We start from the raw sequence: 288,358 nt of genomic DNA, 5'->3' as shown, positions 1-288,358 counted from the left end.
ACTTATGAGGATCAGCATCCTCCAGGACACTGTAAAGGCTTTGGGGTGTTACAGCAAGGATCCCCTGCTGAACCCCAGCAAGAGCCCACATCTAACCAGAACCTCATTAGCAGAAATAAAATATCTTGGATTTTAAGCAACCTGAACAGAAACATCAGAAAAGCAGTGGGGAAAAAATTACAGTAAAGTCAGGAGAGAGATGTAGATTTTGAAGACAACTACAAAATGCTTCCCAGTTTCATTGTTGCAGACTCCAGAGTGTCCAGCCCTGCTTTGGCAGCACTGTGCTCTCTGTACGCAGTCTGTCCTCCAGGGAAGGACCCAGCCATGCCTGGGTGCATTGTGTGGATCCCAAACCTCACCCTCAGCCTTGTTGGCTCCATGGTACCTTTAGAACAGGAGTTTCATTGATTGCATTTGCAGGACTGCAGTTGATCCCTGGGCTCAAACCAGCACTTCAGCCACACCTGGAGTCTCTCTGTGCCAGCTGCCTTTGGAGCTTGGTATTTTGGGTGTGCTGCCCCAGCTGGTAGAGATTTGGGCAAAGGAGTCTTGCCCCTTTCACATCTTTCTGGCTGAGCATGCTCTGACCTGGGGAGAAAAGGGGAACACTTTGATGGGCTTCTTCCCCAGTGCCTGAAAGCCAGTTATGTGCTGGTAACCTATGGTAGGAACTTCAAATAACTAGGAGTCTAGTGGCCAACTGTTAAGACTTACATTACTGAACTAATTCCATCCACATAATTAGATGTCTTAACTCCAATAGATGCCTTGACCATTAGAAACTACAGCTTCCAGCCCCACAGATCAAGAATTATCCCGGGGCAATGGAGGACTTTTGAGGTTTTCCTGTTTCTAAAAGTCAACCTCTTCTGGTTTCAGCTACATTTAACAGCCACACTGATAGGGCAGGACTCTCTTCCTTCCAAACATGTGCATCTTACATTTTACACCATCCTGCCATGCCTGGCTCAGTGCATAACCTCGAGGGACAGGAGGCATCATCATACCTGCTACCTTTGCAGAGCAGCACATCCTCCTCAGTTGCGTTTGAGCTCCACAAGTGTCAGCCAGGTGGAAACAGCAGTGTCCTTTCCTTGCTGGAGCCACACGTGAACAGACTGTCCCAATACAAAAACTCCCATCTGCAGGGCAGAAATCCAGCCTTAGCTCCTGCCCTGCCAGCCACAGCTCACTTGACTTTCTGTACAATGTCAGATGTAGTTTGCTAACCTGTCCCAAGGCACTGGAGTCTGTGGGTGCTGCCTGTGTGACTGCTGTAAGCCGTGGAAAGTAAATTTTTTGGAGATCTGGCACTAAAACAGCTTTATGGGACACACTGCAGTTCCCATGTTCTTGGCCACCAGCTTCAAACTCTGAGAGGACCATTGGCACAGGAAGCTGTGGTCAGAGGCTCACCAGCCCTGCAGCTTAACCTGATTGTAAGGTCTGCATGGAGCAAATATTAACAAGAGATCTCCACGCTGCAGGGCTGGCTGCAGAGGATGGGCTACAGAGCGAGTGTCCATTAGTGAGGAGGCAGTGCAGATGTTATCTGCCTGCAGCATCATCCCTCACTGTCCTAACTTCACTTTGGACAGTTAAGATCTTGATGACATTAGGAGCAGCGCTAAGGGCAAACTGTGGCCACAGCCAGATGAGTGGCACACACAGGGCCTGGCTGCTGCTGTTGCTGCTCCTTTCCTGGGCTGTCCCATTCCTGCTCTGCAGAGCAGTGCCCCATGGCTGTACCACAGAGAGCCATCACACTGAAATAAGATAAATTTAAATAAAACCACCAAGGAAAACACATTACAGGCCCAGTTACACACCCAGCACAGAAATCAACAGGCAGAGGGACATTCCCTGCTTTGCTGGGTGAAAGGTGTGATGGCAGGATAACCTCTCCCATGGGTTCAACCCCGCACCTCCCAGCAAAGCTTTTACCACCCTCAGCCCAGGGGCGGGTGATGTTTGCTTAAGCCCAGGCTGTTTCACGTTTTCACAGTGATATGATAATTGCGTTTAGATAGCCCTGTCTCTCTCTACTGGGCTTTCACAGTGCTCTCCTGGCCTCCAGCAGGGCTCATTTAAAAGCGGCTTCTCAGTGATATGCCACAGTGTTTTCAAAAAGAAACAACCAACAGTGGCTCTCTAGAAAAATAACAAAGAGACCCAATTACAAGCAAATGTGTTGAAGGGTCCCAGGGCCGTCTGTGGGCAAATTAGGGCCAATTAAAGGTCAAAATGATTTAAGGTATAAGGACAAGAGAGAGAAGGGAAACAATTGGTCAGATTCCTGCACAGAATAAGTGTCTGCTGCTAGGTTTGAATATGTTTTAGCACCCAAACAGTGCATAAACCTCAGAGTTGAGGTTGTGCCTGATGTTTAAAGTGGGTAATTTTTACTTTCGCTTCCATCCATGCTCGAGAAAGTGCTTGGTGTGCTCACAGTGAGCAGTCTGCCTCATGAGCCCTGCTAGGGCCTGGCACATGGCTGCCTGCATGGCCCCGCGCAATCCCAATCCCTTGGGCAGTGGTGAGTTCCACTGTCATCCAAAAGCTTTGAGGAGGTTTGGTCTGGCTGTCCCTGATATCCAGAGGGGCAGAGGGGACTCAGAGCAACACTGCAGGTCCTCACTGCCAGGTTACAGCTGAGGCTTGGATCAGCTGTTCCATCAAGTTTGTTGAACTCAGCTCAAAGCTGAATATTTTCTTGGGGGAGTCAGATGGCTCCCCAAGGGAGATGGTGACAGCCATGCTGGGTGACAGCCCTGTCCCACCCCTCCACTTCCCCTCCCACCACACCACTGCAGTTCTGACCTCTGCCTGCGTTCCTGTTGGCTCCATGACCTCCTGGCATGTCCATGGACAAGCTGGCCATGGCTGTTTGCACAGATGGACTGCTGAGCCTTTACACTCATCTTCCTGCAAAGGCAGCTTGAAATGCAGGAATGAATGTAACCCTGCTCAAAATTTTTAAATTACATGCTCAACCATGTAATTTAAAAATTTTTCAGCAAATCATCTCTTTGGGATGATCTTTTGGAAATGTTTAAAAAGTCATACTCAAGTGAGGTGCACAACTCTTCTGAATGAAACTGTCTTCCTCCTGCTACCCCAGCATCAAAGCAAAGGGAAAAGCAGCTTTCCCCTCCCTTACTAGGATGTCTGTTTCCATGCCCTCATAGATGAGATCATCTTCAGCTGCTTGAAAAAGCTGAAGTCTCATCCAGAAATGGTCCAGCACATGAATCTGTAAATGGGCTGGGGATCTGACACCAAGTTTCCATACAGAATCTGTTCTTCTGTCTGCAGTCACCACAAATACCCCAGATATGCTGCAACAAATACAACATGATAAATACTTTCACCAGATCTATTTAAAACCAGAGAACATGCTCAGCCTGCTTTTTGTTGAATTTCAGAGGAACCCTATGCAGGAGTTGGTTTTCTCATTGTCATTTTTATCCAAAGACAAAGAAGCCTGGGTAAGGTTTGAACTGATTACTTCCCCACATTTCCATTTATGTAAAGACCTAAAGCTCTAATTTTTAAATTATTTTTTAAAAAATTATTTCTCCCCTTCCCTGCCCAAGAGCAAAGAGGCCATTTGAAAAAAGTACCCTGGATTTAGAATTCACACATTCCTCGGTGAAGAAGTGCTGAAATCTGGAGAAAGACAGAGAAAAGTAGTCCTGACTTAGCATTTTGAATAGGCCATGATACTGGTTGGCTTTTTATAAGAAAGCAAGTAAAACCATTTAGGAAGAAATCACACCACAAATGGTTTTACCCAATTATTCATGTTTCTGTACATCTTCATCATCTGCTACATGGACCTTTTGGAAGCAGCTTATTATTGCCATATTTCCGTGCAGACTTGCTTAAACAACCACAAACCTAAAACAACAAGAAAAACATAGTTTAAACCCATTTTACAAATGGCTCTAAAACTTCCAACCCTGTCCCGTCTCCTCCTTCCCCCTTCCTACATTCTCCAGCTGGAAAGAAGACCATAAAGCAGTTTTGTGCAGTCACATGTAAATCGCCTGTCTCTGTTAAGGCAAGAGATTAGCCTGTTAACAAAGTCACCTTGTCACCTACTCTGCTTAATCCTTGCATTTCAAAGTGTAATTTTATTGAGCGCCTTGGAGCTGAAGTCTGGTATGTGCTATTTATTTATTTTGTTCCCTACTTTTTTTTTTTTTTATTTTTAATTCACCTGGAGCCTAAAACTTTTTTTTTTCTGCCCTGCTGAAACTTGTGACTTTTGGAAAGGCAACACCTGTGCCATCTGCATTAATTTAAATACATTTATTTAACCCTTCGGGGACTGAGGTAGTGCAAAGACCCCCTCCTCCTCCTCTCCCACACCTTTCTGAGACGACAGTCAGACAGTCTCCACACGGTGCCGTACGGCTTCTGGTGCAGCGGCGTATCCTGGCCATAAATCTGTCAATACAAAGAGAACAACACACACACACAAAATGTGGCTAAAACCAAGAAATGTAGCATAATTACAGGTTCATTATTGCAAACAAAAGCATCCCCCGATCCCACCCCTTTGGCAGGGACGGGAGCAATTCAAACAGGCTCATTATGTAGTTACCTAGCCAGGGTCAGAGCCTCCTGAATAGCTCCTGTGGCTCTGCTTATTATCCGGCTCCCGACGCTGGGAATGCGCCCGTTCAGGCTGTGGAGGTGCAGAGGCAGCGAGGCTCCAGGTCTGCTCTCCGCCGCCCTGCCCACCTATTGTTATCTCCATCCTCAGAAGAAGATCTGCCTTTGTGCTCGCTTTAAAGAGTGTTTGGCCGTGGCAAAATGTGGTTGACAGCCTTGGAGACTGAAGCCTTGTGCTCATCTGCCCAGTGGGTGCAGCAGGAAAAGGGGAGATGGGGTGCAGCAACAGGCGTGGGAAGGGGAACAGCATTTTCATCTCCATTGCCTGCTCCATTTCCCCTCCAAAGCTGCCTGCCACAAGGCTGGATGCTGGCTGGGTGAGGCCCACAGCTCCTGCAGGCCCTCCAGCAAACACCCCTCTGCTTGGAAACACCTTGTACTGACCTGGGATGGAAAAATCACAGTTTTCCAAATCATCCTCAATTTCCCAGAAGTCTGAGGGCATTCATAACATGCTAAACCAGCACACTGCCTTGGGCTAGCAGGCAGAACTTTTTCCCAAAACATCTACTCCAGCCCAGTGCAAGCCTGTGCTCTGTCCCATCGCTCCTTCCCCACACCCAGCCAGGGATGCAGCCGGTGCTTTCTGAACGTTTCCAGCCCGGGCTCCCCTTCTCGCCAGGCCGGGAAGTGGTGTGAAGTCCCCTTTGACACCACGTGCCCCTTCCAGAGCCACAGCTTCCCTCTGCGATGGCCCGAGAATTGAGGAACTCCAAACGGCACTGCCGAATATTCAGGGAACCTGCCAGCCCCCTTCCCCTCCGCCTGCAGCAGCGGTGAGCGCCGCTCGCACCCACGCCGAGCCCGCCTCCATCCATAACCCAAATGTCAAAACATTTCCTCTCCTGCAGCCCCGTTTGTCTCGTGGAAGCCCCGAGCCCAGGTCCCACGCACGCTGCTTTTGGGGTCTGCCTGGCTGAGCCATCAGTGCCACTGCCCCACTGTGCGCAGATAAGAATGCACTGCTTCTTCTGACTCATTTAGCTAAAACAATGGAACCACCAGAGGCCAAATTAATCCCTGGCGATTTCAGCAGAGTTACACCAGTCTAAATTTGGTCCCAAGTGTGCAATTAGCACAGAGGAAAGCACAGTGTCATGACAGTGAGTCTCGGCTCTCGCTCCAGGCTTCTTTCACCAGGCTCACCCTCTCTGCAGAGCAGCTGGGTGCTCCCTCTCAGCCACCTCACTGGTCATGTCTTGCCATTTCTGGGCATGGGGCAGGGCACCCTGCAAGGGGAAAAGGCAGCTCATCACCAACAGTTTTTTCCTGGGAAGGGCAGATCCTGTTTCCCTCAGTATATAGAAAGAAAAAGCTCATCTTCCACACCTTGGGCTTGAAAGGAAATGAAACAGATTCTCTGTGAAAACATGCCTGCAGCTACCCTTCCAGCACTGGGCATCCTCCTTGATGCCTTCAGCTGGCTGAGAATCTCTCCCAGTTCTAGTCTCCAGGCCCTTTTACTAGCACACCACAGGTCATTAAATTCAACCCTGAACCAGCCTTTCATCATTGTTATCATCACCATCATCACCAGTTTTGCGCAACCAGATTCCCTCTAGTAATAGTTAAGCCACTGAACTGCTCTTTTCCAGCATATTTGCATTTCAAATGCTGAGAAAAATGCCTCAGAAATCATACAGGAATTTTCTTTGGTTGCTCATGGCTGAACAGGCACTAGGAGAAGTGGAGGCATTGCCTGTGTGCTCCTGTAGCCATACAGAAATGCCACACCCAAAAAATAGAAGAGGCAGAAAAAAAAAAATTGAAAAATATAAAAAAGGCAGCTAACCAGAACTTTTCAAACTCCCTAAACACTTCCTCAAAAAAATGGTTTGTGTGTCATGCATGAGCAGAGCCTGGATCACAGAGCTACTTCCACGTGCTGTTCTGCAGCAAGGTGTGGGAAATGCCACACCAGCAATGCCACGGTGTAGGACTGGGGCTTTGCTGAAACTGTACAAAAATTCTTGCTGGCCTATGAAAGTGCATGTGAGAGAGACAAAACAAATAAGCAATGAAAAAAACTTCTAATAATTTAAGAAAAAAAAAAGGAAAAGGGGAACAAAGAGCGGAGTGTGGGTCTGGAGAAGGTCTGTGCTTGATGCCTCCCTCTCTGTGTCCCCCTGCCCCCTCTGGCTCCACAACCCAGAGCCTTTTCAAACATTCAGACTTCTCATTCCTTTGACAATTCTTCAAAGGCCCCAGGATTTGAGGGAACTTCCTGTTCCATCGCAAACCCTCGCTTTCCTTTCCTTTTCCAGATGATTAAGCCCCGCGCTAACGAAGTGGCGCTCGCCGCGTGTCCCACAGCCCTGCCTGCTGTGTGACATTAAAGATACACTGCTCAAGGTGTTTTGGTCCTCACATCCCCCTTCTGACCCCTGGGTTTACTGCAGAACAAAGTCTTGTTAAGCTCGACACTGGAAAATGTATTTCCTTCCTCGCATGCCCGCGGTGGTTGTTTCAGCGTTGTACAGGGTTGCGTGTATTATTTTGTTATTGCAGGGTTGCTGGTGACAACTGATCTGCACACACTGCTTTGTTATTGTAGGGTTGCTTTAAAATCCTAGACTCCTGGTCTTAGTTTTATTTGTTTTAGGGAAAGGTAGTTTTTGAGGGTCGAAAAATAAACACGCTTAAAAACTTACCAAGATATGGCAAGGAGATGGTGTGGAGAGGAAATCCTGTCAAATCCAGGGCCTTGCCTGCCTGAGCTGTGCCCCTCCAGCATGACCACTGCTCTCACCTCTGCTCTCCTGTGGCTGTCATGACCCAGTAGCAGTGACTGACTTGATACTCAGCATTTTTAGAGTGCACATTTAATGTTCCTGTGAAAACAGCCCAGCCTTAACAATTCTCAAAGGCTTGAGTTACTGCAAAAAACTGCACCAGACATGAAGTTTAAAAGTTCAGATAAAGGAAGAGATGGAAGGGAAGAAAAGAGCAGGGAGGAAGAGAGGAGTGAATGATGGCATGTGCTGATGGCTCTTGGTGTAACAGGCAGGCATCACCCGAGGCAGGATCCCCCTGCTGCCAGGGAGCACCTGGAAGGGCTGTAGGAACTCTCTTCATTGTCTGTTGGTGCGTGACCAGCTGTCAGAAAGGCATTTAGAAATCACAGAAATCCATCCCAGCATCTGTCTCACCTACAGCACCCCCAAAACCTCCTAAATTTGCTCATTTAGACCAGTGTCAGAGTCCAGTCTCTGCACTGCTCAAGGGCAGAGCACAGCAGTGATGGTGCAAGGGCCCAGACCCTCACCTTGCCCTGGGATCATGTCTGGGTTTCTTTTTCCTCATCTGCTGAGGGAAGGGGGAAACAGATGAGTTTGAGCAAAGCAGAGAAGAAGCAGAAACAGTGCACCCTTCCCAGCAGAGCATCCACAGTGAAACGGGAGACTGAGAAGACAATGAAATTAAGGGGAGAGACTCCTGTCAAGCTAAATAATTAAGTCCCAGGGTACATAATTGATGGGCTCTTGATGTGGACCCTAAATCATTTACAAAGCTGGTGCATCACCTGACATGTGCAGCTCTGGCATGGCAAGAGCAAGAGAGGAGCACCTCCCACAGCAGAGTGAACTGAGCAGGGCACTCCTGCTGCTCAGGAACACACTCCCAGGGGCTGGGCTGCCTTGGGGTGCTGCACCTGCCTGCTCCCTGCTTCCCCAGCCTGTAATCCAGGCTCCTCAGCTGTGCCACTTCCCTGGCCTTATGCTCTGGTAGACAAGAGTAACTCCACCAGCTGTGGAAAGAGGTTCATGTGGCAGGACAGAGAGGTATGACAGGGAGATGCTGCTGTTTCTCTGCCAAGACTTTTCACCCAGCTTCAACTGAACACAACCTCTTTAAGCTGAATCTTAAACATCAACACAAGATACCCAGCACTACTGTAGCACACACAGTTTTTTTCCACCACTAGAGTCAAACTGGAGCTCGCCTGCAGTGCATGCACATGGTCTGCTGGATACAAACATCCCTGCCCAGTATTGCTTGGGAACAGCTCTTTCAAACTTCTCCTTTCCCTGCAGCTATGCTGATCTGTGTGCCTTACCCAGAGAGATGGAGTAATCAATACACAAACAAACTGCTGGACTAAACAGGGCCAGTGGAGACAGGGTGGTGCTGTGGACACAATCCCTGGGGTTCCTCTGCCTGGGCTGAGGAGAAGGACACAGACCCAGCAGCTGCCTGCACTCTCCCATAAGAAAGACATCAATCTCCAGGGCTTTTCCCACTGTCAGTTATCTGCAGTGCTGCTTCCTGCCCCATCAATTGCCAAAGTCAAATGGTACCATGCATTCCTATTCTGGTTCTTTTCTCTTTCTATACTCCATCATCAAAAAGATCTCTTTCTGCCCTTCTCATGCCTCCCTGTGACCCTGCCACTGGCCTTGCAGGAGCACCAACACATGCCATGAATCTTCTGGGCATCACCAGGTGCCTGGCCTGGTAGCAAGAGCATGGAACAGAGCACAACTCAGGGCTGTCTGCTGTCACAGAGACTGACCTGGAGAGCAGCATATTGGCTCCATGCTGAAAAATATCACTGTTGCCCCCTGCTCCCGGTGTTTTGACAGTCAGCTTGATGAGCTGGGTGTGTTAACAGTCACCCAGAGCCCCACCAGCTCCACTCCACCCTGTGCCCACCCCAGGCATGCGCTGTCTGCCTGACACTGCCTACAAACTCTATTAGCTTTGTAATTAAAAACAGCTGTAATCTGATCAGGTGGAGATCATGATTACAAAATGAAGGAAGCCATTAGCAGGAAATGTTGTGGTTCAGGCAGACATCAAATCAGTTTAAAGAGATTGGATTTCATTGTTTTTATACAGTTACTCCATTACTATAATGCACTGGGTCCATTTAAGCGGCTGGCTCGGAGGAGTGCTCATAAGGCAGTAGTGACATCTATGTGAAATGAATGGCATAAACTGCAAACTCTGAGGAGATAGTGGTGAATTTACACCCCTGCCTCTGCGGGGAATATCAATGCACCCTGAGCTGCTGGACTGGGGCTTGTTGGGGGCTGGTTTTCTCTCCTCTCGCTCCAGCCCCCATTGGTGTTGCTGGTGCCTCTGTGGGACTGAAAGAGCCTTCCCAGCAGGGATCAGATCCAAGGGCCATTCCTCTTCCCCCCCAGCCACAAACCAAACCACGGGTCCAGTTTCTCAGTAGCAAGGTGGAGTGAGAACTGAAACCACAGCAGCCACATCGCTTTGCTTCCTCCTGGCCTCTTCACCCCTGTGTAAACAGCAGCCAGTCAGGACAAAAGCAGGAGAGTAAAATATTTAAGTTCTCACATGGGATGTTGCCCTTTTCCTCTATTTTCCCCCCACAAAAAAGGGGAAGCAATCTGTGTTTGAAAGCATCAGACTGGTCCAAGAGCTCTCTGCCCAGTGAGGTGACCCAAAGGCATTGCCATCAGGAGGGGCTCTCTGCAAAAGCTGCTGGCTCCTGCTTTCCATTTAGTCCTGTCCTGAAGCCAATAGCCAAGATAAAGCTGAGGTATCTGAAGGAAAACCTACATCAAGAGGCCCAGCATGGCCCTTGACTGCTGCAAAGCTGATGGTGGTGCCTAAAGGAGTGAGCAGGGTAGAGAGTGGGAGTTTTTCCAATATTTTGTGGGTTGCACAGCACAAGTGGGGACAAGGCTAGTGAGCTGAGCTGGACCAGGTTGCCATGAAAAAGCATGGACAGAAGCAATGTGAGGGAAGGGCTGTGCTCCCCTGATTTCACACCATCCTTGGTGCCTGTGAGCTCTTCATGCTCCAAATATCGGTAGGACAATTGGTGCCTCTAATGTGTCTCTAGAAAAAAGCCCCCTGTAGAGCCACGTTGGGTCCATTTGTTTCTTCCAAGCCTTCCAGCAGAAAAATGGGCAGGGAAACTCATGGTGGAGCTGGTAAAGGGTCTAAGATGAGGAGAGTGCTAAGGAGATGCAAACATGATGAGAGCTATCTGCCAGAAGGGAACTCTGACCATCCCATGGTCCTGCCTGAGCAGCAGAAGGACTCTCCAGGCAATACAGAATACAAACACCCCTCTCCCCTTGCCAATCTACTCATCAGTGACAGAGATAAAAAGCACCCTCCAGACAAATGCTCAGGCTGCCTCCTGCCCATCGTGGCCAATCCCAGCACAGGGAGCCCCTGCTCTGATCAAAATGCTCTTGGTATTGCTAAAGCCCTCTTGGCTAGAAAATGGTTCTGTCATTTTCATACTAATCCAGTTCCCACACAAACAGGCAACTCTTTCCTTCCCTGCCACCACTCATTGCCTTCCTCTCCTATCTATCCCCTCCTCCTTTTCACCCTAAACTGTATCAAATGAATCAAAGCCCCAGTAAATTATGTTTCCTTTGACCTGCTGGCAACAAGTTCAGCCACAGTACATTAAAAGAGCAGAGGCTGAAGTTTCCTGGTCAGTGAAGGCAGAAGCAGAGGGGGAACTGCAGGCCTTTTTGCTGCATTGCTTTTTCCTTCAGAAGTGACATTTTCAGCCAAGTTCAGTGGGTACTCAGTACTAAGGTTTGGGGCTCAGCCCGTATAGGAAAGGGGAGCTGGTTTCTGAACAGCCCCACAGCTGCGTGTCCTGGCTGGGTGGTCTGACCCAGCACAGCAGTGGCATTGCCTCCCACCACCCATTTCTGGAGATAATGGGCTGCACAGAGGTTAATGGGGGCCCAGGGGAAGTGGCAAGGACAGGAGACACAACACAGCTGGGCTGGCTGAATCTTTGCAAACCCCTGCATGGGTGCAGCTTCGCTCACTGGGGTTCACCGTGCATGCTGGGCTGATCACAGCCTCCCACAGCCCTCCCCATCCTGATGGTTTCCCCAGGGATGGTCTATGCTTTGGAATTCATGATGTTACATGGGCAATCAGAGCATCCTCACCTGGTTTTGGGTTTGATTGCAAATGACACCCATACCTTTGCTGGTGATGGCTCCTTAGGCTGTTGCTTGCTGCACGGAGGAGACACAGGGCTGGTAAAACCAGTAAGTCATGGATTTATTTTGGGGGAACTTTGTGGGCTCTGGATAAGACAACTAGTGCCCCAAGTTTCTAGCTAGTTGTCCCTGGTGTGTCTGAAGTCATGATGCAGAGGATGCTCAGCATCCCTGCAAGCCTTGGCACCCTGTGCACAATAGCCCGTGTTGAGAAGGGAAATGAAACTGGAGAAAAGTGTCTGTGGCATCTCTGGCATTTACACACTGGCTCCAAACAAGATGATGGACATAAAGCAATGGTGAATATTGTGTTGCCTGCAGAGAAGCAGAGGTGTACAGGGTCTGGCTGTCATCTCACAGTTTGTGCTCTCGTGTCCTGGCTGTTCCTGCCCTGACTCAGGCTGGCGTCACGCAGAGCTCGCAGTGCCCTCCCCTGAAGCCGCTGTGACTGCCATGCCAATCCCCAAAGAAGCAGCATCCAATCTGGAGCCTGTGAACACATTGCCAGGAAAATAAATATTCGCTAATATTTTTAGCCTGTTCTTGTTCAGAGAGAATTTCTTTGTGTCCTTCTGAGGAGCTCGCTGGATCTTTCATCAGTTTGTTTTTCTCATTAGCCGGCACAAGCTTTGTTCTTATTTAATAAAGATTAGGATCTGCTGCCTCCAGCCCTCTCTTTTTGCTCCTCCATCAGGCCCATGAGGGCTCAGGCTGCAGTGACATATTTGATGCTGGGCCACGGAAGTTGAAATGTGGGACAGAAGCTGTGCAGGGTCTCACATTTGCTTCCCTGAAAAGCTCTGTCCCACACTGCTGCACCCCATCCCACACACCCTCTGCAGAGAGCTGCCCTGCAGCAGGAGAAGGGAAGGGGATGGGGCTGATTGGGAACTGCTGCTTGGATCATCCAGGGGTTTCCAGGCTCAGCTGGCTCGAAGCATTGATCTTGGTCTGAGCCATCAACAGAATGGGGGAAAAACAGGGAACAACTGATACAGCCTGTGCATGAGTCTAATAAAATAGGAGACATGCCATAAATGGGGGAACGGCTTCTTCCAGCTTCAGAGGTCAGAGAGATGTCAGAGAGATCTCCCATCCCTTTAAATATAATTGAATTCTCCTAGTTATCAGTAAAGTAAAATAGCTCCTTTCTTCCTTGAACTGAATCATTCTTCAGAAAATTATGACTTTAAAACAACAGCAGGTATGAACCAGAAGAAATTTCATGAACTCCCAGAAGGCAGTGGGGTCTTCTGAGTTTTGAAATTCTGGTCTCTGCTGACAGCTCCCACCACTGTGGGCTGCTCTGGTAAGAATGTCACTGCATCCAGCTGGGATCGAGGCTGCTGTGTGCCAGTGTGGCTGCAGAGCACTCCAGGGGCAGGACCAATGCCACATCCCTGGGACAGGGATGGCAAGGGGACAAGTTGTGCCTGTGACGAAGGCAGGACCTATGTCCCAACTCAACGTCCTCCCTATCGTCTCCACTGCCAACTGCACAGACGAGCTGGGCTATTGCTCTGCACCTCAGTGCAGCCATCCCTGGAGCTACAGTATGTTTACCTGGTAAGAAATGCTGTGGTTATTTACTTGTGGTAACATATATAACTAGGTTCATACAGATCCAGTGCTATTAATATTACTATATGTTAATATGCTTCTTTCTTGGAGATTTTTATTAAAAAAAAAATAAAAATCTTCAAACACCCACTCTTGGTATGGAGACTCCCATTCCAGCAGGAGAGCCAGTTTTGCATATGTGTAACTTAGAAGGGGATGAATAACTTCATGGCCAATAACATTTATAGCTCTGCCTTGCACGGGGAGATAAGGGCAGAGGAACGCAGGGCTCCAGGGCAGGAGCTGTTTGCTGAGAGGGGCCGGGAAGGAATCCAGTCCCCACCCTGCTGGAGCCTTACCTGCGCCCAGGTGCGGCGGTGGCGCCGAGCCCCGCCAGCCCAGCAGCAGCCGCTGTGAGGCTGGATACCAAACTCCCAGCTCACTCTGGCATGGCTCAGGGGAGGAGGAAGGGGGGATGGAACAGCAGGGAAGGCAAATTTTAGAAATACTTCTTGAACAGTCACAGTTGTAAATGAACTCACCCTCACCATGTTTGTGTCACTTGTGTTTGCTGCCTGGGGCTATGTGAGAGCACAACTTTTCCTGGCACGACAGCTCTTGGAAAATCAGCTTCCAATCCATATATGATAGTATTCATGGAAACCACAATTCTAATTTACATGCACTGGTTTCCATGCCAGAAACCATGCTGCCGTCCAAGCTGGCCATAAAATGCTGTCCTGTGACTTCCCTGCCCCATCACAGCCAACCAATTCACTTAAAACCCAAATATTTTCCAGGGACTGTTTGCAACCCGCAGCCTAGAAAAAGAAAACTTTCCCCAAATTCATGTGGTGGCTCAGCACTACAGTTGTATTCAGGAGGCTTCCCAATAGGTATTTTCCAAGACACCACAAAGGCAAAACAAACAAACCCTTGAGAACTAAATCTTTCAGATACAAAATGTCTTAAACATTCTTCATTCACATTTTCTCCCTTGTTTTCTCAAGCACTTGACACCATGCTATAGAGCCATACAGGTCACCAATGTACAGGGAAGAACCTGGCCCTTTTAAACCCCTTCTACCCTGGCCAAAGCTAGGGAGAGGTTCTCCTTCCTCTCCCCTTGCTGAGCTCAGCCCAGGGCCCTGCTTCCTCTGCTCCAGCCACTGCTGTTCTCTGTGCAATGGAGCAAAGGTTGGGGTGGTGGAGACAGAACCCTTAATAAAGATAAAATCTATTTCTAATGTCTATAAAAACCAAACCCAAATTCCCAGTTACTTCAACGTGAGCTGTGGAGATGGGGTAATGGAGAATGGAGTTATTTATTAATAGAAGGGCATTTCAATAGCGATGGGAGGAGGTGATATGGGCCAAATGGAGGCATTTACAGAAATAATGCTCAAGAGGTTTTACCCAGCTTGGCCAGGCGTCTCACTACTGTTTCTTAAGAGCAGTTGTCTTGCGTTCCCTGAGAAGAGCATTTTTGGGGAGCCGTGTGCTCGCAAAGCCCTGCTATCACTGAACCCATTTACCCCAGACCTGGCTTTCTTTTCCATCTGGAAGTGGAACCAGAAGAGCAAGCACGGAGGGGGGTCCTACCCCTGCTGGGTTTTTGGGAAGCAGTGTGATGCTGATACCCGGCCCCAGCTCAGACCCTCCCACCGCACACCCAGCGCGGGGCAGAAGGAGCCGCAGCCCCTCTGGCACACTCCCTGCCTTTACCTGCCTGGGCAAGGAGCCCCGGGGTCAGGAGCCTGAAAATTGCGTGAGACCCCACTCTGATTCCTACCACTGCCTCCCACAAAATGCAAAATTTCTCTCCCTAAATTTCTCGCCGAATCCTCTTTAACGCACACCTCTGCCCTCGCTTGGCAAGCAAACAGCGCCGAAATTCCCACCTGCCTCTCCCTCATCAGCCATGCAAATAAAAACTGCTCCGAGAGCCCGATGGCCAATTCCCCCTCTGCTCTGGCGGGGAATGACAATTCACAGGGGTCTTCAGGGAGCCGGCAGGGAAGGAGGAACGCGGCTCAGCGTGGCTGAGTGAGGCAATCAAGCTTTCCCACCGCCACCCGTCCCCGGGGAGCATCCCAGCTCCTGCTGTGAGGAGCCAGCAGCGTTCCTCCCCCACCTTGTGAATCCCCCTTCGCTGCGCTCCCCATCCCGAGCCCTGGGATGCCCGGGGAAAGCAGCGCCCAGCCCCGGCTGCCCCTTCTCCCCTCTGCCCCTGCTCCTCTGTGCATGGAGGAGAAGGGGAAATGTGTGTTTTCTTAATTGATTTTGGTGAAGAAGACGGGCAGCCGCGGCACTGTCAGATTAATTAGTTCCAGCGCTGTTTGCAGTTATGAGCCGCGTTAAGATCAGTGGCCATTGCGTTTTGGTGCTAGGGAGTGGCGGAGGAAGAAGGTTTTCTAAGTTTCTTTGCTCTGGTGGCTTTCTTTAAAAACGTACAAGAAAATAAAAGAGAAAAGAGCCCTGGCTGCCCGCTCTGCCCCAGGGCCAACTCCTGCCCTGCTGCAGCACAGAGGATGGGGTTGGAGTGGCCGCTTCGGTCCTTTGACGTTCTCTGCTCCAGGCTGGACAAAGCCAGTGCTTTGCTGCAGCTCTGGCCAGACTCTTCCCTCCTTGCAAGGGCTCCTAAGTGTCACCCCGGTGCCACCCCTGCCAAAATGTGGTGGCAGCACCAGCTCCTGCCTCCCTGCCAAAGCGCGAAGCCGGGCAGCCAGACACACCAGTACCACCTCCGGAGATGCTTGGCCCCTTTTGTCCCCTCTTGCCCCCTTTTGTCCCCTCCTGCCCTCTCTTCTCAGAGAGCAGATTGGGCTGAAGACTGGAGGAGCCTCCGAACCCCCGGGTGCGGCTCACGGGGCTCAGATCCCTGATTAGATGCGAGCGCCTGCTGCAACCTGATAAGGCGGCAGCGTCTGCCGGGGAGGCTCCGGCAGCGCCCCGCCAGCCGAGCCGCGCTATTGTTCGGCAGATATTACCCTGCACCCTGCTTACATCTGGATATCGATAAGCGAGCCTGTTTATGCATAAACACAGTACAACATGCAGCCACATACCTTTGCATTCCTCCTCCCCTCCCTCTCCTTATTCCTTTATCTCCTCTTCATCTGCTTTTGCCTGTTAAATGTTATCTCTGCTCTGTGTTCAGAGCCCAGTCCCGGGAAAGGAGAGTTCTGGTGGGTCACACATACGGGGTGCTGAGGAATGGCAAATATTTCAGGTGAATTTCCAAAGTTCTCAAGGGTCTGGGTGGAGAGAAGCAAAGGAAGACACTTTTGCTGCACCACAAAACTGCCAAATAGAGCCCAGTCAGGGTAGGAGAAGGCAGCGTGGTTTGGCCAATATACATAGAGTGTTCCTGAGTCTGCTCAGACAGGACCTCTGCCTCTGGGTTTGCACCCCCAGCCTCATTGCCCAGCCATGCACACAGGCATCCATGGCCCTACCTCTGCATGTGCTCTTGTGGCAGGAGCACTACATACACTGCAAAAGCAAAAGAGCAGGAATGTGGGTGTTACAGTGATTAAAAATTATTTTAAAAACCCCAAAAACCAACCCAACCTCTCCCTTTTCTGTTCCTCATTCAGTAAAAGAAGGTCTGAGAAATGAGCTAGCACCAGGTGTACCAAATACCACCCTCAGCACCTATGGCTGCCCCCACAGACCAGAACCATCTCTGAGACAAAACACTGCCAAAACTGTGTGCTCTGGGCCTGGACCTGGGAGATGGGAAACATCCAGCAATGCTGTTGGGGAGAAACAGCATTCAGAGAAACATGTCAGGAACTTGAGGACTTGTCTTTGTTGAAAGGCTGGTGTTCATTGCTGCAGGTGCTGCTGTTGGCCCCTGTGCTGGACACTGAAAGTGAACCCTGTGCTCAGGAGGAGCCTCAGTGCTGCCCCACACATGCCATTGGAGCTGGGGCCTGTGCACAGGGGGCTGCAGGGCACTGTTTCTACAAAAGCAGTCTGAGGTTTACCCCGAGACAGCCAAAACACAGCCTTCCCCAAGAACTGACCCCTGGACACTTGTGCAAGGACAGGGAACCCACTGCCAAGCCCATCCCCTTCATGCTTACTGTGTGCTGAGGGCTTGGTCCACTGGGCTGGGAAGAAAAGCACCCCATTGCATCTTCTGGTGTTCTCCCAGGATTTGTCCCCAGCTCTTCTTGCTCAGACTATGTCATAAGCTCTGCCCTCAGAAGGACAGCGGGTTGGCACTGGGTGTTACATCCCCACATTAGGGTTTCCAGACCAAAAGCCACGTCTTTGCGATGGGCTGGGTGAATCCTAGAAGCAGGCTGGTTTCCAACTCTCCAACTACCTATAAAAAGATGGAAAAGCACATAATGCCAAAGGTGCTCACTACACTTAGGCAATTTATCAAGGAACTTTGTCCTGGACCAGCTCAGCGACAGCTGCAACCCAGTTGTACAAACCCAATCACAACTCACCTCAGAATCAGCCTGACACATTAAGCGCTGCTCAAGAAGCTCTCCTCAAGCCCTCAGCCCCAGGGTAGGGGACACATGGGGGATAAGTGGAAAACTGAGGGAGACACTTGTGCATTGTGTAGCTCTCTAAAAGCTCTATCATTCCCACTCTGGCATTCTCCTCTCAAGAAGTGATGCTGCTTTGACTGATTCCACGTGTGGGACAAGGTGCCCATGCAACCCCGGCTGCCCACACACAAGGACATGGGTAAGAGCATGGAGCCCCTGCAAGCACCAAGCAAGGACACTTGGACAGCAGGTAAATGCAAGCAAGTGGCTCCTCAGTGAGGGGGGGACTGTCCCTCCTCCCAGGAGCTCATCTTCAAGGACCTGCACTCGTTCCCTCCCTGCAGTGACTGTCAATACAGCTCCAGCACTAGTGCTGGTTTCTGGGCTGAAGCAGCAGCAGGGTGTCCACGTCTGTACATAAGCAGCAAACTCCCATTGTGCTCAGGCAGGACAGCGTCCCTGGCCAGTGTGTGCTTGTTTCCAAGCATCTGTGCACACACACACACATATGCAACGTTTTGGGAGCCAGGCAGGGCAGAAGGGCTCCCTGCAGGGCATGGGTTTGAGCAATGGGAGCAAGGGCAAACTCGTGAGCCCAAGGCAGTGCGGCTGCACCGCATGCAGGCTCTCTGGAATGGGGCTGTATACTGAATTTATGAGCTCTTAAGTCATCACATTTACAATTTGTGTTCTCCAGTCTTTTAATCTCAGCAATAAACTCAGACTAAACCTTTGCTGAGGCAGTGTGGAAATTTCACTGTTCCCGTTAGCCCTATGTACAAAGTGCCCATGGGCAGGACCAGAACACACTTGCTGATGGCTTCAGTGTTCTTACCCAGTTCCCATTCCCATTAAAGTCATTGGTCAGTCCCTCACCTGCTACCTGGGTTGACCAGGTCCCCCTTGTTGGATGTGGGTTATATTACAAAATATGGGGGCACAAACACTTATCATCCCTCCGGCACGTCTGTGTGCACATCACCAGGACCCTCACCTAAGCCTTGTACCACTGAGGACTCCCCCCTTGCCCTGCAAACCAGCACCACTGGTGCATTTTTTACCTGTACAGAATTGCTTTGCTTCAGGGGTCCACAGCAGTAAAACATCTCCAGGAGGTATCCTGCTAGAGAGCTGGCTCTCAACAAGGACTAGTCTGCAAAGTGAGCACCTTCTTCATTAACAGGCCTCAAACCGAGATGAAATAAGCACCAATAAACCTACTAATGGAGTCAGACCTTCCCTGCTTGGATGAACCTCACACTTTCAGAGGAGGGTGGCATCATTTCTGCAGAATGCTTGAGTGGCCTCAAATAACACACTGAACTGTCAGGCACAAACCCAAGTGATGGCGTGAGCCAGCACTGAAATAATGAGAAGCTGATCTACAGCTTTTCCCCTCTGGTTTATTAAATGAATGCTCCACATACCACTTCCCACTGACTGGAAACAGGGAGAAAATCCCAGAACAGTAACTCATCATCCTTTCTCTCCCTGCGAAGATTCAAGGCTGTGGCTATGTATGGATGTTGTGAAGTGATAAAGTTGCCGTGGCTTCACGAGTTACCACACATCAGCTGAACTGTGCCATCTGACCGTGCTCCCAGCTCCCTGCAACTGGGTGGTAAAACATGTTCACTCATGATGGGGCTGGAGCAGGTACACTGGCGGGCTCCAGATAAGCATGCTTTGCTGATAAGCAGTACCTCATTAAGCCCCAGGACTCAACGGCTTGCAATGCAATCCTTGCCCCAGAAGCCCCTCCTCTTCTCAAGTTGTAGCTCTCGGTCATGGAACAAGCAGCAGGAAGCCCCTCTGGGAAAGTGGTCAATATTGGATTAGTTCCTGTGTGTTACATGGAGAGGATTTAGGGCCAGAGACCATGCCAAAGAGGGGTGGTGGGAGGACCAGCCAACCGTGTTGCTGAGTACAACTTCAGCACAGCCATGTCTGGAGAGGATACTGTCAATGACACGTGGAGATGATCCAGTCACTGAAACCAAAGTGCTCTGAGCTCTGCTGGGGTCAGAGTCCATGGACATCAGTAACAATAGCATTTGGGCTTTCCAAGACTGAAGCAAGGTCCAGCCCTGTATATGGGGCATGATCTAACATATAAAACATGTCAGGCTCATTCTTGACTCTTTGGGACCAGGCCAAAGAGTAGGACCAGGCCTCTTTGTCTTCATATCTCAAAAAATAATGGTTTTTGAGGTTCCTGCCCTTCCCCACTACCATTCAGAAGAGATGGTTGTCTTCTTGCCTAAACCTTGGTTTAGTTTTAAGCCCCATCCTGAGTCCCAGAAAAGCTGGAAACAGACCCAGCTCTGTGTCTCAGCCTCTGGGGGTCTCTTGCAGTCAGCACTCCCCAGAGCCACCCCATCTCCCATCCCACATCCAACCTCTGTGCTTAGCCCATTGCATGGGATCAATGCACAGGACATGCTGATGCTCCCTCCTGTTCAGAGTGGGGAACTCATGTAGTTTAAGCCTTTTCTGCTCAACAATCACAGCTGCAGAAACAGCAGGCAAACTCCAGACCTCCTGAAAATAAGTGCCAGGCACCTCCCCTTCTCCAGTGCTCCACCCAGATGGGATGGGAGGTACACACCCAGGAAGTACACACATTCAGGATGGGTTCTCCTTACCTAGGTGTTGCCTTTGTATTTTGAGAGGTGAGGAGACATCTTCAGGGCAAATTTTCTATTTATTTTTCAGTCTTGTTCTGAAGCCAGGCAGGTTCCTCTGTCCTGCCCCAGTGGGAGGAGGGCCCAGTGTGCCCATCCCTGGCCATGATCCCCAGGAATGTCACTCCAAGGCCGAGCACAGCGTCACCGCCAGCAGGGCTGACCCGCAGGGAGGCATCTAATGACAGCTTGACTGGTGAAGCAAAGCTTGGCTCATGTTTGTTTGGATAGTCAAAGGACTTGGAACAAATGTCTCTGACTTGTGTTGGTTTAGATAAAAGGAGCCCAGCCTTGTCACAGAATCAACAGGGCTGACAAGAAATCACTTGTGTAGGCCTCCTCTGCCCTCAGATCCTTTTAAAACAGAAAAGACCACAATGACAATAATAATAATAATTATTCTTTAGATTGGAAAAGTCCTTTAAAATCACCAAGTCCAACCATTAACCCAGCGCTGCCAATCCCACCACTAACCCACCACAACCAGACGGCTTTTAAATACTTTGAGGGATGGTGACTCAATCACTGGTGGTTGATGGGCAGCCTGATCTGGTTCTTGACAGTCCTTTCCTTGAAGAAACTTTCCCTAATATTAATCTAATCAAAATAATAATAGTTTTTTTTCACAGCTTGGAAGCACTCATTCCTTTCTGGACCAGGACTCACTGGGGTTCCAAGAGCAAGATCAGGGATTGGGGCTGCATGGTTGGGATGTCCTGTCATCTGGGTGACAAAAAGTTTGGGACATTTTGTGGCATGGTGCTTTCTGTTTTGCTCCCCATCCTGACCTGGCTGACAATCCCTGCCCTTACAGATCCAATGTCTGGCTGGGAGGAAAGAGAAGGCTGGACATGGCAGTGCCTGGAGTGGGGAACCAGGGGGGACATCCACATCCATCTGGCATACTGAAGAATGAAGGAAAAGGAAGGAGGGGGCGGGTAGAAAAGAAAATCCCAAAGATCCTCGGATAATAAGCACCATTAAGGTTAGTCTGTCTCATGATTGTTTCTTATTAAAAAGAGACTGTACTTTATCTGTGCAGGATATGCTGTTTGGATGAGGGAATTAGCAGAGTGACTGCCTCCATATCATCTAATTAGCAAAAATGTTGATAAGCAGATACAATCACATATGATTAGGATCCTTTTAAAAAGCCACTCCATTAATTAAATAGACAGAAAGGCTGCCTCCAGCCCTCGCGTGCCACTGATTAGAATACAAATATTTACACTAATCTCACCTCCATCAGCCATGGGACACTTTTGAGTATTTTTAGTGACATCAGATTACTATTGATTTTCATCCCCAATGTCAGACCATTTTGTTAGTATCTGAAAGTGCTGCCTTCAGTTTCGGATGCTTTAAATCATGTTAAGGGTTTATCTTAATGACGCTGCTGATAACCACTGTTCAGGTCACTCGTACTTTCTCTTCAAAGAACACAGTCTGGGCGGGCTTTTATTGTTTGTACTTGAGATTTAAGATACGAAAAACATTTCTCATTTCAAAGCCTTGGTTTCTAGGGATGGGGCTGCCAGGCCAGTTTGGGTCTAGCTACTTGATGTGTGCATGTCTCATTTCCCTTTCTCCCTGCCTCTCCTTGACCCTCTCTTTTTTCCTTGCAGACCCTTTTGGCTCACAGCAATGGCCTGTCTTGAATGGCTGCTAATCACTGATGCTTGCTGCCCACAGCAGACAGACAGGCAGTGAGCATCCTCCGTTTGGGGATGACAGGAGAAAAACTCCTTACTTTTCAGCTGGGTAGGATGCACTAAATCCAAGACCGATAACCCAGTGCGCCAGCCAGTCTGAGATGGGCTCACAGCATCAAAAGCAAACAGGGGAAGAGACGCTTTGCAAAGACACAGCAAAAGGCAGTCACCTCCCTTCCGTGCCCAGCCCCACTCCCCAAGGTTGATAACAGGCCTGGGACCCTCTCCAACAGACTTTTCTGATGTCCCATTTTCCCTTCTGGGTAATAGAGAGTAGGAACAGCAATCCTTCTTGAAATTTCTGCCAAGCATCTGCAAAAGGACCATGCTGGCAGTGGCTAGAAGCTGCTGGGGACTTGTGGGTGGTAAGCTTGGATCACCCTCAAGTCCAATGGACAATCTTTAAAGATCTAGTGTCTTTTGTGAAGATTTCAAGTGTAAGACTACAGTCTGAGTGAGCGATCAAGTCTTAGCTCTCCCCTCAGTGTAGAAGACCACTTCAGGGTGTTTTGGGAATGCAAAGAGCCCTCTGAGCTCAAATGGGCTGCAGCAGCTTGCTGTTGGGCCCAGATTACTTTTGCCATTTCTACAGAACAAACAACATCCAGCAGAAAAATAATTCGTGTGGCACAACCACCCTGTAATTAAGAAGACTTCTGTGCCAAAGGGGGCAGAAGCTGAGATCTGTCCAGTGAGGTGAGCCCACAGGACCATGAGCTCCTCCAGCCCCCAGACCTGCACTGCCCTGCAGCAACCTTTGCTGCCCAAGTCTGGCAAGCACCTCTGTGCTGCTGCCCCATCACTGACCAGTGAGAACACCAGCAGCACAAATACCTCTCCCAGCATGTGTCAGCTCAATTGCCTTCCTCCTTCTGTGACATTGCTGTCTCCAGGCTGCCATGACTGCCCCTTGCTTTCAGAGCCCCCCCATCCCAGTTGTGTGTCAGGACAGCAGCCAGCTCATACGCTGTGCACATGCTCTCTGGTCTGGCTGCCTCCTGACTTCTTCCCAAAGTGTGGGATAATGGAAAAGAGGGCAGTGATCTGCAACATATGCTGCTATTAGTAGGTGTTTATGACATTGTGTTACAGACAGATGAATTCTCATTATTGGCACTTCCTTGGAGATCTTCTTCATGCAATGTTTCCCTCTGAGGATATTGTATTTCCCACCAGAATGGCAAATCCAAGGAATAGAAACAGATGCAGGATAACCCTAGATTCGATTGCCTGTGTCAAGTTCCTGGGCCATCCCTGTTGTACATGCATACACACCTTGGGACAAGTATCCAAAAAGGCACATAGAGAAGAGGCTAAGGTTGGTAATTCTGGGAATTTAATTTACTGCCAACATGAAAATGAGGCTCTTCTGAAAGGGTTAGGCTTGTCTATAAATTCAGAAATATGATGTCCATCTAATCTTGATTTTAGGAAAAAATCCCATTCAGGGTTTAAAAATGGCCACATGGGGAAGTTCCAGTGATTTGCTACCTTCAAAAAAAGGATGTGCAATGTATTTTGAATTTAAATTTGGCTGATGATACCTTCCACCTGCTTTGTCTGGGAGCCTGAAGATCCCTGTGTCACTGAATTTCTGTTCCCATGCAGGTTCTTGCTGGCATTGAACTTCCTCTTTCCCCAAGTCTCTCACTCCAGAGCGTATTTTCCAATCCCTTAGTCACATTCTATGGGCTTTCCCTGGGCTTTCTCTGATTTATCCACACTCTTTCTGAACTATGGGTAGCCAAACTGCAGCTTCCCTATAACTGCTGCCATAGGGAATTATGTCCCATGGATGATATGACCTGACTACACCACACTTCCCTGGATTGCACACGAATCCACACTGTGTATCTGAGAATCCCACTGCAGGGTGGGTTCAGGCAAAAAGTAATCTGACAAAGTCATAAGGGTGGTAAAACAGTGAAAGACATTGCCCAGGGAAGCTGTGCCCCACCCCTGGAAGTGTTCAAAGCTGGTTTGGTTGGGGCATTAAGCAACCAAATCTAGTGGAAGTACTCCCTGCCCATGGCAGGGGACAGGGATTAGATGGCCTTTTAAAAAGGTCACTTCCCACCCAAACCATTTTATGATTCTATGGCAGTCCTGCATCACAGCTGTGTCAGCACAGTTACATCCAGCAGCTACAGCATCATGTGCATGATCTACATTTACAAACAGAAGGCCAGTGACAACCAACTCACCCTGGAATGTGGTCAGGACAACAGAGCCAGGATTGGCTGAACCCTCTCTGAGGTCACAATCTCACGGTTTGTGAGCAACAGGTTTGAAAAGAATGTCTGTGGTCAAGCAGCTCTTGCTGTCCTTGCACTGCAGCAGGGCAGAGCAGCTCATGGGGTGGGCTGAACATCCCTCTACCCTCTGCATGCTGATCAGCCTTGGTAGGAGAGAGAAAACCAGGCAGCTTCCAAACAACCCCAGGTGTCCTCTGAGATGGTAGATTACTACAGGGTCCTTGGACTGCAAAAAAATGCCTCACAGGATGCTATCAAGAAATCTTACCACAAACTGGCACTAAAATGGCATCCTGATAAGAATCCCAAAAACAAGGAGGAAGCTGAGAAGAAATTCAAAGAAATTGTTGAAGCATATGAGACTTTGTCCGACCCTCAGAAGCGATTGTTCTATGACAGGTCTCTTGATGAGATCAGAATCCGCAGAGAGAGAACTCCGACGAGTTATAACAGCTTCTTTGACTCTCATCATGGATTCTCCCATCAAGACGAGTTCTTTGGAGGCATGTATCCATTTTCATGTATTTTCTTGAACCCTTTTGACATCAGACTCAATGGTGAGGACTGGCAGACCAGCAGTGGAAGTAGAGGAAGGCCCAGGGAGCCGTTTGTGCGACGGAATTCATTCTGTTCCAGCGGGCACCCCACCACCTTCTTTGCTGAAAACTCATCTGGGCCATATGGTCTCAGAACAGTGATAACCACTACTGAAGTGATCAATGGCAAGACTATCACCACCCGGAAAATCTTTGAGGATGGGCAGGAGACAAAGGAAGTGGAAGAGGATGGCCAGCTGAAGTCTGTAATAATCAACGGGAGAGACTACCTGAATTCCTAATGCGTCTGCAAGCATTGACTGCAAGCTGTGGGACAGTGCTCTCATAGCTCAACTGATGGGATTTGCTTCAAGAGTATCAATAAATGCTCTTGACACAACTGATGCAGACTTCTCAATGGTTGGGAAAAAATATTTCACAGGTAACGATACAGTTATGCTAAACTAAAGAGTGTGAGTCCACAAGGCCTCAGTGAGGTGCTAGATAGTGGTTATTCAGTAAATATGTATCACAGGTACATGTGAAAGCAACCTTGCTGGTTTGCTAAAGAGACCAAGTTGATTAATAGAGCAATAGGAGACAAGCTGATTTGTGGACACGTAAGAGAGCCCTATAACAAGCTATAGGTTCCCTTCCCAGTCCTTGAGATGGCAGTGTTAAAGTTTACCAGCTGGACGAATAAAGCCGTGTGTGACTCTCATACACAACCCTAAGTGAAGAATATCCTTCCTACTTTTGGTGTATGAGAAGATGTATATCCACTGAAAAAAGGTTTTTATACATGGGAAGAAGGTTGGCAGGGGTCAGTGGGACATGGAGAACCTAGAGGAGAGAGAATGGCATAGAAAACAACAACAACAACAAAAAACAACAGAGGAAGGAAGAAAACATCATTCCTCCAAGTGCAAAAGAAAATTGGGGCTTCCTTGAGAATGCCCTGCAAATTATGATCAGAGACCCTGATGGAAGTACTGCATAGCTCAGGGGCTGAAACTGAGCAGGGAAAAGGTGAATTTGGCTCTTGAACTGGGACAATCTGTATTCCCTCTCTGCCTGGAGTCATTCAAACACAAAGAGCTAAATTCAAACCATGAGCCAACAGATTCCAGGGGCCTGAGTTTAGCTCCCTCTTTGTGCAAAGCTGGATGTGAAGACTTAGATGATGCTTTACCATCCTTATTGTCTTGCTCACAGCTGCAAGAGCCAGTTCACAATGCATTTCTTGCACAGCCTGCCAGCATGCTGTTCTTGTCCTCCACTGAGCTACAGAATGCACTCCCCATGTTTCCACCCTCCCCTGGGCTGACATGAGCTGCTGAGCCTTGTTTCTGGCTTGGCCAGGTCACCTTAAGCATTTAAAACTGTACACACCTCTTGTTTTTGGTCTCACGCTACATCCCCTTGAGTTTCCCAGCTTTCCCTGCCCAGTGATGTCTCCCTGGAGACCGGAACTCGTTTTCAGGGACATTTTCACTTTAATCCAGATTGTAATTGCTGCCTGTGTTTGGGCAGGTCTTTGCATCTGTTTCCTCTGCTGTAAAATGGGAATAACAGACTCCTGTGCTTTGCAGGAGACTGTGAGGTAGTGTTGCTAGTAACGGACTCTGAGCATTAATGAATAAGTTAAATTAGCCAGAATGCTGCCATCCCTTATTCAAGCCTTTTTCTCTTGTAAAGACAAATGTAGCTTAAATCACCATCCTTAACAATTGATGCCATATCCAGCATAGAAAAACAGGCAAAAAATGTATTTGTAATGTTAAGGGCTGTTAAGCTCCTCTCCCAGTGAGAAAAAGGCAGCAGTGGGCAGCAAGTGGAAGCTTAACTGCATGCTGGGTGCATGGGGGGAGGCCAGTGGCAATGGGAGCAGGAAAAACTCTGTCTGCTGCTCCTCCACAGTTTGGAAGCCATCAACAGTCCTGCAGGCATCGGGACTCTGAGAACTGCAAATATTTAAGGGGCTTGATACAGAAAGATTATTTTGGTCAGAGCAAACACGAGTCAGTATTTCTACCAATACTTCTCCTGTGGACACCATAATAATGAGAGATGGCTTATGGAGTTTATGTTATTCTGCCTCAGAGGAAGTCCAAGGTAAAAAAAAACCCAAAACAAACAAACAAAAGAAAATCATCATCAGCATCAACAACAACAACAACAACAAAATCAAACTGCATGTTTTGTGTTGGAAACTGAAATGGTCTTTGATCCAAATAACATGTTTGGAAATCTGGACCAGAGTTGAATTCCCAGCTCCTCAACCTTTTCAACTTCCTAGCGCTAAAACTTTGCTTCAGTCTTGTCTCTAATGGGATATTTATTTATGCACATCAATATTGCCTGATCTGAGACAAAAGTACACAAGAATATATATATCTTAGACATTTCTTGCCTTGGGTCAGTAGTTCCCTCTCCTGTGTTGGTATCTAAAGCAGCTCCTAGGAGCAAGTTCTTCATTTTTCCATCCCTGGGTCAGAGTGTGTCTATTGCTGCTTGCAGTAGCAGGGATTTCCTGGGGCTGCTCTGGCAGCTGCACATACCCAAACCTGCTGGAAGGAATAAGGGAACAGACTGGGAAGGGACCAGCTCACCCAGAAAGTCTTGAGTCCAGGAGGACCTGCAGATCTCCGTCCATTTCTTCCTGTACCCTGCCGACCATGGAGCACCTCTCAGCACTTCCTGTGAGCTACATATCTGAGATTAAAAAAAAAACAAAACAAAACAAACCAAGATCATCAAGGTCTGGTGGTAAGAGAGCAGGTCAACCTGCATTAGCAAAGTCCTGCATTCCTGCAATAGCAAGAAATCTGCCAGGTGTGCCCAAACCACCCCTGGAATGGGTTGTGTTACAGTAAGTAACAGACACACACATTCTGTAAGTTTTGTAAGTGAACCCCAACACACCTTGCCTTGGAAGTAAACCCTTTTCTGTTCCAGGACATTGGATCAGACTAACACTGAGCCTGCCAACAAAACACCAACACCTTCAAGGGGTTTTTAAAAACCTTTTCTCATGCCATTTAGCAGCCATAGCACCAGAGGAGGCAGCACCAGATGTCCAACCAGCCACAGCACAAATTTGTGAGTCTTTGTCTTGCCCAATTCCAGTTCTCTGTTCCTCTTCCAAAAATGCCTCTCTCCTCCAAAAACCTGTATTTTGGGACCTTGACTGGTTAGTGGTGAGTCTTTCAGGTGTGTTCATGGCTGAAGGTGCTTGCAGACACTTGCTCATGCTGTTGATCCCCCTGTGAGGACCAGGGGTACCAGCTGCACAGCCTTGTGCTGAGCTGCTGATGGAAACCAGCCCATCATGGTGAGCTGGTGCTCATTTCCAGCACCAGCTCTGCCTCAAGATGTCACACTTGGGGGCAGCTGGCAGCCTCCCCTCTGAGAGCAGCTCCAGCCCCCAGTGTGTGGCCCTGGCTGCCTGGGGCAGAGCAGGGAGCGAGGGTGGCTCCAGCTCCATCCCTGAGCATGGCCAGCAGCCTGCACTGAGAGGCTGAGTCATTATTTTATTAGCAGGGCCCACAACTACTTTAATGTGGGCTTAGGCTGCAAAAACAAAAACATACATAAAAGCATTTGGAATTACTTCATAAAATACTAAATCACGATATTAACCGACTGACCTTTGCTCTATGCAGACCTGCTAATTTTAGCAATTACAGCCAACAACTTGAACATATCAAGTGGGCAACTGTTTAACAATAATGACATCTGCTTGGAAAATCAAATTATGTCTAAACATCTTTAAATCCCCACTAGGGGATACCTGCTTTTTTTTGCAACTGTTAGTCCCTGTTTAATAGGATTTTAAACTCACAGCCGGCTGCACACTGTGGTGGCAGCAGCCCCTCTCCCTGGAGTGACAACAACAGGACAGACATCCCATTAAGCAGAGTGAGAGTCTCTCCTTGGACAGTGATGGAAGTGGTTTGGGTTTTGACAGCTTAATCTGATAGACGGGTGCATTAGCTGGATCCTTTGCCTGTGCCCCTGCAGACACTGCTCCCCTCTGCAGCCCCCCAAGGTTACATGTGCTGGACACATCCAGGGCTGATCTCCACTGGCTGTTGCTTGGGAAGGATGGGACCCTGCTACCAAGATGGGCTTTGCAGCTTTCAGTGCTGTTTGTGGAGCCACTGACATGAGATTTCCTCCTGTAATGTCCTCAGACACAATCTAGTTTTATTTTTGGTGATGAGTTTTGTTTTTTCCCTCTCTTTTCTCCTTTCTTTCCTCCTGTATCCTCAGCTGCTTAAATCCCTCCCTGCTGTTCTCTGCTTCATGAATGAAGATCCAACACAGATCTGTTCTTCCTTTATAATGGCCTAAAACATGGCTACAACAGCTCTGCAGTTGCTGTTGTAGCCATATTTCAGGCCTGTAGGTTTTTCTTGCCAAAAAAATTAACATTAGAAGCAAATGGGACCAGTGAGGAAGGGTGAGCACAAGACCACCCAAATCTCCACTGAAGCACACCAGTGCAGACCCAGACCTTCCACCATAAAATTAAGGTCCTTATTCAGCCCCCATTTAGGCTGCTGCAATGCCTGAGCTCTGCTGATCTGGGAACAGTCTCAGCTCTCAGCTCCAAGGTCCCACTCCTGATCACTCAGCACCCTGGGCTGCAAGGCTGTTGTCAGATATTTGAATTGAGATACAAGAGCAGAATATTTCCGCCGCTTCTCCTCTCTCCCTCTCTCCCCCTCCCCGGCCAGTCTGGCACTTCTCTGATGGAGCGTGCAGCAAAATCACAATCACATGTTCGCAGCAGTAGGAGGCCATTGGCATGGAAGTGGCAGTGATGTCACTACAAACATTTCCACCCTATCCCATTTCTCCAGAACAGTCTCCGTTTTTATGACCCCATCCTGAGATCTGCAGGAAATCAAATTGTCCTGATGCTATTTTGAGCGCTGGTGTCATGGCACCGCTGCACAGCGCCGCGGTGTCAAACCCGAGAGGCGGGAGCGCTCGGCCCAGCTCTGCTCTGCTTTGTGCAAGGGCTCAGGGCTGGATCCCAGCCCTGCAGGGACCCTCGGGGGGTGTGTGCTGAGCCAAGGGCAGAGCTGAGCGGGGCAGGCCTGGCTCCTGGCCCTCAGCAGCTCCCACACCCCGCTGGAGGGTACCAGGCCCCGCAGTGCCAGGGGGCAGAGCAAGCGCGCAGCACGCGGCGTGCGGTTCCACACCCTGGATGGCAGCCACCCTGGGGGCTGCACGCAGGGAAGAGCATGGTTACAGGACATTCATGAACAGTGAGGGGAGATCTGGGGAAAGACAGACACTGGCAAGGTGCCTAGGACACGAAACCAAATGACAATCTGACCAAAATGGGGAGAAACAGCACCCAGCAGCTACAAATGCTTGTCTGAACTAGGATTGCCTTCTATACAGAATGAGGCATGGGTTAGATACCCCTGTCTATCAAACTGCGATTTAAACAGCGGTTTAGACCCCACTGTGCTCACAAAACCCCACCAACATGAACCCCTGCAGACTGCAGCTCTCCCTTGTGCCTGTGCCTCACAGGAAAGATTCAGGCCCTGCAATATCTCTTGCCAATTAAGCTCCAGTGGCATCCCTACCTGATTCATCTCCTGCACCTAAATCTTATCTTCTCCTCAAATAGCATCAGATCTAACACACGGCATACACAAAACTCTCCTGAGCTGAGATCTCAAACAGAAGAAACAACATCTGCAGCAAAATTTTATCTATTGGGCAAAGCTTATCCTGGAAGAACTTAAGAACCCCCAGAGTCCCCTGCAGCAGAGCAGGAACAAGTACCAGTTTGACTAAAAATAAGCAGTGGGAGAGACATGGGGGTGGCCCAGAGCTCCTAGTGGGTAAGAAAATATTAACGGCTTCTTAGAAAGTGTAGTGGGAGCTTCTATGTTATTTCTTTTAATGTAAAGGACAGGACAATCTTATATCTTTAAAGTTTTTGCAGAAGGGTGCAGGTTTGAATCCTACATTAAGAGCAGCTCCTCCGGGAGAAATATTTTTATCAGGCTGTGTTATGAAAAGCTAGAGCCTCCTTGTGAAGGCAGAGGAGAGCCCAGTGACAGAATCTGAGTGTCTCAAGGCTGAGACAATGCCTGCCAAGTGCTCACTGTGCTTGCTCTCCACAGTACCAGAAAATATCATGCTACAACCCCAGAGAGGAAGGGTTTTTAACCCTTGAGGCACTTTGTTTCTGACTTTGCTTTCAAGCACATGGTGTGATGGTTGGGGTACCCTGTGCAGAGCCAGGAACTGGACTTGATAATCCTGGTGAGCCCTTTCCAACTCAGTGTATTCTGTGATTCTATGATGAAACTCCATTATCTCATCTGAACCTCACCAAGACCACATGTGACCATTTGCCTTGAGCCATAACTGCTAAACTCACTGCATCCACAGGAGTACAACCACTTTGTAACCTCCTGTATGGGGAACATTAGTAATTGGAGATAATGTCCAGCAGCCTTCCAGCCTGAGACAACAGTTAAGTTCCCATGAAATTGAACTGACCCACGAATTGGGTCATTAGTCATCTCCTCCAGCTTTCATTTTCAAGCCCTCCTTTATCTTTGGCTACAATTAGCACTCAATTGCATTCACCTTTGGTCACCCTCCAAAAAGTACCAGGCAAAGGAGCTCATGGGACTTGAATACCACCCACTTCTCAAGCATTCAAGAAAGTTCTTTACTGTTTGACTTCAGTATCTGCTTTCCCATCTTCCATGGGGCTATGCCCTGTAACTCTCTCTTCGTGGCTGGCAGAACTTTGTGCCCTTCCTTCCCCAGGCTCAGACCTCCCTGGTGCCACTGCAGACAGCTCCTCACTTTCCCATGCCCTTGATCACTCAGCATCTTGGCACAGCAATGCCATCCAACCTTTCCAGCTCCTCCGCTTCCTCACTTTACCCTGAATTCCTCTCACCTCCTTCCAGTGCCTTCCAGGAGCTGCTGCTTTCTTGCCTTCCTCCTGCTGCTTGCAAATTCTTTCCTTCCCACTTTGGACACTGCGCTCCTGTAAATAAATAGTTGCTTGAACTGCTCATTTAAGAACCTGGCCTCTTCCCACTACCCAAGGCATGAGGAAAACCCTCAGTGGTGTTAAAGCAGCTGCAGAATGAGGCCCAGCAGCATCAAGTGACTTGGCAAGGAGCGGCACTGGTGTTAGAGACACACGTTCCAGCATGGTCGAAGTGAGGAGACCATGTAGGGTGATAACATTTTCTTAATCTAATTTTTTTATTTTATTATTCCCTCTCTTGTGGTCCCTTCCGTTCCCACAACGAACAGGGGTTTTTATTGCTGGGGTTAAAAAACATGAATTTGCATTACATCCTGGCTCCTGCTGTAATACTTTAGTCTTGTTTCTCTCTCGTCCCCTCTCCAGAACAACTGATGCTATCACAGCCTGATTTAATTTCAAAGACGGATTGTGATTTGGCAGTCGGGGGAAAAAAAAAAAGCCAAGTTAATCAAAAGTCACCATCTGCTGTGTTGCCATGGGGATATTCCTCCCCAATAAATGTGCTCTTTGCCAAAATCACAGATAACAGCACTATAAAGGGTGGGAGGTGGAGGGGGGGAATCAAAGAAAGAAGTTCCGACACTTGGGGGGAAAAAATGAAAGAGAGAAACAAGAGAGAAACAAGAGGCAGAGAAGTGAGAGAGGAAGGAGCATGGACTACTGAGGAAAAATGACAAATGGACCAACTAGGGACAAGGAGGAAAACAGAGACACTAACAAGAAGCTGAGGGTGACAAAGTGATGGAGGATACAGACAACTGGAAGGAGGAAAGAGGAGAGACACCTCGAGACACTCTGCCACATACTATACCAAAACAAAACAAGCAGAGATAAGCGAATTGCCCTCAGACCCTTGTCTCAGGGGAAGGGGAGAAAACTGAAGCATCAGTGAGAATTCTCAGGGATGTTGGTTGGGGCACAAGAAGAGATCTTACCACTTTTCACACTGCAGTTACCAAAAATAAATCTTTGGCTGAGATGGATGGTAACACATGGGCATGACCAGGGTCAGGTCTCTGGTGTTTCAGCAGCCTGGATGCCATCAGGACCCTGTGGTGAGCTGGAAAGGGTGGTTGTGCTGCAACACAGCACCAGGACCTGGTGGGATAAAATACAAATCATCTAGAAATGAGCATCTTCAGGCATCTTGAGATGGCAGAGAGATGGGGGCTGGTCACTCAACAGCTGCTCTTGCTTTTCATTTCCCCTGGTGATACTGGGTGGCAATTCAGGATGTGGAATATAAGGCCAAAGAGTTCATCTGTGCAAGGAGACATTGCTCTCCCCAGTGCTCAGGGGGGACCAGCCAGGCTCCTGCAGCACTGTGCACCCCAGGCACCAGGCAAGGCAGTTGCCCAAAGAGTAGTGGGGTCACCTAACATGGAATGAGTAAAAGCTGTCAAATTTTAGGTCACAATGTGTTGGCTGCCCCCTGACCCTGCTTAGAGTGTGCTTGTGTGTGCTGAGTGCCCCTATTAACCCCAGCAGCACACGGAGATATGGGAGGCATCCCGCCCTCCTCCTCAGCCCCAGGAGGGGCCAGGCAAAGGGGTCACTCAGCACCCACGCTGGTAAAATGGGATGAATTATTCACAGCAGAGGCACCACCAGCCTTTTTCTTCCTCCTTCCCTGTTGGGGAATAATTCCAGAATAGATCACAGGTTGTATGAATTCTTCACTCAAAAAATAAGTGAATGACTTCTGCATGAACTTGGTTTGCAATTCAACACCAGCACTGATAAGGAATGGTCGCTGCACTGGAGGAGCACAACACCACACGTTGCCCATATCCAACAGTCAAAAATGTGAATCAGCTCTCTTTGCTCCAACCTCCACCCCCCACTAAGAGGTGCTGTAAAAATCAGAAGTCTGAAAAGACAGTGTTGGGTGACTTTTTCTGTATAATCATTTCAGGGCACTGGAGTCACACTTCGTCCTTCTCTGCTCAACTGCATAAGTGTTTTATTTTGAAGGAAAGCTGAAGAGACTCCCATCACACACCTCTGGGAACTGGGGTTTAGAAGTGTGCACTAGGCATGTCCCACAAGAGCATTAATGCCACTTTAACCCATGTACATGGGAAGAATGAATTAATTTAAGAATTACAGCGGGAGGTATTGAGTAGTATTTTTCAGAGTAGCTTCAGTGAAGACTTGAAGGCATTGGGACCTCTGAGCTCAAATGGCCTCACCTGTGCAAACAGAGCCAGATGGGCTGTCACAGCAGCAGAGTTTCTGTATTCTACATCCCATCCTGCCCTCATAACACTAACTCAAGGCTCCCAAAACACCTCTCCCAAGCCAGGCAATGTCTAGGGAAGCAGAGATGGCCATGGAAGTAATGGGGCTCTTCCAGACCCAGCATCTTCTCTGTGTCGGCACAGTGGAACTCACCTCTGGCTAGAGCTGAGAAAAGGTCCAACAGGTTGTCTAAAATCCTCCTTATCCTCTGCAGATGCAGGATGGTGCCCTTAGGGAGCCCCATGGGGCTTCTCTGTCATGGCTCTCCCTATCCTCTCACTGGACTATGATAACATTTTACAGTGGTGGAAGAATGGTAGTTTCAGCAAGACAAGGGATAAAAATAGGAAACAATGTAGATTTTTTAAAAATTAGAGAATTTTGTTAAACAAAACCTTTTCTTATGCAGTCACCCTATTGCTATTACCAGTTTTCTCCCCCCACTCCCTCCCCAATTAAACAGCAAATTATACTTATCAAAGAAAAGAAGGTAAAGAAAAATCTGAAAGACTGTGAGAAATCTTTAATTACTAGTACAGTGGCATGAAAAGCTGTTGATCCCCTTAGAAACATACATGGCCAATTATCAAAAAATATAAGCGATGCAGAAAGAAAGGTTTGTCTAATAAGTACGAATCGCAGGGCCATTTAGAACATCAGTGTTAAAGCATTAGAGTTAAATGGAAAAGTAAAAAGGGGCTGATGGTTTTAACTGTTTCACAGGAGGACAAGAGGTTGATACTGATAAGACAAGCAGTATAGTGAAGTTAATTATCTGCGGCCCTTGGTGCACAAAGCTTTTTGAGCTGGTGATTAATAGAGATAAACCATTCAAACTTCACATTTCTAAGGTGAATGAAGATGGCAGAGGAGCTGCACAGCCCCAGCATACTAACAGCATGCTCAGAGCATACTAACAGCATGCCATCTCCTCTGACAGTGAGGGGCTGGCTGCTGCAGGGGGCACTGGGTGGGTTCATCAAACCTGATCTGCTCCCCCTCCTCTAATGGCAGGGAGGTTTGGGAGAGATGGAGAAGGGGTGGCCACACATCCCCACTCCTCTGGGTGCTGCTTCATTGGAGATGGCTGGGGCAGCTTCCCTTTAACTAATACAAATCATCCTTACAGACACTCCAATGTTGCCTTTCTGACACCAACACTGTCTGGGGGATGTTTGTATGCAAGAATTTCATGCCATGCACTGCATTTGCTCTTTGCACAAGGCCTGCTTGCTGCTGGGATGTGCAGAGGGCCCTTCAGCCTCATCCCACCCTTTAGCTCAGGAAAGAGTTGTTACAGCCTCCCTGGACCAGTGTCAGTGCAGCAGGCAGGATGTGGAATTTGGAAGGAAGCACGAGTCCTGGATAGTAGTTCTGTGGGGTACCTGCATGGAGGGTAGGAATAAATTAAGTGGTCTGGCACTTTGGTGAGAACTCAGGAAAAAAGATGCAAAGGCTGACTCAGCCCTTGGTCTTCCTGAGACAGATAAATCAGGCACCAGGGGGTTTATCATGCTTGAGTCTGGCAGATAAGACCTAAAAACTGGAGAGCCTGTGTGGAAATTCAAGAGAGACAGATCTTGATCTTACAAGATTTCTAGCCACATCTCCAGACCAAAGCAGTTTAGACATGCTCCCAAGACAGTCCTAACCCCCAAACTCTGGGATTTGGGTCAAATATTCCTCTGAATCTCCTGGAACTGAAAAATTCCCAGAAGATTTCTAATACTTCCGGCTGTACCCCCCTAGATGCTGCAAGGACTGGTTTTCTTCTTCTGATACTTCAGTGTTTCTACCTAGAGGCCAGTTAGAACAATGAAGTTCAGTGACAGCAGCAAAAAAGGATCAGGAAAAATGAACTTCATTTCTAAGCTTCACAAATTACTTGGTGCATAGGTTTCAAGTTCAATTTGAATTCTAGGATGACTTTGGGCTTGGCCGTTATTTTCTCCAAAGTGGTTGGTTGGCTGTTATTTTCTCCAAAGTGGTTCCCTTGTCCTTGATAAGTTTGGAAAGGCATCTCAACTTCAGCATCTGCAAACAAAAGAATCTTATATTTTTGGCCAAACTAAATTGAATAAATTTTGTGTTTGTTAATTGCATCCAGGCCAACCTTGTGCAGGGCCAAGTTTCAGCCCAGTGGGATTTGCACATGGCCTGGATACAAGCTATTGTAAATGGGGATCCCTGAAGGAAAAGCTGACAGATGGTGATTCTAAAAATGTTTGCCAGAGCCAGCCTTTGTGACACAGAAACCCCATAGCCAAGGGGGTCCCTGAGTTGGAGAGATCATTCTGAAATATGTGGAAGGCCAGGGGAGTTTGTTGGTACTGGAGAAATTTGACTGGGCCTCTTCTCATTGCTTGCCAAAGCCCTTTCCCTTAGAACTCCTTCTCTAAGGTCTGGTTATTTGGATAAAATAGAAATTGGATCAATGCTGCACCCGGTTTTCCAGCTACATATTCCAAATCCACTCTTATTTCCATGCTATAAAATAGGACCAAGATGGACATAGTTTATTCAAGCTGTATGGAAACCCTCCTCAGCCAGCACCATGAGCAGAGTTACAGCCTGGCTTGTGCATCAGCTTTTTGGTGATGGATCAACACCAAAATTCATTGGTCCATCTCCCCATTAGTACCACTTTTCTTCTAACTGAATGGTGCATCCAAAGTCTGGACAAGGAGAGGTCCCAGCACATATATGCAATTCACAAGGAAAAATTTCTCCTTGTGGTTTCCTTGTCAACACCGCAGATTCAAAAGTTTCCAGGCAAGGAAGATGAGATCCAAAAATGAATTTCCAAGTTGGCCCCATTCATAACAGCAGCATCCTAAGACACCCACAGCTTTCCCAAAGTGCTCTGCAGCAAACATCAAGCTTTTGCAGTTAAGATTCACTCTTGGAACCAACAGGTCTCTGCCTTCCCTTGCTCATCATCATCATCAGTGTCAGGTTTCAGGGCTGCCAAATAAATGGGTTTCAGTAGCCACATGCAAAGCAGGGGCAGAGGAGTGAAAGCCATAGAAGGTGCTGTGAGTCATCTCTGCCCACAGATAACGGGGATGAGGAGCTGGAGGTGCCTGGAGTGCAGAGCCCAGCTCCACAAAGGGCCTGGACACCTAGGGGAGAGGGGAGCTGGCTCCAGGGCGGCAGCACTGGCTCCAGGAGAGGCTACAGGGCCCTTGCAATCAAGTTCAAATTACATATCAGACACACGCTCCACAAACAGACTCCAGACACCAGCTGCTTATTTTTAGACTGGAAAAACCTTTTCTTACCAACCCAGGTGGTGAGGCTGGAGAGGCAGAGCACCAGCAGAGCCAGCAAGCCCATGCCCATCCATCCCCAGAGGGGCAGCGCCCTCTGAGCACTTTCTGTCATCTCTTTGCCCTTTCATGGTGGAAAAGGATGAGAGATTTTCTGAATTGCAGCAGAGGGGACCACGAGCAGCTCTCTGACACCCTTGCACAGGGTGTGCACAGCCCCAGAGTGCCTTGCCTGCTCTGGTGACCAGCCTTGAGCTCTCTGCTGAGCTCATCAGTCCCAATGTTCAGCAACACTCATTCAGAGACTTAAAGAAAACAATATAGCAGCTTGGGAATTGCTTCTAAAAACCCCTCAGCTTTTCTGCATTTAATTCCTCATCATTATAGCTGAAACCAAACTAGTTCACAAGTCCTGACATCCTGCTAGCTCCTTCAGCAACTGGACAAATCATTTGGATCAAATTATTTATTTAATGAATTCTGCTTTCTCCCTGCGAACAGCAAGCAAAGAGTCTGCAATTGTTTTGGAAACATTTTTAAATTTTCTGCAACTAATTTTCATGATTTGCATCACTCATTGCAGCATTTGTCATCTGAAAACTGAAATTTAAATCCTTCATCTGGCTCCTAGCAAACATACCTGTAACATGCCCATTTAGATGGACAAAAAATTTAGGAAAACACACTAAAAAGAGTTTAAAGCTGCCCCTCACCCCCCAACATTCTCTACCATTAGCCTGTTTTATCTGTTGCCAGTCATATTCATACACATATATATGCATGTGTATGCCAGGGTATTAATGGAAAGTCAATACAAATAGGAAACAAGCAGAGCAAATACATTTACCACAACTTCATGTCAATTTCCATGTTCTATGAAAATGCACATTCTTTCTCTTACATCTCTGCAATTTTGGATGGAAAATGCAAGAAACAAGAACTTATCTAAGAGATACCCTTTACAGGGATGGGAAAGCAAAGTTCACAAAATATTTCAGACATGAAGATAAACATTTTGAGAAAAAAAACCCAACAAAAAGAGAAATGGGCTATTCAAATCTTTAAGTTTAAACAAGAGACGACATTAAACAAGAAAACCAATCTTTCCCTCTCAGGGGAACTCACCTTTTTGAACTCTGACTGCAACACAAGGCTTCACAGAGCCCTTTGGCTCCTGCCATCTTACAGGATCCTACAAGAGAGCATATTTTTCTAAAAATCTGTATGAATTCACTGGGGGTAATGAGGTATTTTTCTTCAAAAAAAGCAAAATAAAAGGAAAAAAAAAGGAAAAAAACAAAGCTGTTTCTAGAAGCTTACATTTTATTTAATGCTCTTTCTGCACAAGACATTCCTTCTGGAGGCTCTTTGACAAGGAAGGCTGGAGGTGTGTGCAGCCCTGCAGTGTTGGCCACTGCTGTATCCAGGCTGCACATTTGGGGTGTGCATCCACATGGTGAGGCCTCAGCAGGGCAGAGGGCTTAGCAGCAGCTTTCACATGGCTGGCACAACAAGGACAGGGAACCCTGCAGAAGCTCAGCTTCACTAAGAACAGTCATTTCTGCATGGATATTGAAAAATAACACCAAAAAATTGACACAGAATATTTTTTTTTCCTTTGAGCAAGAGAGAATAACTTTATGCTAGGATTTTAGCAGTAATGGAAGAGTGCAGCAAGAGCCAGGCTAAGTGTCTATCAGAGGTATTCTGCTTCAAATACCAACAAGATTTTTATCAAGAGTAACACAAGCACTCCAAAAAAATCTAGTGTGGCAAGTTTGCTCCCATCTACCTTAATGTCTGGTTATGATCTTCTGGCAGGATACAGCTCATGAAAAAACTCTTACATCACCTATTATTTTTGGGTGGGCTTAACTCAATCACACTACTGCAAAGGTCATTTATTAGCTCTTCTCCCTGTGTTACCTCCTGCCCCAAATCTTTGTGCTGTTATGGCTGATGGCACCCCAAGGCAGCCATGAAAAATATCCCAGTTGCTTGTGCTGTCCCATTATGGGAAGGTCTTGTTCTTCCACAGCCATACTGTAGGGAGGAAATGATAAAACACAGTGGTGACATCTCAGTGAAGATAAAGTGTTGCTCAAAGTAAAACCAGGCTGCCTCAGGTTTCTGCTCTGTGTCTCCCCTGCCAGCCATTTGTCAGGAATTTATGCATGGTCTTTAGTCACTGTTGACTCACCTTCTCTCCTTTGCTTTTAATCACTCTTCAAATAGCACAGGAGAGGTGAAGCTCTGCTCACTTCCCTGGTTAGGAAATCAAATGTTTGGAAAACCCTGGGTGCATCTTCCTCCTGCAAGCCACAGCTGGTGCATGAGCTGGGATTGCAGAAGAGCCTTCATCCCCCATTTCTCCCATCTCATTTTTCTAATGACTCATTTATGGTACTCCAGCAGGGGCTTTCCAGTTTTTCAAAGGAGAATAATGCTGAAATGCTAAGGCAGTCTGGAGAACCCCTTCTCACGCATGTTTTTGTTGCAATAAAAGGCCTTAACTCAAAGGGAAGACCCGAGCACCCAAAGGGCAGGTTCTGAGCACCCTGACTCAGCCAACACCAATGAGCTCTGTGGTTTCCCAGCACCCTTCAGGACGAAAGGCTTTCAAAGAACAATTCATAGATGTTTTTGGAAGCTATAGAAGGCTGTAAATTAGCAACAGGAAGACACCCAAAAGATCTATTCCATCATGAAGTCTCTGCTATGGAATCTTTTTGGTTATATTTTAGTACAACTAGTGATGATAACTAACTATAGAGCCCTAATAAATTTGCTAAATGGTTTTTGTTTTGTTTTTTTTTTTTTCCTAGAAGCCATGCAGCCATATGCTCAACTCCAGTCCTTTTTGCATAAGTTAGGCACGTACTTGGCATCTCCAGACTCTCGGTCTGAATTCAGACATGACAAAATACAAATGTGCATGTAGCTGCTCAAATGGGTAAGTGCCTGCTGGAAAAAAGGAAGGTGGACATCAAACAGATTATACAGTTACATGGCAAATGCTGGGAGATATTCTGGTGAATTTTTCATACAAAGAAATAGAAATCTTGGTCACAACTTACTGGGATATTTTAATAAATAAAGTCTAAGAAAGGAAAAACTTTAAAACAGCAATTTCTGACAGAGGTGAGATTGAATATTATTTAAGGCATGTTGTAAAACACATAGATCGGAAAGATGGGGATCACAGCATGAATGATTTGCAAGTTAATGTTTGGTTTCAGATTATAATAGAGATTCACTTAACCACTATTTGGGAGAGATATGATGGGATCATCTCAAACTGCAATGATTAACTGTTTAATTATTTCTAAAGTATGTAAAGGCAAATTACTCCAGGTCTTCATTTTCTGAGACAAAATTAGAATGATCAGACTTCTTTTGCTTCATGATACTGTTTCTGTTGCCAAAACCTAAAGTATATGTCCAGGCTATAATAAAGCCAATTTGGTTCTTGCAATAACTCCATGAGCTTGTACTGAGTTTCAAAAAAAAGGATTAATTTTGTCATACTTATTTGGAACCAACAACTACTCTCTCTCTCTCACATGCTCACAATTACTATTTTTACCTACATGCGTACATTCATTGCATAAACATACATATGTATACAAGTATACATCATCTTCATGCCCAAATCAAGAAGGCAGCTCATTGAATTCAAATAGTTTCTGCTTGCAAAGTTCTCCCATAAAAGCCAACAATACATTTCAGAATAAGAGTAAAAAGGAGAGACAAAAGAGAAAGAAACCAGCACTGTTGAATGTATATGGAGCCTGGACTACTTCATTTCTCTGTGTTGAAACTAATTTGTTGCATTATGTTTCTATCTCTTGCATGTCCACATTGCCACAAGCTCTTATTTTCACAAAACAGACCCATCATTCTTTCCCACAGGATGAAAACATGGCTAAATACTTGCTGTAAAAAAACCATTATGTGATGTGCTAGCCAAATGATACACTAATACTCCGACGTAAGTGCTTTTTTGGCAACTACTCAAAGGAGCAAAAATTACATCGTTTTCAACCCCAGTGATGATAAGATTACACAAAAGAAAGCAAAATATACAAAACGGGTTGATGATAAATATTGTACAATAAATGGAGAATAAGCTGGTTTTTCTTGCTGTCACACTCTTTGCAGTTTTCTGCAATTTTTCCATCACTTGAGACAGCCCTACCAATTATTTCCATTGTATTGGGTGTCCCCTGTAAAAAAAAATCTGACAAAAAAAAGAATTTGAAAGATTCCTTTTCAGGAACTTCCTCCACCAACTATTTCCTCCTTTTCAAATGGGGTTTTCAGAGAGGAAGTGGTGGCCAGCAGTAACATTCCCCACGGGAGGGACCCATCTTCCCTTCACATGTGGAGGAGCGAGAATATCCTCTTATGAGGCAGAGCAGGAAAAGAAATCATCCTTTCATCAGCAGTGTATTCTGCCCGGAGAGGTGTCTGGTGTCCATGGTGGTACCTTCTGAGGAGCCACTGCCAGTTGGCTTCAAGCCCCACACTGCAGAAGGACAATCAAGAGCCCATTGGTTTATCCTCTACCCTACTTATTTTGGTTGGAAACAAATCAAGACGTTAACAACCAAATAAAAGCAACCCTTGATCTTCACTCAGATCCTCCACCATGAAAAGATTTTCTTACATCCTCAGCGAGGTGCTCAAATATTTCTCCTTGTTGCTAGCAGACACTGAGTTGGTGGGAAATGTTTCTTGCAGCCTTTCACCTTTTTCTCCCCCCATAAGTTTGCAAGGCCAGTTTCCTGCTTTCTGAGTATCCCTTGGCTCCTTATGAGTGTTTACAGGGTAGGTGGAAAGAACCAAGGTTGCAGAGGAGCTGCATACTTTGAATATGCTTTGTTGTATTCAGGTATGTAAATCACAGCTGAGCTCCCTATGTAAGTTTTTTTAAAAGAGGGGAAAAAATAAAGGAGTACAATTAGGATGAGGCATGGAATGGGTGGATGCTAGAGGGGGAAATCTGCAGCATAGAAGCCATCATCTCCCTTGTCCTTCTCATTCCATGCAGTGTGCTTATTGCAATCTCCAAACGTCCAGCATCCCATGGGAGCAGAAGCCTGTGGACCAAGCCTCCATCACCACAGCACCTGATGGCACACACCTCACCCCCAGAAAGCACCCAGAGCCCCGGGGAGCCCCAGCACCAGCCCTGTCCGGCTGCACGGAGCCGCCACATGTGGCCGGGAGCTGGGGCTGCCCGCGGAGCCAGACGAAAAGCAGGCGGCCCGCAGAGCATCCCTTGTGCGCAGATGTTTGCAAAGGCAGGCTCAGGGGGGCCGCGGAGCAGGGCAGCGTCTCCGAGGTGTGAGAGCACCAGGAATGTTTGCAAACACCATTTAGCGGAAGTCAGATGCCTACTTATCGCTTTCAAAGGGAGACGAGATCGGCTGTTAGTGCTCGCGGGATCAAATGGGTAAATTAGAGGCAGAAAAGATCGCCATTCAGGCTAATAGGATTTACACTCTGAAATCAAGTTATGTGGATGCATTATAGGGAGCTCACATTGAGGGGAGCCAATTACCCCATTAGCACTAATAGGAATTGCACTAAGGCATCATGTGAGAAGACACATGCAAAAAGATCGCAGCTTCCCCTCACTTATGCAGGGTTGTTTTGCTGAAACAAGGCAATAACTGATGGGTCTCTCTCCCCTAAATACGGGCCAGGGTTTAGACGTTAAGTGTTGACTTCATCCAGCCCCTTCATTCATAAAGCCGGGAAGAAGCTTCTTCCCAGAGAGCAGATACAAGGAGGGCTCACCTCTCTTGAACCTGTTGCCACCTCTGTTCGTACGCAACAAGGGCATAAACCCAAGTCCTGCTGCTGCTAAGGAAGATGCATCCAGGGATGTGCCCTTTATCTGTGGTTCCTCCTGACTCTCTGAAGCTGCTTGCTGGCTTTGTCTCCAGTTGCTGCTGTTTATCACCATCTCTTCACTGGCGAGTGCCCAGCGGACGCATTTATTCCCTCTGCAGTGCACGGAGGCATCTTAAGCACATACCTATAAGCCTAATGACAGTTCTGTAATGAAGAAAAGGCAGTAATATTAAATGCGACTGGCACATTACCACACTTGTTTTAAATTGATATTTAATTAAAAAGTTAATTATTAATTAAGTTTATCAATTGCACATCAGTTGTTCAATAGAAAAGGGCTCATTCATTTAATTATCTGTGTGCAACCGATAGTATATGCTTTTTAGCCAGGCAAGGTTATCTCTGCATCTGTTCTAATTTAGATCAGTTTAGCTTCTAATCTATCGAGAGTGCTTCCTTTTGCGAGCTTTTGATTTGATCTATAAATGTTTACTCACAGAACTGTTAGGTTTTAGAAGCTGATCAAATAAAGGGAAGAGCTCCTCGGAGCTGCGCTGAGCTTACCAAAGGGCTGTGGCTCTTTCTTGCAAAGACCTGCTCGGGCTTTGCTTTAACAATGCGCCTGCTGTAAAGTTTCAAAAAAGATAAACATCCACCCCGAAAGTATGTTAATAGCCCAAACAATGGGGAATCTTCAAAGGGCGAGAGAGGCCTGAGAGCAGAATAGAGCGACAGACGGCCACCACCACCTGGGGAACCTCCTCACGGCTCCTGCTGCAGGGAGGGTTGCAGGGCACAGACCATGGTCAGGGCTGCACAGAGGTTCCAGCTTCAGGGAAACACCACTGCTCCTACAAAGAATTAGGGCTCCAGCTTTTCTTTCTCTTCCAAGTTTTTCCTGGGTGCAAATCAAAAGCTTTTTATAGAGGATTTTTGGATACCACATAGTAAACTTTGTAAGAACCTCTTCTAGTACTTGGATAGTGTAACAGAGAAAGATGCCCTGTGGAGGTTGTGACTCCAATAGCGTATTCTAATAAATTATCTTGTATTTATTTTAATTGGAAATCACAGTCCTGCTCAGTTTCTAATAAAAGTAGCATTCAGTGCATATATTAAAAATATTAAAGAGTCCTGGTAGATTAGTATATTATTGGGGACCAGAGCTGCTTGGTACTGAGGATGCTGAGCATCAGTAAAGTTAATAAGAAACTGAGGGTAACCAGACCTGTGAGCATTGTAGGAAGCAATAGATGGGTGCTATGTAACTAATTAGAAACAGCCCCCAGCTCAAACTCTCAGCCTTCAGCCCCAAAATGGGCTGCAGCTCTTGCATATCCCTAAATGACTCTCATATCCATGACAGGATAAATGGCTTTCCATAGGCAACCACTACAGCACAGTCCCTGCCCCAGGAGTTCAGCTCAAATCATGAATGTGTGACAACAAATGTGGCAAACTACAGAGGCTAAGGCAAGGAAAAGGTGAGAGAGAAAGATGCTGCAGAACAGAGGGCGGATGGACTGCCTTGAGGGGACAATGCTGAAACAGATGTGTCTTTTCAGGGCTTAGTTAATCAAGAAAAGGAAATGTATCACAACAAGTAAATAGCTGCATCACAGAGGTTCATATAATTCAGGTGAATACCCAGAGTCTGCAGCTTGTATTTGATCTGAAGACAAGCCCAGGGCTGTCTCCCATCTCCTGAGTCAAAGGCACTAAGGGAAGAGGGCTTTTAAAAGGAAGGTAATTTACAATGCAATATTGCCGGGGGTGGTGGTGCTGGTTTGTTTGTACAACTGGAAAGATGATAAAAGAAATCTCCATGAATAGTAACTCTATGTTTATAGATGGGTGCCTCTTTGCCAACACTGCATGCAATGTGTATTCATCTTCACCAGATATTCAAGTGGCAGGACTTTTTCAAGCAACAGTGTTTATAGAAAATGACTGTTTTGAAGCTTTACACACTAGAATTTTAGGAAACTTAAAATTTACATTTACAAACATCATCAGTCACCCTATCTGATAAATCAGAACAGAGGAATCTGGTTTAACTATTATAGATGGGCAGCAAACAGCAGTTTCTCTAGAGAATTGCTAATATGGGTTAAAATAAGAAATGTAGCATGCATCGGCTCACAGATATTCTGAAAAAAACCAAAACCCAAACATATCAAAGCACTGATTTGTGAGGAATTGTTTACACCAGTGCTTTTTCTTGACTAGGGGATAAAACTGGAAAATTTCCTTTTTGTTGTATCACCCCATTTGGTGTAGCATTGAGCCACAGAGTGCTCCTTTCCCTCCAGTGACAGGACTAAGGTGAAAATAAAGAACTTCCACATTGTCACTATCAATGAAAGTGCTATATAAGCCAGCAGCTCTGAGAGATGGTGGTCAGGGAAAAAAACAAAGCCAGTTTGTTTGTTCTTTAAGGTGCCACTGCACAACAAGATGGTTGATAAAGTGAGAGTGTTTTTGACTGGAGCTTTTCCACAGCTGGGGGACACCAGAGAGCCCTCTGCCTCCCCCTTGACCCATCCTCTGCTTAGGATCCTCTGCCGTATGATAAGGAGTGAATTAACACTGCAACTGTTTCCTAATAGGGGTGCTAATTTAGTCTGTCATCCCCAGTCGAGCAGCTTTTCTCACAAAGCCTGTAAGAATTTCATATGTCTGAGCTCTTCAGGCTATGTGGCCAAGTGAGTTTGAAGAAGTCACTTGGGGAGGGATTGAAAGATGCTGGCCTGATACACACCAGGATGTCACACCATTTGTCTTTGAATTCTTGCATTGAAAAAAGCACCTTGAATAATTTAAACAATTTCTGCACCCTATTGAGCAGTAGGACTTTTAGGATGAGACCATTTCTTTATAAGTTATGAGACACCAATAAACACCTTCCTTCCATCACCTGCAGAAATTAGTTAAAAAGAACTAGGTTCCTCTAAACTTTTGGCCCAAGAGGGTCAATGCTTGCCTGAGTGTTAACTCTGTCCTTCTGCCCCAAAGGGTGAACCTTTCCAGCTGTCAGCAAGCAGTAAGCAAGCCATCAATCAAGGAAGAACCAGGTCTTCACACAACACTTTGATTAAACCTCTGGTTTCAAAGCTGAATCTCCTGTGTCCTTCTGTAGTCCCGGGCTCCACTGGCAAACAAACGCAGAAGTGCCGCTGGGGAAAGCATGTTTGTGTGAGATTTCCAACCCAATTCTGCAGACTCAGATGTTAGGCAGTTTAGATAAGGGGATGATTAGAGGTCTAAGCCTAAGGTTTGAAATACCCAGACTTCCTGGAACCACTGGTGCAAATCCCAGCAGGGCTGACTCAGCCTGCACCTCTCCTCTGGATGAAGATAAAGTGAGCTCCATGCACAAGTGTGACTTGTGAGGCTCCACCAGCCAGGACCCCACTGGGGTGGAGATAATGTCACAACGATGGTGTCAATGGTGTAGGAGGAGATTCCTGCCTGGGTCTGTCCCCACCACAGATCCTGCTGGTGCTCCTGTTCCTGGGCTCCACCACAAGTGATTTATGAATCCTGAACTTCTCTCGAATTTCCCTCCTGCATGTCTTGGTGTGCATGTCCAAAGTCTTGCAGTGCTGCTGGCAAAACTATGGCCCTTCTTATCTTTCTGTTGTGCTATATATTGACCCCTCCAGAGGAGCTCTGTATCAGCACAGTTGGTGACTCACTCAGAGAAAAGCCCTACAGAATCATATTACATCACTTTTCTATCAATCCAATAATTATATTTCAGAAAATAAACCAAACTCCCAAATCTCTGGTATGATATTCACACAAACATTTTGTTTGCCAAGTGCAACTACTAAAATGTTATCAGCAAAAACCTTTTAATAAATAATCAGAACGAATCAATTTATCCTTACTTCTCCTATCAGCTACTGGACAATTAGCCAACATGGCAAAAAATTCTAGCATGCATTTCCTCTTTGAAGTTATTCATAATATTCTCCTTTAATAATTCACAGAGTACTCGCAATTTATTCTTTTGTGCTGTGTTCTGGAAATTAAGTCATCTGATCAGGGGCTCCTAAGGAAAAAAGATAAAGAAAACCACACAATTTCTGTAACCATCAAACACAGCATTGATGACTGATTTCACAATGAAGCATATCATTTGAAATGCACTTTAGGAAAGTATTGAAACAGCAGAGCTAATTAAACCTTTGCTTTCCAGTAACATTCACCTCATTACAGCTCAGACATTCACAGGGCAGCAAATCTGCACATACTTGAATATTCTCAAGTGCAACTGCAAAAATGACAGAACCAGACACACGTTTTGTCATTCCTCCTCCCATACCAACAGATTGATCACATTGACCAAACCAGCTAACAGGTACTCAGGTCTATTACTCAGCCCAACATAAAAACAGCAGTAAGAGAATTTTAACCCATCCTCTCTCTAGCTCCTGTTTTCACTCTAGCCAACTGGGTGATGACTCATCAGCACCTCCACCCCCAAAATGTTCTCCAAGAGAGGCAGGAGATAACGTGATCATTTATGGCTCTTAGAGCCACAAGAAGCATCTCCAGACTGCCACCCATCCAATCACACAAGCAAATTCAAACCAAACAGGTAACTCCAAGGGATGTGGAAATATGGACTCCATTTTCCTGAGCTCCATGTTCCCAGGGCTGAATTATCCTGTGTCTTAAAAGGTACAAATCTCATGTAGGTGTTGGAAACATCTCCAATGCCTGCAGCCACAATGGCTGCAAGACAATACCTCACCCTTCTTTTCCTCTTTCTCATATCTTTTTATTCTAATTATACTGCTTCTGCATGTGCAAAAGCTTTTCTTTTAGTTGAAATAATGGCTTGGTTGCCTCTTCACCTCCTGCTGTTTTATTTTCACACAACAGGAACAAAGGATTTCTGAGACCTTTAGCCTCCTGCCATCTTTCACTGAACTTTGCACATAGACTCCAGTGTTACTGAGGGAAGGAGTGAAACATTTCTTTTAAGCCAAGGCTAAAAGTTACTGCAGAAGACATGCATGCACACAAGAAAAACGAAATTACTTAGTGGAATCCTTGACTTTCCAAATAAAAGTGTCCACCTTCTGGTTTTTAATACAATGCAGCCAGCATTTTCACTCTCCTTTGGTCTGGCTTAAATTTGAACTCCCTTGGGGCAGTGTCATTGCCTTCCTATTTGCTTTTAAAATGCCCTATGTGCCCAGCAGCTCCAAATATAAAATAATCTCTAGACCTGCAAGGAGAAAAGTCTCCATGAAGATGTGCCTGAATTTTGTAATGAAATTGTCTCCATGTTGAGATGTCCTGGTGCAGAAAAATTCCTTCAACAGGGTTCCACTAGCACAAATACTTGCTTTTTTCATTTCATGTTAGAATACACATGAAGACTGCATCTGAGTTTGGGTAAGTATCCACATCAGAGCAGCTTTGTAAGTGAAATTCCCACTCAGAAAACAGAGAGTGATTTTTTTTGACCCATCCCAATTTGGCAATAAAATGGAAATGTGGCAAACCAGACCATCCAGGCTTTTTATTTTTCCTTTCTTTCTTTTCTCAATCCCTCACCCCTCCTTCTTTTTTCAAAGCAGCAAACAATTTTGTTGAATTGTTCTAAATAATGACAACATTTGAAACCACTTCAGTCTGTTCAAGATCTCAAGGGAAAAATTTGGTGAATAAATGACTCAGGATAAATCAAATCATTTTGTTGTAGTAACTGTGTCTCTCACTCTTCTTATCTCAGTTGCTGTCCCTACTATGTACTCCCAACTCCTGGGCATCACCCTTTGCCCTGAAGTCTCCACTGCACTTGTCTCCAGCTCTGCAGTGGTCTTCATCCCACCTCCTCTCATCTGTTGGGATCTTTAGCTTGTCAGAGTGACCCCAAGAAAATTTGGAAAGTCTCTTTTCCCAGCCCTTGAATAAGGAGTCACGGCTCTTCATTTCTTGGTCTCAAGGTTGTTTATTGTATCTTATCTATAAAATTCTTTCTCCTGCCCTGCCGAGGTCTGTCCAGCAGGCCAGACAGAGGGACTCTCCCTGCCCCCTGGGCAGTGTTATGTCTTTATACTAAAAACTACTTATACAATGCTTACAGTTACTTTCCCATACCTATCACCTATGTTAGACAGTGAGGTTCTACTCTAAACCAATCTGTAAGTGCCACCATCACAGCAGAAGATGGAGGCCAAGAACAAGAAGGAGAAAGGCTGGACACGCCCAGATCCCTCCATCTTGCCCCCTGAACCTCCATTCTAAAAACCTCAAAATCTACTTTTTCACCTTGTGATAAATTCACTATCATTCTACTTAATTTGTCATGGCTTGTAGATCTTCTTCTAAGGTTGGTAACTTGCTCCATGGATCATAGCCAAAACCACAGGCATTTTGGGCTCTGTGCCAGGGTCTCTGAGACCCCTGGCAGGGGTCTTGGCTGCTCAGGACAGCCAGAGAGATGGCCTGGGTTCTGACACTCATTGAGCTCTCAGGTTGCTCCCGTCTCATCTTCCATTGCAACTCTTTTCTCCACGCAGTTCCCAGCCTCTGTCCTCCAGCCCCACTCACCTGCCAGTGCCTCCTCTCCCTCCCTGCCCATCGAGCCTGCTGCACATTTCTCTCTGCTGCTGTCTGGCTGCTCTTCTCCCCGAAAATCAACTCTCATAGAGGCACAACCCTACCCGGACCAGACTCTGGTACCTCTCTACATCTCGCTGCCAAGCTGAGCCAACACCCTTTGCTTCTCCCCTGCCCCCTGCTCCGCCATCCCCTCCCCACACTGCTGTTCATCCTTTGCAGCAGCTGCAAAGCTGACAGCGCCCTTTGCCAGCCTCTGGGCACGGATTGCAGAGGAAAGGCTGCATGGCCCTGGGCTGCCTGCCGTGCCCGGGGTGTGTGCCAGAGCCAGGAGAGGTCGGGCCACTGCCTTGACCTCCTGAGCCCATCTGCCTCCGCGCAAGTGAGGACACACGCTCTAAACACGGATTATCTTTTCAGGACATTTGTTTCGGGAGCGAGTTGTGCTAAGCAAAGGTACGTCAATTGATAATAAACCTGCTCCACACTGTCATTTGTGGGTGATTTGAGGAAAACCAGACCATGTAATCAGGTCTAAGGGGTCCCTAATACCAGAGACGCTGGTGCTGTCAGCTATAGAAAATAATTAGAACTGTTATCCCTGTGGCAAGGAGAATGTAAATACATCTAAAATACGACATAATGTCATTCTCCTCTGTAAGCCAGGGGATCTGCTTCAAATAAAAGGGCCATTAACACAACAATTAAAGCCGAGGGGGCCGGTGAAGTAGGGAGCTGGCCTGGTGCAGGGCGAGGCGAGCGAACGCCCGGCGTAAATCTTTCGCCATCCCAGCCAGGAATGTGACTATTAGCCCTCTCATGACCCGAGGGCTTCCCAATAATGCATCTGCTCTCTGTCAGGGCCAGGATTTCGTAACGTCCTCCCGAGCGAGCCCAGGGCTGACTCCACGGTGCGGCGCCAGAGCGGGAGCCGGCGGGAGCGGAGGCTCCGCTCGGGCCTTGGCCCCCGTTCAGCAAAGCACTTAAACACCGGGCCTGGACACGGCTCCTGCCGGGGATGGGTGTTCGGGCACCCGGGGATGAGCCATGGGTGGGCTTCACTCACGATGGATCGACCTGTTGTCATCTGAAGAAGTCCCTCTCTCCATGTCTGCTCTGGGGATGCGCCCGCGGAATGGGGAACGACGTCCCTGTAAATCTGCGGCTCAGGGAACCTGCAAGAACCAAGGCACGGAGAGCACCATGGAAATTAGGGCATTTTTCAAAGGAAATAATGTCACTGCTTTCACAGTCCAGACAGCAAACACCCTGAACAGGCTCCAGGCAACATAGAGATAATATTATCTATAAGCTCTTTGGCAAACTTTAGGAAATGATGGACAAGTGCCTGGAGAGGCCAGCAGTTCCCACCTTTCATCCAGTCTGAAACAGGTGATGATAAAACTCCCAAACATATCAGGAACTTTGATTCCAACACAAAATGCATCCAGCACATCCCTGCAGGTTGTTGGCAAAGAAAAAATATCACTGAACTGGCATAATCAGCTTCCACAATAATATCAGGCTCAGGCATAAGTTTTTCTAAGGCTGACAAGTTAGGTCACAAAAACTTTATTTGCTTCCTTGTAGAGATGAAAGTCTCATGAGATTCAAAATGCTTCTTCATATTTTTTCCTCTGTTTTTGATTTTTAGTTTTGTGACTTTTTGTGGTAAATGCAAAATTTTATATGTCCAGTGGAAATTTGTAAATGCTAGAAAATAGGAAATAGCTGAGTCTTGCAGGAAGAGAACAGCACCAAATCCAGCTCTTGGGGAAAAATCTGTCAAAAGTCAGTTGTATTGCACCTATCCTCTTTTTCAATTCTAATAATGATTCTAAGAGCATGACATAGCAGGGTCTTCAAAACAAAACAAAATCCTCAGGATTGTACTTTTAAGGCCCAAAGTTTCAAAATCCAAAGGTAACATGCTGCCTAGGCATATGGACATTCCCACTTCCCACGCCAAATGAATAAATTTAATTGCAGGACATACAGAAACTTGTAAGGCTAGTTAAAAATGAATGCTAATTTAACAAAAGAAGATAATTCATATCCTCTCATCCTTTATAAGTAAAGAAGATCTGAAAATAACTACAGAAGTCACATTTCCCTTACAAAATCATACCAAACACCTGACACACAGAGATAATTTTTCCCAATATTAATGACTTTCACAAAAGAAGTCCTTGTTTAATAACCAAGAAGCAGAATAACCAACTGAAAATCAGAACTGGATATCCAGAAATATTTGCATCTCATGAAATGAGGCTCTGGTTGCCAAGAAATTCAGACCAAATTTTGGGGCAAAGCGAAAATGTCTCTCCTGGGCTGTGTGGGCACTCAGTCCATCTGCCACTGATGGATACAGGATCAACACCCTCTAGAGGATGCACAGCTGAGCTAAGAGAGAATGATGTATTTTAAGGTAGAGCTCAAAGCACAGTAGGATCTCAATATGGAAAAAAATTGCATAAGCAAAACCTTATCTGCATGTCCAATATAGAATAATCTTTGAAGATTCTCATTACAAGTAAACACAGGATAATAACTAATGGATAAGCTAATTAGTCATGCAAATCTGATGGATTTTCACTGCCTTCTTCCAGCCACTTACTTCTTTAGAAGGCATTTCATTTTCTGAGTAGTGCACAGTTTAACATCCAATTCATATTAGCTGGGCAAAAAGACAGTCCTTTAATCTTATGACACTTGGGTCCTCAGTGTGAAACACAGAGAAACTGTCCAACGGAGAAGCAAAATGAGTCATAATATGAAAGAAAATATTAGCCAAAGCTCCCATGGAACCAAATCAGGTGGTGTTCTCTGGCAGATCTCATGCCTGAGCATTGTAGACAGCAGTAACTTATAACCTGCGATTGCAGAGACAGCAGCTGACGCATGTGTCCCTTTCAATTATGTGAGCTGCCTTATATATAATAAAGCTGGTAAAAACCATCTGAAATAAACCACAGCCAGCCTTTATAGCTAAGGTCACACTGGCCAAAAGGGTTGTGAATGTTCCAGCAAGCTAGGAACAAGTTTCTAGACAGCTGGAGATATTTTGAGCAAACATGGGCCAAATTAAACTGACGTGGGAAGCCAAAGTGAAACCAGTAAAAGCTTGCCTACTCAGATGACTTTTGTTTGAGCTGGAAGCTAAATTCAAACAAAATTCCTGGGAAGATACTGCTTTGACTGTGACAGCAGACACCTGAGTCATGTGATAAGCACTTTGCTTTAAAAATTCCACCATGTCACTCCTGAGAACACTAGCATATCAGATCCATGAGAAGCAAAAACAAAAGGGGGAAAAAAGAAAAATAAAAGCTTTTGTACAAACTCTGTGAACCAAGTCCCCTATGTCTCTTTCCTTCCAGACATTTGTGAAAAAACAGCTCACTGGAACCACAAAAAACAACAACTGAGCAGCATTCTAATATGGGACATCCTGCTGGACCAGCATGAGCTGAAGGAAAAAAGAAAGCCACAAACATCAGAACTCAAATTGGACACTCAAACCTAAAGCCTTACATTTTGGTGCACTTTTTCCCATTTAAACCAGTATAATCAATTGGTCACCATAATAGAGGCTTCAAACAGCTGGCTCAGTAACGTCCATCTGTGACGAACCCTGGAACCAAAGCCATGTGTTCAAAAGTACACACACTTGGAAACACAAATAAATGATCAACTATTGTGTCTTAAAATATCTACAGTTGACTTTGTGCATCACCACTAATAAGTATCGTAGCACACTAATGTTGTTTGTGGAGCTTCCAATCAATTCCTTAGAAATACAATTTATACAGCATTAAGTCCTAGGGATGGATTTCTCCTCATATTGACTTAAAAGCCATGGGCGAAGTTTTATCAAGGGTCATTGCCTTGTGCTAATGACCCTATCTCGGGAAAGGCTGCAGTTCAGAGGGCATGAGAAATAGTATGAAGAGATTATCAAGAAATGAAAGACTATAAAACAAGATAGTAACTTCGGGAAAGTGTTGGGGTTTGGTTTTTTTTTTTTTTTTTCCCCAGGAAGCAGTAAATAACTGGGAAACTGGAAGGTAAAAATCCTCCCTAATTAACTTAAAAGAATTCTTTAAAAGCAGACCCTTAAAAGATGATTAGTGACAAGGTCCACAAGTAGTTCTTATCCACCTCTGTCTATGAGGTGTCTCTACTTTGCTTCCTTCCTGCCAGCTGGGCATCAAGACTTCATGGCTCCCCTGAGCAGAGCAGGGCACTGTCACATACCCAAGCACTGGTGCCCCAGTGCCAGGAGACCAGCCTGGAGACAAAAGGCTGCAAGGATGAAGCAAAACTGAGCCCAGTCCCAGCACGGCGTCAGATCATGGCTGGACCACGACTCCCAGCCAGAGTCCAGCTTGGACCAAGGAGCTGGAAAATGCTCCTTGGACCCTATTCCATCTCTGGGATGTTTTTCAAAACTGAACCAGCTGCAGAGCCAAGGTCTGATAAAATGGAACCTGGAACTCAACCAGGCCTGTTTTTTGGATTTACAACCCCAAAATCCAACAGCCAAGACACCACAAATCCAATAGGATGCCTGAAGAGTTGGGCTGCTGCAGGCCCCATGCTTTTAAGGTCCACATTTGGTTTATAATATGTTCCGGTATGGTGCAACTCTCCCTTTCATGGCCTTTTACCTCAAATAGGACCCACATATGCTCAGTTTTGCTGTATCTACCTTCTTCACCTCCACTTTCTCTCTACTCTCCACTACCACTCCCTTTTTCCATGGTTAGCAGCCTCAAAGATAAACTCAGTAAGTAAATGGCCAAGGGATGTTGAGGCTGCTGCAAGAACAAAACCAACCACTGACTCTCTTTTTATCTATTAAAGCAAAGGCTTAAATTCTCCTAAAAATAAACTGGGTTTTGTTGCAAAAGAAAGAAAAATTCCTAGCAATAACAAGAACAGAGATAAATGTCCTAAGAGAATATAATGGAACTGGAGTAAATTACTTTAAAATAAGAAATCCAGGGTGATGGGGAAACTCCCCAAAAGTGAACAAGTGCTTTTCACATCTTAAATAAGGAAAAGATTCCTTCCCACCCTCCCTTTTTTTTTTTTTTCTTCCTTTCTTTCCAGCAGCTAGAAGTCCCATCTGGTTCCTGTTTCTATTCGTCTGATCTCCCAGAAATTTCTAAAAGCCATAAGCATCAGCCAAAAATTCCCCAGGCATGGACTCCTTTCCAAAATAGCCCACAAAACGGCATTTTTTAGGTGGGTTGGTTTGGAAGGAGCAGAAAGGGGGAATGTTGATTTCTGTAACATTCCTAGGAATTTCTTGCATCTATTCTCCCCTGTAGGATTTCTTCTCTGCCTGAATTCCCCTCTCACTTTCCGCTGTCATGCTGGTCAGCACCGGGACTGCCCACTCCCATGTGGCAGGGTTCAGCTCTTCTTGTGGCAGATCACAAGATGATGAGAGGCTTTTATCCCCAAGGAAGGCAAAGGAAGTTGCAATTCCCTTGCAGCTGAGATCTCCTCTGCTGGGTTGGTCTCTGTGCCATTTGGAGGCTGCATAACTGGATGTTTTCCCTTGCTGAGGTGTTGTTAAGACAGGAGTTTTGGAATTAGCGACTTGATGTAAATAAGCAAGATAGATAAGGCAAAAAAGCCTGGATAAACCCTACACGCTCTAGTTCATGGCCTTAGGGACAGGTGGAAGAGGTTTTCTAGGAGATCCCCAGGTCCCATCTCGCCTGCAAGCAGAGGCAGTGCTGTGTGGCACCATCAGCTCTCATGGCTGAAGAGAACGGTGGCTCTGAAAAGCAGCCAGTGTGTTCAATTTCTGTACACTCAGGATCTGGTCCAAGCAAGATTTGTAAAGGTGATTAGTTCTCACTGACCTTGGTGAGTGCTTAAGAGCTTCACTGGACACAAACAAAAGCAGCCCCATTTAATTCATTATGAGTACACCTCTTGATTGCACCCATGCTTCTTGTAAAGGTGCACAGACCTGTCAGGGACACTCCAAGCTTCTTGGTCTCCTCTGCTTCTGAAGCCTCACCATCCTTCACTGAATCAAACAAACTTTTACAAACTTTTAGACAGAGATTCAGAAACACAGGGAGAGCAGGGCAGCTCTGGAGGTGGGACATGGACTCTAGTGGTCTGTCCCCCACAAAAAATCATGCCAGGTCACTGATGACTATAGGTTGCTACCTTTAGATATCTGAATTAATGGAATTATTTTAACCTCACAAGAAACCCCCAGCTGCCTCACTGGACCCATCCAGTATTTATAGAATAACAGAATAATCTAAAAGGTCACAGCCTTATCTCTTCACCCTGCACTTGCTTAAGAAAATAAGCTAGAGGCATAAGAGAGGGCAGGCAGGCTCTAAGGCTCTGTGGCACAGCTCCAGGACAAAACACCACACTGGGCAGAGTTCAGCACATTCTCTCGTGCTGTCAAAACACATCCACTCAACAAGTCTTGTGTCATCTTAGCATCTAGTCCTGTTTGAGAAGGTATCACTGGAGTTCCCTGGCTCTCCTAGCACAACTGTGGCATGTCACCAAAATCCCCATGGCATCCCTTCACCCTTCCCATTCACAAAATATTTAACCTAGCCTGGTTTTTTGTACCAAAGACCAACTGGCATTTCTAGTCCAGGCACAGTCTGAGATGCTGCTAAGAACACCTCTCAAACCCTCTGTACAATTAAATACTTCATCAATAAAAAGTAAACACACTTCATTTTCTATTATAAAAGAATCCCTCCCTCCCCCCCAATGTTTTATTTTAGCAAGTGCACTCAACCATGTTCTCAATCTGCACTTCATTTCCTCCTATTCAGTTTTCTGTGGTTCACAGACAAAAATACCTGGGGGAAAAAACAAAAAAAGCACAATACCAGATCCCAGGGGGCTCTGATTTACCACAGGAGAAAAATGTGTAGCACTGTACAACAGGAGTCTGCTGCCCAGGATGGGAGCTGGAGACACAATGGGTGAAACAGAGAGCATTGAGCTCAGGGACAGCAGTGCCAAGAGCTTCTCAAGTCCTCTTCCAGCCAAGGGTATCCCCAGGAGGGTATCCCTGTCTTCTTCATCTATCATTTATCACTGTAGAAGTAATAATAATTAAAAAAAAAAGTGTCTTTCTGTGCAGGGCATTCCACCAGCCCAAGAAAGAGCAAATAAGAGCTTTAGTCCCTGTTCCTGCCAGACCAGCCCTTTCTTTCATCATTATAGAGTTAATACAGAGAAACGCTTTTCTGCTGCTACTTCCATCCATGGGGATCCCAGAGTGCCAGGTCTTCTGCAGCTGTGGTTGGCATAAGATATGAAAGCAGGCAGAACCTGACAGCAGATTGCCATGGGATTTATAGAGCAAGATGTACAGCAAAATGTACATGGCCATTCTCTTTGCAATTTGGGCAGAAGGAGGTTTGGGAAGAGAGGTTTGGTGTCCTTGACAATGAAGTTCTTCCTACCCACTGCAGCACAGTCTTTTCTCATCAAACAGATGCTTCTGATGCTGCTCCCTGTCAGACAGAAAACCCAGGGGACACAGGTGAATCAAGACCAAAGATCCATCAAAAGAGAGCCAGCAGATCCACCTCCTTCATTGCAGCAAGGGATAGCAGGTAAGGCTGGAGGTGGAATTGTGTCCATCCCAGCAGGCATGGTCCCACCCCACCCATTCCACTGGTCACAGCAGGGATGGAAACCACTGCAGGGAGTTCACTCACATGTTTTATCACATCACTTCACTCCAAGTAATGTGTAACTAGGCACTAAGTAGGCAACACAGCATTACAAACATCCTGCCTTGTCTCTGTGCTCCAGCTTCCCCTGCTATCCCAAGTGGAGAATTGCAAATTACAGGTTTGGCTGGAGTGGATATCACAAAGAGGAAGGAGAGGGACAGAACAAGGCCAGAGAACAAAAAGATGGAGAAAGGAAAGACTGGGGGAAGGAGGGGACTTGGGGCTAAATACAAGTGTTAGGGAACAGAGAAGAGTTTGTAAGCACAGGGATGGGAAGGCAGAGACGAAGAGCCAAGGATAAATTGTTTTGATGAGTGCTTCAATGCTGAAATAAATATAACCACCCAAGGGGGCTGTGTGACTCAGTCTGACATTTTGGCTATTTTTTTTCATGCCACCAGATGTAATCAATTTAGCTGGGGGGTGAGGGGGGAAGCACACACATATTTTTATTGCATTCTAATATCCGCAAAAGAAAAAAAAAAAATACATGTTTTGTTTTGTTTGGGTTTTTTCCTAGCCATAGCGTACAACACTTTGTGCAGAACCAAGCACAAGCAGAACTTTCACCTGCTCTTTACCATCACAGAAACTGGAGTTTTAGGGACTGGGTGCAGATCAAGCCCCTCATCTCGAGCACAGCAGGGAGGAAACCCCAAGCCAAAGGAGGATGTAAGGGGTAGCTCTGCAACTTTGTTCACATTCGCCTCAATACGCACGAGGGAACAAATATGGCCAATAACATCCTAAGATATTGTCGTGCTGAAATTCTTTGTTTACCAAGAAACGACATGTTGAAAGCCCTTGGCATTTATGAAGCAGATGATTTCTATTTTGAAATTGAAGCATTTTACAGTACTTACCCAGACACTTGGAGCGATTAATTTGCCAGATCTCATGTGGAGGACTGGGGCAGATGGGTGAGCTCCAGAAAAATCTCTTAGGATCCTAGAGGAAGTGGTGTGGTACTCAGGTGGGTGGTGCTCACCCTTCCATTCAGGACCAAGGTAAGGGAGGGGGCCAGTACTGTTGGATTCTTCCAGTTGTATCTTCAATTGGGCATTCAGAAACCTTTGATTCCTGTCCAAAACTTTGGGGAAATGTTTCTGTGCATTGTTAAACAGCTCCTGCATTCCACCCAGAGGCTGATGCTGTTCTGTGGTAGGTGAATAATTCCCATATTTACTCTTTGCAAAATATTTTGGACTCTGGAGAGTTTTTGCTCAGGCAGACTCCTTCTGAATTAATAACAGCTTTGCCTAAGAAATGAGAAGACAGTGCTGCAGAAATTCATATTTTTAAATTCATCTTGGTCATGGGCTCTGCAGATCAGCATGGTGGTGGGAAATACATATTCCTGTCTTTCTGGTCCACAGCTGTCCTCCTCTACCTCCTGCCCTTGTATCTTTGAAGGAGTCATAGAAACTTAGCCCAACACAGGACCTAGGATCACACATCCAATAACTAAGCATAACTATTCACTGAACTGGTTGCCAAGCCTCCATCCAATGACCAACAAAATGTCCATTTTATCCAACATCTAACTCATAACTGAACCCACATTTTATTTCAAAATCTGTAAAGATGCAGCAGTTCTCAAGAGTTACTTCCACCACAACTAGATTTTTGGATGTCTTCTCCTTGGATGGTTATTGGCATGGAAAAGAAGTCCTAAAATTTCCCTTATAGGGCCTCTTTTTCAGCTCATTAAATTAATCCCCTTCCCACTTCCTAGGAGCTCTGTGCTGAAGGCCATCAGAAACAGGGGTGTTCTGTGAGGCTGCTTAGTTTTTAAAGATGGTCTCTAGTACATCTTAATTTCAACTCTGAGCACACAATTTTTTTTCTGTCTTTAACACATCCCCAGAATCTGAAACTCTATTTTAAAATCAAATTCACATTTATTTAAAGTGTCACAGCTGCTCTTATCTGTCGTGTTAATTATAAAGACTTTTTTCCTTTAAGTAGGAGTCATTTGAAATACATATAAATGATTCCATAACACGACTTCTTATCACCTATTCTAATGTTTTAAATCAAGTCACCCACAGTAATGCATCCTGGGTATTTTGCAAATTAGCCATTTTGAACGTGTTTTGTGTGCAAGGAATTGTGTCTTGTGCTCTGTGCACAGTCTACACTGATTCTGTACATGTATGTACATGTCTGAAATAACCAAATTTATACCTATTTGTAGGGACAATCTCTGAACATTCAAGAAGTTGCCTCATCACAACAGGGTAGAGAAGGAGAGAGAGAAAATTCTACAGATGCACAATGAGCTTGTCTTAACTCCATAATGTCATTGATCCTTGGACTGAAATTGCTAACTTTTAAAGATTTAATTAGTTAAACTTAGTATTTGGTCATCCTAGCTTTCTAAGATGAGGAAGGTTGTCAAAGGAAAACAATCTTTAAGTTTGAAAATCCTAAGGAAAAACATGTATTAAAACATAAGCCTCCTGTAAATGATAAATTCAACCCTGGAATCACTGTTTCAGAATCACCATGAATGCAGTTCCCAGAGGTAATTTTTAGTCCTGCAGTCCTAAACAGATTTTTCTGTATTTCAGCTATCTTTAAAAAAAAAACAGAAAAAAACCTAAACAAAAACTCCCACCACAAACCAAAAGCCTCCTACCAGAGATACCCTTAACTAAGTCAAGACCAGATTTTTAAGTCTGGCGTCCTCGACCCAGATAGGGAGACAGGCGAGCTGTAAATCCAATAGTTGCACTAAGATACCCATTTAAAACTTCCACAACTTTATAACTGATAAAATGCTTTTCCTTAAGCTGAATAATTTTTCTCGCCTCCTCACTAAGGAGATGGAATTGAAGTCATGATTGAAAAAATAAAGTTGATACATTAGACGTAGGAAGTGGAGATTTTTGCCTTTATGTTTTTGAATCATCCTGAAGAAGTAGAGCAGACTAAAAACTAATAACCAAAATACATTTTTAAAATAGAAAGTGTAGTTTTCACAAAATCTGCATGTTTCATGGAAAAACTTTAATTTTGCCAGAGTTGCTTAGTTTTCCACTGGGGAAGATCTAAACAAGAGATTTCTTTTTAAGTTTTAGTTGACTGAAATGTAAGATTTTAAATAACTTTTTCAAATAATAAACAAGTAAATAAAGGAGGATCTAAGGATTTTCTTCAGCCTGATGTCTCCTGAGACATAAAAGATGGACCTTTACCACAAGGCAGAGATTAGCAAGGAGCCCTACAAAGAGGACTCCAATGAGTACTGTCCATACCTTCAGCAAAAATGTGTCACTGGGCTAAGACAAAGCATGGAAAATTTCAACGCAAAGGGAGTGAGCCTGAGAAAGACGTGAGCATGAGTGATGGAGGACAGGCAGGAACAGCAATTGGAGCTCCCTGTCTGTTCCAGCAGCTCTTGCCAGAGCTGAATAATAAATTAATAAATACCATTAATAAACACCAGCCCCCTGTGCAGAGCATGCACAGCCAAGGTGAGGCAGCCACAGCCACTTGTGCTGTTCAACACCTGCAGGAGATACCTGCTGTGGGTGCATGAGCAGACATCCACACATCATCCTTGCCCCAGGGACATCACCCCTTGGGATGTCACATCTTAAGGGCAATATCCCACTTTTCTGAGCTTTCATGCATGGATCCCTCTGGCTGCTGGTGGCCTGGGAGTCCTGGAAGCACCAGAGGAGTGGTTGGGTACCTCATGAACACCTCAGCACAGACTCAGGTCCTTCTGTGTGTCTTCCTTGAGCACAGGGGCACCACACCGTTGCCGTGACTTCCAGGTGACCAGCAGGAAAGGAGCTTGTCCTCTTCCACCTTGCTGCCTGCCAGGCCTGGTTCTGGCCAGCCAGGATGTCTATTGCAGAAGATGATGCTCCTGTGGGGAGGAAGAGCTTCATGGAGCCTTTCCACTGCACACCTGACCTCTCCTTGTCCTCACTGAGAGCCTGGCATTGCTGAGACCTGAGCACAATCAGAGGCAGCTGCACCCTGAGTCCTGTCCCAGCCTGAAACCCCCACACGTCTCTGCCCTCTCTCAGAGCAGGGCAGCTGTCTCCAGAAGGCAGCTCTTGAGACAATTTTCAGACAATCCAAGACAAATGGAATTCAAAAACTTATTTCTTCACAGTTTCTTCCTGCCCCGAAGCACCTTATATTTTTGTTCACACTGCTGGCACTCAGAAAAATGGAGGATGGTTTTATTTTCCTCTGGAAAACAAAAAGAAAAACAAAAATAATCAGTGTTGCTAGCTCTTGAAATTTTAGTCCCACAGTACTTTTTGTTTTTCTTCACCCCCTCCTCAGCTTCTTGCTTCAATGTGTTATGCAAAAATCTCAGATTTCATTTTTAAAAGAGAAAAAAAAGCGAAAAGCAGTTTTTGGACTTCCAGGTTCTTGAAAAGAGCTGAGAAACATGAACTCAGAGCATCCTAAGGCACCTCCAAACAAAAAAAGAAAGCATGGAGAAAATAATATTTATCACTTTTTTTTTTTTTAAAGAGGTGAGTTAAAAAAAAAACCCTCAAGACCTGAAGGACCCAACTGATTTTTGAGCCCTTGGGATGAAGGGCTAATTCCATAGGTACCACCCTTGGCTTGCACTGGCCAGATTTCAGCTCCCTGTGCAACAACAGGGAGATGAGGAGATGCCCCCTTTTTGAGGAGCAGGGCTAAGTTTCTATCCCACACCTTCTGGAAGAAAAAAGGAATAAATCATGTCAGGAAGGGAAGGAAGACTGCACCTCAGTGGGATTTCAAAGCTGCTCAGTGAGATGGGTCCGTGGTGCTCTGTTGTCCCAGGAAGACAAGTGCCCATTTAAGCCATGGCTTTTCCTGGGTTAGAGGATCCAAGGAGATTAAAACACTAGACATGGGCAATGCCAAGAGGTACAGGGTGCACAGTGAGAGCATGGGGTTCTCATGCACCCCATCATGTGCTGGGGGACAAGTTAACCCCACGAATTGTCCCTCCTGTGCTTGCTGGGTCTCTGCACTTTTAGGAACTGTGCCAAGAGAGCCCACTTAGTCCCTGTGTCAAGAACCCATTTCAGAGGAATGAGATGCACTCAGAGTAACTAAACTGCTTTGGAGACTTTGCTTTTCCTCTGTCTTGTTCTGGCATTTAATTTTTTTTTAAATCTAAAACACAAGACATCCATTTTTGAATTTTGTGGCTGAAATTTTGTGGCTGCTGTTTATGTATGGAAAATATTTAACAGTTCAAGTCAGAAAGCCCAATATTCAGAACCTTAAGGGCAATCCAAAACTCCTAGGGTCTTCACAATCAAACTAAAAATACCATGAGAGCAGGCATCCTTGGACCAGATACTGATTTTCTGCAGCAGTGTGAAGGAATTAAAGCTGGTCCTTAAGCACCAGCTGGGAACTGCCCTGACATTTTCATGTCATCTGCTCCCTGGTCCTCTTGTGAAGGCCATGCAGTGATAGGCTGGAGGCTTTCAGGGCCCTACTATAATCCAGCAAACCTTGGCTGGTAGAACCAGCCCCAGAAGAGATTCCAGCTGGCTTAAGTTAGAGCAGCCCTGTGGCTGTTCTAACTTAAACCACCTGCCAGTTCAGTCCTGGGCCAGCTCTAGGATCTGGGAGGTAGAAATGTGGACAAAAATCAAATTTGCCTGCTGTCTTCCTTATCTTCCCAATAGGAGGCTAGAGGTCCAAACTCCATTTGGAGATGTCCCTGGTATCAGAGGGACTCCTTTGAGCTCCTGTTGCATCTAAAATCCAAGAATGCCCACTATTCAGGCCCACCTTCTTTCCTTACCTTCTCTCATCACAGTGCTTGCATTCATAATAGTGAAGCCTGAACATGAGGAAATGTGCAAGGACAGGTTATTTCCTGGAACAGCTGATGCTTTCTGCCCTCTTTTGACTTTCCAGGCAGCCTCTCCCCTGCAGCTCTGGTGTCTCCACTCCTGTAGGGAACCAAGTGATAGAGACCAGACCAGATAGAGAGGGTTTTTTGCTCTTTTAAAGAATGAAAAATCAGAAAGTAAATTTAAAAACAAACAAACAAAACTTTCCCCAAATATTTCCAGAGCTGCTGATCTTGGTTTGAGCTTTGCCAGTAAGATCACAATGGATTTAAACAGCCCCAGCCCACCCTTTTAGAGAGACACACATAATCGTGTGCAGTGGTAGGAATTACCCTGGTAATACAGCCTGAATTGTCCTGCCCCTGCCCTTCCTCCTTGCCTTTCACCATGCAGCTACCAAAGATAATGAGTAACAGTGATATTAAACAGGGATTTGGGGGTTTTTACCTTTTTTTTTTCCTCCAGAAAGTGGATAACATCCTACAGTAGATAGAAAAATCCATCCGACTTTATTTAACTGTAACATTTATTAAGAGCAGTGAAAAGGTCAGCAGGGACTGTATGGGCTAAACTCCTTCCCCAGCCTTGAATGCGACAAGAAAGCAGATCCTTTAAGATGCAACTATCTTAAGCTCCCCTCCGATGGTTAAACTCTTAGTAATTCTAGGTTTTGGAGAGAAACGTCAAAGCAGAGGGCTCTTCCCTTCATTATTCAAGAAAAGGCCCCATCAATATTATCTGTAATAAGAATCTGCTGTTGACATGGCTCACCCCGCAGTTCCTGTTCCAGGCAGTAGTCCCTGTCAATAGGATTAAAGTGGAGGAATGCCTTTGACAAGTCCACCGGCTGCTGATTCATTGCTGCCATCAGGCTGCGGCCTGGGAAAGGCAGTGGGCACCAGGAGCCAGAACTGCCCTGGGGCTGGAAAAGGCAGTGGGCACCAGGAGCCAGAACTGCCCTGGGGCTGGAAAAGGCAGTGGGCACCAGGAGCCAGAACTGCCCTGGGGGCTGGGAAAGGCAGTGGGCACCAGGAGCCAGAACTGCCCTGGGGCTGGGAAAGGCAATGGGCACCAGGAGCCAGTCCTGCCCTGGCCAGGCAGGGACCAGTGCCCCTGAAGCTTTGGTTTCTTGTGCCTGAGGGAAGCTCCCTGGAGCTGCAGGGGGAAGTGGGGAGAGGGAAAGCCTGGGAATGGTTTGCACTGCTTGCATCCTACCCTGTTGCTTTTGGCTGAGCGATGGGCACATCAGCTGGGAAGTTTTGAGGTGGTTTAATGAGCAGTGTTGAGCCCAGGGGCACAGGGAAGCCATCCATCATGTACAGGATGGGAAGGAGTGTTCCTCAGCCTCTGTCACCATCTCCTCCTTGCCAGCCTGGGAGATTGCGCATCGGGATGAAAGAGGGACTCTGCTCTCACGCTGGAGTGTTCTCAGTGCCACAGGAAGCCATGAGCAGTGACACCTGAGCAGTGCTGCCTAGCTGCAGTGATGGCAGCTGACAGGCCTGAGGCACAATGGCCCTGGGAACTCACAGGGGGAGGCAGGAGCAACTTTCTGTGACTTTCTCCTGGAGCTGGCCCATGCTTCACCAGGCATAGGGATGCAGGGATGTGCTCAAGGACCAGGAGTAAGACCATGGTAAAAATGAACCACTGTGGTAAAAGCCCTGGAACGAAAGCTCTGGGCACCAAGGGTGCATAGTTGGGCACATCCAGTCCTCAACAATATTGACTTGTATTTTCTTTCTTGTTTACCACAGCTCCCTAAACAAAGGTTCTGTCATCACCCCCTGACTTGCAGAGCCCCAGGTCTGCAAAGGCCCTGGCTCACCCTCCCTGCAGGCTGGTACCCAAGTGGAGGAGCCAGAGCAGGGATTGTGCAGCCCCTCTAGAGCCTGCAGGGTCTGGCACCGCCTAAAAACCAGCACCCAACCACAAAAGTCAGGGGAGAAGTGAGCTGCAGGGAAAATCTGAGCCTCCTAACCTTCCACCTCTCAACTCTTCTAGCAGAGCATGCAGGACACATGTGCACACATACATACACATTAACACCCTCATCTTTTCCAGTGACTAAGCTCCTGTCTAATTCGTTCTGTTCCTGTCCCCTCAGGTGCTGAGGCCAGGTCAGGAAGCAGGCAGCCTAGAGTAAATAGATCAGCTCATTTTAAAATAAAACCTCTATTATTATCCGTACGAAAAAAAAATAACAACCCTCATTTTCAGGAATTGTTACATTTAATTAGGCTGCAGGTTCCACTGGGTTCCACAAACGGAGCCAAGAAAGCATGGATGTCAAAATATTCTGCACACAAGATGAAAAACCCTGAGCTGGGCGATCCGGTGAAAGGGAGCCCTGTCAGCTCGCCTGTCAACTGTGCCGCAGATTTTTCAAACCTAATTAAAATGATCTTTAATTTTTTTTTCTTCTGCTTTTAAAGAAACACATTTTTCTTTTCTTTTTTTTTAAACTTTTTTTTCCTCTTTAGTTTTTAATCAGTCTGATTTCCTGCATTGAGCCAGCCAGGAAGAAAGTGAAAGGGAGACTCTCACAGGCTTCCAGGACTGGAAAACAGGAGGATGGGTGGCTGTGCAGGCAGCAAAGCCTTTGCTGCAGCTCGCCACGCACCCACTGTTTACTCACATGTGAGATCAGCCCTAACAGGAAGAACAAGGTACCAAATTCTGTCCCTGCCTGTTTCCTGCCACCTTTGGGGGAATGGGACCTTTTGGGCTCTTTGTAAATAAACAGGAGCACATCAAAGGGACACCTGACCACTGCACCCATTTTTGGATAAACTAGAACAACTTACAGGCACTTGAATTTTTGGCTGACAGCTCATACCAAAAAAGCCTTTACTGCCCTAGTATTAGCTAGCAGCTCTGATGCTTTGGAGCTGATAGAGGAAACCAGTTTGCAAATCCTGAAACAGGAGCCTTACAGGAGAGCTTGAGCCACCGATTTATTTTGCTCACATCTATGCCTTGCCCCTGTGGGGCCCTGCCAACCCCCACTCCCTCACTGGGTTCATTGTTTATATGTGTGAAGTTATTTGGATGGGCTGATCTCAGCAAAGTGGTTTGCAGAATTCTGCAGCAAAATGGGAGCTTGCTGAGATGAAGGTGGCAGCACAGGGCAGAGCAAGTCATTAGGACTAATAGCCAGCATGATAAAAATGGGCATAAATGGGGATAAAGAGATTTAAATCAAGAAACTAATGCTTAAGGGGAGGTTGGATCAACAGCAATATAAACACACACTTCCCCTCCCACCTCCCCTGCTCTAGTGTCTTCAAGAAAAATATTTGCTTACTTAAACAACCAATTTTTTTCAGCCTAGTTTCCTAGAGAAACAATTTGTTTGTGATCATGCTGTGGGTGTGTCTGTCTTTCTCTCTTATAAAACTTGTGAACTCCCTGGCCAATTTCAACCAACTTTACCAGAAGGGCAGAGTCCTCAAAGATACCAGCTGCTTTCAAGTCTTGCCAGAGCTGGGTAGACAAGAAAACACTGAACCCATGGTGAGACAAAGGCTGCAGCCAGGGCACTCCTGATATTAAACACCAGAGCATCCAACCTGGAGTTGCCTCATATGTTCCTCTGCAGGAAGCCACAGTTCTCTGAATCACACAAAGTGCCCTGTAGAAATGGCATCATTTGGGCTGAGAGTTTAGAATGATGGTCTCTTTCTGAGAAATACCACAAGAGCAGTGTCAGCATGGGAAGGAGTCCCAGCCAGGTAAAATGAGGTGCCTGCAGGCCCAGGGTAGCACCAGCACTGCTCTCCAGCCACCTAAACTGGTCCTCAGCCCTTCCTGCACCAAAACCACCTCTTGGACCCCAAGGGGATCCAAGGCCAGGAGCAGGGATGGGGTCACCTTGTGCTCCATGCAACATCCCAGCTGCAGGGTCTTTCCTGCTGCTTGGGCGAGCAGAAGTAGAGGTAGGTGCAGTCTAGCTACTGTGGGAGTCAGTGACTCATAAACTGAGAGCATTTGACCTGGGATCAGCCAGAGGGAAGGACATTCTAACAAGGTCGCTCTCCTACAGCATCAATTTTCAGGCTCAACTTGCTCTTTACAAGCAGATTGGGAAAGGCCTGCTGCAGATAAAGGGCATGGGGATGCTCTTGGTTGGGGTGGGAGCATGGAAGTGAGCTGGGACCTGCCATACTCCAACAGAGCTTGGGTGCTGATGGGGAGGAGGGCTTGAAAAGGATAATGGAAAAGTTGAGAGTCCCGACCAAGGGTGCTCAGTGCCAGCACAAGAAAATGTCCTGATTAAGAGGATCTCTTTTCCTCTAGGTTTGGTTTAGGAGATTTAGTGCACTCAGATGTAGGAAAAAAGTCAAGGGGGTAACCAAAAGTTTGGATGCAGCCCTGAGTCCTGTTCTCCAAGATGATGGAGACAACATAGGGGAATGCAAAAAGGACATTTCTAATGGGGAGGATCTCAATTCCAACAATCTTACCTCTGCTCCCACGTCATTTAAATTTGGAAATCTCCTCAGAATATCACAACAATCCTTTTTGTTGTGAATGTCCTGGCACTTCTTCCCTTTCATCAGCTCCCTGTTATCTCATTGGGAACACCCTCTCATCTGGTGAAAACAATGAAGCATCTCCTGGAGTAAGAAAACCCTTCAGCCAGAGCTGAAGGAAGCCAGAGAGGTTTTACCCTGTGATTGCTCAGGGAGAATTGAGCCATGTGATCTTTGTGTCCCAGAGAGGAGATGAAATCGAGCCTTGCGCAAGGCGCTGCAGGGAAGGGACGGCCAGGCCAGGTGGGTTTGCCCTCGTGGTGAACAGGCCGGGATCTTGCGTGCCTGGGAATCATGTCCCTAGGGGGATAGATGGAGCTGGCATTTTTGGGACCCTGTGACTGGCTGTCCAGCTAGTAATTTAGCAAAGGGTGAGCAGGTAATTTCCTGTTGGACTGGTCTGTTGGAAGGGCCTTTCCCCTGCGGGGAGCTGCTGGCTACGCAGCCAAGCCTGAAGACACACGGGAGCAAAGCATGCTCGCTCCTTTTATAGCGGGGCTGGTTTCCCTGCATTGCCGTCATCCCGGGGGTGAGCAGTGCTGCAAGACATTTGAGGCTCTCCCCCACAGAGGGTAAAAAGTCAAAAGGGTATTAAGCTGTCACATTGGGGCAATTTATGTGTATAAACAGAGCCCCGCTTTGCTGATTTACACCCTGATAGCACATGGCCCACAGGTAATGAACGCAGCACATCCCCACATCTGCAAGTGGAAGCAGTTTGGATTGACTGACCCATAAAACTGCAAGGCCTGAAGTTATCTGTCCTCACATCTACATATACACACGCAAACAGCCGCAGCCAGCAAGTGCTCATGGAGTAACACGATATAAGCAATAAACGCTTTCCCCCAGCAAAAGTTAGGGGAGAGATTAGATAAGGTGGCTAAAACAAACTTTAACCACCACGGTGGGAGCTTGGCTGGGCTGTCCTTTTACTCAGCTGAATAAGTCACAGCACAGGGAGCCCACAGCACCAGTCACCCCGTAGTGCTGGTGCCCCAAAGGGTGCAGACAACCCAAATTAGCCGGCCTATCTCCACTCTCTGTGAAAGCATCCTTATCCCCATCATTATGAGAGAGCTGTGCTCCCTCCCAAGTTCAGGGTCCAGTTAAGTCTTGCCTCCCACTGGAGAAGGGCAGCAAATCTTTTTTCCTGTTTGGGAATGCTCCTGTGGGGAGCTTGGGACAGGGCTGGCTGTGATGGGCACAGGGGAGAGGGAGGCGGCTCTGGTGCCATTGCTCCCCTCCCAGATGGTGCAATACAGCTCCCTTCACTACATTGCACAACCAAATCCCACTCCCTCCCACCTTTCCAGGGAAAATCATGTTGCAGCTGACCTAGAAACTCTATCCTTTCCCCTTCAATGACACCAAAAAATCAGATTGCCCCCAACCACTGACATCTGAAGGTAGGACTGATGGACACACAGATGGGTGCCTGCTCCTGACATACCATGTGCAGCATTTGCTTCCCACCATTGCAGCCCTTGCCTTCACATCATTGTGCTGCTGTGGGGATGTGAGCAGCCACTACATTCCCCTTCTGCCCAGCAGACTTCAGTGTCAATTGCATGCTTTGGGCAAAAATAACAATTGGAAAAAGTAATTGCATTTATCATGTTGGCGACTCAGCCAGCTACATAAGAATGTTACATAGCAAAACCACAGAATTCAGCCTGTTTTCACACAAACAGCAGAACAATGACTGGCAGGAATCCCCTGACATCAGACACTTGCCTTTAACTCAAGCAGTTTTTCCACCAGCATCTCAAATCCACCAACCTGGGATGCCACAGCAGTCTGGCCTGCAGGTAAACCTGAAGCTGATGAAGACACCAACAGCCAGAGGACAATTTCCAGCAACAACTAAGCAGGCAGGAACACCACAACAGACTTATTCTACTATTTTGTCAGTGGAGGCTCAGAAAGATGTAGGATTTAACTTTTCAAGTCACATCATGATTCATAGGAAATTAAACTTCCCATGCTTGAGGCAGCAGTGATGGGTGACAGATTATGGAAGAGGCAAATGTTGGCTCTTCCAGTGTCACCATAAACCCCACTGTTTATGGGGTTCACCCCTGTGAATTGCAGCTGTGCCTCTTACTGTAGCTTTTCAACCTGCACAGTACCATGTGTTATTTCAGTCTAGACTTTCCTTCTTTGCTTAGCCCACTAACTCTGCCTCTGTGTAACCTGGTCACTGTGCCTGCAGACTACTTTCTTGCACAATTTGTCTCATTAAAATATGTTGCTAGCTTGCTTTGCTGTTGTGAAGAGGGATTTAAGATAATGCAATGTCTATCTGACAGAGTCCAAGTCAGAAAATCAACTGTTATTGCAGGCTTCATCCCTTTTGACTGAAGGGAGCCACAAAAATCCCACCTGCTCTTTTGGACTGTAGTGACTGGGAAGCCACTCTGAAAGTTGTATTTTTTCAAAGTAGATTGGATCCAATTTGAAACCAGCTCACCAAAACAGAGCCTGCACAAGCAGCAAATAAATCCAGCTCCTCAAGAGACAAGGTGAGGCGGGAAGCAGAAGAGCAGTGCTGCCCCTTTTGGATGCAGTGCTCAGCTAGATGGGTTAGCCAAAACATGAATTTGTTCCCCAAAGCCTTGTAAGCAAATGTAAGTTAAAACAGGTCCCTCTTGGATTCAGTGTTCATTGGTCTTCTGACTCCATGATGTGTAAATTATGTCAGTTGTAGGCTCCCTACAACTTCATTGTGTTGGCATAAAACATCAAAATGAATCTGCCTGGGGCATTCTTCTGCTCACAGGATATAAACAGTTGGCAGTGACTGATCTGCCACTTGTCAATGCACTCTCCTAGCCTGATCCTGCAAAATAAACTGCATTAGCCTAAGCTACCTCCAAGGTGCAGTAAAGCCATCCCTGGAGTTAGCTTGTTCTTCTCAATGAAACTTGAACTGCCTTAGATCTTATTTAGCAAACAACTTAAATACACAGCAACACCAGTGCAACTACACTTAAATTGGTCCTAGATGTTGGTTCATGCTGTGGATACATGTTATGATGGACATCCTTGTCCTTCCTGAGCTAGCTGAGAGTTTAACCACAAGATGCTCATTGGCACCTCCCTAGAGAAGCTGCCACCCCACAAACCCGCTGCTGGATGTAATCTTTTCAAGCTGAGGTGGACAAGAACCAGTTGGTTGTGGGTATGGTAACATTTCAGCTATAAAAGCTGTTTACATTGTGAACACCTATCCAAAGATTTGCAGTTACTACCAGCACCACCTACAGCAGTTTTAAATCAATTTTGAGATGCCTATCCAAGAACTTGTACTACATTAGTTTAAAAATACAACTTTAGTGGTTTTTTACACATTTGTGTATAGACCAGGATATAAAGGTGTCTAAGAACTCACAAGTTCTACCTCCCCCAGACCTTGGCACTTTTAGTACAGACTTCTACATAAGCAGTTTCAGCTTTTACTTACGTGCAGGTGTCAGTCACCACTCTGGCTATGCCAGTGTGTAGCAGTGCTGGTTTAATCTGGCTGAGATTCTGGTCCTGCACTCAGGTGTGCCATGAGTTACTGAGCCTGGACAAAGATCCCAGACAACAGAAATTAATTCCTGATTAAGCTGACTCCTTTAAGCATTTTTCCCATTTGACTGCCTCCACACTCAGCTTTCAGTTGCTGTGCAGTGATCTACTACAGAAAAAAGCAATAATATCCTAGTATTTACTTCACTCCCCACATCTGGAGTTGTCCAAACTGGGAACAACTCTATCTTCAATTTTGCTATTGTGGCTTAGCAAATGGAGTCACTCAGGGCTTTTTTATCTTTCCAAAATTTTCCTGTCTCTTTCCTGAACCCTCTCCAGCATTTTGATGTTTTTACTCATCACAGCAGCACTGCCATGAGGAGGAAATTCATTAGAGACACTCTATGCTCTTTCTACCTCCAAGTGTCCTCCTGCTCAGTTACAGCTCAGCACCAAGAACATCCAGTCAACTGATTTTGGCTGGTGAAAAACTTTTCCAAAAAAAAAAAAACAAAAACAAACTCCCCAAAAGCTTCTTCAGGCTCCTTCTTCCTGGAGTTCACTGTCTTATAAACACAGCTTTTATTCTTTGTTCTTGCATTCACCTGCATCACCATATTTGTTGTTTGCTTGGGCCTGGCTCCCCAAGTGCACTGTATTCCTCCCTATCAGTGACCTCTCCTTTCCATTATTTACTCTTTCTGTCTCATCACACTATCAACAGACTACATCAGTGATGATTTTACCTTTTCTTCCACGTCATTGATAAAGATATTAAAACCAAGAATACTGGAGGGACTTTGCTACAAACACAGCTGGCAGATGATTTACAGTTACATTTGGAGACTTGTCAGGGAGCCAGGTTTTAATCCATTTAATGCACACCCTCTTGATTTTATACTGCTCTAGATCCTTAATCAAAATGTCATGTGGTACCCAGTCAAATGTCTCACAGAAGTCTTGTATGTTACTATCACTTTTATCAGCTAAACTAAAGAGAGGCATCCCATTCTATTTTCCATTAACTCATGCTGATTGGCATTAATTACAATTTTCATCCTTTAATTGTTCATGGACTCCCATGAATAAGGGCTAACTTGCACCACCCAGTGCACCACTAACAGCATCTGTCTGACTCATCCTTGGCACAGCCCATGTGTATTTTGGGAACAGCAATCCTGTAAAATCTGAAGCTGGACCTGGGCACAAGCAAAGCTGGGCACTGTCTGAAGTGGCACAACAGGGGGACCATGGAAACAATCATGGTTTTGCTGGTGGCTTTGCCTCTTCCAGAGGGGTGGAAGGGCAGGTGAGCTGCTCATTTTGGACACGAAAGAAAGGATATGAAGAATGCCTCTGTCAAGTGAATCAACCAGTCTTTGAAATAGCACTGACCCACACTGGAATCACTTCCACAGGAGTGGTCAGGAGAGTCTTTTTCATGGTACAAGGGGTGATTCAAAATGTTTCTTTCCTTGCAAGGAGACCAAAGCTGTTTATTCAGCACACACGTGAGTCTGAAACATACTTCTAACAATAACATAGCACGTGTTACCTTATCATCACAACTATTTGGTTTTTTCCTTGAAGGCTGGATGTAATTCATTAGCTTACCACTGAGTCACTGCCTTGGTTCTTTCAACTCTCCAAGTGAAATACAGGAAGAAGTCCCACAGCACCTAGCCACAATACTGACACATCTATGACCCTGGACTGTTCTCTTTTTATCCTTTAACTCTGAAAATCATTGTCTAAATATCCCAAGTGGAAGTAATTCCTTACCAAGAAACTACAGAGAATGAAAGGAAACAAGAATTTTGCTTCAAACATCCAAGTCATGTTGGTTTTCATTTTGATGCAGTTGGCATTTAAAAAAAAAAGGAGCAGAACAAAAGTACTGGCTTAACTTTAAACTGGCTTAACTTTTTTCTTTTTTTATGAGTGAGGTATTTTTAAAAATTGATTTAAATAGGAAGTTTCTAGGAATAAATGTCTCATGTTTTGCAGGAGAGGACAGAATATAAAAGCTGAAGTCCTCCCAACACAATAGCATAGGCACATCAAAGTGAAGTCACTAAATATTTCAGCATCATTAAAACAGAATTTGTTTATTTCCTACAAATATCTTAGCTAAGGGATTTTTCCAATCATCAGTCTTGGTCAGTTACTACCAGAATTCAACTGCAGCCTGTCTCCATTTCAAGTGGGCAAGCCCTAGTAAAGGGTAGAGATGAAAATCTCATTACTACCACAAAAAGTAATTCCCATAACAAGACCTGCTTGGATGGAAATGAAGCATCTTGTGTAAATACCTCGAAAGCCCTTCTGAAACTTGAATTTGGGAGCCCCATAAATCCAAGCACCAGAAGCAGAGGAGGATGGGGGATGTAAGATTGCAACTCCCCAGACAGGACCATTCTCAGTGGCTTTTTTCCTTTTTCCACTTGTCCAACACCAAAGAAAATGACTGTGCTGGACAGTAGGAATGTTTCCCTGCTCAGTGGTGATTATATACAGGCTCTTCTCTGTCCCAGGGAACAACACACAAGACAGCAGTTTTCAGCTGTGAGACACTCTAGTTTTCATCTTTTCCTCTGCTTAAGGCAAAATCTTGGCAGAACACGCTGGAAAAACACAAAGGATATTGCAGTCTTGGGGTTAATGGCTGTGCTGCTGAAAACTTTGCAGAGCCTTTGACTTATCTCATTAGCAAGCCAGAGATCTGCTTTGGCATTAGATGTCACCTATGCATTTGGAACAATCCCCAACATCAATAAATCTCAGCAAACATCCCCTCACTGCAACCCAAGTGCCTGCAAGGGTGCTAATCCCCAGCCAACATTCACTTGGCTAAATTATTTTTAAAAGATGATGCAGCTAATACTCCTTATTCCAGAGAATCCTGCATTGTTTTCCTTGTAAATTGCTCCTCCAAAAGGATAAAGGCTACAGCTTCTCGCTTTTCACTCCAAAATAACCCTTCTCCGCTGGAGCAGCAGCCTGTGAACTTGCCCAGGAAAAGTGAGATGCATCTGGTGAGTCAGAGCCCAGTCCCCAGCCACAGCCAGAGCGATGGTCAGGGGCCGTGGCTGTGTTTTATCAAGCCTTGCTCTTTGTGCTGTGCCTGGCGTTTCTGTCTGTTTCCCTCCTGGATTTGGACGTCCCTCCCGCTGGTGAGGCTGGGGGGCAGGAGCAAGGCCATGCAGGAGTCAGCGGCATTGAAGGGCTCTGTGCTGGTAGAACAATGGGTTTGCTCCAGGCACAGCTACTGACTTTTAACAGCTCTTTGCCAGTAACCCCATACGGGATTGCATCATGGAAAATCCTAGTGGAAAGCTAGGAACAAAGGAAAGATGTCAGGCTGCTTTTAAAAGGGACTTGTTCTCAGAGCAGAGGAAGCCCTTTGGTGGCCAGAGTGGGAGGCTCAAACCAGAGGAACCTGAGCTCTGTTAAAGACTGGAGGCAAATCTGGAGACATACACCAGACGGGAGAGATGAGAAAAGGGCAATGCTCAGGAGGCGACAGCTTTGCCTCACTTTGCAGCGTTCCTGCATTGCCTAGGGATGAAGTGTGTGTGTCTGTGTGGAAAAAATTCCTATGCAGATGTTATGTCCCTTTATTGAATTGTCCCCACGGTCGCTGAAAAGTCCAGAGTGGTGTTCAGGACAGACGATGCAACAATGCCCACGGGCTACCGAGCTCTCATATCTGATCCAACATCCCCAGAAAGGGAGCCAGGCAAGAGACATGTCCCTGAAAAACAGGGCTTGGGACACTGCCTGGACTCTGTCCAGGCTCGGGTAGCTGAAAAGCACCCAGAGCTGATTGTACAATGTGTGACAAGAGATTTTGGTCAAGAGAGGCTCTGTTCTTCAATAGAGAAGCACAGTGAAAGGTACAAACAGGATCATCACTCCATTTCTGAAGGGATCACAGCTCTAAGTGGTATCACATTGCAAGCCCAATGAGAAACCTTTTGATGGGGGATTAGAAAAAACAACACTTCTGTAAGTATGGAAGAAACTGCCCATGAGAAGAAGGAAAACTCCCAAGGAGAGCCCAGCAAAGACACTCTACAGTGCCCAACCATGGGCTCACTGAAGTCCATATACCATGTGACTTGGTCTCTGATGTGATATCTAACTTACAAAGATAGACCTTCTTGTCTGCCTTTCTTATTCTAAACTGGTCTTTCTTTAACCCTCCAGGGACAGCATGTGGAAGGATAGTGCACAGCAGGTGCTTGAGAGGCTCTGCTTCCTACTTTGTCATTCCACTCAAAACACTCCATTTTTCATTGGCAACACAAGGACAACCCCAGCAGCCAGTGTGATGTACTTAGATCACATGGCTAAAGGAAGGACACTTGGGTACCATCCACAGAAAGGAAGCAGCAGAGGCTGTAAGCAAGCCTGGAAAACGAGCACATTTGCATTCTCATTAGCTATATGGAAAACAGCTAGGAAGATTTTTTTTGGCAATACAGCTAGCCATTGACTTGCTTACTTGGCTGAAAGACTGATGCCAAGGAGCAGCAAAGCAAAGCAAGGGAGCTGGCCTTGAACCAAGGGATTTTGCAGAGCTCTCATTTTGCATTCATTCCCCTTAGTCTAGGGGTCTTAAGTGTTGTCAATTTTAGGGCCTGACTTGGAAACTGGATTGCAGAAGGAGCTCTTCCCTATTTGTATATGGGTGTCTCTGCCTTTCCTTTTCACTCCATCCTTGGCCAAACAGTCCAGATTTCGGACAGAAATTCCCTCCCAAACTCCAATGCTCCCGTGCCTGTGAGTGTACAGGGCTGGCTGACTGGAGCAGGACGTGGGGCAGGGCTGGCCCTGCTCTGGCAGCACGGTGAGTCTGCAGTGCCTGGCCAGCTCTCCCTGCTGCTGGCTGGGGATGGCTCTGCTGCCACTCCTTGTCACTAAAGGCACACTCTTTGCTCAGCCAGCAGTGCTGGACACCGCTCTGGGCTGCCTCAGTCCCAGTAATACTGGCAGTGCTGCTGGATGATAAATAACTGAGGGCACAGCACCTTGCCTGAGAGCCCCAGCACGGACTGGATATCTCAATCACCTTGTCCCAGTCATCTCCAGAAACAGCAGCCTCAGCAGGAGCAGCACACCTCTCTCCTGCCTCTACCAAACACCACGAGCAGGGACAGGACAGCCCCCTGCAAACACCATGGAGAAGCCTATCCCAGAGTGCCAGAAGACTGGAAATGCTCCTGGTTTTCCGTTACTGTGGCATTATGTGGGACTTAGCTTGGAAAGGTTTGCTGCTCTGGGTTGCCCTCAGAAATCCTTACAAGAAGATGGAAAAGAGTGAAGCAGATATCAGCTGTGAAAAGAAACCCTTCTCCCACCAACTTCTTTTAAGGTTGGAGGTGGTTATATATCTCAAACCTTTCCCCCACCATCATTTCAAATAAATGGTTCAAATTTGGTCTGCCCTGCATTCACAAGCTTTTATGTTTGTTTACCAATAATATTCTAACAATGGCATTTACTTTCAGGAACATTTACTGAAATGGCAAATAATAGAAAGCTCATAAACACAGCAATTCAGACCAGAATCTGGTTCTGAAAGTCACGTACCAGTATTTCAGAGAAGAAACAATGCCGTGTGAATATTCACCTAAGCCAAAGTCACCAGCACAGCTGAGATTTCAACCATTCACTAGTAACACGTTCATTATCAAGATATATTGCCTGAATTATTCTTAGATGTTATTCAGAGAATTATTTCAAATAATTAATATATGTAAGAAAATTACTGGCTCTGAACAGAAGAATTGAACTTGTCATATTAGAGCTGAATAAATGCCCTGCAACTATTCACTCCTCTCTTTTGGATACACTAATTTAATCAGATTCAATCTTTAACCCCATTGGGGCTGAAGTAGAAGTTCTACAGCTCTGCTTGCTGTGGTTTGGGACACAATCCCCAGGAACTCCATCCCTCTCTGTAGGGGGACTGTGGCCTTGTCTCACGGGCTCTCCATTGTATTTCAGGAAGGAGAGTCATAGTTATACCTTTCACTTACCTCAGGATAATTTTTGTGGTCTTCAACAGAGCTGTGGTTACACATCCATGCGCAGGACAAGAATTGCACCAGGTTTAATCTTGTCCACAGTTCATTGTTTCAGTATCTCAGAGGAGGTGCTGGCAAGAGCTGGCAGGACCTGGTGGTCCATGGCCAGATGGTGGGGACAGCCAAACCAGGGCAGGCTGGAACCTGTCCTTAGATCTCCAAGAAACAAAGGAGTCCTGACGCTATTTGGGCTGGTCTCAGGAAGAGAAAAGTGAGTGCCACCAATTTGTTCAGACATAGACATGAGAGGAATCAGAATCCAGAAGCTGAAATTCCCGACTTGTGCTGTTACAGAAAAATGTGGTGGCACGAACCACAGATCCTCAGCAGTCGTGCATTTTGCTAACACCTTCAACAAGTGTTGTGGGGTTTTTTCATTGGTTTGTTTGGGGTTTTGTGCTGGTAGTGCTTTCCAGACCCCAGAAACTCCTGTAGCCCTCTGTAGCCCACAGAGCAACACAACCTAACCAACCTGCACTTGCACCATAGGTGGCTCCTGTCCCACAGCTTTTGTCTTTCACAGTCACACAATGAACTCCTGTTACCTGTAAGAACAGCCTTGTCCCTAGAATCCCTCCAGCACGTGTGATGGAGCTTCAGGATTAAGGATGCAGGATCAGGCTTCACGTGGAGAAGAAATAAAAATATAGAGAGACATGTAAGACAAGTAGAATAACTAAGGGAAGAGGCATATTTACATGAAAGTTGCTAAATAGGTGTCTTGTTAACTGCATTGTGGCATTGTTCCTTGTCCTGTTATTCCCAAGGGCTTAATCCCTTCTCATGCAAGCCCAGGACAGGCTTAACTTGACTGAGGGCAGGGTCTAGGTTTTACCGGGCAACAGAGGTCAGTGTGGGGAAAAAGAGTCTGCCTAGCAGGGTTTGAAGAGGGATTTGGGTGAGGAAGGGGCCCAGGAGTCACAATGGGATCTTTTGCAAGACCTCAATGATGCAGCTCATGCCATCCTGGCTAGCCCAAAAACATACAGAGCCTCAAGACCCAGGAGAACTTTTTCTGCATCAACAATCAGCACAAAAAGTAGTAGCAGTAACTGGGAGTATCTGAAAGGGGTTCTTTGCTATTCTCTCCCCCCTAACTCCCCCTTTTTTTATTTGCCTGACTGACAGAGGATTTAAATGCAAAGTGGATCTAATGCACACCCTGAAGTCGGCTGGCAGTATGCAAATGACCTGTCAGATTAAAATCTGAATGAAAGAGATAACAAGCTTATCTTCATAACAAAAGACTCTTAGGGCAAACTATTTGACGCAGTGTTGATGTTTGTTTTAACCCGTGGACTTTGGACAGTGCAATATTTCAGGGGCTTCACTCTCCTCACTCCCCAGTGCTTGCACGCCTGTGTGTGGTGTGTGTGTGTATTTCTATTTGCACTGGCAACAAAAGGCAAGTGCTGTGATAATAAAACAGGGAGGAGCAAAAAAAAAAAAAAAATACGCCTAGTGAGGGCTCTAACAGTTGATTTTGAAGTCTTTTTTGGGGGATGGCTCTGCAGAGCCAGTGCCAAACAAACCAGCAATAGGTCAACTCACGCTTGCAACCAGCACTACAGCTGCAGTGAGAATAAGCAAACACAGCAGCAGGAGAAAGAATTAAAGGAGGGGGCTGGGGGTGAGGCGGGCGATTTATTCTTCTGGCACGTGCAGAGGGGCTGGAGATGGATCAGCTGTATTTATTCTGTGAAAAGGGGAAAGAAAAGGTGGCAAAAGAGCAAAGCAAGTTTCACTGCATCAGAGAAAACAAAGATTTTCAATAAACTCCCCATTGCCACCCGCTCCCTGGGAAAAGGGGGAGAGGAAGGAAAAAAAAAAAGCTGCAGGTGTTTGCAAGGGGTCTGTATAGAAGCTGTGCAGGGAATTAGCAACTGAGGCAAGTTGCCTTTGGAAAAGGAATCTGCCCTGAATAGATTTGCATTTCTTAATTTAGGGATCATCAGCAAACAAGAGCCAGAGAAAGCACCCCTCTGCAGCACCAGGGGCTTCAAAGTGAGCAGGGCTGTGTGCCGGGCGGCCCAGGAGGCGGCTGGGCCCGAGACTGAGGCCTGCGAGCTCCCGCTGGGGCCATGCTCCTCGGGCTGGCCATTGAGGCCTGCAAGTTCCCACTAGGGCTGTGCTTTTCACTAGGCCAGAGAGGCCGGGAGCTCCCACTGGGGCTGTGCTCCTCAGGCTGGCCATTGAGGCTGGGAGCTCCCACTGGGGCCATGCTCCTCGGGCTGGCCATTGAGGTCTTCCAGCTCCCACTGGGGTTGTGCTCCTCGGGCCGGCCATTGAGGCTGGGAGCTCCCACTGGGGCTGTGCTCCTGGGCTGGCAATTGAGGCCTGGGAGCTCCCACTGGGGCCACACTCCTTGATCCGCACCCTGAGTCCGGCTCCCTCCGGCCACCCCACTTTATCCTCCCTACACAATAGGGCTGTGCGAGCATTGAGGAAGTGCCACCAAATCCTCCCCTTTCAGCTCCTTCCCAATCCTCTAAAGCCCCTCAGTTAATGCCCTGCTGCTCTGCTCTCTTCCTGCTGGCCTCAAACCACCAAGCAGTGTTGACAAGCTTTTCCCCAGGTTGCAATTCACCCTGATGCTGACCCCTTTGCTGCAGGGGACAGCAGAGGTGTGCCCATGCCAAAGGGACAGTGGCAAGAGTAGAGTCCTGAGATAGAGCCTGGACCAGCACCACCAAGCCAAGGCAATGGTCTCTGCTCCTTGCAGTGACAATGAATCCCAACTGCATCCCACACCCAAACCATTTCCTATTATTCATACATGTTCTTGTGTAAGGGCAGTCTTTGCACAGGACACCTTCCCATGCATAGTTTGTAGTGTAGTGCTCTCCTCAGTCCTGCACTACAGAAATGTACCTGCTCCAAATTACTCTGTGGGAAATAGGCTGGAAGAGAAATCCCAAATGCAGTTGTCTTGGATGAGACTGCAGAGCATGAAACCACAGGCCAGGGAGAGCCCTCCAGGGCAGGTTACTGCACTCCATGAAAAGGCCTTTCAATTCTGGAAGGGAAAAGCAAAAAGAAATGTTACATAGAAGTTAAATGAGGAGCAATTTGAGCACTGTGAAACTTTGCCATTACTCCCCTCCCAGCTCTGGCAGAACATGAGATGGGACTGCAGCAGATAAACCAGGAGATGCAAAAGAACAGATGGAGTGGAATATGTCAGAGATACAGAGCCACAGAATTGTTTAGGATGGAAAAGTCTTTCCAGAACATAGAGCTCAACTGTTTACCCAGCACTGCCAAGGTCACCACTAACCCCTGTCCCTCAGTGCCACCTCCACATGTCTTCTGAATTCCTCCAAGGGTTCCCTTAAACCAGGAACTTCTTGAGAAAGGGCAGTCGTGACTCCACTCAAATCTACAACAAAGCTCCATCTGGCTTAATTATATTCAGCATTTCATGCCATCATGTCTGTTAAATGCCTTAGAGTGCTCTACTCAACCTCAGTACTATATAGACAGTAAAAAGCCATGAACACAGCATTTATGCCCTTGTCCGTTGCATCATTTGTCTGTTAGTGATTTTGGTTTTAAGAACTAGCAGTGAACAAAAATCTGTATATTAATTAAGCCTATGAGGCACATAAGGCAAAACCTCCCTTGTGCTGGGCATTCACTTTTGGTCTTTTCTCAGCAATAAATCTAAGCAGCAGGATCCTCAGCTGGCATGACTCAACACAGCTTATTTGAACTCACACAGTGACACGCTGCTCCTCTGCAGCACAGATCCTGGCTCCATCTACATAAGCAAGAGTCTGTGTTTGCTCTAGAAAGGTAAGATAGGATCTAGAGAGATGACACTACCAAAATGAGGGTGGGAGGGTAAAGCCAGACAGTTGAGACAAGGCAGACAGTCCATGAAAAGCTGGAATTAATATATTAATTTTAAAATATTTTCTTTTCTTTTCTTTTCTTTTCTTTTCTTTTCTTTTCTTTTCTTTTCTTTTCTTTTCTTTTCTTTTCTTTTTCACTGATGGGACACTGATGTGTAGTTGAGACTGTGCTCACCCAAAAAGATTTTTAAGATGAGTTGCTTCTAACAGTTTTTTTCTGAGAAATGATCCATGTCTGGAGCATCCTGCTCCATCAGAGACCAAGCTACAAAACCTTAAACTCATGAGGCACACTCTCTTCCTGCCCTTACCTCCTGTGTGTGGGCAAACTCCATCAAATGAAGAACTTTTGGGCTACTCTCCTGTTATCCTTGTGCACAGGGAACATCTGCCAGTGCCATGACGTGGGAGCTCTGGGCTCTGTTTCCAAATCCTCCACTGCTTCACAGGCTTTCTTCAGTCACAAACCTCCAGGACCTCTCTGTGCCTCAGTTTCCCTGACACAAAAAAGAAACTCCCACTTCCCTGTGCTTTTTCTTTAAATTATTATACCTTCCTTTTATAATGGTAGTGAACAGATGCAGCCAAAGTAAAAATCACAGAGTAAAAATATACAAGAAAAGGCAGTCCTGCTCCAGACATGGCTTTGAACACAGACTGCACTCAATTTGAACTGGCTCTGCTCATGTTATTTGCCAAAACATCAGCACTTTGTAAATAATACCGTGATTCCCTGCCTCATAGGGTTGTTTTAAACCCTCTGTCATCTTGTGTGGAAGAGCAGTGTGAGCATCAGCCTTTCCCATGTGAGGTAGTTTATACTGGTAAATCAGGGCACGTGGGAATAGACTCACAAGGATTTTACCTGTGGCTTCCATGGATTGCCCTGTTTCCAGTCAATGCCTGTTTTCCGCCTTTGCTTACAGAAGGATAGTGGTCAGGGGGAGTGCACTGCACTGCTGGCAGCATAGAAGTAGCTAATATACAAAGCCAGAGATAAAGAGCTTTATGAAATAAAAAAAACAATACAGAAAATCCCCTTGCATTCCTGAATCATCAGGAATTGACTGGCTTATACTCTTAGCTGTACAAGTATGAAATAAATAAAGACGATGTTGTTCATTTTGTGCATGTGTCTAATCCTATATTCTCAATAAAATGCATTTAACCTTGTTCCTTTAAAAGAGCTCTGGACAATCAGAATCATCTTTACAGAAGACTGCGTCTGCTTCTAAATTAGCTTTTTAAAACGCAGCCATTCTCTCTTTCTCCTTTTCCAATTCCCATTCACGTTTGGCACAGATAAACACAGGCAGGCCAGAGCTAGGAGCTCTCTGAATGTTTAAATGGAAACCACACTCCAGAAGAGCAGTGCTTTTCCCCCACAGCAAGGACACAGTTTGCTGTCTGCCCAAGCCATAAGAGATTTGAAAGTTTTGTTTGTCAGCAGCCCCTCAAATACCAAAAGTTGAGATAAACAAGGTTGCAAAACGACTACACCAGTCCATGTGACCACTCGTTACACACCTGGGAGATGGTTTTACATTCCAGTAATACCACAGAAAGCACCTCTCTCCCTCAGAAACATTCCTATCAGGTGCAGGTCAAATCTATTTAACCTGATTTTTGTCTATCCTTGCTTTACATCCAAAAGTCAAGTCCAGCTTCCAGCCTCATGGGGAGTTGTTCACGACACTGACCTCCGTGTCAAGCACAAACTTGGGAACTGGTGTGGAATTTGACCTCTAGCATTTGTTAATAACGTCCTTATTAATCATCTTTGTCACTTCTCCAGTGCCTCCCCTCTGTAGATGCAGAAGCACCTTGTGAGCCACGGTGAACTAAAGTGATGGTGTGGATTAAGAAGGGTATCTTCATTTTCCACCTGGGAACAGAGGAGCACACGGGGCTGTGTAATTAATGCTCAGGAGATGGGGGCTGCTGGCATTTTCCCAGCTGCAGATAAGTCCTGCCAACACTCAAAACCTGCTCCCACCGTGATCCTGAATGCACAGGGATGTCCTCCCATGGCAGGGCTGCAGTGTGGGAGGGGAGCCACAGTGCTGCTGTGCTGGGGGGGTGGAAATGATAGAGGAAAATGAGCACATTTATGGTCGAGGATGGCATGTGCTGGGTGGGGGAATCACAACACAGAAACCATCAGGGAGAAAGTTTCCATCCTGCAAATGCTGGAATTGAACCACCCTTATCATCACCGGGGCTGCGTAACGGCGCGCTTGAATGATCAAATTACTGTTCTGTCTGTGAGCTCAGGTTAAAATCCCAGCAGAGATGAAGTCTGGCTTTAGCACAGGGCTTTGCACTACTTACAGGTGGCTCAGCTCAGGCACTGCTGTGCAGCTCTGCTGCCGGTGACACTGGCACAGCTGATGGGACTGATGTGGGAGGATGTGCCTTGGTGACGTGAGCAGGAGCCAGCAGGCAGGACTTCAGTGTCCAGGGCCCCTCCTGGGCTCTGTCTCTGAAGCCCTTGAACCAGCAGGTTCAAGTCAGACCCCTAGACAGACCCAGGGAAAAGGTAATGTTATATCCAAGTCTGTAATCCCAATTTTACCACAGTGAGATCCCATCCTTACCCCTTTCAGTCCCTTACAGCTTTGGAAAATAAGTATTATTCACTTGACATATTTCATCTTCACATTCAGCCGCAAAGCAAAATCCACAGGGTGAGGTTTTCCCTTTTAATAGACCAGCTGGAAGCACTGGAGGAGAAAAGACAGACAAGTTATCAATGTCTAAGCTCCTCTTCAAACAGTGTGTGTAAGAATATTCCAAACTGTGGTCTACAACTGAAATTTCTGCTGATTTAATAATATCCTCGACAGATTTCTTACATTCTTAGTTGAGTATTTGTAGATCAGTACTGTTTTGCATGTCTCAGGAAAACAGCCCCACACGTTAGCCATGGGGAAAGTGCAGAAGCAGCCCTAGGTGGTCACACATTACATTGCACAAAACCATACTGGCAGTGAGAATAAAAGAACTCCTTACCTCACAAAATCAGCTTTTCACATGAAAATGCTTTTTGAATAAAAAGTTTTGAGGTTTTTTTATTCTTTTCAAGCAAAAAAAAAAAAGTAATTGTTTTCTCAGTACCAATTCTGGTTTTTAATCAGCAACTGTTTTATAATACTAAAAAGTGCTTTGCCTTCTTGTGAACCTCTAAAAAAATAAACACCCCTTTAAATTTTAAGGCAAACACAGTATTCCTCCCCTTGCTCTCGGCCAGCAGTTTTCAGTACAATATATTTTTTAAATGCAGGGGGGAAGCATCAGCATACTTACATACATAGAACACAGAAATGTGTATTTTCAGTAACACTGGCTTTATAACTCACCTTGGGAGCCTCAGATTGCTGCTCAGGGCAGCTCAGATGGCAGAGCACCAACAGCCAAGGTGCCACTGGGTACAGACAGGCTGGATCATATATCCATCAAATTGCTCTAAGTGTTCAGACTGATACACTTGTACTATAAAACATGGCAGGGAGGAAAAGAACTCCTAATAGCCCCAAGCATTTAAGAAAGGGCAGATGATTTTGCAGAGGAGATGAGGCAGAGCACAGGCAGGGCTCTCTGGCTCAAACTCACGCATTTCTGGGCTCTTGCACCGTGTACTCAATGAGCTCCTGCTTAGCACTGCTTTAAGGTGGAATTAACTAGGAGTTTTTCCACCCTGAAAGATAATTTTAGTACAGCAGGGTTTGCACAAACCCATGCTTTTGTAAATGGGAACAGTTGTCTGTTTTTAAGGGTTGTTAGGGTAAAACTTGGGCAACTGGATGAGTTTGATGAGCAGGGTGCCAGGGAGGTGTTCGGGGACCTGGATTTTGTGGCTGACTGCACGCGCAGCTGGGGGATCCCAGTCAAGTGCACACACTATCTCTGTATCTCACTGCAGCAGTAAAGCTAGAGCATTTCTCAAGACCATTAGGAAGCTAAATTTACAAATATTTGAAATTTGGCTTGAGATCTCTGAGGGACAGGACTGTGGTGTGCCAAACTACGGCGGTACTGTGCACATTGGAGGCATGGTGAACGTTAGCCAATTAACTGCAGATTATTATGTTTAGAGGAATTAAAATAAACCCCTGGATTCTGACTTGGTACAGCCAGAAGGGTGTAACAGCCCCTCTGCTGTGTCAATGTCATCCCCAGGTCCATTAGTGCAGGGTCTCTCGTACAGAAAAGCCGAGCCAACACCATTCAACAATTGGTCATGGACAAAAACTGTCCCCACCAGAGGCTGTCTGAAAAGAGCTGGAGGCATTTGGTTTTTATCTGACCTGATTCTGAGGCTCTCATTTCTTCTCACCCCCAGTATTTCCTGTCAATATTCCCTTCAGCATTTTGGGAGAGGTGAATATAGTCAACAGCACATCTGATGAAGAACTCTGTCACCCCTAAGTATTTGCTTTCCAGCCTGCCTGGCCACAGTGGGAGCAGTGGTCAGTTCCCGAAGGACTGGATATCTCTGACTCCGGGAGCAGGAATCAGAGCCATGCAGATAAGGCTGTCATCAGAGATAACAGCAGTCAACAACCCTCAGCATCATTATCTCAGCAAAGGGAAAAAGCAGGCAGCCCCCCTTAATATACAAAGTGCCGTGGTTATATATGTCTCCTTTACAATGATAGATGGAAAGGGATAAAGGGAGAAACCTAACAGAAAGCCTTCAAAGCCAGCCTGCTTCACATCCTCGCTCTCCCAAACTGGAGCATGTTTCCATAAAAGCAGTAAACAGCCTCCCCCCAGCCCACACCCACCCTCGCCCAGCAAAGTGGCTCCAGCAAAACAATTTCACCGGCATGGATCTGAGCGAGGGCCGTTTTCCCCTCCTTTGGTTAGTGGAATTTCTTAAGAAGGAATAATGAAGCAGTGATTGCCAAACACACCTTACTGGAAGGCAAACAAATTGGCTGGATCAGGCCTTTTTAATTTGAAAAAATAAATAGAATAAACCTGAATTTATTTGCAATGGTTTGACTGCAGTCCGAAGCCATTGTACTGTTCAGCTCCTTTTCACCTTATAACCAAACTCCAGGAGCACAACACACACCAGCCTGTCACTGTGCTGTGTGAGCTGCCCCAGGATTTACCCAGCTGCATCCTCCCCATGGCACACACAGACACGTGCAGTACAGGACCCAGCACCTCCCTGCCACAGCTGGCTGCTGCCAGACAGGGACCTACGTGTCACCATCACCAAAACCCCAACACCAGCGTGACACGCTGCAACTGCCCCTTTCAAACATGCAGGCCAGTTTGCAAAGCCCCAGAGGAGCTGATGCTCAAAGAAACACCTTAATCAAAGCTGAAGAGGAAGCAGGGCAAATTAATAAGCAAAGATGTAAGGAAAAGGAAAAGTGGCAAAATCCTAAATAAAACGTCTGGGTCTGATTTCTTTATGTGCATTTCTGAAGTGAGAAGAAGCACACAGAAGGGCATTTAATTAAATCAAAGGGTAAAGGAAGGGGTTGCCATGCAGCTTGCTATTATGTTACAGTTCACTAAAATGAAAACTTATTTTTAAACCTCTGGTATTAATTTGAGATTATTCAGATACTTAATTAAAAGTGCAGCATGTGTTAAATATTATTTCAACAAAGATTATCATCAAAACCCTATGTAATAAGATCCTTCAATGCTTAGAGCGATATTTTATGCAAATTTTCTATGCCACCAAATGAAGGTCTCTTCAATTTTTTTCCCCCCTTCTTCATTTGCTGCAGCAAAATGTTCCAGGCAGTGGGAAAAAAAAAAAAAAGGTTTCTAGAATAACAAGGATCCTACAGATAATGCAGTGCAACAAATAGCAGCTCGGTGGTAGTCACGTTTCTGTGCTCAGCTCCCTTCCTGATACCACTCGGCAATAAAGGACGAGATCAAACAGGCTCCCATTAGAGCTAAAGGGCTGAATTTTGCTCCCACTGAGGTTACAGATGGTGTAAGCCAGGAGTAAATTTGCCCTGGCAAAACCCTGTTGGGGTAAGAAAGGCAGGAATTCACTCCTCATGCATCAGGAATGAACCAACAGTTCATACCTGGAACATATAAGATAACAAGGTTTCCAGGGCAAAGAATATGTTTTCCTGTGTGGGATTTCTCCTGTGGCCTTTACTCCTGTGAATGAACTCAGTGAAGTTGATGGGAACTAATCCTGTAAGACCAAGGTTCAGTGCTAAGTTTTCAGTGTCATTTGCAGTTTGATTTCTTTTAGAGAAAAAAGGATTAAATACTTGCTCTAAGTGACACTATCCTGCCTGAAACCCAGCAAATGAAACCCTTAAGAAAATAATCAAATACTTAAATGGATTTCCCTCTTATATAATGGCTGTGTTAGTCCTGCCACAAGCAAACTTCATTTATTGATTAGGGCCAGCATTGCACTGATTCCCTAACAAACCCAGGACTATTCCTGAGCAAAGACCTCATTGTTTAGAGCAAATGTACCAGTCGTGAGGAATTGCACACACTGGTTGGAACATATAAAACACTGGTATTCCACAATGCAGAACAACTTCAAAAATAGTTTGTTCTTGCTATTCAGCACACACTCAATACACTGATTTTCTAAAGACTGGGAACACTTCCATTTATTAGAGGAAGTAATATAGGAAATATAGGAAAAGCAACCACTTTCAGTTTGAGGAATAGTTCAAGCCATCATCAAAAAACAGAACAAAAATCTTCCAGAGAACTAAATATCAAAAATAATATTTTCAGTGTATTAAAGAGTTTGCCCATATCCTACACCCCCAGCACCACACACACACATGCACACTCAGCTTCTCTCATGGATTCTTCACTTTCACGGCTGCCACGCGGTTTGAAAGCCCCCACTGAAACGACAAACCATGTATTCTGCTGAAATCACAGCCCTAAAAATCTAGGGATAGGAAATGCTGAAGATATGTTATAGCAACTGTTAGCCAGGCTCGGATTGTGGTTGGAGGTAAACTGCACCAGCAACACGAGCAAGAGATAATATGGAAGAATAATTAAAAATTATCCAAGTCAACATATCAGAGTAGCAGAATGCCAGCCACGGCTTCAATCTGAGAGCCAGGAGGGGAATTCCTCTGTGCTGGATAAGGATTATCAGTGTGGCTGTCCTCAGAACAAACTGCGGGCAAGGTGCAATAAAGTGCATTTAAGGCAAAGAGAAAAATGTGGAGCCGAGGAGCAGTGCTCGTTTGTAACCATTTGCTCAGTCCTTCCTGCGCCTCGGTCGGTGCTGCGGCAGCTGCAGCGGGTCTGGCTGCAAACTCACACGGGCAAGCAGCTCGCCCTTGTACTTGCCAGAAAAGTTCAGAACTGGCCACTGATGCTACCAAAAAATCCACATGGCATCTAAAAGGATTTTGGTTTAGTTTGATTTTTAAAGGATCTTGTTAACAGGCAAAAAGAGAGTTAGAAAAAGTAATAATCACGGGATTTTAGTACCGAATGTGCATGTTCTGAAAACAGAAAAGTTAGAAGTGATTAAATAAGAGGCAAAAGATGTTCCAGCATGAAATCTACCCATAGCTGTATCTTGAAACAAAGATCTGAGCATAACATGATATATCATCTTGGGTTTCATACGGACCTGCATGCAAACAAAAAGCTGCTTTTACAGCAACTTACATATTCTCTACATGCATTTACTCACATGTTCTTTGGGGTGTATTTTTGCACAAGAAACAAAATATTATTTCTAGGTATTTAAGTTGTTGCAGTTTTTTCTTCTTTTTAATAGGTCTTTAGGTTTGGTTTTGTTTTTTTCCATTAGGGGAAAGTTACCTAGGAGAGCACATCAGAGCCGCCTCACTCCTCACTGCAATCACGCACACGCAAACAGAGAAAAAGCAAAAACCGGCAAAATCAAAAAAAAAAACCCGGTTGCTGCAGGGGGCTGTTGCTGTGAGGAGCAGGGGTACCCCTGGTTGCTGGGGGTGGCTGTGCGGTTCGTGCGGGGCGGTTTGCGCGGTGCGGGTTTGGTGCGGGCTCGGTGCGGGCTTTGCGCGGCACGGGCGGAGCGCGGCCCGAGCGCAGGCGGCTGCTGCCCCCTATGGGCCGCGGCGCGCAGTGCCCCGGCCGGCTCGGTGCGCGGTGCGCGGAGCCGGCCCGCACAGCACAGCGCAGCACAGCGCAGCACAGCGCAGCACAGCGCTCACACACCGCTCGGAAAGGCCTCTGAACCACCGCCCAATGCTCGCTATTGGGCCCGCCAGGCCGGACAAAGCCAGGCTGGCAGGAGCAGCTCTGCTCAGGGCATCGCTTTCCCAGCGCCGCTCCCGCCAACTTTCACTATCGGAAGTGTTCGAGAAAAGCCCGGCTTTATCGCGGGCTCTTTGTGCTTTAGCTCACTGCTTTATGGTTTCAAAAAGTGATCGACACAATGTGGGAAAAGAAGAGGGAGTGCAAGTTTTCCACTAGAGCAGATGACTAGGTATTAAGAATAATTAAAAAATTAGGAAAAAAAAAAGGGGGGGGATGGGACTTTTTCCCCCAAAGTGGTGGGAAAAAAAAAAAAAGCATAACAATGTGCATATATTGACGTGTGAAGCCCCACACTTTGGTGCAGTCATTTCTCAGATGGGCTGAAGCAGCACCCTTACCCAGTCCCTTACACAAGTGTGTCCACATGAACGCTCACCTTCAAGGAGTATAAGTGTTCCTCTCAATCCTGTCTTCACTTCCACTGGTTTTGGAAATCTGGAGAAAAGCCACAAAGTTAAGTTAAACCAGCAAGAGTTTAGAATCAGATTTCCAAATATAGTCATTTTAAAGGATGAACTTGCTCCTCCTAATAATGCATAAAATTTTGGTGTCAGTCCTGTTTCCATTTAAGCCCTTATAAATACGCATATACAAATTGTGTATAATATGATGTGTAAGTAGGAAGAGAATCATGTATGTGTGTATCCAGACTGTATTAAAGATAATTAATATGCATGTTCTCTCTGACCAAAATGCATATTGGGGTAAACACTGAAGCATAGAAGAAAATATATATTTTTTTCCAGGCACTTAAAGTAGCTAGTGAGACCAGGCGTTGAAAACTTACAGAGAATTTAAGGTCATAATTAAAAGCAACTAAGATTAGATTAATCTTTTCAAAAAATAAGTCAGACATCAGGCCCCAGATGTCAATATATGCTGTCTCTCAGGTAATAGCTGAGACAAATAAACCAAACTGTGAGGTTTGTACTAATCTGAATGTGTGCAGGTGCTTCTCTGATGGGGGCACAAACAGCCTCAGTCCCAGAACAGAGGCAGTTCAGGATGAACTATGAGGCCGGTCAGAGCTGAGCCCCCATCCTCTACCCAACACTGTATTTCACAAAAACCAACCCAAATTTATTCCCTTCCTTAAGGTCTTTCAGCCTTACCTGCACCAGCCTGTTAGTTCATAACCGCTGCATGGGTAAAGGCTGCTCTTAATTCCTGCATCTGGTGTGAGGCAGAGCACAGAGCTGGTTTTGAAAAGCAAGTCATGGTGAGAGCATGCTGTGCAATGAAAACTGAATGGGGCTGGTAACACTTTGTGATATGCTCTGCAAATTCTATCCTGTCTTTTTATTCTATTGCAATTAGAAATAAATTACCTTGCAGAGAAAGTAGACAGTGATGTGCAGCTGGCCTAGGTGGCATGGTGAAATTTATTGTCAAGTGGCACAAGTGAAGATTTCCATCACATGGAGGTCAGTGTGCATTGCACAGACATTCTGTGAGCGTGTTTTGTGGGCCATGTTTTTATCTTCCCAAACAAGCGCGTCTCTACAGTAACCGAACGTTTGTTTGCTTGTATGGGGCTCATTATAGCAGGGTCATACTTGAAATCCCAGAGTTTATGGCATGTACAGGGGAAATGATTTTTCATATGATCTCTGGTCCTGCTTCTCTGCAGAGCCACCCACATAGCCCACATCCCACTGCCAGCCCAGCTGCCTAACACCAATCACTCGGTGTTTTTAAACTACCCATGTCCATAAGCAGCTTCCCATTGACCAAAATGATGGCTGCTAGTCTTCGTTAAACTTAAAGGGATACCAACACATCTAAAATACATTAATATTTTTTTTTGTCTGAAAAAAAGCAAGGAAAAGTCACAACTATGTTCAGAAAAAAAGAAAAACCCTGAAAGAGCAGTATGTTTGTTATTGACTGATTGCACAGTGTGACACCAGGTACCTGAACCTGCTCTCCAAAACCTTCTCTGTTCCTACCCTGTTATTAATTGCACTGAAAACTCCTCCAGTTATTTGAAGCCCTCAGTTATCCAAAATTCTCCCCTTCTCCACCATTATGTTCAGATAATTGAGGCTGTGTGGAGCACACTTGCAGCCAGCTAGAAGAGTGAGCATTATCTTTCAGCTGATACAACTATCAATAGCAAGTGTACAGCATATACTACAAAGGCTTTATTGTGCATATGTAGGGAGATAGAGATGAGATACGGCTCCGGGAGGCAGTTTGTCTAGTGGTTACAGTACAGAGTTGGGTGTCATGAGACCAAAGTTTTAATTACTACCTCTGCTACCGACTCTGTTACTCAGATAAACTGCTCACTGTCTCTGCATGCCAGCATCTCACCCAGCAAAAAAAGGGCACTGTGAGAATTACCCACCTTTGTCAAGCACTGTGATACCCTTAGATAAACAGCTTTTTATGTATAACTGCTGAGTCTTACTGTCCATTTAATTGCTAAACTCTTTGGAAAGAAAGGACTGAAAAAAAATAGCTGAAAACATTTGAGAAGCATAACTTTAGTTGTCAGAGACTGGCATAAAGTTCAGCAGAGCTGTGCTGACTTAAATCAAGGCAGACCTGACCCTTGAAACATAGTTTGGTGGATGTGACGTGACCAGTGTGAACAAGCTGTACCTGTGCTAGGTACAAACTACCAAACCCAGATTCATATGTATTGCTGCAAAAGTCTTTATGTCTTAACACAAACTAGCACCAGTACCTGGTATTTGAACAAGAATAATTCAGCATTCATTAAAGCAATCATCTTTGTGTTCAGTATGCTCTGAACAAAGTAATTTTGTTTAGAGAGTCCTGAAACTTTCCGCACAGAAGGATCGGCACCAGTGTGTGTCCTCCCCTCGAAGGGAGCCAAGCGATGCGCAGCACATCGCACGCTGGCACCAGGAAGGGTGCCAGCCTCAAAGAGCACATCTTAAACCCTGGTGCCATTAATGCCTCCAGCACACAAAATGCACAAAGATAATAGAAAACAAAGGTCTTTGAATAGTGATAAACCTCCTGATTGCAGGTGAGGGACTGCACAAGCTCCTTGTAACTGCACGTACAGTACACCCGGATACGGTGCAGACGTATTTGTAATCACCATCTACCAAACTCCTTAAGAGCAGGCAGAACACGACCCTGTGAGGTAAGGAGAAGGCACCTGCTGCTCTGCTGTCTTTCTGCTTTGTCTTATAAGCATCTGAAATTCTGTTTTAAGGCTTTTCCATGTGGCGATTTCTATAAATCGCCCTTATCGGTTGGAGTGCTGAGGTGAGGGGAAAAAAATCCCACACTCACTTAAAGCCTTTTATTTCTCTTGTGACATGGACATCTTGGAGAGCAGATTAGCCAAAGGAGGAAAAAAAAAAAGGCAAACAGAATACCGTGACCTAATCCTTCCTCTCAGAAAAAGAAAAGGGAAAGAAAGCCTCTTGTGATCTCCAAGGAGTAACTTGCCTTGTAAACTAGTCTCCTGTTTGAAACGGAAACAAGAATGTGAATCCTGATACAGAGAAGCTACCAAAGGCAGGGAACAGCTTAACAGACCGGAGATTTTCCCTTTCAGTGCAATGCTGGGTATTACACTGGTCCTGCCTACATTAGAAATACAGGCAGCAAAAACTTAACAGTCTACAAGATCCTTTGGCCACAAAGATATCGAAATGCGGTTATTTTTATACACTAGGCAGGAGCATAATCTGTGTCCAAGTTTATAAACTGTGGGCTTGTAGTTTATTAAAAGGATTCTATTACTGGCTCCCCTCTCTTCAGTTATTGCATCCAGCCCCCGTGACATGCAGTTAAAGCCCTCTCAAGCCTGCCCCTCTATAAAACCAGGAATGCTGCCCCTGCCCCCTTACTCCCCTTAGGGAATGGGGGCAATCAGCATTAGAGTAACTAAATATTTGAAGAAGATATCCACTTTTACTGGCAAACATTATTTGGAATAAAAGTTTGTAGTTCCTCAAGTGCTTAGATAAAAGGGCACAAAGGCAGGCACATTGGCTGCCATTGTCCTTTTTTATCAGGTAAAAAGCTGAGATCTGGGGTAAGCTCATAGCAAAATGAGCAAATTGAGAAGAGCCCCTCAAACTCCCCAGGCCCCTTTGCAGCACCAAAGTGGACAATTGGCCCGCTGAGGCTAGTCTCCTCTCCAGCTCCAGTCAGCCAGATCATTGCTAACAGCCAATTCTTGAGACAAATTTAAATTCCCCTCCTGCATGCACATGCCCTTGACTAGGCTACTTACACCTTCCATTTTTCATTTCCAGAAATACTTGTGGTGGTGAGGTTTTTTACAGCTTCTTTGAACATCTCACTCCATTCTCAAGAAGCACTGTGAATATGCTCTGAGCACTGTGGTGGCATCACTTCTGTTCCCTCCAAGCAGAGGATCTGACCATCACTGGCTCTGACACACAAACACAACTGGCATGAAAAGCTTCCAGGAATACTCACATGGTTATGCTTTTGTTTTACTCTGCAGGAGCACAAACATTCATGAAAGCCTGAATGGCGAGGAACATACGCAAACAGAATTTCACTGTGGCAACAGCTAATTCATTTTTTAAATTCCAGGTATTATCTTCAGACTTCTTTTTTGGCATCCTTCCCCAGTTCCTATCCAAGTATCCAATGTCCACGGCTTCCTAAAACATGGTGGCAGATGCCATTCTGATAGGAAACCAGAAATTCCTTCCTGATCCAGCAGATTACATCATGCCTCTGAAATGCAAGATCAAATCCAATCCAGCTACCTGTCCATCTCCAGAGTGCCTATCAATTAGCATTAGACACTAATTTGATTAAATTGGTATGTTGAAATTTTATTTGATTCCACCTAAGGAGTGTAATTCCCCTTGCATGTTCTCTGTAACCCACTAATTTTCCAATGGAATGGGAAACACAGGTTGGGATTTGGAGACTAGTTCTTCTACTTGTTAACATATGAGCTTAAAACCACAGTAAAAAATAAATCCATGCAACTGGGTAGAATGAGGCTTGCCAGTTTAAGAGAAAACGGCTTTCCACAGAATAACCCAGATGGGGGGAGAAAAAAGTATACTTTTAACTCTGAAACCTGAAGTGTTCTTTGAGGGAAAACGAATACATTTTAGCCTTAAAGGGATCACAGACTGCAATTATATAATTCTTGTCAACTGATGTTAAAGATAGGCTGGAAAGAATGTATGCTGAGGCCCTGCAATAAAACGAGCTCCTTTACTCCTTTCAAATGTTTGCAAGCCTTGGAGGTTATCCAAAGGTCGGATACAGGAAAAGTCTTGGTGAACAGAAAACATAATCATGGGCTTTTTTAATACGGGCTCTTTTTGTAATAAAATAAAATTATGGTAAGGGAAGGGAGGGCGGGCTCTGTCTCCTCAGATCTAAGGCCAGAGGGGCTGAGTTTTAATCAGAGGCTGCTGTTCTCCCCTCCTCTCTCCTCCCCAGCCTGTCACTGCACACAGAGAGAAGCCAGCAGACGTGCACAGGCACTGGGTGCGCTGCAGAGGGACAAAGGGAAAGCCTGCACTGAAACCCCTTGGCTTTGCTGCAGTGCAAGGACATGTTTCCCCAGAGGGAGATGGCTCTCCGTGGCCAGCCAGCTTGCACAGGGAAGCAGCAGATGCTCCTCAACACCCTCCTCGCCTGGGGTCTGTTGGAGAACAGCTCCGTACAATGCTGGAACTAATGTGCTGCCCCTTCTGGGGTGCACCAGAACAAATGGCACGTTTCCCACAGAAACTCCCCTGGAAGCTGGAAGTCAGGTATATGGAGAATATCACATCCAGCTGCAGCTACACAGGAGTTGTCAATACACTCATGGATTTTGGGGTGGAATCCAGGGCTGCAGCTTTTACTCTTTCCCTAAGTGACCTGGTTTTAGTTGTGACCACCTGCAGTCAGGGAGCTGCTTTCTGTTTTACCTGGAGTACCTGGAGACACTGCCTGGTTACCCCACCTGGGCTATGGCCACAAGTCACACACAAGCACTTGTGTCACCTCCTGCATTTGGTTCAGAAATTTCCTATCCAAGTACAGATTTGACCCCATACCCTCAGTCTGCTAAACGCAAACCTGGAGCAGCAAACCATGAAGTATCTGGAGGGAATTCATGAAGTGGACATTTGCTGAAGGCATCAGGCACTTCTGAGTTGTGATCATACTTCATGAGACAACCTGTGAGACACCCACCAAGAGTGGCTTTGTTCTAATGCCACACTCTGTAACACTTTATCACCATTTATCTCTTATGGCGACTGCTCCATCATCCAACTGTACTACAAACCTGTCTTACCTGTACCTCACAGGCTGAGAAAACAATCTTACAACAAATAATACTTTTCCTCTCAAAAATTAGAAATCTGTTTTAATGATCCATCTGGGGAATGTCATTCATGCTGACATTGAATGTTTTGAGCTGTTTTTGAAGCTGTTTTTTCCTGTTTCTTGAATTTCTTCTGGACTTCCTCTCGCATCACACCGTTATCAATCTGGATGGAGACACCTTTCCCATTCCATGCTTCATATGAATAAATAGAATCAGAAAAAAAAAGAAAAAAGAACATAGCAACTATTCCCATCTAGGCAAGAAACCCACTTGGGAGCTGGAGAGAGTTGGAGCAGTGTGGATTGACTGGTAAATGCACCTGCTCTGTTAGGATTTGAAACTGTTTCATATTAGCAGTGCTCCCATGGACCATCTCTCATCCTACAGACATGAAAACTTGACTGCATATTTAATGCAAATTTAAGCCTTGGGGGTGTCCTGTGCAGGGCCAGGAGGTGACTTTGATGATCTTAGTGGGTCAATTGCAACTCAGGATATTCTAAGATTCTATGAAAGTATTTCTTTTTTACGTAATTTCATGCCTGTAGTATGTTTTCTGTTATGAACAGCACATTTTGTTCTCCCTCATCTTTGAGGAACAGATGCAGAGCTGCCTTTCACAAAATCAGAAGACAAAGACCTTTGACAGATCCTCAACATTACTGCATGCAGAATACACCATATATTTATTTTTAACAGTATAATGAGTCACAAAAGAGATGTGATTGGCAGCCCTATTGCATTCCAGGAGTGATGGTACAATCCATTAGGAGGTATGACCCAGAACATCACCTCTCCATTTCATTTCACCTCTCCCTCTTTCATCCAATCCTCTTCCTGCTGAGTGGCGTTCCTTGGCTTTATCCACACGTCCTTCCTCTTCCCTTTGAGCTGAAAAGTCAAGAGAGGAAATATATGAGCCTTGGAAAAGCCACTATAAAGCAAACTGCTGATTTTAAAAATAAAGGTACCTATTCACAGGCTGATTTAGAGAATTGTTTTGGCATGTACCTAAATGCAGCTGATCTCCACAAGATGTAAAAATGCACTAAAACTCAGACACCAAAACTCAAACAGACATTGAGAAGCCTTTCCTGAGTGAAGCCACTTGCCCAAGCTGAGGGATAAGTTCAGATATCCTATAGAAATTCCATGTGCTCAAGACAGCTCTTGAGCCCAAGAAACAGTGATAGCAGTAAGCTGACCCTGCACACCAGAATGAAATCAGAGCCCTGGGAGATGAGATCCAGATTTTCCTGAGAGCAGGAGGTGGATGCTCAGTGGTGCTGCAGGCAGGCAGCTCTTCAAACGAGCTCCACACATGGGAACAAACATGTCCAAAGGCCTCACACCCAACGGGAAGCTGCTGGGTGCTGAGCGCAGCTGAAAATCTGGTGCTCAGAGTGGGCACTGAGCCCTGGCAAATCCAACTCCCATCCCTGCTGAAAATCTGTCACCACATCGTCAATGTTAAAAGACAGGTTTTCCAAATGGGAAAAGTGCGTTTATCACCCTCAGCAAACTCACGATCAACACAAGGCATAATTGCTCAAATGTCAAATAAAAATTCTCGGCTGAGCAAACACCACGCGTGGACCTTTTTTGATCCCCAAATATGAATGCTTTAGAACAGGATGAGCATGTGGCCAGCGGGGCTGGAATGGAGAGTGCTTTGTAACCTTAACTATACCAGGCGTGATAAAGTGCCCGCTATCATGAAAAAAAAGCTCATCTAAAAGACAGAGGGAAACCAGATGGGAAAAGAACACAAACTCTCAGCAGGAATCACAGGGATTTTTTTTTTTTTTGGACATTGCTTTCAATTTTTCCAAAATAAAAATCTCATCCCAATGCTTGATGCTAAGTATAAATATGGTCTGATCCACCTGAGGCGTTCTGAGGGCAAGGCTGAGAGGTCAGGGTTAGATCTGGAGCTGGAGCTGCAGCCTCCCATGCCATTGGGATCTGTGAGCACTGCCAGCCCCTCCACCCCATCAGGCACCTGGGGCTGCAGGAGTGCCCACCTCAGCTATCGCTGACTGCAGCACCTTGGCTACTTCTGCTCCTGCAATTCTTTCTGCTGCCCTGGCAAACACTTCAGCCACTCTTTCTGCTGCTGGGTTTTCCGATGCTCCCACCACAGTTGCTGCTGCTCCTTCAGGAGTGATCACCTTCCCCTCTAGGCTTTCTGCCTCTGGCATTGCAGCTGCTTTTTCTGCTCCTTCCACCTCGGCTTGTGATGCTGTTCCATCCTTCCCTGCTTCCTCTGGGGCTGTGACAGCCAGCAGCTCCATGTCCCCTGCCAGGTCACCAGGACCCTTCCTTCCCTGGGGACAGCACAGTCAGACCTGGAACCTGCTGGTAGAAACAGAGAGGGTGAAGCAGCACAGCTGTAAAGAAATGTGTTTTCTGGGTCACTATAAGTGGACAGTGACAGGTCCTGGAGCCAGCAAGGACTGCTTTCCCACAGTCTGCCTTGTCCATAGAGTCCAGAGCAAGAGGCCAGGACTCGCAGCACTTGTGCAGTAGCACAGCTTTGACTGTCTCATCCCAGACTCATGTTCTCCTGTGGGTAGCAGCCACTTCTGCAGTCCTGAACTGAGGCCAAGCTCATGCTGTATCCCAAAACAATCTATCTTGCTGCTATCAGGTCAAAATATAGTTTGCAATGAAGTAAATCAGTAAATGTGAGAGGTATTGCACTGTAGATGCTGCTACTCCTCCCTAGTGATACCTACTCCAGTCTAGAAGTCAGGACAAGTCTGAGAGGTGATGCTGGATGGACTAAATTGCATAAATTCGGAGTACAAGTTTAGGACTCAGAAAGAGCCATTGAATCTGCTTATATCCACTGATTTGGGCAGAAAAAATCCGAACCACCATTTGATTAATTCCTGCATGTTCTGTCCTATCTCTCTTACAGAGACCAACATAGGCACTGGATTAACACACAAGTAACTTTTTGGCTTTGCCTACACAGCAATACACAGATTCCTGCAGCATGGAGACATCCTGAGGCTGGTTGTAACCCTGCCAGCACCACACCATGGTTTGGCACAGCTCACAGCCCCCTGCACACCTCCACGGGCAGTCCCCAGAAAAGGACAAATAACACTTGACAGATGTGCTGAGAAACTGACATCAGCAGGGGACCCTGATGAGGCACATGGGGGATACTGGCCCTTCCCAAGCTCACACATGCTCCATAAACCACTGGCAGGAGCTTGGGCAGGCCTGATGAAATAGTGATGACACCACTGTTCAATGCTGCTCAGCATCGGTAATTAAAAAAAGAGAGGAGGAAAAATAAGGTGGGGAGCTATGAAAGGTCAGGATGGAATACACAAGAAGTGCTAGCGGTGAAAAAAAGACAATAGTAGAGAAAAAAGGTAAAAGGAGAGAGAGAAGGTACAGGGGGAAAACTGGAGAAGAGGGAAATGGGATACAGATTGTCACTGCTGAGAGTTGTGCCCAAATGCACTCAGAGAGAAGACAGGGGCTGAAAGCCACCTGAAGTGTCCTGTCACACACACCTACATCCCTGTGGACACAAGTCAGTCACTTGCTCACTGAACAAGTTACCTGCATATCTGCTTCATTAAATAGTAACCCTGTAGGTCTGCTGACAAGAACATACTTCTCCCTCCTTTGGTAATTAGCCCTGAAGGCTGGTCATGCTCACTGGCCATGAAACGCTGCAACAAGCAGCCTTTTCATGCCTGGAGCTTACCTTTGTCCCTGTCTGTTCCCGTCAGGCTGGGAAGGCAGGCACCATGCCCACCTGACAGGCTGCTCCGGGCTGCAGCCAGGCTCCCAGCCCGCCTGGTGTCTCTCAGCAGGGCAGAAATGAGCTCGTGGGACAGCTGTGAAACCGGGAACTTTCAGCCTTTTCCTTCTGCTTGGAAAAAAACCAAGGGCAGGCTCGGGAGCAGCGGTTTGCTGCCAGTCAGCTTGAGACAGCTGCAATTTGATATGCTGGGAAGAGGAAGGGTCTTACAAGGCTCCAGAGACAGAGGAGAGGAAGGACAGGGTTGTGTGTCAGGAGCTGGACAGGAACTGGAGGCTCAGCCCCTCTGCCCAGGCTGGGCACGCAGAGTGCTCAGCAAACCTGCAACTGGGGCTGAGCAACTTGCTCTCACTTCTGCCACCAAGGAAAGGATTTTGCTGGCCCCAGTCAGTGACATAGTCGTAAGAGCAGTAAGAGACTCAAACCTATTTTAGCAAACATAAAATGCCTCCTAAAGTTCCTGCAATGTGGGTTGAGTTAAGCTAAAGCTGACATGAACTCAGTGTAAGGAATTAAAATGGTTTTGGGTTTTTTGTTTTTCTAAATTACTTTTCTTGTCAAAAAACAAAGGAGGCAGGTTGCTAACACTTACCCCTCTCAAACCTGTTAGGAGCCTGAAAAGAAGCATGCATAGCCCAAAGCTTTAGCTTTATGATCACATTTCACCTCCAAAATATTTTGGAGATAAATTCCAGGCGCTTCAGCCTGGAGAACTTCACTGGAGAACAGTGCAAAGATTAAAACCAAACACATTGCCAGTAATTCCTGGCAGCCTGTTCCAGCAGTGAGACCATGAACCTGGGAATGAACCTTCAGCTGTGCTCTGACTCAAGATAAGACCTTGAGTAAGTCCCTCCTGCCACTCTGGCCTGCAATACTCTGCAGGGGCAATGGCTGAGAATTAGCAAAGGTTATTCCTTATTTTATGGTGTCTGAGCTCTGGTCAGTGCAAGTCTGTTTTTTCAAGAAGCTTGCAGCCTGCCTGCACTGTTTTTGTATATGTACATATTAGCATTTTGACCCATTTTCATGGGGGCCAATTTCACCTCCTAACCTCCAGTTTAACCTCATAAATTGCCTCTAAGCCACCAGGACATTGCTCTGCGGCTCCCCCAGGAGAGCAGGCTGGCAGGATTTTGGATCAAGCCTCCACTCAGCTGCACCACACTGTCAAAGTCCACACCCTGTGCCCAGCTCACTGTGATGCCAGACCTGCACTGGTCCCAACCTGACCTCCTTTTCCCAAGCGCTTGCACACCTGGCTCAAGGCTGCTATGCAGGTGAACTCCCTTGAGCTACACAAGCCCTGCTCCTTCCACCAGAGACCACTTCAAGGTCTGTTTTCTGCCCTGCAACAATTCTGTTCATGCAGGGATACAGTTTGCAAAGCCCTGTTTTTAAAATCTCTCCTGCCATTTGGCACTCATCTAATCTGCCCCCAGCCCAATTGTTTATGTCTGACTAATGTCCATTGCTTCAAAATGAGTTTGGAGCTAATGCTGTGTCTACCAGTTAAATGTTTGATGGAATGACATCAAAATCAAAACAGACAAAAAAAAGCATTTCTCTTTGATATGCAGACCACATTGTACAAAACTCACTATTATAAGACTCAGGTTGCTTAGAATTTTGCCAGACTTTAGTCTTTTGAATTAAAGCTTTTGATGCTGGTTGTTTGCCCTGCTGGAATTCAGGGTGAAAATTTCAGCTAATGAAGTTCATCTACTACAGAAAAGCTTTTTACTCCAGTTAAAAAAAGAGAAAAACAACAAACAACTGATATCTCGTGCAAGCTTTTGGTTGAATAGTCTCAGTGCTATCATTTGGAGCTCTGCTTTAAGTTTTGGCAGGAAGGTCACAATGGTGCCAGGGAATAATTTTTTACAGGAAGAGTAATGCACCTTTGTCCAAGCTGTGGGCCCCTGAAAAATCAGTTTGCATATGCTCTGTAGTGATTTGTCATAGGCAGCAAAAATATTTTTCAAAGTCCTGATTTCACAACCTCAATATTTTGTGCAGTTTTGGTTTCTTTTAATGTAATCTATAAAAATAGCCAGTGACCTTTAGTGACATCTAAACAGGCTCCCAGTTTCCTTCCATGGTTTGAAGCCTTAAACAATAGCCCCAAAGAAATGACTCAATACCACACACACATTTACTTGATGCCTGGGAAATTGCTGGTTGTTGGTCAGCAAGAACAAGGAGATTCACACAACTCCAAGGCATGGCAGGTTCAGGGAATTTGGGGAACTCAAGGCATCAAAGGCCTGAGATGCAGGAAGACAATGTCCTCCCAGCCACCACTGTGAGCTCCAAGCAGTGTGAGGGTACCTATGAGTTTTGAGTGAAAGATAATGAGGGTAAAAAACCTTTTGGGATTCCATGGGATGTTGTGGCCCCACTCACTGAGCTTCTGGCTCAACACTTTCCATGTGCTGAGCTCCCAAGTTCTCAGCACAGGCTGCTGAAGCCTCTCAGTGTGGCAGAGTGGAGGATTTGTGCTCCCAAATCAGTGTATTCCTGTATTAGGGCAGGAGCATTAAATTACCCTTGTTCTTAAAGGAGGAGGAAATTTCAGAATCTTATTAGGCAAAATTCACCTGACACCAGCTTTTAATATGTGTATGTATAACCTCAGACAGAAAGAAACCTCTGACCGCTCAGCTGGTGGAACTGTTGCCTTTAGACCACAAGCAATGTGTGTGAAACCTGAGAGAGGAAATCTGCAGGTTTCTGAATAAATGAGGATTCTGGAGGTGGGGTCAGCCTTCTGGCTGACAGTCACAATATGGCAACCACCAGTGACCAAGGACAGTGGGCAGTTTGCAATGAATTATGTGTCCCAAGGACTTCTTTTCTCTATTCCTGCCAAAGCTGCTATTTACCCAGCATAGCCATAGCATTGGGTCATTAAACAATACTGATGGCAATGCCCAGAGAATTCCAAGCACCTATTGTACTATCACTGAATTCCTCCTTTGATCACCATGGTCAGAAATATCTGATTTTTATCACTCTTTAATAGCTCCCAATCAACTTAAGAAGTTACCACAATGCTCGTGGCAGAACCTTTGTCAGACCAGGCTAATAATTGACAAACCCAGAACAGCAGATCTCACTGGCTCTGCATTGTCAGTCATATATGACCTTCTCCATGGGCTTGAAACCCCAGGGACAGGGTTTGAGCTTCCATGTTGAAGAATACTCTGCCTCTGTCAGAGCAAAAAGAGCTGTAGGTGTAGAAGCCTTTCCCCCAGCTTCCTTCAAAAGCCCACAAAGATTAATAGGGAAGAAAATTTGAAGTGCATTCGAGCAATCTCAGAAGGACACACACTCCTAAGCATGAAATAGGAACTTTCCTGTTCGTGTTGTTACTAGATCACTCAAGAGAAACACATCTTGCCCATACTAGAGGCACAACAAGGCTCTTCCTTGTACAATTCTGCCACCCTTCACCTGTGTACCAGACCATGCTTACAAATAACCTGGCAGCACTTCCCATTTGCTGTTATGACCTAGAGATACCTACTCTCAGCACCTTCCCCTCTCTGAGATGGTCTAATTCACACAGATCTAACCCCAAGCAGCTGCTTATTCAGCATAAGCTCAGCACTGACAGCTTCTGTTCAGATTTGGAGGGTTGGTGTGCCTCAAGGTTTGTCTGAGCTCTCCAACCATGCTGCTCCATCTAATAAAAGACACTATCTCTACCTACAAGCCTTGTCCAGCAGTAATCAGAGAAATGTATCGTGTCTGATTCCAAAATTTGTCAGTTAAAAGGAAATTAAAAGCCCGTGCTCTGATGAATGCTTCTGAAAACAAAATGGTCAAAAGAAAGGAATCTGAAATCAAGCTTATAAATTATAGAAGTTAATATTGTTTTATGAATCCCTGTTTTCTGTATGCTGCTAATATTGCTCTTGAGAGGCTTATTCTTGAAACCTAGGAAACCCTCAAGAATCAGAAACACTGAAAGTGAGTTTAGGAGAAAACTTCTCTTGGTGAAGAAGACATATGTCAACACCCACAACTGCTTGTTTAAGTGAAAACAAAAAGGGTTATCCTTGGTTTTGGATTTATTCTGTGAAACTAATGAAGATTATAACCCAGTTGCAACATATTCAATGAATCACGATGAGCAGATGACAAATTTGCAACAGCCATTTGACAAGGGAATATTTTTAGGTAATCATAAGTTACGTAATTACATGATTAATGCTCTGCCTTGTAGGTAGTCAACACATGGCAATAAAACATACAACAACATGTTTAATCCAGCTCAATAATGTGCAGTTGTAAACCCATGTTCAGATAATAATTTCTCTCTTGATTACCTACCTGGTGATGTACAACCTGGAAATTCCTGGATTGACACTGAAGCACCAGGCATTGTCTAGAGGCAATACAGTGGACTCAAGGGACAGAAGTGCATTTGGGTGAGTTTTTAAGGGGTTAAACAATAATGGGAATTTACAAGACTTGCTGAGGAGTCAGAAAAAAAAGGAAAAATCACATATGTCTAAAGGAAACTTTTAGACTAGGCATGTTGGTATAAGCTACCTGGAGAAGATGAAATAAAGATCACAGATTGCATTCACCTCACCCAAGAAGCAGCTGCATGTTCTGGTGGAAGTGCTGGTTTCCTGCCTCTAACATGTGCACACATTCATGCCCCTCAGTTGCAGATCACAAGCCCATCAGTCCAGTTACTTGATTTGTGAAGTTTAGGAAATCATAAGGATTTTCACTCTGGTGTATTTTGGGAATTCTGCAGACTTTCAGCACTCCTACTCAAGTCAGCCACACAACCAGATGATTAAGCTAAATTCAGTTGAAATAAAATCCTTATTTGATACTTAAACAAAACCATTGAGCTCTAAAACACTGAAGTGTTATTTAATGACCACTAGGGCAGCGTGACAGCTGGATGCACAGCCAGGGAGAGCATCCATCTCCTCTGGCTCTGGGTGGGACAGAGGGCTGAGCTCCCCTTCACTGATGTTACATTATCCCTAAACTGTGTGCATCTCTCTGCAGTGGCTCACAGGGCTGCTCTTGGGCTCTGCCTCTTCCCACTGAAGCACTGGGCATCTTGTAGGCAGCAAATGGGAAAAGGCCTTGGACTGTGCTTGTGCTGTACGGCAACACAGTCCATATAGAGCATGCCCATGGAATAACGGAGCCTTTGCCACAAAGCAGCTGTCTCAGCCTTAGAAACAAATGTCTCTTTACTAGTTAGCCAATAAAAAGATTTAGGGTTACTAAAGAATAAACACTCATTCTCTCAGGGAAACCTTTATAGAATATTTGGATGTACCAAGCTTTTCCTTTGGTGAGCTCTAAGTACTGAAACCCCGCAGGTGCAAGGGGCCAGACCGTGCTCAGACTCTCAGAGGGACACTTGAAAAGCTCTCCTCTAATCACCACACTGCGTCAGAGGAGCAGAGTTAGAAAAATTCAAGCAAATCTCTTCTGCATTCTCAAAGGAAGCTCTTATCCAATCCTACCATCTACTGAGAAATTCTGTTTTTGAAGGAAAAGGACCTGTCTCCCATCATGAAAATTTCCTCCAGCATCTGGGCTGAGCCAAGCGCAAATGAAACTTTGAACCAGTGCCCAGAATGATCATCAGGAACTGAAACTTTTGAATTAGGACAATATAAAATATGCCAATAAAAATTTCTTTACTGCAAGTCCTGTTTTGATGGATAAGTCTTGCCTCACGTCCCTCCCAGCCCAGCTAAAACCTGGGCTGTGCAAAAACCCCGGGGAGACCCCACTCACAGTATTTCTGACACAAGCCAGGGAGCAGTTGAAATTACAAAAGACAGTTCTCAGATCAAAGAAACCCACCTCAATTTGCATGAACAGTTAGATAAACACCAAAAAAAAAAAAAGTTAAAAGTTCACTGAGGGACTGACTCTTTCCTGCAATCACCCTCACACAAATCCTGTATTTGCCCTTTGTCTTGATGGGTGGTAAGGTCTTAGGGCAGGCACCACGACTTCCTCTGCATTAGGAAAATACCAGCAGCATCAGCTTCTAGTTCTAAATGGAGTCTGAGAGTCCGGCCACAGTATAAATAAAATTCATAACCTATCCAAGCCCTAACCTGACTTCATGAGGACCCTCCCCTCCTCTGTCCATGCTGCTCTAAGTCACTGAGGTCAGATTTAGTGAGGTTTACCTTGTGAAATTGACTCATGCATGGTATGTCCAAATGATCAGAGACTGGGAAACAAGACACATGATCAGGTCATGTCAGAGCAAAAGTGAAAAACTTATAACAGCATTCATCTCTCTCTCATTCTTCCTTTGCTTTAATCACCAGATGTTCTCCATTCAACTACCTGCTACCTTCTCTGAGATTTAAATTAGGCACATAGTACTCTCAGGGATGTGATCACAGCACAGAAAGATTGTAGGAGAAATACATTTTTGCCTTGGCATCCTACAACTGGTAAGAGATACGAAAAGAGCTGAAATCTCGTGATGACAAGCTAGCTTCGGGCACCCTACCTAAGAGCTCAGAAATCTCACTCTCTCCCTTGCATTAGAGCAAGCAGCTTCACAAAGACTCAAACCCTCGATTATCTTCAGGGTTATTGTGAGGTGACTGCGAAGCTTTCTCGTCAGGCTGCCAGTGGGGGGGACAGAAAAAAGCTTTCTGAATCAAGCCCTTATCATTTATACCACATTACAATCCAAAATGAAAAATTACTTGCTCCAGATTTGATAGAATAAAGCATCTTGAGATGCCACAGAAATATCCAATTTTCAATAAAGACATTAAACCTAAGCTTCAAAAAAAGGGAATAATTACATTGCTTTTGCTTTGAGTTCTAATGTTAAAAGTGTCAATTTATAAAACTAGGTAAACAACCACAATTCCTAAGCAGACTGCAACTAATTAGACCCCTTTTGATCTTTTATTTTGCCTAGAAGCTTATTTAACAACTTTACACAAAACTCAAGGTTTTGACACACTAGTGGACTGGGGGAGGGAGGAGACCACAGAAAAGAAAATTCTTTTCTGCTGCTTGCTAAGGTGGGAGACTGCTCTCTTCCTGGAGCACACTCACTAACAGCAAGCCTGGGAAACTTTCTAGCCATGAAAACAATTGATTCTTATTTGAGCTGTCTTGATGGAGACAAAAACCAAATCAATGCACAAATCAAATGTTCCAGCTCTACACACACTGTTTGTGTGTGTGAGTTACTGGTTTAGATGAAGGATCTCAACACAGAGCAGACAGCATGACTGCAGACCTGCTACTGCAAATAAACTGGGCTCTGGCATTGCAGTATTCCCCAAAGGGCTGCACAGCACAGAGAAAGGAGGAGCTGCAGTTTTCTATGAGCAGCAATGCCCTGCACTGCAGAGGAGGAGTCCAACAGGGTCTGGGGGCAGTAGGACAGGCAGTGCTGGTCACAGCAGCAGAGCCCATCCTGTGCTAGGCTGCACCAAAACAAATCTTTGAGCAAGCTGACTCCATCTTGGGGCAGCAGAGAGCACTAGACAATATCTCCATGTCCCTTCCAGCCCTCCTTCCCACAAAGACCTGACATTGAAAATAACCATGAGGCTGGGTGGCACAGAAGCCACTAGGACTTGGGCACTTGTCACTTCTGTGACCACATCACATCCACCTCCCTTCTGTAACAGGGGAGACAGACATCCCCATCTGCCAGGAACTCACCACAGCAGCAAAGTCAGGAGTGTTAAGGGCAAAAAGCTCCTTGTCCTGTCCTGAAATGAAACAGTATAATTAGACTTGAAGGACTCGGGTCACTGGGCTCATGCACACAGACAAAAGCCAAAGACACAAACATACATTCCCTTCCCCTCCATACAACTGGGAGACCATTCCCCTGCGACCATCCCCTCCCTGCCTGGGCACACCGGTGGGTGTCTGTGCAATCTTGCCCAGAGGATCCCAGCTTCACAGCATCCACCTGTACTGCAGCAGCCTTCCCACTCCCCCGGGCTGAGGGTCAGCCCTTACAACATTTTAAAGCCCTTAAAGCCAGGCATGGAGAGGGAAGACCAACAGAGGGAAGGGAGAGAGGGAGTGAGCAGCTCCAAGCACTGTCTGCAGTGACATGCTCCTGTCTGCAAGCAGATCCCATCAAACCAGTATCTGGATAAATCTGAAACAACCATAACCATCTTGATTTACTGCTTCAGCTGTGTTAATCCTCTAAGAAGCAAACTAGGGCCCAGTGCAATCCTCAGTCTGATGTTAGTAACAGACCTCCAATGTTTCCCTGTCACCACTGCACTGTCTTCAGTCTTGAGGTAAGGAAATCTGAGCTTACCTGATAGCTGAATTTACCTAAGATTCTTTGTTCAAGCAGGAATAAAATGCTGATGGCAGCTCTCAGCCCTCACTGAGCTGTTACAGCCTCCCCACACCCACAGCCAGGTACCACCCAGAGGACTCAGACACAGCCCTTGACTGTGTGCCAATTCTCCCACCCTAGGCTCACAACCACTAAGAAAGCTTAAAACATGGCCAATTTATTGAAAAATTGGTCTTCCTCACCCAGTTCCAAGGCTGTCCTGGCGTGCAAATTCACTTCCTTTCCTGCTCACTCTGCTGCAGGTGCATCAGCTGGATGATGGTCCAACAAAGGAAGGGAAGAAGGAAGTGATCAGAGGTGGTACCTGCAGAACAGCAGAGCTGCTTCACCCTCATGCTGCACATGACAATGTTAATGATTTCAAAGAAAACCATTTGCAAAGCTAAAAGCTTAATGTAGGAACAAAAATCAATGCTGTGCTCACTGAAGTCCCCTGATGCTGGAGACTCCAAAGCATCATTCAGGGAGACAGCACTGGGCATTCCCTCCTTAACAACTGCCTGCAGACCAGAGAGACAGGACAGTGCTTTAATTTATTCTCTTTGTCATTCTAATATAGATCTTCCCTTTTAAAATGGTGTTTGTACTTTATACTGCAATCTGGGTTCAGAAATAGAACAAGTCCTAAAAGCTGGGATCAATACATCCCACGTTACCTTTCAGAAGGGAGGCAGCACAGCAAAGGGAAGAGGGCCAAATGCTCTGCTGGCAGAAATAGTGAGTTCCTAGATGCTGCTCTTTAAAATATGAGTCAAAGTATGGACTCAAACTTAGCTAACTAAATTAAAAATAATAAAAGGGAATTAGGAAAAAAACCAACCCCAAAACACCAAACCAAAACAAATAAAAACCCAATACAAACAAAAAATTGAGTGATCCTTCTTTTGCTCAGAACAGCTCTCTACAAAAAAATCAAAGCCTCTTCCAAATATTAATAATTTATAATGCGTCACTACTAATAACACTGGCAAACAGTACTGCTGGGATGCAGAAACTGGGCAGAAAGTCTGACCCCTCCAAGGCAGCTACCCAAAGAAATGAGCCAGCTCATTGCCTGCTGCCCCTGCTGCTCTGGCACAGAAGAATCTCTTCTCCTTTTCCAATATTTCATGATATTCAGTCAACTGAGAATTTTAAGTAATTTATCTGGAACTATCCACAGTGAAACACTAAACATAAGGCTCCTTTTGCCTGCAAGGGCAAAGGCTGTTTTAAGGTACAAAACATCAAGGTTCTGTGAATCCACAGAAATTGCAATCCCTGGTTCCAGAAAACTTCCAATGCTGTGAGTCTGGTCTGTCTCTTTTTAAGAAAGGATTATTCCCAAGGTTTTCTTGTTTGTTTTTGTATGCCAGACTCCTGCCCTCTGAGCAGAGGTGGAGCATGAGAAGGCATTTCCCTGTGTTGACCACAGTGGGCTTGAAAATCTTCCTAAAGGAAGCAAGCTTAATAAACAACAGCAATCAGTCCAACAAGCCTGCTCCTTGACTCCCAATAAACAAGGAGCAGAAGGAAGTAGATCGAAAAAAACCATGTTGTCCCCTCTCCCCCTCCCCAAAAAATAGTGGAGGGAAGATTTTTGAAAAAGTGGACTGTCAAAATTGCTCTGTGCATCAATGAAATTTCTAAGAATTTACAAGTTGTGGGGTAATTCCAGAAGGAAAACTGATGCATGTGTGCAAGTCTCATGCAGCTGTAACAGTTAAACAAGAACTAGCTCTAGACAGTTTCTGTATGGACACTGAAATGATGATCAGGTATGGAAGATGATCTCCAAAAGGTGCAGAGTTAATACAAGTGCCTCTCTCCAAAGGAGACAGGTTAGTTCATGGTGTTTTGATGTACATAGGTCACCCCAGGTGCTCTGAGATGTCCCTGTAATCCAAAATCATTCATGCATCCTTAGAGGAGAGTGTACAACAGGCAGAGAAACTTAACTAAAGTTTGTTTTTTTCAGATCTAATTGATGTAAGTTTCTCAATCTGACATTGCCCTAAGGGTCAGAGATACTCTCTACTTTTATTACATACAGATGCCAGATCCATATAGCTCTGTTCCACAAGAAAGAAATCCCCAAAGATTCCAATTGTTTTAAATAAAAAACCCAAGCAAATGAAAAACAAACCCTCTTCTGCCACCTACTCAAAAAGCACATGCAACCCTACCCAAACACTTCTGCTAATGCTTTGCAGTAACACTTGCTCAACACCAAACAAAAGCACCTATAAGTCACCAAGTCAGTTGGTAAAATCAGATCTAATATGTCAAAATATTTCAGTTTCACCCAAACACTCTTGGTTAGTTAGTGCTAAATATTCATTCCATCTCTTAATCCTTCTGCTAGGCAAGCCAGATTTCCTGCTAGCAAACAAAGTCAAGCAACATGTCTGAGATCACAGAGGAATATTGCCTGGACCAAAATAATAACCAACATCTCATCCCTCAGTCTGCCCTCCTCCAAAAAAACAAGGGTCCACTCCTTCCACTTCAGCACATTGCACCTTGGCTTTTATCCACTGCTTATTCATCTTATTTCCTCTCTCCTAGAATCCAAATAAATCTGCATAGTGTTAACTGAGCCCCTACAAAGCAAAGCGTGGAGGAAAGGCATCTCAGCCCCTAATTCACTGCACAGCTCAGGCAGCCCAGGAGAAGGAGCTGCCTGTGTCCCCTGGGGCCATGCATGGCCCTGAGGTGCCTTTTTTGGGGGAGCAGCCCCCATTTCCCCAAGGAACCCACTGCAGCTCACTCACTGTCCCTGCCTGAGCACTGGGGCTGGAGCCTTCAGCTTTGGCTTGCTGTCCCCTGGGTTTGGTCCAGCCCCTGGATCCTTCCACCCATCCTTGGGAGCTGAGGCTCACCAGGGAGCATCAGGACACCTTTAAAAAGCAATGGCTGAAGAGCGTCCTGAAAGCTCAATGAGGGGTTTTGTTTCCACAAGAGAAATGTGTACAGGGCTGCATTTAGGGAAAGGGCAAAGAAACATCTGTGTGCTCCCAGCAGCAGCAGCACAGGCACAAGCTGCAGCTGCAAACCCCTCCAGCTTGGCTGGTGCTCTCTGCCAACTGCTGGCATAAATATAGTAACAGGGTTGCACATATGGCAGGCTGTTTAATTTTAGAAATCAGAACTATTGAGTGATTAAGTTAGTCATCCTTCCTCAATTTGGGACCAATACAACACTACCAGACGCAGTGGTCATAACCACTGTGGTTTGCCAGAGAGGAGGAGAGCGCATGTGCTCCCGAGGCAGCAGGGAACACCAGAAACCCCGTCCTGCTCTGCCCAGCCTGGCTTCTCAGAGCTGGACCAGACAAAAGGAAGAAAATCCAACTTAAACCAACTTTCATATTAAAACTGAGAGCCTGCAGATTTGCAGACATGAGCATGCACAGCCTGCAACACGTTCTGGAAGGAGTGTGGCAGAAACACTGTTCTGAGCACAGTGCTTTCAAAAAGGGAGATGAAAATCACACTGTGCCAATTGGCCTCTGGAAGTGACATTCATTCAGGTCTCAGCCAGGGATTGGAATTTCCCAAAGGAAACCAAGGAAGAGGGAAATGGGAGGGCAGTCCAGCCAGCACGGCTGTGTGGGTGCAAACACCCCTGGGTCAGGAGTAAGAGCAAGCTGTGTGCTGGGACACTGCAGAACCCCTTGCCACCAGCTGTGGGTCCTGCTGTGCTCAGCCTGTGCCAACACAAACCCACGCGTGGCCAGGAGGGGCCCGATGCACCCCAAAAGCAGCTGCTGCCTCTGCAGAGCCCGTGGCTTATCCTCAGCTGCAGCATCAGTGGCACCAGGAGGATGCAGCCCTGCAAAGCCAGCCAGTATCTTTCCCTTCCAGTGAAAACCAACAAACGGGGAAAGCAAACGCCATGGAGGGATTTTCTGTTTCTCCAGACAAACACTCTAAGAACAGTTCAAAAGAGGCTAATTAAATTCCAAAATCCCTGCGCAAATACATTAATAATGATTTTGAAATTAGCAGTTAACCAAGGAAGTTTTCAAGGTGGGAAGTGTTTGATACAGAAGAGCGTGTGAGACAGAGCTGCCCAGCCTAGTTAGAGACAATCTCTCTGGCTAGCACATGTTCAGGGGAGTGGGCATAGCAAATGCTCCTGGGCCCAGGGACAGCAGTGTCCCCAGGCTGCAGGGCACGGAGAAGCCAATCCCCTTGCATTCCAAATCACCAGGAAGCCAAGCAAACACTAAATGACATGGCCATGAGTCTGAGCTCTCGCTGCATAGCCTCACCAAAGAGCTCCTCTTAACCATTTCCTGGATGAAGGAAAAGCAAAAGACCTTTTTTCTCTCTTGCTGTCATTACAGGAAATTTCCAAACACCAGATAAATTATTTTTGTCTTCCCACAAAGGCAAATCAAGAGTTTGCTCACCCTGTGCATGAAGCATGAAAGTATGAAAAATGGATAACTTTTGATAATTGCTCATATGGCAGTGGAAAAATCTGATATTGTTGCATGGTCTGCACTCCCACGGTTCATGGAAACTCTCAATGTTAAAAGCCATCATTCTCACAAGCAGGAAGGACAAGAGTGCCATTTTTCATTTAATGATGGCAAACCAAGAAAAGAAGAGATGTGAAAAAAACACAGCAGGGAATTGATGTGCCTTTGGCTGAAGCCCTGAGCACCAGGTCACCCCATCTTAGTCAAACCTCCAATCCCAGTCACAAGATTCTTCTCCTACTCTTTTCCTTTTATTCTCTCCATGTCTTTTCCCAGCAAAATACAATGATGTTTTTTTCAGGTAAGATCTCATGAGATACTGAATCATATGCTTGTTAAGACCCAGATCCATTATACCTCCTTTTGCTTTCATTCACTAATTTTATTGTCCTATAAAAGAAAAGATTTTCTGGTGAGATACATTTACTGTGCCGCCGCTACTGCTAAAGGCACAGAGCTGCCATCGTCTTCCGGAAGCAGCTTTGGTTATTTCATAAATCCTGGCCTCAGTGTTCTGCTAAATACAGAAATTACACATAGGATAATAAATTCCAAGATCATTCTTCCTTTGGATTTGACAAATAGAACTGCAGTTCTTTCCCCAGCCCTGAAGTGCCTCTATAAAAGAGCAGTCAGCAGTTTGATAACTTTAGATAAACCATTTAATTTCCAGAAGGAGCCTTGTCTGTATACACACAGTCTGCTGGGTGTTCTTTCTCCCTGACTGCTCCCTGTTGGGAAGCAGAGGCTCTGCTTGAGTAACTGGCAGTCTCAGCTTTCTGCATCACAAAGCTGTCTCATTCAAAATTTAAGAATCACTTTCATGAACTGTAAGAAACTGTGTTGAACTGTAAGAAACTGTGTTATTTACCTCAGCAGCAATCCAAGTATGCTCTCCTACAGTTTCACAGCTTAGGAGAAGAGGCTCGACAATTTTTTTGGGTTTTTTTTTTTATTTGTATAAAACTGTGAGGAAAAGTAGGAAATAAAGATAGAACAAAAAATGACCAAGAATTGTCACTGGCTTAGGAAGGAAAGCAATGAAAGAGTAGAAAAGCTGTGCAGTTTTCTTCTCCTGTTTAAATGCTGCAAGAAAGGAGGACAACTTAGAGGTAAATCCAGTCTGTAGAACTAGAAGAGAAGGAAGGAAGTTAACTGCCAAATTCAACTAGATCACCAGAAAAAACCTCCAAGCAGTTTGACTCATTATGCCATGGCTAATCCTGCTTAGGGAGCGATTTCACATCTAAAAGCAGCTCAGATAAAAGAAACCAGAGGTGTGCTCACCATATATGAACACACATCAACTACCTTTAGCTAAACCTTGCACATTGATAACAGCAAAGCAGGACAGCTCTGTGCAAACTGGTCATCACCAGGCACCTGGAGGAGGGCTTGCAGCCTTTGGGTTTGCACTGGGGCCCTTTGCAGGGCACACAGAGAGCCTCCATAAACAGCAGCTCACTGCCAGTGAGGGAGGGTGGGCAGCAGAATTTCTGAGCTTGGTAATCTCTTGTAATGGCAAAAGCATGTTTTGCCCATGTTAATGCTTCTTTTTGTCCACCTGAAAATCTCTAGGAACAGCCAGCGTTTAAAAGTGCAGAATAAGGCCCCATAAAACCTCCTGTCTGGAATCTGGGAACTATAAACCAAGAACATCAGGGCTTTTGCACGAGCCTGTTGTTAGATTTTGTTGTCTGTACTTTTTCATGCATCCTTGGGTAAGGATTTCCCTGCACTGTTCTCACAGCAGCTAACAGTACTGAACCCCTGAGAAGGTGTGGTCACAGAGTGGAGATCCTCACTGCAGAGAGTTTACAGCCTTTTCCAAGTCAATGGCCAGGGACATACCAGGTTAATCCTGATCAGTAACAAACACCTTTGCTGTGATTATATTGGTAATAACCACTTACATCTTCTTGTGTCAGGTGGGCCTCATTTCATTCACACAGCTGTGTCTGGTATTTCAGCCACTTCTCCATCATTTTCCTCACTTGTCCATTTTCCCACATTCTGCTATAATTGAGAAAAAGAAAACAGAGTTAGGAGTGATTATCAGAATAGAAGGCTCCCACTCCCACTGCCTCTCCCTCCAGCTGAGGATTGTGTTCCTGTTGGCTCTCCCTTTCCCTAGCTGAGCTTGGGAGTGCTAAGCCACCCTTCAAATCCTCCTTGTTAGAACAGGTCCATCACATTGTCTGGGATATAATAGAGTGGGGGAAAAAAAAAAATCACAAACCAGCAAGGCTGAGTTGCTGGGAGAATTTTGCTAGGCAAACATTTCAGTACCCGCACTGCACAGGTATTTATAGACCTTATGGGCTGCTCCTGGAGACAACAACCCAGGCTAAGTGCCACTACACAAGGGCTAGGATGACAGCTAGACATTGTGGGAAGAGCTGGCACATGCAGGGCATCAGTTATTTGGGAGCAGAGACAGCTCCTTGGCTCTGCTAAAGGTTGCCATGCCTCAGAAAGCCCATTTGCAAGGTAGCTTTCATCATAGGCAGTGCAGCAATGTCAAATCCCAAAAAACCACTCCACTTGTCTGCAGCACAATGTAACATGAAAGAACACAGAGCTTACTTGCAACAGACACCAGGCACAAAGAAGAAGCTGCTTTAACCAGCTGTCCTTTTTGTCAGAACAGGTCTGATGTCGTGGCTGAGTGCCTGAAGGTCAGCAGCACTGGTCAGTGGGTCAGAGCAGGGCATCCTGGCTCCTGCCCCCTGCTTGGAACAGTGCTTTGTCTCATAGTCATAAAGCAGGCGAACCAAGATCAAGATTTTGTTCCTCATTCAACACTGACTCACTCTGTAACCTTGAACAAGATCCCACACCACACCTTCCCCACGTGGAGTGGCACAATTTATCCATTTCCCTGTGCTTGTGTGCCTGCTGCAGCTGGTGCCCATGGGGTGCTTTCAGGTCACCGGCTCCAGGGTGCCAGGCAAGGACAGAGCTTGGCTGTGTTAATACATCCTGGGCTTATTCCACACAATGTTAGAGCCTGGGTCAATGTATGTGAATTTTTTCCAGCACTCCATGAGTTCTTCTGTATAGCAAAGTTAAAGCAAGCAAGAGAGAGAGAGAGGTTCCCATTTGATTGGCTGTGACTAGCTGCAATTAAAAACTATAATTTATTACCCTGGATTATGAGTATAATTTCAATGCAGAGAATTAAGGTTTTCTTCTGAGATGGAAATAAAGATTAATTTTTAATTTCCTTTCTCACTGCACATTTAAGAGCAATGGACTCCATAGAAAACTACAGGTCAAAGTAGTTTTATGGAGGAATGACAATGTTCCATTGCAGAATAATTTAATGCTCTTGCTGCCTTTTTAATATTTGACTGCAGCTCCCTCATGCGAAACAGCGGCAGCAGATGCTGTACACGTTTGCTGCAGCACTCAGGTCAAAGTGACTTTGAAACAACAAAGTTTCACTGCTCAGGACGTGGACAGCTTTGGGAGCTCCCTGATGCAGGCAGCTGGTCTGGGATGGGGAGAGCAAGGTGGGATTAAAGGCTGAGGAAAGAGAAGGACGCTGAAGCCTGGATGGAATAGGCACCAGCAGGTGCATGCCAGCTCAGACAGGGACAGGCACATCCAGATAAAGCAAGAGAAGTGTTTCCACCCTGGAAGTGCTGCTGCCGGACAGCAGGACTCTGTGGTTTGCCTGCACACAGACTGTGTTATTCCAGTCTGCACAGCACACCAGCAGAACACAGGGGAAAACTGGGAACCATAAAGACCTGTAAAGGAGAATCCAGTGCAACACCAGAAAAGAGAGGGGGGGCTGTGTGCATCCATTCCTCCAAGAACAAGCACCTCTCAGGACAAGATTTTCTGTTGCTGTTCACATCACAGCAGCCCGATACCAGAATATTTCCTAGGCCTAATATTTTCTTTGGGCAGCTGGCAGTGAACAAAAATGTCCCTGAAATTCAGGAATGCTTTAAATTTTTGCTCTGGTGGTAGAAATAAACAAAACAAAACAAAACAAAAAAAATAAACACCAAAAAACCAAACACAAACCAAAAAAACCCCATCCAAACTAAAGAATAAAATGCTGCCATACTAATTGCTTGGGTCCCAGTTAATTGAATAACCCTGTACTGACAGAGCTCCATCCTCAATGGCCTGGTAATATATAGTATAACCTGTCCATTGCAGGGATTTTAAAATTTATTGGCATCTTATACCTGGCATCTTGGGTTATAAAAGCAATTAGATGCCTAAGTGATGCAACTGCTGAGCCCTGTGCAGGGTCACCAGGAGGAGCATCCCCCAGGGACACAGTGGGGACAGTGCTTTCAATGTGAACCAGATCCTCTGAGTGCCAAACATCCCCAGCTCTATTGGTGGCCTTCAGATGAAGTCTGCTTAAGGAGGGAAGAGAGGACTTTTTGTGAAAATCTTTTCCCTATGTGAAATCTGTTCACATAGAGCTCTTAGGGGAGATTTGGACAGAATAATGAAACAAGTTCTCAAAGTTCTGGCAGTCCCTCTCCCTCCAGGACTTCCAGGAGGCATGTAAAGTAGATTAATTTTCAGTGCAGAACAACAGCAGAGCTAGGAGCCCAGTTTAGGACTAGTCAACACCTGCCTGCTACTCACATCTCAGCTTATAAACTGATCCTGTGTACAATGGCAGTTTCATGAGGCATCTCCTCAAAAAAGAGGGCAAAAAAAAAAAAAATGGTGCTGTCATTCACCCAGAAATCCCTACACAAACTATATCTCAACCTTTTCATGTTAAGTCTCAAAACAGAAGATATAATGCCCACAGACAGCTCCCCATGACCCCCACTGCCCAGGCAGCAGGACTGCTCTGAGCCTGCTGCTCCTGCAGGGACAGCTCCAGCCGTCTGATGCACTTCTGCTCATCAGCCCAGGAAAGGCTCCTCTGAGCTCTCAGGGAAAACCAAGATGAGCAGTTATTCAGAAGCACTCTAGAGGAAGCAGAGAAGCTAGAAAAATTAAGGTAACTGAATGGGGAATGCTTCTTCCTTCTGGTCAGGACTGCTTCCCAAGCAAACCTCTTGCTTTGTGTGAGAGTTTGGAAAAGAACTCCAGCCAGCTTCAGTGACTGGAGCTGCCCCAGTACTTCTTGCAGCAAGGGTGCTGAGCAACACCTGAATGATTTCCACCTTGGGCATTTATCACATCCTGACACTTTGCAGAATTCCCTGCAGATTTCCAGTTGCCTACATTATTTTCTTGTATTGTCTGTCCTAACAATTGTGTCTAGACATTGTTCTCTTGAATCAATTATGTTTCTATTCCCCCGTGGCTGCCTTTCAGCAGCAACTGAAGCACTCACTAACTACAACAAGTTTTCCTCTGATGGCTGATGACTCACAAATCCTGAAAAGGGGATACACACCAGTCTGGATGTGGCCAGACTTTGGGAGTGTCCACCCTTGCTCAGCCCAAAGCACATGGAATTTTGGTGAGTTTTTCAGAAGTACTTCTCCCTCCATTGCAGGGATGCTTACGGCCCCCTTTGCCAAATACCACAGATATTGGACCATCTGGGACTACAGTTTTGGAGCTCTGGGGAAGCAAAGGAGACACAGAACCACCAGCTACAATGGAGCATCTTGCTCAGGAGCATTCATCATCAGCCCTGTCTCCAGCAGCCCACCCTGGTATAACCATTGCCTGCGTGCAAACACTGGTGTGTGTCTCCGGAAATGGAGTTTAGATGTTTGTCTTATCTGAACAAATTCAGTGACTGAACATGCTGCACAAAGAGTGTGAGTAACCCTGACAAAGCAACTGCCTCTCCTTATCACGGTCTCCAAAAGACTGAAAAGAATCAAGCATCAGAGGCTTATCTCTCAAGAGATGTTCAGTGCCCATGCCTGGCTTACCAATCAGCCCTAACTCCCTTTTTCACTAGGGTTCTTTGCCTTGTTTTTGGTCACACAGGACAGCCTTGCCACTTCCTGAGTGTGGAGGGGGAGAGGGGAAGTGTGGTGTGGAGGATGGGCCCCTTTGCCCATGCTGTTTTCTTTCCATCTCTGTATTTCTGGACATGGGATGGTAGACAACGTTACCATTGTGATAACCGTGACAAACAGCCATCCTGGGAGCCCAGAAAGGGTCTGAAGGTTTGTGATGACAAAGAAACAGAAGCTTAGGACAGGTTTTCTTGAAGCCACATTAACTTAGGGTCCTTCTGACAGCCTACCCATGCCCTCAGAGCTCAGCATGCCAGCTATCTGAAGGAGAAGTGCTCACCCTGAGATGGGAAAGGGCTCCTGGCTGTGGCTCACTCCCAGCTCCATATGAGCCTTTTGGGCTACTCAACAAGAAGAGAGTCATCACAAGGGTCACTCCAGAATAGTGGGACACTTCTGCCAACTGGCATTTTTATTTTTGTGCCTGGCTCAACTCCTTATGTCAGTACCTGCCTGAAAGAAACAGGTTAGGGTTGCTCCCACACCAGCCCCATGGGTAACTCTGTTATGATGGTCATAACCCTCGACTGATCTCCTACATTCACAATGTTCAAGGTCGTAGAAATTGAAATGCAGAAAATATCAGCTGCAGAGAAGGAGGATTCTGATTTTCACTCACACCCAAATCTTAACCAAATTCTGCTAAACCAGATCAGAACAGCCTGCATCTACACTCAAAATGTTATTTGATCTCATTTCACTGCCTCATCCCAAGTTCTCAAATTTCTACAAGCAAATGTGTGGATTCATTTAGACCTAATATACACTCTTGAGATCACTCTGAGTTTTGGTATTTCTTAAACATGAACATTTTTCTTATTGCCTCTTCATTCTGAATGCAGCAAAGGTGTAAAACTAGCATCATGCTTTATCCTTGAGATGCCAGGGTCTCTTTCCTCGAAAATTCAGTGTGTAAAGCAGACATCATGAGAAGGATGGTGACAACACCACATTGAGAGAGATAGCAATATTACCACTAATTTACAGGGCTATTCTTATTTGCCCACACAGGCCTGGAGGCACAGCAGTGTTTGAGGACTGGGCAGAGCCACGGGAGCTGCAGCCTGGCCCAGTTTTGTTCTTGCACACAGCCCTGAGCAGGTCACCTTACCCCTTGCTGGCCCTCCCTCTGCCAGCTGTGTGCCATGGCTGGGACTGTCTCAGGCTATTGCAGCAAGGTGTATCTCCTCAGGCATATTCTGTACCTTGTTCAGTGGAGCCCTACTCTGACCTAAGGTCTCTGAGCACTTCTCTGAGACATATATTCAACAATAACATGAAACGGATGCTAACCGGTTGTGCAAATACCTCCACTCATTTCCATATTTTAAAATCTTTCCTCCAGAAAACCCACATAATCAACACAGATGCCTGCCTGTAATCATGCAAGGCTGAATTCATAACAGATGATGTTTATGGAGAAGTCTCACTGAAGGAGCTTTGCACAGCTAAGGTTCTTTTATCAGGCATTCCCCAAGCAGCCCCTCTCTCATGCTGTGCTCAGCTAAACAGATACAACAGGGGTTGGAGGGGAATTTTCAGCTGGCAGATAATAACCAACACTTGAACACTTTTTTCAAAATCTGCAGATTTCAACAGGGGTTGGAGGGGAGTTTTCAGCTAGCAGATAATAATCAACATTGAACATTTTTTCAAAATCTGTGGATTTCAGAGGTTTGGCACACTGGTCACCAGGAGCCCAGCTTAGCTCCTGACTTCGCATCAATCCATACAGGACACAGTGGAGCTCTGCAAGAGTTCTCAGACCACTCCAACAGCTGTACCAGAACATGAACTATACTAGAAACTTCTCAGCTATTTGTCATTAGGCTTTTTCTCTAGGAGGATATGGACCAGGCAAGACAGTGCTCCTCTCCATCTCCAAAACCATGAGGGCTGCCCATTTCAATCACAGTCTGCCACTTCACACATTTGCCAAAACCAGTATCAAGTTAAGGAATGAGTCTTGCCCACAGGGTCTATGCCACAGGGCATGGTTCAACATAAAATGTCCCTCTGACAGCCTTTGCTGCATAGTGCTGAATTAAGCTCTAGAGTTTGCATAACTGAGAACTTCTACCAAATTAAAAATAAAAGAGAATTCAGCAGAGGCTGTAGGGAGGACTGGCTGGCCACTGCCCATGGGGAACCCATGTTCCTTGGAAATCAACAAGAGAAAACGCTATGACAGCTCAGACCTACCAAACAGAGCTCTGAAGGAAAACACATCTTGTTTTCAAAGATTTTTCTTTAACAGGCATTGGATGAAGAGAGGAGAAAACCCAACAAAAACCCCAAGCTGTGATGAGAAAGATAAATTCTCAAAACCAGCGACAGACGCACGGAGCAGATACCAGAGGGAAAATGCCACCAAGATGCGATTAGCCCAGTGAATCAGCACTGGGGACAGTATCTCTGAAACTGCCCTTCCCTTTTGCCTTCCCACACTCTTCTTCCCATCATTGCAAAGTCCTGCCAGCCCACACCCTGCCAGGGGTCTGGTGCTGTCACTGCTGGCTCTGCTGAGGCCAATGGAGTCTGGGGCAGGCACTGGGCCCTTGGCTTGGGACAGCTTCCCTGTCCACACAGGTGCTGACACCTGCTTCCAACTTACTTCTGACTGCATTTGGGACAATTTCTGAGCTCATGCAATTGGAAGGGATTGGGTTAGCATGTAGAGAAAATATCTTCATGTGAAGGATGAGAAATGTCTTCTTTTTATCAAAGGAAGACACACAGTGGTTAGACAGGTGATATCCTCATGCATTTTCAGGGTGCACTGCCTATACCAACACAGGTCTCCTCCAGGGGCTCCTGGAAGTGTCTTAAGAAGAAGGAAATAAACCTTCTAGAAGGTTCGTTGACTTCATGACCTTAGGATGTGGAGGCTTGTGTGAATTAATGTCCTACTCCCTACTCCAGGGATCTGGCACTGGTCAATGATGGCAACTGAAAACTCACCAAGGTATCTTGAAGCCATCCAGTGTGCCATGGGCTGTGGTTGTTGGCTGGATGAGGAACCTGCACCAGGCTCTGTGAAGCCAGAAGTACGCAGGAGATTAGCTCAGAAAAGTTGTGTGATTCAGCCACAGCCAAGGCAGATCTGCCTCAAGTGCTTTCCATCAGCTGAAGCAAGAGAGGAGAGCAGCATCCAAGTCAAGCAGCACTGGACAGGCTGCTCTCAGCCTTTCCCTGGGAAAGGAAAAAACAACAAAGGGTGTGAAGGAGACTGAGAGAATGCTGCTCTCCCACAGCACTGAGTTCCTTTTCCTAGAGGGAACAAATAACACAGTGAGCCATAGTAGTGACTGGGGCAGAAGCTGTGAGAGAAAAATTATCTCCAGAATAACTAATTGTAGTCAAAGAGGGAAGAAACAGGAAGAGGAGTGGCAGGAGGTCCTGTCCTGAGCTGACAGAGGAATTCAGTCAGGTTTTAGCTATTTACAATCCCCCTGCTAATTAACTAGCAGACCTTTCAGTGACTTTTCCCAGCAGTGAGACAGTTCCCATCCTGTGAGCTGCGTCACATCACTCCTGTGCTGGCCAGATCAAGTCACAGCTTCCAGACCAAAGGGGTACCATTTTGGTCTCTCCAAACTCAAGACACAAACCCAGGAACAAAGCCTGGAGCAGAAAAATACTGCAGCTTTGCCAAACCACTGGCAGCAGCTTTACCCTGTGAACATGAAGCTGGCCTCAATTTGCCAGACTGCAAGGGGGCTGCTCGAGCCCCTGGCAGTGAGTGAGCCCAGTGCCACTAAACACAGCAGCTCTCCCAGGCCTCCTTCTGCTCTGTTCTGGGGCCAGGATCAGCAATATTTCTATGGAAATAAGCCCTAAGAGTTGCTCTGGGTCCAGCAGGAGGAGCTGGCTAAACGCACATTTTTGTCTTAATGTAGGGCCTAAATAAACAATCAAATAAGACCTCAGTTTAAAAAATCCTGTAGTTTAAAGGATTCCCTTAATTCTCAGTATTTCTTTTATTCCCATGGCAACTGATGTGAGTCTGATCTGCAGCCCAAATATTTTCTCCTGCCTCCTTTTCTAGTGTAACTAGAAACATACACAAATTTAATGTTGGCTTGTACAGTCCTTGCAAATACTGTAACACATTTATTCTAAGTAATTGGTGGAAGCACATTGCATTTTTTTAAAAAAACACATCAACTGCACTGATGCACAAGCACAACATCTACGTAACTGAGAGACCCAGAGCTTCTCAAAGGTTTCCTATCCATATCTGAAGGCTGCAGTGCAGGGACTCAGTTCACTCTTACCTTCAGCCCATGGCAGAGGCCATTCAGGCAGGCAGGGCTGCACAGACCAGCCCTTGGTGGCCCACACCAACCCAGCAGCAGTCCTGTTACTTCTGCACAATGACTGCAGAGCCAGCAGAGTTCAGCCAAATGGCATCAACCCCAGGTTTCCTAAAAATCATCCTCCTTTCAGGCCCTGCTGCCACTGCCATGTCATTTTGTCCTTGGTGCCATGGTCTGGTTGACAAGGTGGTGATCAGCCAAAGGTTGGACTCAAATATTAGAGGTTGTTTCCAACCTCTAAATGATTCAGTGATTTGGCAGGAACAGCAGTTTCTGGTTCCTCTGGTCAGTGAAGGCCAAGTTCAGCCACAATTCACTTGCCACGCAGGAGCTGGGATCAAATGGAAAGACCCTCACTTTAATTTTGTGGTTTAAACAGAGACATAGAAAATCAGTATCTCAGCCTTCAGGTCATCCCTTTAGATTTTGTCATCCTCTGGCCAAACTGCCATGCTGAATCCTCTTAAATTCCTACCCCATGGTAATGAGGAGCTTGCAGGACTAGCTTTTTATTTGGCACATCTACCAATATTTATTTAGCAGAGTTTGGATCACTTTTCAAAGGGTCCATGCTCCTGTCACCAAAATATACATTTCCTGAGACCCTTTAAAAGCTTTGTAAAATATCTTGCCCAGCACCTCCACCCCTTGTGAGAGTTCCACATCCCTTAAACAACAATGGAACAGCTTGTTCCCAAGCTGGGAGCAGCCTCTTCCAGGCACTAGGAGGGAAGTACTGAGGACTTTGCAAAATTGTCAGATATGTGCACCTGCTTATGAGTGGATATTTTGTCCCATATTTTTGTGGTAGAAAAAGAAACCAGAGGTTTTACCTGACAGCTTCTTACAATCCAGCCAGTGTAAGGTATAATACAGTCTTTTTTTCCCTTGCTTCTCAGATCTCAGGAGCGTGTGCCAAAAGACTGTCAACTTGTTAAAAGTACATTAATGCAAATTCCAGAGCTTTCAGTTATGTTTATGCTAATAGAAAGCCTCCCTCTCTGTGACAGGCCCAAGTGAAGAGTCAGTAACAGGAAAATTAATTCCAGCTGTTGAAATTGATTTAAAACTAGCTTATTCATAATAATAATAATAAGGAAGAAAAAAAAAATTCCTGAAATAAAAATAAAAAGGGAAATACAGAAAGCACAAAATCATGTTTACTGCATGAAAGCAGAAAGGGTTCTCCTGTTGGGAAGAAATCTTCCAAATTTAATCAAGCCTGGTTAGAAGAAAGCTCTAGCTTGTTATCGGGTTGTAAGTGTAGATTAACATGAAAAGAATTAGCTATGTGCACAGCCTGATTTTGCAAAGGAAACACAAGGGTTTTGTGCACGTATTTTGTTTTATATTCCTTATGTCTAATCCACAGGCAAGGAGACCAAATCCAGGCTGCAGCAGGACAGGTAATATTTTAGATGACAATGGTTGCATACTGAGGACTGCGGAGCTCTGGGTGGGGAGATTAGCTCCCCAGGACTGCTGCATTTATTCAGTGCCTTTACATACATTTCTGCTGACTGGAGTTCTGAGTGATTTCCGTGTTTGGACAACCCCATTCTGGGGATCACATACACCAACTTTGCTGGGGTTTCAGAGTTCAAACCAAGATCTGGTGCTGAAACTGCTGGCCAGCCTGCCATTTCTAAAATGGTCTCAAGTGTCCATATCCTTGATATAAATACCCACACTATTTTTATCTGAATTTTTCTTTTTCATTTCCCATCAGTGATCCTCCTAAGTCCTTGACTGTGTGTATGTGTAGCCCTAAAAGCTGAAGGAACACCTTGCAAAATTCAGTTTAGATGTCTAAGGGGAGGCAGTCTTCAAAAATTTGTTCAGAAATTGACTTTCATTCATTCATTCAACACCTAAAACTGGAACCAGATTTGAAAATCCAAGGCATTCTCATTTAGCCAAGAGAAGAGAGTTTCCAAAGCACTGGCCTCAGGCCATTACAATTCTCCCTGAGTATAGGATCTGCCCTTTCCTAAGGAGCACTTCTGAAAGAGATGAGGCCTTATTTAGGGTCCTGCATGGGTGCCACGCCTTATCTTTGCCATGGGGGCATTATCTGGTCAGGTCCATACTCCTTGTGCTTTTGAAGGGGCTGATCCAGAGCTCGCTGAAATCAATGCAAGCCTCTCTATTGGCTCAGCAGTGTTCACATCCAGCTTTAAGGGACAGTTTTGCACTTCAGCATTGGAACAGCCTAATAAACCCCACAGATCCTGTTCTCACTGCCCTCCCCTCTCAGTTCCATTTCCCCACCTCGTGTCGCTCTGCATTTGCCTCCATTTCAAACACCACACATTCTTCACAGGGGTGGATGAAGGGGCAGAGCCAAAGAGATGCCAGGACTTCCATGGATCCTAACCAACTTATGACACTGAGAAATTTAAATGTGTGGGTGGATGTGAGGATAAAGTGTTGGAGCAATTTCAGCAGGAACGTTTAGAGAAGCCAAGTCAAACCCATAGTTATGCAGGAAGTTAGCAAGGGATGCCAGCCCTAACCCTATAAGGACAGAAATGGGCTGATGAGTTTGCAGGTTTGGAGGTTGCTTTTTTTCAAGGCAGGGGGAAGTGGGAAGGAAATTTCTCTGGAAATCCTCCTAGAATTTCAGAAATTTGCCTCTTTATTGTCAACTACAGAGAACTTAGACAAATCCTACAGCATGCCTCAGCTCAGTCAAACAATGAAACAGGCAGATTGATTGCTGAAAAGGAGGCACTGCTGGTTCAGAGACTGACAGTGTCCCTGACTCATGCCACCAGAGGAAGGAAAAAGCAACAATAAGGAAAGCAGGGGCTATTTCTCAGAGTGCACTCCATGACTTCTGCCAGCTCATGCCAGGAAAGAAGGACACTGTACATTTTCAGCTGAAGTGTGGGCAGCTAGAACCATCACTTGAACTTAGAAGGGCCATTCAATATTTACCAAATACAGTTAATCATGTGGGGAAACAAAGCATTGCAGTTTAAATTAAAATCTGATTAACAAAGGAGAAGGAGGGGACATCATACTTTGCAGGACTGAAAAGTGAGGGAAGTGTGTGGAAGCAGGAAGGATTTTCTGTAAGGGCTGGTATTTCCTTCCATGGCACTCAGTCCTTGCTCACACCACTTTGTGACACTTACACACCAGGCTATGCAGGCTCAGGCCATTTGCAAGCAAAACCACCAGGTTCTTGCTTCTCTGTTCTAATGCAAATGAGATTTCTACCTGCCTTCAGTTCCTTTGGCCCAAAACCAGCAATGCAAACCCAGGAATTCAAATACCATCAGTTTGGGGAGGGGATGGTGGTGTTTGTTTTTAATAACAATCAGCTTTGTGTTGTTTTTCTCTGTCTTCTGGCTCCTGACTCTTTCAAGCATAACCAAATCACACTTTCAAATTACATGGGGAGGTGTGTGGGGGGGTGGAGTTCACACAAACATAAGGACTAGAAACATGCCTTTGAAGTGAAGTTAAAATTATCAAGCAGTTATTTAATTTCCAAAGACCAGACACTAAACAATAAAAAATATCCCTATCCTCACTGGAAAGTCTGGTGCTGCAAATCCCTTCCTCCTACATATTATCCACATAAAGGGAGTTTGACGTGAGACCTGAGGAAAGACAATCAGGATTTAGCCCTATGACTTAAAGAAACTGTTATGATTCAAAATCTGTAATACAGAGCAGAACCACAACTCTCTTTTCCCCAAATAAATGGGGTTTGCTTGAAGCAGGCAAGAATCCTGTGCTGAAAAAGTTCAGGAAAAAATGTGGATAAAAGCCCAGAAGGAATACACACACAAGGAATGTTAGGAGGGCTTCTCTGCCTTGCTTTTGGATGGCTCTTGAGCCCACTGCTCTGGTCAGGATGATGATGATGATGGAACACAGGGATTTGAAAACATAGGAAAAAGTAACCATCCCCTCAGCAGCTGGACCAGTCTGAAGTGATCCTGCACCTGCTGGGAAGACCAGAGCCCTCTGGATCCCACATGCTCCAGGCTGGAATCAAATTCCCTGTGTGCTGCCCTGCTCCATGTCCTCCTGCAGAAGGCCAGGCTGGCCAAAAAGCTGGAGCATTTCAAACAGCCCTCACACTGATCAGCTGCTTCCCCAAAGCCTCCCGGGCTGTGCAGCACAAATACACCTCCTGCTGGACCCTCTCAAAAAGCTGCAGCTACGGGAGAAAGGAGCTGAGCTCTTTTACAAGGCATTAAGTTTCATTTGCAATTACTGGGGATTTTATTGCACTACTGAATATAACAGGTTCCTTAACTGGGCCGGCAGCATTGTACCCATATGCCTTTTTAACAGAGCTTTTCTGTTATTGTTTCCTTATTGGTCTTTTCCCTTTTGCTGCACACAACTGGATTTTACTGGCGTCCAGCTTGTGCAATAGGCCCCAGGTGGCTCCTCCAAGAGCCTTATTTGTTAATTTGATGGCTGAACCAGTGCATGAGGAATGAAAAGTACTGAAATGCAATGCCCAAGATGCTGCTTCACAGCAGCAGCAGCAACCCAGGAAATACTCCCAAGAGTAAGGCTGTGGGTGAAGCAGCTCCTTGTCCAGGCCATCCTTGGAAGCAAGACCTCCTTGATAAAACACCTGCTTTTTCCTGCAACTGACTGTGACTCCAGGAGGATGGAAAAGAGCTGTAACAAATCACCCTACAAGAGCTAAAATACGCTGCACAGGGATGAAGCTACATCAGGGCAAATAAAAGCTTCAGAACACCTTCAAGACTTCAGTGCACCTTTGAGACAGACAACAAGTAAGAAAATGCAACAAGCCACAGCATTTCCATAGAGAACACCATTTTTTGGGCAAAGATTCAGAAAAAAAATCTTGGTTCAGTCCGACAACTTTCATTCAGAACGCAATGACCAGGTTTACAAAGGAACTCAGCTCAAGTTCTAAGTGAACTCAAGAACTTTGAAAACCTGGTTTCCTGAGCAGAATACCAGCAGCTAATGGAAGAACACAAAGGGTTCTACCATCAGGGTTCTCTGTGCTATTGCCTTGTTAAATAATGCATTTCTTTCTACAGTGGATTAGAATTGAAAAGCCTTGTGGAAGGAATACATCTGAAGGAGGGATTAGAACAGAGATAAGCCAATGGTGGAGAAGGAGTTCTACTTGCAGAATTCCATGTCAAGGTTTTTTATTTTTTCCTGGAAAAACATCCCACCCCTCAATAGAAATCTCAATTATCCCAAAGAAAATGTGTGTAAGGAAGGACTGATTACATCCCTGACTTGGGGGAAAAGTGGGGAAAGGTTTCGGGTTTTTGTTTGCCATGCCTCTTAAATGGAATGCCTTAATTTACACTTGGAGAAGACTTGAAATAAAAATAGTAAAAACTAAAATTAGGTGTTTCAGTTGTTCAGGTCCTATGTTACCTGAGCCTTTATGTTTTATGGTGGGGAGGGCTTGTTTTTGTTTTAATAATTTTGGGTAGAGACATCACTGTCCTGATTTAGGAGATTACTTCGTTCTGGCTATTTTTGTTGTGCTGAAAAATTCTCCTAAGATGGGAAATCATGGTGAGCTCTGCTCTAGACCCAAGTACAAGGAACAATATCAAAAGGCATCAGCACCCGAGAGTACTTCCTTCTGCTGAAACAGAATCCCAAAACATTTGCTTTGCCAAGAATAAGAGAAAGAATAGAAACAGGATGCTCTTGCTGGGGTTACAAGCCACCATTAACAAATGCAACCTCCTCAAATGCCAAAAGAGAGCATCTTGTGCAGCTTTACTGACTCAGGGCTGCTTGAGTTGAGCAGAAGATGCATTCCTGATAAACCACAGCAGAGACAAGAAAACTTTACTTCTCCTCAGCGCTTCCTCTGCCTTACCTCCTCAAGTTTTCCCTCATAAGATGTCACAGGTAACAGTGAAACACAGGAAAGGCTGGATCCAGGGAAAACCTGCCCTGATTCATCCCTTCAGCCCTCCCCACAAAACCCCTGGTGTAACTCCTCACCTCTCCCCCTCCCCAGAGCCCTGCCAGCATCTCCTCCACTGGCACCCTGGACACTTGAGGCACTGAAAGGTATCTCCACATGCAATTCCACACCAAATCTGAACCCTTCAGTGCTTTCTGGAACACCCAGAGCTATCTGCAGAATCCCTAACAAATACATTAATTGCTTTCAATTTATCAGCCTCAAATCATTCAGTCTAATTACCATTCATCTGGAGTTTGTGTTTTTAATGGTTTATGGGTATTGTTGGTAATCTTTTAATTTCTCATTAAAAACAATATCTTGTACCCACTATGTGTGAAAAGCCCTAATCCGATAAATCAAGCAAGAGTAACACAGTTAAAAGGAAATCAGTGGAACAATATTTGGGTTTATATATTTCTGCCAGTCAATTTGTAATTAAAAGTTGCTACTTTAAAAAACACAGTTGTTGCTGTGAAAGCCATTATCAGTCGGCATTTTCATATGAATACTGCTTTAATTAATTAGCAAAAGTAAATACATTATATATCAAAAACCGCTTTCCCACTGAACCCATGCGTTCCAGAACAAAAGGCTTAATAAACCATACAAAAGAGGGACAAATTAGCTGATCCCACCCTCCCTTTTCAGGTTTAGAGTCTTTTAAAGTTCTCCAAGGTTTTTTTTCACCCCACACTTGCTTTTTTTTTTTTTTTAATACATTGTTTGTTTTTCTTTAGAAGTAGGGGAGAAGATGCTACACAAACACAAAACATGCCATTCAAACTAAATTATTTGGAAATCAGTTTAGCTGGTTCTTAGAAAACAGGAGTGTTTATGATTATTAAAACCCAAATGTAATTACGATCACATACAACACAGTCTCTTTGGAACACATTATTTGCCGAACATTAAGGGGCTGGAGTTTGATTCGCAAAAGGAAAAGATGTGTCTGAAAAATTCTTTTGTCTGGGGGCATTCCAGAGACTGGAAACAGCAGAAGAAAATTCTCCATTTTCATCAACAAGCTGGAGAGAAAGTGTGGGTGAGTAGTGTTGTTCCAGACTGAGGCCTATGATAAGAACACCTTGAAACATCAATGGCGTCTCTTATCTCACAGGCCTTTAACAAGAAACAAGGGTCCTGCCATCTGACTAGCAAACAAATCATTCACCTCATCCTGTCCCTCTCACAGCAGGCTCCATCTGTGGAAGGGAGCAGAGAGGGATGAATGTCTCAGCTGGGAGGTGACTGTGGCAAGGGCTGGGGTCCCTGAGACAACAGACTGGGCAAAGGCAACCCAGGCTGGGACCACTCACACAGGTGCAGAGCCTGACCTGAACAGAGAACTCACTAAGGCTCTGTCTGATGGATAAGAGAGAAAAAAAATTAATTACACTTACCTACAGAGCTGGAGTTCACAGCACAGTGATGAACAGCAGCCTCAGTGGGCTGATCCTCACCCCCCCTTTTAACAGCATAAACAAACAGTGGTGAGCAGGTGAGGCCAATTGCCAGGCCGAAAGTGTTCAAGGGCAGGTTGGGTGGGGCTCTGAGCAACCCAGTCTAGTGCAAGGTGTAACATGGCAGGGCCTTGGGACTAGATGATCTTTAAGGTCCCTTTCAACCCAAATTCTGTGATTCCATGAAGTCCAAAAGGATTCAGTGGAAAAAAAGGAATTACTCAAGGGACAGTTTTTTCCATGACAGTACTGGAGGTTTTCCACCAAAGCATGCCTCCAAAAACAAAAACCAGCACTAAGATGAGACTATTGGACTGGCTGATGGTGTGGCCGTGTAACAACCCATGCAAACATCCAGCATTTCCCTAACATAGGAAAACCAGGGGTGCACTCATGCAAAAGCAGTTTGCAGTCACCAAGTCCACCCCTTTCCACTAAATTTCCTCTCTTATCAGATATTTCAACACTCCACTCAGTCCTGACTCCTGGTCATCTTCCCACTTGCTCAGCATGCTTCCTTGCAAAGTAGATGGCAAGCAATCTTCCTTCTTGAAGGAATTACTGAATCCTCTTCCTCTAATCTTGGATGCATGAAAGATCTAACAGCCAGTCCCAAAATGCTTTCTTATGCTTTCTCTTCCCTTGTATGCTTAGACTTCAAGTCTTTGGAGAATGGAAGTTTCTCACTCTGACTCACAGTTTTCAGTGATACACACCCCAACAGGACTCAGAATTAATGCTTCAGGATGCCTCAAGCACTCAGATGATTTTGAAGATTGTCCTCCTGCTCACTCAGTTCCTTTACACCATCACACTGCAACAGCAAATTACTTCAGCCTTTTCTGACAGGAAATCTTCATCTTTACACCTGGCTTCTCATCCAAGGGCTTCTGTGCAGCCCTGTGTCCCAACCTCCATCCCTGACACACCAGCTCTGAGGCACAGTTTGGTGAGACACACACACACACACATCTGCTTCTTTGGAGTTCCAGCATGACCTGAACATCAGAACACTGCCACTTTTCCAGAGAGAGGAAAGTCACTCTCAAATCCATTGCTGGCCTCTCGCAAGGGCTGACAGACCAGCCTTGCAATAATCCCACTGCAGTGGCATGACTTCTTGTTGCATTTGGGTGATTACTCACCTGTACAGGTTTCTAGTAGGATTTGTGCCTCAAACAGTGTGAAGTCTCATTAGGAAGGTACCAATAAATCAATTTGTCAGTCAATTTGTCAATAAATCAAGGCAGAATTCCCCCAGCAAAGGGCACATTTGGGCAGAGCCAGGGGGATGAGGCAGCCTGGGGTGGAGTGCCCAGATCAACACCAGTTCTGAGGGATGTTTCAGCACAGAGAAGCGTGTGCCTCATGCACAGGCGTTCTTTTCCCTGCACATAACTCCATTGATTTTTATCATTGTTTTATTTGGTTTAGCCACCCATCTGGAGAGTTCTTGCCTCCCCCGGCCCCCATAAATAACCAAACCCGGCTCTAACCAAAGGCAGTTGACAGAATCAGCCCCATTGCCCTTTGGCAGTTCTTCCAGGAATTTTTAGGGTTTTTACCAGTCGGGAAAAGGCTTTGATGCTTTGGAATCAGGATTTTATGAAGATCACTTTGTAGGGTTCAGCCAACTCATGAAGTGTCAAATGTGGGGCACTCTTTCATCTCATCGCTGGATGGAGAAAAGATCCTCCCTCTCACCAGAATGAGGACTGGAGAGGGGGGAAACAGAGACATGAAGGTTCATCCATGGAGGGGAGGGTTTCTTTTCTCTTGATAGAGTCCACCCACCACATTCCCATCATACTGATTGCTGCAGTCCTATCTGTCTGCTCTCCAGGCTACATCAGATAAGAGGAGAACTGCTTGTTCGCTGTGGTTCTGATCCTGGGCTCAGGGGCCTCCCAGGCTCCTCCTCACCCTCCTTCTCCAGCTGCTGCTTCCAATGGCTGCTGCATCGGGAGGGATGCTCTCAGGAAACCTGCCACATGCAAAGAATGAGACAGTAATTGAGAACAGACTAAGGAAACTTCATCTTCCACTTCACACTCATAAACACCCATCCACAAAAGAGAGCAAGAAAATCCCTGTTCTCTCTCAAAATTTATGTGCAAATTCCTATCCAGCCATGCCTGGGCTGTTGAGGGCTTGGCTGCCATTGCCCCCTGAACCAGTCCCACTGTGGATGGCACTCACACACTGATGGGCTGGTTCTGGAGCTTGCAGCTCCACTGCCTCAATAATTGTTCAGAAGCTGCAGACACCAACCAATGTCTATTTGGCAGAACTTAAGGCCTCTGCAATGCTGTAAGCCACACAGCCCCTCCTCATCTAGCAGCTGATATCATCCCACCTGGTTCAGAGCAGCTGAGTTTCACAGCAATTGCTTACATCCTCTCCCATGGATGGGCATAGCTGCATTGTCCCAGTTCATCCCAGTGCAAACACAGCTTCTTTGTTTGGGTGCTCTGCTCAGAAAGTATTCCTGTGCTGGCTGTCTGGCAAACACACAAACACCAGATCCATGTACTGGAAGAAGAGTGAAAATGGCAGGTGGGACATCCTACACCCAGAGCTTCCACTCCTCTTCTGCAAAATAGAAGCCCAAAGCAATGTCAGCAACAGTCCCAAGGGAAATGACAGCAAAAATAACCCTGATGATCTCCTTCATCTTGCTTCACTCATGTTCACAGAGGCCAGTCCAGGGTTCATCAAGCTCACGACGCAATGCAGGGCACACAGACAGCCTGAACACTGCTGGCCAGGGGACTCCTGCTGTATCTGCTGTATTCTACAGTGCTGCTGAGGTGTAAGTGGGGAGACACCTGGCAGAAAACATTTTACAATGGCCACATGCCTCCAACATGCTGCTTTCCAGGGGCACAACCTCCACCACACCAGAGAACATGAAAGAGCCACTGAAAACAGCCAAGCAGTCTCACAGCCATTTCCCAGCCAACAAAATAGCAGTGAGAATCAGTGTGAAATTGCCCTTTGGTGCTGTTGCACAAAACAGGCTTCTATCTATTATCTTCTGGGTTTATTATTAAAGGTAGAAGACTCAGGTACTTACAGTGCTGGAGTAGGTCTGCCTCCAGTTCCCAGCTCTGTCTATATGACCTTGGAGAAGTCATTCAACTTTTCAATGGCTGAGCTGCTCAAGTGCAAAACAAGGCTTTTTCAGCTTTTGGCTGTCTTGTCTGTTTAGACTGTAAGCTCTTCAGGGCAGGGACTGTCTCCTATTAAACAATCGTAATTCTCAATTAGGGTCTTCTACACATCCAGGGCCCTCACAAAAATGTCATAAAACAAAAGCTTTCTAATAAATTCTGGGGGATTCCAGATTGGGATCCAAAACTGCTCAGTGGTTTTCCCTGCTGAATATGATGCCGAATCCCTTGTTAGTTTGTGTGTGTGAGGGGGGAGGAGGGAGACTATAATTTAAAGAGATTGCATAAAAGACCATTTAAGTCCTTGTGGCTGTATATTTCTTTTAATTAGTTTATGCACAGTGCATTTGCATGGGAAGCTGCACAGCGTGTGGACAGACTTAATTAGGAGAACAATACGTTCCCTCTTAAGATAATGACTTGAGGATTATGAAAATTATTATTCCAGATCCATCCATGGGTCATTCGAGGTTCAGTATCCAACGAACTTTTAAAATGCATTGAGGTCAGCAGTTTGGATACTGTCAGTAAAGTCACTTGATTTTGTTGCTTAAATGATTAATTATGAGCAGCAGCTGCAGGCATCCCCCAAGTTACACAATGGCCCAAGGACTCACTGCATTTCACATGTGCCATCAGCTTCTCTGGAGAGACAGATGTGCTGGATGGGGCTGAGATCCACTGCAGACCACTGCCAGCACAGTCTCCTGGTGAGCTCTCCCCACTCCCTTGCATCCATCCCTTTGCCTTTATATTCCTGGCTGGGGAGGCAAGAAATTTCCATCTCCTCTGAGGAATCTTTGTAGCTGGAGAACCAAGGCAATTAGGTGAGAGTTTCAGGACACAGCTCAGTAACCCACATGGGATGTCACCTGTCCCATTTTAGAGCAGAACACCATCACATGAAGACATCACCTGAGTGCACCTCAGCTTTACCCATAGCTTGATGGGTTGTAAAAAAGGCTTTTCTTCTTTTCTGCCTCTCTCCAAAGTCCAATCAATTTTCCTTACTCTTAGGAAAGCATGATCATCATGACAAAGCATAGGAACATTTCTCTTTGAAAGAGTTTCCACAAGGACTGTGTTTCAGAGCCAACTCAGTTCAAATAATCTGAGCCCCCATCCTGCTCCCCCTCTTCAGAAATGATTGCTGTTGGGTGAACAGACTCCCCACTGCAGCATGGAACTCTGGAGAGGGGAACACCTCTATCCCAAACCTCCAGCTCTAACTGGAAAGGTCTTGGAAACATCTACCCTCAAATTTGTACCACCAGGTGCAGAACAGCAATCTCACCTTTCACCTTAAAATGCAAAGCCACATATGCAGTCAAGGAGGACAAGGCAGCTCTTTCCAAATCAAAATCCATGACTCATTAGGAATCATGGCAATCACACCTTGAGTATCCTTTTCTTCCTCTTGCCCTGTAATGACAGGACAAGTTTTCCACTCAAATGCAACGACTGTGAATTAAGTCAGGCTCTTTAATAGCAATGACAGCAAAAGCTTGGTGAAATCTTCAAGTGTGGTGTTGCTTTCAGAGCTGAGGAAGCAGCAATTCTGGAAGCAGAGAGGACATCAGCTGTACCTGTCCCACTGAAAAACTTGGATTTAGGTTGATCAGAAATTGACATTTCACATCTGGAGGTGAGAGAAAAGTAGGTTTGAAAGTAAAAAAAGAAAAAGACAATTAAGGAAAAGAAATTTCAAAGGATCATTTTGTGGATTTAAAACAACTCAGCCCAGTGATTAAATCCCCCACAGTCTTTGTACATCTTCTCCAAAACTTCAAATCAAGAGAAAGAATGAGATGGCATTTCTGCACTAACATTGGCAAAGGGAAAAATCCATGACTGGTCTGAACAGCTGCAAATATCCCAGTGCTTTTCCTTGCTACTTTCACTATTTTAAGGCTTCCTGAAGCCACAGTTGGTGCTTAAGGCCAAGCGCGGAGAGTGAATAGCACAGAAAACCCAAGGTTTGTACAGCAGGACACGAGGCTGTGCCCAGGAGAGGGCCCAGCTCCTGCCACAGCACAAACACCAGGCCAGGGCTCAGCAGCAGCTCCATCCCAGCACATCTATGACCAGGGGGCCAGCAAGGTCCAGTTACTGTGGAGCAGGGGGGAGAAAACAAAAGCATTATTAATAATAACTTGAGGAGAGAACAGCTCCTCAACTCTTCAGGGTCAACAGACAAGATTTGAGAGCATCACCCATTACTCAACCTCTGTTGTTGATAACACAGCACCCAAAGCATGCCAGGCACTGTGCAGGGCAAGCAGAGATGTCCCTGCCCCAAAGAGATTGCCATCTAATTCTGATTTTACAGTCATATTTCAAAAGCACAGTGAGATCAAAGCCCTTGTCTCTCCCCCAGGCGCTCATTCTCTCTGGTGGAACATATCTCGATTCATAAATCACAGAAGCAGGGATCTCAGTGAGCACTGCCATTCAGGACACAAAAGGAAATGCAGAGATGCCAAAGGTAGCCCTAACATCATGCCAGTGCTCAGGAGTAATCTGGGGTGCAGGAGGAGGGGAAACACAGCAATTTTTTTTTTTTTCCATTACCAGAGCAGTTTTTTTGTCTGTCTGCAATACAGACAGCAATAACAGCACAGGACAATGATCCACAGCACTCCAGGAAAAAATGTAAAAAAAAAGAGAAATTAAATGAAACTTCAGGAGCTATCAGGTGAGATGGTCAGAAAATACCTTAAGAATGAAAACAAACATTGGGAAAGGGTAGCACTCATTTGGGAAAGGACCCTGAATTAGACAAGCAATCCCAAAGACAAATCCCAACATCTGCTGCTTTCTGATTCATCCACAGACAGAACCAGCAGCATCAGGCACACCTGAGCACACAGGAGTAAAGCCAGTTGTCTCCCAAGACCTATCCCCGCTGCAATATTCAAGTGTTCCCCCCACTCCACACCCCCCCCCCCAAAAAAAAAATCTGCAATTCAAAACCAAATTTGCCCCTGAACTGCTTAATCTGCAAGCTCCAGTGATCTGCCTGCAATGGGTGCACAGGCAACAGATGTTCAGACACCAGGCTGGCACCTTGCACCCCTGAAGGTGTGCCTGGGAGCCAGCCAGACAGGATGCACATTGCCTGGGAACATCTGATAAGGCCGTGCCCTTCAGAGCCTGCACGGCAGGGAAGGGGCAGCAGAGAGGCTCAGAAATAACCAGAAGCTTTCTTCTTCTTACATGAGTCACTCCTGCTTCAAGGAGCTGCAGCTCTGATTATTAACTGGGCTAGTCAGCTAGATATTTAAATGATTCCCAAAAGTCATTAAGAGCCCAATCAGATATGCAGTGCTTGACTCTAGCACAGGAATGCAGAGAGGGAATTATTAGCATAAACTATGCTTTAGAGAAAACCTCCATGTATTTTATATTTCAGGGTACAGGGGAATCTGATTTAACTGAGTTAAAGAGAAGAAAAAGAAGCTTAAGCAATTTAAAGGAGCACATTAAACATGGAAGGGAGTAAAAAATATTAAATAAAAACATCAGGTACCTCAGGGATTAGGGATAAGAAAATATAATGTCAAAGCACTGCACTCTTCCTCTCTATTCTCTAAGCAACAGGCAGCTCCTTTAGATTTCCCCTGACATTTCAGAGAGAAAATCTACACTCAGTCGAAGCTCTACTGAAAGTTGCCTGCCTGATCAGGAGATCTCATAACCCTGCTGTCCTCTGTCCCAGACTGAGACCAGAGGTGGGAGCTGATGCAAGAAGTGAGGGGAGGGGCAGACACAGAAATGTTACCTTTATATTTACCTGGCCTCCACTCCGGGGCCATGACACAGGCTCTCCCTCAGCAAAATCTCAAGCCAGTCTTTGTGGAATGGTTTTTACAGGAAATATGGTGTGGCATGAAACCCACTGGGTTTGGTACCAAAGACAATACCAGAACAGAAACAATTCCAGAACAGAAACAACCCCAGAGCAGCGGCCATGCCAGAGACAGGCAGAGGATCACCTCACTTGTCTGCAGCTTTTCTGCTGGTTTGTCACTCATCTCACATCTCTGCCTAGCAGGTGGTTCCTGCCACATCCTGCATGGAATGCAGCTCCTGGGATGGTGAAGTAGCACAGGACTCTGTGCAGGGGCTCATTCAGAGCAATCATGCCCACTATGGCTGCATTCTTGCTGCTTCAGGTTAAAATCAGAGCCACGACAAGCAAATCTGCAAGACAAAACCTGATTCAGGGTGGTTGGAAAGATGGGCAAAGGTTGGACTTTATAACAAAAGAAGAAAGCAGGTAAAATGGTGCTTGCAAAATTCTGTGGGGGATCACGCCTTTAGAAGCAAAGAGCAATCAGCAACTCAGTTCCTTGCCCTGCTTTTCAGCAAAAAACTCAATCATTTCTCACAAAAAGTCAGTAAACAGCATAACATGAGGCTGGCCACTGAAACTCTTTATCCATCAGTTCCCCCATCCATACACTGAGACTTAAAATTTTCACTTTCTTCTTTCCATCAAGGAATGGGAGCTGGCAGATTGAATGTGCTTGTGCCACAATACCTTTCTTGGAAAGAGACTGCCATAAAGAGGGCAAAACTGTATTGTGACTGTGATTAGAAACCAAAGTCCTCCCGTGCAGTTATTTAATTAAACCATAAATACAAACGGATAAGTGTCTAATGAGCCAGCTCTACACAGTGTATTTATATTCCTCTGAAAAAGAACAATGCTTAAACTGGTTGCAAATAATAGCCCTCTCTCCCAGCCTGGTTTTCCCTGCAATCAGGAATCAGGCTGCACAGTAGTTTGCTGACAAATTGGTTCATGTTATGAAGATAATGAAGGCATCAAATTACTGTGCACTCCTTCCCCCTGGAAGCGGCGAGGCTGTTGCAGGCAGTGACTGCCAGGGCTTTATTTGTGCCTGCATGTGTGTGTCATTTGTGAGCAGACAAGCCCCAGGGCCTGTCAGCCAAGGCAGGATGGCTCAGCCCCTGCTCCCTGGCACGCTCTGGGGCTGCTCTGTGCACTTGTCACCCTGCCAGGGAGGTGACCATGGCAAGGAGCCACAGCCTCTGAGAGGCTTTTCTGCCTCCAGCACCCTCGGAGATGCTCCAGGTTGTTCTCTGAGGGCCTGCATGGGTACCAGAACCATTTAGTGATGCTAAGGCAGCATTTCTCTAGCTCTGGTACACTCAGCTTTCCAGCAACAAAGCCTAAAGCAACAGATCCAGCAAAGCATTTAACCAAGGAGCTGAGCAAGGTCATCTCCAGAAAAACATAATAAAGAAATAGAAATAGAATATAAATAAAATACTTTGACAGGATCACAGTCATTCTGGACACTGGCTCTGGAATTTTTCCTACCTCTCTTTCCCCTTCTACCTGCTAAAAGGAGGTTTTAACTCCTCCTTTGTGGAGGTTCCTGGAACTCAGGTAGAGAAGGATAGCAGAGAGGAGAATATTTCCATCCTGAGCTGTTATTACTAAATATATAAATAGATTCTGAACAGGTATGATTTCACTAAACTGGATCCAAGCAGCTTTTTAAAACCCCTCCAGCCACTATGAGCACCAACAAGCCAAGAAAAGCTTTTTAGTGATCATAACAAATGTGTCAAGCTTTACCCTGCAATTGATTAGCTTTTGGTAACATAAGTTAAGCTTTAAATCTATATTTCATATATAATCAAGCAGCCAAATCGGCCTTTTAATATAGAGCCCAGACCAGCCACTGTGTCTTTATCTCAGAAAGCAGCAGGGCCAACAAAGCTACAGCCAGGGAACTGACAGTTCTTCATTATTATCCTCCCTGATTGTACCCATCTTCTCATCTCCCCTATCAAATTTCTGGGCCTTTTTGATAAAAAATAATTTAAGAGTGCGCTCCGCAGGAAGCACACGAAGGTTACAGATTGAGCAATGCCTGGGAACCCCTCTTTAAAAGGTGCAAAGAGAAAAAGGGCCTGGGAATGGGGGTGCACACAGGGATGCCGGGGTCAGACCCTCTGGGAGAACTCTCTTCCCTTCCCAGGCACCAGCAGCACCTTCTGCTGCTGGAACCCAAACGGGCCTTTGGAGTCTCATTGCTTGTTTTCCTCACTCTCTCCCACTCCTGCATTGCAAAGCTTCCCAAAACAGCCACACTGCTGAGTCAGGCTGAAGAAGACTGATCTTCAATTCTTTCTTAGGAAAAAGGACTTGGCTTGGGGCTTGTTCGGAGGGTTCTTTGGTTTTTTTTCCCCGTCAAGTACTTTCTTCAGCAAAACAGTTTTCCCTGTTGGCTGGGTCTTTCTTTTTCTCTAAACTGCTCACAGAATTTTTCCCTCCTGCTTTGCTGGGAAGGAAAGTTTCATGCCAGAAATTTGGTGGCAATTCCAGTTTTGGGGATCCTTTCTGAGCATCTCTGCTTTGCAATGTGTGATCCCTCCATGTGCTGCTGCAGTGCTCCATGGCATCAGCCTGGCTGGGGAGCTGATCCACTGTAACAGCAAACACACAGGACATAAACCCAGATTTTTCTTTTCTTCTGCAGTTGGATCAATTCCCTGTGATATTTCACTGCCCTGCCTGATAAAGCCACACGGTGACCCTCACAGGGATGGCTGCTGCAGGCTGGGAATGCCCCAGGCCACGATGCCAGGGAATTCTGCAGATGAGAGCTGGGCTTGCCTTGGCTGGCTCGTGCCTCCTTCATCGTCCTGCAAGTGCTTCAGTGCTGTGTCTGGATCAGCAATTATATCTAATAATAAAATACAGCCATTTTGGTGAATCCAGCTTTTTCTTCTAGATGTCTCTTCTGGGATGTCTCAGATTGAAGCTTCCCACAAGGATCAAGGAAATTTGAGGATTTGGTTTAGCTGCATTTCATAGCCAGCTACAGAAATGACAAAGGATTCCACCCACCTATGAAAGATAAAATGGATTTATGTCCAAATTCACTGTTCAGCCCACTGTGACTGCTCCACAAATCAGCATGCTTCTCAGTAGCACAAATAACCCACAAATCAGCATGCAACAGGAAATTTAGTGTTCAGGCTGGCACCTTCATCCATAATTTGGGCTGTCAAGGGGAAGAATAGGAGGAAAAGACCTAAAGGGCATATTTTGTGTATCTGGAAAAAAATGGACAGAAGGTTCTGCCAGTCATTCACAACCCTATTCCACATGGACCACGTCTCTGTTACAGACCAGCAAACTGCAGCACTCATATTCAATGGGCTGCATTCACAAATGCCAGCCCCTGAAAGCCAGATCAGCAGAAAGGCAAGGATTTCTGAGCTTATCTCTTACCTCTTGTGCCAGGTTCCCACCACTGCAATTTGCTTCCTGGCCAGTACTTAAAATTGGGTTCCTTTACAAACTTTCTACCTTAGAATAATGAAGAATTCAGTGCTGAAGTTAACACTTTGAGATACCAGGTGGCAACACTATAATGCCCTTTCCCTGTGCTGCAGGGTCCTACCAAAAATGTAGGAGAAAAAAAGTATTTTCCCCTCTAATGAGAAGAAGGGTTTAATTCCAGATTATTATGTTGCAGAGGAACTTTGTTACAGTTTGAGCTTTGCCAGATTTAGCTTGGACTCTTTAGTTAAATAATTCTACAAGATCTGACAATTTCAGCACTTCCTATGCCCCAAGCAAGACCTCCTAACCTGATATTCACGGAGGAGTGGAGTTTGCTTGGCTGTTGAAGGTTTTCACAGGTTTTTGTTTTGGTTTGGTTTTTTTAAGCATATTTTTGAGCTTTGCCTTGAAGTACCTTGGAAATGCGTTGACTGGCTGATGGCTAACACCTGTGAGTCAGGGAGGTGGCTCAGAGTTTCCCAGTTCAAGCCAAATCATTGTCTAAAAGATATAAACCACGATGATCAGAAATGTGTGGAGTCAATTAGCAGCATACAATTTTCTCAAGTGAGCTTGGATTTGGGAAACCTCAATATTTAGGTTACTAATTTCAGACATTTAAAAATAACTTAGTTGCTTAAACAGAGCTATTTTGTGCCACTCTCTGAAAGGCACCCAATGCTAAGAACTCAAAAAATCAGTGAGCACCCAAAATCCCTAAGCATTTTTTAGAATCTCAGAACAAATACAGAGGAGATTATATTTTCTTTTTTGAAGTAAGTCGTACTTAAGGCCCATATATTTGTATTTCCTATGGTTCTCCTCAATGCACCTCCATCCTGTCCCTGCAGGGTATTTTGCTTTCCCAGCTGCAGCAGCTTCCCCACACTGAACCAGGACTGTTTCAGGCCAGGTATATTCATGAAAAGGTCTGTCAAAGTCTTGGGAGCAGCACATGGAGGGGTTTTTGCAATGTGCCTAACAGGATCTATTACATAAAAACCAATGAAATTCAATTCAGCTGAAATAAAATAAGAAAAGCTTAACCCTGAGGCTTCAACACCAAAAAAGGTGGAGAGGGGATGAAAACACACACACACAAAAAAAACCCAACAAAAAAAAATAACAAAAACCAAAACCAAACAACAACTCTAAAAGCAAAATTTACTTTCTTGGTCTTGCTGTTTACATGCAACCAGCACAAGAGTGCTCACACTTTATCTGATATTTTTGAGAGAGCTGAGCACTCAATCATCATACATTGCATATAGTCCAGCATTAACTCCTAAGGTGGATGATTTTAACATCCTAGGTGTTTTAACATCCTAGGTGGATGATTAAAACATACAAAGGCCATTTAATTAATTTAATTAGCACCTCATCATGCCTTATAACTTGCAGTCATCATCTGGTAGCTACCAGACAGAGCCACAAATGTGCGTGCCCATCCACCACACACTGTCACCCCCAGGAACACAAGTTCCTCCCAAGCAATTATATCTGTGTGCCCCCTAATTCTGATCTCTTGAGCATTTAATGCGTTTGCTCTGGGGTCTCCACAATCCTGCTCTAATTTTGCCAGGGGCCTTTGTATCAAAGGCCTGAGCTGTGTGAAAGGTGATTTAGCAGAGATGGTGTCGGTGATTATTTTCAAAGGAACTGTTGCAGCCCCACCACGAGGGACACTGCAGCCTCCAGATAGGGGGCCCTTATCATATTTTCTATTCTCAGATAAGATTATGTTTCCTTTTTTCATCCTCCTTCCTGAATGTTCTTGATAACAATTGGGGGCCAGTTTAATCACGGAGGTTGAAATAACCAAAAGGGTTCCTGGGGTAGTGGTGGGGAGGGCAGGGAACGGGGCCAGGTGTGTGGGGAGGAGGGAGAAACCTCACTGGACAGAAAAGTTGGGTAAGAGCAACTAGGAAATCAAGCCAGCAGAAATGGGGTTATTTCAAAGGGAACAGCTGTTAAACTGCAACCAAACAAAAAGCACATGCAGCCAATGTTCTTGTGGTCACCCGTCAGAAACAAAACAAGTTGTTCACGCGCCCATTCTGTGGTCTAAACAAATTAGAGTGAAAACGGGACCAGGACAGGGAGATGGATGACCTCAAAACAATGGGGACAGGCCCTTTGTACAACAGCCCTTTCTGCTGCTGGTAGGGGGTTTCTAAACACTAATAATATCTTTATGATAAGATGAATAACCAGCTCTGACCCCTGGGGTTTGATTCTGCTTGGACTGAGCATCAGAGAGCGAAGAGAGCAGTGAGCGCCCTGTGTGACTGCCCCAGAAAAGGATCCAGACATGGAGTCAGAGGGGTGCAAGGAGCTCTGCAGCTCTGGCCAACACTGTCCATTCCAGGACAGCACAGTAATGTCACAGCATGGAGAATTCCCTGGCATGTGTCCAGGGGGGTCAAAAACCCAGTCAGTACTCGAATGAGACTTTTTAAGAAACACCCATCTGAGCTCCTCCACAACGACACCATGTCCTCCAAGGCTGCTCTGAATCAGCACCTAAATGTTGCATCAGAAGGTGCCAGGCTCAGACAGCGGCAGTTGAGGGGCAGAAGGTGGGCTGGGGAGATAACATATTTCACACGGGTTATAAATCAGAACTGTCCATCGCCTGTTGCTGTTGAGCATGCCCCCCTCCCGTCTTTCTCCGTTGCAAAAAACTGAAAAATCCCATTGTGCCTTGGCAGCACTGCTCCCAAACAACCCCTCAATCACCAGTGTCTGTTGTGTCAGTGCCAACATCCCCACATGCCAAACCACAGGGGACTGTTGGCCCATCCCTGTGCAAAAGGAAACCATTCTGTCCTTATGGACTGTTTGCAGAGACAGGCAAAGTGCACCCAGGACACCAAAGAACCTCTCAAGGCATGTCCCACTTTCCTGAGCCAGCCTGGGCAAGAAGAAACCATTGAGATAATGTCACCACAGTATGACAATGGTGGGGACAGGGCCAGCACGAGCCATTCTGGCCACTGTCCCTAAGAAAAAGGTTTGTGTTTCCAACTGCAATGCTGGAAGCACCTAGAACTGTCCAGGGACCAGGTCACACATGAGGTTCCCAAACTCCTGGGCTCTCCTGGGTTGCAGGAGCCCATTGCCCAGCTTATGGCCACTGAAGTCAGAGCTCTGTTCTCTCCTGGGCCTGGCCTTTGAGGCTGGAACCAAACCCTAGGCCTACCTTCCTCCCGTGCCAACCAGCTCCACTTGTCCCCAAAGATGATCCCGTGCAGAGCTCAAAGCCAGGCCCGTGTGGCTGTGGATGGCAGCTTACCCCAGAGTTCCTGGTAATAAACTCTATTTGAAGACTCTCAGTGAAAAGTGTGTTCCTAATAGAGGATAACATTTCATGGTCATTATGCGATACACTTAACTTTAAAAGGAACAAAAATGCTGAGAAAGTAATTTTCTGAAAAGGACTCCCGGATTTCATTACTATGGGTCAAGTGCCTGGGGAGAAGAATTAAAGAAAAACACGAACTTGTGCACAAATTAATTAAAGATATTTCCACTAATAAATTGTCCCCATATCCCAAGGCAGAGCCTTCAGTTTGCTAAATGTGGTAATATTCAAGTTGTGGTTTTCTCCACCAGGCAAGTGGTTCAGCTACATTTAAAATCAAATGGACAGAGTTAGGGATGTGGAGTTTGGGAATGGGAGGGGGCTTGCTTTCTGCTTCAGCCCATATAAAATTTAAGGTATTTTAGTGCACTTCTGAGAAAACGAAAAAAAAAAGCCTTGTTATTCCCCAAGCCCATGATGACCATTTAAATTCTTATTTTTCCTTGATGCAGCCAGTTTCTCCAAACAAGTTCTCCTCCTCCACATTCTTCCACCAGAATTGTGAAGAACTGCTCCTTTTTATGCAAAGGCAGTGCCAGTTGCTGTAACATGAGGAAACTGCAGCATGAGGAGAAAGAAAACAAAACAAAAATCCCAGAAGGAAAACCAGAATTCACAGAAGTCAGCAGCTTTGAGGAACAGGCCCAATAGAGCCTGGTGTTAGTGACCCCCTTCCAGCTGCAGGAGCAGCTGCACCAGGGGGCTGCATGCAAGCAGCTCAGAGTGGGATGGCAGCTGAGCACCCTCCATCTGAGCTGTTTTCAATACATGGCCAAAGCTTCTTGGTTGTCTCGAGAGGCTTAATAACATCCAGATCCACTGTCTGGGCCAGCTGAAGGTTCTGGGCTGTGCTGAAGCCAGAGAGCATCACTGAATGGAAATTGTTGGCTTGTGAGGTGGCTGGCACAAGGGTAACAGCTGAGTGCTCAGACCTGCCTTCTCATCTTTCCCTGTAACCACCGCAGAAAACTGAACTTGATTTTCTTTTAATTCCTACGACACTCTCCCATTTTGTGGTGTTTTTCACTTGGAGGAAAGGGAGGTGGGAAGATTTGGAATCCTTTAGCAGCACATCTTCTGCAAAGACCACCACTGCCTTAAATCACTACTGGCCTAGTGACAGATGGGAAGAATTTGGTCTCTAAAGTAGGTAACCAACAAATCAAAAGAATGAGTCTCTCAGATACACGAATACAGCTAAATACTCCTGTCCTGAGAGTTGGGAGAGTTTATTTGCTTTGTATTGACCTGATCCCATTTGAACATCCGTGTTCTCACACTGATCAGGGGCTGAAATGGAAGGAAACAGCTTCAAGCTTCTCTTTTCCTTTATTTTTTCTTCCCCCTTCTCCCCCCACCACTTAAATTTCACAGGCACCTGAATCTGATCACAACTTCCTCTGTCCAGTGTAAAGTTTAGTCTGAGAGAGTGCACATACCACAATACGTTGGGATAATATTAATGTATAGTATTTGAAGCCCCAGGGCCTGTATGTTTCATTAATTTCCTCCCCATTAAAGTAAAATGAGGATATCCTGTAGAGAATTGCAGTGAACCATTTGGACTGTGAAACTCGTCCTGACCCTGCTAAGAAAAACAGACAGAAGAGGAAAGAGCAGCTGATGGCAATATAGAGCCACCCAAACGAAACACAGGGGCTCCTTCCTCAGCCCTCCCTGCCCCACCACCATGCAAATATTTAGCTTAACAGGATGTGAAGAGCTGGTCAGCAAGCGTTAAAAAAATACGCACTGATTTTTATTTGTTTAAAACGCAAAACATTTCCCCTACATTCTTTGCAGTGCATTAACCCCAGGCACAATTTCCACTCTCTGGGATTGAGCAAGCCAGGGACCTGGGCTGCACACAAATAATTCAGATTACTGCATCTGTTTGTGTGTGGTAGGAGCGTGCACAGCGGTCCTGGCTCATTAACCAGCGCACCCAAGCTCTGCCAAACCCTTAAGGGCTGCCACCCCAAAGGAGGCATCTCTGCCAGGACAACTGGCCATTGTCAGCTTTAGGACAGGTCCAGCAGAACCCAAGGCCTTGAAAGCACAGTGATATATCCACTCTACTGCCTTACCATCCTAGTTCTGGTGTTGTTCCTCACCTAAACCCCCGACCCCCTCCATCAGTAACTTTGGTCCTCACACCCTACCCCACAGCTCACCTATCCCTCAACTCACTTGGCAATGAATAAAGGAGAAAAGTTCCCCCTTTGGATTTAAAAACCCAGGTGTGAGCACACGGATTTTGTAAGCAGGAATGGTTTCTTTGCAGAGGACAAGGGCAGCCTTTCAGCCAAGGTTCAAGTTCTACCAGTTCCCTTTTTTTCAGCTTTTCCTGCCAGCTCTGCCCAAATGCCTGAGCTCCACTGCTCCATGGCAGCTGGTGAGACAGGAGAGGTGGGAGGCAGGGCTGTGACCCCTCTGAACATCAATAAACAAGTGAAGAGACCCAGACAGAGCTTGCTGCCTTCATTTTCTGTCAGGCACCCCTACCTTGCTCTGCAGGTTTTCCTATTTGTCCAGCAATGCTCACGTCATGCCTGAAGTGATTCCCAGGAAGGCAGGGTGCAGCCTGGGGACCAGCCAGCTCAGGGTACCTGCCACAGGCTGCACAGCCAAGGAATTGCACATCCACTTCCAGCTGTTCTGGGAAACCAAGCACCCACATCGGTCTAAATTACCTTCCACTGACATGAGCCATGCTTCAAAAACACATCTGGGAAATCAATTTCCTCTTTGCAGCCCCTTCCAACACCAACCCTTTGAAGACCTAATTTCAGTCCCAAGTAATGGCGCTGCCCTGGTCCCAAGGCTGCAGGTTAAAAAGCATATTTTGGAGGCAGTGTGTGTCCTGCCCTGGGGGAAGGAGGCAATTTGAATTAGCCTGAACCAGCCTCTCTGGATTGCTAACAGACCTGGGTGGCCAGGCTGCACAGGATGCCCTGCCTGTGTCTGAAAGAGCACAACAGGTTTGTGACGCATGCTATGGGGTGAACCCAGAGAGGGGCAAATCTCAGAGGAGCAGGAAGGTGTCCTTGCCCTCCCTACAAAAAAACCCCAAAACACAAAACACCAAACCAAACCAAAAAACAAACAAACAAAACCAACCTCAAAACCCAACCAAACAACCCATCCCCCAAACCAAACACAACAAAAACCCAACAACAACAAGAACACCAACAACAGAAAGAAGAAAAAATCCTCCCATGCTCCTGCCTGTGCATCAACAACTCCCAGAGAACGTGACCTCTGTCTGATTCCTGCAAATGGTGCTGACACTCAGGGGCACAGAGGCGACAGAACTGCAGGGTAACACGTCCCTCCAAGGCAATAGCCAGTTAAAATCACCCCAGCATGCATCCCCCTGAGATAAGACTCACAGAATGATTAGGGAATTTGGTTGGCTACCCCTCAAAATCCTAGTCTAGCACCTCACCTGCTCCTCACAAAGCCCTAACTCTGATTGTCCTGCCTTGCAAACCCATTGCCAATGCACCTCCCATGCCAGAGGCTCATCAGAATTACCCATTTGTGCTTGCTTGAACTTTAAAAGTGAACCCCATTCCAGAAAAACTGTCATTCCGTTATTTCCCAGCTCCTGCTGCCATTTACTTTTCCTCGGCTTTCTACCAGCTCCTTCCAACAAATCCCAGCATATTCTTCTCCCATTTCAATGTACATTTGTCCTTGCCAGAAACTTTCTTCCTCCTCCCACCCCAGAAGCAGCTTACTCTTACCCCTTGCCCAGCACACAATTCAAATGCTTCCCTAAATTAGAGCTGGGTCTAAAGAATGAAGGTCAAATCCAGATGTTGTGATGTTTCTGTGGCTTTTGGCTCCCAGGCAGCCACTTGGGCCTGTTTCTGCTTCCAGGGCCCTAAACTGCATGAAAGATTTGGCCTCTGGGCATTACAGGAATGCATATAATAATTAATCACAAAAGTCTCCAAGCACCATATACATGCCAGCGATCCCATTTGCACCATTTAAGATCTGAAACAAGGACTTTTATGCTCCTCTTGGCTTGTATAGTGCCAAGCTCCCATTTGAGACTGCGAATGCATCATTTTCCCATTCTGCATGGACTCAAGCCTTCAGCCAGCTCTCATCAGGGTAGGGGGGGGCATAGTCATGATATAATTTGCAATAGTCTGACGATTAGTAGTATTTCTTAATAAAAAAGCACATATTAAAAAACTCCAGCACTAAAAAAAACCCACCACCACAGCCCCCAGCTCATTATTTGAACAAGGAGGAGGGAAGAAGGTGTGGGGGGAAATTGTCTTAATTAAAATTCTCCCTTTCATCCTGGTAATTACATTCAAACAGGCGACAGCAGCAGCATCGCTGTTTGTCACCGTGCCAAAAAAAGAAATTGATTTGATCACCGGGACATCGTGTTGCATAAAATAAAATTCCTAAAAATTTGCCAGCTTTTTTTTTTTTTAAACTGTAATTACTTCTAGAACACTGCAAAGAGGCTGAAAACAGAGAGAAAAAAAGAAGAGGAGGAGGAGGAGGAAGAAGGAGACCCCGTGGCAGATAATATGCCAGTAATGATGGAAACACCTGTAAGCCAGTGGAGATCTTGCAGCTATCAGCTCTGGCTGCATTCCATATCCATTAGCTACAAGAGGCTGCTTGGGCTCCAGGAAAGGAGGGTGTTAGCTCTGACAACTGGTGAAAAGCTGATGAAAACGTACCAAAGGGGCAGTCACGGCACTGCCATTTGATAAAGAGGGAAAAAAAAAAGAGAGAGAGAGGAAAGGGAGAAGGGAAAAAAAAAAAGCCAGGAGTAAATCAGTCTAATTAATGGCTTTGCTCATTTATCAGGGGCAAATGCTAATTATTCTTTTTAATCAGTTTTCTGCCACAGTTGCTCATTCTCTCTGATTTTTTTTTTTCCCTGCCAGCTCCGCTTAGTGAGAGAGTCTGGAGAAAAGCAATCCAAACCTCTGGCTTATAAATAAGGAAAGCACAGGAGAAAATTAAATAATGGATAAAATTGTTCCATTAAATCCTACCAAGCTTGTCTCCATGTAGAAACTCCCAGCACCCTTGCTGCTCTCCTGCCTCCTTTCATGACCCACTGGCTAAAAACCAAAATGCAAGAGCAGTCCTTGACAGAGGCTAAAGATCCTGCAGACAGCTTTAAAGCCAACATCCCACACTCTGAACTGCTGCTCTCATAAAGCACCTTGCTGTCCCTTATTATTCACCAACACCTGCATGGACAGCTTTTGTTCATGCCAATGTGCAGGAAGCAACTCTCTGTGGCAAACCCAAGAGCTTCTGTGTGTGGGTACCAGTGTTTAACTTTCCCTTCCATTGTTGTACCCACACAGGGCAGGGCTCTCAATAGCAGTGAGCAATGTTGGCTGCACGTCTCCAGGCACCTCAGCAGCTTGGCTTTGAGAAGCAGTGAACACACCAACTTCTCAAGCCTTTTCCAGCTGTAACCCAAAAAACCACTAATTGCCACCATAAATCCTGATCCTATTCATCAAGTGGTGAGCAGTAACTTGGGGTTTTGGTGACCAAATAGTCCATAAACACAGGGACTGAATCTGAAACAAACCCACAGCCTTAAAAAAAATCCAACAAAACCACCCAGCAAATTGTCAGAAGAAGCAAAACCAAAAGCCTACATGCAGGAGCAAAAGCCAGTCTGTAATCAAATCCCAACAGGACAAGGCTCAATTCATGGCTGTCTGTTTGGAGCAAGATGTGATGAGCACCCACCAAGAGACAGAGGTAAACCATGACTGCCAGACATGACAGACTGAGAGTGTGTGCAAGCAGCACTGCCTAACCAACAGAGCCAAGACCTGAGATCCTGGATTTCTGTGCCTTTAATTTGCAGAAATAAACCAGCGGCTGACCCCAGTGGGTCAGGTGTGCAGCCTAACCACCCCTGCCATTACAGCAAAGCTACCCAGGGCAGCAGGACCTGGAGGAAAGGAAACTCTGTCAGCAGAGCAGCTTTCTTCAGTCACAGTTTAAAGGTCTCCAATAAGAATTTAATTCAACAATCCAGTTACCGCATAGTAAATCCCCTGAGTACTAGATGTGTGTCTTGATAGCTGCTAAACCTCAGTAAACAAGTCTTTAATCATCCATTGGTAATTAATTAGCAAACAAGAACTAATTGCAACTAGATAGCTTCTTAGATTCAGGATGGTTGTTTCACGTTAATTAAATATAGAGGTCTGTATATTTAATCTGTATATAGAGCTACCCAAATGCATCCTAACCAACATACATGTAGGTTTCTAAAATGCATTTGCTTCCTAATGAACTAAACCCATTAAAATTGTAAAAAGGAAGCAAATTTCAGGGTGGTGCAAAGACTGGCACCTGTGACAGGTGTCCACAAGCACAGATACACTCATCCAGCTGAAAACAGGGACACCACAAACAGGGATAAGCAAGCTCAGAGCCCAGAGCCCACAGCTCACCGAAAGGCTGAAAAAGCAAGAAATGATAAATGAATGGGGAATTTGGACTGTACTACATTTGTAGTCTGTTCTATGCGAAATTACTCCTGGAAAAATTGTTTGCCTGGATTTGATGCCAATCCTGATGGCATTAAGTCAGACTTCTGCCACCAATTTTGAAAAGAACCAAAGCTTTCACTCTGTGTTTCCAGACCTCACTTTATAACCCCTTAAAACAAGCAAAACCCTGGACCAAGCTAAAGAGGTTGTACTAAAACAGGAGAAATCAAAGCCCCAATTTGGCATTACCACACCAAAGATTTTGTGTAATCAGATAAAAATTTGTGTCTCTTGCTCCCCCAGGTTGATCTGAATTACAGGTTTTATAGACCCCTTTGTCTGTCTTCGAAGACTCTGGGACCTTCTTCTCCCAGCTGTGCCACTCACTTGCCAGGCAGAATTTAGCAGCAATTCCAAGTGATGCCCTAGAAGCCATTTTTAGTGATATTTTGTAAGATTTGGTAAAATGCTGGGGTTATGTCAGCATATCCTAAGAGGGAGAGATCATTTTGAGTCCAGGCAAGTTAAGGAGAAAATGAACTTGTGTGCCTCAGATGTCTGGGGCTGCAGTGCAGAGGTTCATAGGGAGAGACAAGGAAGGACAGATGACTCCTCACTGAAGAGGTGTAAAAGACAGGGATGAAGCTGGGCAGATGAAATTCAGCAATTGTGATGTAAACACACAACGGAAAGCAGCAAGGAAGCAGTCTGGGATCCAAGCCCCAGATGCTGCAGCTCTTTGCTGCAAGAGGCTCTGTCCCCTCAGCATGGCCTTCCCAGACACTGTACACACAGTTGTGGGATAATTTCATCCAAATGTGCAAACATGCAAAACAGACCATCCAAAGGGGTTGAGCTGAAATGCATTAATGACTACAACATCCCAAACTCCCCCTGAGCAGCTCAAACAGCAGAACACTGCTGCCCAAACTCCTCAGAGGGGCTGGCATGCAACTCCTTTTTCATGTCAGAGCACGGGGGAGGCAAAATCTCTACGCTGCAAACTCTTATCTGTTCACATTTACCCACCCAGCAAGAGCTGGACTTGAACGGAAGTGAAGGGACAGGAGGTGAGATTTTTCATCTCAGCTGGCAGATTTCATCTCCCTCAGCAGCCTCTTAGCCCAGCAACACCCCTTTCAGGCCCCCGTGTCCCTCTAAAACACACGCACCAAGTGTGTGTTTACAAACACACCATTTATATGTGAGTGTCACATGCTCCCAGACAGCATGCCAGGAGAGAGATTTAAACAAAAAATATCTCTTTCTCTAAATACTGTATGTTGCCCTGGTCTATTCATTTCATTCTGCTTTATCTATCAAAAATATATTAACCCAAAAGCCTGTTTCCATCAAAGTCTCGATTCCATGAACATTTAAAGATAAGCCTTATCTTATTACTGGTGCATTAACAACAGAAATCTAAAGGGCTACTGTCAATCATCTCCTTTTTTCTGTTTCTTTTTCCTCTCCCCTCAAAATAGCTTTGCAGAGCAGAGCTGGGACCTCAGGGGGGTTTCTGGCAGACACAAACATACACAGACACCAACAAGCACAACCCACCCTGCTCCAGTGAAAATACCATGGAAAAAACCGATGGTTTGGCCAGGGCCAAGCATGCACACATGGAAAAGGAAAGAGGGCAGCATCAGTCAGCACCCATCCAAACCAGAAGGAGCCCACACGAATTTCTACAGACATGTCCCTTCACGCAGAGCCTCAGGGCATATGATCTCAAAGCAATTTTCAAGAAGTTTGCACAGGAGAAATGAATCACATGAAAAGTCCAAGGTCGTAGAGGTCATTTGCACTTCCAACTCCATTGTATCTCTTGTTTTCTTACAACAATCTCTTTCCCTTGCCATCCTTAATTCACTACTTTTCCCCTCTACGTTGTCTTCCCAACATCATGTGTGGAAATTTTAAATTATTCTTATTAGGATATTTGCAGCAAACTTAAGCAGCATCCAAGTATCTTGGCAGAGATGTTTGTTTGAGCTTTTAAAATTAAAAGGTTGTAGATTACTTATGGAAATCAGTAATCATTTTCTAGAGTGATCTTCTGGGGCAGAGCAAACTCTGCAGTGGACTGCAAGTCCATGCCTCTGGGGCAATTAAAATATCCACCTTAATTTTGCAGCAATGTGTTTTCCTTCCCTTGCAATTTTTTTTTTTTACTTTCTAATTAGAAGTTTTAATTCTGCAATGAGTGTCACTAAGAGACTGAGCCAAAAATAACACAGCCTGTTCCAAAGGCCCTTTGAAAAGCTTTTATTTTTAAAAGCCAGAACCAGACAGACAATCCAAGAGTGATAAATCTAAGGTTTCTGAAAAGAGCTGAGGATAGCAGGAGGGCAAAGAGACAAATAGGGATGAACAGCATGCACGATGCAGTCCATAGTAAAAACAAACTTCTTCTCATAGGCAAAACTCAACTGTACAAGTAAGTTTCTACCAGAAATCTTACCAAGGCCAAAATAGTCATCATTGAGGACTTTGAGATTCAAAGCCTGACCCCTTCTAACATCCTTTTCCCCAGATGTAGGAGAAAGCTCAAACTTTGAAGGTCTTTGCCTGAGGTCTGTCCCCTAAGCAATATGGGAGAGCGATCTCCTCCTGCCTTGAAAAGGAATTCTCTTCTGGAAACACAGCTCTGGGACTCTGCAATGTCCCTCCAGGCAGATGATGCAGTGAAACCACTGAGCATGGTCAGCAGCTTCCCAGCCATTTCTGCCAGATCAGTTTTACCTTCACAGGTCCATCACAGAGAATCCCCCACAGATGTTCAGGACTGTCCCACCCTGTGCGCAGCTGGGAGCTGGAACCAGACTACAATTGCTACAAATTATGCCTCTACAAGAGTTTTACTGCACCTTCTGTTCGCACCTTTTTCAGCAATTTATTGCTTTTATGCCCTCAGTACCAGGAAACATCTGATCTTCAGGTCAGAAATCCCACTATAGGAGGCTGACACAAAGAAGCAGCAATGAAAGCATTATCTAAGGATGATGTTCTTTCAAGCTGCAGGAATTTCAGGGTGAGCAAACCTGATTTTAACTATGGCTGCACACAGTCTCACACAGATTCATAGAATCACTCAGATACTGGGAAACCATTTAGCACCAAGCTCTGCTGAAAGCAAAGTTATTTGAGACCTGGTGACCTTATCCAGGTTGGTCCTGAAAAATTTGCAAGAATAGAGATTCCAGAATTTGAAATGTCAGCCTGGTCCAACCTACATGGCTTTCCAGACTGAAGCATTGTCCTTTCCATCAAGTGCACTGAGGGGAGAAACAAGGTTAAATTGTGTGAAATAGTTTAACAGGTCACTGCTGGAAACAGAAAAGCATTTAAGTGTTTCTCTGAAGTACTGTTTGTTATAGCACATAAACTTGCATTCAGATAAACTTGTCTACAGCATCAATCAAGTCATGGCCAGCAGCTCAAGGCAGAATTAAAATCAGGTTATATGTTATGGATTCTGAGAAAATAGAAAAATGAACTGTAGGCCTTCCAAAAACACTGCATAGGGACACAAGATTTTAACCAGGAAAACACATCAGATATTTATGCATGTTAGGTGTTTATTTTTCAATCAGGTACATGTGCCCAGACCATGACAGGATGTTTGAACTGTGCACATCAGGTCTTTCACCCACTGTTTATATGAATGTCAGTCACTATCAGGCCTCTGCGGAAGATAAACAGTTTGGAGAGAGATGTGGACACATCAGAGTTTTGCATTGCTTCCACCTCTAACTCTGCTGCTGGTGCTACAAGAAACAAAACCTCTTGACCAGAAGCATCTCAGAAAAAACAGGGAAAGGAGAAAAATCATTGGTCACAAAGCAGGAGGCAGAGAACAGTGCAAATCAAACCAAAGACATCTACTCAAAAATGTTTAGAGATGGGTATTCTTGAGACCATGAGACACCCAGGGCAATTTTTCAGGAGTCTGAAGATGACAGACACAAAGCAGCTGAAACTAAGACCAAGAAGACACATGATCCATTTACCTGGCAGAAAATATTCCACATGCACACCAGAGAGATTTGCTAAAGGGACTGCAGGATGGCCAAATCCTTGCTGACATTTGGATCACTGGGCTTCTTCCTCATTCCAACACTTGTGAAGTCTCAGAACCCACAAAGCCAAGCAGTAGACTTGGACCTATGCATGGTGCAGGTAGAAGGGCTAAAGGCTAATCACAAACTGTATTATTCTGTGATACAGTGCAACACCATGGTCAAAATGACAAAAAACACGGGCACAAGCTCTAAGCCAGAAGTAATTTTTGGTAGAGCCATCCTTACCCTCTTTCTGCAGTGGATCATCCTGAGGTTTCACATGCTGTTATAACCAAAAGACAATATCCAAATGTATTCAGTGGTTTGTGCTCATGTTCTGTCTTCCCCAGACGTCTTCCCTTCATTTTCCCCCTCCTCTGCAGGAATACCAGAGTTTACTGTGTATGTGAGGAGAGGTTTAGAGACCATTGAACAGACATCACAGTATGCCCTACAAATAAGAGGTTAAATGCCTGTAATTCAGGGGAAAAGCCCTAACTCTGGAGATCAAACAAGTCACTCTGTAGCCATACCAAGCCAGGTATAGCAGTTGGGTTTGGGCTGCCAGCTGCATGCTGTGGGCACACTCCTACCCCTGAAGTCAGCCATGAAACTCTGTTGCAAGAGTAGGTTTAGGGTTAGTGCTTCTGAAAATCCCATTCATGGGATACCACCTTTACCTTCAAAAGGTAATTAGAATAATGATTGAACATATGTACCCAACACAGGGCAGAGAGCTAAGAGAAAAAGGGATATTTGCAGCACTCATTTCCACGTTCAAGCTTTTAGAGCACAAAATACTATCTTGGCTGTTATCTAAAGGTCACTTTCACTGACTAGAGATTAAGATGAACAAAAGGCAGATGATATGGGGAACTCTCCCTTTACACATTTCTAGCATTGCCTGATAGAAGTAGCAAGTAAAAGCATAGCAAGACCATGTGCAATCCCCCAACAGCCCCAAAACTCCAGTGTTACTGTTGGGTAGCTCACAGACCCAGACTGCAAAAGAAAAGAGCAAGTAACAAAACAGCATTTAGTGACAAAGCAAGGACTTAAGCCTGTGACCAACAGCTTGCTGGCTGTACCAGAGTTTACTGATAAAAATTGTTGGTGGAACAAAGGGACAGAGAAGCAGCAAGGATGGGGTAAAGATAACTTCTTCTGCATGGGAGAACCAATGAATTCACCACTCAAATATCTGCAAGCTCAGAGTGGAAAGACCACTTCCCTTGCATTCGAAGTACTATCATGCATTTCCCTTCAGGCCATGATACCATCAAAGCCCAGTGTACTTCCTGTGGCACACTGTCCCCTGGCTGAAGGGCTGTCTTCTGAAAAGATGAAAACATCAAATGCTGGGTATTTCCCATGAATCAACCCCAGCCCCAGGTATCTGAGATGCAATCTAATTCTGCTCCACTATGGGGACTAAAGTACATGCAACCCCTACTTTTTGTTTGGTGAGCAATCAGAACATCAAAGCATCATTTGAGCAGTCACATTTACTGGAAGAAAATGCTACAGGAGAGCCAGGCCTGAGCCTCCTTGGGGTGGGTGAGAGGACAAGACACTAATCCATGGGCATGGTTAAAAGGGTAGACCCTATAACAGATTATTGCTCTCCTCAGCTCAGAGTGGTAACTTACCCACACCATCCCCAAGGTTTTGGAATGAAGATTTCCAGATTCACACCCCCATATCACTAGCTGGGGCCCACACCAGCACCTTGCATTATTTCCCATTCCTACAGATTAGCCTCAATCCTCACTTAATGCCTCACACTCAGTGAATTTCCCCATGGGCCCTGAAGGCAATCACAGCAGCAGGGTGAGGACTCCAGGTCCCATTTTCAAGCTTTTTGGTTCAGTCTCCTCATTTCCCATCCCGAGCTGGGTGGGGGGAGACAAAGGCCATCAGTCTGTCTGCAGAACAGGCTGGCTCTGTTTGCCCCATGCCCCAGACAACAGAGATTGTCGACTTTTAATGGAGCACTCAGGTTTCCATTGATGCCAGCTGCAGATAGAACAGCCCAGCAGCAAACAAGCTCAGTCCCTGGGGGCTGCTCAGATTCTCCTGTTATTTGTTAGTTTACCTGTAAAATACAGTTGGGCTAATTCTTGCCAGTGTGGTTGTAAAGATATGTTTCCCTCCTCTTTGGAGCAAGCAGGGGGAAAAACTAAGCAAGTGCAGAGGGGCTAATGGAGCAAGACAGCATTTCCCATGGCTTAGGAAACAGCAGGTATTTCCTGCTGGGAATTGTTTGCTGAACACCCTGTGCAGAGGTGAAGTTGTGCAGCACTTTATAATAACTAAGACCCATTCACTACACACAAAGGTGCAGGAGACATCCTAATATCTCCATGTTCAGATGGGCTGAAATCCAATAGCTCCTCATGACATCAGCTGTTGGATTTATTATATGCTTATTACAAGGCCATGAAAGAAGGAATTATCAGAAAATGTCTTACTTGATTTTTAAATTTTAATGAAAACATTTTAATCACACCTGAAAGCATCATGATACTGAAATGAACCCCAATACTAACCTGCAATTCAAATCCCCACTTATTCCATGTGCGAAAATGACCCTGAATGTCTCCTTGGACTGCTGTTAGGATTCACCCTTGTCATCAAAACATTGTTTAATTCAACTGCAAAATTTGCTACTTCTTAGCCCTGAAAGCCTTACAAGCTGTGATTTAGACAGGAGCCATGAGAGAGAAAAGCTGCAGGGCTGAAAGTGGGTCCAGGCTGTGTTTGGATGACAGCTCTGATTTAGGGCTGTGAGTGCAGAACACTTAAAGCAGGCTGTGAACACAGTCTTGCAGGTCAAGATTTAAATGCACCTACAGAACAAAGATAACTTGCATATTACCTGTGTACAGTGTATTTTACACCAAAGTAGTCCACATTCCTAAACATCCTCTTACATATTAGAAATTTAAACTTTTGTAAGAAAAATGGATTCTAGTAAAACCCAAAATTAAACACATGCCTTGGGGCAGCAGGCTCCACACAGGTCCAGTTTTGCAGCTGAAGCCAAATAAAAGCAGAGTGAGTAACTCTGAAAATATCACCTAGAATATAGGTGTAGGGAGCTTGATTTAGAAAAAACTTTTGAGAGTTTTCCACAAGATATTTGCATAAGCAAGCTAGGGAAAAGTCTCCTAGAGAAACTCTTTATAGGCTGAGCATGAGACTGTTTGGAGAACATGAAGAGAATAGTTATTGATGGTATGCTGTTTGGGAGGGTTTATTAAGTATGGTTCACAGAAGCCTGTCCTTGAGCTAATTCTATTCAATATCTTCATTCATGATCTCAATGATTGGATAGATCAGTTGGGAATGAATATGCTGGAGGAAAGGTCTAGAATTTGAACCCAGCAAACTGGGATAGTAGTCTGAAAAAATAAGAAGCTATTTAAGATGGGATGTTGAAATGTCCAAGTACAGAATGAGAAATGGAAGCCTGTATTAAGAAACCTACAGAGAAGCATCATGATCTGAGCTCACACATTAAACTCAAGGCAAGAAACTCCTAATCGTGCAAAACCTGCAGACAGGGAAGCATAAACAGGAACACATCCTGAGGCACACCCAAAGTTAAAATCCTACTTGAATTATTCAGCTCTCTGAGGTCTCAGCTAGAGAACTGCCTGGCTGAGAGAAATGTACTTAAGAAAAGACACTGACCATTTGGAGAAACTCAGGGAGACAGAAACAAGCCCAGGTCCAGGAAACACAGCCCCCAAGGGGAGAGACTGTACCAACAAAGAACATTTAGTCCAGAGGAAAGAAGATTGATCACATCCATGCTCAGTCTTCAAGTTTATAAAGAATGCTGCAAAGTGAAAAAGAATAGACTGTTCTCTGTATCACAGTTGATAGGGAAAAAAAAGTATATATAAATAGGCTTACACTGCAATAGGGAAGATACTGGGAGAAAAAAATCTGTTCCCTTGCTCTCCCAAACAACCCTAATGATACTGAATACAACTGATCCTTCCTCTGGGTAGGGACAGGACAAGGTGACTTTAGGATTTCCTTCAAAACATAACAGTTCCTGCCTTTCTACATACATCCAACAGATACAGCTCCTTACTGAGAAGGTGCAGAGAGATGCTTGTCAGTCACAGATTCTGAAGAGACCTTGCTAATGGAAGGGAAAATGTTCCCTCTCTTAATATTTTTATATTGATAACAAAGCAAGCCACAGAATTCCAAGACAAAAATGGAGAGATCAGAAACAGAGAGGGAGCTTAGTACACAGTACTTTGAACAGGATTTGGAGCTGTCTGAGACAGACACTATTGCGTTGCCATCCAACTAATGGATGTAACAGAGCTCCTCTCCTCACACACAAATGCCGCAAGCTGGGGTGGATGTGGCTCTGCTGCTCTGTAGCTCACTGTGCTCTTCTGACCACCCCTCCAGGAAAGGCTGCACACCTGGTGAAGGGATTCTTCTGTTCCATAATGTGCAAGTCACTCACCTGGATTTCAGATTTTGAGCTCAGAGTGACAGAAACTCCAGTACCACAAGCAAAAACAGTGAGATTGGCCACAAACAGAAAGACACCTAATTTGCAAAGCAGGAGCTACAGGCTATTTACACCAGTGTGTCTCAGCCATAAACATTTAATTAAATCAGCCTTCTTTCAATCATGGCATATTTTCTACATCATTGCTCATTTTCAACTTGTTGCAAAGCCTCTCCTGATGTTCCCTTTTTAAGACACTGAAATGCTGGTCTCAAAGTTACTGCACAAGGCATGAGCCAGAGCAGCCAATGCAGAACTGAGACACTGGGTTTGCTCAGCCGCTCCTCAAGCACCGTCCACCTCAACATCCACAATACCTGCAAAAGTCCTTCCAGCAAAAAAATCATCACATGGTGCTGACAGTGCTAGCTTAAAGTTCAAGTGAAAATCAAAAAATTCATCTTTACAAACTTAAAACAGAATATGCTTTCACTATCAGGTGACAAACTCTAACATTTGTGTTTGTGATCAAGGAGGGATTTGATCTAGGATTGCTCAGCAAAAAGTGGAGATGGTCACTAACATTCATTAAATATCAACTTAGTCACTTCTATTGATTGGTATAAGAATGAAAAGTTCACTAAGTGCACAATCAGCAGAAAATACCTGATAAAACACTTCACTGATTATTGACAGTATTTTAAAATTATTTACACACTAACAGACGTATATGTCTTAACTACAGTCAATTACCAGAGTTACCACTTTCTTTAAAACAGAACTTACAAGGAATTACAGACCAGTGTGAGGTTACTTCAGTGCCAGATAAAACCATGAGGCATCAATCAAAACCAGGCTGGCCAATCATCCTGACCAATGTCATTCACTAAGCACCAAAAAAAGCCAAGGAAAACTGGATACCTCTGCTATACTGGAATTATACACACACATTCATAAACCATTTGGTTACCAAACACTTTCTGCAAGAAAAGCAAAGAAAGAGAAGAACAGGAGTAAGAATCTGGCTTTAATCAAATGAAAGATCAAAAAAGTGCTAAAAATCTCCACACTAACTCAGTGTTCCTTAACCAGTGATCCTCCAGAAATGGAAGAACTGTAACTGGACAAGATTTGCAAATAGCAGAAGGTTAATACACCTGGCAGGAAGAGGAGGTAGAACGTAAGTACCACCAAAGCAAGGCTGAAATTGAGTATTGACAAGTGAAAGTTAACCATCAATAACATATAAATTGAACTATGTGAATATATTCACAGAAGAATCCATGATGGAGGATTTGGGCATCAATGTGAACCCTCAACAGAAATGAACACTCAATAGAACAGGGACTCTGCACAGCAGAACTCTGTGGGATGATGCTCAAAAGGGACAGTTAATATTGAAATTATTAAAATGTTACTTATCAATCTTCATTTGGAAGAGTATATTGATTAATTAAAACCATTAGAAGCGTGGACAGTTTTCTATACCAACAGAGGTGGCAAAGATTTGCACTTCTGAAGAGAGATGACATCTGATAAACAAACTAACAGCAAGAAATGAGGAAAATCACGACTTCTGTTCCTGCAGAACATGAAATCAACTCAAAATAGCAAATTATAATTGCAGTACCATAATTAGCTTGTGGGTTAGAGTGCCACAAGATACCTTGGAAAATGCATTTCAGCAGTTTTTTAAATGATTGTGTATTTGTCTGGCTAACAGAAAAACCCACACTTACTCTAGACAGAACAAAAATACAACTTTTCAGGCTCAAAGGACACAAGATATCCACCAGTTGTGAGGAGACTGGGGAAACAGTTCCTTTATATAGGTTATTCCATAATTATCCATGGCAGAAGTTTTTGTACTTTCCAGGAGTGTGATGCTGGAAACATTAAATGCTAATGTTAAAAAATCTATCCTATCTGCCCTTGAATCTGCTTTAAAACAAGAAAGAAGAAAAATGAGGAAAGGGAGCTTGAGCAACTCCAAACACATCAGCCCACAAGGCTCCCTCACACCCAGCGGCTCGCTATGCATGGTGTGTCACAGACAGCCCAGATCAGCACATCAGGCATGGGCAAACCTCCTCAGGCAGCTCTTCTACATTACAGGACTGAAAACTGGAGCTGCAGAAGGGCCAGCACAGCAGCTGATCTCCAGAGACAAGGAACCTTCCTGCACTGGCACAACTGGGGTTAGGCAGACAGAGGTGCTGAGGCGAAACACTCCAACAATTGACCCATTTGTCATTCAGGTTTGAGACTTTGTCCTTACACCCTGTGTATGATCTGTGAATCTGCAGCTCTTCCCTAAGCTCAGGCTCCTTGGAACAGGCAGGTCTGATCAGGAAGACGAATGTTTCCTACCCTGAGGAACATTTCCTCCAGAAGCCAAACACACCTGCAGGCAGGAGGGTGCGAGCTAATCCCTGTTGTGCTGCAACCCTGCAGAGAGAGCTGATCCTTCTGCAATTCCAAACTGCCAGTCAAAGCTTTAACATCTTAATACACAGCATGCTCTAATTAAAATTTCTAATTAAGGGGGAAAAAAACACCCCAGACTAACCAGCAAAACTAATGTTGCAAATTAGCAAGCCTTGTGTACAAATTGAAGGCGGTGTTTGCTGCTCTTTCACAGATGACTTTAATGTTTGTATTTTAAGCAAATTGTGGACAAAGTTACCTCAAGTTCACTTCTGCCTGTTTTAGTAGTGGGACACAAGTACCAATTCCTACATGAGCCTTCTCTGTTAGGGTGGAGGGCAATCCACAGACAATCCATTTAAGAGCCTTCCTTTGGAAGATGGACAAAACCGGATATGGACCACATGGACAAACTGTGTCTGCATTGCCTCAGTGAAAGATAAAGTTATGACAGATTTCCTCTTACTTTTGTCACAGGAAAGAAATGTTCTGAGGAGCCCAGACTACCCTCACGGCTGGCAATGCCAGGCACATCAGTGCCCTTCACATGGCAGCAAGGGAAACGTGGGAAGTGAAGCAGCAGGAGCCACGGTCTGAGGACTCAGGTGCACCCCTGTGACATCCCACACGTGGCAGCGGACAACTGACCAAACTCCTTCTCCCACTTTTGTACCCATCAGTTGGGCATCCATTCACTGCACAAACACATAAGTGAGTGCAAGTTGTACATAATGACGTGGCTTTGAAATACACCATATATCAAAAGCAAAAGCTGTCAAACACTGTCAGCACTTGGTACTGAGAACTCAAATACTTTGTAAGATCTTGTCTCGATACTGATCTCACAGCAACTTCAGATTTAAAAGAATTTGTGTGTGTTAAACTGTGATGCTTAAAGATTTATGTACCTGTTGTAACAACAGAATTACTAAATAAATGTGCTCAGATACCATTATTACAGCAGTTTAAGGTCCCTACAAATACATTTCAGTCTAAATCCATGCCTCTCATTGAGTTCTGTGTTCCTGACAGTTCTATTTTCATTCCAAACTGGCAAACCTGTGTGTTCCTCCACTGTTCTAAATCCAGATCTCTGCCTGAAACTGCCCAGTCATGCCATGCTTTGCCAGATGGAAAATGAGATTTAGAGCTCAATTTAGAACTGGATGGAGACCGAACTGTCCACTCACCCAGTGGGGTTCTAAGCAAGATCAATCTTCACAGTTAAAAACAACATAACCCCCCAACACTGAGGTATAGAGTGATTCGCATTTGTTTCAGAACAAAATTCTTCTCTTGCCAGAGCTTTCCAACAATCTTTTTAAAAGACAAGATGACACAAAACCATCCTTTCCTTTTCTCTTCCACATTCATCAGCAATTGAAACCTACCTTAGTTCATATAAAGACAAAACAAATAAGATGCACATGAGAAAACACACTTCTCAGATGCCTGATTTTTTGGAGGGAATAATTTTAGTTATTCTTGCACAAAAAGTAACTAAGTACCTGCATTTCTACTGTCCTCACAAACAGCATGACCAGCACTCTGCAGAAAAAATATCCCATATCCATTTAACAGAGGTGGGCACCAATGTAGATAATATTTCAGTAACTTAACAGGGCCTAGAAGAGCTTCTGAAAGACCTTGATCTTTCCAGGTAACAAAACTATGTTCTCAGAGAGTACAGACTTCAAGTCAGCTTTGGTTGAAGTGAGGCCTAAGAAAGAAAACTAGATGATGGATCGCTTACTTAAGCAAAAACAAAGAAATTTAGGCAAAACTTCTGTGTGAGGTCTAAGTTTCAGCTTGCCCTTATGGAATGCTGCTTTGGGAATGAATTCACCATGAGGGCATGGATCGCTCCTAACTGTCAGACTCAAGTTATAGGCACTAAAATATCAGTTTTCACAGAAAATAGTATAAGAGAATCGGCTCCTACACATCTGAATGGGGGCCATGTACAGCCTAATAAAAGCAATTTTGTGGTCCAAAAAGGATGGAGTCTCTCTGATTGACATGAACAAGGCCCTCGAGAAATCTCAGAATGATCAACCAAAACACAAGAAAACTGCATGACTCCCACTCAAAGGAGAAGAAATTGATCTAAACAGAACATGCTAGAGCTAATGAACAGCCCAGCTTTCTGAAAGGATCAAAAGTAACCAGATCAGTTTAGCCAAAACGCAGCGCAAGGGTGTTAGCAGGCTCCTCATTCACTGCTGGGGTTGTCAGTTTAGCAGCACTTGATCCAGACCTCAAATTACCTTTTGGTTAAGAAACATGCACTAGAACAGGCAGGGCTGGCAAGGACTCAATAGTCAAAAAGACAGTCTCGTTTTAATGGATGCGCCTTGCAAAGCAGGGCAGGGTTGAGATTTACCAAAGATCTTGCAGTATTTTCTGATTCTGTTCAAAGAATTCCTTTCACAGCTGACTACGAAATACAAAAAGATAAGAATTTGATACATTCTCTCTCCTGTCCTTTACTAGAAAAAGTACACAAATGCATATCAGAAATTTATAGCTCAGATGCCCCTTAGAGGACTCACCTTTGAGAAGCAACACTCTCCTGGAGATGGAAGTGGATGATCCAAGTCTTGCAGACTGATTACACCATCTTGGAAAAGCACTTGTACCAGACACACAAATGGAAATAAAAACTGTAACACTTACTGAGGAGTGGAAACCAAACAACTGGAACTTCAACCAGCACAGCATGCACAGCAGGAGATGTGAGCAAGGCTCCATATTCTGGCATTGACAGTGGGAAATAAGCAGATCCACTGTAATCTTTTTCCTCATATATTGTCTACAGTGTAAACTGGTGCTTTTAAGCTGTTTTTGCACAGAACAGCAGGAGAATTCGTGGGGAATCTCAGAGGACTTACAGTATCTTGCTTAAACTCAGCCTCCCCAAGCCCCTGGATTCCTTCTGGGTGCCCATCTAGCAAAACTGGCCTTCCCACAGATTGCAGTCCTAAAGTCTTTCCCTTTCTGCCAGACTTGGCAGGTTAGCTCCCAGTACTAGGCTCTATCTTAAAATAATTCTATTTATACCCTCAGCAAGTTTGTTTAAAACTCATGTGTTTGTAAATGAAGAGCTTTCCAGCTCACTGTGGATACTAAACTAAAAGGGAAACATGAAGGGGTTTTGAAACTGCTAATAAGGTAGCATTCCTCTGCTGCCTTTCATCCCTCATTTCACAAGATCCCAGAGCACTTTGCAGATGTAAACACAGAGCTGCTCTCCCAGCAGTGAGAGGCAAACAGTGCTGGGCTGGACTGTGCCTTCAGCACTGCATCACCCCACGAGCTGTGACGGGCTCTCGTTGTGCTTTACCACCCCGTGGCTGCTCAACTGCAGAGTCCAGCAGGCAAGGAGAGTGCTACTGCCCAGAAATGCCTTGTACACACCAAGAACTGCCCTGGTGCAGATGGTTCACTTTTCCATAGTCAGTTACTTGCAACTAACACAGGATTTAAGAGACAGAGCTATTTTCAGCTGAGCCAGAAACAGACACAGAAAGGACACCGGTGCCTCAGGCTTTGGTCAACAGATTGGAGTTGATGGCTGTGTCCCAGACATTAAAGGCATTGTAGCTTTTAACAGAAGCTGTGTTGCAAGCCTGATGCAAACCCTTCAGTCTCAGTTCCAGTGCAAACCCCATTTTTAGGAGGGGAGACTCAGCTTTGATTCCATGCAAAGGATGCCACCTACTGAATCCTTGCTACCATGAGCACAGCTTTGACCCTCCTGGCTCCAGACCTCTGGCACGATCACAAGCCAGACTGCAGTCCCAAAATAAATTCCAAGGAAAAGTAGAAAACAGGCTTGTAAAAACGAAGCTTTTCTCCCTGCTACTCTCTCCACAGCCTGAAGATGTATTACTCACCAAACATCTGCACAGCCGTAATAATTTCTAGTTTTGCAACACTGACAACCTTAGGAGCATTAAAAATACTCCTTACATCTTTATTCCATTTTGGATTCATTATAATACAGTCTGACAATATATGCCAGTACAGTACATTCTGCAACATTTAACCCCTGCTCCCAGCTGCCGTTCTTAACTTCACGGCTTAATGACACAGAGTCAGTAGATCACAATATGACCCTGTTAATATTTTTTTAATGCCATTTTTACAAATTACAGCATAATGCACTGATTATGAGGATGAAAGGAAAGTCTCTACGTCTGTCTGGAAACCAAATAAAAGAATGTTTGAACATCTGTTCATCCTACAAATGTCTTTTAAAGCTTTGATTTTCCCATAATCATTTTGTTCCACCATTTCACCCTTTTTCGAATGTGTATCCAACAGCCTCAGGACAGTAGCCAGAGATCTGCAGTAATAGCACATTATAATCAAAGTTCTTGGGCACACTTAGGTTCTCCCTTTAGAATTCTATATTGGGAGAAACACAAAACCAAACCCCAATCTTCAACAGATCCCTCCCCAGCTGTGTGTCCTACACAGACCTCTGCAGCAGGAGCTAAAGGACAGGACGAGGCTCTGTGACAGGGGCTTTCTGCAGAGGATTCCAAGGCACAAGGGCGGGACAGGGGGAGGCACTGCCTCCTCCTGTGGGTCCATCAGAGCTGCCCAGGGTCAAAGCCTGAACAGAGGATGCACACAGGAGCTGGATGAGCTGCAGACCAAGAGCCTTCCCCACCTCACTGGGCTCCAGCAACATCCTGGGAGCCCTGCCATGGGGCAAGAGCAGAGCCAGAGCAGGGAGCAGCAATGAGCAAAGAAGGAAATGGGAGCACTGAGGAAGAGATCAGGCAGTGAGCACTGAGAAGATGGAAGAAAAATGCCAAGCTAGTATGCTAGTCTGGAAATGAAATGGAAGATAGGAGGGAGATTTTAAAAATATGTTTACAAGAGACTGGATGAGAAAGGGATGTAGGTCCAGCTCTGGAATTATTGCTGCTCACTCCCTTGGAGTATCCAAGCAAATAAACCACGGGACTCTGCAGTAGGAGTCCTTTCAGCCAAGCAGAGGACTGCAAATCTAAGTGTTCAGGGTTAATGAGTTTTCAAAGGGATCAAGTTCCATAACAACAGACGCACTGATCCTGTTAAGGGCAATCCACCGTGTTGGGGGGAACACATTCATCAGATAGGCTTTTGTGAAAATACATACCCCCATTTACACTGACAACCTCCTCTCCAGAACTACTCAAAAGTGTCTTAGAAATGAGAGAAGACAAAATCCTTTAAGTGCAAGGATAACAACTCTGGAAGCACCTTTCCTGATCATTCCCCTTTTCTTTCCAATACTCCAAATTAGCAACCCATTTAAAATGTGGCAAGGACACTAGAACTATACAGATACAAGTATAAGTTCCTTAATAACTAGGAGCATTTAATTAGGTTTTTTATACCCATAATTAGACTAACCTGGGATGATAGCAACACTGTTCTGTTCCTTCAATGTCATCTGTTCCTCTGTTCATCACTGCAGTATCTTAGGCAGAGGTAACAGTGCAGAGTACAAAACAGGATTTGATAAAGGCTTAAAAGAAAGATAACATTATAAATATTCTTCCCAAAGACTGCTTTTGGGGGCGTTTGGGAAGAAGAGAGAAATGGGGAGGGAGAGGTGACAGGGGTGTGAAATGCATTTTTTCCATGACAGAAGGAAGCATTTTCCAGCAAGGCTGGCAGCACAAGTTCTGTTAAGCCAATAGCTGAAGTTGCCTGCCTAATTCCTTTGGGATCACACTGAAAGCATTCCCCATCATCTTAAGGGATGTGCTAAAGCTTTGCTGGGACTCACTCAGCAGAAACTGTTTGGGATTATTACACAAAGCACTAATTCTGTTCTGATTTAAAGGGGGACCATCAGCCTAGTTTAGACACCAGGCTTGCTCTGTCTCACAAGTGTCCAGCTGTAAATATCCTCTCAATAGCTGATAACTTTGCCATCTGTAGCCACTTTGGCTACCTAGAAATTAAAAGGGAAAGACTGGAAAAAAAATCAGGATCATGATGGACTCGTGCCCATCAAGGGATATAATAATAAGATTAATAAGAATGAATGCAGGAATTATTTACCTCCATGTGCAGCATTACATTGTACATATGGTCACCATCTAGAGCTGACTTCAGCAAAGGGGTCACAGGCTGCCATTCAGCATCACCAAGCAGGAACTCTTTTTGTTCAAAAGGCAGGAACCAACATTTGCCATGCTCCCAAGCCTGAGTCCAATTTCTGTTCCAGACTGCAGCTTTCATACCTGTGGAATTGCTGTTAGTTTTCATGTTAAGGTGTCCTATACTTTGTATGCAGCAAGGAAGGGATATTACCAGTGCTCTCCTTTTCATGAGCCTAGGACATGAAATTGAGAGAAAGAGCTAAAGCAGCCATGAAATCCCTATTAAAAACTAATGGTTTCTAAAGCATCTTGGAGACACTCATTTTACAAGGCTTATGCAGCAATCTTCTATCATTATTTTAATGAAACAAAGCCCTTGACTGTTTCCAGAGGCAACTTTTTCTTTCACACACAAAAGGCATTTTGGTTACAAAAAAAATAAAAAAAGGAAAAAGAAAACAATTATGGCACTGGATTCATTGCAGAAGAGGCAGGAAAATCAAAAAAAGTTACATAAAATGTCACTGAAGATAAATTCTGAACCTTTGGAAGAGCAAACAGAACAATCAAGACTCTCAGCTATACAGATCGTTATGTTTAATATGAAAAACACTTCTAGATATAAACTGTATTTATAAAAAACATCCATACCATCTCTCAGACAGCATCTTACATATTTGCAACTGAAGGAACATGAAATATCCATTTTAGCTTTCACCTATTCAATAGTATGCCTTTGGTCTCCCACTTTGCTCAAGGAAGTGAGCCTAGTATAATCAGCTTCACTTTGTGGGTCACATGAAATTCACATCCTGACTTGGTGGCAAACTTCTAAATCAAGAGAAACTTCACCACAATTATCCAGGCAAACAGTGCAATTAGAATGTACACCCAGGGTGCTCCTCTGGCAGGTGGGCCAGATGAGATGCCACAAAGATGCACATCACAGAGATGACAAAATAAGCAAATCTGAACAGAACAATACGAGATTGCAGAGATTTTGGAAGGGGGCACAGTTAGCACAAACTTCCAGGCTCTGTTTGTGAGGAAGGAACAGGTCTAATGTGTTTGGACAAGAAACACATTCCACCTCAATGCATTTCAGGGTCTGGACTTTAGGGTGTAATCAAAGGCCTCTCTTGTTTCCTCAGGACTGAATCATTTTCTTCTGTGTGTCAAAAACATATCTTTTAAAGATAAGAGAGATAGTAACAGGTTGGGCTGAATCATTCTTGCTGCTTTCATCCTCTTTGTTCATATCCCCCTTCCCTCCCTTGGATTTCTTCTTGGAGGCAGCAGTTAGCAGCATCTTGGTGTCTGGCTTCAGCCCATCTGTAAAAGAGCAAGAACACACATGAATAACACACTCAACATCACATTTCAGAGAACTAGAAAAAATGAGCAGGCATGTTTTCCTCTGAAATCAACCAAAGAAAATGAAGTAAATCAAATGCATTAGGGAAGTAAAATTTCTGTATAAGACTCTTGCAGTATGGTAGTTTACACAGAAAATAAGAGAAGTCTTTAAACATAAAGTTCATAACAGTGATACCACAAATCCAGTGCAGTATCCTGAATCCTTCAGTGTCCATCTACAGCTTTTAAAGTATTAAACACAGGGAAGAATTTAAACAAGCCAGACCAGCTTGCCTGGTCTAAGTTTTTTACTTGGCAGGCCTTTCCTATTATTTAGACACATACCCAAAGTTTCTTGTCATCACTGAGAATATTTATAAAAATATAAGTCATGAATAAAAAACAACTGGCAAAGCACTAAAATTATAGAGAGTCACAAGGCTCAGAAGATTCTTGAATTTCTTTAAATCTATTTTACCTGGATTTACCTGAAGCACACTGCTTTTTTATAACTCACACATTGTAAATTATACAGGTCTTGTGTTTGGTTTTGTTTGTTGTGGTTTTGTTTTGTTTTTATTTTGTTAAGGCAAAGTATGTGCTAGGGATTTCAACTTGCACTGCTTATTGCTTAGGGGCATGAAAATTAAGCTGCATAGTATTTTGGGGATCTGTTTCTTCAAGCATTTGTGCCAAACAAAAGTATTTGTCCTTTTCCTCCTAAACAGCCAGGGATTGTTACACCTTTATTTTTTGTTATAACTCAACACATTGGTCACATTTTAGATAAGAAAAGCAAGATAGCAAAGTCCAAAGAAATGCTGTAAAACAAGAGAGATGCAGCTCCTAAAAGACCAGTCCTGAAGAAGCATAAAGCAGAAAGCAACAAACTCCTCAAAGCTTTTCCAGTGCCACTGGAACATGCTCCAATGTGGTTTTCAGGCACTGGGCCAAAATCAGTTCAGGTATTTTTAACCCGTGGTGTCACATAACCTTATCTCAAACACTTAATCAGCCTCTCTCCCTTCATACTGAAATTCAGATGCGGATTCTCGTATCACCGCCTGACAAAAAGATTGAGATGCTTATGATTTACTGGAGACAGGAGGTCTGCAGCACAGGTGAAGTGCTCCAGCTCACACACACCCAGGGCCACTCTCAGCTGATGGCAGGGGGACACAGCCCCAGCTCCTCATCTTGCTGTGTCAGGGAGCCAACTGTCCCAGCAGCATTCCCAGCGCACGGCCAAGGGAAGGGAGGAGATGAGGAAGTGTTGAAGCAAAACCAGGAAGCTCCCAATTGCCTTTTCACAACCAGAGGCTGTAAACCATCCCCAAAGCCCTGCAGTGAGGAGACTTTCACAGAGAGAGGGGTCTTTATTTGGAAAAAACCAAAAAACAAAGAAAAAAACACAACAGCAACAAAACAACACACAAAAAACCAACCAACCAACCCAAAAAAAACCAACCAAAAACCAAACCAACAAACAAACAACCCCCACCCCCCCAAAAAAAAACCCAATAAAAAAGAAAAAGAAAGGGAAAAAAGTGCAACAGTCCAAAAGAGGAGCAAATCAACCTGTTATGTATATAACTAATTAAATTACAGCCCACTCTAAGGCTGCAGGAGTCCAGCATCAAGCACAATCAACTTTGTACAGTTCTGCAAGATCATGCATTTCAGTCATGGCAGCTGCTGTTTTCTCTTTCCAGATGGCAGGACACAAAAAAAGCAATGATTATTTCATTGTGAAAATAATTGAGACTGTTCTTCCTTGATGGCTGAGAAGTCTGATAATGACTATCTTTGCACACGTAAGGTTCAATTAATCAAACTAGGTAATATGGTGTGGCGGGACCACATATTTATTATATGATTTTATTACATTGTAGAGTCATGTTTGATGCAGCTGTTTCGATTTTTTAATTGGATGCTTTCATATAAATCCCATTAATATCATTACCCTTACAATCACTCCATCTTCACTACGAAAAATAATTTATCACTGCACGAAAAGCAACTTCTTTCCTATTTGGAAAGCTGTGAGACCATTGTGGGGGCTGCTAGAAAAAAAAATAGCAACAGTCAAAAAAGGGGAAAACAAAATAAAAACACCAGAGAGAGTGACCTCACACAGCCCCACTCACTACCTATGCAGAATTTATTTAGTATTTTATGCTTGCTACTGTTTTGATCAACCTAATTGTAACTGTCCCTGCACAGGGTTTCCTCTGCTTTCCTGAGACGACCATTTATTTTTTGGACAAAGAAACATTTCATTTTGCTTTCTAGTTGGTTTCCCTTTCTGGGTCTTATCACTATTACAAATGTTGCTGTTACTGGCACAGCACTGTTTAAGAAAGATGTTTAACTAAATCCTTTCAGAAAGACACATTTTAATTAAAGCAAACAAATCCTAAAACACTTTTATTTATGTTAGCAGGCTTTGCGAGACTCTAATTTCCAAAAAATGGTAATTGGCGGAAAGGAGAGAGGAAGGGAGGAGATGTGGCATTAAAATTGCAGCCAAAATTTCCCCTCATGGGTATCTGAAGAACCCAGGCTGCCTCTGCCCACAGGGACATGGCAGTGTTGGCCTCTCACCACACAGAGACCCTGGGATGCTGCAGGAAGTCAGGGAATTCTCAGCCACAAGGGTGAAACAACCACCGAGGATAAACTGAGCTTCAAACCCACCAGTGACATCAGCTTGGATGGCCCAACACAACTGAAACCTGGCACAGCATCTGTGGTGCTCAAACAAACATCTCATGTCTGAAAAATTCCGTTTCTGAGAAAAAAGACACGCTGCATGTGGAATTCTGCTGGGGAAAATGCATTTAAAACTGAGCCATCCCACCTCCTCCACCCTGTCACTAACTTCCACATAGAAGTAAAGGTTTACCTCACCTGCAGCACTTAACACCTCTTTGGACTAAATAAGGTATTCCAGGTAAGAATTTACAGAAAAAATGGCAGAACGTGGCAGTTTCTACCGGTGAAGTGACAGGCTGACAGCCAGAGGCAGCTCGGGTATTATTAAACTCACATGGTATCTAAATTACCTAATCAGATCCCATGGCCCTCATTCTGCAAACAGATTAGGTGGCTGGCATCATACCCTGACAAATGGCATTTTCTGTTTTTCTGCTCTGGTGCCAGCAGGTCTCAGGGCTGAGGAGGCTCTGAGACAGGGAGCAGCACAAAGGGGCAGGCACAGAGAGACAGCCACAATCGGGGTTTCATCTACCTCCACGGATTTCTCACATTACACACAATGCATACTTTACATTTTACAAAACCAAGGAAATGAAGGGAAATATATCTGTCACCGAAGAAGACATCAGAGCTTTAATAGCTGAAATGACGGATATTTTTAGATGGAGGTCTAGTTTAACTTACTTACATTAAGGGTCTAATCTCTGCTGAACAATAGCTATGTTAGCTTGAACACATAGTGAGAAATCTGTTCCATTAATTAAGTGCTGCCTGTACTACTCGGATTTGTAGCAAATGTTAATAGATTTTTTTTTCTTCCTCTGTTGGACAATTACTTTATTTTGCCAAGTTGCTAATGGATTAAATTGAAAAGGTCCATGAGTTAAAAAAAGGACTTTAGCTTCAAAGTTCTAAAAAATGCCTTGCATACAACAATGGAAAATACCTATGTATTAATATTATTAATGGGCCATCCTCAAAGGCACATAAGATATGTGAAGGCTTAGCAAATTCATTCCTTCCCATCAAAACCATGTCTGTAAGAAGAAGTGCCCAGACAAGGTCTTATGCAAAATGTACTTTTAGCATCCACTAACTCAGGTTAGATACGAAAAGCTAGTTACAAAACAGTGTAATTTACTTCATTCTTTTCAACTACTGTTAATTAACAGATAAAAATACAGACTCTAATATCCTTTGTCTCAGAATGGCCTGAAGGATTTAGTCCCAACTGATCCATTTGTAAGCGATATTAATAAAAATAATGCATTTTCAAATTCAAATGAAAAGCAATACCAAATCAGGACAAACAATTTCCAAGTCTAAAAACAATTTCACATGCACAAAATAAATGAAAACCACAGTATTTTATACAGTTTTCATAAATAAAAAGCTAACAGCTTAGTGATTTGCAGTATCTTAGTTAAAAGAATGGCAGCGTCGAGTTTTACAATTGCTCACACAAGCAATTTGCATGGAAACACACAGATTTTAACCACTTCATACTGTAGAACTCTGGACACCTTCTTGTGTATAGATTAAAATCCAGTTTTATCTATAGACAATGAATTCAGCTCCCCTGCCTGCCTGCAGGGCAGTGACTCCATGGACACAGGTTCTGCCCTGAACCCCTCCCTGGAGCTGCTGTGCCCGGGATGGGCTCCACAGAGCCAGCCTGGAATGCCAGCCCCGACACAAATCACACTCCCACACACAGCACCTAGTCAGGCTCACTTCTGCTTTGTTTTCACTCCTGCTTCAGCTGGAAGGAGGATGAAAGCTGACACAGTATCTGCTCCTCTAACTCCTTTTGCTCACCCAACAGCAGGGTGAAGGAGCGCCTCTGTGCTTTTGCCTCATATAAATATTTATTTCATCTATTACCTGTAACCTTGGACTATTCTTTGCCTTTTACACTTCTCCACTATACATTCTCCTTCACTTAATATTGTCATTCCTTATGAACATCCCTTGTCAGATTTGTTGACCTTTTTCCTTATAAGCCTTCTGCTTCCCTGCTCCTTCTATAGGTCTCCAAGAACAGTCCCCATTCTTTCTAAAGTCCAGCTCCTCCTTCCTTGACTCACAACTGCACTTGCTATTCAGCCCTTCAGGAGTTTTATCTCTCTCTCCCCCTTTTCCAACTTCATTTTTCAGATTTCCCAACTCTGCATTTCCATTTCCTATTTTCACAGTTCTCTTCAATATTTAGGAATAGTCCTGTCTCTTTCAAAGGTAATGAAACATTGTGTTTCAATGTAAGATTTTAAAGACTGAATGCCAGACACACTTTAGATGAGAAGCAAGATAATACAGTATCTCCTTGTAGCCCAGCCAGAGACAGGAGCAATTTTTAAGCAACTGATAACCCATCATTGAAAACAGGTGTAATAATATAGGTGCTGGGCAGGCTTTCCAGCATAGCCAGGGAGAATAATTTATTTTGCTGAACTTCAACAACTCCCTTCTCTTGTGCACACTTGTAAAAAAAGCCTATTGCAAACTGTGCTGGTGAACATGGAAGTATCTGCATGCATGATTACACAGTTTTCTTACAGCATAGGAATTGTAATGGGGGAAAAAAATCATGTTAAAAGCTTTCAATGCTCCCAATCAATGAGAACTTTGCTTTCAGGCCAAAATGAAAAGTTCATCCTACCCTGCACTGGTACTTGCCATGGTTTGCTGGAAAAGTGCTGGCTCAGGATCCTCACCATGCTGTTAGGAAAAAGCACATTGAGGCTAGACCAGCAGCTACCCTGGGAATAGAAAATATTCCCTTCTTCATTACATATTAAGAAATTGCTAGACTATTCTTGACTTGCTGATACTACTGCCAAACCTCCCATTCCATTCAGGAATTTACAAGGGAAACTGAACTTGCTTCTTCCTTCTGTAAACAAAATATCCTATTCCCTTCCTTTGAATGCTGCAGGTAGAAGACTCAGCTACAAACAACTTCTTGTTTCCTGTCAACATTCAAATGCTAAAAATGGACTGAACATCAGAGAACAAGTTAACGCTGCATATTTGACGTAGAAAATAATTTTTATCCGAGGCAAACGTAACCTTTTAATATGACAGGCAGACATTTTTCTTTCCTCCCAAGGGAAGGAAAAAAAGAGCAAAACTTGAAAGAGGCAAAGTGTTGGGGATAATCCTCACTCACAATGGATTATTCGTAACAGCTGGTTTGCACAATTTCAGGATTTCCTCAAATTGAACTCTCAGAGCCTGAACCCTAATTACACAGTTAGAGAGTGTGTGCCTGCATCAACTCTTGCTAACAGAGAGTACAAAAGCTGGTTGACCTGAAAATCAGAAATAATTAGAGGCCCAGATGGAGATGTCCATGCCACAGTCTGATGCAGAGGGGCTTCTCCAGAGAGTGCACAAAAATCAGCCTCTCCCTCAGCTTACTGCAAGGATGGACCACTGAAAGGAAACAGAAACTTTCTGCCAGTACTGCAGGACTCCAGAATCCTTTATTTCAGCACAACACAATTTAAAACTAATTCATTTTTCTTTTCTTGCAACAGCTATATATATTTATCCATCCTTAGAAATATCCATTGTTAAAAAAACATAGCTACCTGTTTCCAAAGAAGGGTATGAAGTTCAAATAGAGTAGTACTCCCATTTGTTTCACATTCTGATTAACTTTAAAATGAGAATAATAAATTTATCATTGGTTTCCAGCAAAATTAATAGAAATACCAGTGTTATAAGAACTGATTCTCAGAGTCCACCATACACTAGAAAGCACATCAGCAGTTCTACAAAACTTTCTTTGCACCCTAAGAACTTGAAAAGCTCATGTAATATCTCCAAAGTAACACACTGGAATTTTGATTTAAACAAAAGGCAGAAGCATTCTAAAATGAGAGGATCTGTTTGCCCAGCCTCTCCTCTGCAGTCAGGCAGAAAGAACAAGAACGACAAACTACAACATCCTGCTGCTTCAACTCCTCACACCAGTTAGCAACTCTGCTTCTCTTCCCCTCTCCTAAAGATACTCCAAATTCTACCTTTTGACTTTATTAATGCAATTTTGCACCTTCAATATCCCAGCAAAAAAACCCCAAACCAAACCAAAAGCAAAAACCAACAAAACAAAAAACCCCCAAACAAAAACCAAACCCAAAACACCAACAAAACCAAACCCCAAACCAAAAAAGCCCCCAAATGATCAGGAAAAACAAGATCTCTGTACCCATAAACACCATAATAGGGACCTCAAATGCACCACACTACACCCAGTGGCCTGGATGATGGGTCATCTAGAGACTGCTGATCCTGTCTAGCTTGGCATCCCATCTGCCTCTCATGAATCTACTGTGCTTTAGAAACAGCAGGGGTGGAACTGTGTCCTGAGCTAACTGGAGCCCAGGATCAGGCAGGAATTCTCTACCTGACATCAGGGTCAACACCTATAAACATTTTCTAGGCAGAAGATTTAAGTTCGCTTACAGGAGCAAATCTACTCTGTTCCTAGGTGTTCATCACCACAATAACAAATATAATATGATTACCAAGAAAATTTCAGTGTAACAGCTGACCAGAGATTCACTCAAGAAACAAGGGATACATACTCCTTTCCTTGTTACCCTCAGGAGCTCAGGATTTCAGCCTCAATTACTTCCACAGATCAGGCAATGAATTTTACTTATGTAAATCCCTTCATAATTCTCCAGTCATTCTATTTTGAATTCACACCACCTTTTCCACATCTCTTGTCAGCTCTCTCAAATATTCTGCTAGAGTTCCAAACTCCAGAGAAGAGTAATTTTTTCTTTTCTGGCCAGTACAAGATCAGTTATTATCACGTTGCCTGGCTTGTGAATATTAATAGGGCTACAGCAAGAAGTTGGCCAGGGAGCAACGAGCCTCCAAGTAGACAAGAAAGGAGACTCCTCCCTCCCAAATGTGCTAAATCCTCAGCATGGTATTTGGGATCTACGCAAAACAGCCATAATTCTTTGTTTGATGACAGAGACAAGGAAAAGAAAATTCTTACAGCCACTTTGAGTAGAAGTAGATGACCCCATGTCCCAAGGAAACAGTGTTGTGACAGCCAGCCTGCATCAGCAGCACTATTCCTGCAGGCTCAGCATGGCAGACTGCTTGGAAATCCTTCACAAATAAAACATCTTCCCATAAATTGGGGAACAGCTGCCCTGTACCACATCAGAGAAGGCTGCAGCTCAGTGATGAGCAGGATTGAGTCTTGTGTATCAATTTAAGTTTATACAGGCTTTTGGACTGAGAGATATTATTATGAGAAGTGGTACTACTGGAAATAACATGGATTTCATTATGGGCTCCTACTTTGCAGGGAAAGAGCCAATCTTCCCTGATGAGGAAGACAGAAGCTGTTTTAATTTAAGCAGCTGACCTGGGTGAAGTTCAGGCCGAAGCTGTATTTGGAAAACTCTCCCATCAAGCTGGACACAACCCTTTCAAGCTCAGTGCCAATTCCACACAATGGCTTGAACTGCGCTCTCTGGCAGTCCTTAAAGGCACATTTTGTATCTTGGCTTTTGCTGCAAGCAATCAAGAAAGAATGCAAGAAAACAAAACTGTTTCCCAAGCACTGTTTGCTGGTGCCATAATTAATATAATCAAACAATTCCACAAATTGCTTCCAATTGCTGGCGTCACTTTCATGTGCAGAGCCAGACTTTCAAAGAAGGGCCCTTCTTGTCCTACATCCTTACACTGGTAACCCCCCTTTCACACAATAGTAAACAAGACCTCACTAAATAGTAGAGGGTAATTTGTACTGTAATAGGTCCCCAAGGCACCATGGACACAATTTGAAATGCCATCTAATTTTTCTTTTTAATTAAAAAAAGCAGTTACTATATTTAAACAACAACACAAAAAAGTTCAGAGGGGACAGATTGGAGTTTCCCACAGCTCTCTGGGAGTTTTCTCAAGGTCAGGAAGAGTTTTATAGGCTCAATTGGTACACATTTTTTTCTTTAATTAGTCTGCCATACCTTCTACATGAAGTCAGCGTCTTGATTTTCAGTCTGATATTTTTCATATTGCTAAATGGAGCACAGACTCCAGCACCACACCGTAGCTGCTGGGTGGGTATCAGTGGTACACATCCCTGTGCTCCCCTTGCCTGTCCATTCCCTCTCCTCTCTTCTTCCTAAACCTGTCATCCACACTGAGGAGACCCAGCATAACAGTGCATTGAGGATGACATTCATTCAGCTTTCTATTGCTCAATTTCCAGCAAGATGACCAGGATATATTACCTGTTTTGCCAAATTTACATAATATGACCATGTTGTTAACCTTGTTTTTCAAAAATAAAATGCAACTATTAAACAGCAGGTACAAATGGACCACTGTCATCTGAAGCCACACAGCAGGACAGATTTCTGAACTTGACAAATCCCCATCATGTATCACACCACTGCTCTGCATCCATCTCATTACTTAAGTAAATCTACACAAGCCCATACACACTTTAGAAGGGCATTTGCAGTTCCCACTGTGGGTTTGCCAAAATACACCAACACACCCTTCAGCCCTAAATGACAGCATGGAGATGAAGTGACGTACTTAAGGTCTTCATTTCTTGGCCAGCTGGCCATCCTTCAGCAGAGAGCACCAAACCAGCTGAGAGCACCAAACCTGACCCCATTTTGCAGGCCAACACAGCTGCTGTTGCACAGTGCACCACAACCATTTGCTGGCCAAGTCTTCCTGTAAGAACTTCCCTAACAGCAGAGAATTTTCTATCTTGCACTCTTGGAACACAACTATGAGATGTATGCTCTACAAAACTTTGTGTTTCTGTGCAGCAGGGACTAACCTTAACACAGGTTACAGGGAGACTCCAGTGCACCACGCTCTAGGTCTAGGCTACACAAATTAAGTGTACACACAACAGATCAACTGTCAGAGCTAAAAGACAACCACTATGATCGTATTTCTGCCCTCAAATCCAACACTGTGCCACTAGCCTGGAGGAAATTTTCAAATTAATTTCTGCATGGACTTTCAGTACACTAACAAGGTTGCAATTATGCCAGCTGATGTATCATACCAACAATTATTACAACTCCATTTTCATTTGATGGCCACTCAAGGTCCAGAGAGCCATTGAGATCATGCCTAAGTGCTGTAGCATACCTGCAGGGAGAGGCACCATTCACACTGGTGCTGTGATTTCAGTCCACACATTTTTCAAGCTCCCTGAAGCAAAAACTGAATGCATGGAAAATGCCCAGTGCATAACAGGAACAACTAAGAAAAAATGATGGAACTAATAAGGAATCAAATTACTTATGCATATAAAGGTAATGTTGGAAGTTTGGTATTATAGGCAGGCTCTTATATTCAGCAGTAGAAAAATTGCAGGCAGGTCAGCATGAAATACCCAAGACCATTCAAAACACTCAGAACAGTGTCCTGAAATCACAATTACTGTCACTGGATCTCCTAAGCTCTCTCTCTTCTGGCACCGTACTAAGAAACATGCAGACATAAACACAGAGTAGAATCGGGGAGAGTGTATGACAACTGTTACACAGGACAGATTTTCACAAGTTTTATTATTGAGGTAGTCCTTGCTGATTAAATTCTCAGATCAAGAGGGGCAGTATCACAAACATGCCCCCAGAGAGTACAGTTAAGTATGTAAAAATAGGAACCACTAAGGAACCACTAAGCACAGGAGCTTTCATAATTTTGAAAACCATAGAATATCCCTTTGGCACTAAATTTCCATCCAGTGAGGGAGTTTCTCAGCCCAGAGCCACTCAGCAGTGGGCCAGAAGGCACTTTGGATTGTGTTTTTGTCAGCACTCCAGGGCCTATTGAACAGTAAATAAACAAAACCAACAATGCTCAAACTGTGTGCACCAAGGTGAGCAGAAACAACTGAAAACATGTTTTGCATTCAACACAAGGGACTAAAACTTCATCATCCCAGTGAAAAGGAACAACAACAACACCACAACCCGCAGCAGTGCCCAGGATTCCCTGCAGCAGCCCCTCAGAAATGCATACAATGCCGAAGAGGTCCAGGTTAGCAGACCTGACACAGAATCAAAGGCAATTCATTACAAAGCAGCTCCAAATCAAAGTGCTCAATCCACAGGCCCCTCTGTAATCCTCCCACCTCCCCTGCCACTCTCCATGTGGAGGAGGCACCGAGCAGCCAGTTAAGCTGGACCAACCCCACTGACACATCCCAGGCATCTGCTGCTCAGCCCTGGTCCAGAGTTTAAGTTTGGTGATATTCATCTTTCCCCAGGCTGCTTTTTTAAAGCAATCCTGAACAATGGGACTTCAGAATAAAGACCAAAACATTTAAATATTTTTTTTTTTAAAACTTCTAGGCAAGGGCCTTTAAGGCGATTAGGAGGGGAGGGGGATTGGATAGCAGCTTTTGCTTTTTCATGTTATGTATATTGTGTGTAAACAAATATGCAATTTGCTTTAAAAAGATAAGGTGATTAAATTTTTATCGGGCTTGTACTCTGTTGTCACCACAACAAAGAGAATTAGGAGCAGGAAAGAAAGGCCTTTTTATTTGAATTATGCTCTTACCAGAGGTTCTCTACAGCACAGCTGTAAAGCCACTCAATGTTCTCCAAACAGGCCCTTTGATTACATTTTATTCAACTTGTTTGCATTTGGAGCAATCGAAAGGAAAAGAACGCTCCACATTTTGATGTCTTAATGTTCCTTAATACCTTCTTTAATTTATATTAAGCTTCTTAACTAGGGTGATGAATTCTTCAAAAACAATAAAGACCTAGTGCAGAAATCTTCCACACACCATGAAAATTGAAATTATAATGTATTCATGGCTTTTTTTTTTGTTATAAAAAACATTATTTAGAAGAAAGATTTAAAGCATATAAAAAAATTCCAAAGTTGTATGAAAATTACTTGATCCAGAGAAATAGAGGAAAGTTCAAACTAATTATTACAAGGGAAATAAAATGTTGTAGGAGGTGGAGGAGAATAAACAGCATGAGAGTTTTGGATTACTATGAAGTTTTCAGTCTTTTAATAAACTATAAATTTCTCCTCTATGGCTTTCTACCAACCAAAGAAAAAAAAACCCAAAAAACAAAACAACAAAAAAATCCAAACAAACAAAAAAACCCACCCACTAAAAATTTGTATAATTTTGTTTTACCAAGACAAAATCAAATGTTTGCCAGTTCTTTCTCCTTTATTATTCATATATTTCTTCCCTAAAACGACTCTTCACAGTTCCACAGTGTGTTCCCCTCCCAGTGTCTTTCCCAGTCTGCCATGACCAACAGTGACACTGATGATGATGATGATGAAGGGGCACTCAAACACCCTCAGAGCTGCACCCTCAGCAGCTCCATGGGCACACATGCTCCTGGGTGAGGCTCCCAGGGTCAAACCCCATCCACAGCAGGATCTCATCAAACACCAGGGAAGGCTGCATGAGAAATGCAAGGGCCACTCAATAACTAGAGGCCACTTGAGGGACAAGACCTCAAACCTTATGACAGGTTTGCCCTCACTGGCACGGTGTTTTCCAGCTATAGTGGATGCTCAAATACTGATTACCTGGCTCAGGTATCAAAACTCAATCTCAACAATTCCAATGTTCTTTAAAAAATCCCTTCTGCAGAAAATGAACACAGCTCTCAGTTAAAATCTATTATGGACTTGTATGTACAAATTATGGTCTTTACATACAAAGCAGCCTTAGTAAGGAACGTCCAAAAGGAAGCACTCTTTGCTTCCCAATTTATCTACTATTTTACCTTTCTTTTTACTTAAAAGTGGTACATTCTATTTCACTGCTTTTTTTTCTATCCATTTCACTGCTTTAAGTTTTCAGCAGTACATATGCATCTGCACATGTATAGACACAAACCCTTCACTTTGCTCCCCCTTGTCCTCTGCAATAAAAGTCCAGAGGAAAGAAACAAGCCATGGCTGGTACTTCTCTGACACCAACACAGTGCCCAGAGCTGTGCTACAGTGACTGGGGGTCTGGGTACTACAGCAGCACAGAAATGAGCCTTCTAAGTGAACACCTAAAATCCTCAAAATATTCTTGAAATAATGGATTTCAAAGAGAACAGACATTTTGGTCTGAACAATTGTCATTTTTTGTTGACATCCACTGACTGCTCACCTACATCCTCAGAATCATGTTTTTCAGCAAATTCCAGGAAAGCAGAGTTTAAAACCTGCCAATAAAGCCTGCCACATCTACAAAATGTTTGTGGAAAAGCTCACTTAGCTGTATCAGCAATCAAGTGGGCACAATAATTAGAACAATTAAAAAATTCACATGCTGCATTTACCACAGAATAAAACAATGCTGATCCTAATCTAACACCAATGGCACCCTGGTTGGAACACCACCTTCCCCTCCTGAGCGAGTCACACCAGCACAGAGCAGCAAAACCCAATTCAAGAGTGAGTTTGGATGAACAGATCAAAACTGAAAACAACCTGAGTACAAAGAAATTGCAGACTGTGACTGAGGCAGCACAAACCAGATTTACAAACCACATTGCTGCCTTCTGCTGTGGTGGAATGTTTTACTCACAGCTGTCCTGCAAAGCAGTCACTGCTTTTGCAGGAATCAAGAGAGAAAGACAATACAATGCTAATATAAACAGTTATTCAAGCACAGTAATTACTGTATAACAGGTAATCAAGGCTTTATCCCAACTATTTCAACTTTCATCTGCATTTTTTAAGGGAGCTAGTTCCAAATTTGCATATCCAAACCAGTATTTTATGTATGTAACCAGTTAAGTCTTAACTGCTGTGTCTAAAAAGTCTTGTGCCTTTAAGCACAAACGATTCATGAATTTTAACTTGTTTTAAATGTTGAAAAATTCCATCCAAGTAAATTAAGTCAACAAGCCAAACGATGAAGACACGTATCTGGCTTTTATTTAAAAAATAAAAAACTCAAGTCTATAAATTTCTTAGTCACCCACAAATCCTCTAGCAGTAAAAAATACTTTCCAATAACTAAGTTTTCTGCATTTCTTTTAATTAAGACACTATGCTTTTCACATGCTGGTTGAACACTACTGAGCCTTAACTTGATTCTCTTTGTATTATTTAACCACAATATTTTAAAATGTTGTTATAGAAATAAATTAGCCAATGATTATCAGAAAGCAGGGGGGGAAGGTTTGCAGAATGGGACTCTGTAAGCTGCTTCAATATTGTAAATTTTAAAAATGCAATGTCATCACTCCACTCTACAAATAAAAATGCTTAAAATTGATATAAGCATTATTCGAAAAGTACCAATTTATTTATATTTCCCTCCAAAGTATCAAGACTTAGTTCAATATTTCCATGCTTTTTCGCAATAAATACAAAGACCAGAAATAAAACTTTGAATATAAAAGCTAATGCTTTCTAATAATTACTTTATAGTACTCAGGCTCCAAACAAACAGCAATGCCAACCAAGTTGAACATGAGTAGTGATGTTTACAAAGGGCCAGGCACAGTAGGTCAGACTTTAAATGAGATAGCACAAGCTGCAGAGATACAGTGACACAGACCCAGCACATATTAATAACATAATCCATGCCACAGCAATACTTCCATTTTTCTAGGCAAGCACCCAAGGGCTGGGTTTCCTTCCTCACTGCACTCTTCCTGGGGCACAGACTGTTCTAAAACCCAGTCAAGTAAAATATCAGCAAACAGGTACAGCCTCTGTCCAAGCCCAGGGAAGCAGATCACATTTAGGCTGAAGGAGATTAGCTTTCCTGAACCATCACCCCAAAAGACGCTCCTCATCTTTCTGACATTTCCAGGTGCTGATCACACTGTTTAGAAATAAGATGCAGGCAATTCACAGGGCTCTGATGCAGAAATTATTAACAAGTGTCCTGATACAGGTGGCTGGCTGGAACAGAACAAATTACAGCAACCTAATGGACAAGACTTCCACTGCCAGTGCAAAGCTGTTTGTCTGGGTCCAAATGCAGCTGTGAAAGGGAAAAGGTTTGCAGCTTAGATTGCAGGGTGTAACAACAGCCAACCCAGCTCTGTGGAGCGACAACCTGGATTGGAGAGCCCCTGCACATTTCCAACACACCAAATCTGTGTGACTGCACTGCCAAAAACATCCAACCCCCACAAATAAATGCAGTGTTTCTAGGGAGTGCAATAAAAGACAGCATTGAAGGAGAGGGAAATAAAATCACAGGAGATGTAACATGATCAGCCAAAACACACAAACAAGAATAAACCAGCCCCACTACCAAAACCACAAAGGCAGCACCTTTGTGATGACTATGGATTTCATTAAGTTTGGGTTCTATACAGTCCATTTCAGGAGTGGGGGTTGTCAGATCTGAAGACTTTTTTCTTGACAAATAATTGTTAAATGTTTGCCATGTATTAAGAAATAAATGTTTATTATATCTAAATTACTCAAAGACAACACAGGAACATATTTAGCCTATCATTACAAATAATTTGTAGAGACCCAATGAAAGCATGGAGTATCTTTTGCCCACTGAGTTTTCCTAGAATACTGGATTTTTGAAAGGGGCTAATTTAAGAACTATTCATATTCAAATTACATTTTCTCTGGTAGCTCCTCTACAACTTCCTTGTAGCTCCCATTATGACACTGCTCCAGTCAACTCTGCACTTCACAGCATCTGAAAAGTCATCCAGTAAAAGGAAATCCCATCCTTTCCCATACCCATCTGTGTTCTCCATTTAGAGCTGTGATGTCTCCAGTTATTGCTCAGGGCAGAGATGATCAATTGCAGGTTCTATGATGGCAACCAAGAAGCCACTTATAATTCCAACAGCTGTTCCTGATTTTGCAGCAGAATTATGGCAAATCTGTAGTTCAAACCCTTCCTCCTTATGAGGAGGGTGAAAACAACAAGAACAAGAAGAAAAAAAATCAACAAAAACCCAAGAAAAGGGAAGGACTGGGGAAGTGCCATGGATAAAGCCCTGGCCAAAAGCAGCTTTGCCTGTGCAAAGCTCGGAACACAGAGACTATTACACCATGTTAAGTCAAGCCCAAGTCCTATCTTATCCAGGTTCCTTCCTTACAGGCAGGCAGCAGAGGGGGAAGTCTGCAGCACGCCACAATATTGAGCCTTATTCTCCTTGTAAAGCTCTGCATGCCCTGCAGGCTGAGGCACAGGGCAGGGCTGCCTCAGGCACTGCCCAAGGGAATGGCCCAGCTGGGAATCACATCTCCAAGCAGGTCACTGAGCCAGCACAAGCACCAGCTCCAGCTTTATTAGGCTACTGCAGCTTTCAGGGATCAAAATGGGAGCAGCAGCATTCCCCCACCTTGCACACTGATGAGGGAATTCATCAAAATGTGTGTTTTACATGCAGTTCATCAAGGCTATAGGTCTGCAGGAGGTTTACATTAAAACATATGCTGCTAAAATTCAAGCTCTAGTAAAACTCTAAGGAAAAAGAAAAATCAGAGTGTTTACAAAACCTATCAGATGCACTCCCTTCCAAATAGATTTAAACAATAAATCTTAACAAGATTTTCCTGAGGACAGCTATCCTTGAGTCCTTGGAAAAAGTATGGGATATTTGAGGAAGACATGAGCCTCTCTTTGGAAGGTAACCAGGTACTTTGCCCAGAGACAAGGCAGGTGCTCAGAATGGAGCAGCCTCTTCAACTGCCTCCCTCTGAAACAAAAGCAGCCCCAAGTCTTCAGTGCCCATAGCTTAGACAACCTGTGTGGTACCCAAGGCTGCTCAAGATGCATGACAAACTATCAGTCTGCAGAAAATGAACTGATCTTATTTCCTGTAGTGGGTAAAAAGGAACTCGCCAAGATCATTTTAGCAGAAGTCAAAAGAAGCACAAAACAATTATTGCTTAGTATTTTGTTTCATGCTTGCATGCCTCAGCTTTGACTCAACAACTTCTTATTAGAAAAGACAGCAGGAATAAAACAAACATTCCAGGTAAGACCTGCTCAACTTGCAACTCCCAAGTATACTTCTAGTGAACTTCTTCAGAACAACAACAAAAAAATTAAATAAAATAGCTTTAACATTAGAAGAGTCTCTCAGTCAGCAGTGCTGACTTCAAATGAAGGTTAGTTTGTGCTCTGCAATCTAAAATTATAATGGACAGGCCACTCTATTCCCAGCTTTTATTCAGTCCTATTTTACTACTTCAAATATATACTACCTAAATTTGTATACTCTTTAAGAGTAGTTAATCTTCAATTAAAATACCTAGAGCAGAAACTAAGATAACTGGTTTAAAAGGTAAAAGCTTATTGACAAAAATGTATTCTTCATATTGCCTTTTTTTTTTAATTCTGCATATTAAAAATGTCATTTTTATGACTTGGAAAAAATCTTCAGGAATAATGAAGGCTAACAAAAGACTGAAGAGCAGTAATTTAAAAAGCTCCATATGTAGCATCCTGATTACTGTATCAGTCCCATTTCCATAACGAAGGGAGAAGCCACCAAACTGCTGCCTGTCCTTTCTGGTGACAGGGAAAGGGCAAAGAGGACGGTGTGTTTCCAAGGCATCATCCTTCAGGCTCCAAGGGAAGAACAAGAACTCTCCTGCAGTACAAGATGTGGGTGTCAGTGTCCAGCACTCTTCTGCAATACGGTAACCCCAGCTTTGGTGGTCCCTGCACATGTAGTTAATTTGGAAGCAGCTGGGTTCAAAAGTTTATCCTCCCTTTTTGACCTGCAAAGGTTTAGCGTGTGGGCGTGCACGAGTGTGCACATCATACCACACAGGCTGAAGATGTGCAGCCACGAAATAGACTGTGTGTGAGTGTTTGTGTGTCAGGGTTTGCACACAGAACATGCTGCATCTTCCTAAATACCAAAACATCATCCAGGATACACTGCAGTGATGTGCACTGGGTGCAGCATTCAGCCATCCCAAGCCAAGCATAGCCAGCCTGCATTCCAAAAAGCTTCTGGAATTTTAAAGCATAATTTCAAAAGGACAAACTACTGAAAAAAAAAATTAATTGCAATATTACCTACTTAGATAAACAGATTGAACATGCTCCAGATAAAAGACACTGACCAGTTCTGCAAGCCTGACTAGATCTGCACACTAATATGCCCACCACAGGTACACACAAGTAATAGATTCAACAGACCAGGAGTTCTCTTCATATTTACAGTGCTTTCCAGCACAGACACTGCAGGATTAAAGTGTAAATTAAGCTGGGGGTTAAGTAAGACAGGCAGGAAGACTGGAAAGCGTGGGGAGGCTGGGGATCACTGAGCACAGCAAGTTCATGAGTAACAGTGACACAAGTAGAGTCGCAGACTAGGGGAATAGTCACAACTTGGAAGAATGAATGTATTCTCCAGCCAGCATCTGAATATCTTCTTGAGTTGCTCTAAAGCACTCTACAATTGCAGGCAGAAATCTCTGATCTTGGCATGAAGTATATATTTTTAACCATTTGTCGTTTTACAGCTCAGACACAGAAGCAAGTCAGGGCCTATCAGCTGAACTTCAGTAACTGCAAACTGCTCCTCAGCACATTGTATTCCCCACAAAACATCCACACTGGGACTTAAAGAGAGATCTGAGGTTATGAATTTATTGCACATTTGTGATGGGCTTTGAGCACTCAGACAGTCACTATCACTGAGATAACAAACAGTAACTCATTAATCCATGGAAATGTGACAGTACAGTTGAGTGCAGCAGTTTTCTCAGCACTTGTGTTATTTTGAAATCTTGAATCAATTGTTTACAGAAGCTCTTCACTTGTGTTCACAGCAGTAAGTGCTCTACATACCAGTGAATCTTTAATACTTCCTAAATTGCAGCATGGATGAAATAGTGGTTTCTTTTATTTAAACTATAAAAACCAGCACATAATGGATAAATAGTTTATGATGAGTGTTAGATACAAATTTTCAAACAGAACAAGCACTTTGTGTTTGTTGATGAAGTTTTAACTTTCAGTCAGAATTACATAACAATAACCCTATTACAAACCAGTTCCAAACACAACAAGGGGAAAACACTCTGTATGCAACACAAATCAAGTAAAGTATGTAGGCATAATGGCATAGAAAATAAAAGTTATTAAACAGAAGAGCCCATACATCAGCACAAACTGGGAATTAAAACACAGGACGGAGCCCCAGGGGGAACACTTAATACAAAGACACTACAGACTGCAAGTCTGTCAAGACCAGACTGCTTGACCAATGCCAAAAAATGCAAGCCTCTCTTCAAAAGTCCCAGGGACAAAGTGAAAAGTTAATGTTCAGAGCTATTGTGCATTTCAAACTTTCTTGTGACCTTAAAAAAAACCAAAAATCAAACTATCCAACTTTACAGGGAAATTTCCCCTTTCAACAAAGCTGTTTTATACAGTGGTTTAACATCAGATGTGATGCCTAATATGTGGAAAAAAAAAGCTAAAAGCTCTCCAAGAAAACAAAAAGTCTATTTTCATTGTTATACAGTAACCCTAACATCTAGTCAAAGAAAACACTTCCTATTTTTGTTTCAACACAGTAGCACTCAACTACTTTAAAAAAAACTCAAACAAATGAGATAAATAATAACAATTCCAATAGATTACATTAAAGCAGATAAATAAAACTCATGAAGCCATAAAAGAGAGAAGGCTCTAATGCCATGCAAAGGTTTGGGCTGACAGCTCTGTGGGAGGGATACCAGCCAGAGCTGCTGTGTGAGCAGGGACAGCACATTTATTCTCTCATAAGTAAAATCTGTTTCATAAGTATAAACTGGGAGTAACTACACATTTGATGGTTGAAATGAGGGAATGATTGAACCAGTAACTGTTGCTCAAAACAAGGAAAGGAGAGGGACAGATATTGCCTCCAAATTGTCACACAACTTGCTCTCAAATTTTTGCAGCCCGAATGGGCAGACATTTAGATTGGAAATTAGGAAACCCAGGCCTAGGCACTTTTGCTTCTTTGGCTTCCATCAGTTCACAACATTATTTCACCTCTGTCTCAGCTTCCCCACTTAGAAAACAGGGCTCCTAATGCTACAGTTCTTTATACAATACCTTGGAATACAGAGTCCTTTTTCAACCTGAAGAAAAGCTACACACTCTGCGTAAGTTTACAAAGTGCCATTGTTGATGAAACAGCCTGTTCCTTTTAATTCCATGTTTAAACAACTCTGCTGAGGTCTGAAGATGTTGATTTATTTCTGATTTTACAAATTTTAAAAAAGGCTTTCCATGGAGGGTAATTCATGACTTTAACATTTCATCAAATATGCTTTTGTTAAGTGTGGTTGAGCAGGCACATTACTCAAGGTCATAAACTTTAAGTCAAATCACAGGCAACTGAGCAGCTCCTGTGCTTTTTCTACGGTCTCTGCGCCTCCACAGAAGGCTAATTATTTTACAACAAAACTTGAGAAGTGTATTTTTTACCCTGAAGCCATATTTGTTCCTTTTTTTACTATTTCTGTTTCCACAGCAGGAACTCTTGCCTGCAGTTCATATTTTCCCATCAGAACCACAGAGCTTGAACCATTCATACACCAGCAAGAAGAATCATGTTGAAGGTAAATTACATCCTTAAGAAGCATTAACTTCTGAGTGATGTGAAATTTAAACCACAACAAAAGAAAACAGACACAGAGTTCAAAAGTCAAATAAGAATCAGAAGTACCTCTCAGCTTGCCTAGCTGTGGGTCTTTGAATGCTGCTGGCAAAAAAACCCAAACCAACAAACCAAAAACCTACTGTCCTCTCACAACACAATCAAAATGTGCCAGAAAGAAAGAGTGAAAACACCCAAAACTAGTAAGTTGTGTTTGCTAAACACTTTATCTATTTGTGTCCTTACAACTATAAGATATATACATAATTATGGAAAATAATTAAATCATCCAGAGAACATCTCAATTTAAGGCAGGATATTTCCTGAAAGTACACCTTTGGTTACCTTTCCAGATGCATTTACAACTCTTATGAGTAATACAGCATCCAGTTTTCTTCTGAAGATTAATCCCCAATAGAGAATGAATGCAGTGGATCAAGAGACACTATTATGACAAGCAATTAAAAAATAAATTTACCAACAGTCAATGCCAACAGGCTTCTGGCTGACCCAATAACTAACCTGAAAGACAACACACTGCAAAAGCTCCAGAAGATGGAATTATACTGGTGCTAAACCAAAACTCCAGAGTCTTCTTCACTGTACTGCCATAAATTTGCTGGCAACTTATTTAATATCTCTACATCTCTGCTCCACAGCTTTCTAGAGGAAGAAAAGAAACTCCATCTGATATGAGACAGGCACTAGCTGGGGGCTACCACTACCAAATGTCAGGGAAAGGACTTGAAACAGTTACAATCAATTATACTCATATTTACATTATGGATAGAGCAATAAAATTCTCATGTGAATATACAAAAAATTCAGACTGTCCAGCTTTGCCCAGAATTTTGCTGGACAAGAACTCTGCATATAATGCGCACATTGCCAGAACTCAACAGTCTCCTGGAAAAAAAAAAAAAAAAAAAGAAAAAAAAGCCTTAACCTCTTTGCTTGTACTAAGGTAGGCACATATTGCTGGGTTATTTATTTCAGCATATAAGCTGTTTGAATTAACTTTTACATTGAATATAACTTTCTTGACTCCTATGGGCGTTTTTCTTCATCAGTGTAAAACTTACAGAAAAACAGTCCTGCAAAAGTAAACAGTTTTATATTCTAAGCAACAAATCAGATGGCTATGATGAAAACCATTATTATTACATCAGCTCCATTCTTAGGCCAAGCCCCAAGATGTGCTGACATCAAAAACAGAAGTCATGGAAATACAGAAACAAAAGTCTCAGGGCACTATTTTGTACAAAAATAGATATTCCTATTTTTAGAAGAAAAAAACCCAAAAAACAGCAAATGTATTGCTGAACTGTGACTGGTGTGGAAAAGGGAGTTCCCTGACTATATAAATTGTCAGCCTCGCCCAAAATAAAGCAAATGGGTTGTTTTCATTTGGTTTTTTTCTTTTTACGTCTGTTAGGACCAAGCGACCCTCTTAAGGGAGGTAAAGTCTATTTTAATCTCTTCAGTTGTCCTGAAGCTCTGATTTTATCTTTGTCACTTCTACAGACTGGTCCTTCACAAGCACCCCTGAACCCAACCTTTAAGCTGTTTCCTACTCTTGGCACTTTTCTGAGTATGTCTGAGGGACAATAATCACACATGCTAGAAAAGAACTTCCTGTGCAGAAAAAGACTCACACCCACAAAAACTTGGGATTAGACAAAAAAAAAAAAGCCATGATACAATATCATGTGCCAGCAGTTTTCTGTTCAGGAAATCAGTCATTGAAAGTAGTGTCATAAAAGACAGCTGAGCTAAAGAGAAAAGAAGTCCCACACTTTCCTTCTAGGTATTACAACTGCCTCTGGTAAGAAAAGAAGGGAGCTCAGCAACTGTACTGGGATAGAAAGAAACTATAACATGTAATAGTGCTCCAAGTGCTGAAAGCATTCACTTTGCAGGAGCTGGAACACCTGGGGATCACACATGGCTCTCCCAGGGCAGCAAAATGCACACACTGCCTTGAGTCAGTGCAGAGCAAAAGCCCATCCTGAAATCCATGAAGCTTCTTTGGACACAGCACAGTGAAATCAAATGGCAGGGATGCTCCAACTGCAGCTCCATCCTCCTCCAAGCACTCCATACAGCATTCCTTTGTACAGCCTTGGCTGCAAGCCCACTGGTTTCCCACTTAATGCTGAGATGAGCTGCAAAGCTTTTATATTTGTGGAAGCACATTGAGAAAGTGCCTGAAAAGTGCCAGTAGATGTCTGAAATGCCACCAGCCTGTACCATCTTAAAATCATATGCAGCATTAAGAAAAGACTGATAAGGAAGACTCATATAAAACAGGTTTAACAAACCAAATTTAATAAAAGAAATTAATTTATAACTAGTGCAATCTTTCTCCTTTTATGATGACCAAATATGGGTACATAGCATCAGCTTTCAGCAAGGCTGGGGGAAGGGGAAAGACTTAACAGTTGGTCACATTTAGTCAGACAAAGCTGGAAGGAGGCAAAAGGATAATAATTTAGTAATGAAGAAACTCCAAAGACCTAGAAAAGCATGGCAGCCTCCAGAGATGGGGCTTGCCAAAAGGCTATTTTGGGGACAGATAGGGCTACAAAGCTGCTATTAAACTTCAATCCTCAAAATAAACCCATAAACTCAGAAAATATTTATCTGTAAGGGTGGCAGCCCAATAAAAGTTTTATGAATGTTTTAAAACTGCCCTGTCAAGGGTCTAGCTGCTCAGTCACCTCCCTCCCTCCTAGAAAAACAACACAAGCAAGGAAGTTAGGCCCATGTGTCAGGTTCCCAAGCAGGAATGGCAGGAGAGCCTGAAAAATGGCTCTGCACCTCGTGCACCCTCCCACGAAGGCAGCAGAGCACACACCTCCCTGCTGGGAGCAGCTCTGCACCATCAGCCAGCCCCACACACCTGCCCTGGCTTCTCCTCTCCTTCCTGGGACTCACGGCATGCTGAGCAAGGAAATCAGTGAACATGAGCAGGGAACACCATGGATGATGGCAAAATATAAACTCAATCTGGTTTTAAAGTTTAATTTCCGAACTCTTCTTGGATCCAGAGATGGCAATAACATTTGGTTTGTGCTGCCCAAACGAACCACTCTCTGTTAATTTGGCTTAGAGATGGACAGTGGGCAAAGTGAAGTCCACTCTGGACTTTCCATGAGTCCCATTTTTGTTGACACCTAAAGGCTTTAGAGAAAAATCAAGCAGAAGTAATGCATGACTTTAAGTAAAAGAACATAAAATTCATTTACAAAACTGTAAAGTGTTCGTAAACAGTGAAGTTTACAAACTGTTTGTAAGACTGTGTGAAGTCTGGAACACCGGACAGAAGAGTGATGCTGCTTCTCCCTCCTACCACATTTTTTTTCCTCTCCCATTCCCCATCATCAAATTTAAAAATTCCACACAAAGCTTAGCCAGAGGAAGCTTGGCAAATTCCTCAAAATCCAGGGGAGGAATAATCACTGGCAACAAAATCAAAATAGGATGAAAGATAAGAACAAGCAATGAAAAATTGTTTGCAGCCAACCAGACTCTCAGTGCTCACATGCAGAATTTGCCATGACAGTAATTAGGTCCAATTCAAAACAGCTTTCAAAAAAAAAAAAAACTGAACTACAGTTTGTTCACACTTAGTCCACTCTTTCTAAGCAGCACCATCCTACATGGTTTCTTCAATTTCACTTTCGAGTACCAACACAAAATGCCCAAAGAAAATAACCCAAACCTCCGTGGCAGAACAGAGGGTGTGATGTGCACTCATACAATGGAGCACACACAGCTCCCAGGCTGGGGGTGCAGATGTGAGGCTGTGGCCAGCCCAGGGATGGTTGGCAATGCAGATGTTTCCTGTCACCAGTGTCATGTTTGTGCTGTTACAGGTTTATTTTTTTTAATATATTGTGTTACTCCATCTATCTTAGTGAATTGTCCACCTTGTAAAATTCTAATTATATTATTTTCTTCTCGTTATCTGCATTATCTAAAATTATTTATACTATTATAACCTTGGTTTCAAACACTGGTTATAAACATTGTTACAACAGTTATGAGATCAGAGTTCCTATACATACACACAAAGAGATGAATAATTTACTTTCCAACTGCTCTGAAATGCTGGGACATGATTTTGTTTCCCCAACATGCTTCTCTAGCAAAAATTAAAAAAAACCAGAAACCCAACAAACTAGAGGGACAAGATCCAATCTGTCTTCCCCTGGGATCTCAAAGCAGCAGCTTTCCTGAAGATGGCACAGCACTGTCCTGAATTTGAAGCTTTGTTGGCCACTTCTTTCTGGGGGCGTGGAGCAGTTGCTGAGGCAGAGTTTGGCAGGAGTAAGTGCTCTGTTAGATTAAATTTCAGCATAATGTTCTTGATAGGAATCGGAGCACCATCCTGAGAGTGCAACGCGAGGGTAAAACGCCAGCCATCAAGATGGATGGTTTGTTTTTATTTTTATAGAGATTTTCTAAACCTCAACTTTCACCTCTTAGCCCCCTCCCCCTGCTGTTCTCAGTCACCTCCAATACTCCATCTGTCTGCTTCATTTAATAGAAACCTATATTTCCTAGCTAATGGATGCATTTGGCTAAGAAGATAATCTCTTTGTGTTCGCTTCAGTTGCCACATTCCTGTTATCATATTAATACTGATTAAATACGAAACCCAGCATTGAAGTCAGACCCCACACATCATTTAAAAGCGACAAGATGTTCATATTTTGGCACTCTGAAACCTCAGCCAGCATGGAAGTGACCTCTCCCCCACTCTGAACACCTTTCAGCTGGGATGCCATCCATGTGGATTTATACAGGACAGGGTGCTTTAGGAGCATTGTCCGGCTTGAGAACACCAGACCAAGTTCAGGTTTCCTCAGAAGCTCTAGGAGTGCACAAACTCATCTCAAGGAAATGAAGACACTGCAGGTCAAGCAGCACAACACTGGGGGTTACAAGACAGGAAGGGTCCGTACAGATCTCTGCTCTCTCAAAAATGGCCATTAACAGCCCATGCTTGTGCCTCAGTTTCCCCATCTGTACGAGAGGCTATTTCACAAGCTGTGCTGTAGGTGTGCAGCCAGTTTATTAATGTCTGTTTGGGTCTGCACAGCTACAGACTGAAGCTGCTGCAGATAAATGAAGTACGAATAACCAGACATCAAATCAGCAAAAACTAATTCAACAAATTCTGGGATTTAAGCCAACTTTGTAACATGTCACATTTTAAAATCAGCCAGTCCCACATGTGATAAAGTACACTTCTAACCCTGAGCAAAGCCATCCTCAAGTTCCAGAACAACTCTACTCATCAGAACTACACTGCAATAAGACCCAGATGAATTTGTACCATTCTTTTCTCATTTCTCATGTGACCATCATCATCCTCCTCTGTGGAGGAGGAAAACTGGGACAGAATAGCTATGGAAATCAGCCTAATTAGATGCATGCTTTAACTCTCTGTATTGTTCAACATGTAACCATCACTAATTTTTTTAATAAAAAATTATTAACATAGCTACTTATTTATTTGTGGTTTATGGGCTTTATCCTATTCAATTTAATGAGATACCACTGCAAGTCAAAAGAAGCAGAAATTAGTAAAACAGCCTCAAAGTTCTGGTCAAATTAGTCATGTATGTCACTGATTTCTCAGAGCTGCAATCAGTAAGAGCCTGAGTTGAATGTTGTAGGCATCTTTGTGTGCAAACATCAAGTCTCAGAATAAAAGCACCATAGTTACACGAGCTACACGTGCAAATTATTTATGAGTTCCTGAAGACACAGACAGTGGTTGGAACATAGAGAAGAAGTGCTCCAACCACTCTGATTGCATCTACCTTTCTTTGAGAGCAGGTCTGAGCTGCACACTCAATTGGAGAGCAGGTCTGAGCTGCACACTGCACTCAATTGTAGAGCAGGTCTGAGCTGCACACCCCACTGAGGCAGTGCTTTTCCTCGAAGGCGATGCGACACCTCCTGAGCAGCTTTGGAGCAGACGAGGTTACAGCATGGTCAGGAAAGCTCCCTGGGGATGTCAAGAAGGCTAAGCTAACCTTCTGAGATCCGTATAAACAAACAACTGAACATGGAGAGCCTTGAACCCAGGGACTGCTGTTTATCTAACCCCTGAACTGCAAAAGACATCAATCCCTGCCTTATTAAAGAAATGCATACGCTAGCCAGACATGCCTGCTTGATCAGCTCTCTCCCATTCACAGCTTCTCCAGGGTCGGAGGAAGTTTCAACAGGCCCTGTTCCATAAATAAAATCCTTCTGGCTGGCAAGAGCTAAATTGTATCAAGACTGGCTCAGACAGCTTCGATGAGAAATAATTGGCAGGGGTGGGCTGAAATACCCTCCATCAATTTGCCTACAGATGGTCTCTTCCTCCTTTTCCTCCCCAAGCCAATTCTATCTGGTTCAGTGAAAGTAGCAGAGAATCCATAACGTGCTTCCACTTATTCTGTGTGTAATCCATGGATGTGTGTCCTGAAATCAAAACCTAGTATCTAACATAAGAGTAAAAGCTTTAAATACAGAGGCAATCAACAGGTCTATAACGGAAGATTCCCAACCATCAGCAAACAAACCCAGGAAACTTCAGAGTGTGAATAACACAGACCTTTCTCCATCTTTACAAGATTTCCCTCATTTCTTAGCCATCCAAAAAAGCTATCATTTGTGTACACTACAAATCCATCCTTTCTTTATAATGATTAGAGAAAATAAAGCTATTCAACCAAACTCATTTGCAAAACTCTACAGTAGAGTCTTCTTACAAGGATCAGTATTTATTAAAGCTCAAAATCTTACAGAGAAACAACATTTAAAATCTGTTGTTAATCTACCTATAATGTTTTCCAAATGCCAAATAAAACTTTTTTCCTGTGCTTATAAGAAATAAGTTCTAAAAGAAATTCACTCATGCTTTTGCTCCAGCATACATTTACTCTGAAATCTAATCACATATTTAAGACTTAACACTAGTGAATTGCACAATGATCAACTGAACAGAAATAGTCAAATTATAGTATTTTCACAGATGTGAGATATTGATTTTTCACAGGAATAAATCATCAAATATTAAATTATATACGTATTTTAGTATTTTCCCAAAAAACCTTTCTATTTGGCCTTGGTCAATGGAAAAATATTCTTAAAAATATCCAACTTCTCTTAAAAGGGAGAGTAGATCAACAGAGAGCCTGGGTCAATAAACCCAAGCTTAAATTTCAATTTAAGTGAAAAATAAAAACACTGATAATTCACTGAATAAGTCAATCTTTCTCTGAATGTGCACAATTTCAAGACAGAAAAATAAAACCCATAACTAAATCCAATTACATTATGTCCTCAAATTACTCACTTCAGAGCGTAACAAGGAAAATATGAAGAAAAACTAGGAGAAAAAAGTCTGGGATTGAGGAAGCAGGCATCAATTTCCACATGAACTCCAAAGGGACTATAATCTTTGAACATCTTCTGAGGAGGTACTTGTGAGAACAATCCATTGTAATGAGCCATGAAAAGAAAATCCCCAGTCCATGATATACAGCCTGCTCTCCTGTCAGCAGGAACTTGCATTCTTTAGCACATTTTCAGTCCTCAATAAACATCTTCTTTCTCTTATGCTGCTTGGCACAGCCCATGTTACCATTGTGGGAGCTTGAGAAGATAATTCATTGCAATCATAAAGAAAACAAATGCATATTCTGCAGGCTGCATTCATGTTGTAATACCAATCCTGATGAGCTGATACTTCAGTCCCTTGCCTAGCACATCCATACATCAACTGGCTGTGTTAGGGAGAGAGAACTGTTCTTTCACAGACAGAAAACTCAGGTTTTCTGAGTGCACTGAGGAGTAAATACATACCTGGCAGCAAGCTTGTACTGAATCAAAAATCCTCACGTGCACAGCAAAAATCCTGCACCACACAAACAGTGATCTTCATTTACATACAATGACACAGTTTAGGATGGAACAACAAAGTAATCAAAGGGATGGAACAGGTCCATCTTCTTGGTTCAGGGTTCTGCGCATATATATATATATACATATATACACACATACACACACACAATATATATATATACACACACATACACACATATCATTAAAAAATACCCTAAAAAGCAGCACAGGCTGCTCTGAGTTGTGTGGGAAAGATCAGGGGAAGGGGCTGCAGAAGTGAAAAAAGGCAAATGGTCAAACAGAGAGGGAATTGAGTGGGGAGGGGAGAGTAGAAATGGATTAGGGTAAAACATCAACCTGGGTAACTCATCAGTTGTAATAGAAAAGAAGAGGTTCTCTGAATCACCTAATTGTCTTGATTTGCTAATCTGGAGTAGATGAGGGGGATGAGGGGAAAGTGGTGAGGGGAATTGAGGGCTCAGAGGTTTAAAAAAATATTGTCATAAAACCCATAGTACAAAAGCATGCAATATGGAATTCTTGGGATTGAAGTTACAACTTCAGATATTACAAGAAAGACTTTTCTAAGCAGGATGATGGTCTTCTCTACTTTTCCTTTAAGTTTTATTCCATGTATTAAGTACTTTGTAAGGTATTTTTTGCAATTTTCTTTTAAATGCAGTAATACTGTAGCTACAGGCAGGAAATGCTTTTGTTGCTTATGTATAACATTATAAAAAATCATGTTACAGCAGAGCCCTCCCTATGAAAACAGGTCCATTGAAGCTCCAGTTATTTCCTATTCTTTATTAAACACTCAAATTCCTTTGTGAAAACACAAACCAAAGACTCCTTTACACAGACTTCCTTGAAATCAATGCACACTATTAAGAACAACTATTTTTTTTTGTCCCCAAACTCAAAACATGGATCAGGCTCTCAAGGTTAACGTCCTTGTCACACAACAGTTCTCATACCCCGTGCACTGGCCACTGTTGTGAGTCGATACTTCAAATACTCTACAATTTGCAAACCACAAAGCTCTATGCCTCCAGGAAGCCCCCGTGGTGTATGTTTTTACTCAGACTTCAAAAAGCTATCAGAACAAACACTGGTGGAAAGGGAAGGTGAAAGGCCCAGGGGATGAACGATCAAAATCGAGTAAACGAGCACAAACAGTTTACAGAAAGGGAGAGAAATCTCATGGCAAGGGGGCAACCTGAATGCACGAGTGACCCTTGTGGAGACTTAAGAAGATCAAAGTCATGTAAAGGCCTGCAGCCTAAGTATTTTCCACCCAAATACTGCAAAGCCATGAGTGAGAACTGTAACATCCATAAACTAGCATCCCATTTTGCACACAAGAAAGCAGAAATAAAGATGAAGGAAATAAGTCCTTCTTTGGTATTGCATAAATAAACTACAGACCTGGGAACACAAAGTTTGGATTCATGGCTTCCACTTCCTTTCTCTACTTAAACAAGTGGGCTCTTGGAGAAAGCTGCCCACTACAAACAGGACAGAGCAAGTTCCTCCTGACCAGCTCATCCTGAAACCCTTGGTCCACCTGTCCAAAGAATATTTCTGTCACCTCTCACCAAAAACCATAACCCTTCAAAGTAAAACTACACCTAAAACATCAAAAGAAGCAACTATATGTATATCCCCTGCATATTTTTTGGAGAATTTAAGGATCACTTTAAAAGTACCATATTTGGGCAGTTTGGTCATGTACCTGAATTCCACATATTTAGCTACACTGATACCAGCTGAGCACTCAGCAAGAAAAAGACCCCTTCCTTCCCAGAAGGACAATGCTTAACTGAGCAGCAGTAAACCAACACACATTTTTATGATGTTTTGTAACTCTTCAGAAGAAATTGTATTTTGTTCCTTCTGTACATTTTTCCAAGGCACTCACTGAAGCATCCCAAACTTGCAAAGCACAAGTATATGAGAACTAAGTATGTAAAAAAAAAATAAAATATATATCCCTATTTGTTCTAGGAGATACCAGATATTACCACCAAATTATTTTTTTTGATGCTGTAAGGTTGCTCAGCCAAACTGTATAAACACATAATAAAACTCACTGTTAGTTATATTCTTTTTCAAGGAAAAAAAAGTTTTCACATTTGAAATTACTGAATTTGCAAAATGAAACACCTAAAAAGGACAACAACAAAAAACAGACAGAAGGTAGCTCATGCATCCTGCTCTTGTTTGCAGGATGTGTGGTACATTAAACTTCTGTACTATTTCATGAAAGTAAGCGCAATCCTGTTGTTCCATGCCATGTTCTAATCCAAACTGTTTGCAACTTCAGCAGCATAAACCCAGTGAAGTCAAAATTAAATGAAGAATTTGGTCTGTAAGAAATAGGACAACTTGTAGTGACTGTGCAAAGCATCTCCACTTTAAAAATCAAAAATACCCAAAATAAAAATGCAGCAGAAATTTTAAAACCTAAATATGGTGCTATTCTGAAATTGTGTGTTAATGGAACCATCACGTATGCAAACAGCGTAGGATTGCTTTTATAGGGGAAATAAACTTGCTCAGTTTCTCATTTTGAATACTTAATTTTCCCTCCCACCCACATGTTGGATTTCTTCCTCCTTTTTTCTTCAAAAAGGTAACCTCCAGTAAAGGACCTCATTGAACAAAGGATTTCTAAGCAGGTGAAGCAAGACAGCAAGACTCACCACAGCCCAACAGGCAGTTCCCATAACAGCAGCAAGGAGCCAAGAGGTGTTAGAGAATTTGGAAATTAAGGGTGATGTGGTGGCAAATACAACCCAGAACAAACACAGGCAGATGGAGCAATAAATTGACAATTCATTCCTGTTTGGCCACATCCCCTGCAGATGGGCCCTGCCAGGGAGCTGCACTGGGCAATGGGCTCCAAGAGCTTACAGCTGCTGTTATAATTATTCAAAATTCAGCAAAGTAACAGCCCTAAATGTGCAAGATGCTTATTTTCTCCCAGGGAATGCAACTTTCCACAATAACTACATTCCCCCAAAATAACAAAGCCTGGATTAACTGGAAAGACTTACGACCACAAGAGACTCTACACAGAAGTAAGGTTATTATACAGAGCAGCATTTCCAGCTCTCAGTTTTACCACAAATCTCAAGATAAGTGCACCTCTTTTGAAATCCCAGATCCTAAAAACATGCAACTGAGTGCAAATCTCAGTTTGTTTAATTTATGTATCTAGCTCTTGTGGCTTAGGAGAATCTTATACATGACCTGAGTTTATCTAAGAAAAGAAACAATCTTTACAGATTTTTTTTTCTTTTAATAAAAGGAAAATCATTCTTTGGGGGCTTACTTTCATGAGTACTTTGGACAGCCAGCTGACTACCAATGCCACTGCCAATTGAAACAACAACTGCTCAGTTTCAAAAATACTTGTAAAAACCCACAGTCGTCTCCCAAGCTCTTCCCACACTATCAGATCCTGATTTTATCCTCAAATTAAGATAAATAAATTCTATTATAGCATCTTTCTATTTTGCAACAAGGGATTTGAAACTTAACTTCAGAATAGCCAGTGGAGCAGTTGCTGTTCTTGGAGGCAAAAAAGGAAACTTAATTAGAAAGCACTTGGAGCAGACTATTTTGGCAGCTCAATTCCCAGTGGCCTCCATCTGCAGAGGGCAATCTCAGGCACAGAGCTAGACTGGATTTTCCCTTCAGCTCTTCCTTTCAAGAGCTCACAATATTGCAGCACTAGAACATCCACAGGTCAGAAAAAATCACCTCTACCTTGCACATCCCTACAGCAGCCTGAAAATGCTGGTAGAAATATTTGAGGGGAAACCAAGCTGTCACTGGCATCCAGCTTCAGGGACCAAGAAAGATGGGCAGGGGATGCAGAAGCAGATGAATAAAGAACAGAAGCAAAGAGGAGAGAGGTGAGAGCATTAGCAAAAACTTAGCCAAAATGAAGAGAGGCTCAATGGAGATAGAAAGCAAGTATTAGGAAAAGAAATTGTATGCAAGTGATTACTAAGTGGGGTTTCTTTTGGTCGTGGGTTGTGTATTTTTTTTTCTTCCCCGAGTGGTAGAATCTGTAGAAGTTGTTATCCTATGGTCAAACAAATCCCATCTGTTGGAATTCTATTTTCTTAATAGGATTTTTTTCCATAAATAGCACAAATAAATGATTTCATATTTACAGTAGGACTTCAGTAAAATAGAAAAAATAAAGGAGTTGATTACTCACCGTGGAGAAAAAAAAATCCTTCAGTACAGGACAAGCCAGTTACAAAGCATCACCAAAACCAGCAAAGTTCCTTGTTGTGTCAGTGTGGGGAATACAATCGCTGAATTATACCTGGTATCATAACGCATCTCATAATGGAGAGCTAATTAAGTTTTTTTATATCTGAAATTCTAAATTATTAACTTCATCACCTTGTCTTTTCAAGGTAATTGTCTCTATAGATTGAGGCAGCACCTACATCCTTACTGCTTTCCACATACAAACAGCTCAGAAAAACAGAATACAGCATAATAACAGAGCAAACTGAACACAAACCTAGGAGGCAGCAAAGCCCAGAGTGAAAGCTCAGTTTGCTTTGGGGCTGAGCTCACACTTGTGCAAGTGTGAGGTGCTTTGCTACTCAGGGAAGCAGAAAGTGCTCAGAACACACTGCTCTTTAGTGCCACAGCAGGCTGGTCAGAGAGCAAGAGAATGCTTCCTGAAGGCCACCAATAGCCCTGCCCTCGAGAGAGTGTGGTGGGCACTGGTGTGATGTGGGCTGCAGGAAATAAACACTGCAGTCACATCACGTGGTGCAGAAGCACCAATGTTCCTTCTGTTGCACTAATGGCACTTCTATTAAGCTCCTCTTGCACAAGAACAGAAAGGGTGACTGGCAGTACAATAAAAGGCTCCCTCTCACTCTTTTCAATGACCCAGAGGCTCACTGTGTAGCCCACCACAAGGGCTTACACAGGAGCTGGACTCCTTTCTTGCAGACACACTCAAATGCCGTTACATCACCTGATGCCTGATAATTCCATAGTCCATGTCTGCTTGATGCCAGAAAAGCAAACTGCTGGACAGATACTCCAATGGAAACCTCAAATCCAAAGAGTCACAACCTCCACTGGGAGCAGCATCTGCTGCAGTGTGCAATGACGTGCTGCCTGTGAAACCAACCTCACTATCAGCACATTCCCCCTCCAGAGCTCTCAGTTCAGATTCCATCCTGCAGCTCTGTCATTGCAAACAAGACCAGGATCTCCCAATCCTATCATGAATGAGGCAGACAGGCAGTTAGTAAGTTATTTCCTTGACTTCTGTTTTCATTCAGAAGGAATGTACACAAATTTTGACTTTGATTCCACAAGAACTCTCTAAGGTCGATAAATCTGGTTATTCAGCTTCAAAGGTCATTATGGGCTCACATGATGTCACCACTCAAAAGTAGGCTTGCTTCCTTCAGGCCAGCCTTTATGTGCAAATGCAGTACAAATTCCCTGTTCCTATGTGGTCACCAGGACTTGCACATCACTACAGTTTAATCTGCTCAAGAGGGGATCATACAGGGAGTGATGCCTCTCTGGCAACAATCCTCTCCCAGCCTCTGTCCATGCTACACCAGCCAACTCTCACAAAAAGGAGAGAAGGAGATTTATGCCTGAAGTACCCCTTAAGGATTCTAGGTTTTGTTTGGTTTAGAGGGTAGGGGAAAAGAGACTGTGAAAGAACAAGCAGAGCTAATCTCCAGCTTTTAAATAAAACACAGCTACACAGATTTCTTTGCCCTTGGGCTTTTGTTTTTCCTCTTGACTGAAATCCTGCTCAGCCTCACCTGATACTGACAGGGATGGCAACCCACCAGACCCTTGCAGCCAACAATTTTTTATTTTCCTTTATTAAAACAGAAGCCAGGCTGGGAAAACAAGGACATTAAATGTGCCTAAATTCCATTTGGCCTAAGAGAAGATTATCCTATTCTAATGCAACACAAGCAAAGAATTCCAAATGTCAAGATCTCCCACAAAAAAGGTTTGCTGCTCAGTGACAGGATGTTTAATTATTCTCAGTGCAATGAAAAGGTTTAGGCTGCCCCATTCCTACTGATGTCAGTAAGGAGTGTCCTCCAAATCACAGAGCTGGGAATATGACATTAACTACAGTCAACCATTTAAAGCTTGTCTCCTACAATTGTTAAGAAAAACCCAACCCCCTGAAAGTAATATTCCACAAACGCCAGCCACCTTGGAGTGTTGAGACCTACCTGAACAAAGTGGCATGTGCCTTGAATAGTAATGAAAAAAAAATCAAATATCAAAAAAAGAATACAATTAAGATAGCTCTTAAGGAGGGGGTTACAGAAGACAATGGGATACACAAATTATTTTGCTGTTGTATTTTTCAATCTTCACTTAACTTTAACTTCCCTCATGCTATTTAACCTCCAGTCAACTTCCTGGTATAAGCGGAATCCTTAAAAATACAGAAAAGAAATTGAATTGCACTTTCAAACCCTCAGTTTTTAACTGGAATTGAAATCATGCAGAGTGGTGCTGTTCATGTACAGCTCTCACATCATACCTCTTCCACCACGTCATTAGGGATTTGCAAACCAGTGGGGAATCTCATCCAATGAAAAAAGCAGCAAAATATAAAAACACCAAAGATGTACCAAATCCGCAATATGCTAAGGAGGAAACATATTCTATATTTCTACCCTTAATTTCACATGTAAGAATACAAGGAATTCTCAAGAATAAGACACTTTGCTGAATTCTGACCACTGTATGTCATGTCATGTCATACCAGCACTGCAGGATCCCAGAGGGGAGGGAGAAGATCTGTGCTGTCACTTCAGAACAGACTTTTATGGCACATTCAACCCCTCTTACCCTGACAAGCAGTGGAAACAGTGAAATGGACTTGTTCTCTCAACTGCAAGGCAAAAAGTTACTGGCAACAAAAGGCAAAGTCATAAACCAGTTTGTTTTCAACTGTTTTAAGAAACCCAAAATTTCTGTTATCCTGTATGGCTAAAAAGAACAGAGAAGCCACAAAGCTTGTACTCCAATATTCCCGTTTTTATCTCTTCTTATGAAAAGTGTCTTTTATTACATTTAAATTTGCTCAATTCAGAAATGTGTTCAGCTCTTAGGAGTGTTAGATATGCACTGCTTCTTTCACATTAAGAAATAAGGTAACTCTTTAAGTCACGTACAGCAATTTTTAGTCAAAAAGAGGAGAATGGTAGACACCTTGCAGTGCCTCAGAAAGGATGAACACTTCACTAGAAATTAGACAAAGACAGAAAGGAAAGTGAACCATGCCTGAGATATCACATATGCTCCAATTAGATTTTAAAAGTTGCTACATTTTACAATAATCAAGCACATGACAAATGCAATGAGCCAAAACCAAAGAAATGGGCATGTCTCAAGTCAATCTTTTAGAAGATATCAAGACACACAGCAACAGATCATGATTTTGCAAACCAAGCACAGTTTTACAGGGTCGGTTCTTGGGTGAGAGACAGTTAAATAAAATCCACAATTAGCACTAGGTTATTCAAATGATTTGCTGAACTTTCCTCTCAATGTCTTATCAACAGGCACAACATTCCTTGGTGCAAGGTATGTTGAAATAAGCATTTTCCAAAGACTGCCATTGTTAGCTTTTATCTTCTTTAGAACAAGACACTCAAGCATACAGTCCTTGCCTCCCCAAACTTGTTCTTGAACAATACTTCTCACTCATTTGCCCTGTACAGTGTTCCATTTACAACTAGAACAGCTGCCACACATCACCCACCTCAGCAAGCAGAGCCCCATCAGTAGCTGGCTCCCTCATCCACACAAAGCATATCTTTAAAAGCAGTGTAGTTTAAATTGCCTTTCAAACCCCGTTTGCTTTTTAAGCAGCTTGTTAAACTACACAAAACTCTCTTGTGAGTTTAGAGATTATGTTCCCCTTTTTATGCATTTGACCATGCAACCAGTCTGGAAAGGAAGCGTCATCCTGTCAATTAACAGGCCTTGAAACTTTGCCTTCAGTTAAAGCACAAACAGCTCCACAACTGACTGAGCCCTACAGAACAGCAGATCTGCCAGCAAATACTTTTTTTTTCCTTTTAGATGCTGTTGCAAACATTCTAGAAAGGTTATACCTTGTCATTCAGGCAGTAAAAGTATGCCTGGACAAAAAATCAGAAGTGAGCTGAAAAATAAATTGTACTTCCACCCACCACCCTACTGCCTGCCTGTTTTACCCTGCACTAGCAAACATGCAGGCAAACTACACAAAAATATTGTCAACCTGGAATACATCTTCATCTGCGAAGATGATCTGGCAGTGCAAGAAATCTCTGCTAAATAACATCTTTCAATAGTCAAGTTATGCTTTATTTCATGTTATTAAGCTTTGCTTCCACCTCCTTGGACCACCCTAAGGGATTCTTCTCCATTATGTTCTTCAAATACTTGTGGATAATAATATCTCCCACTTAGACATCGTTTAGCTAAGTTTCATGCATTTCTTTTCATCTTCTTTCCCTCATAAATCAATCCCTTCAGCCTCTCCAGCATTCTTGCTGCTCTTCCCTGAACTTTTTCCAAAGTACTGACATCTTTCATCAACTGAGGAACTTCCAATTGCATGCTGTACTCTGGATGTGCTTTTTGCACTCTAAAGAGAGATAATTATGTCTTTTCAAGAAATATTAATGCTCTAAGCCTGGAATAAATCTAAATCAGGAATTTCATTACTTTGGGTTTTTTTTTCCAGAATGGACAATAGTTATCCCTGTTTCACAAAGCAGAAGAGCAGAGAGAAGTATCTGACTTACTGCTGCACACAAGCAGTGCCAGAGTAAGAAACAGATCCATGTTCTGCCATTCCCAGCTGAGGTCTGCCAAGTTTCAGCCCACAGATGACACAAGACAAAGTTCCCAGGATGATCCATAGCAAACACAAGCCATTTCCAAGAGAGCATGGAAGAACATTTGGGGAGTCCAACATTTGCTCATGTGAGAGGTGTTGTTGGTACCCGTGGGACCATGCAGCACCCTAAGATGTGCCATGGTGTATTATCACTTTTAGTAGTCAGGACACAAATCTCTGATGGATCTCCTTGAATTTTACTGCCCTGGAGAGGTTTGTTTCTAGAACCAGCTATCATCAGGTCAACTAGCTGAACAAACCAACTCAGTTCTAGGGGTTGACTGGTTTTAAATATGAGAGGACTGATGACTGCCAGGCTGAGGCAGTACAAGGCAGTTTTCAACCTGGACATTTCCTTTCCTTCCTTCCCACTCCCTGATACATTTCTGAAGGAATCACAGAAAAGTAACTTTAGAAAAATCTAAAAAAAGGTCTACCCAAAAAAATATGAAAGAGACTGCATGAGAGGAGACAAGGATGAAAGATGAGGTGGGGGTGAGGGAGAGAGAAGTCTGACCAGTTAAATTAAAAAAAAAAAAACAACCAACTCACAAACAGGGCGCAGACACATTAAAAAAGCAACACTGATCTAACAAAGGAATGTGAACTGCAGTTGACTCAAGCAGTATCACAGCAATGGCCCTCCCCCTACACACAAACCTCTGTAACTCTTAAAGAGACATGTTTTTAGGCTCTTTCAAATTCTGTGCTTCTTTTCCTTGATACCCTCAACCTGACTTAACTTACTGCCTTTTCTTTCCAGACAACAAGAGCACCCAAGTTTGACCCAGACTAAAGCAAAGCAAACTAGGTTGTATTATTCTGCCTACTTTAGAGAAGTATTAAATTCTAGCATTCTGCCACATATTCTTCTCATTGAAAGAATAAACCATAAAGGGTCCTCTGTTTCAAGGTCTGCTGTTGAACATCTGATGAGTGTAACCAAGATTAGATAATGAACACCTTGGTGAAAGGTATCACTTCTTCCCACTAGCTTAATGGACAGAGCAAAATGCCATTATCTAAATCTATATACAATTTTCTTAATGTAACTGCTGGTTCACAATTACAGTTCCTGCTTAAATCCACGAGGGTGCCAGAGACTCCTTATAAGGCTTCTCTCTGTCCCAGGAAGAACCATTTCCTCCATACAAATAAGTAGAAATGGCAATGCAAATGCCCTCCTCCTGTTCTTTTTGTTCATCAGATCTTTGCCTCTGGGAGAGAAAAGTTACTAAGAACATTACATAACTGCATTTTTAAGCAAGACACCATCTTGATTTTCAGCTTTTTAGCTCTAAGGTAATCTATGCATCATTTCACCACCTACCTAAAGGTACCTCAGTGAATCCCTACAATCTTTTCTATACCAGAAAACTAAAAGTAAACAAATCTGCTGCAACCTTTTTCTTTAAATGCGAAGTGTGCTTGCTAATGAGGCTCTCAGACCTATGTGCAAAATCTAGCATTTGATTATAAAACTAGAAGTACAGCTAGGATAGAACACGAGATATTTTATATAGTCACAAATTCTTATTCTGTGATAGGAAGAAGAAAGGAAACTTGCAGAGGGTCAAAATTAGAGCAGTTGCATCCCACTCTAAATTAAAAGGAAAGATAGTCCATCTTCTGCAAGGAATCAGGAAACTTCACCCTTCTCTGAAGATCAATGGCTATGTTGAGTGTTTGCTGCCATAGAATACTGTAATTTCTTTTCTCCACTTGTTCAACAGAAGCAATCTTGCTCATCTCCCTAAGAGGGTGGGGGATTAACTAGTGACAAATGGGCTGAAGACAAAACAGAAATACAAAAGTACTGCCTGGTATCCTTACAAATCTTATCCTGCAATCTGAGTTAAATGCAACACCTATTACTGCCTTTTGAAAAGGCTCAGAACTACTCTCCTGCCTTAAAAGAAGGAGGAAAAAAACCCCAATAAATGACACTTATAAACTCTAGCACCCATAATTTCCTATGCTCTAACCTAAGGAGGCATAAATCTTTCCTGTAATTCACCAAGGATGAAAAATACAGTCACATACAATATTATAAAACCAGGAGACACGAGCAATAAAAAAACTCTCAAGATGTCCAAAACCCCATTTATCAAGCAGTTTTTGCTTGAAGGCAAGTTAGGTAATAACATGCAGAACAGAGCCAATTTAAGGAACTTGCATCCAATATACTATATTTAATAAGCAGCCACAGGTAAAAATGATTGCAGGTTTGCTTTCTTTTATTTGTTCAGAAGGGCTCTGGTGCAAATCATACATACATTAGGAGAGGAGAGATTACCACAAACCTCTGTGGGCACAGCATGATTTCTGTGTTAGTGCCACTTAGCAAGAAGGCATTTTGAGACCTGAGTTTGTTGGCACAGGGGATGTGGCTTCAGGCCATTCAGTCTCACACTGTAAGTCACAGCCACCATCATGTAATTAGAAGAGGTACAGGCCCCACCAGATCCCTGCTCCAACTGGGTGTGAGCTCATTCAAAACTTCAGGAGATCACTGGTAGCACTTCACCTGGCAATATGGGAAGTTCCTCCACATTGGACATAGATTGTTATTAGTTAACTACTAACACCTACCTGGAATTCGGATTTTGAATTTACCACTTTGTCCAAAACCACCATCTATTATTCCATCTTCTCCTGTAGACAGTTTCACCTTCAGACCCACAAAAATCTGGATGTTTGTTTCCTTTTTAAACAATGAACGACCAATCACACTGTAATCGTCCATCACCTGCAATCAGAAATAGGGATTTATAACTCCAGAAGCTAAAGTGAAAGAAATTATCCATGTCATGTGCCAAGTTTGGCAACTTCTGCCACTCCACCTTTCACAAACCATTTACTCCCAAATGAGCAAACCTCTGGGTGAGTCATCTAAACTGCTGAGTTTAAGGCAATTTGTGTCTAAAACCATATTAGATTTTATGAGCTAACACATTTCTGCTTCTACCTCCCTTATCAAAATATAAGAATAAAACCTACATCAGAACATGCTGTAAAGATTAGTTAATTAAAATATCTTTTCTGCTTTGAAACCTTTCCATAAAAGTCACTGAAGTACCTATGCTGAAAAAAGTTTATGCCATTATTTATTCTACAGCTAAGCACATTATCACCTACATAAACATTCTTTCTCTTCGCTCCAGACCTGCACTCCAACAGCTACAAAAAATGACACAGCTTCTAAACAGAGCCTTTTAAATACTCACCTTTACATACATATTGATTTGTTAAACCAAGAGCCTTATGACCAGTCTATCCAATTTTAATTTCAAGGTTTGTAACCCAGTGGGAAGAACCATTCCAAGTTGAATTGTTAATTAAGCTATCAGGAACAAGAGGCAGTGAGGTTGGTGGGTAAGGCAAGATAAACAACCCTCCCTCAGGCATTACAAAGTATAAGGTGCAGTCAAGTGAGCCTAATCCTGCAGGTGTGAATATCCTTGTACACCCACTCCCTGCAGTTACTCTACCTTGTAGATGCAGAAAGAACATTTATTTATCAGAATAAATATGGGGATATTACTTCAATATTTCCAAGATTGCAGCTCTTCTTCACATCTCAGGAATCATTTTCAGCTACACCTAAGGGTTGCAAAGACCAAAGTGACTTAGAACAGTAAAGAATTGCAATCAGTTCTGGACACTCCCCTTAATTCAGTTTAAATGAACTCAAAATATTGATGACTCAAAATACTGCCGGTTTATTAAGCAACTGCCCTTCCCTGAAGCCTCCTCCATAAACTATAATGCATATAAGGACTCAAATCCCTAGAATTGTTATTATTTTGTTGCATATATACGCCTCCATTTTAATGCCAATCTCAAGATGGTAGTAAACCTAGCATCAGAAATTTCATTTTTTATTTTACACAGAACTATCAGCATTCAGTTATGCACACTCATTTAAAACCTCTGAATTAAAGAACCCTTATCTTTTATAAAGAAAGGTGCTTTTTTGGGTCTTGCTCTTGTACATTCAGTTTAGGAGAATAACCAAGGACTCCAGCTGCACTGTTCTTTTCACTCCAATGGTCACAGAATCACTGGGTTGGAAGAGACCTCTAAGACTGAGTCCAACCCAGCCCTAACACCTCAACTAAACCATGGCACCAAGTGCCACATCCAGTCCTTTTCTAAACACATCCAGGGATGGTGACTCTACCTCCTCCCTGGGCAGACCATTCCAGTACTTTATCACCCTTTCTGTAAAAAACTTTTTCCTAATATCCAGCCTATATTTCCCTTGGTGCAGCTTAAGAAAGCTGTGTTCTCTCATTCTGTCAGTTGCTGCCGGGAGAAAGAGACCAACCCCCACCTGACTACAGCCCCCTTTCAGGGAGCTGTACAGAGTGATAAGGTCACATCCGAGTCTCCTTTTGTCCAGGCTGAACACCCCCAGCTCCCTCAGTGGTTCCTCACAGGGTTTGTGCTCCCAGCTCCTCTCCAGCCTCGTTGCCTCCTCTGGACGCGCTCCAGCATCCCAAGGTCCTTCCCAATCTGAGGGGCCAGAACAAGGTGCAGCCTCACCAGTGCCAAGTACAGGGGCAGAATGACCTCCCTGCTCCTGCTGGTCACACTGTTCCTGGCACAGGCCAGGATGGCCTTCTTGGCCAGCAGGGCACATGCTGGCTCACGGTCACTTGGCTGTTGATCAGTACCCCCAGGTCCCTTTCTGCCTGGGCACTGTCCAGCCACACCACCCCCAGCCTAGAGCATTGCAGGGGGTTATTGTGGGCAAAATGCAGGACTCAGCACTTGGATTTATTAAACTTCATCTTACTGGACGCTGCCCATCCATCCAACCATTCCAGGTCTCACTGCAGAGCCCTCTTACTTTCCAACAGATGGATATGTGCTCCCAGCTTAGAGTCATCTGCAAATTTACCAGTGATAGGCTCAATGCCCTCATCCATGTCATCAATGAAAACATTAAACAGAACTGGCCCCAGCACAGATCCCTGAGGGGCACCACTGGTGCCAGCTGGATGCAGCATCGTTCACCACCACTCTCTAGGCTAAGCCATCCAGCCAGTTATTAACACAACTTGTTTAAAAAAACCCCTTCCTTTAACCAATGAATACATTCTGTAGGTATCACCACGATTCCTTGGGCATCTCTACAGGCCATTAGAAAGAAAACCACTTTAGTGGTGCTGAGATAATAAGTGATCAGTGACTTGCCTGACTGGCTGTTTGGAATAAAACCTCTATGACCCAAAGTATCTGTCTCACACACTAAATACTACACACCCCATCCTGTGCCATCCTTGCCCTCCTGTGAGCCTATCACCAATTTATCCCTGACAAAGACAAAATAACTAGAGAGTGCCTGTCCTAACAGGAACTAAGATAACTGGATCAGTCTTTGCATTAAAATAAATGAGTGTAGCAGAGAATTGCTATGAAGGAAAGCTCATTTTCTCAACTTTAGGATTGCATTAGAAAATAATAAAAGAAAAAGAAAAATTATATTTTTGGTTTAGCTTTGCTTTATAAAAAGGGAAAGAAACGCATGTTGTTCTCTCTAACTGAAACTCAACACTTCCAATTACTTTACCAGCAATTTACCTCCAATCGCAGGATTTTAAGTTAATCCCCTTTGAGTTCTCAGAACATCTACAATGGCAATCACTTTGCCTATTAGCTGAACAGCCTTTCGGGAGAGCTTTCTGCTTTTCTCTCAAACACTCTTTCTTTTGGTATAAAATATTATGAACTTACAAAGCCAAATGCCACAAAGACAGTAAGGGATCCGCAGTCTGCTCTGAAGCAGCAGCAAGGGGCCTAGCAATGAGGGCAGACTAATTTTATTAACTTCAGGGAAACTTCAAAAAGCTTTAGGGCTTTAATGCCAGACAGAGACGACCCCAAAAGTCAGTTTAAGTGCTGCATAAACAAAGGATTAGGGCAAGAAAAAGCTGAAGGCTCCTTGCATTTCTTGTTTATATTGTCATATGACCTAGTAGGAGTGGGAGAGGGCTGCCTCTCTGACTTTAATCCCCCATGGTGTACAGTGGCGTTTCAGTTCACTGACCTACATTACGATAATATTTTTTTAAATTTATGGGCAGAGGTGCAGTATCAAACTCACTTAAGGACGTTTAAAAAAGAAAAGGGGCAGGACAGGAAAAATACCCAGAAGAGAAATTTTCTGGCTGGTATAGCCTCCCCCTCTCACTTAGGTTAGATCAGCAGCTTAGAAAAGGATTTCAAGTTCAAAGGGAATGTCTCTGTTACTCTTGTTTTATGGCTTAGACCAGAGGACACAATAGCACTGAGTTTATGAAATATCCCTTCCCACTTGGCTTTTGTGTTTGCACAAAAAAAAGTAAACAGTGCTTTATAACTGTAGGTGAAGTATGTGCATCTCTGGCACATAACCCTTGTGCTGAAACCAAGAAGTTAGCATAAAAAAATAACCAACTTGCACTCCTCATCTCTTCAGTCCTTACCCTGCCTTAGACTGTTTGCAGAACCACAGTTCATGTTATGTGTTGGAATTCAGTGCAAGCCATAGTATTAATTCCAAGGAAAAACAACTCCAGGATGTCCCTTTGAGCAGGACAGCAAGTTCCACTGTCCAGCCTTTTAAACAACCCTCCTTTTTAGGATAATTCAAAAAGGACTGTCGCCTGAACACCCTCTCAAGCAATCCATTACCCATATTTTGAGAGCAAATAACTCTCATCTCTTAATGTATCTGTAGGGGAAAAAAAAGTGGATCAGAGCAGAAACACACAAGGAAACAAAGTGGTGCCAGTATGAGAGGGAAATAAGGAAAGGTTTAGGACAAAGTAAAAGCACTGAATATTAAATACTAGAAAAGATACTGAGAAAGAGAAGAAATAACCTTTTCTGATTTAATAAAAAGTTACATGAGTTTAAAAAGAAATTCTTTTAAAGGCCTAAGGATTATTCTGAGCAAACTCATAAAAGGTTAATTGGAACTAAAGCAGAAAAACAGGAGAGAAAAAAGAACAAAAAGAACCTGTGACTAATACTGAAAATACAAAGCATTTTTATTACTTTTTTGTACGTCAGAAAAAGTACACTTGAGACATCTTCATCATGATCAGTGGCAGCTCATTTATTTCTAGAAAACAGTTTCAAGCACTTTCCATTTCTGTGTCAGAAATGGGAATATTTTTGAGCCTGCAAATTCCTGTTCTCTTTTAAAACAAGGTTTCATGCATTGGGAAAATGATGGTACATGAGGCCTCAAAAAGGGGGAAGGAGAAAGGAACTGAGAGGATTGCACCAATGACCAAGTTTCCAGCTTTTTTGATTCTACAAAAACTTCTAGCTTATAGCTGGTTACTGAGAACTAGCTGAACAACTTGGTACAAAGAAACAATTATTTGGTCAGTCACAGCTTTTCCTCAAGACCTTAATTACAGCAGCATAAAGACTTTTCTTTCTGCAATTCCCTCTAGCACTAGAAGCCTTCAGCTTCACATCTCATTACTGCTCTTTTAATGGAAGCCATCACATTAACATCTCCACATATCCATTAACTTGGTTTTCAGATGTTTGTCCCATCTCTCACCAGCCTATGCTTCTTATATCCAAAAAATATTTTCTTTTCTCTCCCTTTCTGAGTAAAGGGACAATTGGGAGCATTTAACAAGCCCATAAAATGCCCTTCTCTTTGCTGAGCATTGTGCCACCAGTAGAGCCTGATAAAACCTTGCATGGCAGCAAAAAACCAGGAGTGCTGAGTACTGAATCAGGACAAAGAGTGAGAGGTGCACAACCAGACTGCTCTAGGTTCTAAAAGCTCTTACACCTCCCCAACAGCATTCTCCAGGCACATACAGAGTTTCAACAGGGCACTGTTCATTCATTAAGCACATTCATAGTGCAAGTTTCCTTCATCTCTGTTTAAAGCTTAGCAGGGTTGAATCCCAAAACAAACACAGGCATTGAATTCCTGACATGGTCTGAATGAAGACATTAGTTTTACCAAGTGAGAAGAAACTGGTTCATGTCATGATTTCATTTTTTAATAATCTATGCTGCATTCCCATTATGTGGAAAAAGCAACACTAACAGATATGAGAAAGTGGAGGCTCAAGAGTGTTACTACATCCTACACCATCCATCTCCAAAGCAGCCAGCCCTGGCCTGCTACACAGATTAAAAACTCTGTGATCCTTACTATCCAAGGATAAAAACCAAACCACAAGCTGTTCTCTAGACAAGATGGTATGTACAGGTCTTGACCTGGCTCTGTAAGCATGACACAGAGAGGAATGCCAAGCTGAGAATGTCTCCTCTTCCTGGAGAAGGTTCTGAGCAGCCAGGAGGGTTGCTGGTGGTACTCCCATGACTTAAAAACATACAGGCAATTTCTTAACTATTTTAAAGTATCTTTAGCTGTAGTGATCTCGGGTTCTTAAATCCTAAACATCCAAAAGGAGATGTCAGTGGGACATGGTGAGTTTCATTTGGAACATTGCACAGACCTGGCACATAGCAGGAGGTCAGCTACAGCCACATTAAGTTAAATTTCTAAAGGAAATTGCCCACAAATAGCTTGAGGAGGGCAGGGGGGAATGAAAAGCAGAGGATTACAGAATCCACACTGGAAGGACAAAACAATGACAGGACAGGTCAGGAAAGAGCTTGCCTGAAGCAAATGCTGCTGAGGAAGAAGAGAGAACTGTCTCTGACAGGCTTGCATTCCCCTCTCATGACATTCAAATGCCCTGAGTCTGTCCCATCCCCTGAGCATCTCCAACTCCAGAGTGTGGATCTGCTGCCCAGAGCCACCTCCTCAGCAGGTAACAGCTTCCTCCTGCCCAAAGCCACCTCCTCAGCAGGTAACAGCCTCCTTCTGCCCAAAGCCACCTCCTCAGCAGGTAACAGCCTCCTTCTGCCCAAAGCCACCTCCTCAGCAGGTAACAGCCTCCTCCTGCCCAAAGCCACCTCCTCAGCAGGTAACAGCTTCCTCCTGCCCAAAGCCACCTCCTCAGCAGGTAACAGCCTCCTTCTGCCCAAAGCCACCTCCTCAGCAGGTAACAGCCTCCTTCTGCCATTTGGCTGACGAGGTTTGTGCTACCAAGCCACACAAGCCTGTGCTGCACTGGATGTTTGCAACTGCAGCCCCAGTGAAGGTGCAAAGTACAGGGATGGCCAAGCTTCAGCAATACGGAGGTTTAATTTTACTTCATCTTTCGACTTTAAAAATACCTAGGAAATTAAATAACTTAGGTTTTATATGAAAGTAAGTTGCAGAATTGGGCACTTAAGAAGTTAAGAAATGCCAGATGTCCATACAATCTTATCCCTGTTGCTCTTTGATATGCTCCATGATATAGTCTTAACATCACCACATCCAAAAAAATTTCAGAGGAACCTGGCCTTATTAAGTGCACAGGGGAGCAGAATTAATGTTGCATAAGCAACTGTAAATCTGGTATTTCCTAACTTTCAAGTTCTTGATTTTGCAACCCAAGCAACATTCTTAATTTATTTTTGTATCCAGTAAATAAACCAGTGTATTAGTTGCCTTGCTGACAAACTGATTCCCCCACAGGTGACTGTTACACAACCTCAGAAAAATCAAGACCAGCTGTCCACACACTTGCAAGGCTCAAAAGCATGTCTGCATTTTAAATTTAATAATGTAAATAATAACCATAGGTGTTACTCAAAGCTTGCAAAATTCTACTACCCAGTCATGTGGAATAAGCCATTCTTTTGCTGGTGAGTGAACAAAACTTTTTTTTTTTTCCTATGGGTAAGAAGGCAGATTCTGCAACTTACCTGGTACACTTTTATGACAAATTTATTGTACTGTGTTAATCCACATGCTGCATTGGGAAATATCACCATCCTTTTCTCAGCACTGTTTAGCAGAAATGGTATTTCTGTTTAATGGGCAGTAAGCCCCCTCTTCTCCCTTCCCCCACTATGATTCTCAAACTCTTTTACTGAAAAACTAAACAAGAGCCAATAAACAAATGCATCTTTTCTATTCCTATTTAACAGTGCATTTTAACTAGTGAATGTGCTGTGCACTTTTATTCACCTGATTGCCTTCATCTCTGTATTATTACTGTATTTAGCATACCATCAGCAGCCAAGCAGAACCAAACAAACTCATGTTCAGACTTCAAAGTGGGAAAAACTAATTGTGGCGTCTGTGTGTTTACAGTAGGTGATGGAGTGACATCCACCACTTCTCCCAGCTGGAGTCACAGAGGGCTCTGCAGACAGCCCAGGTCACTGCTCGTACGTGCAGGCAGCACTCCATCAGATTTCAGAGTGGCCTTGTCACTCACAGGGTGCCCCATCAGTCTGCAAACCCCACCTCAGTCACCCAGAGAGCACCTGGCTGATGCAGGGTTTTACCTGCTATGCCCCTGGTACTGTCACTGCAGATGCAACATTAGCTCTAGTAAGACAACGAAACATCCTGTACCTCCAAATAAGTTAGATGGAAGAGTCTAACTATCCAAGGTGGTAAAATTTAATTATCTTCATTCATGGCAGCACCATGCAATCACTCAACAGAAAATTTAAGGAACAGTGTTTCTGTCACATGTACTTTGAAAACAGTCTAAAGGCACAACTGTGAAACAAATTCTGCTATTATGGATATCTGCAAAGGATTAAGTGGAAAAAGTACCAGTGTTGTTGATAAATGATCCACTACCCAGGAATCTTTCCAGACAGCAATACTCTGGTACTCCTATACTAACCTACTGCCTCCCCAAGCAAAGCTGTCCATCTCAGAACTGGTCTCATCCCTTAGATGAATCACATCAGATGTTCCTGTTCACTCCTGGGCAAGTCCATTTCTCCTCCTTTGCACACTCCTTCAGCAGTGGGGTAAAGTGTGTGGCTGAGCTACTACAAACCTGGCATGTGCTCCGTAACTAAAGGTGCTATTTCCACTCAAACATTGCTCATAGTTTTTAAAAACCCACCATTTCCAAAACTGCTGCTTTTGAAAATATCTCGTTCCCCAAGGACAGTCTGGGTCATTCCTGGTCATCTACAAATTTAATACCATTTTCTCACAGTTCCTGTAGTTGCTTACTGGCACTCATCTCCACAATATCCCATCCTTCTTCTGAGAGGCAGAAGGATCTGTGAAGTGATGGTGACAAAGACCTTCCCTTTGACCACTCAGGTAATCCACTTGCTCTGACAAAGCTCTTCCTATCCTGCTGGAAGAAGAGGAAAGAACTCAACACTTTTAAAAGATGCTGAAAGATAAGCTTTCTCTCTTCCATTCAGGCTTCAGAAGAGATGCACTGATAAAGATCTTGGTAACTCACCCTGCTTTCACTTCTTGCTCTTGCAACAATGTGTTTCTCCTTGGGGACACTTAGACCACACCAATATGCAAACAATTAGTAACATGCTGTTATTAAGCAACAGGCATCCCTAGAAATTAAGCATGCTGGCTACATGATGGCCTCAGCCCCCAGGAGAATGAGTACAAGAAAATTCACTATCCAGCAACCCCCAACACCAGTGAACAAAGTGGGATGAACAAAACCAGGACACCATGCACCGCGGTTAACACCAAGTAAAGCCCAAAGAGCAAGGCAAGTCATGAGAAAGAGACATTAAAAACTTTGAAATAGAGGGAATTAATGCTTCTAACTGATAATGTACCTTTATAAAGGACAAGCCCATTATGATAGGAAAGCATTCTGCTACACTTAAAACGGGAACCCATTCCAGCCAGCACATTTATATTTTTCACTACACAAGCCTGAAAGTGCAGAAGGTGCAGCTCACACTGCAAGACAGACTTTTCCTCCTCCTTTTGCTTCTGTCACAGAGCTTTGGATTTACGAGTACCCGTGACAATAGGACACTGTGGCAACCATCCTAAGATAAATCCTACTCATGCAAACATTTTCAAAACAGGCAGAATATCTGAGTCATGCAGGAAAGCATGATGCACTCCTACAGTTCACCTTTCAGTTGAAACTCTCTGCACTCAACCTGTACGTTCATGGAAGCCAAAGAGCAAATAATGTGACAAATATAAAGGATTTATTCCAGGAACTGAGTAAGTGCTTCATGAGTCAGACTGGAATGAACCTGCAAGGCTGCATAGAGGTTAAATTCAAAGAAGGTATTTCAGAGATGATGTTAGGATTAATACAAGTCTCTTTGCCCACAGAACAGTGAAGAGCTGAACACTGTCTCTGGAAGCACAAGACCAAGGACAACAGCTGCTGCTTAGCTTTGTCATTTGTCTCCAGCTCCAGAACAGCTGACCTGCTCCACGGCAGCAAGCCCTGCCAGTACTGAATGCCAAATCAGAGGGACAAAACCTCCCTCTCACTCATTTGCCCTTTTCCACCAGTATTCCCACATCACACTCCTTAGAGCTGCACTGGAGTTCACAATAGCACTCTCTTTTACCTTTTTATCAGTACAAGCCACTTGTTGCCAGCCCAGCTTTTTCCTATTGAAAGCACATTTGTCAGGCAGCCAAGGGTTTGCAAAAATAAAACATCCAGAGGGCGACAGTCTCTGCCTCCACACAACCACACCCGAAAGATGCTCCAGACAGAAACTTCCTCCCACTGAAGTTCTCCCCTCTCTCAAGTCCTCTCTACAACAGAAAGCTGGACTAGCATTTCACACTATTTTTGAAAGCATGAGTTTAAGCAAATATGAACCTCTACCACTTAGAACTCTTAGTCCTAATGAAATAGCCTATTTAGATTTTCCTTAAAACTCACCATACTTAAAGATAAAAAACCCCTCGTGGTCTAAAGTGAAATAGAGCATTCTCACATTTTCATAACAGCTCAGAAATATCAAATGGTATAATACCAGATAAAAGCCATTACTGCAGTAGAATCATGCAACATTTTCATAACCAAGATGAAAACCCAGCACCTCAATTTCATGGACTAAGCTGCACGTCAGACAACACTAACTTGTCATATAGTAATTTGCCATAGAGTGAAAAAAGTATCAGTATGAATACATATTGATAGTAATATATATTCCCCTTTATTCTGTTTCTCCTGCCAAAAAATCAGTAGATGAATAAACAAGGATGCACTGCAGACAGGTAAATACAAAGACTTTGATGAGCAGCAGTAGTCAAGTGTGATTCTTTCTCTCACAGAGCTCCACTCAATCTTGGCATTAGAGAAGATACCAAAAGGGAAAAGTGAGCAGTAAAAAATGCAATGACAGGGTACTTGAATTTTTGTAGAACATTTTCCACCACTTCAGCAGATGAGAAAAACCAGGAATCTCAGGCATGAAATTTCAATAAACTGTACTCCTCAAAGACTGTTTCCTAGCTTAAGTATGATTTTTAAAAAATACTGTGTAGTAAATGCCATAATTTTCCATGGATTTCATTTCTATGTGAAACAGGAAAAATGTCACCCTTTCTTGTAGAGAGACAAAAAATGTTGGAGAATTAATATTCTTGTTTTATTAAAAAAACCCAAAACCTTACAGTGCAGAAGGGTGCCACACACAAGGGGCACACAAGAAAAATACTGTGATGCTGAAACTTAATGAATTTACAGTTCTTGCTATTCCATCAGTGCTCTGAAAGTAATCAGAATAGGAACAAAAAGCCAAACCATAAATGCCTGATTTCTCCTGGGTAAACTGGTAGTTAAACTGCAGGGAATTTATTTTAATTCCAGCAGCAAGCAGGGGGGCTTGGGAGACCCCACATCAGATTAGCAGCAATGTTTTACAAACGGGCACTATTGAATTCCCCTGCATCCCAGTTTTAAGCACGTTTCTATGGTGAACCCGAGGAGGGACCTTACATGGCCCTGCCTCCCTCTCTCCCAGCCTTTCAGGAAGCTGTGAAGCTAATTTTCCCCTGCAGTATTCTCTGAAGGAAAAAGTTCACTTCTTGTGAAGGTAACATGTATTTTTTAATTATTATTATTATTTTATGCCTCCCCAGGGAAGGTGAGGAGGGGGGAGCTTCCTTGCTCAACAGAGAAAGAAATTTTCCTGTATCAGTGCCAAGAACAGACACCCTAAATCCAGCGATCCTAATCTCCAGCCATCCATCAGCAGCAGGGTGGGACCAGCTGATTCAAGTTTTCTATTAGCTGGTGACTTTGTGTACTAAAATAAGTCTCTGTACCACCCAATTGTTCCTGCTGCTGTGCTCTGCAAAGCACAGGCTCAGCCAGCAGCTCCCTCGGCCGTAAGCACTTCCCCAGCAGCGCCTTTATACCTGGCACAATCCTCTTCCCACCAACCTTTCCAAGTCCCTGAGCACTCCTGGGACCTCACACATGAGCCTTTCCTGCAGTGTTTGCTCCATCATCCCTTCAGCATGCACCAGGGAAAATGCCAGCTCCAAGTATGTGCAGTATCTACCACAGGAGGCAGAATGTGGGTACAAGCAATTGTCCCTTTACAGGACCCGTTGTATCACACACACAGTGATCAAGGCACATATATAGGGCACACTGTGGTACAAAGGCAGGATAAAATAATAAACCTCCCTGATCTACATTTTAAAAGGCACAGGAAGATAAAACAGTTCACTAACATAACCTAATAAATTATTCTGTTGGTCAAATATTAAATAAAGCGTGTTCGTTGGTTTTTGTTTGGGCCAGAAAATAAAGTATGTGTAATTGATGAATGTTATTCCATTATTTACACAGTAAAATCTAGAGCAGAATATATAAACCAGCACACAGTTTGAACATAACACTAAATAAAAAAAATTAAAATTGTATGACCAGGGCTAACAGCAAACTGTCAACCCCAACAGAAAACTCACACAATTGGGTACTCTGCAAGTTTTTAAGTGCCATAGATCAGTGCCAGGTACTGAGAACAAAAATAAAGAATGTGAGACCAGTTCACCTCAGTGAGAGAAAGGCATCTGTCTCCATGGCTCACACAAATTTCCATTCCCATTGTTATTGTAAGCCAGCTCTCACAGGATCCTGGCAGCATGGGCCATGCACAAATGCATCAATCTTGAGCCAAGATAAGGCAAAAGTTTCACGAGTTCACAAAGCTCCTGAGTGCCAGAGGAATGACAGACACACATATTTGGTCTAGAGCTTCTCTGCAGCTTAGAGCCCAGAACACTTTGGACTCCTGGTTCTAATTCAGCATCTCCATCAGCCAGAGAGAAAGGCAGCTGGACACGTCAAACCAAGCAGACAACACACCTGCTACCAAAATTGGGAAGAGTGACCGCAGATTTTGGGTGTTTCAGATAACTCATATAAACAAAGACAAAAATTCAGAAAGCTACAGACATCCCCCTCCTAACTACCTCCCTTTCTAGCAACAACATGGCATTCAAAAAACCAACACAATGCCATAGGTCTGCCGTTCCTTTAAAATAAAAGGCCTCCAAAATCAGAACTGAAAATTCAAAGGAGAAAGTCATATTTTCCCTTTTTTTAAGAGCTAAAAATTCAATAGAAAACTCAGGAGAAAAAAAGGAAGAAATCTGAATTAGCTATTTGATCAATTAATTTACTGAGGCATTTTGAAGAACCTCACTAATCATGTCCTAGCAGGGATCTTCCTACTATTAAATCAGTAAAGCAAACAAACAATATTCAAGGAGTCTGCATTATACATGGCAAACACAGTATCATATGCCAAGTGTTTAGTCTCCTATAGCAAATTAAGGAGAGATATTATGCAATCCTCAACTCAGCTTCATGGAATTTTGAAAAGAATGCTAAACATTTTGTTCAAACAATGAAGTTTTGAGTTAGGAAAATCAAAATTAAAAGAGCTCTTTGTCCAATGTTTAATAGATCATCTATCATACCAATATATCAACTAAACAAATGCTGACCTTTGCATCAACTCCGTTCACTAAGGGATAAACAATTAAGTTACTTATACATTGCACATCTCCACCTAAACCATTCATCATGAAAAATTCCGCTGTGCAATGTATCAACTAGTGATTCTCCACTGCTGACTGAAGGGTAACCAGCACCAAGGCCAAACCTATGCCAGCTAACACCAACCACTACAGACAGGGCATCTCTCCAATTCTGATGGCAGAGTACAAACAAATCCCCTTTAATTCTCACTGTAGCTGCTAACTCCTCCAGAAAGCATCTCTGTTTTCTCCTACACTGAGATGGGTCAATACAAGCACTCTAGCAGATGATGATGATAATTATTATTACTTGTGTGACATAGAAATAACATGCATTAGGCATGGCTGAAGTTCTCCATGTCATGAACCTGATTCCAACTTCAAGATGTTAACACTTGTAATGCATCCTGTAGGAAATTTCTTTCTGCCTACTAAAGTAAATGCTCTTATTTGTTAAAAAGTAAAGATACCAAAAAATAATTACTTGTGTTATTTGTGTTACTTAACCAAATGCTACTTTGTTTTCCACTGTCTTTATATTTTCAATGCACTGCAGACTGCGTAAAATACAACAATGGAAGTCTGGAAGTTTTGTCCCTTAGGAAGGTGCACAAAGCCACTGTCTGGGAGGAACAGACTGGTCAGACTCCAAAAGGATCAGTGCAAAAACAGCACTAAATTACTCACCACTGGATTACACTGAATAAACCAGTCACTTTAAACAGTGATTTCAGTTTGCAAGCAGACCAGATGTAATACACTGGGTAATACAAAAATTAGAAAAACCTGTGTAAGGGCTCTGGAACATAGCAGTGACAATGCTGCAGTCCACTAACATGTAAAGGAAAATTTTCCAATTCCCATATAAAGCACAGAGAGACATCTTACCCTTTCCACCTGTCCTTCTTTATGCTTCTGTTTGTAGACTTTCAGCTTTGGAAGGAAAGTCTCTGTGTAGTTCTTGTCTTCCATGCCTTGGAGCAGCACCCCGTGGAATGCCAGCCTGCAGGTATTGGCATGAATATCTGTATCCAGCTTGGAGCCAATCACAAGGCACAGTTTAGGACAAGTGACTGGTTTTTCAAACTCCAGCAAAGCCCACTGCTGTTTTGGGAGCTGAACTTCTCCTGCCTGGTCATTTTCTTTGTTCTCCTCTGAAGAAACCGAGTCTTTGGACAAATATTGCTCTTGATAAAGATAATCTTTTTCAAAATCAAACACATTTTCTTGAATTTCTTCATTGAAGTTAGCAGGGGCAGGACTGAAAAACATCACTCTTCCCATCACTGTCTCATGGCCGACCGTGATGTGGAACTTGGCCTTAGTCTGAAGAGCTCCTCGGAAATACTGAATTTTCTTCAAGGAAATGATGGCAGCGTGGATGGTGTGAAGTGAATCTGGGGTGCAAATCAGGCCTCGTTCCAGCAGCTTGGGATCAAACTGGGTCACACAGACACCCACTCTGTCACCCTGCATTGCATAAGTCACAGGAGTATGGAACATCTGCATGGACTTGACCTTCTTTGTCACCTATGGATGAAAGGGAAACAAAAAGAACGAAACAATTAATTGCACATGAGTGCATCATAAGCACTCATATGCTCATGTCACATGATATCTGCTTATATTGTGATGTACAGCCACATGACACCCTGCTGTCTTGCAAGACAACTGACCTTCTAGAAGAGTCCACAACTCAAAAAGTAGAAGAACTCCATCATTTAAAATTACTACCAGCTTATTATTCTTCTCTTCATGAGACTGAGGATTATCATGACCCCAACTGTTGATATTTACATCATCTGTGCTGCAGTACCCACAATACTATCTGCAAATAATCAGATATACCCACACTGGGGAATAGCTTAAATATACTTCCTTGAGCATCTGCAGCATCAAAAGTTTAGCACTACAATACCCATTCATGCACCTATGTGTCTGCTTTCCCACCCCTTCCATGAAAAACCTTTCACACACTTCTCTGGCATGGCTGAATAAACTGTAAAATGTGCAGAGCAAAAAAAAAAATGTATTTGCACAGCACCAAGCAAAATGAACTCATGAACCATCACTACAAAATCATCAGTAATACAAAAGCCCACCCATTCCTGGTCTATAATATTCCATAGACTAAAAAAGAAAAGCCTCAAAGCTTTCTTAGGAAGATTGGAATGTTCATGAACATACAGCTAGCACTGCTGTCACTAAAAGGTGGGGCTCCATATCTCAGGAATATAATAGGAAAAGTGAAACATCAATCACTACTTTTATTACAATTTCCCAGATGCTATCAAATTTTGGCCTTAATGAGCTTGCTATTGTATTACTTATTTCAAGGAGAGAAGAAGAATGAAATCAACTTTTAAAGATCAGTCTAGGCTCAGCTTGATCAGAGTAAACTGGTTTAGTTTAACAAGGATTCATTTTTGGTTTTTTCCTTTTTTTAGTTCAGCAAATCTTCACCCTTAGTAAGTACCCCCATCCCCTCAAGTTGAATGTAACCAAAAGTTTTTTCTGGCAATATGTTTATGGTGCCACCTGTTGTATTCCTACTAATGCTGGATGCTTCTATAGGTAACCCCTCTGCTTCAAGTCTCTACATCAGATAGCTTTTAATACTGAAATTATATCTTTGGCAATAAAAAAAATTATCTCCTAAATAAATATCATGTAATTGGACAAAAGTCATTAGTACAGAAAAGTAATACACAGCATTTTTGAAGGGCTGAAACCTTAACACTCAGATCCAAGAGCTCAAGTCTTCATAAGAATGCTCAATTCCAGAGATAATTTTTTTAGTATGCTTTTATCTACATGCAATAGATTATACTGTGAATGTGTATAGAACAACAACATTGCTAGATCTCAACTCTCAGCATAATTTCTTCTTCCATCTCCCTTTACTTATCATCAATTCTACAGCTCTCAAAAAGGTTCATGCCAAATGCTACTGTGCAACTCTCAGCATTCAAGCTTTTACTTTCTTGCTCAGCTGGAACGATTCTCAAATCAATCTCCAACCACCCCATGTCCCTTGGTAGCCCATCTTCTAATCCCAGCCCACTATTTATCTTCTAACTCCTGAAAAAAACCCACAAAATATGCAAGCACTGATGAGGAGAATTCCAAACCAAAGGACTGGACTCAGCAGAGCTGGGCTTCATCCTCAGATGTCACACAGCTTCAGAGCACAGCATTTAGGCTGGACAATTCAGACCAGTCCAGGCAACTTAATTATCTTCATCACAGAGCTCAGTAATTCATAATACTGAATGTATCAGCTTTTTTCTGCATGTTAGCTGCAACACAAGTGGAAACAAAATTATGTTTTTCACATTCTCCTTTTCCACAAAACCTGCTGCCCTGTATGGAGGACATCTCACTTAGCTCCAGATAATCTGTCTATGCCTATTCCCAACATCACCTGACCCAGAGGGGAACAAATTGCAGAAAATTAGACCAAAATAGAAGAGCAGATGAAAAGTCTATTGGCTGAACTAAAATCTTCAGTAACTGAAATATAAAGAAGTCTCCAAATAAGTCAGCAAAAAATGGTCACAGGCAATACACAGAAATCTCTCAAAAAAAATAGAAAATACAGCAGCTACATGCCTTCTGGAAAACAACAAAAATCTTGCATTCCTTTTGGAAATCATAATTATACAAATAACAATACCCATGAGTTTCACCACTATGAATATTGTTTGGGTTCCCTGATCCTCTGGCTGCTAACCAAAACCAAAAGAAACACCCTGTTACAGATTATAATGTCATTACTACAACATTTTTCAAATCAAATGCCACATCAATGCCTGAATTCTTGAAGAATCCACAAAATATTATGAGAAAGGAGATCAAGAGGTATGTTCATGTAAGTGAAAATACTCTCTAAAAATACTAAAAATGCCTGAACCAAAATAGTTTGTCAAGATACTAACTAATGTCAAAACAGACTTAAGAGGCCATTGTAAATCCTTGGTAGTTTCAGTTTCAAGCATTTTTGTACTCAAATAAACATTCATTACCCCTTTAGTTAAACCTCCTCAACAATACGAACCATACAGATACATTGGAGAGAAACAATTTGGCATTTACCTCCAGCTTTCTACTGACTTCCAAGTTTGTATTTTAAAGGCCGGAAGTAGAGGGGCTTGAATCAAACCTTTCCCAAACCCTTCCTTCTTTCACCCACTACCCCTCCCTCTCCAGTTTCAACCATTTTTATAGTTGCCTCAGTCTTATATAGGACTTCAAGAAGAAAAAATGAAACCTTAAAACCCAAGGTTTTCTAAACATAAGTGTTTCAATGACATTACAAGCACTACAAGAATGAATCTGTAGCATGAAAAGTACCAGCCCAAACAATTTTGAAAGACTTTTGTGATTTCACAAGTCATAATACCAACAGTGAATCTTTCCTCTTCTACAACCATGGATGGGGTCAATAAATTGGCAAAAACTAAGGAATCTTCCAGTACTGTCACTCCTCAAAATAGAATTGGAACCAGAAGATGCAGAAGAGATCTGTCTAGCTTTCTATTTTAAATGAAGTCACAAAGACTTTATTAGTAGTATTCCAGATTACAATATTATTTTTTAGCAATTACCCACCTAAACAGATGAATGAAAGCATTAGAGAAACAGTCTATGTATATTAATCTGAAATATCTTTTACAGACTTTAGATAACATTTAAGACTAAAAATTGTGATTAGAAAACAGAGTTTTGTGCATATACTCGGAACACATACTGGCTTTTAATTAGGCATCCATGAAACTTTCCTCAGTGTTATGCCTACTCCCTCCTCTTAAATTAGCTCAAATGATTAGGCACATCTGACATGCAGCTCATAAACAGTGATCAGAAGGAGAATGAACAAGTACTTTTCAAATATTCACTTCACATGATTAACCTTTTTTCATTGTGATTTACAGTTCTCAACCATAACAGACAAAGCTGGATTGTATCAGAATATAACTGTGTTCTGCCAAAATCCTCAGTTCATCTACATTAAACAACACACAATTGTAAAGCATCACTTCCTGTGACAAAAAGTCTGCTGTAATTCCTATGTGTAAGATAAACACTGCAGTGGAGTATGGACACAAAAGTATTTCCCAGTGTTGAATGAAGCTCCTGTTGATACATCTGCTCATGGTCTTCACTTTCAAATGCCAGTTCAAGAACAGTTTGGATCCTCACTAATTCTCTTTCAGAAAACATTATCCTACTAATTGAAAACACACTGAAAATCTGCAGAATCATGTAAAGATCCACCCACCCCTGCCCCCTCAACCAAAGCAGGTTACCTGTGCTGCCCGAACTCTCTGCAAGAAGGGAACTCTGACTGTGCCCACCCAGAGCTCTCAGAATCACCTGGTTTCCTTTTAGCTGGGTCTGGCTTTCACACAGCTCTGCTTGTCCTCAGACACAGTAGGAAATGCCATTGCATCACTCAACCTACTGAGAATCACCACTTCATGCTCATCTATCCAGTACCCTGCAGATTGATTAATCAGCCCATCTATATTGGCTCTAATTAGTATCTATTATTGTATCTGAAGTTTCCATAAACCTATTAGAGAAAGAACACATCCAAGGCCATTTCTCTTTTCCCCTCCTGTTCTCAGTGCCAGAACTCTCAGAGGAGCACACAGCAGAGCACCTTAACTGACCATAAGCTCTGTTCCAAGAGCATAATGTTTGTAGGAACTGGAATCTGACCAGAACGCAGAGTGTGACTGGGGGGTGGATTGGAACACCCAAAGTGAGCTGGAGTTGCTTCTCCTCCAAAAGGTCAGACATGGAACCAGCACAGAATTGAATCAGGGAGTTGGTCTGCACCCACTGTATCAAATAACAAGAGCCAGAGTAGCTTTAAATCACAGATTTCCTGTTTTCTGAGCAGCCCATGAACATCAGTACAGTATTTCATTCCATTTCACTCTGATCCTGACTGACAGAGACATTTGCCCATGGTTTAAAATACTCCAAATGTAGGGTTTTTCTTCAAGAGGCTCAAATACATAAGTAAAATTCATCTTTATTTTGTCTGGCCTTTAAAATACAAACCCAGAAGCATTCAAAAGGGTGCAACTGACCCCCAGTATTAGATTTGTTTCTCTTATGCATATCTAGTTTCCCTATGTAAGGGATCCCTACAAGCTATAACAGAGTTCTAAGCTTTCACATATTTTCTTTAGCTTAACAGCAACGGATTTTTCAAGTAGGGAGTTGGGGCTGGATCATTCAGTCCACTCCTCCACCACTAGAATGAGGTAAAATACTTCAGAGCACTGTCCTCAGAAACAGGAATTTGTAACTGAGACCAGCTATGACAAATATCTTTGGCATTTCTTTGCATTTATTTCAAACACCCCATTTTAGTTCTCAAAATTCTGTCCAGAAAACAACTTCTATCTTCTATTCTCCATTAAAATTACCCAAGGCCCATTTTAGCAATCCACTCAAAGTGGGAAAATTAGGTCTTCAGACACAGAAAGTGAACATTATTGAGTGCAACTTTAAAGTGACAGGCTTTACTGCTTGTGAACTATGTAGGTAAACATGGAGAACATGGATAGCATTACAAAACCTGTCACAAACTTTGCTAAGAAAATCACACACATTTTGTTTTCTTGTGGCACAGGGGACTTGATTATATGTCAACATATAAATCAAGAGCCACATGTTGAAATCTTACATCATTTGCAGAGATTTGCTTCCTGTTTTAAATTTTAGTTTGCATAATCACATTAATGTTCCTAAAGCATTATGTAAAAAGCCATAAAAAAGGTGAGAAAGAAGTTTGTATTCAAATGCAGACTGAAAAACACAAAGAAATCAAAAGCATCCAAACAGTTCAGCCCTTGAGATAAACAAATGTATCCAATATATGAGAACTTGTTATTTTAAGACCAAAGGAAAAGCCCACTAAGATTTTCAAAGCAGTTTACTACAGACTAATAGAAAACAGGATACAGAAAAAGTCCACTAATGACTTTTTGCACTGATATGTCAGACCTTTTTTTCCTTTATTTATCCAACTTCCATTAAGTTATCAGCCATATGCCATTGCTCATAGCTTCTTTAGATAAAATCCTAGCCATCCTGCTGCCTCTCATTGCTGTGAGTGCATCTTTCTGATATGAGATACAGCAATCAGGCTTCCCTGTAATGCTGATGAGAAACTGCAAAGTTAAAATAATTAGTCTCAATAATATGTTAGAGAAAATACTGATTATGAGTGCAGTATTATAAAAGGAGGATTGCATATGCAGTATAAAAAATGACCCCACTTCAAATAGTGAGGACTCCAAGAAGTTTCAAGATAAAAATCACACTTCACAGCCCAGTCACTAAGAGCTGCATCTTTAAAGTTACATTGCAAAAGGAACTGAAATTAAGGCAGCATCATTTCAGCCCTTTAAACGTTTAAAAATATACCAAGCACAAGCCTGTCTGAATCAGTACCCTAGCAAGAAAAAACCCTCTCTCTCCAGAAGTCCCAGCTGGCCATACCTTGTAGCAAAGTGCCATATGCATGAAACACCACCTCAGAATCATCCAGAAGTGCATCTTTATAAGCAGAAGGGGAGCAGCAAACTCCCAAGTGCATCACCAAAATGCAATATCAGTACATCAAGCACCAATCCCATACCTGCTGCTTTTCAAAGCAGGAACTTCCTTCCTCCGTGTTGATCTACTACAAATTCAAATAAAGAATAAGGTATCTCACCTTCTCTCTTCCAGTATCCTGTCTTGGTGGCCAGAAGATATCAAACTACACTGGCCTCTTGTCTGAAAGGCCATGAAGACTGAAAATTTTTAGTTTTTAGTCAGCCTGTGTTTAAGCACATAACTGAAATGAAGCAAAGCTCCAATTCAAACATAAAACTGCTCCTTACACATAAGCAGATATCTTTATAAATTCTCTTCTAAACACAAAGAATGTTGAATTCTTTGCTTTATGAGGGATGGCAAAGCCAAATCCCATAGATGAGCAAGCAGCCATGTATTTAGTGAAGCTGGCAAACCACTCCTGCTCAAAAGCATTAAAAGGACATACAGGATATGAAGGCACAAGAGAGCAACAATGAACCATCAGAAATCAAAAGTCACATCCTCCATTGAAATTTAAAAAAAATTGTTTTAAGAAATAATGTAGCAAGTATTTTCTAGATTCTCTAGATGCCTTTGTCGTTCATGCAGTAACCAGTTAGCTCCAAAATTTTAACCAGGATTTCAAAACAGCATTAATGGAGATAAAACAGGCAGTGTCAATAATACAAGAGCTGTCAATAACACATCATTGAACAGCAAATCACACGATGCAGCCTCTGCCCACTGCTCAGGTTGTGGAGAGCTTTCTCTTCTGAGTCAATATCATAGAAGCAGCTAGGACTTATTTAATATTGAAAGATTCTTTTAACTCTAATTTTTTTTAAGATAGTTTTATAAGGGCATTCACCATATGACCACTGTGGTGCTTATGTAACACCCCACACATGCTATAAGATTTTATTTAATATATTCCTCCTTCTGGATAAAATAATACCAGAGCCTGAATATTCTGCACTGCAACACTGGAATAAAGCAATGTAAAAGGGAATACTAAAATCCATTTGGGTTATTCCCTTTCCCAGCATCTGAAATATGACTATGCACCCAATATATAAAGAAGCAGGTCAATGACTTGCTGTCATGCAACTCCAATACCATCATTTTCATTTATATTACATGTATGCTATATTAATGCAGACAGTCAAAAATCAAAAGTTTAAGACTTTTCAGGTAAACTTAAGTGACCTTCTGTGCTTAAGCAGTCTTCTCTAGCCTTTAAATAGATAAACCCCAAATTTTTTTCAACAGAACCTAATCTAGCCCATGTACAGGCTGGACAAATCTGGCTGAATAAAAAAAATCTGTTCTCTATTTATTTTTTTCTCATGACTGAACTGCCCAGAATTCATGATTTACTGTAAACCATGAAATTCCCACTGTATTACATGTAGGCTATCTTACTGGAGTATTTATTTGGTAAACTCCAGTATTGTCACCTTGTGATGTAACATGGCATTATGCCTCACTGCAGATAAATTCAACTGCATCATTTGTCACAACCCAAATTCTCAAGAAAAAAACAAACCCAACAATGTCCACTTTTTAAGAGGAAAAGGCCAACTTTCAGAATTATTATAACTTCATAGCAATCTTCCTCATCCACAGCAAAGCTTCCAATAAACATAACCATTTCAGACAACTTTTAACTCACACCAACCCCCCCAGCCCATCCCATCCCTCCCCAGCTGCCACATGAGAAAGTTCTTGTGAGAGATGCTGTCCAAACCCACTCAGGTCATGACTCCCCCTGTCTCTGTGTTCTGCCCCAGAAGACAACCAGGCTGCTCAAGCACCCTGCAGCATTTCACAAGTTCTTAAAGAACTCTTTGGATCCCACCCCTCACCTCTGCCAAGCCCCACTGCACTTTTATTTTCTCTCTGCTTTGCCCCTTCCAGATTTGGGTTAATCTTATCACACAGGAGAGGATCACCTCCCATTTTGGTCCTCTGGCCAAAAGAGCCCAACAGCCACACACAACAAATGTCTGGCAGGTAGGGAATACATCCCTGCACCCCTGGATCTGTGGAAGGATGCAGAAGGCAGACACCTACCATAATCCTTTCATCTCAAAATGACTAAAATATCTCAGGGTTTTGGGTTTGTTTGTTGGTTTGGTTTTTTGTTTTTAACAAGAATGGAATATTAAGATGTCAAGTATCTGAAATTAAGCAGTACTGCTTGTGCCACCTATCACCACAGATGACAAGGTAAGCATTTTAAAAGCATATTGCCAAAGAGTTGAGGTAGCAAGTACCAGTGCAGAGAATGTCAGACCCATAGTAAAACTATGACACAGAAGCAGCTTAACATTTACATTCCAATTAAAATTTCTGCAACTTATCAAAAATATTTCAATAAAACATTTTTCAAAGAAAAAAAAAAGTCAAAACCCATGCAAAATTATAGGTTAAAGAAAGGCTGTCTGGAATTTTCTTCTTCTACCAGAACAAACTGAATTTTTTTTTAATAGATTTAGGTTTAGAACAATAATAATACTTTTATCTGAAGACTTCAAAGTCACATGCAAAACAATATATCACAGTAAACACAGGGTTGAAGGTTTTATAGAATTTGTACTGGCTTTTTTCCCCCCTTCTTCTTTAAAAGAAATTTGTTTACTACCAGTCTTTGAAAAGCATAAAAGGGAGGAAACTATAGGGAAAAGAAGTAAAACTTTTACGTGTAAGGAACATTTGGAGCTTTGTGAGAAGGCTGGTTTTGACAGAATATGCGACATGTAGCCCAATGTGAGTAATATTAGATCTCAAATAAAAATCAGCCCATGAATATACATAATCCAAAAGGTAATTCTCCCAATCTCTGAAATGTAATGGAGCCACTCTAGATCACTGAGGCATGAATATTTACCGTATTCAGGCTTTACTGCTCTCGATCTGGGTTCAATTTTGCAAATTAAAATGAAGGCTCTGTGGATAGAGAGATTAAAGAAGAGCATCCCAAAGCCTGCCTGTTTGCTTGGTGTGGTAGCAGTGATCTGGTTACCCTTCTGTTGGGTTATTTCTTTTTACTTATTGGAGTAGTTCAAAAGCAATTGAGAGTGGAAAAGGAGGTCATTTTTGGGTCACAACCTTAGAGTTACACGCTCACTAAGAAAAACAAACAGAGCGAACATAAAGCTGCATTTAAAAATAATCAAAAATAACATTTTCAACTCCTTTCACTTCTATTTTGAACGGCCAAGGGGAGAAATAAGAAAAAAGTTGTTTTGCTCATTTCTTTCTCACGAACAAAGTTCTCCTGTCCTTTCTCTAAAATAAGCTTGTTAATAGAAGCCATGATTTATACAAAATGAAACAAAGGTGATGAATAATTACTGAGAGATCTGGTAGGCTTCATTAGCTATGGCAAATGTTAACATTAATCGTGATGATTTGTACATTTTCTAGGCAACGCTTGGAATATAAATACAGCAGCACCCGGGTGCAATACAGCAAACAAGCAAACACAACACACACAACAGTACAAATCAAATGATACAGTGCTATTCCTGGTGAATTCCTTCTACTAATTACAATCAAAACAAAGGCTACCTCTGCTAGGAGAAGAAAAGAAAATGAAATTAATTATGATCAGACAAGTATTTTTCGCAATACTTTTTAGTTGACGAAATAAAAAACAATTGGTATACAAAATCTTTATAGCTTTCCCTCGAGGCAGGATTTTTTTAGTGGCAAATTTTAAAGAGTTCAACTGGTAGGCAATTTTCTATTACAAGTCAGTAACAGTGATTAAGATTAGACGAGTAAATTTATATCCTCTGCACTTTTGCAAGTCCTCAGGATATTTGCAAAATCTAAGCAGCTAAGTCCAAAGTAAAGAACAAATGGATTTATCCCTACCACCTTGGCAAATTATAGTAAGCTATTAAAGGAACAAAGCAGTACAGTGAAAGGTTTCATGCAGCAAAAATAAATTCTAATGCAAAGATACCTGGTAAAAAAATGTCATGTTTACAGTAATGATTCTGATTACTTCATTCAAATGCATCCAAGGGAAAATGGAGGTAAAAGGTCAGAAAAAAGAATGAAAAAAAGTGGGGGAAGAATGAAGATACTCTCTCTTCTGAAACTGGAAATAAAGGCAAAATGTAGTCATCATCAGGTAACAAAAACTGCATTTACTATATAAAGGTGCCATGTGATAGCTTATGAAACAAGAAATTCACACTTTTTTGCTTCTGAGCTACGTCATGGTACCAAAGGGTTACTGTGCTTTGAAACCTTCACCAACAGCCTTACTAAACATTTAATATTTTTCTTTCTACTTTCTTAAAGGCCCCAGATGTGTTCTTGCAGATCAAAAGAGACCAACTTATAAAGTTAAACGAAATCAAGGGCTTTTGTTCCGAGGCATCATTGCTGAACTAATTATTCCTGGATGTTGTTTAATGAAAGAGCGGTGCCATATATTAAAACAGTTAACAGGATGAGTTGCCTGAGTTATAGGAAAGGTCTGATCTGGGATTATAAATTTTAGGTTTTCTTCAAAGGAGATGAAACAAACTACTCACAACTCCCCAGTCCTTTCTGTCACTGAAAGGCTGAAATAAAAGAACCCAAAAATGTATGAAAGTTGAAATATCATTCTACATATTTACGCTTCCCTGAATGATAGAGAACTAAAGATGGGGGAGTTAAAAAACCTCCCGAGATTCTCTGAGATGGGGAAATGAAGATCTAAGTTATCCTGTCTATTCCCTGACTGCTACAAAGCACAAGTTAAAATAAATATTGTTAAGTCTTAGAAGAAACTTCATTTTAGACATACACGTGCAAAACAAGAAAAGACTCCCATCTTAAAGCAACCCAACACAAAGTTACAGGAGCAATTAAGTATATTTATTATCAGGAAAAAAGGCAGGAGGGTAGGTAGACAAAGAGGTATTCCAGCATCAAATTATTAGCAGAACTAGATCTTTTTCATTATTCGGCAGCCCCCAACTGCTCTACTATTTTTGGTAAAATGCATATTTAACTATACTGTTACCTTACTGAGAGAAACAAAACACCCTTAAGATCCCTAAGGACATCTCAGGCTAGGAAGGCAACTTTTCACTCTTATACATTCAGACAATAAACACTTTACTTCCCTACTGATAGTCTCTTCTGTGTTTGTATTTTACAGCCTGACACAGGCCAACCCAACACTTGACACCCAATTAACAGACCTAGGAGCTGGAGGTCCGTATATTGATCACACTAAATGGGATTAGTGTGAAATAAAAAGTTCAAAGGGTCTTGACCAAACTTCACCACAGCCCAGCTGTGACAGCTGCTATGAATTTGTGTATCCAGTGCCTCACATTTTTATTAAGAGGGTTCTGGTGCACAAGAGTTTGCAGCAGCCTATGAGATCACGGAGGTTCACTAATAATGTCAGGCTCTGTAACTGTAGCGACTGACCAAAGAAAAAATCCTCTTGCTTGTTTGCATAGGTCTTTTTGATTAACTCATGAAAAGGGCCCTCACCTCTGATACAACAAGCACTTACAATAGACAAAGAGTTGGGACTTCTCTGCCTCTCGAGGATTTGTTAACTTGCTATGGAAGAGCTGTCCAATCTTAAAAACCCTAGGTGTGACTATATAATATGAGTAATTCCCCATACATGCTGCAAGCACACCCAGTATATTCTGACAATGCCAGACAGGAGCTGTATTCAAATGATACAAGCACAAACTGTTATCTTCTAAACACTTCTAATCTTCTTTTATCTTTCTATTTGCCTAAACCTTTCAACTGTCATCAGGTGAATAAATATTTCCACATTTTGCACACAGGCATTTATTACTGGCAGTCCTATTGACATGATTTTTAAAACCTTCATCAAGATCCAAGGAAATTACTACTATCACCAGCATATTTTAGTATTTCTGAGTACCTATGTGTTATAGATGAGTAATGTGATGGTTGGCTCCCACAAGTAAGGAATGAATATTATGTGTATGTTAAGAGAAGCCCCATGCTCCCAGCACTGTCATTTTTCCTTATTTAGTCCTTTGTTATATTTTGTTAAGGTTTAATAAACCTTTAAAACTTAAAAGTGAGCATTATTTCTCATACTATGCAAATCCATTTCTTATTTAAAACAAGCAGCCTCATTTTCCAGTATCAAGTGTCACAGACATCACAGAAATCGAGTTCACCTCAGGGAAGAAGCCCATCAAGGAGAGACGTGTAAGTACCACTGAGGTACAGAGAATGCTCAATGGGATCCCCTTAGTTAATACAATCTTTACCAAAATATTCACAATAAACTATGAACAAAACGCTAGTTTGCTTTTGTTGGTGTTTTTATTTATTGATTTGGTTTAGAACACACTCTATCAGAATATTTTCTGAGAAATATCAGTTCTGGGCATTTATATATATCAATGATAAGGAAACAGGACAAAGATGGTATATAGTTGTCAATTAATAAATAGTTTTAATCCATTATGGGCCTTTTAAAAGGAAGTTAGATGTGGTCTATGAGGGAACCTTAAAAATAGGCTTATTGGGGTTGCAACATGCATTTTTAACAGAGGAGAAGCTTCAGAGCCATCAGCAAGGACACCTGGCAGCAAATCACCAAGGACAGAAATTTGGTAAAAGTTATGGGAGCGACTTGAAACCTATGAAAGATCAGCAGCCTGTTGGCATGTAAAGTTATTTCACAGAGTAAAGAACAATTCTTTATGTGGTATTGCAGCACACCAAAAACCAGCTTTTCACTTCCTTTTTGTTTTTTCTATGTATTTCTCTCCTGCTCCATTTCTTTCCTCACAGGATCTGTCACTGCCTGTCCTTTGGGTCTCAGGGCTGTAGCTGCTGAATGACACCTGCTGAGACAACCTTCACTAAAATGGCCAATTCAAAGCAATTCAAACTGGGCTTCAAAATTAATATCCCAGGAGTGGGAGAAGACTTCCATACGACTGCTCTGCCTGCACTCAAGACGGTAAAACTCCAAGTGTCACTCCCTCCCAAGGCTGGAAAGCTAGAACCTTCTTTTTTAAAATGGAAGTTGGAATTACATGTAATCCAAAGTGTGCAGGCCAAGAAAAATTCTATGAGATGACTGAATCCAGTCCAAAGAAGGTTACCTAGCCTATCCAGCAATGCAAAATCTTCCATTATTAGAAACTAGATAGTTAGGGTTGGTTGTTTGGATTTTTTCTTTGGTGGGATATTTTAAAAAGTTTCATCAGATTTTTTGTATGCATTTTTTCTTTGGTAGGGGCAACATATTTCAAAAATTTTAATCAGATTTTTTTAGATGTACTTCTTCACAATCAGGTTCCCTTATCTGCAGATTTTTTTTATCATAGTCACTAGCTCTCATAGTCCAATATAGCAAAAAGCACTGTGCCTTCCTATATTATCAGTTTATTTTCTCTGTGTTAAAAGTTGCAAATATGTTCATCTACAGCAAATAGAAGCATAGAAGATACATCACAGTGAAACTGCAACGTTCAGTTACCTGGAGACTGCATAAAGATATAATTTGGGATGCACCATCCCAGTCCTGTATGACTTTTCTAACACAATGCAAGGGGCTTGAAAAGAAAATGCAATTTCATTGGAAGTGACTGAGCACATTTTGGAAGCAAAATGCCAACTAGAAAAGCCTATGACTAAGTCCAGAGTGAATCTGAAACTAAAACCTGACCGTATCAATTGAAAGAAAAACGTCAGTGTTAGAAACTCTTGCTACTGCAGCCAATGCTTATTAGAGGAAATTAAGTCAGCAAGTTGGTACAACTGGTGGAAGTTTTATCACTGTCTCTCAACAGCAGGAGTGCAGGAAAGATAATTTAAACAGAGATGAGGCCAAAGATAAACAGAAAAATAAGAAAAGCTTTTAACTTGGCCAGGACGCCAAGATTCTCAAGCCTCTCTAAGGAGATTCCTGCTCCAAACTGAAGAGACCGAGTTTCAAGAATCAGTAAAACAAAAATGAGAAAAAATATACATGCAATATTTAAGCATACACTTATATCTCACTGGCTCTAGATTCTATGTGTAACATATGTCCATTTCCTATTCCTTCAGAAAATTAGATTTAGAGGAGAAAAGTTTTCACAAATTTCGACAAAACAGCTGCCATTAGTCACTTAATTTCATTTTTCTGTCTTTCTTAAAAGGCAAAATATCACTGTACCACTGAAATATTCTCTGGCCAGCCATCATAATTTTTGCGTCCCCTCTGGATATCATATTTTAAAACTATGATAGTTTTTTCTCCCTTTTCCTACAAAAAGTATGTACCACATTGCCTTTGGGGTTTTTTAATTTTATAAAAATAGGATAAATTGCCCACACTGTTTAGAAAACATCCCATCCCCTTATTTTTATGAAAATATTATTTAAAATCCCAGAAGGATGCTAATATTTAACAAAACGCATGAGGTTAGCCTAGTAGGATACCAAATCTGACAAGTTATCTAAGGCAAAGAATTATTTCAGTCCTTTCAGAAGAAAAACACAAAATCCCAGTACCTTACCAACCATGCAACAACAGAAATGAGGTTGCAATGAATTCCAGTTTAACCCTCAATAGTGGATTCCAGTTACCATGCTCACAGGAGAAGCAAAAATATTGACAAAATATAACACCATTTTTTCAGATACAGTAGTAAATGCTGCCACAGAAAACACTGCACAGATGTAAATCTACAGAGAAAATCAGGTTCCCACTCAAACTTCCCTCTTTTTAGTCTTGTTAGACCACTGGTACATGAAGGGATGAGCTCTCACTCTGCACAGACACAAGGGAATGAAAGAAGGATCCTAATGTGAGGTTTAGCAGCAAATAAATAGCTTTGCTGTTATAAATTTTAGTAGAAACATTATTAGTTAAACTTAGTGGGGTTTGTGGTTTAATATACATTCAGCACAAGTCATTTTTCTACAAGCCTTTAGCTCCATCTGCTGACTTTTAATATTAAAAATAACTGATGAGGTTGAAAACGCTCATGTTTTTGGAACACGTAAATCACCCACATTTTTGTAAGTGTGGTTCAAAAGGTACAACTAAATACCCTGAGTGTGTGGTCCTGTAAATTTGTCTGTCAAAATTACCTTGAAGCAACAACATTCCAGCTCTGAGGAGAAGGTACCTGAGTGAGCCTTGGATGTACAAGGGGTAAACAATACTTGCTTGGGAGAATAGCTGGAATCAGGTTTAAACAACAGGTAAACATCTGGAGGTTTATATCACAGAATCACCCAGCAATTAAGTACAAACCTGAGAAGTGAGATTCCAAGCAGACTAATAAAAAGAATGAAAAATCTGTAACACAACCCTTGTGAAAGCTCACTGGAGGCATTTGCTCAACACCTGCCTGTGCCGGTTTCAGCTTCTCCCATTTGCAGAGAGATGTCTGCTTCAAAGAAACTAAAGCTTGTTTTATTTATGAACAAATAAAAAAGATAAAAAATAACTCTGCAGGTTCAAAAGTACACATATTTGCCTGTTCCAACTCTGATTTATTTTTCATTATTGCAGAATTCTGATCATTATCAGAGCACTACAAACTCAATCTAGGTAGAACTGCCACATGAAAAATTGCATATGAGAAATGCATCTAACATGATCTTTAAATGTAACAGGGGAAACTCTTAGTCCCAAAAACCCCACATTTATGATACTTCATTGGCCTTTTTTACAATTAAATAACTAAATCTATCATTAAATCACAGCAGTCTGCTTTATATTAACACTGAGATCTCGTGGCTGCAAATTATTTGAGTGGTAACTGGGATCATTGGCATCTCTGGGAATTTGTTTTCCTTTGTGACTTTAACTTTTAGTATCTATATTAGAAAAATCTAACAACCACTCTCACAACCACCCCCACAAAAAACAAAAACCCCTACACACTCAACTTTCAAGACCTGCTGTGACATCTCTGTGCACTCAAACTTTCCGGTTACTATCAGTGTAAGAGATACATTCAGCCTCTCAAACCAAATCCCACTTGTTGCAATTGCTGCATATGGAGAATTTCACATATTTTCACATGCTGTTCTTAGTTTCTTTATCAACCTACTGGAGTCTTAGTAGCTGACTTACAAACACAGGTAAAAAAAATAGATGGAATAAATTATGTTAGCAAGGGGATTTAAACACAGAATGAAATCTTAACTTTGTTAAAGCTAAGATTAAACAGAATCTGAAACAGATCCTGAAGCTCAATCTTTATCACAAAAAAGGCTCATTTTCATTGCTTTCTAGGAAAAAACCAAACAACTCTTCTTAAATAAAAATATAAAAACCCCTTTTAGATACAGCACATGCCACAGATACTGTAGTTTCTAAAAAGTTTCTTTTAAAATTAATAAGTGTTTATAATGTCTCCTTTAGACCCAAGACTGAACTTAAGAAATCCACTTTCAAAAACTTAAAACACAGGAATTGAAATTCTGAACAAAGATTACCAATGAATGTTAATGACCTACAAAACATTAGGAAGATACAAGACCCATTTCTACACAGCCATGCCCAGATACAGGTATGGCTCCAATAGTTTAAGATTATATTTATGCAAATACACTAAGGAAAATTATCACCACACAACGGAGATTGAGGGAGACACTAATAAAAACTTAACACATAATCACATTTAAACATGAATCTAACCTGAAAATTTGCTTCTTCATATGTAGGAAACAGCAAGAAAATCAGCAAGTACTTTAAAGCAGTTCATGTAACTATAAAAATTTAAATCACATCAGTGAGTTCCCTGTCGAAGTGTATCTAAATCCTGACTCAGATAAAAAGCCCTAGTGTCAGCATCACTAGATGGCATGGAAAAAATGAAAGGCAGGATTAAAACTTCATTTCTAGCTGATCAGAAAGGACATTGTCCATCAGAGACAACAAAGTAATGTAAAAGCAAAAGCAGTAATACGTTTGATTTGCAGCATTACTCTCACTGTGCCAGAAAATGTGAATGTTATGGATTCAGAATAACATTAACTCAGCCCACTCCTCATTCTGGGTATCTAAAGGCATGTTTTTACAACTGTTTGTAATGTATGTGTCACATGGACTAAGTCTTTCTTGTGAGTCACACTATAACCACAAAACTATGCCTGAGCATTAACTTTTCTTTCTCCCCTACTCCATTTAAATCTGACGTAAAAACGTCTTTGCCTATCTCTTTCCCCATATATGCACCTTCAAAGCATCTTGCCAATATTGAACACATGAAACCCTCAGACAAGAATTAGAACCACCCTTATTTAAATAAACAAAACAAACAAAAAACCCCAAACCCCCCATCCTCCTGAAAATTAAAAAACCAAAAATTCACAAACAAAAAAGAAAACCAAAAACCACAAAAACCCACAAAGCAACTGAATAGAACCCTTACCTTCACATTCTTATTTGTGTGTTTTTACTAGAAAATTACTGTCATTTTTTCAAAGATACTGATTAATTTCCTGCCAAAAATACCTCTTTAAGAGAAAGCACCTCAATGTTCCTAGTAATTCCCCAAATTAGTTCAGCATACACGTTTTACAGAGGTGGAGGCAGATGAAGCCACAATTGCCTTCCCTAAAAATATTCTCCTTACACTTATTAATCCCATTCTCTCTATTCCCAACAGTAAATCTCAAGTTGTAAAAAATTTCTCCCAGCCACAAAGACTTTAAAACCTCCAAGGATGTCTCCAGAAGTGCAGCCAGAGCCTGTGATTTCAGCTCTGACAACCAGGGATGTGCTACCTGCACAGATCACATCTGGAAAGCTGATTAAAAAACGGAACTTCAACAACATCCACAGAAAGGATGAGTAGGCAGGAAAAGTGAAGAGGAAAACAGGGCAAAGACAAGTGAGAGGGAAGACCTGAAAAAAACCCCAACATTTGTACAACGAAAAATGTTTGGCCACAATTGTATTTTAGAACTTTTGACTAATCTGTTAGTGCTTTCTGCAAGAAAGAAAAGCAGACACTGAGATTCCTACCAACCCAGTAATTTTCCACCATTTTGCTACTATTTAGGGAAATACATGCCTGAAATATATTAACACACCAGAATAAATGATACTGAACTTCACTCTTAGGTAACATCTCAGATTCACCAGAGGGCTCAGAACAAGCTGGGGCCTCGCTCTGTATCCCTATTTTAGCGAAGTTTCTCCACTTCCACCCTTAGGAGATTAAAGGCCTACCCTGGGGTGAAGATATCCAATAACCTCCTCTAGACCCAAACAACAGAGCAGCCCTTGACAAGGCTGGAAGGAAGCATTAATATCAGGGTCCTTGCCACTTTAATACCCTTTGTACACACAACTGCTTTTCCCCAAACAAGAACATCATGTCAGCAACAGAAAAGGAACATTTGAAACAGAAACACATGTTGTACAAAACATTATTCTTGTTCAATCACCACTTGACTCCAACTCCCTCCTAAAACCAAATGCAAAATAGTTCCCAGTGGGATTTACTGTTGTATTTTACTTTATTTTACAAAGATCTGCATTTAGACAAAACCAACTGGTGTTGCTCTGCGCTGACTCAAGGCCAAACTGGACATTTATTTCATGTACTGAACATTTATTCTAATCCTTTAGTAAAAATACATACTTTCAAGCTTCCCTTTTTTTCTGTGGTTTTGTTTTGAGTGTTTGTGGTATACCTGCATATTCCTCACTCCCTCAAGACTTTAAATTGTTGTCAGCTAATCTCCACCAGCAGGACTGACATCTTCAATTAGGCAAGAAAATACCTCATGAATAATACCCATATTTCAAAAATGAACTTATTAATAGCAGTACATATTTTTTCCTTAAGCCACCAATTAACTTTTTGCAGTCCTATGTACTAGATATTGCACATCAGACAAAAACCTCCTCTAGGGAGGCTCAGCATAACAGTCTATTGAAATTCATCACATAATTAATATTAAGAAAAAGCAACTACAATACAGTTATTGAAATTAAGAAAACAAAAACAAATAAGTTAAAGGAATACCAAGAAAGAGCAGAAAAACTTCTAGACATTCTGAAGCCCCACACAAAACTTACATGACAAACAAATTTCTGACTTGGTTTCCATACCTCTATCCCCTTTCTGTTGAAGAAAAAACCTTGACAGCTGTATATATACACTGGGGTTATTTATTTCCATGAGCTAATCTGTTCTCATGGTTGATTTCTGCCATCTAAACTGCACAAGGATTAAGGCCACCTCTGCTATTCTTCTGCAGAACCTATTACATACCCTATAGACATATATTGAGGGAATATATCTTAAATACAGGTTGCCTAGAGAGGGACAGCTCAACTAGTAAATCTTTCACAAAGACCTGACAGTTTTTAAGTCTACAATTTTAGTATTTAAAGATGTATTAGCTAAAGAGACTCTTTAAAAGGCTATTTGAGCTTTCCTTGCTATTTCTAAAGCGTGAAATGTTTATTTTTGATTATTTATTCATTAAAGGGGAAAGAAAGAGAAGCCAATTTTATGTCATATGCTTTGAAGCTAATCTTTACTCCCATGAAGAGCCTGGGAGTTTGCAGCTTTCATTTCAGACAGCTGCAAATGGAAATCTGTATCTAGGCATTTGTATCATGTTCATCACAGCACTATCTGGGCAGCTAAACTAATTATAGCATTCCAGCTGATACTGTAAATATTGGCCCTCTCTAGCATTAACTTTTCCAATTCAAGCTACACCAACTATTATAACATGACGTGATGGGAATATTTTAGTGAAAAGGCGCATCTCACATTTAGTTTCAGCAATACATGTTATTGTCACAGGCATACAATGATTCAGGTGAGGAGCTGAATAAACACTTAAGAGCAAAGTAAATTCTCACATCATTTTCATGGCAGTATCAAAGAATAAAATGCAGAGAGTTCTCTAAGTGAAGCCCCCTCAGAAACACACAGTACAAGGCATGAAATCCACAGGACTTCCTATGGTGTTATAGGAATACTTCAAGAAAGTACTCTGGTAACAGAGTAAATACAGATTTCTGTGCAGTTATGCACTAATCCATTTTCTTCTGTCTCTGGGTCATATTTATTTTCAGCAGCATTGGTTAAGTAATGTTTTCAATATTCAGATCCTTTCTTTGCCAGTGGCCAGAGCTGAGCAGAACTTTATAACTTACAGACCACAGCTTAGTTAATGTGGCACTTGCTGAGCCGTTCTGCTTCTAAAAGCCTCATCAAATGAGGAATTGTACTGTGTATGGATGACCAAGGAAGAAGAAGAGTGACATTCCCTCCCTTCATTCTGATTACTGAAATTTTGCCAAAGCCTCCAGCACTTGAATTTGAATATTTAAAACATGAGAACTCCTCTCTGCCCTAACTAAGCCTTCTAATAAAGTTAAATTCCCATCAGCAATGCCGTGTGAAGGCTGCGTGCACCATACAGGAGGTTACCTTCCCAATTACTATTCAAGCATCCCACTAAGATTCCTGCTCCAACTGTTTGTGTACATGCATGTGGGTCTGCTTTCAATTAAACTGCACTGAGAACAATTCTACCTGGTAAATTAAAAGAAATAAAAATAAAGTTAATGACCTGGCAGCAGCAATGCTTAAGACAACATGTTATGCAAACACAATCCAGCCATCCTTTGCTTTAAGGAGTTACCCTAAAGTTAAACAAAAAGGCATTTGGATCAAACTTGTGACTACTACAGCAATGCCCATTAACTTAGTTCCAAACTGATCTTGAACCCCAGGGCACACAAAGCCAGGAACACAACACTCGATCCCTGGAGCTGCAATGGTTCAACAGGAAAGATGTTACCTACTAAATCCCAGGATAACATGCGCCTTTTTGTTCAGCTGCATCCCAGTTACAGCTCAAATTTGCAACAGCAGATGAGAAAATGCAAGAAGAAAAAAGTTTCTTCAATCTATGGTATAAGTAGAAATGACCAATCACTTTGAAGAGCAAGCTCTGAGACTGGAAAGGAAGGTAGAAATGGACAAAAATCACAGGGAGAAGAAAAAGTAAGAGTGAGCAGATACCGAAAGTTGAGAGAATACAGAAAAATCTAGATGTCAGGAGTAGCTCATTAGATGTTTGGTTTTCTTTTCAACCTCATTTTGGAGTAACAAACCTGCATATTTGTTTATCTTTGTGTGCTGCTATAAAAAGGCCAAACTGCTCACTCATGTAGCATACAAGAACAAAACCCATTTCTCCATTTGTGGCACACCTGTGTACTGGGATTTACTATCAGATCCTGCAACCCAGTATGCTGGTAATTACAAAAGAGCTACAGAATACTGAGCATGAGAGACTACATATGGACATCACATCTGCCAGCAGCCTCCAGGAGGCCAAAGAGGACACTAAAGAGGCAGATGAGTGGGGAGAACTCCTACATACATGGGGCAGCACATGCAGTCACTGGTGGAACTATCACACTGCAGTGCCAAGACCAACCTCAGAACAACTCTGCCTGGATCATCTTCCTGTCAGTACAATGGTTCCTTCTTCTTCAGCTCAGTTTCTTCCCCATCTTTTATTTCTGTCACAACTTTCTTTACTTTTTCTAGCAGTTCTCATGGGACAAAATGTTTACTGAAATCTTGACAGAAAAAAAATCTATCTTGACTTATCTAAGAAAATCAGTCATCATATAAAATAAAAGTACGACATTCACGTCACACAGTATTTTCTTCTACTTAGAGTCAAGATCATCTTGCATTATTTTTTCACTTTCAGCCCCACTAAAGAGTGTGCCAGTTCTTAGACAGTAACAGCTCTCTGCACTAACTAAATATTAAGGCAAAATTATCTGCATGGCAATGGCACAAAATAACACACTCCAAATTAATCTCATGCATTTGCCACTACCAGTCAGCACTGCAGATAACCCTGCACAAGCAAGCAGTGCCATGGAAATGCTGCAGAAGTTAACTGTACCTTGGAGAGCAATGCTGTTTCCAACAATGCTGCATGTCCAGGTGGAGCCTTGATCACAACACACATTTTAAGATTATTTAAACAGAAAGAAGCAACACAGAAGTTACAAATCTCTTCAGATTCACTGCAGGAAGAAACTCATATGCTTTGCCTTTTAATGCATGAGAAAAATTACCAATCTTTACCCAACTGTCTCTATCTGGCAGGGAGCACTGGGTACACCTAGACCTCCAATAAAAGCAGAAAAGCTGCAGATGAATTTCAGTATTTGAAGAGTTAATTGGCCAGCACCGACTGGACCACTTTTCTGCCTACAGAGATCACATTAGACACACAAGCTCCAGAAATAGAGTGTATGGTTTGGATTAGCACTGCTCAGGTTGGCTGCTCTCCCCTGGCTTCCTTCCCGTCTGCTCAGACCAAATAGAAAAAAATCAAAAGCCCCACAACATATATCTATTATGTATTATCCCTGGTCCTGAATAAGACAAACCTTAATGCACAAAGTCCTTTATCCTGCTCCCTCACTTTACTATACCTACATGATATTCAATAAAAAATTGCAAGTGTTTTGAACTAAACATTGTACTTCGGTAACAGGTAGAGAATGAATAGCAACACACAAATCTCTCGCTGAACGTTTTTATTCCTGAGGGGGTTTTTGTAAGTTTAAAGGTCTACAGTTAACCACAATTTCATGTTTTTTTAATACAATCTTAAAATGGATTTTGTGCTTCGCAGTCTTTAGACTTTTTTTTTTTTTTTTGAGGGCTTGGTGTTGGTTTGGGTTTTTAAAAAAATTTGAACTAAAACAGAAATAAGAAAACAAAACCGAACAAACCACACAGTAAAAAGTTACAAAACCATGCTTGAAAATGAGGGAACTGATCTTCAGAAAGAACTCAGCATCTGCTACTCTTATTCTCTTAAGAGATTGAGCCAAAAAGATTTGAGAAGTTTTTATTGCCAGATCTAAATTTCATTCCACAGGCACAGGATCAGATCTTTCATCCTCCACTTAACCAAAAAGAACTGTGCAGAGCAATTTTGTTCTTCCAAAACAACTGATAATATCCTAAATGGTCAAAGCAGAGTACTTTCCAGTATAAGCCAAATCCTGCATATTTTGCTTTTAAGTAATGCCACAGCAGATGCAAAACCAGTAGGATTCACACTGATGTTTTCTAGGAAAGAACAAAATCTCAAAAAAACCATAACCCATGTTTCAAGCAGCAGACAAATAAAAAAAAAGTTTCATTCTTGTCCTGAATTAAACCCCAAGTAAAACATTATGTTTCTACATTTCATTTATTGCTTTAGGATTTAAGATTCTTGCATTTTTGCACCCACATCTTTTACTATGCACCATAAATCACCTTTTCACAATTTACCAGCTACATTTAGGTGATTCTTTCACAACCCAATTCTCTGTAATGCCCTTCTTCACAGCACTCCAATGAGTGAAAAAGAAAATGTTCAAGGCAAGCAAAACTCCCCACCAGTAGAGGATTTGTTGCATTTGAAAGGCTGCTTGTATCAGTATTGGGCAGGAAAAACCCCAAGCAGCACAGGAAGAAAGAGATGTAGAAACAGTATTCAGACACAGTCTCAGAATATACAGCAAGGGTTCTCTCTATCTGCACTGCTAAAAGCAATCAACATTGACTGCAGTTTGGAAGGGGCATATTAGGAGGTCCAAAGTGCTTGAAATGGTAAAAGCAAAAACTTCTTTAAGACTGCACCATGAAAGTCCACATAAAAAACATATTTGTGATCCAATTCAGTGGAATTTGATCCAAGTTTGTTTTCTGAGACTTAACTGTCCTCTGACAAGGCTTAACCGTGCAGCTCTGATTGTGCAAAAGTCCTTAAATAAACTAAAAATAGTTCTTACTACATGTATACACACACTAAAGCTCATTAATCAGAGGTCCTGGGACATCAGACAGACTGAGGTACTTACATGGACAAAAGTGGATCTCTGTTACAATTTTAACAGCTACAATGGTTTGAAGGAAATAGCCTTGCAAATACTATTTGAGTTATTCTATCAGACAGTGGGGAATTTTTTTGTTGTATCAGTCATAAAAACTACAGAACATTTGCCAAAATGCAGACCAAGGTTATCAGGCCAATAAAAAAAAGCTTAGGAGGAAACATCTCTCTTCATATGGTGAAAGTATATGAAGCCATGCAGCTTCTCAGTATCATGCAAGACTATGCTTCTTTAAGGTTCATAAAGTCAGTATAATTGACAGTCTATTGACTTGGGTCTTGCCAAGACAGAATCACTACTGAGCTAAACCAACACTCTCATTTACTGCGAGGCTTGATGAGATAAACAGAAGCAAGTTCCTCACATTTTTCATATCTGAGTCTCACATGAGCTCGCAAAAGTTCACCTGAGAACTGAAACAATCTGTATGACTGCTCTCCAGCAGGAGGGGAGCACTTCATAAGTGTGCTTGCAACTTCTGAAACGGAGATCCTCCACACTAAAAATGGCAGTTGACTAGTACCAACCTCCAGGATGGTCAAGGTTGGAACTGGTAAGAATATTTCTCTTTCCTTTTAATGAGACTTATTACACAAGAAACAACTTTTTACAATACAACACCAGATATGTTATTCAGATTCAGCAGAGTGAGAATCCCCACATGATCTCCTAAAGAAAAACATGAATGTAACCACTCAGCAGGAACACAGCCACTCAGCATTTGAGACACTCACAACTTCTGACACACACAGTACAAATGGCAGCACTGGACTTTACAGAATTATTTATCTCCAGCAGCCACTCAGCTTGCATCAATCTGCTCCACCATTTGTTAGCAATTCATTAAACAGGACAAACAGGAACCTGACTGTAAGACAAAGAGAAAAGTTTCTACTTCTTACAATTCCTGAAACAGAGCCCCAGCACTGATCTTCATACTGGGCTGCCACATCTGTGCCCGGGGTCTGGTCACAGGGCCACAGCCCTGATCACAGTAAGGCAATGCTGAGTGGACACTTCCAGGATAACCAGATCCATGAGCTGTGTACATCCCTCTCTGCCTCCTCACCCAATTCAGACTTGACCTTTCCTACAATCTTTCTCACCTGGATAAGACAGGCAAAAGATACCTTCCTCCACTGAAATGAAAACACTTTTCTTTTTCAGTTAAGTGTGCTATAAAAAGGCCCAGCAGCACTGGAGCTTGACATTCATCCTCGTTTAAAGTGAAATCTCTAAACAACAGATACTTTACATATCAGTAAAATAAAAACAAAACTAAATTGCAAAAAATTCTTATTATTCAAACTCCAGTAACTTTTATAAAGCAGAAATAGAAGTGTCACAAGTTGTTGCAGTTTATAAACTCAAAAACTATAGAGATTAAAAGACCACTGAAATAATCTTAAATGACATTCAGAATTCTGCCAACACTATGTTTTTGCTGCAGAAATCCTAGGTTCATGCTCTTCAAGGTGGATTTCAAGTGCTAAGGAGCAAATAGTACTAACTCAATTGGATAGTGAACTGTTTGCTGTGTCAAAGCTTTTTGCCAAACACATATATATAATTTTTCTTTTTGCTATATGGATAATCAACCCCAGATGGCAATTTACATAGGCAAAGCATAAAGGAATCCATGCACTGCTGGTGCTCTCAGCCTCAATCAGAGCCAGCATGGGCATTTGAGAATGTCACTGTTTATTTTTAATTGCTGTGTCCCTCCTTTGTGCAGGTTCAAGCGGTCAAAGATGTCGAAGTCCATTAGTAGAACTGGAAGGTGATGCCACTTCATTTGGGGAGAGGGTTCTTCAAATTTAAAAAAAGCAGCTAGTTTGTAACGTCCCTAAATGTACCAGCTGTCAATCTCAGTTACCATTGGGTCAGGGCAAAAAAAGGTCAGAGAGAGTCATAAACCACAATGTGTTGTGAAATGTGCTTCCTCCGTTACCTTGTATGCCTGAGAAAGGTTTGACCTTTCATAGGTATCCTAACCCAGCTCTGCATGATGCTGGCAGGGGTAAGTACAACACACAGCTCACACTTACAAACATTGCTTCCTTCTACTGTGCCTTGGTTTCCATACCTGTGCAACATGAAGGTGAATGTCCACAAGTTGCTAGTGCCAAAATACAAAATTCTGCCCACAGCTATTATCATCCCAAGGCATGGACACATCTCCCATTTCACACCCAGCAGTGGAAGGTTTAATTCATTAACAGCAACTGGAAAAATAACTAAAACTTTGAGGGAAGTAGTTAATGCCATAAGAGCCAAGTGATCTGGCTTGTCTGGCAAATGACCTGTTCATCTGCTAAGTTGTCTGTCAATTCAGTGATTACTCTCCCAGTCACCTGGGAAGAAAGCCCACTAAAAAACTCACACAAAGTCTTTTCCACTGGTGGAAAACATATAAAGTCTATTTCCATTTTTAAATACCAATTCACAAGTTATTTACTATATTTTTGTCATTTCTTCCTTCATATGGATTCTCAAAAAGCAGATTTAGTTCTAAACACATTTCTTCAAAACATTCTTGGACTACAGATGAAAAGCAGAATAGTCATTTCCAGATATAATCTAGTGATGCATTCTTTCTTTGCAAGAAATAATTACTCTGCTCTGTCTCCCTCATCTCCTGGAGCACAAAATGACAGGAAGTTTGGCAAATGCTATGCCAGAAAGAAAGCAGTGAACTCACTATGCAAGGCCCTGTTTGGGCAGGAGCCATCTCCCACTCCTTGCACTCCTGACTACTTGTCCCTCTTTGGACCTCAAGCACAGGCAGGCCCAGGACTGAGAACAGGACACAACAGCAGAGGAAAGAACTCTGCCAAGCGCAAACCAGGAGAGGCTGAAGCTACAGCTACAATCCCAGCCAGTATATTCCATACAGGAATTGAAAGCATGGCTCCCAAAATAGACTGCATGCTGTAAATGAGAATATGGGCAGCGAGGAACTCGACTGGGGAAGTAGAAATGCCAGAGTATGTATGGTACAAATCACTTCTATGCAAAGGACAACAGGATCTAGACTAGACAGCCACAGGTATCACTGAATAGGCTGGCCAGAAATGAACTGTCCACTACCAGCCAAATACCTCAGGTGAAATCAGGATGCCTCCTGTAGCCCTTCACTTGTCCAAACAGTACAGTGAAAAATGAGAAAACAGCATGTTCACTCAATGAAATAGTAAGGTCCTTACAGTAAAATACTTAAAGATAATACTGACAGCACCAAAAGAGACCCATCCAGGCTTGTTAGGCCAGAACTTGCCTGCCCAGAGAATGCAATCAGATTGGTCCACTTTTAAGTGGCAGCTGCAAAATACTCAAGTCTTAATTCACTTTGGGCAATTAATACTAAGGGAAAATCAAAGCAGTGATAATCCGCACCTGTGAAATAGATTTCACATGTTCCAAGCATAAAGTCACTTTGCTTTCTTTTAAAGGATGAATATATTTTAAGTAAATTAAATAGTAACAACAGTTGAGCAGTTCAAAGGCCATTGGAAGGTCTCTTTGACTTTCTACTGGCTCTCTGAAGAGCCCAATAGCAGCAAGCCACCTCCTGCATCCCAGCAGTTCTCTCAGAACATGCTGACACAAATTAAAGCCTCAGCAAACAAAGAGAATGTGCATCAAGCATTTCAATGCCCTCTTCTTGTCATTACCTTTGCTTTCAGACATTTCTGGAAGCCTACCTACATGGACTCTTTTGCAAACCACCTCACTGCAGCATACCTCAAATGGGAGTAACCTCCCTCCAACCTTGTTCAGTCCTTGGGTGCATCCCAGCTTGAAAACATGCCTACTTTGTTTCTCTGAATTTGAAAGCCTAACATGCTGATCTAGATCAGTCTTCTCTTCATCCAACTAAATTATTGAGCAGGTAGCTTTACTGACTTATTTAAAAATCACTATGCCTCTTACTGTTATAAGCTGGGTTATAATAGAGTACAAAAATAAAAACTGAAAATAATTCAGATTGGATGAGAACACTCTCTTCTTTGTTGAGTGTTTCTTTCCATCAGGAAAACCAGGGGGAATGAAAATGAGAGACTCACCTTCAGGGCAGGAATCTCCACATTGTCACCAAGGCTAACAGAGCCAGAAAGAATAGTCCCTGTCATCACTGTGCCTTGACCCTTGATAGAGAAACAGTGGTCGACTGCCATAAGGAAGTGTCCTGAGGGGTCTCTTGATGGCAGGTAAGCCTGAGACTTCAAGACCTGAAAAAAAAGATAAAAGCAGCACCATGCCTGGGTGAAAAGTCATGACAGCAACACAGCAGAAGGCAGGCAAGCGGATGATTGATTGAACAAGCTTGCAATTTTACTGATTTCAGGCATCTCCCAATGAGCTTAGAACTCACCAATGTCAAATTAACTGTGTGTGCCATAGGGGAGGTGCACACTTAGCAGCAGGAACAGTTCGATTTTCTGCCTTAGAAAGATTTGGTGCTGCACATTTAGCTTGGTTAGCAAAACCTCACTGGCGATAAAGTTGCTGCCAAACTCAATATAAACACTGCAGCAAAGCAAAGAGGAAAAAAAACTGTACATGTGTCATCTCCCCCTTTCTCCTGCCTCTCTCAAAAGGACAATTTTACAGAGCATTTTGCTACTTCAGCTTTTTTGGATTTTGTGAAAATGAACTTACATACAGATATTAGTGCCCCATAAAGCCCAACTCTGTCCGCCTCCCAGAAAAACTGTAATACTGGGTTAAGTTTCAAATTCAACTTCCCCTTCAGATTTTTCTTAGTGCTTCTTGAAGGATCAATCCATTAATAAAACTACAGAAGTACAATTTTCTAGAGAAATTCTCTGAGTTTAGCATTTTTCTTTTGTTGACAAATACTATGTTACTTAAAATAACAGACAAAAGATTTTTATTATAGAAAGGAAGTAATATACTCAACAATGTTTCAAAGGAACTGATTCACTCCTGTCTCAAATCACTTCTGATACCTCTCTCTGTTATATCACCTGCATATACAATTGGTATTGCCTTTAACATCTGTTTTTAAGGTCAAAAACTGCAGCCCAAGCCCAGGTTGTAATGGCAGAACAATGGAGAGTCTTTTAGGAAGGACAGAAGGGATAATAGCTCCAAGTTCAATGGCAGGGCTCACACAGCATTTGCCAGCTCATCTAATATTAGGTTTCAGTTGATGAAACAGCTCCAATGAGAGTTTCCTTCAAAGGTTTTAACCCTGGAGAACATCCCAGTAACTCCAACAGGAGCCAGATAAAGGCAGAAGTAAGCACTTGCATATCTCCTCATCTCTAGAAACTGCTGGGGGCAGATTGGTCCTGGCTAAGTCTGGTCTGAGGCCACACTACATCCCATCCCCATGCCCATCCTGCCTCTCACAGCCTGGCAGGTGATGCAGCATTCAGAGCTCAGCAGCCTTGGGGAATATCCTGCCTTTACACAAGCCTGGCTGCCCAGGGCCAGGCATCCCTAGATTTTTGATGATGATGCTGCACCTTAACTTCAGCAATTTTTAAGTATTTTAAACCTGGCAGCATCCAAATCAGAATTTTACAAGTCTTCAAAGAACAATGCCTTTGTTTTGAGACTTTCTTCTGCTATCTGAGGTAGCAGTGGCATCCCTCCAGGGCAGAGAAGTTCCTCTCCCTAAGCTAATGACAGAAAGGGTGACAAGTCTATTGCAAGCTACAAACTGCTCTCAGTTACTTTAGGTATCCTGCCCTTCACAGTATAAACACCACGCCATGTAACTAAGGCTTTAGAACATCTGAGAATGGATATTTTCATGTTGTTATTATGTTCTTCAGTGAGTACCTCAATTAATTCAGAAATACCCTGTGGATTCTCAGACTCCGGGGCTTCTGGTCCACCAGGCTTTGCTGCCACAGCAACAATAGGACACCCAGAGAATCTGAAAGAGAAAGACTTTCACCATTAGACAACAGATCTCCTACACATGTCAATATAGAGAATTTCCAGGCTCATCTGAAGGCTAGGAAACTCCCTGAAATTCCAATTCATCTGCTCTTCTCCCAATTTCTTCCTGAATTGCCAGCAGATCAGCACCACTGGACCTCACTATGAAAGCTTCAGTCCTCTTGCACATTAGCTACTGATTCAGTGCTGTGACATCAAATGCAAGATTCAGTTTATTTCAGAAGCAAATATCTGCTGTTACCCAGTCTTAATGCAGTGGTTTGCATCCAAAGTCACTTTAATTGGAGACCAGCATTTTTTAAACTTTCATTAAACAATTAAAATTCTAAACTCATAACCTTCAAAATGGGAGCCAAATGCAAGATGCCTCATGATGCCTACCTGAGTCTGCAAGATCTGCAGAAAACAAAATGATCTAAATCTACTGAAATCAAAGTCTGCAAAACTCACAAATCTTAAACACACAAAGGTTCAGAGAGGAGCAGTACAGCCAGCTGACCTCAGTTTACCTTTTATCCTACAATCAGTTCTATTCTTCAAGTCCTTAACTTACAGCAGATTTTCTCTTTTTTTTCCCCCTAAAATACAACTTAGTGTAATCAGTAATTACACCAAAAAATTACTTACTCTCATAGGTAATTCATTCTTATGCAACAGATTCAGACCAAAATTAATTATTTTGGCCATCCTCTTGACACCCACCTCTCACTGATTTTCTCACAAAAGGGATCAAACTGGAGGGAAGAGATGGTGCTTTGCTAAAGAAATGTTAAGTTCTAGAAAGGGAGCTCACTCAGTGCCCCAGCTGTAACCAGGCACATGAGGTATTTTCTTTGTTTACACGCCATAAGCCTGAGGCATCTAAGGACAAAGGGTAATAAAAACATGCACTGAAAATTCCTGTCATTAACCATGAAACTTTTGGAAATGTATTTTCCTAGAAGTATTTCAGAGCACTGTATGGCAATAAACAGAAATTTACATGCAACCAAATGCTTTATTCCTCTTCCCATACACCAGAACAAACTGGAGTAATTGTATAGTGCATTTGGAGGCACTTCTAAACATGATGCAGCCCTACTGAAACTCTTACTCCATCAAACCAAATTTCTCTCTGCAGAATTTAGATCCTACTGGACAAAGGGAGAAGCTGATGCGCAAAAAAAATTTTAAAAGTAGAAATTCCATTCACAGGGAGAGTTTGCTTTTAGTTTTGGTACCAATTCAGAGGAAACTGAGTTTTGATTAGGTAAATTCACAAGTATCACACTATGTAAATATACAACAGTTACCTTCCTCTGCTTTTTTTTTTTTTGCCTTCTATACAATTTCCTGACATTACAATAATTTCCCCAGCAGTGGTGGCAACATCTACTCTACAACTGCAACAGCCTTCATCTTTGCTGACTGATAAGGAATTCCACATGCACACCTATATGTGTAGTGAAAGTATTTCAACAAGTAAGCTTTTTTAAAGAAAAACAAAACCAAAAAATCACAATTGTCCTTAGAGGCAGTTGTCAAACAGTATAACCATATATCCTGCTAATAAGAATAGTTTAGGAATAGAAAAGCATTTTAAAACCACACATTTGGAGATTCAAAGTCAAGTGAGAAAAACGCTGTGGAGAAACTCCAAATGCCCGAGATACAACAGGGCAGGCACTTTGCAATCCCACCCAGATCAGCAGTGCTTTCAAAGCACCATCCAGCACAGACTGCACATGCCAAAACTGAATTTTGGTTCTCTCTCCTCTGCACTCTGAATCCTATTCCTTAGATTCTTCAACTCAAAATCCGACCCAATAGTTATGTCCCCTTATATCCCTGAGCAAAGCAAAGATGTGCTGTAACCACATCCAACAGTTCTTCACCTGGATATTCTGGCTTTTTATTATCCTATCCAAACTCCAAGCAGCTCTTTAAATCTAAAAGCTTAATTGCAGGAAAACATTTCTCTACACATGATACTTGCAGAGGTGTATTTGGAATTGCATCTGAGTTTCTGTAAATCTTTTCACTCTCTTCTCATCATTTTTGCTAGATGGGCCAGCATGTTTAGAAGCACATAGGAAGAGAAATGTTGGCATTTTTGCCAAAATAAATTTTGTGACAAGTTATCTGTTAGCATTACTGCTCACTTACTTGGTATTTTCCAAGGTCTTCTGCATTTTCTTAGTCATCTTCTCAATGGCACTCTGTCTCTTCCCCTCTGGAAGGAGATCTATTTTGTTCAGGACTACCACCATCTTCTGGCAAGCAATTTGCCCAATTACCAAGCACTCTGCTGACTGTGTCTGCATCCCCTTTGTCACATCTATCACAAGCATCATTAAATCGATAATCTGGGCACCTGGAGGAGAACTCACAGTCAGTATTGCCACAGCATAAAAAGATTAAGGATCATTTTCTCAAATAGTTTCCATTTAAAATTGTCAACATATGTACAAATGCCTAGAAAGACAAACAGAACACAAGCACAGAATTCCACAGCTCTTTTGAAATTAAGACCTTGGGAATTTAAGCTATTATAGGCTATCACTGAGTCATAAGAACCAGGGGAGAATGTGATAGTTCAAGTCTAAGGCTGTTATCACTGCATTAAAAAAATACTAAGAAAATTAAGCTTGTAGTAACACAGGCATGACATTTGCCTCAATTAGAAATTATAAGCAGCCAAGCAAGAATCAAATACAGCCAAAGAAACACATAGCAACACTGCAGGGAGCTGCAAACTCAGAGCAACCCCAACAAGAGCCAACCAGGCACCCCATAAAACATCCACAAGCCTCAGTCCCTACCTCCTTCCTATCACTTTTTCTTTCCAAGCCCAAAATTTCATAAAAGTGAAAACCATGACCACCACCAGAGACAGGTTTATCCCAAGTCCAAAGAAATTCTTGAATCCCTCAGTGTCAGAAAGAGACAATTCAAAACCTGCAGTGTATCACTATTCACTCCCAATTCTGATCCACATAACTTGAACAAGTCATTTCAAACACAAGAACAGATCTGATTCCTAGATCTCTTCATAGAAAGGATCCTAACTTTTAGGCTGACATTACCTATCACGCTTATGGATTATTTTTATTTTTCAAAATATTGTTGTCATGAACCCTTAATCTTTTGATTGAAGCAACCTGAATTTCATGGATTTAAACTCGTTTTCAAGGAAGCTTTTGATGAACATTGGGCCTTCCACTAATTACATTCAGAATTTTCTTGTTTCAATTGAGGTAACTGAAATGCTCTGAATACTAAAACAGAAAAGTGCAACAGACTCAAGTGTTGAGAAAGTTTAAACATAAAAAAGTAACAAAAAATTAAAGCTGAAGTACCAGAAAATCATATGCCAAAAAAAGCACATTTCGAAAGATGATAAAAGCTGGAAATCATGTAAAATTCCAGTTCTCTAACTTAAGTACTTTTAATATTGGCTTTAAGATCAGAAGAACAAGAAATCAATACAACTGTTCCTTGTTTCTCCATGCTGTCCAGCCTTTCCCTTGCCTTTTTTTGCTTTTAAGGCTTTTACAATGGCTATGACAACAGCTCCCCTTGTTCCCAGTTCCCACGAACTCAGGGTAGGAAATCATTCTGAGGTTGAAGTGCATGGGTGAATGAGTGGGTGGGAACTACAAGAAAAAAAAAATTATGGCTACAAATGACCATTTCAACCTACCAGACCTTTCATCTTGTAAAAATGGATGTTAAGCCCCTCAGAGCACTAGCTGGATAATTATAGTATTTCCAGGGCTCCTGCAGAATTTTCACCAATCATTTCGAATATCTCTCCCTGACAAACCAAAGATGGGCTTTGTATCTTCAAAAGTAGTTTGCATTTTTATTGCTTTGGGAATTGTATTGATTTAGAGCTCACTTAAATTTCAACACAAACATCATCAAGCCTGTACAAAAGGCTCAGACTTTACACACCACCCAAGTGCAGACTTAAAGGTCAGAAACCAAGGGAAACAAACAGCATGAAAATAGTTTGAGTGGGACAAAGCACTTAACAATCAGAATGGACCCATTTTTGCAAATGCATACAGCAGGGCTGATTTAAACCTAATACACATATTTTGTATGACACTGTTCTACACAGCTGACATCCTCAAAAGGAATGGCAATAAATAATAGAAACCAATTCCACAGAAAAACTCCAGAAACACCAGAAGATGCACCATGACACTCCAGACAAAAATACTTCAAGTCAAGGAAAACAGCAGCACACACAAGTTCACAAACACTATCAGCATAATTCCAAAGCCCCAGTGACTGACTGGCCACAGCTCCTGAGAGATGGCACGAGATGGGACAGAAGGCACAGCTGGCACACGAGCAGGGTGGGAAGTGCTGCCCTTCACAGGATCACGGAGCCAAGGCAAAGACCACGACAGCACTGACAGAAATACCTGAACTGCCTTCTCACCAAGGCATGAGGAGGTTTTGTAATGTTTTGTATGTGTCTACTCATGCATGTCAAGGCAAGAGCGCTCAGGTTTACAGGACCCTTGAGTTACAAGGTGGAAAAATGATGCTAAAACTTGGTTCCTCAACTTTCCTTTCTGAGCTGATTAATAAACCATCTTTGACAATTCACGTTCTTCTCAATCCCCCATCTTCTCCTACATAGTTTCACATTTTGGTTTACTCTAGAACCCATTTCTTTCACTGCCCACCAGCCATGCACAAAGTTCATTAAATACTAAAACAAAATCATCTAGAGAAGTGTACTAGGATTCACCAATGTCACATTTCAAATCAGGAAAGTTGGCAAGATGACAAAACTGTAACCCTCTCCCATGGAACATTTTCATGCAATACATTTTCTCCTCGTAACATATAAATGGTAATAGCAGACTTAGAATATGTTTAACTTCGAATTTACTAAATCTCTAGTAAAGAATTAGCTTACTATCATATCAGAGTTCAGTCAACAAAAGAAACAATATTTCTGAATAATTTTCTGCAGCAGAGTAAGATTTAACAAGGAGCAGTGAAGCAAGGATGGACTACATCAATATTCTTATGAATACAACCTCACTTGGAAAGATTTTTCAAATGGGACATAAAAATATTGCAGATATACTCTGTGGAGACTCAAAAACAGTAACAAGAGTTAAAGAAGGTGAAAATATTACTCACACCTGCGCTATCTGATAATAAAATGTCAGCTATGGGGTCTTGTGCCAAATGGAACAGAAGAACTGAAAGAAGTCATAGGACAAAAAAAAGCACTCCTCAAAAAAGGAGACAGAATATGGGCCTACACAGTTAAAACTAGTAATAGGGAAGAGATTATGGACTATTTGAATATTCCTCAAACCTTCAGAACAAGAAAATGGCTTGAAATTACTTTGAACCAAGCAGAGACACACGCAAAGGACAGGTCTGCATACCAGGAAGCACAGCAATCAAAAACATTTTATCTGCACTGAAGCAGGTCACATAAAATCAATGAAAAATTTAAACTAAGATACTCAAATTATTTCTTCTACAGAGAAAACAGGGGTGTAACCTTTTATTTACCACTTCATCTATGAAAGACATGTTCAAGAACATTGAAAAGATAAATCCTGACATGTGATTTCTCACTTTGCTTGAAAATGAAAGATCAATTATTGGAGTACCCTTTGTGTGATGACACACAGCTCAGATGAAGCCTTGCAAAAAGCAAATGAAATAAACAAGTTGTCATCAGAAAACACAAGGGGGTGGAGAAAGATGGGCATTATACTTCAAAGATAAGCAGCTAAACCACAGCAAAAATAAAGTAGATAGTCTGAGTGAAGAAAAACAAACAAGAAAGATAAAACATGAACTGAGAGATTCTGGATGACAGCCAGATAGAGGAAAAAACACAAGACCAGCAGCACAGCATCACAAAGACTGCAAGTGCCAGCTAAACCTGGAGGCAGCAGCACTCATTTGTATCACAAGTGACAGGGAACACAAAACTCAGAAAACAAGAAAAATACCTTCAGAGACAAGATAAAGAAAAGGTCCAGCTACTGCTTTGAACACACAACCCATGCTTGCTCCTGAATTTTGAAGAGTATCTGATTATATAAAGTCATCAAGGAAGTAATTTATTACTCTTTACTCAGGAGTTGAATCACAGATGTCAGAGATTATGACATATTTCCAAAGAGCAGAAGGAAGCAACTCAAGCTTCCCTAAAGTGCACTTGCAACATCATTCCTAGCTAGCTCTCACTCTTGGGTCATGAAAGAACTCACCAGCCTGAGTACACTGAAAAAGAATAGTATGCATTTCAAAAGTACGTATTGATCAACTTCTCATCTTTCGGAGAAAATTCATTGCATTCTCCATATTTGCATTATTTAGTTTAATGTATCTTCAAACCATTGCTGAAATAGGAAACAAAGCCTGCCAAGAGTCCCAGGCAACAAGGCTGCAGACCTTCATCCCCTCCATCAAACTCACTCCTCATAAATGTGTTTAGTGTCACACACAATCAGTAAAAATCAGCTCTTATATCAGTTTCACATGGGAGTAGCCAAGATATCAGATGCGTTTTGGAAAACAGTAAAGCACTGTAATTGCCATGTTTTATTCTGCAGCAGAACATTTCATATTAAATAACAAACCTCCTTCAACCTCAGCCACAGAGGCTGTTGCAGTTCTGCATGTACGGAACTCAAATCACCTTCCATTGGTGCAGCCTGCATGCTTGTAAATTTTATACCCCAACTCCCAGACTGAGCTGTGTCCCTGCAGCAAAACATAATATTAACACTAATTTCGAAAAAAATTACATTATTAGATCTAGGAAGACAAACAAACAAACACTTCAGTCTCATGTATTAATTTATCAGTTCCAAAAATGTATTACCATTTTATTATACATGCACTGAGCCCACTTTCAGAACCATCTAGCTACAATTTCCAAGCACTAAATTAGCTACCAATTCCTTACTGAAAAGCTCACCCAAAAGGCATTTTGAATAAATAAGCAGAATCTCAATTGGTTTGTCTTTACCAAATGCAGATATAGAATATGAGAGCATTTTAAGCAGTATTATTTTGGCAAGCATAACTAAAATGTTGCACTGTATTCCCAATAATACATCAATATAAAGCTGACTTGGCTTCAAAAGGTGAAACCTGGTGAGTGGAGGGAAGAAGAGGGGATCAGGTCCCTGTGTGAACAAAGGGGACGTTTTGCTTGTTACACATGGAACATAGGCAGAGATTCTGAGTGGTGCCTTCTTTAAGCTACTGTGTCCTGTCCTGTTTGTGGTAATCTTTTTAGCTGACTTTGCACAAACAGTACAACTCTTGTTCACAGGCAGCAAAAGGAAGCAGAAAATGGAATTTGAAATGTAAAAATAAAATAATTGTGGGCCATGGGCTATAATTTGATTTCATGCTCTACAAGGAAATGAAAGAGGACTTCCTTAAACATACTTTTTTTTTTTTTAAATATGCTTTTTACCATGTTAGGATTTCCTCTAGTGTAGAAGAGAAAATAGGATTGTAGAAAATGTACCGTTCTCAAGTATCAATGCTACTCAAGGGCAAAGCTCTGTTTTAATGTGCACTTCCCATTCTGGGGAAGAGGAAATTCTTCAATTAATAAACCGGGTGGACTGAGGCGAGTTTTTAAGGTTTAATCAATTTCATCTGCACACAGGATAAAAAGACCAACTATTCTACCATTTTTACCTCCGCTATTCCACTTCCAAAAAAAAAAAAGAAAAAAATTAAATCAGTGTTTTATTTTAAATTCTTTGAGGTATCTCCTGTCTCAGGAAATATTGTCTATATCATGCAGAGAGTATCCAACTTCCCCTTTCACAGCCCCCTCCCCCCACTTTTTTTTGTGTTAAGAAACTTTATTCAGAAACAACTGAATTATTCCCTGTTTTTATACAGTTGCACCCTTGGGAGATGTTACAAGTCACACAGGATTTTGCTAGTTACCTTAGGGGAGGCACTGTGATGAATAAGGAAGATGTTTTACAGGATATGGAATCCCCCAAAATTCAAACAGAAATAGGAGGTGTGATGCAGGGAGAGGCATGCACTCAACTGGGGAACATGAATTACACATGAAGAAACCTTCTGTAAAGCAATGCAAAGGAAATACTTTGAAAAGGAGCTCATGGAGCTCAAGCATCCCAGCATCACTTCCAAAGCAGCTCAGAGCACAAACAGGGAGCTGCGCAGCTTCAAACTCCAGAGCATTTCTAACATCAGATAGAAAGCATCACCAACAACATTTCTGAATGCACAGTAAAGCTTAAAATTAGAAGCATTAGGTCATTGTATGAATTCTCTTCAGATGAAAACCAGCCACTCTGGTTGGTCTGTAACTGAGAGCTAGAAAGGGAAAGCAGTGTGGCCATAAGGGCATACATGACTGGAAGAAGTCCATTTCTTGTATGCCAAATAACAGATCTATTACAGTTATTTATTTGTAAATGTGAGCCCAACTCAACAACAAGCAGTAGGTGATAACTTCTTATAAGAAATAAAAGGGTTCTTTTGAAAGGATGTCACACAAAAATCCCCTTGAATTTACTTTATACTTCATCTGGAGAAGAAAGAGTGTGCCATATTGTTCTGAGGAGGATAAAGGATAATGCCTCTACCATCTCCTTTGTCAAGTCATCCAAGGATCTGTCTTGTTTGACTAAGTTCTAACAACATGTCAGAAACAAGTCTGTGTTCTTCAAAGGGAGGAAATGCCTGTAATGATTAGAGTATGTCAATAAGCTTGATCAGCCATGCTGAAGTAGCACAAACAAAGCTGATAAAGCCTCTATGAAGGTCAAGCTAAGAAAGACTGAAGAGGATCTTCCAATAATTTTTTACAGGCTGGTCTAGCCATTGCAATATAGTACACAGGATTAAGCTCAGATGAAATGGATGAGTTATTGAGAAAAAAAATCACAAACAAACCCTCAAGTGAAAACACTCTCAAAAAACATAGAACAACACAAAGATTGGAAGAAAGGAAGAAATATTATCAGGAGATCCTTTGCAGGGATTTACAGAATGTAAGGATTCCCATGTTGTCTTCAGCCTCTTCAGAGGAAAACCAAGCCTGAGAAATGTCTGAACACTTTGGTAGTTTCCACCACTTATGGAAGAGAGACTATTCTTAAACAAGGTAAATACAGGATGCCCTTGCTGCAATCTGACTAAATTCACTGGTTAAACACACATTAAAATTACACATAGTATTGTAAATAAAATACGCAAAATTACAGAGAAACCTTCCTCCAAAGACTTCCAAATAGAAATACACTATTAAAGAGAGATTGCTATGAACCTTTTTAATTTAGGTAACACATTAATTTGCTATTCTTGTCCTCCCCTCTCCCCAGCACAAAAAGAACCTCAGTACACCTCACCTCCTGCAGCCTGAGCATAAACTAGAGCAGCACAATAATGGCCACTGCTAAGGACACATCCTCACATCCTTCCACAGCCAAGGAAAGGCCATGACTAACATCCTTCACTTCCACTATGAAGACCAAACATGCAAGGGAAAAAGGCAATTTTACCCACGTGGTTTCAAGCCAGGGCAGTCACACACTTTGCTTTGTTATTGTGCTGATCTACACCACTACCTGCAGTGATCTAGGAGTGATCTAGAAACAGCTGTCAGTGAAAAGGCTCTGGCACCTGGTCATGGAGGCTGCAGCTCCATGAGCTGGGAAGTTCCTGCTCCCAGTTACCTTTCCCCAACACTGTGTTTATTGAGGCTTCCCACAGCTTAGGGAGGGTCTGATGAAAGGCAAAGTTGATGCTCAGACCAGCCAGCTCAACCCAGGCACAGCAGAGAGCTCTCCCTGACACCGACAAGGTGACCGAGCTCCTGCAGCACCCAGGGAGAGCCAGAGCTGCCACAAGCAGGACCAGCCAAGAGCTGCAAAGGTAACCAGGGGAAGAGCAAAGCAAACCTCCTGATTCTGGGGACAAGATGCTGCTGCAGGCCAAGGGATTCATTGAACAGCAGCCTGAGGAACTACAGAGAAACTTAAAGCTGAATAAACATCCCACAGATTGTTAGGAAGAATTGAAAGAAACTGAACTACATCTGTATATACACAAAACTAGTGCAATAACTTCAGAAAATGGTGAAAAGATACAGTCATTATATGCTGTTCAATGCAAAATTGTTTTAAGTTTAGAAGCAGAAAAGAAAGGTAAAGAATTAGACTTTGCCTATATACAATATAATATTGAAATAAAATACTGCATTTTGATCTGGTCACTTTCTGGAAAAGGAATCTTAAAGATAAAGTAGCTTCAAAAAAGGAAAAAAGACAAATGCTGTTAGGTCCTCCATAAAGAAAAATCCATGTTAACAGCACACACTGACAAAAGCAAATGAAGTTGAGTGAAAGAATGGAAATAAAACACCTCTAATAAAAGAGCACAATCAATTACATAATTTTAAGCAGAACAATAATTCAAATTCAAATGCTAAATACCATTTGTCTTTAGACAAATAAAAATACAGCTTTGATATTTACATCATTAAGATTTTAAAGCTACATCCAGCTAGATGAAGCTTCTTTTTTTTAATGAAACATTTATGATTTTATCCTGTGTAAGAAGTATTAAGATGAAACTTAAAGAAAGGGATACTTTATTCCATCACTGACTTTCTTGTTTGTCCCTCAAAACCAATCATTTCAGCTATTTCCAAAGAAAATGTAGCAAACCAGATGAGTGACTACTACAGTCTGGCATTTAAATTCCTGCTCTTTAAATAAATATTTGTCAAAAACCAGAAAATCACCCCAAATGGAAATCCTATAGACAATGAGGGGAGAGCAAAGCAAACAATCCTTGCCTTGTAACACGAAGTGCCATGTAATACATTGCATGTGTAAAAATGGAGGCAAAGCACATAGGAGAGAAGACGTCATCCTTCTTCCATACGTACAAAAATCCTGTTCTGTAATATTACCTATTACTAGATCTGAATTCCTATATTGACAGGGCACAAACTGGACAGAGTCCAAAACAGACCTCTACTTATTTTAATGCTGAAAACATAAACTATGGTACAGTTGAAAAAAGCCTACATATCTTGGAAGAGCAACAATCACTCTGAGTAGACACAGATGACTGCTACAAAAAAAGGTAGCATTTGCTGAATTACTCAACACCGTGGTATTTCAGCTGCATTAATTTCTTTCTTGGCTTGAAGTCAAAAGTGCATAAATTGTGAATTAGTTAGCAAACATTAACTTTTTAAAGTGTCATTCATACATATGTATATGCAAATACAGACACCAGTAAAAGCTGAGAATTTAAATATTTAGGATACCGCACAAAACTACAGTTTTAGCATTTTAGACTGAATGTCATTACACAGCTCATCAGCCATGGAGTACAATCTGTGGCATATAGTAAGAAAAACTATTATTTCATAGACTTGAAAGCAAAAGAAAGCATAGAAGAAACCAACTGGGTTATTACTATCCAAGTAACAAACCTGGTTTGTCCAGGAGTGTTTGGCGGGATTTTGTTTGTCTGGTTTTTGCAGTACCTGCCTATACTACACCTAGCAGAAAAAAAGTTCAGTTTCATATTTTGGAATTCAGGCAATAAAACATTTCAGGCTATTTCAATATTTCTAAGTTCCCAAATGTCATACAAAAATGGCACCTGTAATTCCACCAATTCATATCAAACTCAAACTTAAGAGATTGGCAATGAAGTGCCCTGTTCCTTTTGTCTGGAGTTGTTCAGTTCAAAAAATAAGCTTTCTCAAACAATGGGACAGTAAGTTGTGTAAGAAATCAACACTTTATGTTCATGCTTCAGGAAAAAAGATGCAAAGTAAGAAAAATGGAAAATGGATACTTGTAAAACCCTGCTTTGACCTCCTCAGATGATATTGTGTGCTCAGGGTCCTAGTAAGCTTTCCTAGTGCCTAATGAGTGATTAGTTCAAGTTTCAGACTTGTTACTCAGAGGTATTTTGTTTTGGTATCAAGGCCACGTGTGCCTTTGCACAGCTCTGAAGAATTAAATGTGAGGTAACATTACACTTGGGCCTTATATAGTGATCATAAATGGTCCCTGATGGTCCATAAAGTCTTTACTGTAAACACTGAAAAGCAAACAGGTCAGAGGACCAAGAAGAAAAAAAATTACCCTTTTTACAGTCTTGACCCATATCAGCTTTACATTTGCTCTCTACAAGATCTCCTGCCAAGTTTCAAGGAAAAAAAAAGTAACTATATTTGCTTGTGATAATGTTAAATATGTTGCAAAAAACATAACGGCAAGTATGACCATTCTGTCCTTTGCATGTTTCACAGATTACAGCAGAGACCATCTCTGAAGCTATTTCCAAGACTTGAAAGAGAAAATAGCAGCTTAGCAGTATAAAAAGAATCAAACATCTGGAAGAACTGGAAAGGCACTGAACCTGCACCAATGAGGACATGAGCCCATCTCCTGCTCTGACTTCCACACGTCTGGAGTCCTCTGCTCATCTCTAATGGCTCAGTTCACACCACACAGACTATTCCCAGCTTCAAGAATGCTGCACCTGAGGTTTCTCCACTAACTGGAGTGTGGAGACAAATAATGAGTGAAAGCCTCCGTTGTACCTACAACCATGGAAATTCCTGCTGCCTCCCTGACACTACAGGATGCTCAGGCCAGAGCTGACAGCAGCCTATACCAGTATGCCTTCCACTATGAATGATAAGTCATGCAGAACCAGGTTTATACTGGAAAGAGAAAAGCAGTACAACAATTATTGGAATAACTTGATCTATTTTCCAAGACTGTTTCAGGGAGCACATTAACAGCCACCAGTGTACACATTTTCCCTCAAAGCAGTGAGCTCTTTCAATAAGTGAACTCCTGTGTTAGCTTTTCGGACAATTTAACACTCTGATTTCCAAGAACAGACCAACTGATAAGTTTCCCAACCAATCTGTTCATATTTCTGCCCATATTTGAATCTACTATTGCATACAAGGCCAGTACTGGACTCGGAGTGGGGGCAAAATCAGACTCATGAACAGCACCTATGAAGTTTCTATAAATTCTGGTCTCTATCAGTACTACTTCACACTCAGCTCTTCATCTTTTCAAGTTAACCTCATTTGTACAAGATGGTATCTTTCCATTAGCATATCTAGGATTCAATCCCACACATGTCCCATGTTTTAACACAAAGAGAACCAGCACATCTCAGAAATCCTTACACAAGCAACACACAACTTTAGTACTTTATTCTCTCAGGATGAAAAGAATGCACTATGCTTAATGACCAACTAGTTGGGTTTTTCCTTGCCAGAGGACTGGGGGACTCTTACCACAGTGCATCTATTGCCTCCCTCGGGGTGCTTTGGGGAATTACTGAATTATAAACATCTTGGAACACGTTAGAATTCCTTTCAGCATATTTTTATCAGTTTAATATTAGATGGCAAGGAGACTTTTTTGCTATCTTTTGTGTTAACTTCTTCAAGTCCTGCCTAGCCAAAGGATATCTCACTGTAAATTCTTGCTCACTCTTCTGCCATATCTTTGAAAGATCAGTCTAAAGAAAAGTTCCATGCAGCAGTCACTGGAGATAAGGACCATCACACAGGTAGACAGACCTGAATATACATTTAGATATGCAACTCCAAACTTCCAAAACCTATAAACAGCAGTTTGCATGCAGCTGAAAACAGGTACAGATATGAAAGTTGTACCTGAGAGATACTGCTGAACCACCTTGAAATTCTTGACTCCAATTAACTTTTCTCTACTTAAATTCAATGTTTTAGGCCAACTACTCTGAAAAATCATGGAATGCATTGGAGTCCCCAAGAAACACACCAATTATCACCTTGATCACAGAGATTTGCTACAGGATTCTGTTCTCTCCACCCCTCTGTCAATTCAAGGACACTAATCTTACAGTGCACCTGCAGCTTTAGATAGCTCAACCACCACTAGTAAGAAATTGAATTAAAACCTCCTACAGAGCAAGAGCATATTTCTACAAGACTATCAAAAATAAATTTTCTTAAACAATTCTGTCACCAAGTCCAAAAGTAAAACTCTAACTCATCAGATTCTAAATCATTCTTCTACAAAAAAAATCCAGAGTTCCATTCAAAGCTGAAAAAAAAGTATGTGATTCTGCTCTTAAGTCATTACAAACCCTAAGCTACCTTGTCTTTGAAATAAAGTATGCAAAGTCTCGCACCCTTAAAGAAGCATTAAGGAGCTTCTTTTGTATTAAAATCCAGTCCTATTCTGTTTTTACAACACTGCATGTAACATACTGTCCTAACAAAAGAGTTATGGTAGAGTATGGGAAGATATTCCTGCACAGCTCTCAGATGTACTTCATCTGAGAATGCGAAACAAGATTTTTTTTTTTAATTAACAGTTTACATTTTGCCTTTTTTTCTCCCGTCCTCAAAAAAAAAAAAAATCAAAATTAAAGATTGCTAGGGGCAATGAAAAATGCAATCTTTAATTTTCTGTTCACCCTCCACAATACTGAAATAACATCAGTCAGGGTTATAAACATCTGTAATTGCCAGGGGAATGTACAATACATTCAGAAACTCCAGGCCCACATATCCTGTAGCTCTGCACTTCACAAACAAAAGGTTGGGGAAAGAAAGAGGGGGTGGGGTATAGGGAATAAAGGCTTAAAGATTAAAGTCACAGGCAGAGACAGACGGCTCCGTTTTTTAATAACTGAAAACACTAGTTGTGCCTGAATGTGCTCATTGTTTTATGGCAGGGGGGAGAGTCTCTGCATGCTGGACTGGCTGGCGACAGAACTGCCTTTGCATCAAAAATAAGATTTGCAAAAAAAAAAAAGAAAGAAAAAAGTCACCAAACCCACGCCCTCATTTCCCCTCTTGCAATGGTTAATGATGCTTTTAGGTAGCAGTCAACAAATTATCCCACCTTACCTTTTTTAAATTTGGGATAACTTCATTGCTGGAAGTATTACTTGATGGAAAGAGTGTAAGACAGGGCTGCAGAGATGGTGAAGGTTTGATGCTGTGAAGGAACACAGACTATGAACAAGAACAGTTGTACATAACAAACAGGCACAGCTAGGGAACAACAAGCTTATAAATCAATTTCTTATAGGTTCTGCACACAATAAAAGCAGTGCTGCAAGGCTGAATTATGGTATAAGCAGATTTTTATATGGTTTCAAGAAGTTTAGCTGTCATGAGGAAGTTCTTAAGCCCTTGGTTTTTAAAAGCATCAGCTATACTTTTAGTGAATGAAATGTTTCACTAGTTGGGTTCACTTCAGTCAGTAAAAAATGCTATTACCTTAAAACATTGCACTAGAGCACAAAAAAAATTGAAAATGTTTGTTTTACACTTTAAAGTAATTTTTCTCTCAAAAATTTAGGAGTAAAATCACTTGCACACTACATGGCTACTCAATATCCGTAATTACAAATGTGTATTATTTTGAAATTCCATAATATTAATTTTTCTGTTCCAAATAATCTAATACTTCGTATGATCCATTTCAGTGGAAAAATTTTTGCCAGTCAGATCCCACCAGGGCCCAGGAACCCATCTTAAGGTCAATGCAATGAGGTCAGTTCCACTGCTGGGTGCCAATGGACTACAGGTAAGCAAGTAGCCTCAACAAACATATGCAAATAAAAAAATATTAAACAATTATTTCACTTTTATTATAATCTAGCCTCAGGTATTACCATAAGAGAGCTTTTGTTTTACTGTATCTTTTTTTTTTACCTGCCAACTTGTTTTAAATATAGACAGAAAGGAGATAATTCAGTAAGACAACAGGCTCTTTCATCTAAAACCATGAGACTCCCAGTCATAACTTCTTGGGGAAACCTAAAATAAGGAGCAGGGAGCCACACAACAGGAGTCAATGAAAAGTAGTCTCCTGCCCCAAGCAAGCATGCTGTGCCGGGAGGAATCGGTGGCCACAATACACAGCTCCTCAGCCAAAAATGTCAGACCTGGAATGCTCCAGCTATCATCCCCTCTTTGTTGATGCAACACTTTTGCATCATCAGCCACTGGACATCTTGTTGAGATTAAAAATATTGTGGAGAGTTACTGTCTGTTCAGCAAGGAAAAAAAAAGACAAGAGCCCATGTCAGAAAGGGAGGGGAAAGGAAAAGCCGAAACATGAGCTCATAAGCCTGATGTGGAGAATAAAGACAGGCTTTGTTTTACCTCATTCATACCAAGTACAAACAAGAGACTCATCACTGTTTTGAGTTTGAACTGCAAAATTTGTTTTGTAGGCAGCACTGCCCATTTTTTTCCTCAAGTAACTCAGCTACTCATCTTTCTCAAAAGTAGCTCTGGTGATGCTCCAATCATGTATTTAAGCCTAGATGAAACCTGTCTAGTAACAAACTCTCATTCTGCCCACACTACACATTCTGACACTTCAGAAGCACCTAACAAAGGCATTCTTACATGGTAAAGTCCAGCCTTGGTTAGATCATTGATGTTGCCCTAATGTCCTCATGCACACAAACAAAGTAACTAAAATTAAAATACAGGAATATTTAAAAGAAAATAAAAATCACTTGGAGGACACACTGGCTATCTAGCCACATTAAGAGTTAGGCAACAGTTATTAAGCTAGAGATACTTCTTTGGGCAAGAAGCATTAATTTTTTTTTAACTTTCAAATGCAGAATTCAGTTCAAAAATGTTTAACACAATGTTTAAAAGGTACAGTCTTTGGAAGATTAGATGTAAAAAAAATCCACTAGAAAAAAAGTCTGTCCGTCCTCTGACAGAAACACTACCCATCAGTGCTGTCCCTAAAAGAGCTCAAGGGCAATACCAGAAGGCAGCAGGGAAAGCAGAATCTGGATTCTACTTTCGTGCTCCTAGGAGAAGGCGAGGAGGGTGGTAATTTACCGTGTACAACCAAATTGGACATGAAAGTTTCAAAGCAGCCAATTAAAGCTAACATTATGGAATGGAACTGAGGTCCGAGTGGAACGCGTTAGACACGCATTCCACACTGCGGCTCCAGAGGCGGGTACCAAACAAAGTACAAAGGGTCAAGAAGCTCCTCTCAAAGAGAGCCCCAACTTTGAGCAGGAGTCAGGAGAGCCTGCCCAAAACAACCAAACGTGGTGCACAGCTGCAAAGTGACAGCAAGGCTGCACAGCCAAGTCATCGCCTGCATAGACAGAACGCTATGGAGACAGTTTGAAAATTCGTCAATCAAGCAAGGGCAAATCCCACCACAACTGACAACCAAATGGAGGGGCATAACAAGAAACAAAGAAGAACACCCCTAAAACTAGCAGCAATAAACATGCCTGTACCAGAGAAAATCTCTTACATATATCCCTTTCAAATACTCAACTGCAGTGCATCCTCCAAGTGATTTTTCTTTTCTTCCAACTAGAGCTTTGCTTCTCTTCAGCAGGTCAATGTAGAATGGGTAGAAGAGTTACTAATACCTAGTGGGAAGTTGGAAGACAACTACCTCGAGTTACCAGGACTATGTTACATTTTCCCTTAGAGTCGCCTGTCCATTGGAGCATGGTGAACCCCAATTTTGATGCAAGTTTCTGGATTTCTGTGACAGTAATGCAGAAAACTGTCATGATGGTACTCCAGCTGCAGAACATAACCAAATCGAAATAAAAAGGGAGAACAATTAGGTTGTTTCTTCTGTCTTATATTTCAACATACAACTCTACACACATGCAAATTGGGAAATTAATTACACATCACAATAAAAAATTCTGTGAAACTTCTACAGCACTACTACCCTCCAAACCTTCACCATCTCCAAACACCAAAAAGAATTATAATCTTTACCAGAATAGTAGTTGGATCAAGGATGAAAAATAAGATACACGTCCAAAAAGTAGGACAAGCAAACAAGCTCAGTTTTTATGTCAATCTTTATTTCAAGCACCCACATTACTACACAGCCATACGAGTGCAGCATGCAGAAAGAAATCTCAAACAAATCAGTCCCAAACAAATTGCAGATGCCAGTTCTGAGAAAGAAAATACTTTTATTCTCTGCAGTGTACACAGATAATTAGAGCCAAAGTAAACAAGCAATACTTTGGAAAACAAATTTTTCTGGACACATTCTAGGCATCAGTCAGTTACACTGATTTATGCTTTGCTAACTTGCAAATTTCAGCAGAAGGGTAGCTGAAGAGTTAATGCTGCCATTACATTATTCTAGTTAAGGTTTTTAAGACTTTATACTGAACTACCAAGGGAAGTTTTTATATGGAAAAATCACCACAAACATATCACTTGAAAACCACAGTCAAAGCAGTGATATATTTGTTTGTTCTCAGCTCACTTTAACAGAGTTTTCCATGTTTATACACAAAGGCTGTAACTTCTGTTTGTCTTAAAAGATAATTGGATTCACCACTCAAATTTCATTCAAGATTTATTTTGTATTTAGTTGTCTGGCCTTCAGCCCATGGCAGACACCAGGCCCTGCCCAACAATTCACTATCTAATGACAATAGCAAGCATTTTGCATAATTTGTTATTCCACTAAGTCACATCCCATTGTGCTAGAGACCCTTCTCCAACACGCCATTTTCAAGCACAGGGTACTATTTCATACCTCCTGCCAGGCCAGCACAAGGACTTCTGACAGGGGATTTATTTTTATTTAAATTTTTGCTGACTAGGATTGCAGAAGATGCACACCTCATTTCGGAGCAGTCCCAAGGGGTCAACAGCCATGTAAATTTCACATCCCAGCACTTCAGGACAAAACAAACTATATCATGTGGATATGCTATCTAAACTGCCAACACCACAAAGCACTCCAGAAATTGCAGGGTGTATGGCATTTGTGTTTCACATTATTACATTCTCCATATAATTAATAAAAGTCCACTAAAATATAAAAGGTGAAGCTCACCGTAAGGGAAGAAAGCCATGCAAAGTTTAATTACTAAATAAAACCAGGCACAATACTTGTCAGGACTAGAATTTATACTGTGTTAAGATGAGCTGGAATTTAATGATCTATAACCACACCAAGATAAGAGACAGTAGCAATGCCTGAGTAAATGTTGTCCACAGGACTAAGAAAAGGCAAGGTTAAAAATCTAAGTTATCATAATTTAGAGACAGATGACATCTTAAAAAAAGGTTACAGCAGAGTGAGTGCCATAAAGATATTCCAAATTTCACTGGGGGAATATTAGTTTAAAAATAAATACTTTAAATGTTTTGAATTATATAGTTTATTATTTAACATTAGATATTCATGTGAATGAACTTTTCCAGCCAAGGAGTAAAATACAGACCTGGTCTGACTTCATTCTGGTTTGGACCTTAATCCTGCAGTCTCCCTTACTGAGTTCACTTCTTACAAGGCTTCATGGATTCAGAACACCCAGCTGGGCACTGAACTGGTACTTCTACAGAGCTGCAAATATACATGGCACCTCAGAGATAAACACAAAGCAAGGCCCTAGGTTTACAAAGCTCATAGACTAAATTTAGACCCTTGCTCCCTTAAATAAGTCTTTTAATCTCTGACACAACCACGTCATTTTATTGTTTCAAGTTTTATACTTAGAATAGCACAGATCTTTGTGAGGTGAACGTACAGAAACCATCAACATACAAAACCAGGCCCTTTATCTCTAAAAGCCCTCATAAATATAGGAAAAGAGTTTTCAATTATGTATTTTGAAGAATTTCCAAAAGTGGAGTTGTTCAACACAACCCTACATAGAATTTCATAAGACAGCTCAAACACTATACAAACCAGAACATGATTATCTAATCATAGATACTTCAGTAAAATTCAGAGCAAGCCCTTCCAGCATTTTCTCTAGGATGAGTGAACAACCGAATAAAATACAAGTGCTGACACAAAGGAACAAGCATTTTACAAGCAGTAGTAGCAGTTTCTGTAAGCTGAGTTTGTGAGCAGAAACACCTGTGGGTTAAGCAAAACATCACTCAAGCTCAAAACCTTCAACAGGAACAGAACTGTCACAAAGGAGGATCTTCATGAGCTAAGTACAGCAGGTCTCACAGTTTTGCATCCCACATTCACCCTCCTTTTTCATTTAATCATTGAAAACCACTTTTTTTCCTCACAAATCAAAATTTAAATTTTCAAGTTAAAACAAAGGCTGACAGCATCCCCAGGGAAGTGGGAAGAAAGCCTACAGAAAACAAAGTCTGCTCAGAATACACATTGCTCTGCCAGGTTCATGTGACCAGCTCTCAGGAATGCTGGCACTGCTCAAGTTATTCACTCAAAATAAGCAACAAACAGGAATCCTGGATAAACAACAAAACAACATGGAGTGCAAGGCACTAATGCTGCTACTCCAAAGCTATAACAGTAGATTTTAATTCAATTGCACATGGCAAGAGAACACCAGTCCCAGCAAAAATTCAAAGAGCAGCAAATGCAAGCACTGAGCCATCACTCTCTAGCTTGGATGGGGCTCTGGAAAAGAAGCACCCAGAAGTGCAATGAAGTCATCTGCCCCTGCTAATCTAATCTCTGTGACTAAAAGAAGAAATTCCTAAGCATGAATACAAAACAGGATCAAAAGTATATCAAGTATACAAAGAATATTTAAAGATGACATACTTCAGTCCTTCACAAAACCCCTTCTTAGATACTCTTGCCTTGTACGAGCCTTTTTTATATTTTTAATTATTGCTTTTCACATTTTGTTAGGTCTCCTTTCCCATTCATATCTTGTAGACTCAGAGAGCACAATGGTTTCTAAATTGAACTTCCTGACAGCAAGAACTAGAATTACAGAACAAGGGATGGAAAAATCAGAATGAGAATTTCATTTCAAATGAACTTAAGTAAATATACTTGTTATCTAACCACTTTGGCCTTTGCATCAAATGATGGAGACAACTGCTGTTGGAGAAGCCTATAATAATAATAATGGAAGAGAAATACAATGGAACTTTATTAAGTATATTCTTACTGACAATTTACTGTAGACTTAAATTAAATTTTGTTAGAGGATTTCCTTAAAGTACTTCCAATAAATTATTTTTATTAATTATATTTAAAATGTCATAGTTAATTTGCTTTTGAGGAAAAGATTATCTGGCCATTTTGTAAAAATATAACATTGAAATAAAGCATATAAAGAGGAAAAAAGGTATGTAGGTACATAAAATGAAATTGTCTAATGACTGGTGTACATAGAAGAAAAAATCAAATAACCATAGAAATGGATATTTAATTTTTTTCCTCCCTCAATGAAGTAATAAAAACATCTGTTTATATGCTTTTTACTTCTAGTGTCCTGTTAAAAGCAAGGTACTCCTTGGGGCTGGAGAAAGACTTGAGACACCACAAGAGTTCAGGAAAAGAGTTTTTAAAACACTTTTGGCATCTGTAGTAACCATGTTTTAAACCTACCTAATGTTTTCTCTTACTCAGAAAAACAAGAATTCAATGTACAACGAGAAGATTTGCCTCTCTCCAGGACCTAGATTCTATTGGTCAATGGAAAAATTGAATCACAACATCTCAAAGCACACAAGTTTTAGGAAGGGCTTTACCAGCAAAATGAAAGCTTTGAAGTTTTCAGTCCCACGAGAGCAGCATCAATCTCCTCCCTCTGCAGCAGCACTGGGCAGGCAGAGAAGCCCATTTCCCTGCAGCTGTGAGAATAAACTGCAACTCAGGCTTGGATACTGCTGAATCCCATTAGTAATTTCTGGTTTTACCTAGAATTGACTCAATCATATGCAAGAACATAACAAGAAACTCCATAAACCTGTTATCACTTTCCATGTGATCTATTCTCTTCCTAGCTATGCTCCACCATTCTCTTAATGAGGCAAAAATAAATATCTTTAATGCAAAGGAAAAAAAAAAAAACAAAACAACCCAAAAAAAAACCAAGTACAGTGACCAAAATCACTTGCATCAATTTGACAGCAAGTCTTAAGAAAAACAACATTCTTTTACACAGTAAGTTTAGGACTCCCTGGTTTCTTGGTGCAGGGCAAGTAAAGAAACCAACAGCTAAATTTATCTTCACTTTGATTTGTTTGGCTTTAAATTACAACAAAGAAAACATTCAGGCACATTAAGCGGGGCTGGACATTAGCAAAATAATCAACTATATTATACTGCATATAAAGTTAAAAAGAAATAAAAAAGCACACTTAGGGACATACAATGAAAGAACTCCCAAACATCTGCCTCCACATAATTTGTTAGTGAATACAGTTCAGTAATGAAAGCACCTCAAACAAACTTTATAGAAAGACTGAATTTTCAGTCACTTGTTTTGGTTTTTTGTTTTGTTTTTTTTTTAAATAGAATTTAGCTTCAGTTCAAACTCTTTTGTTCCCTTAACCAGAAAAGTATTTTCTCTGCACAAGTTTGATACAGTTCAATTTAACCACATACACTTCTTTTGGTACTTTTCCTAAAAGCTCTATGCAGCACCACAGACAGGTGAATCTGTTCCCACAAGAAACTTCAGTTCAACACCAGTTTTATAAAGAAAAAGCCACAATGGCTGGATATGGTAATACACACCAGAGAGTGAATGGAGACCTCAACTACACATAGGCATCAAAACTTCATCACAGCACTTGAAATAACGGGAGCATCTCAGCTGTTAGTCAGGTGAAATATCCACTCAGAGAAACAAATACTCATGATGGTCCCTCCCACAGGTGAAAACCTTTTAAACAGCAAGCAAATCCAAAGAACAAAATTACTTCCCTAAATAAAACTTATCAGGGGTGCCTGACCTCTGCCTTTTGAATTTTTAGCCATACACAAGAATAAATATTAACTATTATTTATTTCCTTTATTTATACATATATAAACAAACAGATGTAATTTCAGTGTAGAAACTTGCTTTTTCAGGCTTTAAGGATTTTTTAAAATTAGGCATATTACCATATGATTTGAAGCTATTATATAGCCAGACAGGGGCCAGTTTCAGTGTCAAATGCCCAAAGCCAGTCCCTTAGGGGAACAGTACTGCTGACACTTGGTGGCTTTCTGTTGATAAACTTTTTAATACTTTTAACTGAATACTCATCATTTCAGAGATCAGGGAAAGACTCTAATTCGGAATGCTTTTAAGAATGATGATGTTTTGGGATTTCTTTAGTCTTTAAATGTAACCTAGGCACCTAAAATTAGGCACTTCGATTGAACCATTTGAACAAACTTGAACCATTTTCTTTATTCTCTGATAAAATGTGCCTTGGTCAGATCTTTTGATGTCTTTAAAGAATACTGCTAAATTACAGAGTGCAAGCTCAAAATGTTTTCTAATTAATGTACAGTTCATTTTTTTCATACATCTTCAGAGTTAGGGAACAGTACAGTCCCCAAAATTGTACACATACAGAACAGCACATTAAAGCCAAAGAACACAAAATACTTATGTCAATCTTTCCATCACACAGCAACACTGCTGCATGCATACATTCCAATTTTTACAGGACAGGGCAATCTCTCTACAAAGATATCTGCAATTCTTTGCATATCCACATTCACCCAACCACACTGGGTTCCACCACAACCAGCCCCACCACACTGGTGCTGTCCTTCAAGCTGCTGAACACCTCCAGCAAGCATTTTTAGGGTTAACAGCAACACCTGCTGATGAGTCCCAGGCCCTTTGCATGGGAGCATGTCACTGTCACATTTTCTCAAAAATCCCTTCGCCAGGATTTCTTCTCCTGGGAAGTTGAGAAGCCTCAGAGAAAAATGGAAATAATAATCATCTGATTGCTTCTCCTCTGATAGCTGCTTTGGAATGTGTTTTGGAAATTGCTTACCAACAGGTGCATGCTTGACTGGTTTCCTGTGAATTGTTTTTACTTAATGACCAATTACCATCAGTTGTGTCGGACTCTGAGGAGTCAGTTATGAGTTTTTCATTATCATTCTTGTTAAGCCTCCTGTCTGTATTCTTCTCTTTCTTTAATATAGCTTTAGAATAGTATTCTTTTAGTATAATATAATATCATAAAATAATAAATCAGCCTTCTGAGAACACAGAGTCAGACTCTCATCTCTCACCTCGTCCTGGGGACCCTCAGGAACTCAACAGGATCTTTCACAGAAACTCCCTCAGCCCACATTTAGTGCCTCTCCCCTGCTGTCCCAGCAGGTGACCAGCACACCAGAGCTGCTGCTGCTGCCACTCTCACCCGAAGGGACAGCCCAGAGGCAGCGAGGACGGAGCTGTGCCACTCTGCACTCTGAGCCTCTCTAAATCATCGCACACACCGCAATGGCAGTGTGCACAACCACTGCCAGAACACCACACACAATCCCCCCAAAGTCAACCACAGGTTCAGGTAATCATGACCTCTCCTTTTACAACATAAATGCATAATTTCCACACCACTCTTTGATGAAGGGACTACAGACTTAAAAAGAGGAAACAATTACAGTCATTAGAATTTCACCCAAGCGTGAGATTTAATCTCAGGCCATGGTCTTGCCAATGGCTGTGGGGGTCTCAATGGAGACAAAACTGCTCTGTGGGAGAAAAAAATGCCTTGATGATGACATTAGTCAGCAAGAGAGACTGAGCTTTGTCTTCCATCCAACAGCACAGTCAAATACAAGGAAACCATTTTCCCTCCCCCTCTTCTGGATCCTAAAAAAGAAAGCTACAATTTTGTTTTTCTCTCTGAAATGCGGTTTTTGCATACTTTGGAACACTTTCTTTCCCAAAGCAATACTGCTGCAAGGCTAGTTTTTAAAATAAGAGAAGTAAATTTAAGCATAAATAAACATCTATGACAAAAAAAACATTTCTTATGCCTATCCTTATTAATGTGATAGGCTAGTTCTATCAACAACTCTCAAACACTCCTATAGCTTTTTTTTACCCAACAGGTCCTTCAAGACCATTACAAATTTTACATATACAGGAGAATCATATCTAAAGCATGTTCACCTGCTCTACAGTGCATTTAATGGAAACAAGACAGGTAAAACTTGGCTGAAAAAAATTATGGCAGAGTTTAACAACTAATACAAGCTCCTGAGACCCAAGAATACCAGATTACTCTCATATGCCAATCACATGTTTCATCCCAAATAAGACAGAAAACAAAGGAAAACATAAGCACAAAAACCAAGAAAGTGCTACAGGCAACAATATTAAATTCATTTTTCCAGTACTGCAGAACAAGCCGGATCTGCAGTGGACAAGAGTCGTCATCATTATTCTTTCTATAACATGAAGTAAGGAGCTTCACAACAAAACCATATGCGCAAATGAATCATCTCTTCTCTAGAGCCTGAAGTGAGGGAGCCTGGATTCTTACCCAGACCAACATAAATCTCAAAATTCACACTTCAATTTTTATTCCCCCTTATCATTCTTTACCTCCATGACACTCCTGAATACAATTTCTTCATTTTTATTTAAGCTACCCTGTCTATTCCATTTCCTCTCCTTCTACTATCCACCAATTCCTTCTGCTGCTCCATGAAACAGAAATACATATTTATTATTGTTTGTCTGGTCCCAACTAGTCATAGTGTTGCTAATGCTGATAATTACAATCTAATGTAGGATTAATCAGCCTAAGTTTGAAACTGAGATTGTCATTCAATTTGGAAGCCAATACAAACCATTTCATGTTCACTTGAAGAGATTAGATAAACTGCATGAGAACATTTTGGTAAAATAATTGATAAGGAGATAGGAAATAAGAATTATTGGTATTTACTTAGCCTGCAACACTTTCTGGAAGCAAATAGTTTAAAGGAAGAACTTCAACACAGCTCCCTAATCTGAATTTCACAGATAGCACAAGGAATATTTTCTCACAGAATGCAGAGCATCTCTGCAATCCCAGCTATCGTGTGAGCTGTTCGAGTCTCTTTGCTGAAGCTCACAAGGGTAATTTTAACTCAGTTTTACCCCATGAGGAGCTGAGACCCACAGAACACAACATGTTCAAGAATCCAGCTGGAAATGACCACTGCAGAACAGCTGTCCCTGCCCTTCAGCTTCCCAGGCCAACTTTAGGGTTCCAGACAGAAAACTCACTGGCACAAGGAAAAACAACTTTGATTACACTTAAAGGACTTAAGCAATGACAGTGTACAGGTTTGGTTTGCACCCTTAGTGAGATATGTGCTTTACAATTATAACCTCACTTCTTCCATCCACATTTTGTTTTCCTAGGGGTTTTTATAAACAGTACTTTACAACAGCCATGCAAAACATGTATTATTTTAAGTACAAAAACTCCAAAATAAATATATTAAGAAAATTCAGTTCATGGCTCCATCAAGCTAGCTGGCTATTAAAAATAGGTTTATACATAAATAACATATCATTCTGCTTATATCTAGCATCTACTAATTGAAGACAACTTTTAAATCAAGATGCAGAACCCATACAGTAGAATCTTATAAGGCTGGTTTGTTGATTAGCAGACCACTGAGTTGCTCAATTGTACTATTTAGCAAGCAAGCGTATCCATCATCAGTAAAAATGCTACTTTGAAAAATGTGCTTTAAATTTACTTTGACAAGGGTAATTTTAACTATAAATATGCTCCATGTTTTACAGTAAGTTGTTCTAGCTTTTATGCAGTTATTTATAATACTTCACTACATTAGCTAATATTTTAAAGCATCTAAAAGTTGATTAACAAAGCTTCCCTGCTCTTCCAAACAGCTTACAAAATAATTTAAAGCAAGAATAAACATGAAGCAAAAGTGAAAAGTGGTTATTTGATGAATGCTTGCACACAGTATGCTGGAACAAAGAAATTCCATTTTAAAACCAATAAGAAAAATGATCAAGCAGACTTGAACAGCATAATTACAGTGCTTGGTTATTAAGTTTTCCTGAGAAGCTGTCATGGTTTAGTGTCAAATAACAAAGTGTCAAATAGCACAGCTTTGTTGTATACAAGCAAACAAACACAACCACTCAGCAGCTTTGTAGAAAAATTGTCATATATTAGCAAGGGACAATTTCACATTCAAAAATGTTTCAATAAACCCACTCCTGGTTAAAATCTACACTTTAGATTGAGAATTCCATTATAAATCACATCTTCCAAACATGAAATGCATAATTATTTTTATCTTTTAAACCCCACACAGAAACCAATACATTTCTGACAGGATTCTAAGAAGCAGCAGAAGAGAAGGTGATTATTCACTATAACTTTTGATATCAGGAGAAAATGGGTCTCTTGCTCCTTGTAAACTACTTGACCCAAAAAATGAATAGAAGACTCCTCCTGCTCCAGTCTCTAATACTGTCTAAGAGCTGTTGTGTAAGTTTAGGAAGTTGTTGAATGTGTAACTTTTACCGCGAAATCAGCTTCAAGTCAAAACTGCAGAAAAGGGCATAGAACAGAAATAATAGTAATCCCTTTCCACTGTCACATCACTCACAAAACCCACAAAAACAAGAAGTAATGCAATACATAGAAAGTTAGAGCTATTACAGTTATGATATGACAGATAAAAACTCCACAAGATCCCTATTTTAAGGAACCCTGATACACCCCTCCAAGTTTCATTCTACCCAATATCACACAACAAATCCTGTTTCACACAGTAGTGGTTCAGAGCAGATTTAGTACAACTCGATTCCTTTTACCCAGTTATTTACACACATGGGGAAATGAGGAAGGAAATAAGAGACTTGTACACAATAAATTCCATGGTTCTCACATCAAACCAGTTGTTTTTTCTCACCTGTTACCTGTGTCTCATGTCAAGTGTAAGACAACACCCCACACGCTTTTATTGCCTAAGGTACAAAAAGCACAACCCAAATTATAGATGAAATAAGACTAACCTTCCTTAAAACACAGAGGATGTTTTCTTTAAGAACAAGAAAATTAACCCGGAGTTGCGTTCCAAATCGTGTACTTAATTCTGCTTCGATTCACAGTGAGGTCACTCCCCCCAGGCTGACCTGTCACCCAAGTACTTATCCCTGAGATCCTGCAATGCAAGCAAACACTGCCCTCTTGTGCACTGCAGCATCCAGGAGACAAAGTCCCATTTCCAGGGTTGCGGACACCACGCAAAGTTTTTATACTGGTTGCCCTTCTTCATGCATAATTTAAAAAAATGTAGTTTTCATTTAAAATGTCAATAAAAATACTCCTTCGTGTTGTCAGACAAGTATCTGGCACCAGCCAAATTATAGGGACCAAAAAAAAGACACTCTTTCAATTTCATTCAAGGAAATAAAGTTTATTTGAAATTTTAATACAAAGCAGTGTCAGCAATTCACAAGCACCATGAACCCAAAGAGTCTAATAGGTTTTAGAAAACATTCCCACTGGTGCTAGCTGAAGTCCCTTAACAAGTACTTCCATAACATCAACCACAACATCAAGATTTGTGGATAGGAATTACATTACACAAGATGTATGTTAATTTTATTTTTTTTCCACCAGAACAGGGTTCATTATGTTACTCTCACTTCCAACTGGCAGCCAAAGATCTCAAGGCTTTCTGGTGACTCCTCTCTGAATAGAATGATATCCACTAAATACAAGGTACTCTTTCCCTCCAGAGGTTTCCCTTCTTTGACATCTGTACTCAACAGCAAGTCATCCACATATATATCTACAACTATACAACTCTACTTGCTCACTCACCTAGAATAGAAAAAAAACAAGAACTGTCACATCTTCACAAAGATCTCAACAAACAAAGGCTCACATTGACAGAAGGGTGTTTTCATGGCAGTAAAGCAAAGGTAACCCCGAGTTTACAAATCCTCTTAGAAGCTTATAACAAACTCAGCAAAACAACTAATCTGTGATAAAAGGTGGGGATTTTTTGTGATATGTTAATCTTACAAATAATCTGCATCTGACTGAATTTGAATGCTGGTAGCAAGACCACATTTCCCTTGATCTCCCAGGCCTGTTTTCATTGTACTCATTTGCATCAGCAAGACATGCTTTTGCTATGCTCATTTCCCCCTCTCCAAGCTCTAGTGCAAGTTCAAAAGTCTTGGCCCTTCCAATGTATCAGGTATGAATTAATACCCTTCCTTAGCCGAACACAGCAGCAAAGTGGAACCAGACACTTGCAAGGCAGTGTGCTTTGAAAGGAACTGCAGGGACAAATGGTGACAATGAAGTTCTAGTTATAAAGTAAAAAGGTCAAAGGTTCAGACAGGCATAAGGATTACAAAACTACAAGTTTGTCAGAGTTCCCCCCAGCCCGGGTTTAAACAACCACGGTCAAGCAGTAGTGTTCCAATTAAAACCCCATAAGGATACTTTGTCCTTTGAACTTCATAGGGGGAAAAAAAGAGACAATTTTCTGATTTAGAAGTTGTTTTGAGGACCCATCTCAAAATCAAACAGATAAAGGGCATCCAACAACAGCTCACCTAAAGCAAACACTCAGTAACCCTTGGCTGCCTGTGTGGGGGAAGCTGGGATGAGGTAATCATGTTCTCCTATATTAGTGTGCTGACCCTTTGTAGGGCATGAAATTAACCATCAGCAAGGAAAAAATCTGCTACTGCTTAAACTACTTTGCTACGCAAAGTGGTCTTAAAATGAAATATGGGGATTGAATTTCGTCTGGCAGATTAACTTGTCTAACCTCTCTGCAGGCATCCCTTCCTGCTGAACTCATTTGAGAAACCATTCCAGACCCTACTGGTGCACAGGCCTGTGACAAACAAATGTAAAAGCAACACTTATTTTATTTCAATGACATTAACATCAGTTTTGTGGAAGATGAGGAGCCAGACATTAACAAAAGAACAGAAGTTTAAAAACCCCATAGTGCTGTGACAGAAACTACCCCATCTCAGAGTGAATTTTTACCAAAAATACCAGCCTAAATCTCTACAGCAACAGAAGAATGCAGTAGTGACAAATATCAGTCCTGCATCTTGCAATCATTCCTTGAGTGCACAAACCAAAGTGTAAGGCAGATCTGGGTGCTTCTTACTGCTTGGCACAAGTCAGACACAAATGTTGCCTTGCTTGAGACAAGGTCCTGCTAAAGCACAGGAAAAGTCTGAAATTGTGTTTTAAAATAAAGAGTTCTGTTCTTATTGTTTGAAAGAGTAAGACAGAAATACAGAGCACAGTCCAAGCCACACAGCTACCCACAATAACTTAATGCCTTCCTGCCACAGACTCACAAGAGCCTTAGGAGAATATAAACCAGTATGGTTTGAATACAAGTGAAAGGCATGATGAAGTACACCAAGTGACTATTACTTATTCCTTTCCAACCTTGACTATCACCTTCCATCTGAAACTTAAACAAAACATCTTGGGTGAAACTGTCTGCAACATTTCCCATTCCCAGCATGCAGGTAAAAAAAAAAAAACCAAAAAAACCATCCAAAACAAAACACTTTTGATTTAACATTTGATATGTTTTGTTTTCAAGGACAAGCTTTGCAAGAAAAATGTTGCCACACAGAATGAAATACGACTTCTATTTTTCATTCCAATTGGTTACTGCTCAAATATTCTGCATTCATTTAATCCTAAGGTATTGTGTCTGAACAAGCATCTTGTGAGTGACTGGGTGAAGTACTCACAAGGTCAAGCACTACCTGGCACAGCATGACAAAAATGCAATGCTAGATTCTGACATGAAAAAATCCACTTCAGGAATTAGCTACATACAGAAATATGTTAAAGAGTGGTAAATAGTAACATTTAACCTGCGAGCAGATTTATCAGTTTGTACAGCAAAGGAATTAACCCTTAGAGCACTCTGGGAGCACAGAAAAGATGAGAGCTACTAAACAGAGATAACCTGGGACACCACTGGTGAAAATGGCACTTTGGAAGAGAAGAGGCAGAGAGTGACTCCTCAGATGGAAACCCTTGAGCTCCTCACCTCATGGGAGACCTGAGTGAACAATGCTGGTGCTACCCTGCCACAGCAGAGGGTGCTTCCATAAGCTAGGAGCAATCAAGGGGAAGCCAACTAATTTATCCCACCTTCAGTGAAAAAAGAGAACTGCAAACAAGAAGATGCACTAACATTTTCACAGCAGTAGCTTCTCCTGTAAACAGCAAGCACAGACTAACAGAGGTCTGAAGTAGCCCTCTCACCTCTGCTGTCACTCCACCTTCCAAATCCTCACATCCAGCTCCCTTGCTCACAGGCATTCTAGCTTTTCTGCAGATCAACTTCCACCTGTAGCTAGCCCAGGATTTCAATTCAGAACAGTGACATTTTAAAGAGGTCTGGGAAATCTGAGGTGCAGAACACAGAAAGATAAAGCACTTTGCACTTATGTCTTAATGAAAAACCATACATAGAGAAAACATGTAGTAACAGGGAAATCAGACAATCTATCAAAAAGAAAAGGGTAGTGGCATTCTTGGTTGCAGAGAAAATGTTTGGAATGGTGAACCCTTAATGCTTAGTAACAAGGAAGTAGATGAAAATAACCTAAATTTTTCAAGTACCACTATCTGGGAGGACTCACTTTCCATTCCTGAAGTGATGAAAAAGTTGGCATTATTGAAACACACAAGAACACCAAAGAATGTATCCTGTTACACAGGACATGCTACACTTCAGTTTGAGTTTCACCAAACCACACCAAACCTGTAAGCACCTAAGTAGTCCCACAGGCACAGATCAGGTTTTATCATCAAGGTTTCACCTTTCAAACCTGATAGTAAAAAAAAAAGCATTCACTGTCAAAATACATCTATTATCAAGCAGAAAACTGAAGTTCCTAATTCTTTAAACTATTAACACAATACTAGAACCCTTTCTTAACATACAGAATTGCAGTAAATCACACTAATCAACTCTTTTACTTCAGCAAAATGCATAACCTGGCATAAGTGGAACTAAGCAAGTTTGATGTGCTTATGTGTCTGAATTACCATCCAGAAAGAATTATTTTTGCTGGGAAGAAAAGTATCATCGTCTCATCCCATCCATGCCTTCCTTCTCCCTGCACAGCCTATCAATAAGCAAATCTGAATAACTTATTCAGCTGTGACTAGATACTTTAAAGATCTTCATAAAAATAACAGAAAGCAATGAGAAGTCTGTGTATCAAACAACCACCCCAAATAAGTGTTAAAGTTACTGAAAAACAGAACTGCTTGAAGCTGATCTCTAAGTTTTCCCATGTCCCCTCCATGAGAAAGTTCACACCATCCAGAGTAGCTGCTTCTGGCAGAAAGCAATGTCTGACTACAAGTGACTCTTCAGTACATCCAAGAAACATCTGCCAAAGTCAACTTTGCTCTTTAGAAGATAATCAGGTGCTTACAATTACTAAAGAATAATAAGGGCTTGCCAAGTACAAGAAATGAGCACAAGACCGCAGGTTTCTGGAATTAAGCACACGGGCACGCCTCCCCTGCAGCTGTGGAGCACACGGGTGTGAAACAGACCATTTTACTGCTGCTGAAACTCACAAATAAGTAAATATTTATTATCCTACCCACAAGAAGTGCAAACAGCGTTACCACTAATGCAACTTACAAACAGCACAATTGCTCAAAAGGAGGTTAAATTCCCACATCGCGACAAGTAACTCAGCCCGAACCTCCGTCTAGCCAAGAAACGTCCTACAAAACAACCACCAAGCTGTCATTAAAGAGACACCGGCAGAGGAACTGAACTGGCAGCGGATCCCCGCAGTTACAACAACCTGTGACCACTTTAAACCCCAGCAGCTGTGACTGCATCATCTCCTTAGTCAAGCACCGAGCACCTCTCAACACTCTTTAGAAGAGATGGAAGGAGGAGGCAGAACAAGGTGAACTAATTTTAAATGAGTCCTAACGCAAACCAAATTAACCTTCTGACATAATCTATGAAGAGTTACCAAAATCTACAAAATTATTTCTAAGCCTAAAATTATCATGCTACTACTCCCTCGTCCTCCAAGACAACATCTCAACTACAGACAACATCCAACTCTGACAGCTTTAACAGGAGAAAAACCAGCAATTTATAGGGCTGTTCGATGCCATTAATAAGCCTCCATACACAATAAATGAAACTTTTTTCTAGTAAGTGTAAGAAACCTGAGCACACCTGCCCATTCAAACAGCACTCCAAGAACTCACGTGTACAGAGTGCTTTCCTATGAGCACAGTTTGTTTTACTTGACGAGCAACTACGAGCAAGCCCAGCAAAGTCACAGGTCCGTGAAAAACCCGTCTCGCCCCGTCCCCTCGGTCTGGGCACAGCGGACACCCCGGCTCCCGGCGGCCCCGCTCCCACCGCGGACACGGGCGGGCACAGCCCCGCGGGGCCCGGAGCGCCCCGGGAGGCACGGCAGCCACCGGGGCGGCCCCCGTGCGCCCCCCCTTACCGCCGATGATGGTGCGGATGAGGGAGGCGTGCCCCGGGCAGTCCACCAGCGTGAGCTGCAGCTCGCCGGGCCCCGGGCCCAGCTGCGGCGGCAGCTCGGTGCGCAGGCAGGAGAAGCCCAGGTCCAGCGTGATGCCCCGCGCGCGGCTCTGCGGCGCCCGGTCGAAGGCGGCGGTGGAGCCGGTGGTGCTGAGCGCCCGCGCCAGCGCCGTCTTCCCGCTGTCGATGTGGCCCAGCACTCCCACGTTCACGTTCAGCACTCGGGCGGCCATGGCGGCGCTGCACCCGCACGGTCCGTCCCCACAGCGCCCCTGCGCAACGCGGGCCCCGCCGCCGCCGTTCCGCCCGCCGGGGGCCGGTGCGCGGGCAGGGCCGAGCGAGCGCCGGGCACGGCTGCTCGGAGCCGGCGCGGTTCGTCCGCTCCCGGCCGGGGATGAGGAGCACCAGCCGGGCACACACCCCAGCTCACCTCACCTGAGTTTCACTGCAGACGATGTACTTCACTCATGAGCTGTCTTAGCCTAGGTGTGAAAACCGACGCAATCCCAGGACGCCTCAACCAAACCTCTTTCCTCGCCTCCCGACCCGGAGTCGTCTCCGGACAACGCTCAGAAATCTGCGGAGCCAACCACAGCTTCATGGCAGTTGTGGTAGAATCTACCCCACTCGCTGACTTCGAAAGCTGGTCCTCTGTAAAATCATCCTAATCATTAAGAAGCTATGAGCCTTTTAAGCTAAAGAAAAAGGGCTCTCCCCCTCCTTAATGATATGCCTCAACTAAACCCCCTCAACTAAGCCCCTGATTATTTATCATGCTCACTTCATGACTCACCTTCTCCTTAATCATCCAACCTAAACTCCTATCATTGGTATCGATAAATCCTCCATCCTGCAAACCACCTCTCGCCCCAAGCACCACTCCCTGAACTTGACCACGAACCTAAACTTCTTTGATCAGTTTCAGGGAGTACCAATTTCAGCAGGTTACCTTAATGCCCATCAGCTGGGCCCCCTCCCCATGTGCTCCCGGCCTGAAGGGGGCATGGGATTTACCCTGAGCACCCGCACCTTCGCTCACACCTCGCCCACGCTAATTAGACACTGCAGCTGCTTAAACACGCTCACTGCCACATCACCCCTCCATTCTGCCCCCAATCAAGCCCCGGTGCTGCTGGAACTGTGGTGATCAGGTTTGATTTCAAAGTCACATGGACATTGCAAACCCACGTGAAGAAGAAGGTCACGTTTGGATCATTTACTCACCTTACACTTAATAAATTCGAGCCTTCAATTAATTTTCCTCTAAAGGGATATCTAAGTTAGGTTAAATGCTGCATTAAAAATCATATCCT

At 42.9% G+C, this 288,358-nt stretch overlaps 2 protein-coding genes across 2 annotated transcripts; one reads left to right on the top strand and one right to left on the bottom strand.

Annotated features, from left to right (window-relative positions):
- The first annotated feature begins 24,563 nt into the window (after nucleotides 1-24,563).
- On the top strand, nucleotides 24,564-25,202 carry DNAJB8 (DnaJ heat shock protein family (Hsp40) member B8). The gene has a single exon (XM_054281226.1). It carries the CDS (start codon nucleotides 24,564-24,566, stop codon nucleotides 25,200-25,202), a length of 639 nt encoding a protein of 212 aa, XP_054137201.1.
- Nucleotides 25,203-165,707: 140,505 nt separating this feature from the next.
- On the bottom strand, nucleotides 165,708-287,278 carry EEFSEC (eukaryotic elongation factor, selenocysteine-tRNA specific). Its single transcript, XM_054280850.1, has 7 exons — nucleotides 287,008-287,278; nucleotides 255,843-256,050; nucleotides 253,575-253,671; nucleotides 251,828-251,992; nucleotides 223,118-223,759; nucleotides 208,966-209,122; nucleotides 165,708-169,191 (listed from the first exon to the last, which is right to left on the bottom strand). Exons 1-7 carry the CDS (start codon nucleotides 287,276-287,278, stop codon nucleotides 169,007-169,009), a joined length of 1,725 nt encoding a protein of 574 aa, XP_054136825.1. The 3' UTR covers nucleotides 165,708-169,006.
- Nucleotides 287,279-288,358: the final 1,080 nt, after the last annotated feature.

This window comes from Melozone crissalis, unplaced genomic scaffold (genome assembly GCF_028551555.1).
Source record: "Melozone crissalis strain CALT ecotype California unplaced genomic scaffold, PUWL_Pcris_2 ptg000029l_1, whole genome shotgun sequence".
In the NCBI taxonomy this organism is placed as follows: Eukaryota; Metazoa; Chordata; class Aves; order Passeriformes; family Passerellidae; genus Melozone; species Melozone crissalis.
This window is presented reverse-complemented; position numbering and strand designations above follow the sequence as displayed.

What these genes read in the sequence shown, in the direction of transcription:
- DNAJB8 (XM_054281226.1), top strand. Translation starts at nt 24,564, where the DNA reads ATGGTAGATTACTACAGGGTCCTTGGACTGCAAAAAAATGCCTCACAG.
- EEFSEC (XM_054280850.1), bottom strand. Translation starts at nt 287,278, where the DNA reads ATGGCCGCCCGAGTGCTGAACGTGAACGTGGGAGTGCTGGGCCACATC. An exon ending in CATCCGCACCATCATCGGCG is followed by an intron (nt 256,051 to 287,007) that starts GTAAGGGGGGGC and finishes GTTCTCCTCCAG; the next exon opens with GTGCCCAGATTATCGATTTA. An exon ending in GTATTTCTGAATTAATTGAG is followed by an intron (nt 251,993 to 253,574) that starts GTACTCACTGAA and finishes CTTTTTTTTCAG; the next exon opens with GTCTTGAAGTCTCAGGCTTA.